Raw genomic sequence first — 268,159 nt, 5'->3', positions numbered from 1 at the left:
TCCCAACTGTCTGACCACAAACCGTACTTGTATTCCCCTCCTCTGCTGCCTGAACCCTCTCACTCAGTTCCCTATCACTTGGTTTTGGGACCAGCTCTCCCTCTTTGAAACCCCACCGTTGCTTGTTTGGGGAAATACTAGCATCCTGTTTCCCTCTCCTTTCTTTCTGAGGCGACATTTTCCCACCTCCTGCCCTCATCCATGGTCCAAATTCATTGTGTTGTTGGCCTTTACCCCCTACTATACTAGCTGAACAATTTTTCTCGCTGTGTACAATTTTACCACAGGTGTAACAGAAATCAGGTCCTCTTTCATATTTGAAGCTTAACCATTTTAGTTTCCCTTCCATCTTCACGGTAGTCCCTCTCATTAAGGGTTGTGAAATATCTGCCATGACTAACATTTTTATGTGCCTCCCCTCCTTCCCTCCCCCTTGGGGTATAATCACTTCCCTTGTTCCATGAAAAACTGATGCTATCTTCCTCCCCACCTCCTTGGATAACCAATGAACAGGAAGATTCCAAACTTGAATCCACAATAGTGCCATGTTAAAATCCGCTCCCTCCTCTTCAAAACCTTCAAACCATGGTTTAACCACTATAATCTGGTTATCAACAATCCATGGCCCTCACTTGCAAATCCTTTCTCTATCTTTCTCGCTGGGTATGAAGAATTGAAACGTATTAACACCAACCTCCACCACCCTTAATCCTTTAGGATAACCCCATGCTACTGTAACAAAGTTTCGCACTCCCACATAATTGATGATTTTCTCACCCATTACCTCTCCCACTAGACTTTCTTTACACTCCTTCACACTTGGGCCTACATCTCCCAAGTCAATCTCTGTTTCACCCTTCTCTTTGCAGAATTTCAGTTATTTCCTCAGCCATATGTCCTCGACTATGATTCAATAAGGGAATATCACAGAAACAATACCAGTTGAGAGAATGGGATAGCAACGAAGATGGACTAACCACAACGTAACACACAAATATCAAAGTTTTCCACTGTGATGTTCCACTGAGGTTAAAGGCTTAGGATTATAAGGTCTCAGAAACTAAACCAAAAGATCAAACATACTGCATTAGTCTACCAACTAGAATAACACATCGTCCTATATCCCTGAAACTCCAGGAGAACTGGAAACAGCCCCCCCTTTTTTTTTGTTAAAAAAAATTTTCCTTTTTTTTAAAGCATTTTCTATTTTCAGAAAATACAATTTTTTTCCAATAAACACCAGGAAAAAGAACTCTGAACTTAAAAAGCAATGAAACGGACTACACCACTATCCCTCAATAGTACATGCATACCAGAAAGGATCCTTGAGAAAGGCTTAAAGTTACCTGTCTCAGCTTGGAGTAAAGAAAACCGACAGAGGTAGCAGTGGGAAATCCGCAATGTACTACCGCTTTGGCTTCACCAATCAGAACCTGGGACTATGATCTTGTCAGTATCTCATTTAAGGTAACCCTCACAATGTCGGAAGGCTTTTAAAAGTTCAAGTGGATGGTCGTTAATCGGCAAAGGGATTGTTTTTGGCTTTCAGGTTGTTTCTCTGTTTTCAGACACAAACACCCAATAAGGGAGAATAGCACATTTCCCAAGAGAGAGAAAAGGGAAAAACTCTCAACCAAGAGAGAGAGAGTCACCGTTTTTTTTTATGCTGTAATTTATCTTTAACCAACTTTTTTGACTTTGCATTTTTGTCCCCATTATATATTTAGACCGAGAAGGCAGACGATGTGCTCAATTTTTCCATTTTATGGAGATATTATTATATGAACAAAAAACTCACACAATTTACTCACATTTGTGTCATTTGCATTATGATTATCTACCACACTCTTAATTTGCAATGTATGGGTCCCATTTCTACAAGTTTTACACAACCAATCCAAGAATTAGATTCCAAAAAATGATAAAGAAAATATCTTAGAATTAGAATTCAATAATTTTCTTACAAGTGCAATTCAATCATTCAAAAGGAAGAAAATCCCTCGTCTCCCTTAACAAAATTTTACAATGGAATAATAACCAAGAAAACTATTTTTCAAAAAAAAAAAAGCATACAAAACTAGCCGTTACGAGAAAACATCAACCAAACCCCACCGCCGCAGCTCTTTTAACGTTCAAAATGTTTTTTGGATTCTTATGTAAAACTCAGACAAACTCTCACATTTATAAACATCTCTTCACACATTTTTTTCTGCATCAGTCCAATCTCTCTGTCACTTTTTCTCTCTAAGCAAGAATCAATAATTCATCATCATCAGAAGAAGGGGGCAGCCCCTTTAATTCTCACTAGCCTCTTCTTCTTCTTTGACGAGATTTCTCGAAATTCCGGTTTGATTTGTTCAGAATTTTTGGAACCCTTTATATTGATTATTGTTTAAGCGTTGAGAGGTCGTATTTTTTGAGGTGTGAAAAACAAGGAATCAAGGAAGAAGGGATGACTACCACAATGAACAGCGAAAGCAGCAATAACAGCAACATCCCGGCGGCTGGTCTGGTGATGACGTCATTCAAGCAGCCAGTGCAATCTGCAAAGAACGTTGATACTCAATCTGTTCTCAAGAGGTACATTTTTTTGAAAATATTTTTTAGGGTTTTTATTTTTTGAATATGTGTGTAAAGAAATTTTGAATTTCTTGATTTGGGATATTAGGGTTTTGATCCCCTTTGTTTCTCTTAGAGTTAATTTAGGGGATTTGGTGTCTGAATTTGTGGTTTCTGTTTCGATTGATTTCTGGACACGGGTATTAGGTGAAAGAAATAAAACGTATGACATATTGCTAAATGTGTTTTCTTGGTCCTATGTGAGTCTATTAATTTAGCTTGCGTTATTTGGAGGATTTTTACTTTCTAATGTCTGATTTTGATTTAGCTAAGATCCTCAATTTTTGATATCAAACTCATATCCTGTTTGTTGTTTTCTCACTGTTACCTTTTCAATTCTGAAATCTAAAGCTTAATTAGTCTAGTTGGTTATGAAAAATTGTCAATTTGATGTCTTAAAATGGGCAGAATACGTCCAAGGAAGGGTTTTTATGTATAAAGGAGTTGTTTATGTAACTGATGTTTGAACTTTTTTTCCTCGTTAATACAGGTTGCAATCTGAACTGATGGCCTTGATGGTAGGATCTCTGATCCCTTTTAATCTTCCATTCATGCTTCCATTTAGCAATGTTTTTGTTCCCTAATTTCACTTGATCTTTGCGACAATCAATTTCGAGGTTCTATCCCAAGCTCTGTTGCCAACATTTCCAACCTTCAATATCTTCATCTATCTAATAACAACCTTAGCTCCTCTTTACCAAGTGAAGTATTCACATTGAAGGACTTGATTACACTTGGTGCAAGCGCTAATCACTTGAATGGTCCAATTCCAAGCACTGTTGGCAACTGTACGAAGCTCAAAGAACTTTCGCTAAGTCATAATACTGTCATCCTTGGAGGTTTGGGATGTATCTCACAACAAACTCACTGGAACTCTTCCTGAAAGTCTTTGGCAGCTTCCCAAACTTGAAGAGCTTCGTATTGCTGATAATTTAATAGAAAGCGTTGTGAGTGAGAGCCACCTAGACAATCTGACAGTTTTAACATTTTTTGATGCATCTGGAAACTCCTTAACCTTAAGAGTAAGTGCAAGTTGGACTCCTCGTGTCCAATTTCAAGCACTTGGATTGGGCTCGTGGAAGTTGGGTCCCCAATTTCCTACATGGATCCAGTCTCAAAAAATCCTTTGGGATTTGAACTTGTCCTTCACAGGAATTTCAGACACCATTCCATCTTGGCTATTCAACTCATCATCATCTGCAGACCTTTCTCACAATCAACTACATGATAAGAGTTCAAATATCTCTGAAGTTGTTAAATGTTTATATGGTCAAACATATTCAATGGCTATTCCCTTTTGGTTATTCAACCCATCATTGGTTCACGTGGAACGTTCTCGCAATTAATTTTATGGTAAAAGTTCACATATCTCTAAAACAATTAAAAGGTTTATATGCACACAACAATCAAACATATTCAATTGCCCAACAAAAGGGTTTATCATTGATTGACATATTTAGAACTTAATTTCCAACTGTTTGTTTTCAGGAGGCATCTCTCACGTTTTGTGTGAAGTCAAGAATATAAATCCAGTCCTTCGGTATCTGGATCTTGGGGAGAATTCTCTATCAGGAGATACTCCTGACTGTTGGATGAATTACCCAAACTTGACTCACATCAACCTCAACAGCAATAACTTCACCGGAAGCATTCCAAGATCATTGTTTTATTTGGAAGATCTGGACTATTTAGGCTTGGGTAACAACAGCCTCACTGGGCCGATAACCTTTGACTTTGTAAATCATGAATAAATAAGTTTGGAATTCGGAACCCTATAACAGAGTTGTGGTGATGTAATGCTGCAATCCCAAATCCTTCATATATATAGAAATTGTTGTAATTTTTAACACTTGATACCACCTAATGGTTATTATTATCTATTTGATGACAATAGGAAATGAGCATATCAAATATTACCTCAAATGCATATCAAACTGTAAACTTGAAATGAAAATCTTTATTGGGAGAAGTTCAGTTTTCTGATCCAGTATTAGGCCCAACTGTTTTGATCAAAATAAATTGGGTCTCCAAAATTTCTCCTTTTTTTTTTTCAAATTTAGGACAATAGACAATAATTCAATAATTCTCATGGTCAAAATCAATTTACCGTCAGCCAACAGTTTTTACTTTGCATTGTTTTTGTCCCCACTATTTAGAGTTTGAATTGTTACAGTTTCTTAAGTTTTAAGTAATATTATTAAGAGTTTTAGATAAAAAGGATAAATGAATTAGATCAAAATTGTTTAAGGCGTGTATTACAAAGCATTTTCAATATTGTTTTGACCCTTATGTTGTTAAAAATTATTAATATACCTCAAATATTTCAGACTTTATAAATGTTATCCTAAATTTTGGTGCTATTTTTCAATTAAATCCATAATTTTAATTCTAAACTTGTTAATGTTCATTGAATAATATAAATTACTAGTTGATCGTTCTAATTTCTTTATAATTGTTAAGTATATATAGTCATGAATCATCAACTAAAAAGGTTTCTTACACACATGATTGCTTTTGCACCTTGAATAAAGTAAGGCTTATTGTTCCAGTAAAAGTTGTTTTTCATGCCAAATCAAATGGATTAAAGGGACAGTAAAATTAAAACTCATGGATATACCTTTTCTGGGCTCAAATGCCCAAGTATAACAATCATAGCAAAAAACAAGATGATATTCTACCATCCTGCCTGATCTCTCGCTATGTATAGTTTTCCATAAATTCCTTCTCTAATTCCAGTTCCATTTATCAAAGTAAGCGACAAATCAAAAGAGACATTTTTGAATAAAGACATGTCAAAAGCTTCAAATAACATGATGGATCTCTTTTTTGGGTCTGTGTGACAGAGGCCAATAGAAAGGTTGGCAATTAATATTAAAACGAAGATGATGGAGGAGGAGGACGAGCCATTGTGAAAGTTGAGAGGAAGAGAAATTGTTAAAAAAAAATCCGCATGGATTAGGTATTTTTGGAACTATTTTTCATAAATGGTGTCTAAGAAAAAAATTACTGTAGTTGTTTGTTGTAGTGTTATTAAAATTTTAAATATTATTGGAGTATTTTTAAATTTTAAAAAAAATTACGCACCCATCACCCCCTCCCTCCTCTTTTCTTCTCCTTCCTTCTTCCTCCTCCCTCCTTCCCTCCCCTCTCTTTACCCTAGACTCCTTCCCCCTTTGGCAATGAGACGCTCCAATCACAACCAGCCCCCTAGTTGTGACCAGATCTGACAAGATATGGTCACTATCGAAGGTGGCGACCCTTCTATAAGGGAAGGAGAAGATTTTGCAAGTGAGGAAAAAGGGAGGGAAGGAGAGAAGGGGAGGGAGGAGGAGAAAGGAGGAAAGGGGTGGTAAGGGGGGTTGATAGTAATGGTGGTGTTGGATGATAGTGGATACTAGTAGATATTATTTTATTTTTATTTTTTTAGTTGTATTTGAGAATATATATATATATATATATATATATATATATATATATATATATGAGTTAGGCGTTTTTAGAATTATTTTTGGAATGTATTACTATAATATCTACCTTGTATATGAAAAGAAAGCCAAGTTACTGTAGCTAACCATCTTTTTGACACATGTATTGTATATATTTTTGACAAGTGGACCTTTGATTATTTTACCTAAATTTTTCCTTCCCTTTTTTGATTCAATTGGGCTAAAGGATTAAAATATTTTTTCTTCTTGAGAAAATCAACTCCATCTCTTCTTTTTCTTCTTGCAGTAACTACTGTCATCCCTCACCTTTTTTATTTTTTATTTTTTATTTTTTAAAACTAATCTAACTAAGATTGTTGCCATGTTCTTTTTTTTTGTCAAGATGATAACTACTTAGCAAAAAGAATTCTTTATTACTTTTTATTCCATTTTACATTTTCTTTTCTTCCTTTTTTCTTCATCTCTAATCTTGCATGTTTGCTCTATTTTTTTTATCATAATGTTATAGCCAACTAGCATTTGTTTGTTAAATTTATAGGATGATGTTTTATTTGGTAGTTCTTCATGGATAAAAGGTGAAATTTTAAAATATGTAAAAAAAATTTAGAATTCATTTTATACCAATGATCATTTTCTATGAATAATAGAACAAAAATTCATTCTTTTATTTTCTTCTCCTATGATTTGATTTCTTACTTCACATTTTGTTTCCTTTTCTTTGTTTTTTGGTTACATTTTGTAATTATCTACAATTTTGTGTATTTGTTTAAGAGAAAGATATATCATGTGATGTTTTCACCAAGATAAATCTAGCTAGGCATTCTTGTACCTCCGTTTTTCTCCATTTCTTTCTTTTTGCAATTACTTTATGGCCTATTAAATTTAATTGAAGGATCCAATAAGATTTTGTATATATTTAAACTAAAGTTAATTTTTGTTTGTTTTTTAATTACTCAAGTGTTGTAGTATGAATTGGATTGGTATAGAAGGATTGCCGTCGGTGGTGGAAGTCACAATTGAGGCTTTCGGCCTAGAGTGTGACTTGACAAAAAATTGTTAGAAATTTCAATTTTGATTAGGAAGATGTTTTTGCAATAAAAAAATAGTTCAATTCTAATTTGTATATGTAGACCAGGAAACATGGCAATTCATATTTTTATCTAACTTTGCTATTTATATTCAGGAGCTGCATGTTAATGTTGTCACCTTTAAGCAGAATTTAAATAGATGAACTGGATTCTTCTATCAAAAGAAAGAAAAATATGAAAGTTTATAGTAAGCTATATTGATGTTGAAGATTGTGCCATGTTTTAGTAGCTTCCTAAACTTTTTCTCATTATTAAAGTACTAAAAGTATTACGACTGCTTTTGATTTAGTTTTAACTAAAACTATACTACTATTAATACACCAATGCACTTGTAGTGTATTAAGTTTCTCTTCTTTTTGGGTATCATCATAATAGTGGTTCAAAAATCTTTATTCAAATCACAATAAATAGAGAGGTTGACTTCATAGATGGAATTTCTCTTCACAACAAATTTTGAGAAAAAATTTATTTATACTCCATATTGTGTTAATTGTGTTCCTACAATAAACAAAAACTATACGATAAAAATAATAACGAAAGTATGATTAACAAAAATGAGAGTTCAAATAATATTTGTCAAATTTAATTGCTTTAATGCTCAATTTTTCTCCTATATTTCTATTCATTCATCATGTGTCAAAATAATTTGATGCTATGCATTCGACGGACAGTGGGCATTTTGGTCATTTTACACAGCGCGTAACTTTGATTGCACACGGCGTAACTTTGTTTGCACAACGTGTAACTTTAGTACAAAAATTTACGGGCCCCACACACATTGTGAAAATTGATATACAATTTGTAATCTGGACCGTACATTTTTTTTGGCCAAAATCTGGCCGTTGACTGTTTAGGTCCCTGCCCCCTTGTCCGCATTCGACTAAATTTGTAGGGGGCCCAAACTGTGCTTTGCACAGTTCAAGTACCTCTAGTTATAGTTGAAAAACAATCCAATCCAAGTGGAGATATCCTGAGGGAAGGTAGTGGTTGGCAACCTACTAGAGGGAAAGTTGTTGGAACTTGGAATCTGTTCACAGACCATTCGCTTTAGTTTACTCACTAAATTTTTTGTTCAAATACTATTATAGTTAACTAATTAAATGATTGAAAGATTATGCAACACTTTTTTTTAAAGAAAATTAATTAGCATAAGAGATTCACAAATTGCTTCAAAGATATTTAAACTAAAAATCATCTATCTTAATTGCTGACAACAATAAAGAAGACTAATTACCAAAAAAATGAAAGAAAAAATGAAGCACATTGATCACCAATAAAACTTGTAATTGCCAGGAAAACAATAAACGAACAAAATGAAAAATGGTATTGATAAATCGTGCTTGTGTAATAGTTATTTTGCCCCTAAAACTATAAGCATGTGTGATCACGCCATATTTTTAGTGCAAAAAGTTTTCTGAAATGGGTTTTGAGACTAAAATGGTGTAATTTGCATATGTGAGGGACGAACTTGTATCATTTTATAAGTGAGTGAGTAAATAACTATAAATGCAATACGCAAAGGGCTATTTGTATAGTTTTTTCTTAATTTAATTATGTTTTGAAAAGTTTACCACTTTCAATTTTTTTTTTAGTTTGAAACGAAACAAAAAAAAAGAAAGAAAGATATTTGGCGTTGATTTGGTAACAAATTATTCTAACTTTTATGGAAAACAACTTTAAAAGTTCCTGTTTAACAAATTTCTTAAAAACAATTAAATTTTTTTAAGGTGCCCCTTTTATTATTTTTTTTAAAAAAGTCATAATCCATTGTCATAATTTGCATTAATAGCAGAAGATATATCAAACTAACATGCAGAAAGAATAATAGATCTGATGCAATAGATATAAAAAATTAGGAATAGATTTTAAAATTAAAAGATACCACGACGAAATAACCCAAAATGTTTTATATCAGATGAATCACAACTGCAGCTCCATTCTATGCATGGCAGTATTCTGCGTCTGTCTTGAACTGTCAGCTTTGATGTTAAACAAACTTGGCTCATAGAGAAAGTTAGATTTGACACAACAGATTTGAGAATTTTAGATCTGACAAAACAAATTTTAGAAATTTCAGATCTAATAAGAAAAGTATCAAAAAAATTCAAAACTTTCAAAAAAGAAATCTAAGGAGAGAACAAAACTCCTATCACTAAGAAATTTAGGAGAGAGAGAACAGTTCTATTAAACAAAACTTAAGAAAAGCTGCTATTTAAACAAAATAAGAAAAAAAGAAAGAAATTAGAGGGATGGCCCTCCTCCCCTGTGGGAGGAAGAAAGTTGGCTGCAAGAGGAAAGGGTTGGAGAAACGGCAGGGGAGATGCCTTGATCCAGTTCAGTTTTTTGATCCAGTATTGGGCCCATGTGCCAAAGTGGTCATAAATATTTTGATCAAAATAAATTTGCTCTCCACATGATTACAGTGCTGCCATTTGTCACCTGGTGGATAATACAAGGTCTTTTTTTTATTTTATTTTGTCCTAAACTAAAAGAAATTGCACTATGTATAATTTTTTTAAATTTCATTAATTTCATTTTAAATTTTATACATGTGACATGCATTCAAACCTATTATTAGTTTATAAAATATTAAAATAAAATAGTTTACCGTATAAAAAAAGTTATGTTAATCACATTAGTCATGAATCATATCATCTTATAAAATAAGCCCCCGCAAAAATAATACAAACGTTGACCGTGTAACAAACAAGTCATACTATTGTTAAATGTGATAACTGCAGAGATCATGGCAGCATTGATCAAAGTCCTGAAGCGGTTCAAAAGAGCTTCGACATGCAAAGGAGAAGTTGACAGAGCTTCACTTCTATGTTCATGACAGGGTAACTGCAGAGAGCCCCACATCTGTACTAGTTGCTCAAGCCAACACTACTAGCAAATCACCCACGATGTTCGGGGCAACCTACGTCTTCGATGACCCGATGACACTGGGACCTGAGCCTAGTTCCAAGATCATTGGTCACGCCCAGGGCATATCCAGTTCGGCTTCGAAAGAGGAAGATGCTTCACAAATTGGCATCATGAACTTGGTATTCAACGATGGCAAGTTCAATGGCAGCGCCCTTAGCGTTCTAGGTGATTATCCCTTCTTCCAGAAATACAAGGAGATGCCAATAGTAGGTGGTTCTGGGGCTTTTCGATTGGCCGGTGGAATAGTTACAGCAATAATCTATACTTACAATGATACCACCCAGAATGAAATTATCGATTTCCACGTCCTCATTATTGACCTTGATTTGATGCCATTTGTTGCTCGTAATTTTCTTGTAGTTTTCTTTGTTGTATAACAAAGATTTCATGTTAAGGATACAATCCTTGGATGATACAGTTTCCACACTTAAATCCATAGAAATACAAGTTTTCTCACTTAACTACAAAATGCAAAATTCTACTAGAATCCTAACTATTTAGTTCCTATAATGACTAAAACACACTAAAAACTAAGTAATAAAACACTAAGAGATATAAAATATACACTTATCAACCATTATAATATTAAAAATTTTGTTTTAGTTCAACTCTTGAAAGTGATTAAATAGAGTGGCATCACTATTTAATGAAATCTTAGATAAATTACTTTTTGCCTCTCTGTAGTTTGGTGTTTTACCATATAACCTCTTGTTACTGGCCACCTCACTTGAAGCCAATAAGAGTGCGAACCGTAATGCTAACAACTCAGTAAGAGTCGCTCCGCGAAGTAAACGAGTAGTATGTTTGTAACGACCCCAACTCCTCTTAGGACGTATTCAAGGGTTTAGCGGACCGCTTGTCCAACTTTCGTCAGAACTCATTCACTAACATTTCCAAATCAATAACACTAAAATCCATTAATATAACATTTACATGTCACAATCAATATTCAAGCCAAAGTATAATCCAAAGAAGAAGAGTTTAAACAATTGGTATCATACTACAGTGTCGGCCAAATACAAGTTCAACATATCCTATTACAAACCATTACTATTCTTGTCTCTCTCATCCTTGCACCCTATTAAGGAAGACAAATAATGAGATGAGTTAAAAGTCTATTGAGATTCCAAGAACACATGTAGTCAAATTGGCAAGATATTAATCATATATCTCAAAATCTTAAAGTGGAGAAAGTAAGAAATAATAAGTGAAATCATTAACAGTTCATATGTTCAAATAAACAATTTAACCAGTAAGAAAAAGATACGGTACTGATATAGTAGCTCCGGCCAGGATCTGGATAGAGTACCAAGGATTCAAATGTTGATACAACTGATACGGTAGCTCCTGCCAGATTCCAGGCGTAGCACTTAGTCCCGTGTAGTATTTCACGTGCAGCCAGTCTAGCAATAGCATTTTTCGAGTCTGTTGACACTCTATCAACCTTTGAAATATAATAATATCCGTAAATCACTGTTTTACTCAATCTCTGTCCACCGTTCAATCCGCTACCGGGCCCGAATACCAAACAGTAATAGTGGTGGTAATACTCGAGTGTACCGATTTCAGTGGACCATATCCAGTGGATCAACAGTAATCAGTGGAGAATCAGTATTCAGTGGAATAAACAGTATACAGTATCCATAGCTCACTAATCTCCTCGATCAAGCCCTTGTTGGATCGATTCGACCAACTAGCCAGTAGAGTTTCAGATCCCAAGCAGTGAGTATAGTCGATGAGATAATATCTTCAACCGACTTTCAAGTCATGCACACTTATATCAGTTCACTTGCAAACAGTGCACTTATAAATAGGCTATCAAGAGTTTAGTTAAGTTAGGTCGAGTGGGATAAAGTACACACTTGTCTATGCAATAATAAGCCAATTCAAGCAACAAGTCATATTTAAGCAACAAGTAGTATGGAACATGCAGTTGGAATACTCACCAATTGATCACAACCTTTTTACTTCAAACCATGGTTCTTTCACTTGGTCACTCTTGAGTCTTGTGGTCATATAACCTATCAAGAGTCTAGCCATTTCATGACAATATCAATGCAAACTATGAATTTCGAAGTTTCACTTAGCCAATAAATCAATTTACAAGTTTAACTCCCATATAACTTTCAAAAGTGTGCAGTTTTCTTGTTCAAATCCAGAGGAGAAACTTCATGCATGATTGATCAATGTGGCAAGTATGATATGGTGCAAGAACATGTCGCTTATAGCCAAGACTTGTGAAGAAAACGGAACAAGAATATCAAGGTTCAAAGTTAGTTCAAGTAATTAGATTAATGACTACCTTCTTACCTAGCCATACTCAAGTACAATTTTAAAAATGCCACATTATTCCAAGCCACAACATTTTAAGGAAATTACTTCCAAGTCAACTAAGTAATCTCACCCCAAATTATATAGTTTCCAATTCAATTCAAAGGCAAAATTCATGTATATTTTAGGTCAATGATTCAAGTAAAAGATAGTGCGAAAATATCTCCTTTCCATCCATGAATTTGAGTTTAAAATTGTTCAAAATAGTTTGGTTGTTAGGCGAGAAATTCAACACTTGGAACAAGAAAAAATGAGGTTGTTACCTCCTAAAACCTATCATTTTTTCCACTCTCATGCTAGGATTATAGTATAATCAAGTATTTAGGGCATTAACAAGATAATTTCACCATACAAAATCAAGAGAAAAGCTCAACACAATTGCTCTCTCTGTCTCTCTCAACCAACTTTGAACAAATTTCCAACTTTGGTGACATTCTTTGAAAAGGTATAACTTGAGTTCCATAAGTCGAAAAATCACAAAATTTACACCTTTAGAAAATAGACTCGAAACATTAATAGGTTTAGAAGACACTTCATGAAATTCAACTCATAGATTAGTCAAATTTCAGGTTATATATCACTACTATCACAAGTGCAAAAACAGAATAGTCATGATTTTCAAGAAAATTTGCAATTTTTTTGGTCTTTATAGAAATTGAACCAACCTTGAATTTTATACCATTGGAATTTCTATGAGTCTAGTTTCAAACGCAACAAATGGAACTCAATTCTGACTTTTCTATATAAAGTTATAACCAATTTTCCAAAGCTGACAAAGCTTCCTGTGAAAATTTTCAGATTGCTAATAATGTAAGAAAATGCAACTTTCACTAACAAAACTTCATTCCGTTGACTCAAGTTCAACATAAACTTATAGTATAAAGTCTTATAGAGTGTTTTGAGTAAAATTGAACTTAAAATCATCATAAAAGTTTGGAATTCAAGTCTGAAAATTAAACCCCTGTTCTCGGCCAGCTTGCTCACGATTTCTCAATTATTTTTCCAAACATTCCTTCAACTAATTTCCCAAAATTTCAAGCAAACCTAGCTAACGCATCCATAAAAGTTTATTACCAACATAACCCTAGGTATCTATAGTCAAAATCTTAACAAGAAAGCTATCATAAGTGCATCCAAACCCTAAGAATTCAAGTATAAAGTTCAAGGTTCATTGACTTGAAATAACTTCAAGATTCACCATAAGTTTCACCACAAAATTCACAAGATTCACCTATCTTACACTGAAGACAAAGAAAGAAGGATGATCTAATATTTTTACCTCTTTTTCTTTCTAAACCTAGATGAAACTCAACCCACAATCCACCAACTCTTCTTCCCTTCCAAGCTCAAGCCACGTTTGATGGACAAACCAAGTTCTCTCCTTCTTTTTCCCACAAAACCTAAGCAAAATGGAAGCTAGATTGGATGAACTTTTCCTTTCTTTTTTTCTCCCTCAAGGTTCGCCCCCCTCTCTCTCTCTTTTCTCTTGTGCTTTTCCTCCAAATTCATAACTTAACTTCATGGCAAAACAACTCTAATCAAGGCCACAAGTTAGAAGATATAAGGGGTACTTGTTCGAGGCTACAAAAGCTAACCAAATTGGACATATACCTAGCTCATATTTAACCATACCAAAGTTGGAAATTTGAACATTAAGTTAAAATTTACAAAACAAAAACTGAAAATTCCTATAGTGAAGCCAAAAATGCATAGACAAGCTGGAAAATCCTCATGGCAAGACTAAAAGGACATAGCAAAGCTGGAAATAACATTTCAAGGCAGGAAATTCTCAATCAAAGCTGGAAATTGTAAACTACTTCACAAAACTATGAAATTCTCCATGAAACCTACCATAATCAAGTTATAAATCCATTCAAATGCAAGATAAAAGAGAAAAGATAGTTTCTTGACATGAATACCTTCAAACCCTAAGGAGAAATGCAAACAAGAGCTTTCTTTTCCCCTAAATCACTCCACACAAGCTTCCCTCCTTCCTTGATGCAACTTCCTACAGATTGGATTAGGGTTTTAGGTTGGATTTCCCACAAAATCAAGCAAGATTTCAAGGTAAATTTTGAAGGTTTCTTTCTCTCTTTTCTCTCTATAATTTCGGCCAAAGGGGATAAGAAAAGAAAGGTTTTTTGTGGTGAAAGGGAAGCTTAATCCAAGATAAATATATGACTAGTCTTAGTCTAAAGTTGAATGGATGATTACCACTTGTCAAGAAAGTAACTCAAGTCTATCTCTTTGTCTTTCTTGTGTATCTAATAACCAATCTATCTTGTGTTCCTTTAATTCACTCTTAACACTTCCAATCACATAATTCCTTTAGTATCACACCTATTCTCGTCCACCAAATTTGTTACACATATCTCACTAGTCGGTTACACTAGTTTAATGTACTACGAAACTTAATATGTACCAAATTATAAAAGGGAAAAGATAGAAATCTTGACTCAACCATTAAAGTCACCATGAAATTAAGGCAAGTAAACTACGATAAAAGAAAATATAAATTAATTTTTTTTTCAAAAATAAGAAAAAATATAAAATAATTTTCGAATTCTCACAACATTGCATTCACACTTAAAGCATATAGCAAAGTAAATGCAATAAATGCTTTAGAGGCATAGTGGAATAAAAGAAAGTAGTACTTGTATTGAGAACAAAAAAAAATTACAATAGTTCTCAACCGAATGTGTATAAGTACTATTGTCCAAAAGTAATACCTAATAGAAAAATTAGGACTAGTAGTAGAATTGCATTAGACTACCTATCTACATATGTACAACAAGACTAAAGGGAAATGGAAATTGACATGGACTAGTAAGTAAGAATTATATGTCTGGACTCTGTAATTTAGTGCTCGTCATCGTGGCAAAGGTTGACATCCATCTCCCATGTACTGGCTGCATGCATTGAGCGGGCGTGTGGCTTGCAGTGTGTTGGTCCCTGAACTGTGCTGTTTGTCCTGAGGTAGTGCGGATGCAAAGCGTGTAACACCCCCTCCCCCATGGTTTAAAAACTAATATATAATCCTCTTATAGATTGGATTGCAGTATCACCCTTAATTTTTTTTCATTAAAACTAATGGTCCATAGTAAAAAGTCAAATTCAAACTAATAAATTGATAAATTTATCTTTTTATTATTCTTTTCTTTCCTCCAAACATAAAAAAGAAGAAATTAAAATATAAATATAAATAAGAATTAGAAAATACCATTAAAAATTTGGTTTAAAACCTATAACAATATTAGTATAAAAAATTAGGTATTTTCGTTTCTTATTTATTTTTTTAATATTTTCCTTCCATCTTTTTGGTTTCTTATTTATTTATTTTTTATTTCCCTTTTATCTCTTTTGTATTTGGAGAAAATTAAGATGTTATAGGCCAAAGTATTGGTTTTAAGATTGTCTCTTCTCTTCCAATAAAAAAAGAGAGAAGGAAAAGAAAAAAGATAAAAAGGGTAGTGAAAGGGTGAATTTATCAATTTATTAATATGACTTTGACATTTTACTATTAACTGTTAGTTTTACCTAAAAAACTAATAATGACATTTTCACCCATATCTTGAGGGGGTTATATCTAGGTTTTTAAACCATAGAGGGGTTATAAAATAAAGTACCAAACTATATGGCATAAAAGGTAATTTAACTGAAAATCTTCTACAAACATAACTTGTGATTTAATACCATACTTTATAGCTAAAACTAATTCTATACGATCTTATAATAGAAGAAAACTGCACAAAAAAAAAGGTAAATCAAATTGAGATATAAAATATATAGCATAATAAGCAAGACCGAGTCAAAGCAATACATATTTTCTCCAATTTCACTTGTACCGCGCCCGGGCTGCTGAAGCATTAACGGAAGTTATTTACAAGGGGCTATCTGTTACTTGGTCAAACTTCAAGTGCAATTGGTAGTTTGGCCATACTTCAGGGGCAGTAATTTCTTAGTCCTATAAGTGGGAAATCTTAAATCTAAAACTTTCTACTTACATTCCCTTCTTCCTTATCATCCAATCCAACCCTCCCCCTTCCCTTTCCCCCACCCTATTAACTTATGCGTTTATTGATCTATAGATAATGAAAGATAAATTTTGCTGTCTAATTTTCTTAGATTTTGTTATATCCTAAACGTAGTTTGCCCGAATCCAAAAGCACGCCATAATCATGATGAGGACAAATAAAACCTTAATGTGTTTTATGATTCAAAATCTAGCAAAATCCTCGGCCTCTGAGCATATCGACGATAGAATGGAGGTTTAATCGGCAATTTTTAGATTATCATGCTTTGGTTGTGGTATATTCTCAACCTAGCTTGATGATGATTCTGTCTTTAGGAGGCAGAAGTTTTTACCTCTCATAGCTCAGAGTTAGGAGAGAGCATCCCATTGCCGTTTGGGAACTTAAATACTGCCTTTTTGAGTGAAAATTGGTACAGCATTTTATTTCACAATATATCATAGTTGCCAGCCACAATATTAGAAGTGCTCCCATGGGTGGCACTGCTGTTGTTATCGTAGGATATAAACATAGAAATCTTACAAGCACAATCTTACCTATACAAGTATTCAAGTGATGCCACTTCAACAAGAGTTTGTACTTTGAGTTTGTTCAACAAGAGTAAAATAGCTGTAAAGCTAAAATTAACCTCGAGAAAAGAAGATATCATTAATTGTGTTGTGTTTCGTCTTTGACATTTAAGAGTTATAGTTTAATTTAAGGGAAAATGCCACAGTCCCTTTTGGGTACGGTCCTATAATTTTAATCCGCTCATATCTTATCATATCATTTAGTAATTTAAACTCTTAAAATAATTTAAAGGTCGATAATTTATATTCTATATCCAACGATAAATTTAATCATTGGAACAGTGCTGTAAAAGGACTGTAGAATTCCCTAATTTAAGAACGCTAACAACTACATTAAAAATTTAAATCACCTACACCCGTTAGAAGTTTAAATCAAGAGATACTTCCTCTTTTTTTTTTGAAATTATTGTGAGATAGTTTTGATTATGCTTAAGATTCATCCATTAAAGTTGAATTATTGAAGAGTTCATGGTTTAAGATACACATGTTTTGCAAATTAGCGGGGGATTGTAGAGTAGTTTGGAAAAACTGTGCAAGTGGACGTTGGCGGCCCAAACTATGAGTTTTAAAGTCAAAACTATTTCCAGATTTAACGATAGCTCTCTAGATGCTATGGCCCATTTGAACTCAAATGTTGGGCCATCCCAACTTTGACACTTGTAATTATGGTTATCCACTTTCTAAAATACAAAAATAACTCTTCAAATCATAGCTATTAAATCCTGCCCAGAAAGGAAATCGACAAAGGAGATGGGTCAACGGGTCACTGGTTCAACAAGTGGATGAGTAATTGAACTAGCGGGTCATTAAATATATTTAAATATTATATCTCATATTTTTGTATATATGATATGTGTTATAAACTATAATAAAAAATGTCATAGCAAATGCTCATTTAATTTAATTCACTGTAGAATAATTAATTCATATAAAAATCAGCAAAATATAAATTTAATTAGTAATCCACCAAACTTCAAGTGTAAAATTTTATCTGTGTTTAGTGTAATTATCTAGTTTATTTAAGAATTTTAAGTACAAAAAATTATTAAAAATAATATTTGCCTTTAAAATGGATTATGTAATATAATATTTTTGAAATCCATTTTATAACTTATAAAGTTTGGAGGGTCATAAGTTTTTATTTAAAAAGTTCAAATAAATTTGTTTTGAAGAAATAAAAAAATAAAAATAGAATTGACAAAACGTTCATATAATATAAGAATGCTATTCAACTGCAAGTGCTACAGTGGTGAGTATACTATAGATATATGCTTAAAGTCCTAAGTTCAAATTTTTGTACGAGCTTACTAACATCTTTTCCATAAAACCCCGATTCGTCAGCAAAATCGGTTGGATTTCAGTCTAATCTGGTTAAACTATTGAGTCATTGACTAAAAATCGGTTGGATTTCAATCTAATTCGGTTAAACTGTCGAGTCATTGATTAGTCAATGGGTTCTGTGCCTAAACGATCCAATTAGAGACTCAACTCAACCCAATAACTTGTTCGCGGGATGATCAGTTCGACCATCGACTGGCTCAGATTTAATAACTATGCTTCAAATACCTATTTTAACATCTATAAAGTACGAGTTTACACTTTGTTTTAAGAAATCAAGAGAAAAGCTTCATTTCTCAAGTATTGATGGCAAGTGGCGAATCTACCGCTTATATGGCAACTCAAAAAATTTCCTTTCTCAAAGAGTACCCCATTTCTCAGTTTACCCCCTAATCTTTAATTTTGCTCACTTAACCCCCTTTAGGACAAAATTGCCCTTGCATTATTTTGACTTTTCATTTACCTTATTTCCCTTTCTTTTATTTATTTTTCTCTTTTTTCTTTATTTAATTCTTCCTCTTTCCCACAAAAATCTTCACCTTAATGATTGAAATTAAAAAAAAGGAATTGCAGAGATCTATCTTATCTTTAAATGATTAAAAAAAATAATCAAATCACTTTCCTAAAATACAATTTTTTTAGCCTTTCAATTCTTTTAGTCTTAGATTTTCCTCTTTTCTTTCTAGTTTCTCATTTTATTCTCAAGAAAATATCATAAGATGAAATTGTTTTCCTTTCTTTTATTTCTTTTTCTCTTTCTTTTCTCTTTCATCCTTCCCAATAGAAATTCCATTTCAATGAAAATTTTTGTTTTGAGTTTGTAATTGCATATTTCTGGGTGAAAGTTTAAAAGGCATCAAAAACTAATTTTGATTTTTTGTATGACTCCGCGTGTCACAAATTTCAATTGATGATTATTAATCAGGTCACAATTTTTTCTTAAGATATTTTCTTGAGAATAAAATGAGAAACTAGAAAGGAAAGAGGAAAACCCAAAATTAAAAGAATTGAAAGGCTAAAAAAATTGTATTTTAGGAAAGTGATTTGAATATTTTTTTAATCATTTAAGGAGAAGAGAAATCTCTGCAATTCCTCTTTTTAGGATGATTAATGATTTGTATAGCATATTTAAGGTTTAAAATAATTTGAATTCAAGCTTTTCGAGCAGGTTCGCGAACGGCTCATTTACATAAACGAGCCGAACACGAACTCGAATTCGAATATAAATTTTGCATAACGAGTCGAACACGAACACTGGTTTGTAGTTCGCAAGTTAACGAACGAACGCGAACGTTGTTCGAATTGCTTAACGAATAGAGTTCAAACATGAGATACTCGGTTCAATTCGGTTCGTTTACAGCTCTAAGTGAAAGCCATTCAAAATCGTAGTTGAAACTTCTGTAATTTGTATGATAGCTAGAATATATATATATATATATATATATATATATATATATATATATATATATATATATATATATATATATATCCTTATACTACATAAGATTGAGTTTTTGGTCAAAGAGTAGGTTGAATTTCAACCGCATGGGTGGGGGCTTTTTGGGAATGTTAAATATTGTGTATTAGCCTAACAGATTTAGGTGCAACTTCACGAAGCATGTATTTGGATATATTTACCGAAATGACCCCATTTTAATACATTTAAAGTTCTCATTGATGAGCCATCTAAGTATTGATGGAATATGTAAAATGAGTGTTCAACCATTCTTGCCTGTTGTACACCCCATATATGCTTGTGTGTTGATGTAATTACCAAAATACCCCCTAGGCCCAATTATTCCTCTAAACGGACAAGTAAACGTTGCTTCTATGTGGGAGGGGGTGTCGTTGAAATCGTCCGGTACCTGAAACGTTCCAATGGTTGCCTAACCGGTATGGCTGTTAATGGTTTGGTCGGAACCCACTTCCTCATCTTTTAATCTGCATTTATGCCCCACAAACGTAGGTCCGTTACCCCCTTTCAGCTTCAGTTTCCCGTCGCCTTCCCTTACAGTGACCTGCCATGACGTTTCCTCTTCTAGGATTCAATTGCTTAGGTCCGACTTCTGTTAGCTAGATGAGCCACTGGTGTATGAACTCTACTCTGAAATTACCAATCATTTGTCTGTTCTTTTTAGACTTTGGATTGATCGCAAATTCTAGCATGATTGGTATTCGGCTTTTTTCTTTTCTGTGTAAGAGTTTTAATTAATTTGTCGAATGTGATTTGCATTTTTTTGGTTTTCAATTGGTGAAGAAAGAGTAAAGATGCCCATTTTTGTTTCGAATTTAAGCTGCATTTCTGCTGCTTGGTACTTGGGAATAATTGTTTTAGGAATTTAGGAAAATGGAAACTTTTGCAGAACTTTGAATAAGCATAATCCCATTTCAATTTTCGAAGCCTCGTATGGTGTCTCAAAGGTATGATCACAGACTCATAGCAATGTTGGAGGGTATAGTGATTGTGAGTTTTGAACTCTAATTTATTCATGATTCTGGGAACTTTTTTCATAATTTTGATTGCCATTAGGAGTTTATGAAAGGTGTGGTTGGTGCAAGGTCATCTTCTGCATTCTTTAGATTATTTTGCTTTTTGGTAGTATCGAATTTATGGGGTTCAACAGCTGAAGTTTAACAATTGATAAACTTCAGGTTTTCCTTTTTCCTTTGGAGTTCAAGAGTTAATCAGTTATTAGACAGTGAAGTTCTTAGTTCACCACTTTTGCAGTTCAGGGTTTTTTCTATGTTTGCTATGAAGAAATTATTTTATCTCAAGTCATGTTGCAGCGGAAATGGAACTATTTGCTTTGACATTTTTCACTGATCAAACATTTTCTGCATCAAAGTGGTTTGGTAGCTCCTTTTCAGCCTGTTTTCTGCTCAAGAAAGAAAATTTATTAAGGGAAGGGTGGTATTCATTGCATATTAACTGGATTTCTGTTCGGTGACAGTTGCTCTTCATTTCATCTGGTCTTTGGTAGTAATTTTTAGCACCTTTTCTTGCTTTTTTTGCTTTCTAATGCAAATTTTAATTTTTACGACCATGGTTTCCATTCATTTTATTTAAATATTGTTGTAAATGTCTTAATGGTGGTGAATGGATTCTTTGTAGGTAATTTTTACTGAAGTAATAGATGTTGACATGGATGACGACTATGAGTATATTATGCTTTTGGATAGAGAAGTGGACACAAAGAGGAAGGGCAAGGTAACTATAAACTTTTGTTCGCAAAATGTTGCTTGGTACAATGCAAAATGTTCGCAAAAAATCTCCATAATGTTATTGCAACATAAAATTGTGTCGCACAAAAGTCACTAATAAAGGCCAGAAATCAATCTTTTGATGATACAATACTTATCCTGCTCAAATATAATAAAATTGAATATCAGAATAAAATTATGGTTCCACAGTACACTAGAACAAAGTATCAATCTTTTACCAAAATTGTTCCCATTGAACATCTTGATAATCTGTGAAGTATTAAAAGGGCAAAAAAAAAAATTTCAAATAATGTAAAGGAGTAAAAAACTAGGTGGCAACATAAACCATGATTCAGTCCACCAAAACTCGAAGTGTTAGCAGCTGAATTTGGCCCAGCTGTATGTTTGCCTGAAGCTGTTAAAATCAAACTTTGAAGCTTGAGATTTCGTACTCAATTAAACTGAAAAGGAATAAATTTGAGGCCATATTCCATAAGCAATAACTAATAGAAGAAATACTGACATGCATCTCAAATTTCACATTGTACCAGAAGACCACAACCAAATACAATATCAGAACCGAACAAATACAATATCCTTATTATGAACTCTATCTTTAATCATTCTTTATTTACTCAAGAAAATTTCAACAGCAAATTAGGAAAATTATTGTAAAACTGAATAAAGAAAGCAAAACCGAAGGATGAAAAAATCAAATGCATTTATAAAACAGAGTATCTGGTATTGCATTTTTCTTTAACTCCAGGAAACAGACATGAATCCCTCTCTCTTATTTGCAAGAGTTCTATCTACCAGAAAACTATATTTCTTACTAACTTTCCAGCTTCTTATCTTTGTGCATTCACAGAGCAACTCCAGGAAACAGACATAAACCCCTCTCTCTTATTTGCAAGAGCTCTATCTACCAGAAAACTATACCTCTGACCAACTTTCCAACTGCTTATGTTTATGCATTCACAGAGTATGAAATCCAGAGACACAAAAAATATCTGTAAACTATTTCAATATGAGACACGATACAGCAGATGAAACCACAACTTTCATGCATCAGAAACAGGTTATTTTCTTTCTTAATCATCATCGTGAGACTTAAGTAAGTTGTAACCAATCTGAAGAGATGCCCCCAGAAAAATTAAGAATATAGATGACCATTTCTGGCAGAAAGAGACTTCATAAGCTCAAAGGCACATCTCTGCATCTGTGAACTGATTTTCAATACCAATGACTCACTCAAGAAATGCTCACTCTACTTGAATGAGAGAAATTTTGCAAAGGTCAAACTACCACTTAATAGTCTACTATTTTATCTCCATTTAACAAATTCATTCAGATAGTATTTTTGTGAAAACAAAACAACTACTGCAGGAAAAATTAATCTAAAATAAACCAATTTGCAATTTCACATAGTACTTAGTCAAGAAACTTAATTACCTGAAATTTGAAATCCAAGCGTTCAGAGAAAGCCTCCTCTGCTGAAGTTCGAAATACAAATGTTCAAAGAAAGCCTCCTATGATTTCTCTACCACACCTGAAACACCAAAAGAAGTTTTATGGTGAACTTCTCAGAATTCAAGTCATGAATGAATGAAACTTCTCAAAATTCATAAAGCTATTGAACTCTAAGGCTTACTTAGAAATTATGTAGCTCATTTTAACATTGGCAGCATTCTTGTCGATTCTATAGTCATCAATTTGTCTAGTGACAGCATAAATATCCAAAACTTCAATAGGAGGAAAGATGGAAAGAGTTGATGACTCAGAGACAACAGAATTCAAGCTATGACCATAACAGAAAAGCCATCAACAATTGGAATAAGAGGATGGCAAGTATTATATGCATCATGGTTCACCGAAAAACAAAGAACTCACAACAGAATCATGTGCATCATCTTACTTGCACATGATTACAATTTCATTAACTAGTGCAACCATACTCTCTTCCAGCAATTCCACAAGTTGGGAAGTTTTCTTCAATTTGAGATCAGCTAACAAAGGTTAGAAATTCAATCATCAAACATTTAAGCTTAGTCAAATAAATTAATTAAACAAGTGATGTATCAAACCTCTTCAACTAATGATACACGATCAACAAAAGGCCGTCTAGAAGGTGAACTCCAGCTTGCTTCACATGCATAATGATGAAAAAGAAAAGGCAACATCAACAAAATAGAACACATAAACCTAGAAATACATAACTCCAACATTAATTGACAATAACTTCTCCTTAATGCCCTAGAACAATTTTTCACGTGGTAATAAACTTCATTTCCTAATGACAGAGATAAGGAAAATTCATTTTCTAAATGCAATTTAAGCTAAAATGTAGTATCAATCAATTCATATAAAAATTTAACGACATTTCTATGGAGTTCTTCACTACTGACTATTGGAAACACTTGAGCTACTAATGCTTATTGGAACTTTATACAGATAAATAAATTCACTAAAGTTAAAATTTTAAACACAAAAGCACATAAATTAACAAAAGCAGCTAGAGAGTTAAAATTCTAAAGCTTTGCATTCAACTATTGAAATGAGTTCTTCAGCGATCTATACAAAATTCACAGAACAGAGCTAGAATACTGAAATAAAACACAAAAATTAGAAGAAAAAAGTGATTATGGCAATTAACCAGCTTCCTTCATCAACTCCCTCAAAATCTCACTCGAATTTAAGATCAAATACCAGTCAAAATCCAAAAGTTTACACAGAGTCAGCTCAAAAGATTAATTTCATCGCGTAAAAAAAATAGAGATTGATTTCATCGGCTGAGATTTGGCTGAAGAACTTCAGAAGTTGAAGGCATACCGATTCTTGTTGACTGGGACCTTGCGGTGCCAACGGCGCTAGATCTTGGTCAGAGCAAACATGCGGCCGCCGCGACACATGTTGTCATAAGCACCCTGGCCTGCACGGTGAGTGCCGCCGCCAGGGACACAAGAGATACGGGAAACAGTGCGACCAGTACCCCAGGACTCGACGAAGGTCTGGTGGCCAGCGGGCCTAAAGACGGCGTAGCTTGGCGAGAGTTCTTGGAGATGTCGCGCGATGAACGTCTTGGACGATGTCTGGCCGGATTGGGGCTTTCATGACGTCAGGCAGAGGGAGGGAGTTGGCGTCGGCCTCCATTTCATTCTCAAGAGGGACAACGGTAACTACAGGGAGAGCGGCGGCGGAATTAGGGATTTTTGCTATCTACAACTCCACTAAAGCTACACAAATCTTTTGGGTAGCTCAAATTACGGATGAAAATGGTGGGTTAAAATGATTTTTTGGATAATTTCAGCAAAATGATAGTAGAGAGAAGGAGAAGATGTAGTGTCCGAAGTTGGCAAGAAGGGGGAAAGCAAGTTTTGTCCGAAATTTTTCTGTGTTATGAGTGTTATTGTTTAGCTCTTGCTAACATGACGTCATTTCTGCTTCTTTTGTTTACTCATCTCTACTCGTTCAATTTTGTTCAATTTTTAGCTTCCCCCACCTCTACTCCAAATTTCAGCTTCCCCCGCCTCTACTCCAATTTTGAGCTTCCCACTTCCATTTTAGCTTCAGCCAAAAAATAACGCTTTCAAGTGACTTTTGTACTAATTATTTGGACCTCTCTTTACAAAAATAACGCCTGCTCTAGTATCTCTCTTTTTCTTTTCTCCATCTTTGTGTAATTAAAGTTGTTTATTATTTTGAGTTTTTAGCTCACAAGTTGTATTAAAACTTTATTTGTTGCATTAAAACTTTAGAATATGAAAATTTAGTGTTTTTTGATAATTTTGTTTACTAACACATGTTTTTTTTATCTCTACAAAAAATTAATGTCCAAAAACTATAAAGCTTATTAAAAATATGTTTATGATTCAAAAAAATCTTTTAATGTAAATATTTTTGGTATTAATTTAATAATTTTATGAATTATGTACGAATTATGGTTTGACAAGACCTAACAATCTGTTTAGTTGATCAAATAACCAAAATAGTTTGCTAATACATGCATGACACACTAAATGTTTTTGGTACAAGTACCGATTCATAAACCATAAACAATGTGACTATTGTAATTAATAATAAACTCCAGTCATCCAATTGGTTTACTAGTTAATAATAAACTAGTTGATCAAATAACCAAAATGGTTTACTAATACATGCATGAAACACTAAATCTATTTGATACATTTACTGATTCATAAACCATAAACAATTTTATTATTGTAAATTGTAATACATAACAAACTCCAGTCATGGAATTGTCAAGATTTTTACTTAATTTCATATTAAATTTATTATTCTCTTCCATTATTTTCACACTATGTTAATCAGTAATTTCCCATATGTTGTCAAGAGAACTAAATAATGAATTCATGATATTTTTTAACTTTATAACAAGGTATTAGCTATGCTTGGAATAATTAAAAAATAGGTAAACATTGTTTTTTACAATACCTTCCTCATTTTGCTAATGATAAACACAACCTAAAGTGTAAAAGCATAGGGTGCCATAATAGAATTAATAAAACCTTTCTTTATCACATACGAGGCTAAATTGCAAAAGATAAGGTGTCATGGTAGAGTTAATGAGATTAGTTTAACAAATAAGGGGCTAAAATATAAAAGTTTGGGTATCATAACATAATTAATTAAATTTACTTGCAACATATGGCCATATAGAAAAATTTAGGGTGGTATATGGGGTTAAAATGTAAAAGTTAGGGTGTCATAGTAGAATTAATAAAATTTATTTACAACACATGGGCCATATTGAAAAAATTAAGGTGGTATATAGGGTTAAAATGTAAAATTTAGGGTGTCATAGCAAAATTAATAAAATTTATTTACAACACATGGGCCATATTAAAAAAAATTAAGGTGGTATATGGGGTCAAAATGTAAAAGTTAGGGTGTCATGGTAGAATTAATAAAATTTATTTACAACATATGCGCCATATTGAAAAAATTAGAGTGACATAGTAGAATTAGTGAAAGTGAGATGGGAATAAATGCTTTGGACAGTGACGACTAGTTGTTGTCACTAATTTAGAACTGGCAACCATATTGTGACGATAGTTCAAGTTGTCAGTGTAGGACGAGTTTTAGTGATAACATATTTTCCAGTCGTCACATTGGTGATCTCCCGCCACACTGGATAGTTGCGTGCCATCCATATTGTGACGACTTATTTCGTGTTGTCACTGTTGACGGGTGAACCCACGATCAAATATGACGACATTAAAGGTCGTCACTAAAGTTTTCAATTGTGACAACTTTCTCTCTTGTCACAGAGAATATTGTCACAAAAGGCCAAATTTCCTGTAGTGACTACGTCGTTCTTTTTCCAACTTGTCTATTTATTGCTAAAACCTTTAGTCAACTCTAGTTTGTAACAACAATTATATCCAAAAATCAATATTTTTAGGATAATAATGAAAAAAAATATTATATTGGCGTTAAATTTGGGTCTTGTTGGTCTTGGTCCTTTGTCTTCGCTGGAAAATTTTGAGGTCTTAGGGTCTTGATCCTTTGTCTTTGCTGGAAAATTTGAGGTCTTGGTCCGTTGTCTATACGGTATCCCATTAGTCATTGGTATGATTAGGCTGGAGTATACATTAAGCTGTGCACCTTTGCATCCTAAATGCTAATTTGCAACTAAATCACTTCTTAAACTATAAAACAACAACAAAAAATTACTTGGTCCCTAATCATTAAAAGGTTTTTATAATGAAAATGTATCCATTAAACGAACATAAAGAATTTGAAGAAAGAAAAACTTGAGCTGAAAATAAGGTTAAATAACTTCTTGTTAGTGCATGAATGTTTCTATGAATTGCAGGCATAAAAGAATATGAAGTTTCTTATGCTTAATCATCTTTATATGTAGGTTGTGATGACATATTTACACTTGAAAATATGTATCAGCATAATATGTGTGCTCCCAAAGTCAAGTATTTTCATTCATAGACACTTATCCTTTATTTATTTATTTTTGTTCGAGCTTGTTGGCTGACATCTATTTCGGTCGAACTTTACTTTTTTCATTCAATTCTTAAACTTGAAATAGAAATTCCTTCGTGCATTGTAATAAAATTACTATGATGCTTTAAAAGCTGTATTTAAACAAAAATTTTATGAATTACTTAACAAAAGGAATTATTTTTTTCTTTTTACCAAATTATCTAGGGCTACATTCGTCTATCCCCCCGAAAAATTGGATATCCAAATAGTAATTCTCTCGTAAAAATAAATCATGACATTTGCAAACAAAAAAAATTCGGAGTAATTCCTCAGTTGGTGTTTTTTTTACTTTTTTAGGCAAGAGGCTTGAAGTGCGTGTTTACAACACCAGATTTTGATGAATTATTCTGGTACTAGAACTTTTGTTAGAGTATCATACAAAAGTAGAATGATCAAAACAACTTTCATGTTTATTTTTCCTTCGTCTTATTTTCGGTTTTTACTAGTTTTAGTACATTGTTACAACAAGAATCTTACTACATGAGCGCGTCAACAATAGCAATAAGAGTTAAATCCCAACATATGTGCTTAGAAAGGGTGGATTTTACCTCTTGGACCAATATTCGGCTCTAAACAACGTAGTGTATACACAAGCCAAAAAACCATAAACGACCAAAATGAACCTTCTTCTCCCTCAATCCCAAGTATCTCTTTAACTTGTCAATTTTATGTTTATGTGATTTCTTCCCATGTCATTTCAAATCATTTCGAAAAAAAATCTGAAACGCGAAACATGAAATATTAGTTTCAGTCCAACAGAACAAGAAAATTTTTTCTCATTCTTTTTTTGTTACTCTTTCATTTGTACATTAAATATACTTATTGAAATCAGATTGAGAGTGATTATAAGCCATATGAGTTTTTTATTTGTCACTAATCAAGCAAAAAAATGAATAAATTCTCATCCAAATCAAATTCCAATGTACATTCCACTCAAATGCCTAGACCTGTTACATCATGACCTCAAATCATAAATGAGAAGCAAGACCTGGGTTTTCAATAGCTTTCCATTATTTTTTCCCATTGTTTACTTGTCAAATTCTTATCCAAATTACAAATTCTTATCGAAAAAAAATGAATACATTCTCATCCAAATTATAAGCCTAGACCTGAGTTTTTATTTGTCACTAATCAAGCAAAAAAATGAATAAATTCTTATCCAAATCAAATCCCAATGTACATTCCACTCAAATGCCTAGACCTGTTACATTATGACCTCAAATCATAAATGAGAAGCAAGACCTGGGTTTTGCAGTAGCTTTCCATTCTTTTTTCCCATTGTTTACTTGTCAATGTAACATCAAATCATAAATGAGAAGCAGGACTTGGGTTTTCAATAGCTTTCCATTTTTTTTTTCATTGTTTACTTGTCAATGGGCAGCAAAAGATCTCCGTTACAACTTTTTCTGTTATATTTTTATTATACTATCCATCTGAATGATGTGTGTTTCATGTAATAATAAGTAAAATTTTAAGTTCATCGAAAATTCAAGTAACATTCATGGACACTTGTCACTTTAAGAAGTTGTATAAAAAGTGTAACATGAAAAAGTGTAATATAAGATCTCAAGCCAAACAAGTTTAGCATAAGAAAAGTGTCAAAAGAGATGAAATAAGAAATAGAAGAAGTAATAAGATATAATTATGCATGAAAAAGTCAAAGCATTCCCATCAATTTTGTCTAATTTCACATATTTATCATAGTCCAGATCATGACTACGAATAAAATTCCACACGTAAAGACTTTAAACCAAATACTTCTCCAATTTGGTGAAGTCTCTTTCTCTGCGGAAAATTTGAGGTCTTGAGCGTCTTGGTCCCTTTGTCTTTGCTGGAAAATATGAGGTCCTGGTCCGTTGTCTATACGGCATCCCATTAGCCATTGATGTCATTAGGCTGGAGTATTAACTTGCGCACCTTTGCGTCCTAAATGCTAATATGCAACTAAATCGCATTTCTTGAGCTTTAAAATAACAACAAAAATTATTCAGTCCCTTATTAAAAGGTTTTCATAGTGAATGTAACTATTTTCAAACGTTCCATTGAACAAATATGTAAAGAATTTGATGAAATAAGAAAAACTTAAGCAGAAAATATGGTCAAATAACTTACTGTTAGTGCATGAATGTTTCTATGAATTGCCAAGACGTAGAAAAAAAATGTAAAAGAATGTGAAGTTTCTTATGTTTAAAACAATAGACCTTTAAGAGAATTTGTTTTCTAGAGGCATTCATCACTATCCTGTGCATTTGCACATTCCACACTTAAAGTCTTCCATCTTTGCTGTAGAATTTGAAATCTTGGTATCTGGTTGCTGGGAAATAGACCTCTTGGTCTTTAGTCTGTACGAAATCCAATAAGCCCTCGATGTAATATGGAAAGGATTATAATGCCAATGGGTTCTCAGAATCGAAAAGTAACCGTATGATAATTAGTGTAAATAGAATACTTGATTTGGTATTAAATTTGGAAGTACGTAAATTTTTGTTTAGAATTTATTGGACAAAAACTTTTCAAAACTAAAGCAAAATTATGATATTCCTTTACTTCATGAAATGAAAGTTATCTTCTTAGTTAGAACTTGCAATTACTCACAATGCTTATATGTGTTTATGTTGACATCATATGCATAAGTAATTTGGGCAGGAATTAGTTTTGTTCCTCCATCAAAGGAGTAAGAATTGAAGTCTAAAAGGTCATAAAAAAATGTTTAAATTGAAAGTAATGCTTTAGATATTGCCAAGGTAACAAAAATTGTCCCCAAGACCTAATTTAGGATATTTAGTCAGTTGTCTATGAAATTCCTTATTTGACTCTTAAGTCCTTCCTCTTCCCCTTTCATACTTCTTCCTTTTTCCCCTTTCCCCATTATAAGGTTTGGATTTTTCCCTTGAACCAAAAAAGATTAACAAAAAAGAAAATTAGAAACTAATTTACTCACTCCTTTTAATCATTTCCAAACATTGTGTTGAATATCCAAAAATTTAATGACAAATAAGAAAGTAACCAATTAGGATGTGACCACATCAAATGAATTTTCACTTGTAGTCATATTCTTGATCATGACTAGTATTTAGATTTTGGGTGCCTAGCTCCAATCCCACCTAGTTGAATAATTGATTATCATTGCCTGGAGTCCACCTTGATGCCAATTCCACCTAGTTGAATAGTTGATTATCTCAATACTCTTCTTCACCTTCTCACCAGAAACAAATAAGTAATTTTCAGGAAAGAAATACTTTACCAGCTCTGCAGTTAGTGAGATTTGTTTCTCTCTTAAAATTTGAGAGTGAAATTGACGAAAATCCCTGCATAAGAGATGGAGATGGCCTCCACTTGCAGCATCGATCGGATCTTACTTGATCTAGAGTCGCTCCTGAACAGCTTCCAAGACCGGTATGTTCCTGACGGTGTTCTTGCTGCAATCGAACGCATGAAATTTCTCAAAACATTTCTTATGTGTGCAAGAAAGTGGAGCCAAAGCAATGATCTGTACTTGGAATCTGACAATGTTGTGAAGAAGGTCAGTCTTCCATCTTTCTTATCTTGCATCGAAGATACCTTTCACAAATATGAGGAGGATATTCACTCTCTTTCCCATAGATCAGAAACGGACGAATATGGAATGTTCTTGGAAATTGAGGAACAGATCAAATTACCTAAGCAAGAAATCATCCAAATTTACTTTGCTTTGGCCAGCAGCAGGTCATTGCAATCAAATTCTTGTATGACAGATGATGAACTAATGGAATTCATAGACCTCATCCTGCAAAATCTAGCAGATTTGACAAAAGACTATATGCATCCGCAAATTAGTGAATCGTTTGTTTCTGCTATTTTGAGTGCTCAAGTCCAAGCCCTTGAAGCAAAGCTAACATTCTTGAAAAGCTTCATTCCCTTTGCCAAATTGCGAGGAACTGCAGATATTCCTACCTCGCTATTGGCTCACTTTGAAGTGGTGGCTTTGAACGCAGCACGCCTCTCTTACATGTGTTCTTTCTGGGAAGATGAGGATCTGCACAATCTTGAGTTGTGCTGCATGATATATGAGCAACAACAGAAAATCACACCTATAGATTTTCAAGTCTATGAGATTTTTATGGAAGTTCTTAGAGCTACAAGATCCTCAAAATCATTGCATGATAGAATGATGGATAAGCAGATATTAAACAACTTCAATGATTCTCTCATAAGTTGTCTCTGGGAGCTGTTATGCTGCAGCTCTAGCTTCATGGATTCTATGAAAGATGAAATGCGAATACTCTATGCAGGACTGAGGTTTTTGAGAAGCATTTTAAGGGAGCAGCAGGAGAAGATGGATGAGCAAAACAAAAAAATTGGCTCTCTTCTTAGTGAGGCAGGCATTATAATTTACTCGCATTCTCTAAACAGAGTGAAGGAGGGAGAAGTCAGCTTCTCAGAATCCACAGAAGCTCTTGACTGTTATGATGTGCTGGCTAATACCAACATCCATATCAAGCATTTTAAGGATCAGATCAGTGGCTCAAGCATTATTGAAAGTATTCCTTCCTTTCATAGCTTAAGAGCACCAGAAGTTAGCAAGACTTCCCACCGCATGCTATCAAAAGGTCAAATGCCAATAGCCCATGAAATTATGAAAGAGTATTGAGATAATCAACTATTCAACTAGGTGGAATTGGCATCAAGGTGGACTCCAGGCAATGATAATCAATTATTCAACTAGGTGGGATTGGAGAGTGCCAGTGAGATATTTCTCCACTTCGATTAAGTCTTTTGTCTTTGCTCACAATGGTGTTCATAATATTTTAGTTCACAATGATAATTGACAAATAGATAGAAAATAAAGAAGGAAAAGGGGAAATGCAAGGCAGAAATCCCATGATGGGATTGGGACTGCAGTTTTTTTTTTTTTTTTTTTTTAGTTCTCATGGTAGGTTTTAGATTTAAAACTCTAAAATATGACATTTCTAAATGCACATACATATTGGGTACCAATTTTTACTCCATATCCATTAGAAGAATGAACATTTTACTTCAGTTTTAATCGGTAGAGAACCATAAAACTCAGGATTACACTGGAAAAACCTACTCATGACAGAAATGAACTCAAGGTCAACAGTCATAATCCTACTTAAATACCTAGCTAGTATATTGCACGACAACAACCCGAACCTTGGAAACAACAATACAATGCTGGCAACTTACTAGTATAACATTTTTTCAGTGCACAAAACATTTAGCTGTAGGAAAATGGTAATAAGTTTAAGTACCTGGTGGACTTATTCCATAGGACAAATTTTAATAGCACAGTATTCTTTCGTAAAAATACTAAAATTACCCTTCTTAAGTCAAATTATAGTAAAAATTGATTCAAAAATAGCTCTCCAAATTATAGTAGTTCATTAATTTTTATTCCCATAAACCAACCACATGATGAATCGCATTGAGGAAACAAGTGAGGAGAAGGAAGCTCAGAAAGAGATGAATCGATTTGAATTTGAAGAAGTCATAAGATATAATTATAAGATCTCAGGATTTAGAATTTTTGTGCTCAAATTTTCCTTTTCCACTTCTTAAATCTCGTCCTTCCCTTACCATATATATGTATGACAAAGTCAAAGCATTCCCATCAACTTTGTTAATTTGACATATTTGGCATAGTTCTGATTGTGACTACTAATAAAATTTGTACATTCTACACGTAAAGAGTTTAAATCAAATAGTTCTCCAGTTTAGTGGAGTCTCTTTATTTGCTAGAAAATTTGAGATCTTGAGGTCTTGGTCCTTTTGTGTCTGCCGGCCCCTCATTCAAAGACTTTCATAATAAACGTAATTATCTTCAAACTTTTCATTGGACGAACATTTATAAAATATGAAGAAATGAGGAAAAGTCAGTCAAAAAATAAGGTCAAATTACTTTTTATTAGTATATGAAGGATTCTTCGAATTGCAGAAGTATGCTGATATGCCTAAGGTACATATTGAACATTGGGCCTAGTCGTTAACTGATTAATTTCTAGTGCCTAATTATTAGTATTGAACATGATGTTGTTATGTTACGTTTTGTACCAATCGTTTACATTTTGTTTGGGTCCTCGGAGTTCATTTCTTTACATTGTTGATTCCACAGAACATGGCTTTACTAATTTTAGTGCATTGTTACCACAAAAATATTAATCCTAATATATGTGCTTAGAACGAGTGAATTTATCGCTCGTAGCAATAGCTGGCTTTTGAACAACGTAATTTACACCAAAAGTATAAAAAAAAAGGACAAAAGAAGAACTTTCCTCCCCCCCAGTTAATTTTATGTTTATGTAATTTTCTTCGTAAATTGTTTCAAATCATTTCTGAGGTTAAAATTTCTCAATAATGAAGCCAAAAACAGATAATAAATTCTTTTCCAAATCAGATTCCTGAGTCTTCCATTGTTGACATGTCAATGTAAACGCAGCAAAAGTGAAATATGCTTTCGAAGCCTGATATTGATAGCCACACCAACAGTGAAGCTTTATATCAACTGTGCATTTCTTCCATCATAATTTGACGACCACTGCCTGCCAGCTCTATATATGTACCTGCAACATAGCCGAAGTACTGCAGTGTATTTCTTCCGACATTTCACATGACCATGGGTGGATCAACCCATTTCTCTGTTTTCTTACTCGTCGCAATAATTTTACTCTGTTCTTCCAGCAAAACTGTAAATGCAATTTGCCATGCAAGTGAGAAACAAGCTCTTATGGACTTCAAGAAAGACTTGAAAGATCCCTCTGGTAGACTCTCGTCTTGGATTCACGACGTTGATTGCTGCAAATGGGAAGGAGTTGTTTGTAGCGACCGAAGTGGCCGCGTGATTCAACTTCTCCTTCAGAGTCCTGTTCGTGTAATTGATGATATTGGTTATGAGATTGTGGTTCTTGAATCACCATTAAGCGGTAAAATCAGTCATTCGTTACAAAATTTGACTCATTTGCGTTACCTTGATCTAAGTCTAAATAATTTCAGTGGAATTCCAATTCCCAGTTTTGTTGGGTCTCTCAGAAGTCTGAGGTACCTGAATTTATCCAGAGCTGGATTTCAAGGAATGGTTCCCTATCAGCTTGGAAACCTTTCAAGTTTACGCACTTTAAGTGTTGGCGGAGAAGTCTGGCAGCCTCCTACTCTCCGAGCTGACAACCTGCAATGGTTGGTTGGTCTCTCTAATCTGGAGCACCTAGACATGACTCGCGTGAACCTTAGTCTTGCGTCTAATTGGCTAGAGGTGATTAACACGGTCCCTTCTTTGGTAGAGATACATTTGTCCCATTGTCAGCTTGATTTAATTTCTCATCATCTTGACAGAGATACATTTGTCTTCCATGCCAACTTTTCTTCTCTTACTGTCCTAGATCTTTCTAGAAATAGAAATTTTCTTGGACACCTCATCCCTAGATGGATTTTCGGTCTTACTGCCCTTGCGTCTCTTGATTTAAGTGATAACTCGATTGAAGGCCCATTGCCCAGAGGTCCTTGGAACTTGACTTCCCTCCAACACTTGGATCTTTTTTTCAACCATCTGAATGGTTCGCTACCAAACGAGCTTATTCATCTTAACAATCTCATTTCTCTCAACCTTGGGTGGAATCAGTTTCGAGGTTCAATCCCAAGCTCTATTGCCAACATTTCCAACCTTCAACATCTTGATCTGTCTTATAACAACCTTAACTCCTCTTTACCAAGTGAAGTATTCACATTGAAGGACTTGATTACACTTGGTGCAAGCGGTAATCACTTGAATGGTCCAATTCCAAGCACAGTTGGCAACTGTACCAAGCTAGAACACCTTGCGCTAAGTGATAATGCTCTATCTTCAATTCCATCAAATTTAGGAAGATGTACCTTGCGCTAAAATACGTTTCGCTAGGAGGCCAATCTTCAAGTTTACGCGATGGGTCCGATCTTCAAGTTGATAACCTGCAATGGTTGGTTGGTCTCTCGAATCCGGAGCACCTAGACATGAGTGGCGTGAACCTTAATACAGCGTCTAATTGGCTAGAGGTGATTAACACGATCCCTTCTTTAGTAGAGATATATCTGTCCTCTTGTCAACTAGGCAGAGATACATTTGTCTTCCATGCCAACTTTTCTTCTCTTACTGTCCTAGATCTTTCTAGAAATTATTTTGGACGCCTCATCCCTAGATATATTTTCGGTCTTACTGCCCTTGCTTCCCTTGATTTAAGTGATAACTTGTTTGAAGGCCCATTGCTCAGAGGTCTTTGGAACTTGACTTCTCTCAAATATTTGGATCTTTCTTTCAACCATCTGAATGGTTCCCTACCAAACGAGCTTATTTATCTTAACAAACTCATTTCTCTCAAGCTTGAATGGAATCACTTGAATGGTCCAATTCCAAGCACAGTTGGCAACTGTACCCAGCTCAAAGAACTTTGGCTACATAATAATGCTCTGTCTGGTTCAATTCCATCAAATTTAGGAAAACTGTCATCCTTGGAGCACTTGGATGTATCTTAGAACAAACTCACTGGAACTCTTCCTGAAAGTCTTTGGCAGCTTTCCAAACTTGAAGAGCTTTAAATTGCTGATAATTTAATAGAAGGCGTTGTGAGTGAGAGCCACCTAGATAATCTGACAGCTTTAACGTATTTTGATGCATCTGGAAACTCCTTGACCTTAAAAGTAAGTGCAAGTTGGACTCCTCTGCCCAATTTCATGTACTTGGATTGGGCTCATGGAAGCTGGGTCCCCAATTTCCTACATGGATCCGGTCACAAAAATTCCTTTTGAATTTGAACTTGTCCTTCACAGAAATTTCAGATACCATTCCACCTTAGTTATTCAACCCATCATTGGATACCGTAGACCTTTCTCGCAATCAATTCCATGGTAAGAGTTCAAATATCTCTGAAATTGTTAAAGGTTTATATGTGCATTATAGTCAAACACATTCAATGGTTATTCCCTCTTGGTTATTCAACCCATCATTGATCCACATGAAACTTTCTCACAATTAATTTTATGGTAAAAGTTCAAATATCTCTAAAACTGTCAAAAGGTTTATATGCACACAACAATCAAACACATTCAATTGCCTACACACCCAAGTAATTTATCATTGATTGACATATTTAGAACTTAATTTCCAACTATTTATTTTCAGGAGGCATCTCTCACGTTTTGTGTGAAGTCAAGAATGAAAATCAATTTCTTTGGTATCTGGATCTTCGGGAGAATTCTCTATCAGGAGAAATTCCAGACTGTTGGATGAATTACCCAAGCTTGGAACGCATCAACCTCAACAGCAATAACTTCACCGGAAGCATTCCAAGGTCATTGTTTCATTTGGAAGATCTCTATTATTTAGGCTTGGGTAACAACAGTCTCACTGGTCTCACTGGTCGGATAACCTTTGACTTTGTAAATCATGAATAAATAAGTTTGAAATTCGGAACCCAGTTCAGGAGACTTGTGGAGGCATTTGATGTTTGATCCAATGGGTAAGAATAAGATAGACCTCAAAAGTCACTTTGTGCACTAAAGCGGTCATAAATGTTTTGATCAAAATAAATTTGGTCACCAAAATTTCTCCTTTTTCTTCAAATTTAGGACAACAGTTTGACGTTGCATTTTTGTCCCCATTATATATTTAGACTGAGAAGGCAGAGGATGTGCTCAATTTTTCCATTTTATGGAGATATTATTATATGAACAGAAAACTCACACAATTTACTCACATTTGTGTCATTTGCGTTATGATTATCTACCAGACTCCTAATTTGCAATATATGGGTCCCATTTCTACAAGTTTTACTTACACAACCAATCCAAGAATTAGATTCCAAAAAATGATAAAAAAAAATATTTTGGATTCTACGGCAGATTGCAGCTCTTTTAACGTTCAAAATGTTTTTTGGATTCTTATGAAAACTCAGACAAACTCTCACATTTATAAACATCTCTTCACACAATTTTTTTCTGCATCAATCCAATCTCTCTGTCACTTTCTCTCTCTAAACAAGAATCAATACAATAATTCATCATCATCAGAAGAAGCAGGCAGCCCTTTAATCCTCACTAGCCTCTTCTTATTCTTTGACGAGATTTCTCGAAATTCCGGTTTGATTTGTTCAGAATTTTTGGAACCCTTTATTTTGATTCTTGTTTAAACGTTGAGAGGTTGAATTTTTTGAGGGGTGAAAAGTAAGGAATCAAGGAAGAAGGGATGACTACCACCATGAACAGCGAAAGCAGCAATAACAGCAGCACCCCGGCCGCTGGTACGGTGATGACGTCATCCAAGCAGCCAGTGCAATCTGCAAAGAACGTTGATACTCAATCTGTTCTCAAGAGGTACATTTTTTAAAAATAAATTTTAGGGTTTTTATTTTTTGAATACGTGTGTAAAGAAATTTTGAATTTCTTGATTTGGGATATTAGGGTTTTGATCCCCTTTGTTTCTCTTAGAGTTAATTTAGGGGACTTGGTGTCTGAATTTGTGGTTTTTGTTTCGAATTGATTTCTGGACACGGGTATTAGGTGAAAGAAATAAAACGGTTGACATATTTCTAAATGTGTTTTCTTTGATTTAGCTAAGATCCTCAATTTTTTGATATCAAACCTTTTCAATTCTGAAATCTAAAGCCTAATTAGTCTAGTTGGTTATGAAAAATTGTCAATTTGATGTCTTAAAATGGGCAGAATACGTCCAAGAAAGGGTTTTTATGTATAAAGGAGTTGTTTATGTAACTGATGTTTGAACTTTTTTTCCTCGTTAATACAGGTTGCAATCTGAGCTGATGGCCTTGATGGTAGGATCTCTGATCTCTTTTAATCTTCCATTCATGCTTCCATTTAGCAATGTTTTTGTTCTCTGTTGTTGGCTCCTTATTTGGTTGAATCCCTTTCCTTGACTCTGTTGATGAATGTACAGATGAGTGGCGATTCCATAATCAAATTTTGCTGTCCTAGGGCTTTGTATGCTGCTTGTTTAATTCATTGGTTATTTGTATTGGTGATCTCGTGACCAAAAAGATCGTTTGACTTTGAATAAATAAGTTTGGAATTCGGAACCCTCCAGCAGAGTTGTGGTGATGTAATTGCAGGTCATGCTGCAATCCCAAATCTTTCCAGGCCATATAGAAAATGTTGTAATTTTCAACAATCGTTAATGGATTCTCCAGTGTTTTAGATTCCACCTAATGGTTATTATTATCTATTTGATGACAATAGGAAATGACGTTTGCACCCCCTCCTCTTGATATAAATGAAAGAAAAAGTCAAATATTACCTCAAATGCATATCAAACTGTCAACTTGAAATGAACCTCAAATATAAAATGGGTTTTGAGACTAAAATGGTGTAATTTGTATATGTGAGGGACAAATTTGTATCATTTTATAAGTGAGTGAGTAAATAACTATAAATTCAATCCGTAAAGGGCTATTTGTATAGTTTTTTCTTAATTTAATTAAGTTTTGAAAAGTTTACCACTTTCAGTTTTTTTTTTTAGTTTGAAACGAAACAAAAAAAAAAAAAAAGAAAGAAAGATAACAAGAAAGATATTTGGCGTTGATTTGGTAACAAATTATTCTAACTTTTATGGAAAACAGCTTTAAAAGTTCTTGTTTACCAATTTCTTAAAAACAATTAAATTTTTTTAAAGTGCCCATTTTATCATTTTTTTAAAAAAAATTTCACAATCCATTGTCATAATCTGCATTAAGAATAATAGATCTGATATAATAGATATAAAAAATTAGGAATAGATCTGAAAATTAAAAGATACCACCATGAAATAACCCAAAATGTTTTTATATCAGATGAATCACTACTGCAGGTCCATTCTATGCATGGCACTATTCTGCCTACGTCTTGAACTGTCAGATTTGATGTTAAACAAACTTGGCCCATAGAGAAAGTTAGATTTGAGAATTTTAGATCTGACAAAATAAATTTTAGAAATTTCAGATCTAATAAGAAACGTATCAAAAAAAAATTCAAAACTTTCAAAAAAGAAATCTAAGGAGAGAACAAAACTCCTGTCACTAAGAAATTTAGGAGAGAGAGAGAGAACACTTCTATTAAACAAAACTTAAGAAAAGAAGAAAGAAATTAGAGGGATGGCCCTCCTCCCCTGTTGGAGGAAGAAAGTTGGCTGCAAGAGGAAAGGGTTGGAGAAAAGGCAGGGGAGATGCTTTGATCCAGTTCAGTTTTTCGATACAGTATTGGGCGGGCCCAGTTCAGTTCTTTTTTTTTTACCACTGCAGGGAACAAGGACTTAACTAGCACAGGGCCTTTTTTTTTTTTTTTACTTTATTTTGTCCTAAACTAAAAGAAATTGCACCATGTATAATTTTTTTTATTTTCCAATTTGATGGCATCTTAAGAAGCATAATTAGCAGATAATTAAGCGAAAAAGAATTGAATTTATATTTCTTAGCACTAACTATACATTAACGGGTCCGGATGCATGAAAATTAATTTCATTTTAAATTTTATATACGTGACATGCATTCAAACCTATTATTAGTTTATAAAATATTAAACTAAAATAGTTTACCGTATACATTTGTCACTTGGTGGATAATAGTGAGGGCTGGTTTAATAAATTTCCTATACATTGATGCCCTTTTTTACTCAACTAGCACAAGGTCTTTTTTTTATTTTATTTTGTCCTAAACTAAAAGAAATTGCACTATGTATAATTTTTTTAAATTTCATTAATTTCATTTTAATTTTTATACAAGTGACATGCATTCAAACCTATTATTAGTTTATAAAATATTAAACTAAAATAGTTTACCGCATGAAAAAAGTTATGTTAATCACATTAGTCATGAATCATATCAACCTTTGTTCTCTAATAAAGTCTTCATCGTCTTATAAAATAAGTCCCTGCAAAAATAATACAAACGTTGACCGTGTAACAAACAAGTCATACTATTGTTATATGTGATAACTGCAGAGATCATGGCAGCATTGATCAAAGTCCTGAAGCAGTTAAAAATGGTTCAAAGAGCTTCAACATGCAAAAGAGAAGTTGGCAGAGCTTCACTTTTATGTTCATGACAGGGTAACTGCAGAGAGCCCCACATCTGTACTAATTGCTCAAGTGGTCATGCTGGCTTTAGTGGGGGGTCTTTATTCCTTTGTAGCAGCTAAGCTGCATAGGCTAGTCAAGTCCCATATCGGTGTCTGGGAGGTTTGGAGTTAGGATATTAGTCTCCTCAGGAACCACATAAGTTACCAACTTTTGTGATTTCCTGTGGATGAAGGTTAGTAAACTATCCTAAAAGTCTTTAGGCTTTGGTAATAAAAAAGCAAATCACCCACGATGTTCGGGCCAACCTATGTCTTCGATGACCCGATGACACTGGGACCTGAGCCCAGTTCCAAGATCATCAGTCACGCCCATGGCATAACCAGTTCGGCTTCGAAAGAGGAAGATGCTTCCCAAATTGTCATCATGAACTTGGCATTCAACGATGGCAAGTTCAATGGTAGCGCCCTTAGCGTTCTAGGTGATTATCCCTTCTTCCAGAAGTACAAGGAGATGGCAATAGTAGGTGGTTCTGGGGCTTTTCGATTGGCCCGTGGAATAGTTACAGCAATAATCTATACTTACAATGATACCACCCAGAATGAAATTATCGACTTCCACGTCCTCGTTCTGCATTATTGATCCTTGATTTCATGCCATTTGTTGCTCGTACTTTTCTTGCGGTTTTCTTTGTCGTATAACAAAGACTATGCGCGGGTATTTGATGCCTGTGACTAAAGATAATTTTTTAGTGGTTGAAGTGAAATTATTTCCATATTGACCAAGTTATTTTTTATCAAGAACCTATCGGTACATATCATCAATATTTTTGCAAGGTGAGCAAGTGATTGAAGATAAGAGTATAATAACAACGCATATTAAGTAATAGTAACAAAACTGTTGTAGATAATAATGCATATTAGCCGAATCCTACTTAATATAAGTAGAAGGAAATGCATGGATAATACCTATGTTTTTGGCTGTTTAATTGAGATGTAAATAGTGATAGTATATTGCTGGTGTGGAAGCTATTTCAAAGATAAGGGATTCAGACATGAGAACTCATACATTGGTATTATTATGAGTTGTTTCAGACAATTGAATGAATAGCTGCAACATCTCTTTATTTTTATTGCACTATGACACCATTTCAATAATTACACCAACACATATGCTCATATAAGTTGTACCTAATGCACTAACGATTGCAAAATAATCCCTCATTCCAAAAATACCTAGATGTCCTTATATTATATAAGAATGAGTTTTGGTCAATTTTGTCAATGCTACTATATGATAACGTCTAACAATCATTTCATTTGTTGCAATAGCTAATAAATTAAGTAGGCAAAGATTTTACAAATTATTAGAAATTGAAGTTATTAACTTGTATAAATTAAGATCCTTTTTAAACTACTTTGGGAGCTTTGTTTTTGTTAAAATTGTAATAAAGTATTTACAAGGATTTTCAAATGATAAGAATATGTTTGTCCGTATAATTTTTTTGCAGTACTAAATTTGCTATAGTTTTAGTCAATTGGTGATAAAACAACTCCAACTTCAATCGAATTTTGGAACTATTTATGTGGCATAATTTGTAGTGCAATACTGATAAAGTATGTATCTAAATTTTGGTTGAATTCTAATGCTTTGTTAAGAAAGTTAGGAATGAAAGCTTTAACGAATTCTATTGAAACACTATAGACTACTCAATTACTATAAGTTTAGCAGAATGTAAGAGAAAATAAACATATTATCAAACATAAGTTTAAGACAAACTATAAGTTTCATAGCAGAAGATCAAACTACCAAAATCAATTATCACATGATCGCATAAATGAATCAACTTTATCACCATAATAAATCAGCAGTACAAAGGTCAAACTACTACCAAATGAATCAAATATTCCTAGAAATCGGACAATCATATATATAACCAAATACATAAATGAATGAAATTTATCACCAAACCAAATTAGTATCACTAAATACACACTAACACCAAAATCAATTCTAGAACTAACGACATGTATATCAAAAGAATTTAAAAGATTCAGCAGAAAGGATAAAATTTTGGTTACCTTATTCCAAATATTCCCTGCAAAACTTTTCCTCACACATATGAGGCTGACATTGTTTGTGAGAACCTTGAATTTTGCAGTTAAATACCAACGCATACTTCAATTTCACTTTTATATAGCATTCGTATTCCTTAATTTTTTTTCTAGTATTACTTTCACTCGCTTTTATATACTAGTGCATATTTCATTCGTAGTTCTTACTCTAATCTACAACATTATTTCATTTGTTTTAAATAAGTAAATAAAAATAATTTTCGTGCGCAAAATAATACAACGGTGCTAACTATTAAAGCACTTAGCTTTGCTACACTAAGTTAATAATTCTTGAGTTATATTAAGTTTACTCCTTGAAAATAATGCCTTAATTTTTGTTACATAGCTAATTCTAATTTCGAATAAGGATAATCGTAGTTAGAAATCTTAATATTTTTTTATGCAACCGATAAATTCTAGATAAAAACAATACAAGTACTCTAAACATACTTAAGATGTAAAAAAAAAAATTTCGATAATCAAAGCCTTGCAAGATTAGCGAAGAATTAGGCGGTCAAATCACATTTGGGGACAATTTGTGGAGCTAAGTTAGAACCAAGGACTTAAGTGGGTAATAGGAGGAGAAGTGAAAAGACTAAACTACCCCTCACAATGTCACAAAATTACCCACGACCATAACCATTCCACGCACCGCCAAACACTCCCTCGGACATAATAATATTGCACCTCTCCATCCGGCCAATGCTCTTCTTCACCATCTGCACACTTGATCCTCACCAACACTCCACCTCCACATTGTTATCATCGACCGAGAGTGAAGGAAGGTGAGCTGCACCATATAGCCGAGAGTGAGGGAGGAAGCTGTGAGCTGCGAATTACATTTCTGGTTCTGTCCGCAAGTATCGAAGAGGGAGGAGAGAAGGAGAAACTGTGAGCAAACTTTCCTCTGCATTCTCCAAGCTCAGCCGGTTGCTATCCAGCTTCCACCATCACCAGCTGCACCCACTACAATCCAACCAGAACCAACTTACCTGTGCGTGAGGAGAAGAGCCGAGAGAGGGAGGGATAGACTTCAGCATCCTGTCGAGTGAGTGAGCATCTTGAGAGGTAAATTTCTGGACTGTAAAATGGTTAACCAGAGGTAGTATAAGCAAGCTTTGAACTTGCATGTGAGGACTTTAAGCTCGAATGATGTAATTAGCCATGTGATAATTTGATGTTAAGCTACCAGAAACTGGTTTGGAAGAGAAAGTGGTACTGCCGTGAGTTTGAGCTGGGATGTTGTAGTTTTAAATTGTTATTTGTGGGATGATCAATGGTTGCATTTGTGTATTAATCACCTGAAAACAAGATGATAAAATCATGCATGAATTTAACTAGCCGAATTACACTGGAAAATAAGATATGAAACAGAATTCTTCATGCAAGCTCATCCGAGTGTAGTTGCACAAAGTTCTGGAATTCTGAATATATTTTGCTGCTGCCGAGCTGATTTCTGGACTGACATGTTAGCTAATTAACTCAGCAATTGTGCATGTGAGAATTAAGAGCAAAATAAAAGGCTTCAACTGAAGAAAATATTGGATGATGAACTAAGGAGCTTAGAAAATTCTGTTTTGATGAAAATGATTCTGCCGAGAGAATGGTTTGGAAATGCAACTGAAATTCTGTTTTCCTGTGACAACCTGAGCACTCAAGTGTAATTAGCCGAGTAAAACTTCATGACTAAGATGTTTAGGACCCTGCATGTTAAATCTATGAAGTTGATTTATGAATTAAGGAACTTAGGAAATTCTGTTTTGAGGGAGAAAATTTCTGCCGTGACTGGTTAAGAAATGATTTGCTTAATTTGCCTAATTTTGACGAGCTGTGGTTATAATCTTAACTACCCAAGTGAAGATAAAATGCTTAAGGGCCTGCGTGTTGAGTTACACGATTAGGCAATGAAACTAGGGACTTGGAAAATTCTGGTTTTGTGAATTGGAATTCTAGTGAACTGAAAATTTCCGAGATCTTGAATCTGAAATATAATTTTCAATCTGTCTTATGGTGATGATTTGAGTGAATAAATGCGATTAACCAGTTAACAACATGTTGATTGAAGCTTGCATGAGGTCTAGTAGCTCGGCTAACCAAGAGAATAAAATGAAAACAGAAAAACTGTTTCATGAATGATCATCCGAGACTAGTTGTTACAATTTCTGGATTTGTATTAGATGAGTACAATTGTAGTATGAATCTGGATTTGATTTGGAAACCTTTACTAGCTAGCTACGTGTTTTCAAGTTCTAATAGAGTACCAAAAATTCGGTTCTAACCAAAGAAAATCCTGTTTTAAGAACCATTGTTATTGCTGGACAGATTCTTGAATTTTCTTTGGGATGCTTAATCATGTTGCTCGAATTTGATTATGGAACCAGAAATGCTAAGTAGTTGGCCATAGGTTCACGTGATGAACTTGAGAATCTAGAAACCATGATTTAACCAAGGAAAAGTTGCATTTATAAAACTCTAAGTGCTGGAAGAGTAGTGATAGTCGGGGGGGATGAACCAGAATTTTCAGTTTGACTTTGGAAATTTTTTTTTAAGTGGTTCCTGGAATTGTTCCTTGAGGTGTTAGGAACTCGAAATGCATGTCAAAATGTGCACGTAATCTGTGAAGGCTGTTTGGCAATAAATCATTTGATATCTTGGGAGTTTGATTTGGAAATAATGAAGTGTAGCTATGGATATAAACTGGAAAATTTTCCAGCCTTAGTCGCGTTTGATAAAGAATTACGTATTGATTTCTTTATATATTTTGGGGCTTTGGAAAAATTGTATTACTATTGAATTCGCTTTATAATACCTTGAGATGGTCATGCATTTGAATTTTGGGGTGACAATGTGATATTATGGATGGAATTTCTTGGCTTTGGATCAAATACTTGAGTAAGAGGCTGCTGCAAATTTGGTCTTTGGTTTTAAATACCTGTTAGTAAATTTAAACATTTGAAATGTTAGCTTGGTTGCTACAAGAATTACTGGTTGGGTGCTAGGGGCTAATGATTGATAAAGCCCTTGGCCATTGGAATGATTTTATAATTTTTGCAAAAACCGTAACTTTAGAGAAATGTTCAAAGTAACCTTCTAACTTTGATATTGAGAAGCTTGTTGACTTGTTTCTAGCAAATAATACTAGTTACCCTCTTCTAAGGATAAAAATAAGGAACATTTTACTTTTGTCAAGCTTCAATCTAAATAGACTTTTGAAATTTCTTGAGAAAGTAAACTAGTATTATAGTAAATAAATTCCTTCACGAATAAGTTTAAAATTCGAATAGACAACTTATAGATTCAAAATTTGGTATTCTAGGATATTGCGAGGACGCGGAATTCGATTCCCAACTTGACATCTGAACTTCACTCTGGGTGAGTGTCCCTGTCTGTTCTATACTTACCTGTTTAAAGTGCTTTCTTGACTCGGTATGTGGCAATTTGCAAATCCGATTTTGATCCATCGAAATGAGCTGTGTGTACTTTATCGCACTAGCCGTTCGAGTGGTGACTTGTGCAAAAATATTTTCCTCCTGAATCCTTGAATCTAAAAGTAGTTACGTCGTTGGGTGAATCCCTCGACGCATGAATCTAACTACCTTAAATCTAAAAGTAGTTACGTCGTTGGGTGAATCTCTCGACGCATGAATCTAACTACCATAAATCTAAATGTAGTTGCGTCGTTGGGTGAACCCCTCGACTCCTGTATCCAACTACCATGACGAGTATATCTCGAGTATACTACGTCCTTAGTCGGCGAGCGGGCCCGGGACCGGGGTATGAATGGTGACGGATTAGGTATCAAAATGAGATGCTCTACATGGATTGTAGGTAGTGAGAGTTGACGGAGGGTCAACTACGATGAATGGTGACCAAGCGAGGAAAATGGCTCCTGAGAGCCCCTGTATCCTACCTTGTGCTGTTATACGCTTTCCTAGTTGCTAAATTTGTTTAAGTTATTACTCGTTGTTTGATTTACGTGACTGCATGATTTGGGGCACCTCTGAGCTTTAATTCACCCCATGTTTATTTGTTTTCCTTACAGGATGAGGAGTTTGAAAGTATTTGAGCAGCTTATATTTTCCTATGGTTGTACTTGAACAGTTTGAATGTAATTTTCGGTTTGTAATGAATTCTAAGCTAAGCATTGTATTTTTCATTTTGGATTGCCACTTGAAGCTGAAAAAGTGTAATCTCTAATTCTAATACTCAATTTGTATGTTTGTATGGGTGTAGTATGTCCTTAACCCTTGCGAGTGACGCGTGGAGTATTTAAGAGCCGTCGATTGGCTAATTTATATGCTGTTATCTTTGAAGCTAATGTGGTGATAGAAATCGATTTACTTTCGGAAGAATCGTTATTGTAATAGCCTAGGATAATCGTCGGAAGGATTTAGGTTAGAATGCTTGCGTGAGTCCTGGCGAGAGTTGGGCAGACGGCCCGCCAACCCTTTGGTTCGCCTTAGGGGGAAGTGGGGTCGCCACAGGTGGTATCAGAGCCTAGGTTAGAAAAGTTATTTGAGAGATATACTATACGAGTTAGAAACCCCGAACTTTTCAGAAGTAAGAATCGAGATCATTAGATATATCCTAAGTAATACCGATTCGATTAGTTATTTGAGTTCTAACCCCTAAGTTTTAATTCTTTTGCAGTTATGGAGAATGGTAATGGACACGCTAATGGTATTGGGGCGTCTGATGGACATATAGAGCCTCTTAGGTCCATCTCTTATAGGCCACGAGGTGGAGGAGCTCATATACGTTACATCCCAACTGACAGGCATCCTCGGTGTCAGTGTAGGGCTACTTATGCCTACCCCAATGAGCTAGTACTATCCCTGGATGATGAGCGTCGCCAGCTGAGGGATGCTAACTTCACTTTGTCTCGGGACGTAGAGGAGCTGAGTATCATGGTGGACACTCAGTTCGACCGCATAGCGGAGCTAGAGCAGAGGGTAGCAGCGGAGCATGCTAGGCTGGAGGCTGCTCGCGTAGAGATAGCGCGTCAGAGAGCGAGGGTGACCCGACTGGCCGAAAGGATACGTGATAGGAGCGTCGGTATCAGGGCTGATGCCGCGATGATGATAGATGAGGCCACGAGTATCCTTCAGAGTGTCGAGCAGGAGGACCCGGAGGAAGATTCGGAGGAGGATCCAGAGGAGGACCCGGAGGAGAATCCGGAGGAGGACGTAGCTCCTGATAGCCCTGCTGAGGGTTAGGCTTGGATCGACTCGACCATATTGGTTATGTAGGGTTAGAATAGGGGAACATTAGCTAGATCATCAAGTTTTGTCTAGGTAGATGACTTGTTTCCGAGGCACCATATCCCTAATTTTTGTTTAAGAGATTATTTGTATGTATTTTTACTAGTTATGTGCCTTACTTTTGGAACTGTCCCAACTTGCTATCTGTATGAATTTCACGCATGAATATATGATTAATGCTTTATCTCCTCTTCTCTCTATTTTAAAGTTGATTTTAGCTACAAAAGGAATAACAACAGTTATGAATAAGCAAACAATTTTCCTAATTGTCGTATTCTTTCCATATTAGGCATAACTAAACCATGGATCGCCAAGTGATAGGAAGGGGCCGTGGGAGACCCACTAGACAACACCCGGAAGCTGGTAGAGATAGAGAGCCCGAGGTCAATCCAGACCAAGGGCAAGAGGGAGGGGCCGGAGACGGAGTGACCACCGCTATTAACCGTATCACTGACGTCCTAGAGCGCTTGACTGAACACCAAGCTGCTGGACCAGTGCGTCATCCAGGAGGTCCCGCCGATTCCGACGACCGGGCACTGGAGAGGTTTCTAAAGTTTGGACCTCCTAAGTTCTACGGAGGATCTGAACCTGAAATAACTGAGGGATGGTGGGAGAGAATCTCTGACATCTTCGCAGCTTTGAACTACCCGGAAGAGCGGCAGGTAACTTTTGCCGCATTCCAGTTTGAGGGAGCTGCTCGTTCCTGGTGGAATCTGGTTAGGACTAACTGGGACAGGAATCATACTCCAAGAACTTGGGCAAACTTCACAAGGGAGTTCAATGTCAAATTTCTTCCACCGCTCATCCAAGAAAAGAGGGAGGATGATTTCATAAAATGTAAGCAGGGGGCGATGAGTGTCGCCGAGTATGAAATCCACTTCACCAAGCTATCTCGATTTGCTCTCGAATTGGTAGCCACGGAGCAAAGGCGAGTCAGAAGGTTTGTGCAGAGTTTGAATGTAGAAGTGCAGGAAGGTTTAGCTGCCGTGAGGATAGATACTTTCGCGGATGCCGTCGAGAAAACCCAGAGAGTGGAAGTAGCTAGGGCTCAAGTGAAATCTTTTCAGGCCAAGAAAAGATTTGCTCCTAGCAGCAGTCGGGAACCGACGTATGGCAATGCTCCACCGGCCAAAGTAGGCCGAGGAACCATTGGAGTGAATAGTCCTGGAGCACCACGAGGCGTCCACGCAAGAGAAAACGGGGCCAGGAATGCGGGAGGACGAAATAACGGAACCAGAGTGGGACCGATTGGAAGGGGACAACCTAGAAATACCTCGCAGGGGGGTCGAACAATAGTTCCCCAAATGAACTGTGCATTTTGTAAGGAACCTGGCCATACTATAGATGGTTGTTGGAAGAAGTTAGGGAAGTGTTTGAGATGCGGCAGTAGCGAGCACCAAATTGCTGGATGTCCCAAAATGCAAGGTGGGACTACCCCAAACGCTAGACCAAACACCTCTGGAGGAGGCCGGCCGACAGTTCCTGCTCGAGTGTATGCTATAGGTGACCAACCTGTACCTGATTCCTCGGAGATGGTGGAAGGTACACTTCCGATTTTTCACCGATTAGCTAAATTATTGATTGACCCCGGTGCAACCCATTCATTCGTAAATCCATCTTTTATGTCTGGAATAGATGTGCAACCTGTTAGATTACTCTTCGACCTTGAGGTTAGGACACCCATGGGTAATAAGAATGTAATCATTAGCTTGGCTTATAAGAATTGTGAGTTCTGGATTAGAGAGCGTAAAATGCTGGTGGATCTGATCAGTCTGGACATAAAAGGTTACGATGTTATAATAGGAATGAATTTTCTACGCCGTTATCATGCTAAACTTGACTGTCGAGCAAAAGTGGTGGAATTCTGTATACCTGGTGAAGCAACCCTGAGGTTAGATGTCAAGGGTAGGTTAGCATCATCTGCTATGATCTCAGGAATTCGAGCAAGGAAAATGTTGTCTAAAGGAGCGCAAGGTTTTCTAGCCTTTTTGATAAACGCTCCCAGTGATCAAGTGAAACTGGAGGATGTACCAGTGGTACGGAAATTTCCGGATGTCTTTCCCGAAGAGCTAAGTGCTCTACCACCGGAAAGGGAAGTGGAATTTAAGATTGACTTGATGCCTGGAACGGCTCCAATTTCTAAGATCCCGTATCAAATGGCTCCTGCCGAGCTAAAAGAATTGAAGCTTCAATTACAGGACCTGTTGGAGAAGGGTTTTGTTAAGGAGAGTGATTCACCTTGGGGTGCACCCGTCCTATTCGTTAAGAAAAAAGATGGAAGCTTGAGGCTGTGTATCGATTACCGAGGGTTAAATGAGGCTACAATTAAGAATAAATACCCTCTACCGTTGATTGATAGCTTGTTCGACCAACTGCAAGGGTCAGTGGTCTTCTCTAAGCTGGATTTAAGGCAAGGGTACTATCAGTTGAAGATCAGGAAGGAAGATATACCTAAGACTGCTTTTAGTACCAGATACGAACATTTTGAGTTTGCAGTCATGCCTTTTGGATTAACCAACGCACCAACTGCTTTCATGGACCTAATGCAGAGAATTTTTAAGAAATATCTGGACCAGTTTGTAGTGATTTTCATAGATGATATCTTGATTTACTCTAAGACTCGAGAGGAGCATGCTAAGCACTTAGGGGTGATTTTGCAGATACTAAGAGAACATAAGTTGTATGCCAAATTCAGCAAGTGTGAGTTTTGGTTGACTGAAATATCTTTTCTAGGGTACAGAGTTTCTGAAGATGGAATTACCGTGGATCCGGCAAAAGTTGAGGCCGTTATGAATTGAAAACAACCAGAAACTCCAACCGAGGTTAGAAGTTGCTTGGGCTTAGCAGGTTATTATAGGCGATTTATCCAGAATTTCTCGAAAATTGCAGGACCTATGACTGAGCTAACCAAGAAAGAGGCTAAGTTTGTCTGGACTCCGAAGTGCGAGTCAAGTTTTCAGGAACTAAAGAAGCGATTAACATCCGCTCCCGTTTTGGTTTTACCGGATGGAGGTGAAGGGTATGCTGTATATTCTGATGCTTCCAGAGAAGGTCTGGGATGCGTTTTAATGCAAATGGGTAAGGTGGTCGCCTATGCTTCCAGGAGATTGAAATCCCACGAACAGAACTACCCGACTCATGACCTAGAACTAGCTGCAGTAATTTTCGCCTTGAAGAAATGGAGACACTACTTGTATGGCGTGACTTTTGAGGTTTTTACGGATCATAAGAGTCTCAAGTACTTGTTCTCCCAAAAGGAGCTGAATTTGAGACAAAGGCGATGGGTAGAATTTCTGGAAGATTATGACTGCTTGATTAATTACCATCCAGGAAAAGCCAATGTGGTGGCTGACGCTCTAAGTAGGAAGGCCCAAGTAGCAGGGTTAATGGTAAAAGAGTGGGATATGTTAGAAGAGATAAGTGGTTGGAACCCTCGCTTGGAGAAATTGAAGGTTTTATTTGGGAACTTATCATTGAAGTCACCGTTACTAGAGCGTATTAAGGAGGCCCAGAAAACGGACCCTATGATTCGGAAGAATTTGGAGAAATTGCAAAAATGGGAAACTCTAGACTTCAAATTAGGGCCTGAAGGGGTATTGAGGTTTCGAGATCGAATTGTGGTTCCGGCAGATGAAGAGATAAGAAAAGAAATTCTAGAAGAATCACATCGGTCGAAGTATACCATACACCCAGGTGTGACTAAGATGTATCACGATGTAAAGGGATTGTACTGGTGGGAAGGTTTGAAAAAGGACGTGGCAGCATTTGTACAAAGATGCCTGATCTGTCAACAAGTAAAAGCTGAACATCAGAAACCCTCTGGTTTATTGCAACCGTTAGAAATCCCTGAATGGAAATGGAAACACATAACAATGGATTTTGTAACGGGACTACCTAAAAGCCAAAAAGGTTTTGATGCAATTTGGGTAATAGTCGATCGACTCACTAAGTCTGCACACTTCTTACCTATAAGCATGAGTTTTTCATTGGAGAAATTGGTCAAGTTGTACGCAGAAGAGATCCTAAGGTTACATGGTATTCCAGTGAGTATCGTGTCTGATCGAGACCCAAGATTTGTCTCGCGTTTTTGGCAGAAATTTCAGAACTCTTTGGGGACCAAGCTGAAGCTTAGCACTGCGTACCATCCCCAAACCGACGGGCAATCGGAAAGGACAATTCAAACTTTGGAGGATTTACTGAGGTCGTGTATACTGAATTTTGGAGGTAAGTGGAGCCAATATATGACCTTGGTGGAATTCGCATATAATAATAGCTATCAAGTTTCGATCCAAATGGCACCTTATGAAACTTTGTATGGAAGAAGGTGCCGATCTCCGATTCATTGGGATGAGTTGGAGAAAAGAAAGTCGTAGACCCTACAGCTATACCTTGGATCGAGGAAGCACAGGAAAAAGTAAAACTAATTAGAGAAAGGCTTCAAGTTGCTCAGAGTAGACAAAAGAGCTACGCCGACACAAGGAGGAAAGATTTGGAATTCGAATTAGGAGACAAGGTTTTCCTCAGAATTAAACCCTTGAAGGGCGGAGTAGTGTCTAAGAAAGGTAAGAAGTTGAAGCCAAGGTATATCGGACCTTTCGAAATTTTGAAAAGAATTGGGTTAGTAGCGTATCAATTGAAGTTGCCTGCAAGCATGGCTAAGATTCACGATGTATTTCATGTTTCCATGCTTAGGAAATATTATTCTGATCCAAGTCACGTGCTGCCACTAGAAGGAATTGAGGTGGATGAGACGTTAACATATGAAGAAGGACCGGTCAGGATTTTGGAATGAGAAATGAAGGAACTGAGAAATAAGGAGATTCCTCTGGTGAAGATTTTATGGAAGAATCATGGACTCGAGGAAGCAACTTGGGAGTTAGAAGAAGAAATGCAGAAAAAGTATCCCGATTTATTTATTCGGAATATGTGAATTTTGATGACAAAATTCATTGTAAGGAGGGGAGGATGTGAGAACCTTGAATTTTGCAGTTAAATACCAACGCATACTTCAATTTCACTTTTATATAGCATTCGTATTCCTTAATTTTTTTTCTAGTATTACTTTCACTCGCTTTTATATACTAGTGCATATTTCATTCGTAGTTCTTACTCTAATCTACAACATTATTTCATTTGTTTTAAATAAGTAAATAAAAATAATTTTCGTGCGCAAAATAATACAACGGTGCTAACTATTAAAGCACTTAGCTTTGCTACACTAAGTTAATAATTCTTGAGTTATATTAAGTTTACTCCTTGAAAATAATGCCTTAATTTTTGTTACATAGCTAATTCTAATTTCGAATAAGGATAATCGTAGTTAGAAATCTTAATATTTTTTTATGCAACCGATAAATTCTAGATAAAAACAATACAAGTACTCTAAACATACTTAAGATGTAAAAAAAAAAATTTCGATAATCAAAGCCTTGCAAGATTAGCGAAGAATTAGGCGGTCAAATCACATTTGGGGACAATTTGTGGAGCTAAGTTAGAACCAAGGACTTAAGTGGGTAATAGGAGGAGAAGTGAAAAGACTAAACTACCCCTCACAATGTCACAAAATTACCCACGACCATAACCATTCCACGCACCGCCAAACACTCCCTCGGACATAATAATATTGCACCTCTCCATCCGGCCAATGCTCTTCTTCACCATCTGCACACTTGATCCTCACCAACACTCCACCTCCACATTGTTATCATCGACCGAGAGTGAAGGAAGGTGAGCTGCACCATATAGCCGAGAGTGAGGGAGGAAGCTGTGAGCTGCGAATTACATTTCTGGTTCTGTCCGCAAGTATCGAAGAGGGAGGAGAGAAGGAGAAACTGTGAGCAAACTTTCCTCTGCATTCTCCAAGCTCAGCCGGTTGCTATCCAGCTTCCACCATCACCAGCTGCACCCACTACAATCCAACCAGAACCAACTTACCTGTGCGTGAGGAGAAGAGCCGAGAGAGGGAGGGATAGACTTCAGCATCCTGTCGAGTGAGTGAGCATCTTGAGAGGTAAATTTCTGGACTGTAAAATGGTTAACCAGAGGTAGTATAAGCAAGCTTTGAACTTGCATGTGAGGACTTTAAGCTCGAATGATGTAATTAGCCATGTGATAATTTGATGTTAAGCTACCAGAAACTGGTTTGGAAGAGAAAGTGGTACTGCCGTGAGTTTGAGCTGGGATGTTGTAGTTTTAAATTGTTATTTGTGGGATGATCAATGGTTGCATTTGTGTATTAATCACCTGAAAACAAGATGATAAAATCATGCATGAATTTAACTAGCCGAATTACACTGGAAAATAAGATATGAAACAGAATTCTTCATGCAAGCTCATCCGAGTGTAGTTGCACAAAGTTCTGGAATTCTGAATATATTTTGCTGCTGCCGAGCTGATTTCTGGACTGACATGTTAGCTAATTAACTCAGCAATTGTGCATGTGAGAATTAAGAGCAAAATAAAAGGCTTCAACTGAAGAAAATATTGGATGATGAACTAAGGAGCTTAGAAAATTCTGTTTTGATGAAAATGATTCTGCCGAGAGAATGGTTTGGAAATGCAACTGAAATTCTGTTTTCCTGTGACAACCTGAGCACTCAAGTGTAATTAGCCGAGTAAAACTTCATGACTAAGATGTTTAGGACCCTGCATGTTAAATCTATGAAGTTGATTTATGAATTAAGGAACTTAGGAAATTCTGTTTTGAGGGAGAAAATTTCTGCCGTGACTGGTTAAGAAATGATTTGCTTAATTTGCCTAATTTTGACGAGCTGTGGTTATAATCTTAACTACCCAAGTGAAGATAAAATGCTTAAGGGCCTGCGTGTTGAGTTACACGATTAGGCAATGAAACTAGGGACTTGGAAAATTCTGGTTTTGTGAATTGGAATTCTAGTGAACTGAAAATTTCCGAGATCTTGAATCTGAAATATAATTTTCAATCTGTCTTATGGTGATGATTTGAGTGAATAAATGCGATTAACCAGTTAACAACATGTTGATTGAAGCTTGCATGAGGTCTAGTAGCTCGGCTAACCAAGAGAATAAAATGAAAACAGAAAAACTGTTTCATGAATGATCATCCGAGACTAGTTGTTACAATTTCTGGATTTGTATTAGATGAGTACAATTGTAGTATGAATCTGGATTTGATTTGGAAACCTTTACTAGCTAGCTACGTGTTTTCAAGTTCTAATAGAGTACCAAAAATTCGGTTCTAACCAAAGAAAATCCTGTTTTAAGAACCATTGTTATTGCTGGACAGATTCTTGAATTTTCTTTGGGATGCTTAATCATGTTGCTCGAATTTGATTATGGAACCAGAAATGCTAAGTAGTTGGCCATAGGTTCACGTGATGAACTTGAGAATCTAGAAACCATGATTTAACCAAGGAAAAGTTGCATTTATAAAACTCTAAGTGCTGGAAGAGTAGTGATAGTCGGGGGGGATGAACCAGAATTTTCAGTTTGACTTTGGAAATTTTTTTTTAAGTGGTTCCTGGAATTGTTCCTTGAGGTGTTAGGAACTCGAAATGCATGTCAAAATGTGCACGTAATCTGTGAAGGCTGTTTGGCAATAAATCATTTGATATCTTGGGAGTTTGATTTGGAAATAATGAAGTGTAGCTATGGATATAAACTGGAAAATTTTCCAGCCTTAGTCGCGTTTGATAAAGAATTACGTATTGATTTCTTTATATATTTTGGGGCTATGGAAAAATTGTATTACTATTGAATTCGCTTTATAATACCTTGAGATGGTCATGCATTTGAATTTTGGGGTGACAATGTGATATTATGGATGGAATTTCTTGGCTTTGGATCAAATACTTGAGTAGGAGGCTGCTGCAAATTTGGTCTTTGGTTTTAAATACCTGTTAGTAAATTTAAACATTTGAAATGTTAGCTTGGTTGCTACAAGAATTACTGGTTGGGTGCTAGGGGCTAATGATTGATAAAGCCCTTGGCCATTGGAATGATTTTATAAAATATTACTGGATGATGGAAGTTAAATGCTGGAAAGTCTTGGGGCTTTACTTTTATTTTTATTTGCCTATGATGGGTTTGCTGAAACCAAGTACTAATGATTGATGAAGCCTTGGTTGATCATTTTATTTTATTCAGTAATGCAATTGTTGAAAGCTAGGGCTAATGATTGACGAAACCCTAGTAATTTGCTATGTGATTTTTGCCATATTTTGATCCATATTATGATTTCGAAATGGAATCGGAGCGGGGGGAAATTGTATCGACCCTGCGAACTCGAGTAACTGTGATCAAATTAATCAAAAATATTTTTCCAGCTAGTATTATATTATAAAACTCCATATTTAGTGCTTTGCCTAAAACTTTCCAAATCGATAATTTTCGTTAGCTCAATCTAGCTTTGATAGCCATAGTAACTAAGTATTATAGCTTTTGAAAACTCTAAGCCTTATTTTTAATCCCTTTTCTTTCTATAAGCTTTGCACTTGGATAGCTAACTATAGGAAAAGTTCCAAAATACGAGTTTTACCAATTTTAGTGAAAGGCTTGGGAGACTTGCTCGGCAAGAAACCCTATTTTAGGAAAAATAGTTTTTAAGGATAATTTTGCAAAAACCGTAACTTTAGAGAAATGTTCAAAGTAACCTTCTAACTTTGATATTGAGAAGCTTGTTGACTTGTTTCTAGCAAATAATACTAGTTACCCTTTTCTAAGGATAAAAATAAGGAACATTTTTACTACTTTTGTCAAGTTTCAATCTAAATAGACTTTTGAAATTTCTTGAGAAAGTAAACTAGTATTATAGTAAATAAATTCCTTCACGAATAAGTTTAAAATTCGAATAGACAACTTATAGATTCAAAATTTGGTATTCTAGGATATTTCGAGGACGCGGAATTCGATTCCCAACTTGACATCTGAACTTCACTCTGGGTGAGTGTCCCTGCCTGTTCTATACTTACCTGTTTAAAGTGCTTTCTTGACTCGGTATGTGGCAATTTGCAAATCCGGTTTTGATCCATCGAAGTGAGCTGTGTGTACTTTATCGCACTAGCCGTTCGAGTGGTGACTTGTGCAAAAATATTTTCCTCCTGAATCCTTGAATCTAAAAGTAGTTACGTCGTTGGGTGAATCCCTCGACGCATGAATCTAACTACCTTAAATCTAAAAGTAGTTACGTCGTTGGGTGAATCCCTCGACGCATGAATCTAACTACCATAAATCTAAATGTAGTTGCGTCGTTGGGTGAACCCCTCGACTCCTGTATCCAACTACCATGACGAGTATATCTCGAGTATACTACGTCCTTAGTCGGCGAGCGGGCCCGGGACCGGGGTATGAATGGTAACGGGTTAGGTATCAAAATGAGATGCTCTACATGGATTGTAGGTAGTGAGAGTTGACGGAGGGTCAACTACGATGAATGGTGACCAAGCGAGGAAAATGGCTCCTGAGAGCCCCTGTATCCTACCTTGTGCTGTTATACGCTTTCCTAGTTGCTAAATTTGTTTAAGTTATTACTCGTTGTTTGATTTACGTGACTGCATGATTTGGGGCACCTCTGAGCTTTAGCTCACCCCATGTTTATTTGTTTTCCTTACAGGATGAGGAGTTTGAAAGTATTTGAGCAGCTTATATTTTCCTATGGTTGTACTTGAACAGTTTGAATGTAATTTTCGGTTTGTAATGAATTCTAAGCTAAGCATTGTATTTTTCATTTTGGATTGCCATTTGAAACTGGAAAAATGTAATCTCTAATTCTAATACTCAATTTGTATGTTTGTATGGGTGTAGTATGTCCTTAACCCTTGCGAGCGACGCGTGGAGTATTTAAGAGCCGTCGATTGGCTAATTTATATGTTGTTATCTTTGAAACTAATGTGGTGATAGAAATCGATTTACTATCGGAAGAATCGTTATTGTAATAGCCTAGGATAATCGTCGGAAGGATTTAGGTTAGAATGCTTGCGTGAGTCCTGGCGAGAGTTGGGCAGACGGCCCGCCAACCCTTTGGTTCGCCTTAGGGGGAAGTGGGGTCGCCACATTGTTAATGCATTAGTATGACCTAATTAAATATATTAACATGTGCATAAAAAGCAGTTATACGCATATCACAGGTTATTTACAAATTATGACAAATTTCAATGTAAACAAATACAGCTTCAACATACCTCGGCGGAGATTCTAATTAGGAGATGTAACACACTTCCAATGAATCCTGTTCCTACCACAAATGCAAGTAAAGCAAAAACAAAAAAAAAATTTAAAAAGCTAAGTCAATTGATTGTTATGATTTGTCTTCAAATGGATAAAAGATGGTTCCAAACAACAATACCTATGTTGAGCAAACCCAAAAACTAAGAAAAGGGGATGAACTGATGGCTAAAACTTGATGCTATAAATTTTTTAATAATTAGCAGTAATTTTGTTTTAACCATCCTGGTTCTAGAATGGTTGGAAGCAGTAAAGATAGCTAAAAAGACAATTTTTCAACTTAGACCTTAAACCAAAATACATGAAGTTGAAATAGCAGAATTTGAATAGTAACACCTATCTAGCCAACTTTGTCCAATTATCCCTAATGATTGTGTCTAATAAATCATTTGTAGTAAACCTTTGCAGTGAATGGAATTTAGCTAGCCGAGAAGTCTAGAAGTCTAATCACTTACAGCAAACCAATGTTCTCCAACCTTTAATTTGCAACTCACTAAAAAGACCAGTACAACAAACTCACATTCCTAAATTACCCCTCCCTCATTAATTCCTTTCACTAATTACCTACTAAACCACATTCTCCCCAATTTAATTAGAGACTAAGGACGTTTAAGTAATTACAGCCACACAAAAGTTATTATCACTTGTACCCACAGCTAAAAAGACAACCAAAATAATCGTACATTTCCAAAATACCCATAAAAAGACACTACCCTATTTCTGGAAATGTATGACAAAAGAATTCACCACAAGTTGTATTCTGTGTTGTACCTACAATATAAACTTTAAATGTACAAATATGAGGATATCTCTGTAAACATACCCAAACACATGCTTCTATAAGTTGTACCAAAAGCTTTTAAAAAGCAACATATTATTTCATATTTCCAAAATGCCCTTACCGATACGATTGAAAGTCAAAGCCCCTTTGACTAAAACTCATTCTTATATAGTATAAGGATTTCATGTTAAGGAAATAATTCTTGGATGATACAAGAAGTATTGAAGGTTTTTTTTTTCGCTTCTACAGTTCTGCTTGTTTGGTCTCTTTGTTGATAATGTTGATTTTCAGGTAATAAAGAAAGCTTTTCCTTCTCTTTCTCCATTAAATTTTCCTTTTGGCACTTCCTACTTTTTCCTTTTGCTTTAAAAAATCTAGTATTGGTTTTTTCCCCCCTTTTCTACCTTCATTGCTTGTTTCATGCTTCTAAAAGCTTATTTTCCTTAATATTTTCTTAATTCATTTTTCTTTCTTACACGCAATAATAGTAAGGCACTTAATTGAGATTTTTTAATCTAATTTCTCTGTCAAGATTTGCTGTCTAATTTCATACTAAGAGTGTATTTGATAAAACTAAAGTTTGAAATTTGAAATATGAAATATGAATCTATTAAGTTATGAAATTATTAAATATTAAATCTAATGCATTTGAGTGCATATCACATTCAGTGATAAGTGAATAACTTATCACTTAATTTTGGGAGCAAGTTTCATACTAAGAGTGCATTTAATAAAACTAAAGCTTGAAATCTGAAATATGAATCTATTAAGTATTAAATCTAATGCATTTGAGTGCATATCACATTCAGTGATAAGTGAAAATATCACTTAATTTTGGGAGCAAGTTTTGCCTAGAAAATTCAGTATCACTTAATTAATTTAGATGTTCAATTTTTAATTATCAAATAGTCTGAATTTGTTAATATATGAATGTTTAAGTTTAAATACTGAATTTGGTTATCAAACAGAATCTAAGTCTTTGGCTTTTCATTTCTCATTAATCTTTTTGCTTGTTCCTATTCTCGATTAAAAGTTCTACTTTCACATGAAAGGGGCTTAAAGAGTAAAAAACTGCAACCCAATCCTTTCATTAAAAAGGCAAATCTGGTGCTGCAAAGAGTCTTGCAAAAGGTAGAATCCACAACTTGATGGCAAAGTATCAAAACTTAATATGATCCCTTCTTTAACATGATCCCTTCATATTTCTCAACTCGTTTACACCAACTTTTCTTCTCTTACTATTCTAGATCTCTCTGGAAATTTTCTTAGACACCTCATCCCTAGATGGATTTTCAGGCTTACTGCCCTTGCGTCTCTTGATTTAAGTGTGAACTCATTTGAAGGCCTATTGTCCAGAGGTCCTTGGAACTTGACTTCTCTTATGTACTTGAATCTTTCTTTCGACTATCTAAATGGTTCACTACTAGATGAGCACTTTCATCTTAGCAATCTCATTTATCTTAACCATGAGGGGAATCAATTCGAAGGCTCCTTGGATGGAATTTGGAATTGGAGTGCCCTTACATCATTAGATCTATCATGCAATAACTTTGCTACCTTCCTCCCAAGCCAATTATCCACTTTAAGTTCCCTAGCTTCACTTGATCTTTACTCCAATCACTTTCGAGGTTATATCCCAAGCTCTATTGCCAACATATCCAATCTTCAATATCCTGATCGATCTAACAACAATCTTAGCTCCCCTTTACCAAGTGAAGTATTCACATCGAAGGACTTGATTACACTTGATACAAGCGATAATCACTTAAATGGTCAAATTCCAAGCACAGTTGGCAATTGTACCAAGCTAGAATACCTTTGCTATGCGATAATGCTCTATCTGGTTCAATTCCATCAAATGTAGGAAGATGTACCAAGCTAGAATACCTTAACCTAAATGATAATGCTCTATCTGGTTCAATTCCATCAAATTTAGGAAAACCGTCATCCTTGGTGCACTGGGATGTATCTCACAACAAACTCACTAGAACTCTTCCTGAAAGTCTTGGGGAGCTTTCCAAACTTGAAGAGCCTATTATTTTCGACAATTTAATGGAAGGCACAGTGAGTGAGAGTCACTTAGACAATCTGATAGCTTTAACAAAAATAAACCAAATCACCAAGTAAATGCCAACAATAATAATAAAATGTAGGAAAAATAAAAGGCGCGGGACATCAAGATTTTACGTGAAAAACCCAAGTTGGAAAAAAACACGGGATCTAGTCCAATCAAAAAATCTCCACTATCATAATAATGAAAATAAGCAGGTCTATCCGGAACATTTAGATGATAATAATATCACCAATATTAACCAAGTTAAATTACTACAAAATCACCACAAAAAACTACAACTGTCAAAGAAGTGAATTTGAAAGAGTGTCACCAAATGAAGAGAAAATTAAAAATCTGAATAGTAGATGAGTAGAATTTGACAAGAGGATCGCGTGGGTAAAATTTAATTTCAATCCAATTTCGAATCACCCTCCAATCAAGACCTTAAAATTTCTTTCTCTCTAGCTTCTTTACTCTTTTCTCTCTTAGTTTTTCTCCAAAACCAAGAAAAGTGATGGCTGCACCTTTTTCTTTTCCTCGATTGATTAGTCTTGCTGCTGGGCTTTTTCTCTCGTTTACAAGAAAGAAACCTACGCCCTTAGTACTAGTCAAGTTGACTAGTACATGACCTAATCTCAAGTAATTTTTGACTGGGAAATCTAAAGGGCTTTGCTTTGTGGTTTGACCCATAAATGGACTAGAACACACAAATCCAACAGTCCTCTTGTCAGTTTGATATGGGTCAGATAAAACTGTAAACTTGAAATGAACATCTTTATTGGGAGCAGTTCAGTTTTTTGATCCAGTATTGGGCCCATGTGCCAAAGTGGTCATAAATATTTTGATCAAAATAAATTTGCTCTCCAAAATTTCTCCTTTTTTTTATTCAAATTTTGGACAATAGACGATAATTCAATAATTCTCATGGTCAAAATCAATTTGCCTTAAGCCAACAGATTTGACTTGCATTTTTTGTGCCCACTATTTAGAGTTTGAATTGTTATAGTTTCTTAAGTTTTAAGTTATAATTATTAAGAGTTTTAGGATGAAAAGATATATGAATTAGATCAAAATTGTTTTAGATGTGTATTACAAATTCTAATTAAATTTTTAATTATTTTTTCATGTTCTTTATTTTATTTGCTTAGGCTACTAGTTTCTCATGTCTTTCTTCTCTATTGAATTGATAGTTGGTCTCGAAATGGGGAGAGTACATGTGTTTATCATTTTGTACTTTGAATAATTAATAGATCAAGACTTTTCCTCTTTCTTTCACTTATCTTAATTATTAAACACTCGATTAAATATCTCTTTAAATTTTGAGCAAAATATACTATATGTAAATTAGATTGATAATCTGACATATATTTTCTTTTTGTATCTTGATAGATTATCAATTGAGCTTGAAATGAATTATTTATTATATAGGGAAGGGATGGGTTAGGTGGTATGGGGGAAGAGAGTGTAAGTGAGAGGTCTCGGGTTCAAGTTCCCCTGCTTACACTAAATATATACATATATATAAAGAATTATTTATTATATAAAATTATTTAGATTGTGCAAAAAAATTATTCACGTACATGAACGTTATAATAATTAATCACTTACCATTGGAAATTAGGTTCTGAAATGAAGGGAAGACACAAAAGAAAAACTAAAAACATTCTCTCCACCAAATAAGAGGGAAAAAATTGCCATCAAAGTGAATGAAAAAAAATGTCAGAAATTTTAAGACCACTCATAACGATTTAAATTTTAAATCCAATCTAGCACCATCTATTTTCATAAAAAGAAAAAAAGGCTAATTTTTTGTTGAAAAAGTTTCTACAAAGCCCCATAAATGCTATGGGTTTTTTGGCCAATTTAGTTATAAGGGTGTAGATTTAGATTATGGAGGTATGGATTTAACCCGATCCAATTCTTTTCAAAATTCATAAAGACATGTCATATTCATACTTCACTAGTTATTTTAATCATAATTTTTTAACTAAAACCATTTGAAACATATGTTTAGAAGTATTGCAATAATTTATGCAAATATAGTTCGAATAAAGTAATGTAATAAAATTATAACTAGTTGTACGGCTTGCACAAAGTGCGAGGCATGTACAAAATTATAACCATAGTAAAATGATCGATAATTATCCACTTAAAAATTTAAGAGAGTGAGATAATGATTATGTTACATGCTTATAATTAATCAATGCCTCATAATCTGTTGTTTCAAGCATCATTGTTTTGTGGTCCATCAAAAATTACGAGACTTGTATGCCTAAATCACAAAATTCATATCTAGCTTTAATGGGAGCCAAAGAATTTCACACTCAATAACTTTATCATGAAAATTCAAATATCAAAAACCGAATAAAGCGTCTCTGCCTAAGCAAACCACCATTCATCCCATGAGAGGTAATAATACCTTCGATCATTAATACATCAAAGTTTTAAGAATTCAAAAAGAACATGCTTAATGTTGATTTAAATCGAAATCGAAAGTTACATATGTAACCATAACACGTATTCAGGAAGATAATTTACATTGCTAGGTATGCAAATTTTTTTGGACATTAAAGGACAAGGTGATGCAATATGCTTTCAAAGAGACACCAAAAGAGGCAAAAATACGTTTTTGGGTATTCGGTAAACAGTTTAGAAGATATATGAAAGAAAGAAAGAAAAGAATAGTCTGTATGGCAGATTGAGCTTATAAATATAGTACCTTTGATTTTTTAATATAACTATATCCAAGAACTTTTTTTTAATATAACTATATCTAATCAGCTTTTTAAGTCGCTTGTTTCTCCATTATGTTTTAGAGTGAATTGCGCGAAATATCACTAAACTATTGCAAAGTGCCAGTTCTGGTCACTAAACTTTTTTATTAGCCAAAAATGTCACTGAACTAGTAAATCTGTACCGTTTTGGTCACTCCGTGTATTTGTGCCATTAGGAGAGACGGAAATCAACTTTTTGAAGGGCAATTTCATCTACACAGCCTTAGTGGGAAAATTTTCATCTGGTAAATAAAGGGGTTAACTGTGGAGCTTGGAATGTTCGTAAATTTTTGACAAATTAAACAATGACAGTGAAAAGTATCAAAATTGATCCAGCAAAATCACAGTAATCAGTGAGAAAAATCAAAGAATCGGCAAAAGACGAAGATTAGCAGTGAAGATCGGTGATCGATGGCAGCGAACTGGGTAAAAAGGCAAAGGAATGAGTTCATTGATCCATACACATTCTACGGTAAGAAATATTACAATCCGTACATATTTTGTATGATTAATGGTGTTGTTTGTGTTTTGAGTATAATAAAGTATTTAGTCAGAGTGTTTATTGGGTTCAGGGTTTGCTAAAGTGATCCGATTGTTTAGAAAAGGACATAAGAACAATTGACTTCTCTTTTTGTCGTATAAGTGGGTTGCAAAGGGTCCTACAAGAACCCTCTGTCCTGTAATTTAGTCATAAAAAAATAAACTTTTCAAAATGCAGTTGTTTGATTCGGGTTAATTAACAAATGGGGGTTAAGTATTTTTATAAGAAGAACAGCATGTATGACAATAAAAAATGGTGATTAACAAGAATCGTGTTGTTTGCCTTTGTTGTTGTTGCAGTTCCTGATAAGCCTGTATTTTCGATTAAACTCCATCATGGTGGTAAAATTGAGGGAGAGAAATACAAGATTTATGTGGATGGAGAGATTGATTATTGCCATGCTGATTTTATGTCGATTCATGAAATAAATAAAATGGTGGAAAAGTGTGGGCATAAGGATACCATGTTATATTATTACATTGACCCTAGAGGGGATTTGAACCATGAACTGATGGAACTTCAAACGGTTGAAGACATTAGACAATTCTGTGGTTGGGTTAATGAGTACAAGTTGATGGAAGTATACTGTCATCATGTAACAGTTGAGGAAATATATGAGTTGCAGAAGAAAAAGGAATCGGAACAGTTATCACAGACAAAGAGTTTAGTGATAATAGAGGAGATCTTGGATGCTGGTGAAATTCTTACACAACAAGCTGCAGCACCTCATAGACGAAAAAAAGGAATCCAAGCTGGTAGATCAGTTGCAACTTTAGAGTGGACACATGACTATGCTGGTGAAGATGAGGATTCATACCAAAATTCTTCTAGGAAGTGTGAGCAGGCCAATAACAATACACAGGAGTCCGAGCCACAAATACATAGCCAAGTTGATAATGACCCAACTCCATCAAGTCAGAATAGGAGGAACAATGAAAGCTCCAGTAAAAGAAGAAACAGAGATAGGAGAAAATCTCGTACGTCGGAGGCCCTTTTGGGTTCTGCAAAATGAGTTAGAAATGGACGTGCAGCAACTGAAGGTGCATCAAATGGAGGTGCGGCAGGTCAAGGTGCATCAAATGAAGGTGCAGTAGGTCAAGGTGAAACAAATGAAGGTGCAGCAACTGAAGCTGAAACAGAAGCTAGTGCAGTAACTAAAGCTGAAACATGTGAAAATAGAGAGGAACACAACCCACTATTGGATAATATTGTAGAAGGGGAATTAAATAGTGATCCAGATTCAGAAGATGAAGATGTTCCAGTGAGATACACTAGTTTCAATGCTAGCAGAGATGGAACAGATTCCCATTTTCATATTGGGCAAAAATTTGGAACCAAAAAACAGTTCAGAGATGCTCTCAGAAATTGTACAATTATGAGTGAAAGACCTGTATATATGTATACAAGTGACAAAACAAGAATGAGAGCTAAATGCGCAGATCCGTGTAAGTGGTATATTTATGCTAGCCATGTTCCTGCCTTGGGTACCCAAGACTTTGTAGTTAAAAGAATTTACAATATCCACACCAATTGCAGCCATGCATAGAGAAACAAAAACATGACATCCAATTGGGTAGCCGACAAGTTTGAAGAGTCTGTTAGATGCAATATGAACATGCTGTTAGGCAATTGTTACGGAGTATAGATGAGCAATATAGCTGCGAGATCACAAGAAACAAAGATTAGAAAGAACTTGCAATGGCTAAAGCTGCTGTTAAAGGGTCAGCATCTCAGCAGTATACTGATGCACAGCAAAACTACAAAAAACTCACCCTAATACCACTATAGAAATCAAGTATTCCCCAAGACCTGATCCTGAAAGTAATCCCAGATTCATGAGATTCTACTGCTGTCTGGACCATTGAAAAAGGGATTTAAAGAGGGATGTAGGCCTTTTATTGATCTTGATGGGTGTCACACTAAGGGGGCATATCCAGGGCAGTTGTTGACTGCTATTGGGATAGATCCAAATAATGGTTGGTGGCCATTAGTCTGGGCAGTTGTTGAGAAGGAGGCTCGGGAACAATGACTTTGGTTTTTGAGTTTACTGATTTATGATCTAGGAATACCAGCAACTAGCAGTGAATATACTTTTATTTCAGACCAACAGAAGGTTAGGAGTATTGTACTTTATCATTATAGCATGTATTGTAAAGTAATATATTTGCAAGTGACTAAACTTAGAACTTTTTTATAGGGTCTTGATAGTGCACTGTTCGAGTTATTACCAGAAGCTGGCCATAGATATTGTGTACAACATATGTACAGAAATTTCAAGAAAAGCACCCTGGTGAAGTGCTTAAAGAAAAATTCTGAAAGAAAAATTCTGGAGCATTGCAGCAGCATCAACAGTGGAGTTCTACGAGGTAGCGTTGGAAGAGCTTAGATCATATGCCTATCAAGCTCACGTATGGGTCAAGAAAGCTGCACCACCTCATCACTGGTGTAAGGCTTTTTCCACTTCACATGAAATCTGACATGCTAGTTAATAATTTATCAGAGACATTTAATTCTCATATATTAAATGCTAGAGAGTTGCAAGTGATTGGGATGGTTGAGTGGATTAGACAATTCATAATGGAAAGGATATCAATTGGGTGTATTGGATGAGAAAATGTAATGGTCCTGTGGGACCAACAATAAAGGCTTTGATTGAGGAAAGGGAAAAGCTTTCTAAGAAGTGGAAGCCGATATCAAATTGGAAAGGGGGCTATCAGGTTAGGGGACCTAGGGGGAACAATTTGCTATGTACTTAAGAGACAAAACATGTACATGCAGGTTGTGGCAAATTAGTGGGCTCCCCTGCTGCCATGCAATTTTTGCCATTTTAAAAATTGGTAGGAACCCAAATGACTATGCCGATCACTATTATAGTAGAGATCTATTCTTTCAAATATATAAGAATGGTCTATATCCAATTAGTGAAAAGTCTTTATAGCCTCAGAGTGATACTCTCATATTAGATCCTCCACTTGCATTTTCCAACCTGGTAGGCCTAAGAAAGCAAGAAGAAAAGATAGTTCTGAAAATAGAAGTGGTGTTCATATGGGAAGGGATAATGTGCAAAAATTAAGAAAGCATGTGATCATGCACTGTAGAAGATGTGGTCAGGCAGGCCACAATACTGCTACCTGCAAAAGTATTCCAGAAAATAATAGAGGTGAAGGCTGCAGTCAACTTGCTCCATCTCCTAAACATGCTAAAAAGTCAAAAGGCACAAAAAATGTGTCAAGCACAGCACAATACCGCTACCTGCAAAAGTATTCCAGAAAATAATAGAGGTGAAGGCTGCAGTCAACTTGCTCCAGCTCCTAAACATGCTAGAAAGTCAAAAGGCACAAAAAATGTGTCAAGCACAGCACATGGAGCTAATTCTCAGAAGATATGGTCAGGCAGGCCACAATACTGCTACCTGCAAAAGTATTCCAGAAAATAATAGAGGTGAAGGCTGCAGTCAACTTGCTCCAGCTCCTAAACATGCTAGAAAGTCAAAAGGCACAAAAAATGTGTCAAGCACAGCACATGGAGCTAATTCTCAAAAGCCTGATTTTGCTCATGTGAAAGTTCAAGGATACTTTGCAAGTGGTGCCAATTCTCAGCCACATGGAGCTGAAGAGCAAGCTACTTCATATAATGACATTGGTTCACATGCTGAAAGTAATGCACAATCTGCAGAGCTATCAAAATTGCAGAAACAGTCAACTCATAATGTTGATAGTGTTGATGCCACTAATAGTACGAAAAATCAAAAGATTAGAAAGACTAAGACATCTGTAGGTGTAAAATTTATTTCTAATTTTATTTTTAATTTTATTATGGCAAATAGCTACTGTTAATATGTATTGTACTTATGTACAGGTGAGAAGAGTTAAGCCTGTCAATGATGCCGACTAGTCTACTACAGCGGCCAACAAATAGTCTCTCCATTCAAAGAGAAAGCTATCTGAAATTGATAAGATAAGGATCAACACCAACTATGAGTACTTGGGCAAAGAACCTCCTTTCAAGATTGGTAGATGGGCTGGAACATCAAGGAGCAACAGAAGTGGAAGATCAGATTAAAGGACTTGTTTGGATAGCTTTTGTTTAGATGTATTCTATGTCTAGGACAATTCTAGATTATTTACATGTGAAACATTGCTAACTTTGTTGGGAGTTGTTTGGAATGACAGTGACAATTATCTCTTTTGTAAGGTAGTTGTTTGGAAGTGTGCATATTCAATCTCATTTTGCTGGGTCCACTGGTGTTTTGCTGTAGTTGGCTTTATGTAGATGCATTTGTGAGCTACTTTTCTTTTGAATACATATGCTGGAACTAATACTTCAGTCATTTATTCATAAAGTACAATCTCCCAACCAAAATGAGATGTATATAATAACACTACAACCTCAAAAAAAACGAGCTATGTATTAAAACATTTGACAGCACTGGTTTAGGATTTGAAGTACAACAATACTCTAGTAGCCATCAATTTGCAGCCTTCCAAACTTGTGTCCCTTTTTAGGCCCCCAAATCCACACTGATGCATTAACAATTGTCCAGGTTATAACAAAAAGAACAATGACCATTTTTTCCCATTCTTTCTTCGAAGCTTCTCCTTCAGATTTTTTACTTGAACCTCCATTTTCTCAGCTTTTTTTGCAACTTCAGAATTTGCTGCCGCAAAGTTTCATTCTCGGTTTCCAGCCTATTTATTCTTCTTAAAAGACCGGGTATGACTTGTTTCAAACGCTCACACATTTCATCATCATACCAATTCCAATAACCACAGCTATCAACCTACAAAAAAATTATCCAAATTCTTTTTAGCCAATAAATGTCTAAAAAATTAAACATTAACTTAATTTAACGAATTTCCTATATCTTCACACACTTACCTCGCCATTAGCACGTTCAACATATCTCCTTGCCGGGTTCCTATCAATCCATGAAGTCTTCAAATTAGTTTTACTACCACAAGAGCAGGTTGGAGTTGTTTCCTTGCCTTTTCCTCTCATGAAGCTTCAACACATCCCCAGCAAAATGCAGGTCGCAGTTCTTTCCTTGGGTATTCCTCCAATGAAGTTTCAACACATTCCCAGCAAATTGCAACTTCGTATGTTGTCCCTCCTACTTCATATTTGTAGAAGACATCTATTAGAGGATAAGGGTTTGCACTTCCTAATTGAACTTATGAGTTGTCTAACATTTGAGAGAGATTTATGGTAGAGAGTTTCAAGGAAAAGGCTGTACAGACGAAATTGCCCCTCAAAAAGTTGATTTCCGTCTCTCCTAAAGGCACAAATACACGGAGTGACCAAAATGGTATAGATTTACTAGTTCAGTGACATTTTTAGCTAATAAAAAAGTTTAGTGATCAGAACCGGCACTTCGCAATAGTTTAGTGATATTTCGCGTAATTTGCTCTATGTTTTACAAGATATCAAAACAAATAAGCAAATCCACCTGCAAGATAGGAGTCCACTTGATTCGGATTTTTTCCCTGGATTCTCTTTCCTATTGAATCTGCAACAGCTCAATATGGCACTATTCTTCTAAATAGTCTGATTGAATATGCACTCCTACCTTGATGGTTTGCTGCTCGATCATGATGCAAATCCCATACCAATGCTCTCATTTGAAGTAGAAGGCCATCCAAATATATTCCGAAGGAAACATTTTTACTGTTTGGTAAGGAGATACAGACTAGTTTGTCAAGTCTTCTTTCGCTTGCAACTATTGATTTGTTTGTAAGAGATTGGATTAAGCATATATTGAACATGTGGTTTACAGTTAAAAATAATTGGTTAGCCAAAAACTCGAGAGGCATTGTAGTTAGTAGAAGAATAAGATTGGGTTACGGTCTATATATATGTTTGAGTTCAACTTGATTACCTCGAATTCGATATTGATCAAGTTTGAGTCGAGCTTTAATTCGAGTTACTCGTGAGTGGTTCGATTTGTTTACAATCCTAATTCAGGGAACAAAAACAACTCACTAGTGAGATGAGCTTTTTCTCTTAGATGTGCAAAAGGAAGTGCTACAAAAATATTCCTCTACCTTCTTACCTTTTCTCCTTTCCTTGTGTCACACCAGGAATCCAGCCCAATGAAAATTTTGGTATTGACCAAAATATGTATATCCTTATTTTTTTCTTTTTTCTTTTTTTGTCATATAGACCGATATGTCAAACTTTGACACTAACCACATTTCAGAGATTAATTTGGAAGTAAAGTTAAATAGTTTTCCTAAAAATGTTTCATTTTTTGGAAAATGAAAGTGTAAAACTTTGCAATCGAGTATTATTAAGATAGTTTAACAAATGAAAGCTAGAACCCAAGTCTTGCTACGCCATTTACAAAAAAATTCAGTCATTAATCTAAAATGATGCAAAATTCAATTATTCAGAGAATTCCATATGACAGCATAAATCAAAGTTATGAACAGCAAACCATTTACCACATGCAATGTCGAAAAATGTTTGAAGAGGAGCAAAGATTAAAGGCAAGGCAATGGGGCAATCGGAATTTATTGGGGCGGCAAAGCAAATGCTGAAACTTATTGGGGCGGCCGCATCAATGGTTGTCAATCTCTGAAGGAGTATTACTGCCTCTATCGAGCAACAGACAGTGTTAATGTAGTATGTCGTTAAACGCCCACATGATCATGAGTCGATCAAGCTCTTTCTCTGAGTTCTTACTCATTGCAGCTATTTTATTATGTTTTCCATCATAAATATTGATGCAACTTGCCTTGCAAGTGAAAAAACAAGCTCTTATAGACTTCAAGAAAGATGTAAAATATCTCTCGAGTTGACTCACGCCTTGAAATATTGACGATGTTGATTGTTGCCACAGGGAAGGAATCGTTTGTAGCTATAAAAGTGGCCATGTGACCACCAGTGCAGCATCTTATTGGCTACAAATGATTAATATGATCCCTCCTTTGATAGAATTATACTTGTGTTCTTGTTATCTTCTTCAAGTTCCTCCATTTGTTGACACCAATTTTTCATCTTTCTGGAAATGATTTTAGACGTTTCATCCTTAGATGAATTTTTGGTATTACTGCACTTGTTTCTTTGAAAGGTCATTACCATTTAATAATAAATGCAATAATGCATGACTGAGTCAAATCAACACTATCAATTTTGTCAAATTTTAGCATGTTAAAATTGTCAAATCAACACCGTCATAGTGTAGATAATGACTAAGGCTATTATTAAACTTGCACATTCCACACGTACAGAATTCAAATCAGATACTTTCAACACAAAGTATGCCGTCTTTGAGGCCTTGATCCTTTCTATACGGTATTCAATTGGCCATTAATGTGATTAGGGAAGGAATATAGGTATCATTGATTCATATATTCCTTCCCTAATCACATTTGCATCATACATGCTAATTTACAAATAAATCACTACATAAACTTCCAAACAATAGCAATCAATTTCTCATTCTCTCTGACACAATTAGACCTTTTGAACTATTTGTTTTCAGGAGGTATTTCTCACTTTTTGTGTGAAGTGAAGAATGAAAACACAGGTCTTATAGTTCTGGATCTTAAAAAGAATTCTTAATCAGAAGAAATTCCTGATTGTTGGATGAATTACCGAAACATAACATACATCAGTTTGAAGAGCAATAAATTCATTGGAAGCATTCCAAAGCCATTGTTTTCTTTGGAATATCTGTCTCATTTGGACTTGGGCAGAAACAGCCTCACTGGTTCGATACCTTCGACTTTGTAAATCATAAAGAAATTTGCTTGACATACGTTTCTAGTCAATAATATTGGTGTCTGGCTTGGCTATGAGGCCATTCTTTCACAAGGATTTGGAACTATACAGGAGATTTGCGAAGCAATTTGACGTTTGATCCTATGGGTAAGATGGACATCAGGAGTGGTTTTGTGTACTTCTGGTGGATGTGAATTCAGTTATATGCATATTTATTCGTTCATGTTGCAATCCCAAATCTTTGATAGAGAATTTTGTGGTTCGATACAAATTTTAAGTCATTTTTGGAATCTCAAATCTCCTATAGGAATTTTCACACTTGGTACCATTTTTTATTCTTAAGACGATCTTGGGATATTCTCACTTACTATCCAAGAAGTGAACCCCTATATCAGTTCCAGTGCAGTGTACGCCATAGATATTTTGCATTGAGAACAACCATTTTTGACCATTTTTAATCGAGATACCATTAACCAATTTTTAACCATCAAAAATTGTTGACAATTCTGGTTTTCATACTATAAGACAGAGAAATTTTTTGATGTCTCAGCCACGAACTAACTGATATATAATCATGCAAACATTTTTTGAACTTGGAAAATTGTAATTAAATACAAAAAATGCATGACAATTACAATATTAAAAATTTTCTTTTAGTTCAACTCTTGAAAATGATTAAATAGAATGGCATAACTATTTAATAAAAAAATAGGGTAAAAAACAAAAAAGAGTAGGTAGAGATAATTGTAGTGTCACGCAGGTATACCTTATACCTTTCAACCTGAAGAGCCAATAAGTGAGAATAATATTGTACACCTACCGCATTGAGAACGAAGAGAAAATGATACCCAAGAAAGAGATGTTGGCACATAACTACTGTACATTAGAGTCCAAATGGAAAAAATTCAGAACAAGCAATGCAAAAACTGAAATCCTCCGCAAAAAGTACAGGCAAAACATCTGTCGGATGTAGCTAATGGATTACAAATCCACTCCAAAATCCTTGAGCTAGTAAAACCAGTTCAATTCACTATCAAAGCCTTTCTAGTTTTGCTTAAATACAATAGTGAGGGTATTCCTCCCTAAAGCAAGATTCACAATATCAAATTACCAAATACTTTCATATAAAAATGACGTGCTGTAGAACATAAATTTGTGTGTTTGTTGATCTAACTCCTTTTGACCATACCTCAAGAGAAGTAAATAATTATCCCAAGGATTATTAACTTCTGTGTTTGTTGATCTACAGTCAAGAAAACATAAATTTTGTTGCCTTTTTTTTTAAGATTTTGTTATATCCTGAAAGTAATTTGTCCAAAACTCAAAAGCACACCATATTCTTGATGGAGAAATAAACCCTTAACCTGTTTTACGATTCAAAATATATCAAAATCCTCGGCTTCTGAGCATATTGAGAACGGAATTTTTAGATTATCATGCTTTGGTTGTGGTATATTCTCAACCCAGCTTGATGATGATTTTGTCTTATAAAGGCAGAAGTTTTAACCTATCATACCTCAGATTTAGTAGATAGCATCCTGTTGCTGTTTGGGAACCTAAATAGTGACTTTTTGGGCAAAAATTGGTGCAGCATTTTAGTTCACAATCAAAATTGCCAACTGCGATATTACAAGTGCTCCCATGAGTGGGACTGTTATTGTTTTTGTAGAACATAAACATTGAACTCTACAAGAACAATTTCACCTATATAAACATTGAAGTGATGCCATTTCAGCAAGAGTTTGAATAGACTTTTATAGATGGTTGTGAAATTAGGATTAGCATGTAACTAAAATAGCTCTAAAGCTAATATTAACCTCTTGGAAAAAGAAGATAATCATTAATTGTGTTGTGTTTTCGTCTTCTAACATATAAGAGCTATAGTTTAATTTAAGAATGTTAACAACTCCATTAAAAATATAAATCACCTACACCAGTTGGAAGTTTAAATGAAGAACACTTCTAATTATGCTTAAGATTCATCAGTTAAAGTTGTAGCATTGAAGACTTCATGGGTTAAGATAAATAAGTTTTGCAAATTAGTGGGGGATTAATGGGTAGTTTGCAAAAACTATGCAAATCTGTCAAAGTGGATATTCATGGCCCAAACTAAATGTTTTGAACTCCGACCGACCTGTGTCAAGATTTAACGATAGTTCTCCGGACACTGTGGCTCCGGCCGTCCCAACTCCAGTACTTGTAACTATTTAAAATACAGAAATAACTCTTCAAACACGTCTTTTATAACGAAGATTCAATCAGAATTGAAATACGATTTTTATACTTTGTTTTGAGAAATCAAGAGAATTGTTTTGTTAGATCCTGTAGAAGATTGCCTTTATTGTGGAAGCAAATTCTTCGCAGGTATAGTGATTCTTTCACACCTTAAAGCAAAGTAAGTGGAGTGTCTTTGTAACATGCGAAAAATCTAATCATGATAAAAATCGAAGCTGGGTAAAAATTATTTATGAACAGCCAGGATATTCCAGATATAGAGGCCGATGAACATGATTATAGTACAAAACAGCAAGATATTCAAGCTATAGTGGCCAATGAATATGATTATGGTACAAATTTTGATAAAAGCAATAAGACATAATAGAAACTTAGTGGTATAGTAATTTTCTTAGTACATAAATGGATGATCATTCATGTTAAGGAGAAAAATCCAACGAAATACACCAAAAAAGTCCAATATATAAGTCAGAAACCCAACATTAACCTAAAAGATTAAACTGATAGATCCCAACCCCTTACTTATATATTAAATGCTCTTGCACTTTGGTGGGTTTCCAAGATCTTTTCGATGACTTATGTTGTGTTGAAGAGATATCTATCTAATCTCATAATCAGCCTAAGGTAGCAACCAAACCAAGGAAACTTTCCTATGTAGAAAATATAGCAATTTCTGGTGATCCTGGCTAATGTCGAAACAGCAATGGAACCAACGGAATCGAGGAAAGTTTAAAGGAAATACAGCTCTTTTTTCGTGATCCTAACTAATCTCAAAACAACAATGAAACTAACAGAACCGAGAAAAGCATACGAAAAAAAAAGATACATAAAATACAGCTCTTTTTTGTTTATCCTGTCTAGTCACGAAATCAAAAGCTCATACTATTGTTAGGTAAAAAAACCCTGAGAGTCCACCAAAGAAACCCAATATATAAATCAGAAATTCAATATTGATCGAATTTAAGCTATTAGGTTCGATCCTTTACATATTAAGCCTCCTTTTTTCCACCTCTCAAAGTAACATGGGATTCAATTCCCTACTCATGAATCTAATAATTAGACAATTAGAGTGGCAATATGGCAAGAAGACTCTTTCTTTGCATGAAATGCTACTAACTGATTGGTTCTAACTGCTGAATATATGAGATAAGCTGAAAAAAAAAAAAACGTTTCAGTTGGTCTCTTTTGCGCAATGAGGAACAAGATAGGATAATTCTGCCTTCACATCTATATAACTTTTAGGGTTAATTGCAGCTTCCCTCTGCGATTGTGGGGGTCACTTACACTTTCCATTTGAATGTGAACAAAAGGTTTTCACTTACACTTACTTCGCCACCGTTTTTGACCGTAAGTGTTGTTGACAATTCTGCTGTTTATATGGTAACCCGAAAAAAATTTTCCTTTCTCAACCAACTTGCACAATCAATTTCATAAAGTAGAACGTGTTTTGCATTTTACCCCTACATCCGGCTTTTCCCAACTTTTATATTTATTTCTAAAACCTTTAGTCAACTCTAGTTTGTAATAACACCCAGGATAAATAATCTAAAAAATCATCTTTAGCATAATAATGAAAAAATATTACACTTTACCTCCTATGGTTTAGTGTTTTTCTGTAGAATCCCCTATGATTTTAAAAGCTATATATAGCCTTTTCATGGTTTTGATCAAAATGTCAAAATGACGGAAATGGTCATTCGTAACGAAACTTTTAAAAATATCAAAATTACCCTTCCTGTATGGTTTTATGTTTCACCATATAACCCCCTTATGGTTTAATACTTTACCATATAACCCCCTTATAATTTTTAAAATATGCATATAACCCCCTTGATTAAAAAATAATTCTCAACTTTACATAAGAGTATTTTTGACATTTTAGGTGACTCCGTTACGAATGATCATTTCCGTCACTTTGACACTTTAATTCAAATTACAAGGGAGTTATGTATAACTTTTGAAACCATAGGGGGTTATGTAAAAAATACTAAATCACATGGAGATAAAGTGTAATTTGTCCTTAAAACAACCTTCATGTTTGTTTTTCCTTTGTCTTATTTTCTGGCTTTACTAATTTTATTACATTGTTACAACAAAAATTTTACTACATGAGTGCGTCAATGACAGCAATATAAGAGTTAAATCCTAACGTGCTTAGAAAGAGTGAATTTTACTTCGGACCAATATCCGTCTCTAAACAACGTAATGTATAGATAAAGAAAGAAACCAAAAACGGCCAAAAAGAACCTTCATCTCCCTCAATCCAAAGCATCTCTTTAACTTGGCAATTTTATGTTCGCGTGATTTCTTCCTAGGTTGTTTCAAATCATTTCAAAAAAAAATCTGAAACGCGAATCATGAACCTCTTATTCTTTTTTGTGGTGCTTTCCATTGTATGTTAAATGTACTTATTGAAGTGAAACTAAGAGTAGTTAAAAATCATAATGAGTTTTTTTATTTCACTAATCAAGCCAGAAACGACTAAATTCTTATCCAAATCAAATTTCATTGGGTGTGTTTGGATTGAAGATTATTTCATTTTATTTACACCTTATTTACACATACTGATTTGATTGCATCAGCAATACATTTTTCAATCACTTTTTTATCTCATATATAATCATATCAAAACAAATATTATAATAAAAATATTTCAAATAATTTACCATCTAAATTGACTCAATTGCCTAGATCTGTTACATCATGACATCAAATCATAAATGAGAAACACGACTGTGAGTTTTCAGAACCATTGCTTCCTTGTCAATGGTACAGAACAAAAGTGAATTGTGCTTTCAAAGTCAAGTCAAAGTCTCTTTGAGGCTTCAACAGTAATGATTGGTCACGCCAAATGTGAAGCACGAGTTAGGTATATGGGCCCATCCTTGTACAGATTTAGTTTTATTGATAAAATTTTGCGTTGGCATCCCATCCCAGGTTTTGCCCAAAAGGAATCCAAAAAAAAAAAGAAAAAACTTTATTTGGGTTTGTGGACGTTGGATCCTCAATTTCTTGCATGTCTTGAGCCATGGAAAAATCTTCAATCTTTGCAAATATTTTTGGCTCCATTTAAATTAGCTATTTTTAAAAATAATTTTGAAATATTTTACTATAATAATAGGTATGAAAAATTTTTACTATAAATATTTTTAATAGTGTTTTTAGAGGTATTTTTGAAAAATATTTTTGGATATTTTTTAAAGTATTTTAAGGGTATTTATTTTTAAATTAACACTATTATTCATTACTGCCACCACCCTCGTCTCTCCTCCTCCTCCTCCTCCCTCTCTTTTATCCCCACCTCCCCTCCCTATCTCCCTCACACTCCACCCCTTGTCTCCCCCCCTCCCCCCAAAATTTGGCCTCGACCAAATCTTGGGGAGGTGGGGAAGAGGAGGGAAAGGGGAAGGAAGGAGCAGACGAAGAAGATGGAGGGAGAGAAAAGAGAAGGAATGAGAAGGAAGAGGGAGAGGGAGGGAAAGGAGGAAGAAGAGCATGGTGGTGGTGATAGGTGGAAGAAAAAAATCGTGTAAATTTTATTTTTAAAATTTTTTTTATATATTTTCAGCTCTTTTTGATATATTGTATGAATATAATAATATTTTTAAAATTATTTTTGATTGTATATTATTGTATCATTATATATGAAAATTTTATTCTTCAAAGTGGTTTTTGGTCTCGGAATTTCAGTCACTTTTGTCCTCTTGAATCTTTCTTTCAATTGACTTGACGGTGAGATGTTAATTCCTTCACGCGTAAAGATTTCAAAGCGAAGTCTTCGGTCATTGCTGTAGAAAAGACCTCTCAGTTATTAGTCTGTACGAAATCCAAAAGGCGCCGATGTAATATGGGCAAAGATTTTAATCTAATTTTAATTTCTACCCTAGGCGATAATTTGCAGAATCAAAGAGTAGTCTTATAATAATTAGAGCTAATATGTAGAACACTTGATGTGGTATTCAATTTGGAAATACTTATTATTTTTTGGTTTTGAATTCATTTGACAAAAAACTTTTCAAAAGTAAAGCAAAATTATGATATTCCTTTTGTTCATGAAATGAAAGTTATCTTGTTACTTAGAACTTGCAATTACTTACAATGCTTATACAATGATGGTTATGTTGACATCATGTGCACAAGTAGTTTGGGCAAGAATTAGATCCAATGCTTAATTGGAGTAAGAATAGAAGTTTAAAAGGCTATCAAAAATGTTTGAATTGGATGCAATGCTTTACATACGGTTAAGGTAACAAAAACTTCCCCCAAGACGTATTTTAGGATGGTTAGTCAAGTGTCTGATAGATTTCTGATTTGACTCTTGAGTCCTTTCTCTTCCCCCGCTTTCATATTCCTTCCTTTTCTCCTTCCTTTCTTGTAAGATTTGGAGGTTTTGCTTGAGCCGAAAAATATTTTGAAAAAAAGAAACTAATTTACTCACTCCTTTTAATCATTTCCAAATATTGTGTTGAACATCCAAAAAAGTGACGACAAAGAAGAAAGTAACCAATTAGGATGTGATCAGATCATATTAATTTACAATTAATACGATTTTCTTTGCTAGCATGTAGGAGTTTCCCTGAAGTCTTCTTTTTTTTTTTTTTTTAATGACGCATATATATTCCATAATCTTTGATGTCTTTCATATATACTTTAAAGTTCCAGTAAGCTCTGCTCAATGACTTGTATAACAATCTTATATGTAGATTTAAATCAACAGAATTATTAAGTTTATTATGTTTAATCGTCTTTTATGTAGGTTGTGTTGATGTATTTACTCTTGAAAATATGCGTCAGCATCAGTGACGAATTCAAAAGTTTAGTGGGAACGAATCATCAATGATATTATTGCAAATAAAGCATATTAAAAGCAAAATGAAAGCACAATAAATTATAATTAGAAGCAAGAAATTTTTTTTAAAAAAATGTATAAAGAAAAATGTGAAAATTGGACTCTATGCCATTCTATTTACTGTCGGGGTAAGGCATTCAAAATCGTAGTTGAAACTTCTTTAATTTGTACGATAGTTAGAATATATATATATATATATATATATATTTCTTTGTTTTTGATTTCCTATGTAACATATACAGTATTACCTTAGTTTCTATTGTAAAATTATAGTTATCAAAGAAACAAAGAGTTGGTTTGTTATAAGAAACTCAGAGAAAAGAAAACTTTATATTTTTATAATTGTTATTCAAAAATAATACTAACTGTATGATAATGTAGATGTTAATGGCATACTTTTATAAGGAAACTAATTGCTTGTTTGATATATGGCACTTTATTAAAAGAAATTAAACAAAGTAACGAAAAAATAATTTTTTTAGGGGGATAATATAATACAATTTTAGTTGATAACTAAAATTATAGGGAGAATTTTAAAATTTTTAAAACTTTTGGAGGGCCTCTGATAAATTATTTCGATATACTACAATTTGTATTAAAGCATAGGTACAAAAGTAGGACAATCAAAACAGCTTCCATGTTCCTTTTTCTCCTTATTTTCTGGCTTTACTAATTTTAGTGCATTGTTACCACAAAAATATTAATCCTAATATATGTGCTTAGAACGAGTGAATTAATCTCTCATAGCAATATCTGGCTTTGAACAACGTAGTTTACACAAAAACTATTAAAAAAATCCAAAAAAAAAGACAAAAGAAGAACTTTCCTCTCCCCAAATTCCAATTCTCATTTTAACTTGTTAATTTTATGTTTATGTAATTTTCTTCATAAATTGTTTCAAATCATTTCTGAGGTTAAAATTTCTCAATAATGAAGCCAAAAACGAATAAAAATTTCTTTTCGAAATCAGATTCCTGAGTCTTCCATTGTTGACTTGTCAATGTAAACGCTGCAAAACTGAAATATGATTTCAAAGGGATACCTTTATGGTAGGAAGGCCGGCAGAGAGCGACACGTGTTGGGTACATACAGTCCAAACGGAGACATTAAATTGTTACATAGCGTGTGGAGAGGAAATTAGATAGAATCGTCTGCGGATACAACCAAAAAGAACACTGACTTTCGTACGAGTTGGGCCAGGAAGTGTTATTGCAAGTTAAAACCAGAGGCATTTATATATTTGCAAATGTACCCATTACCAATGAAAAAATGCTGCAAATGCCTTGGACAAAAAATGTGCGTAAAGAAGGTACCGAAAATTTAAGAAATAATAAATGATTATCGCACACGCGTGGGGGATAATAATTTGGAAGAAGGAAAGGTGGAGGTAAGCGAAAGGATTCAAGCCTTCATTAAATTTATATACATATATAAATTTAGTACCAAGTGTTGAGCTTAAGCATGTGGGAAAATGGAGTAGTAACTATCGTTATGGTAAAAAAATAGTTTTAGACATGATATAATAGGTTATAATAATTTTAGCAACCATTTGATTACCTGTTGGACTTATCCACTTGAATAGGATTATGCGTAAAAATAAAGAAGTAAGTTTGTCATCTAAAATAGAAAGTTAACGTAATAAACTAGTAACTTTTGCAGCCCAAAAGGTGAATTGAAAGTATTATGAAACATACTTTTTAAAGAGATAAATTACAATTTTTATCCTGAATATAGTTTTGAGGGAGTAAGTTTATTCAAAGTAATAGTATGTTTTTATACATAAATAATCATTTTTACTTATAACATAGTAAATTTGATTAATGACAAAAACATGCTAATTTGTGGCAAAAATATTTTATTATGCATAAAAAACTTATGCCAAGCCCATATTTTATTGTTATTTGAAATAACACTAAAATGTTTTATTAATGATTAAAACTGAGTACCTTACTTGGTAAGTACTGTTTATATACTTGTATAAATACTTGATCATATGTGAATAAATTAATATTTTTTAAATTTATACATAATTAAATTTTTTGTGTTGCAGTTTTAAAAAAAGTAAGCGAAATTTTTTTTGCGCAGAGCACAAAAATCCACAAGTCAAAATAGTTGGTCTGAAAGGGAAAGATACAACTGAATATCATTGTTTAAAGTATTAAACAAATAGATGTAAAATGCTGGTTAAAAGCTGGTACTTTGACATATAATAAAGGAAAGTCATAAAAAGCAGGCCATTTATGGAAAAAAGTTATCATTAATAAAAATACCAGCTCTTCACGGCTTTCTTACCAGACCTCCAAAGAATGAGCAAAGTACCAATAGTTGAAATAGTAAATTTTTCGATTTATACAGAATTAAATTGTTTCTTGCATTTTAAAAAAATAATGAAAATTTTTTATCAGAAAGCACATAAGTCAAATGAATTGGTCTAAAAGGGAAAGGAATAGCAGATATGTACTACAGTGCTATTTTTGAAAAATACCCCGAAAAATATGTAATCCAAGCGGAACTGATTCTTTATTATTTAAAATACCAAATCTGTGATTGTGTTTTAACTGTTATCCATTGGTATTCTAAAGTATCATGTTTCCATCAAATACCACCTCTTTAACACCCATTTTCCTGTAAAAAATTTATGTATTTGATAAAATAAAAAAAAACCGATTTTGCAATAAAACACTATCTCTTTATAGCTTCCCTCCATTATAAGAACAGAGTACCCATTTTTTCATTAAAAAATTTATTTATCGGATAAAATAAAAATAAACCCGTTTTTCAATAAAATATTAACTCTTTATGGCTTTCCTCCATTATAAAACACAGTACCCGTATTTCCATAAACCAATTTATTTATTGGATAAAATAAAAATAAATCCATTTTCTCATAAAACACTAACTCTTTATGACTTTCCTCCATTATAAGAACAGAGTACCCATTTTTTCATAAAAGAATTATTTATCGGATAAAATAAAAATAAACCCGTTTTTCAATAAAACACTAGCTCTTTATGACTTTTCTCTATTATAACAACAAAGTACCCATTTTTCCATTAAAAAATTTATTTGTCGGACAAAATAAAATAAACCCGTTTTTCAATAAAACACTAACTCTTTATGGCTTTTCTCCATTATAAGAACAGAGTACCCATTTTTCATAAACAAATTTATTTATTGGATAAAATAAAAATAAATTCATTTTTCAATAAAGCACCAGCTACTTATGGCTTTCCTACATAAATTATCTATTTTCATAAGTTAATTTATTAGTTGGATAAAATCAAAATAAAATTAGGTTGAACAGCAAATTACCCTTTACGATAAAATTGAAATGCAAGAAAATAACCTATGGCAAGTTTTAAGTCCATTTACATTACAAAAATATGCTAGAAATTCTTTTTGCAAACGCAATACACTTAATTCATAAAGTCTCAAGAAACCTTGACAACCGTTATGCAAAAGCAACTTATTCATTCTAAATTTTTAGCATCAATTTGATTATCTGTTGGACGTATCCACCTAAATAGTATAATTTATATTTTTTGGGACACGAGACATAATAAGAATTAAACTTGTATTAATGTAGATCTAACAAAATGAGAGAAATAGCATAACAATTAATACAATAATAAGAATAATAGAGTTGGTATAACAAAATTAGTATAATCTAGAATTTTATTCTTTTGTGCAGATAGTTCACGAATATGAGATTGAACCACTAAAAAAAAGACATCTATATCTATCTATATGTATTGCAGAGGGAATTTTACATAAGGAGCTTTCCAAATTGTCAAAAGTCTGAATACTATTTTATTACAATTTTACATTTCTAAAATTAAGAAATGTTTATGTCACAACTAATTCTATAACTGCTCGTACAAATCCTATACTCATGCTTATGTTTTTCTCACATTTCCCTCACGTTTTCCCCACTAACCCACAAAATTAAAACTCCTAAATTTTAACTAACAGATAATAACCACTCATGTAAAATGATATCTACAAATTCCAATTAATGTCTCGCATTTACTACTGACTTTACTGATAGTAATAACTAACAGTTATTACTGACATTCATATCTCACACTTACCACATTACTCATAGTAATAACTAACTGTTAATTTAAGAAATTCGCAACTACGAAAGTCACATATCCAAAATTTAGGAGCATATTTAAATTATAATTTTCACAATTCAACGTATTTTATTGTCATAATATAGTTTACTCTCATAATCATTCACAAAACGGATGCTCACTAATCCAATTGACCCATTTAATTTGTCATCATATAAATTGAATACAGTGAAAAAATTATGTATTATACATTCACCATAGATAAATCTCAGTTACAAACATTTCAGTCAATGACAAAGCCAGGATTTTTTTTCTACACTGGGGCTAAAATGGATACTCTGTTTTTATAATAGAGGAAAGCCATAAAATGTTAGTGTTTTATTGAAAAATGGATTTATTTTTATTTTAGCCGATAAATAAATTTGTTTATGAAAAAATGGGTACTCTGTTCTTATAATAGAAGAAAGCCATAAAGAACTAGTGTTTTATTGAAAAACGAATTTTTATGTATTTTATCCTCTAAATAAATTTATTTATGGGAAAACATCTTTAAAGAGGTGGCATTTGATGGGAAAATGATACTTTAGGATACCAATGGATAACAGTTAAAACACAATCACAGATTTGACATTTTAAATAGTGAAGAATCAGTTCCGTTTGGATTACATATTTTTCGGGATATTTTTCAAAAACAGCCCTATAGTCCTTCGAACATGAACTACAAGTACTGTACGTATCTGCTATTCTTTTCCCTTTTAGACCATTCTTTTTGACTTATGTGCTTTCTCATAAAATATTTTCATTCATTTTTTTAAATGCAAAAAAAATTAATGAAATATGTATAAATCGAAAAAAATACTATTTTAATTATTGCCACTTTGCTCATACATTGCAAGACTGATAAGAAAACCGTAAAGCGTTGCTATTTTTATGAATAATAATTTTTCCCGTAAATGGCCTGCTTTTTATGGCTTTCCTTTATTATATGTCAACGCACCTGCTTTTAACGAGCATTTTACATCTAATTTACTTAGTACTGTAAACAATGATATTCAGAATGTTTCTTTCCCTTTTAAACCAACTACTTTGACTTGTGATTTTTTGTACTCCGAGAAAAAAGATTTTCACTTACTTTTTTTTAAAACTGCAAAAGAAAAAATTAATTTCCCTATAAATTTCACAAAAAACTTGTTTATTCACATACGATCAAGTATGTATACAAGTATATTAACAATACTTACTAAGTAACGTACTCAGTTTTAATCATTAACAATACATTTTAGTGTTATTTCAAATAACACTAAAATATGGGCTTCGTATAAGTTTTTTAAGCATTATACAATAATTTGGCCATAAATTAGCATGTTTTTGTCATTAATCAAATTTACTATGTTATAAGTAAAAATCACTATTTATGTATAAAAACATACTTTTACTTCAAATAACCTTATTCCCTCAAAAGTATATTTGGGATATACTATTGTAATTTATCTCTTTAAAAAGTATGTTTTATATTACTTACAATTTACCTTTTGGACTGTAAAAGTTACTAATTTATTACGTTAATTTACTATTTTAGATGAGAAATTTACTTCCTTATTTTTACCCATAATTCTATTTAAGTGGATAGGTCTAACGGGTAATCAAATGGTCGCTAAAATTTTTAGAACCTATTATATCATGTCTAAAACTGTTTTGTTTACCGTAACGATAGTTATGGGACCATTTTCCCGGATGCTTAAGCTGAACACTTGAGTACTAAATTTATATATGTATATAAATATAATGAAGGCTTCAATCTCTTTGTGTTTCGCGTTGCCGTGGAATTACTATGTTTACCTTTGCTCCACTTTTCCTTCTTTCAAGTTATTAGCCCCGACACGTGTAACATTTACATTTATTAATTGTTAAAACTTCAATACCTGCATATTTTTTTGTCGAAGGCATTTGCAGTATTTTTCCGTTGCTAACGGGTACATTTGTAAATGCATAAATGCTGGTGGTTCTGACCTGCAATTACCCTTCCCTGGCCCAACCTACTACATTGGAAAACGGAAGTCCAAACGTGTGCTTTTTTACTTGTAGCCACAGACTAAAATTTAATGTTTGCTCTTCACGTGCTCTTCCATAATTTAACGTTTCCGTTTACACTCCATCCAACTCCAACACGTGTCATGCTCTGAGTGGCTGCCTACGGTAGGAATGGTCAAAGACTTCCTACCATAAAGGTTTCGCTTTTTCCAAGCCTGATATTGCTAGCCACATCTACTGTCAAGCTTTATATCAGCTGTGCATTTCTTCCATCCAGCTTTATATATGAATCTGCAACATAGCCGAATGCAACGTTTTCTTCCGACATTTCACATGATCATGGGTGGATCAACCCATTTCTCTGTTTTCTTACTCGTCGCAATAATTTTACTCTGTTCTTCCAGCAAAACTGTAAATGCAACTTGCTATGGGAAGGAGAAACAAGCTCTTATGGACTTCAAGAAAGACTTGAAAGATCCCTCTGGTAGACTCTCGTCTTGGATTCACGACGTTGATTGCTGCAAATGGGAAGGAGTTGTTTGTAGCAACCGAAGTGGCCACGTGATTCAACTTCACCTTCAGAGTGCTGTTCGTGAAATTGATGATTTTGGTGATGAGGAAGAATCACCATTAAGCGGTAAAATCAGTCATTCGTTACAAAATTTGACTCACTTGCGTTACCTTGATCTAAGTCTAAATGATTTCAGTGGAATTCCAATTCCCAGTTTTTTTGGGTCTCTCAGAAGTCTAAGGTACCTGGATTTATTTGGAGCTGGATTTCAAGGAATGGTTCCCTATCAGCTTGGAAACCTATCAAGTTTACGCACTTTAAGCATAACCTGCAGTGTCTATTCGTCCGATCTTCAAGTTGATAACCGGCAATGGTTGGCTGGTCTCTCGAATCTGGAACACCTAGACATGAGTGGCGTGGACCTTAGTCTAGCGTCTAATTGGCTAGAGGTGATTAACATGATCCCTTCTTTGGTAGAGATACATCTGTCCTATTGTCAACTTGGTTTAATTTCTCATCAACTTGGCAGGGAGACGTTTGTCTTCCATGCCAACTTTTCTTCTCTTGCTATCCTAGATCTTTCTAGAAATAGAAATTTGTTTGGACACCTCATCCCTAGATGGATTTTCGGTCTTACTACCCTTGCTTCTCTTGATTTAAGTATGACCTCGTTTGAAGGCCCATTGCCCAGAGGTTTTAGGAACTTGACTTCCCTCAAGCTCTTGGATCTTTCTGACAACCTTCTGAATGGTTCAGTACCAGATGAGCTTATTCATCTTAATAATCTCATTTCTCTCAACCTTGGGAGGAATCAATTCGAAGGCTTCTTGGATGGAATTTGGAATTGGAGTTCCCTTGCATCTTTGGATCTATCATACAATAACTTCGCTACCTTCCTCCCAAGCCAATTATCCACTTTAACTGCCCTAATTTCACTTGATCTTAGCCACAATCAGTTTCGAGGTTCTATCCCAAGCTCTATTGCCAACATTTCCAACCTTCAACGTCTTGATCTATATGATAACAACCTTAGCTCCTCTTTACCACGTGAAGTATTCACATCGAAGGACTTGATTACACTTGATGCGGGTAGTAATCACTTGAATGGTCCAATTCCAAGCACAGCTGGCAACTGTACCAAGCTAGAAATCCTTCGGCTATATGATAATGCTCTATCTGGTTCAATTCCATCAAATTTAGGAAAACTGTCATCCTTGGAGTACTTGGATGTATCTGGCAACAAACTCACTGGAACTCTTCCTGAAAGTCTAAATGGAAGACTCAAGTATTGCTGATAATTTAATGGAAGGCATTGTGAGTGAGAGTCACTTAGACAATCTGACAGCTTTAAGGTCTTTTGATGCATCTGGAAACTCCTTGACCTTAAAAGTAAGTGCAAGTTGGACTCCTCGTGCCCAATTTGAAATACTTGGATTGGGCTCGTGGAAGCTGGGCCCCCAATTTCCTACATGGATCCGGTCACAAAAAATCCTTTTGGATTTGAACTTGTCCTTCGCAGGAATTTCAGATACCATTCTACCTTGGTTTTTCAACTCATCATTCAACTCCATGGTAAGAGTTCAAATATCTCTAAAATTGTTAAAGGTCTATATGTGCATCATAGTCATACACATTCAATGTGCTTCAAATGCCAATGCATACAAAAAGACTGCCAAAATCAAAGGCCAATGCATACAAAAAGCAAAGGCTGCCATGACCAGCCGGCACGTCCGCGCCCGATCAAAAAGACTGCCATGACCAGCAGTGTCAGGCGCGAACGTGCTGACTAGGCACGTCCGCCTCTGCAGCCTTGCGACAGGACTTTGTTACTTTTTGACCTTGCTGACTTTTTCAAAAAAAAAATTTTAATTTATTATGCGGCCGTGCTGAGTAGTTTGAGAAACTCACCCTGTCAGAGGTGCATTTGGCGGATTGTTTTTTTTTTTATGTATAATCTAAGAAATTAGCCGCTGCTAGGCTTCAGCCTGCCAAGAAGCAACGGGCGCCCCGTGGCAAATAGGTCCTCGCAAGTTCCATTGGCTGCAAGTTTGCCTCTCCTCCCCACCTTTATTTTTTAGAGTTATTATCACTTTACTTCTTTAAATTATATTACTGCTATCTATTTACTACCCTAATACTATCTTTTATCACATTAACCTCATAAGTAATTCAACTCAGTATGTTAACAAATTTTGAACAAAAATATCTTTTTATTTTATAGCATTGTTACATTATTATTATTATTATTACTTTATCCCTTTAAATTATAGTGATACAATCAATTTACACCATAACATTATTTTCTAGGTATTTTAAACTTTTTACCCCACCGTTAACCTAACTAATATATTCAAAAAAATTTAATCTATTTACCTTTTTTATATATAATTAAAAATAAAAAATTGGAATGATTATTCTTCCTTTTTTTCACTTTAAGAGTTCCAAAAGCATAAAAATAAAAGAATTTTCCAAATTAGAAAAAGAAAAAGAGATAGGAGAGAAGGAAATAGAAAATTACATTTTGCAAAGAAAGAAAATAAGTATGAATATAATATTATCATATTACTTTAACATCGTTGGGATTATGATTGGAATTTGAAGGTACATAAAAACGTAAAGTAATTTTAAAATAATAAAAATATTGAATTCTTTTTATTTGTAATATTTTTTTAAAAAAAAAGAATTGAGCTCTCTCTCTCTCTCCCCCTTCTATATTTCTATTTTTTTCATCATTAATAGAAAGAGATTAATGTTTTGAATTTGCTTTCTTGATACTAAAAAGAAGAAAAGTCACTCTAAATTTTTTACTATTTTTATTGTACAAGGAGGAGGGTACTTTCTTCTAAAATTCTTTAATTTGCTAAATTGGTTTAACGGTGGGATAAATTGCATAAAAAATAACTCTAGAATGTAAGTTGATAATAATGCTATAGTATATGCGGGAAATGTGAAAACAATTTCAAGGGTTAAATATGTATTCTCAATTGAATTAACAAATTTCATTAAATTTAACCATTAGTCTTGAAAGTAAAGTAAGTGAGATGTAACGTTAAGGGAGTAATTAATAATGAAATCAAAGATAAATTGATAATGACCATTTTTCTTTTACCCCTTCCCGCCCCTTCTCATTCCCTCCCAGTCCGACTAGGAAAATAGTACTCACATCAACGATGCAGGATAGCTTCTGCGGAATTGGGCACCGGTGTAAGTCGGCCCACAGGACCAACCAGCAGCGGCAACATCGTAGAACACCGCGGCCATCACTTTGAAGTGACCTTAAATGAGTGGCTTTTGCTAGACTTGTCAATGGGTCGAATCCGGGCCAGAATTCATTATTCCGGACCCGAACCCGTTATACTATACCGGTTCTGTATCCGGCCCATTTACCTGACGGGTCTTCTACTCTATGTTCCGGACCCGGATCCGACGGGTCTACCCGAATCCGGATCTGGGTCCGGGTCTATCCGAAAAAATAGCTGAAACCTGTTTTACAACAAAATTAGAAAAAATACTACTTTTTTTTTATAAAGAAAGGTCAATTTAATTTTGTCCAACAAGTATTATTTCAATGTTGTCACTTGGTTAAAGTCTTAGCTGGGCTATATTGCATGTGTTAATTAACATCTTCTAGATAAAATGTTTAGCATTGATAAATACTTTTTTGTAAGATTCAAATTCATACTTTTGCAACAGGTGTTGTATATGCCAAAGGCTCTGCATGTTCGTGAATAATATTTAGTTGTTTGGGCCTTTAGGGTATAGAAGAAAATTTGGGGTATAAATTTGGGATATATTATTGGTGTATATATATCTATTTTATATCCGGATACGAGTTAAATACGGGCTGGAATGATGTATTCCGTATCCGACCTATTTTTTGTTTCACAAAACGGATCCGGATTCGAGTCCGGATAACGGAATTATATCCCTACCCAGACCCGTAAAAAATTGACGGATCCGGGTCAGATCCGGGTCTAGACCGTTGACAGGCCTAGCTTTTGCCATTAAGATAGGCGTTGCTTTGCCAATTTTCGGCCCAGTCTCTTGACGTATGTTCTGGACTCTTTGATTGCCACCGAATGGCCTAGTCTAGAATTTAAAAAGAAATTGTCTGGCCTTGTGGGTTGTAAGTCTATGATTGCATAATACAGCTGTTAAAATTAGTCTTAATTTGTGGAAGGTTGACAATAATTTGCAAAAATTGGCTCTTTAATTTCTCATTGATAATTTTTGGATACCAAAATGTTTTTTAAATAATAATATTTTGCTTGCATCATAAATACTTTTTTAATTACTCTTTTTTATTTTTAACTATATTTTTATTTTAAGTACATCACATGATAATAAAAAGTATCAATGTAGTATACTATTGCAAATAGCTTCTTCACATAATCTTTTGAAAAGCTTTGTGCTATTGTAGTTATTTTTATAACACAGTGACAGGTTGTCGGCCTGTGTAATTATAAAACCTGTTCAGCTACAATTAATTTTTGTAGATAGTGGTAAATAGGGTCGAATCCACAGGGACAGGGTGTAACTGTTTCTTTTCAAATTCACAGTAACAAAGGGGGTGTTTTTGTGCAGAAGGTGACAATCAAATAAATTCAAATAAAATCTAAGAAGCTACCAAAAATTAAATAACAAATTACTAAAATAAAATGGGTGATAATTAAGGATCTAGCCAAGAAATAACTTCAACAATGGTTCATCTAATTGATCATCGATGCACAAGCCAATTCCAATTATTTACCAATAAATAGGTTATAACTGCCAAACAAGCGATGACAGTCAACCCCTCCTTACTGTGTCGGTGATTAAGGTACGCCTGTTAATCACTACTCTAATTGAGAAATAATTCTATGTACGCCCATAAGATTTAATTCCCCAATTGCCTTACGTATTAGAAGAGCCCTATTCTAACCAAATAACGCACTACCAGGGTTATTTCATATTAGCCCGCATATCCCTCTGACACAAATCCAATCATGTCAGTTGTCACTATTTCAAGGCAATTAAATAATTACGAATTTAAATGCCCTAATTGACAATAGATTACCAAATTAACTAATTATTCGGATTCAAGACAATCAATTAATTAAATAATCATAAGTACTACAACTAAGGAATATGCGAATACCAATAAATAAAGAAAAAAGATAAAATTAAATCAATCTCATAATTTTTAGGCGAACCAGAGCCTCCGTTGTTCCTTGACTAGAGTGGAAAAATTAGCTCATATTTAATGAACAAAATCCACAGGAAATTGAAACAAGAGCTGCGGCCATCAAGTGGGTAAATTCAATTCGTTCAAATTACCAAGGAAGAACAAGCTACAGGGAGCAAATTCCGGTCTCCGCCTTGTCTACACATACGGAGGAAGAAAAGCAACCAAAAGTTACAAAGGAAAAGTCAAAGGCTGATGCTTCATTCCTCCTGGTCACGTGTAAGAAAAAGCAAAAGAAGAAATCCTAAGGGAAAAGTCAACAAGAGTTCCTTGCTAGTGCTCCTCCCCTGCAATTCCAATTCTAGTTCCTATCTATTGCTGCTGCCTTGTGCGGCAGCTTCTCAAGGGAAAGGAACAACCCCTCTTCGGTTCAGCCGTTGCCAAAAGAAAGGGCAAAAGATTTTTTTCTTTGCCAACAATGTCCTTGGGCTAAGCTCTGTGACTTGGGCTCCTTTCCTGACAAATTGGCACTTGTTATCGTATTTTCGTTTTACTCCCTGAAATAAATGTAAACTACGAAAAGTGAGTAGAATCTAATAATTAATCCATATTGGGTCAAGTAATAGGGGAAATTAATAATAAAATAAATGATAAAATCGCACACTATCAATTTCTCCCACACCTAAACCATGCTTGTCCTCAAGCATAAGCAGTAAACAAACACCAATATTTGACAATGGCTATTGCTCTATCTACCAAATTGCCAAGATACAAGAAAATCATAAATCAAGCATCAGTGATAAAAATCCGAATAACATCACCCCGATTTTATGCGTGCAATATGCTAAAGCAGACAAAATATTTTTTATTTCCGAGTACATTTGTTTTATTTACGCAATGCTGCCACGTTAAATGTTGAGACTCAAACTTTTCCCCAGTTATTCAGTGCTACTAGGGAAAAGCTCCATTAACTATTTCTCAAAAATAAATATTTTCAGGCGTCAAACTTTGGCTAATTGCTTAGTTTATAGGTAAAAAAAACAAAAGCATCCGCCAAATGCACCTCTGAAATGTTTTAAAGTTGGGTTTTTAGATTTTTAGGTTTTAGAGTTAGGGTGCGTTTGGTTCTATAGAATTGGAATTGAATTAGAATTGAAATTCTATAGAATTTGAATTCTATGAATTGGAAATCCAAATCCTTGCAATTCTTTCGTTTGGAAAATGCATAGAATTGATACGGAATTTATTTGGAATTCCAAATTCTTTGTTTGGATGAGAGAAGAATTCATTAGGAATTAGAGTTGTTTTCATGAAACATTTGCTTACATAAAATTTTTGTTTTTTTATATAATAATTTCTTTTTTTTCTTACATTTAGCTAATTTTTACTAAAAATTTAAAGGAAGAAACCAATTTGTACCTTTAATAATTTATTTTTTCTTGCATTTAGCTAATTGTTACTCAAGCTTTAATGAAAAATGCAAATTACTTCCTTTTTGGCAATATATCAACCAAAACCCCGAAACTAGCTAGGACATTCTGGCAAAATTACAACCAACAATGACAATATAAATAGAAAATATTGCAACAATGATAATATAAATCGACACCTGCATATCAAGAACAGAATACTTGTGCTAAATTGCTTGCTTAAACAACCATCATAGAGATAGAGGTTATATACACTGTAGTGGAAAAGTAGCCCTCATTTCTGGCTACTTTAACATTGAAATGGTTTGTTAGCAATCGAAACTTTTGGCCTCTGGAAGCAACACCAGTCCTAGCCATTAGTAGTCTCTTGGCGTCTGAAAAAAGCAAACATTGATACAGCCAAATATTGATATAATCCATGAATACTATAATGAAAAAAGCAAATTACTTCCTTTTTTGCAAAATACCAGCCAAAACCTCGATAAGCCCCAAGAGCAACAACCAGCTGAGACATTCAGGCAAAACCACAACCAACAATGACAATATAAATAGAAAATATTGCAAAACAAATTCACGATTCTTTAGAAGAATGCATTCTCACTAAAAGTTTAATAAATGTATTCTCGCTAAAAGAAATAGAAAAATGTATTCTCGCTAAAAGCCTAAAACAAGCCAAAGAGAAAGGTAGCCCTTTTCAATTGTAATAGTCCTTTCTAGTTTCAAAGGTAAGACAAGACTTCAACCAATTGTGGATTTCAAAAACACAAAACAAAGGAACCAAGCCATCAGCTTCAACATTGAAACACCAAGGCACCACCACTTTCCTCCTCCTTGCAGACCTACACAGGCCATCAGTTCACAATGTTTCCATGTCAGGTAAGGGTGACTGTAAAACTGCATAAGCTCAATGCTAAATTAAGACCATTTTCCTTTGACAAATAATACTTGAATAAGGACACAACGACCATTTTGCTTTAGCTGTAGGGCAAATGTACCATTTTCACAAGAAATGAAGCACCTGCCTCTAGCTTTTCCTCTTGCTTCTTAATATCATTCTCATCTATTATTCAGCGCCTTCCAAGAAATTTGACAGGGTCACTAATTTGCTACAACAAGTATACAATAATCTCACCTCCTTTAAAGAACAAGACACTGCACCTGGTGTGAAAAGTTAACAAAATAAGGAAGTAGAATTAATAGGCTTAATCAAGGGAAATTGCAGTTATATCCAAGGCTTACTTACAGATGTTACTCTACAAGCAGTTAGTTTAAGTTCTTGTTCAAGTAGACCAGGCTCTGCTTCATTTAATTGGTGAAAACCTCTCTCCACTACCCTGTAATAAATTCAATCGTGGGATTATTTGTAAAAGTCATTACCGTTTATAACATACCTCGTCGCTAATTTTATCATACACCAAGTGCTACACAGCTATTGTTACAGGACTTTTATCAGATTTTGCATGGACATCCGACTGCAATAATGCTCTCTGCACTTTCTGCACAGAGTTCCAAGTGCTACACAGGTCTCAGACAAAACTTAGTGGAGAAGTGTAAAAATACATAAAACTTTGACTGATGAAGATGCATATAACTGAAAATTTGATAATGCAAAACTCGGGGGTTTCTGCTCATGTAAGTTTCTGATGTTGCCGTATTGAAAACAGAGGAGGAAATCAAACACATAGCCTACTTTCATACGTCATACAATGTAACGAGTTACTTTTAAATAGTGAAAAGAATTATTTTCCTGGTACAAGTCAGTCTAAGAAATTAGAAAGGAGAAGTGAGTTCTCTAACATACCAGAAATTAATTTGCAAAAAATGCAATACAGAATATATTAAATGAGCTATCTGTGCTATTTCATCCCTAAAAAATGATAGGATATGAGACATTAATCTTATCTAGATGATGGAGAAATAATTTACTAGAATATTGATAATTTACTAGAACACTGCTTGCACAAAATACAGGATATGAAGCAGACATGAACCACAACAAAGCTAAATATCTCATCTTTCAGTGTAGAATCCAAATGCAGTATCAATTTGTGGTTCCACAATGCAAAAGCTTCTAATAGATCTCAAAAAACCATTTTAAGGAAGACATACGAGATTACCCCTTTCATCTTCATCACCAATATGATTTTAAACTAACATTATATATTCCAACAAGCTAAAACTTGGACTCGATTTAACTAATTGAACTCAAACCCAAAATAAGAAAAAGGAAACAAACGATCAACTTGTGTTTTTGTTTTTAATCCTTATTAACAGCATAAATCTAGAAGCCAAAAATACTAGAGCAAAATATCAGCAAATACAAAAAAAAAAAAAAAATTGCTGTTTGATTGGCAAAAATTTAGACAAATTCACCTTCACAAAACAAAACAAACCATTGCAATGTATCCAATGAAAAAAAGCTATGTAATAAAGCCCATAACCAATGATTAATTGAAAAAATTTCAAAGATCGAGTTACCTTTCACAAGCCCTAAATGTGTCTGAAATTTGGGGAAAGCGGGAGAGCTGAAGGAGAGAGCCCAGAAAATAAGGATGAGAGGAATAAAAATGATTACAGCAGCAATGGAGGCACGGCAGAGGCTACCAAACTGATTGAGCCGTATCCTTGTGAACTTGGTACTGGCTATGGTCAGCCTTGTTTATCTACGAAATTCGCATGGCGCAGCCCATATCACTTATAGCCACTGGATTTGAGCCAATTTACAGAAAGAAACCCTATAATTTCACTCTTAACATGCGTAAATGAAAGTAGATGTTCAATGCTGGGAAAAGGCAGAGGAGGAAGATGAGTAAGAGGAGAGACAAGGCGTCAGCAATGGAAGTATAGGTGGAGGCAGAGGAGGAAGTATGGGAGGAGGCGGAGAAGGAAGATGTGGAGGAGAAAGAGCTGCAAAAGAAACGGTGGTTGGTCTGTGACAAGAGACAGAGAGAGGACTTTCATTTTCAGTTATGTTTTTGTTGATTATATAGAGACCCGTTTCACTGATTTAATCCATCTAGGATCCGCGTACTAACCCGGATAGGAGGTGAAATTATGGAATTGGAATTGTAATTCTTAGGTCCTACCAAAGAATTGAATTTGTGGAATTGATGGCTCGTAGAATTCGAATTGAATTCTAATTCTCTGGCATTGATAGTGTCCAAACCAAAGATTTGGAATTGGGGTTTCAATTCTAATTCTAAGCCTCCAATTCTACGGGAACCAAACGTACCCTTAGGGTTTTTGCGTTAATGGTTTAGAGTTTAGGTTTTTAGGTTTTTGCTGTACAATATAATTGAATATAAGTTATGAATTGCGTGATTGTATGTGTTTCTTTCAAGGCATGCGAAATAGTATTGCCTAGAGCTTGTACCACATGCATTAAATGTTGTCCCCTAGTGGTTGTTTATCTAAAACTCCATCAAATAAATACATTTTATTTAAGTTAGAAATTTTAAATTCAGAATATCCTATTTATAATTTATTCTACCCAATCCTCTCTCTCGACTAAATACTTGATTAATTAACCTTTAGAAAAGTTGATGCACATTGGTTGAATCCAAATGACATAAAACAAAGATAAATACCAATACGATCTATCTAACAGGGCACCTATAAAATATTAAATTTTGTCAACGTTTAATTTTGACAAAATTGAAATAAAAAAAAAAAATCCTGGTCAACGTTTAATTATGTACCATTAAGAAGTCCAGGTAGCAATGGGCAATTAGTCTCTATATCAAGTCTACCGTAGACCCATTGAAGAAACTCGTACAATATGCCATAAATGTTGTACATCCTATAATATAAGATCACCTTAGATCATTCAACGCATAAACCAAACGTACCTAAACACAGCCAAGAAGCATTAGTTTCCGCATCAACAACCAAAACAGTGACACGTCATCATTTTGTCCAGCGTACAAGGAAAACTTCCTAATAAAAAGTGATTCATTTATTCCATTCATAAAGGGGTGTTGTTCTTTTGGACATGCGAAAAGTGTCTTGAAACTACTCTCTCCTTTCTCTTTTTTTTTTTTTCATTTTTTCGGACTGATGTCAGTCCGAGCCGTGCTGACTGTGCACGGCCAGGACTGACAGGCACAGACGCATCAGTCCCGGCACGGATCGGACCGGCACAAAAGCAGTGCTGTCAGTCTTTTGTCAGTCAGGGCCGTGCACAGTCAGCACGGCCAGGACTGACACAAGGCTGACACTGGTCGACATTTTTTTGATTTCTGCTAAATTTAATTTTGGAGTCATGCTGAGTCAGCACGGCACATATAGAACAAGAACAATAAGTGTCAGAGGTGCATTTGGCGGATATTTTGTTTTTTTAACTATAATCTAAGCAACTAGCCAAGCGAGTGGGGCCTTGGGTGGATTTTCCTCTTTTTGAATTTTGAGAATTCAAAAAACATATTCCATTCTCAGCACATGCAAGCTGTGTTTTCAAACTCGGACCGGACCGGCCGGTTCGACCGGTTGAACCGGGAACCGGCCAAGTGTCCGGTCCGAGTTGATCATTAGAACCGGGAGACTCAAAACCCGGTCAACTCCGGTCAAAAACCGGGTTTGACAGGGTTTGACCGGTACAAAACCGGAAAAACCGGTCCAACAGGAGAATTTGTAAAAAAAAATTTAAATTTTTTTAATATTATGTTTTGACCCCCTAAATTGTGAAAACTTATTAATATACCTCAAATATTTCATATTTTATAAATATTATCCTAAAATTTGATGTTATTTTTCAATTAAATCCATAATTTTAATTCTAAACTTGTTAATGTTTATTAAATAATATAAATTGTTACTTGATTGTTCTAATTTCTTTGTATTTTCTTGTTAAATATATTTGAAACATCAAATATATATGAATATATCTTTATTAATATCAATATGTTATTGGATATTTTATATACAATAATTTAATTTTTAAATAATTTTCATTTATGACGTCATCCGGTTCGACCTCTATCGACCCCCGGTCGAACCCATTGACCCCTGACCCCTGACCTCGGCCGAGTCGATATCCGGTCCGGTTCTGAAAACATAGCATGCAAGCTGACTACACTCAGAGCAACGACCATTTGCCGCGGAGACCCAGACCCCCACTCCCCGGGCCGGTTTTTCTCTCATTTGTTCTTTTATGATATGATTTCTTCCTTGCTTTTTTCTTTTTTCTTTTTTGGCCCCGGCTGTATTTGTTTATCTTACCCATAATTAAAAATTGGAGTAATTAATTTTTTAACTGAACTACAATTAAGGAGATTCTAGTTTGTCCTTTTCTTTCTCGTGGATAATAATGAAAATGTAACATGGCAGGCGACAAGAACTAACAAATGATTATAGGCCCTTCGAAATTAATTTTGTTTTACTATTGACCGAGGCCTAGTTTAACAATTTATTTATCTAACTTGCTTATTCTTCATCGCATTTTAATAACAGGGTAATAATCTCGACCGTACTCGATTACGCCTACGTGTTATTATGCTAGGCAATTCGGTAGTTTAGAAGAATCTTTTGTGATGTGAAATTGAGAGAACAAGGATTGAGAACAACCCGAAAAAAAAAAAAGAATAAAGCAAAAGAAAAAAACAAAGAGAATTGAATGCTACAGCTGCTTGACACATATAAAGCAATTCTGGATATTGGAGATACCATCACTCTATCAACGGAGAAAAAAAAAAAAGTATCCCAAAAAGTGGCTATTTTCCAATAAAAGAGAGACACAAAAAGATTTTCTAGTAAATGCAGCATAAATAAGCTCGGGCAACACCATCCGCTCCATTAATTTCAATTTGCTTTATCGTTCAGGCGATTTATTACGGCCGGTAGAATACAGATCAACGAATCGGATACGATATCTGCTGTGATAAAGAGAAATTAATGAAAGTACCTGCATGATTTAAAACATATTGAGAAAAATAATTCCTCTCATTTAATACCCAAATGCACAAAAGTCTGCAGAGCACCAGACTTTCACTCTTCTCAACTGTGACCTCTCAAATTCCCATGCCGCCTATGTTGGTTACTCTTAGTGTTAGTTAAAAGCCGGGCTAAGAGCAAGTGGGGAGGGATTAGTTTAGTTTCATTCTTTCGTGGCTACTTCATTATTGGAGTGCAGGGATTCAAAATCATAATTCATGCTAGTATCTATAATTTTCAACTGATTACTGAAAACATATAGATTAAGAGTTATTGCACATGGTATTTTGTTAATTTGTGATTGATATTAGGGTTAAAAGATAAACTAAATTACTTGATAGTCTAAGTGAAGTTTGGATTGACAAGAACCCGTTCGAGTTTTGTTTGTGAACTGGTCAAATCAAGAAGTATCCTGTAAATGAAGTTGGGTTAGTTCAAACTCAGATTCGCTCGACTTGAGAAAAAACTTGATAAACCAAATCTTTCATTGAGTGTGTGTTGAATTTGGACCTAAATATTAAGTCTTAATTAAATATGAGCCAAGTTTGCGCCTTATTAGATCCAACACTTTAATTCAAATGTGTGTATATATATATATATATATATATATATATATATAATACTAATGCTAATACTTTATGCTTATGAGTTATGTATCAAAATATATAAATACATATAAGAAATATTAAATACGCAAAATCATGTCAAAATATTCAAAAAGACAAATCTTAGTACAAGCAAATTAATGACTTTTGAAGATGTTTTAATTGTTGATTATGGTTTATTACTATTTTCCATGTACTTTGAACTAATTTGATACATTATTTTTGAAAAATTCTTGGTTTATATACTTTTTAACAAACTATTATTAAATTATGTATAGTTTTAATGCTGCAACCTGTGGATGTTAAATTAGCTCTAGAACTTACTAGTTATAGTAATTATATTAAAGAAATTAAGGAACAATAAGTGAATTTATGTTAAACCCGAAATAGACTTACAACTCGAATATTTTGTGAACTGAGTATGAGTTTCACATTTATTAATTCGAAACTCATAATTTGAGTTTGGAAAGTGGTACTAATTATATTAGCCGAGTTTGAACTTGTTAAATTCCACCTCAGATGACCCAATTAATAGGTTTAGTCAAATCAAAATTAAGCAACATTTTATGTTAGATCGTAATATTTAAACTCGATAAAAAAGGTCGTTCGAGTTCAATTTGATAAATAAATAAATCGTACCTGAAGAAAATTTTAAATTCGTTAAAATAATCAAACAAACTTGAATAGCACGGCATTAGATTTAATTAGACTCATTTACACATTTAATTGGCATATAACCGGTTCACTACATTCTATAAATTATATATATATATATATATTTTTTTTGGTTCCACAACATTTCCTACTGGTTTTGCAGGCTTATAGAGAAAATGGTGCTGGATTTGGATTTTGTTCTCTAAATTTAAGTACTCTGTCCACCGAACATTTCTTATCGCAAGTCCAGGTAATTTTAGTGAAAATTAACTTCGTGTACTACTTTATTTTGGGGTTTAATCATTTGAGAAGATAGGTGGAAAAAAATTGATATGTAGGAGATCTTGATGAAAATGAAATGCAAATACTGAAGATATATATCAGCGGTCCCTATAAAAGGAATAGGAATATGGTACACACCATATGTGATTCTTTGCTGTTTAATAAATTTGTACGCAAATTTTGCATGGCATGGATATTTTTTCTTGGTTTAAGTTGTAACATCAAGACGTGACATTGGAATCTTACCCAGCAAATAAATGTGAAATTGCATTGAAATACTGAAAATGGAGTAAGTTTTTTTTTTTTTTGGGATTAACTACGGGGAGTAATTTCAGCCTCTACGTCTTGTTTGTACGAAAAGATCTTAAGATAAAAAAGAAATGGTATTTAATCTCCGGCGAATGCAATTTGTACTTTGAAAACGATTGCAAGGTTATTTACGGCTCCAATGAAAGCAGATGCACATGCACTATTCTGGTTCCCCATGTTGTATCTTTTGGCTCTTTCTTCCATGTTCAAATCCCAATTTGGCTTTTTCCTCTGCTCTTTTTTTTTTTTTTTTTTGACGGAAGTTAAATTGTAAATCAAATCCCCGAAGAAACCTCAAAAGCCGGCAACTCTTGAGGTTCTCCCACGGACTTATAACCCAACCCCAAACCCCCCCAAGAACCGATGTGGGATGGCTTTTTCCTCTGCTCGCATTTTATTTTGTTATTCCCAGATTCGTTCAAATTAACGAATTATCCCTCTGGGGATTTTTTTTTTTTTTTTTGTCGACACAGGGTGTTCGGGTCAATTCTTATAGGGTCCGACTAATCCCCTGCGACCCGGGCCCGGCGCCCCAACCCGGCTCAAGCACGTTAAGTGCGCGGAGGAATCCAGTGGAGCGGAGACTCGAACTTGGGATCTCAAGGGTCACCGGTGAGAGGCGCTACCGCTGGACCATTCACGCGGGGGCCCCTCTGGAGATTTTGAGAGATAAGATATGGATCCAGAAAAACTTTTTTTTTTCTTTCTAAAAAAAAAGGCAAATTGAGTTGAATACTGGAGATGTCAATATCAATCCAAATGGAAGCCAAAAATGAAATGCATCCAATTAATTTCAGGATGATTAGAGGCATCTTCAAAGGATGGTCTGTGCATTTCCATGGTTGGTTTGAGATTCATCACAATAGTAATTCCCCGTGACAAGCTTTCTCGGGCGCTGTTGTCTGAACATGGGAGGTTCCGTTGAGATCATACTTGGACCGTCAATTTCCACTATTCTAGCCCGTACGCAATCCAAATGCTGATATCCTTGTCCCTGTTCTGCGTCTTCATGTTTCAAGTTAAGGCTGTTGGACTAAACTTTTTCTCTGTTGTTGTCCTTTTAAATTGGCATTTTCTAACCATGAAAATTGGCTGCATCATTAGCACGCTTAAATCACGTCTAACTTATCATGCGAATGTAACAGTAATAATCACTGTCATCCCTTATTTTTATACACTTTTTTTAAATTATGTATGCTTTTTAAAAATTTAACACCTGAATTAAATCTTTAATGAATACCCAGTTTGAGCGCTCACTAGACAGCTCTTTTTAAATTAAGAAAGGATTATTGGGTAAAACCAATATGTCTATTAATATCTCATGCATTAAGTACTCGATAGAATGTCTCTTTCTAGCAAAGGAAGAATATAGAACGTAATTTTAGAGAACAATTCTGGTGTACCTAGCTACTTATTCCCTATCGATTGAATACATTCTTTTTTTCAGTGAATGATCGTTTTTGTTACGAAATCATGGAGCACATATACTCTCTCCGTCCTACTTTAATAGTCCTATTTTCCTTTTTTGTCTGTCCCAAATTGTAGTTCATTTTCCAATTGAAGAATGTAGTTGTATTTTAATTTTCCTATAATACCCTTATTCAATATAAGTTGTTGTTACTATAAACCTACTCCATTTAATGAGAGTTGATTCTCTTTTTACCATCAATTCAAGTTCCCATAAAGTTGTACTCTAATTAATATGAGGGTATTTTAGAAAAATAGTTACCTAAATTGATTGTTCCAACAAAGTTAATTATTTTTTCTTAAACTGTATGAAAAAAAATCAAGACTATCAAAGTGGGACGGGGGGAGTATTATTTTCACCGTTGGCAATATCAAATTTTAGGAATGATTCTGCCATCACTGGGGCCAAGAACCAAGAGGATATGGTCCTCAAAGTTGTTAACAATCTTGAAAAATCTTTTGAAATTTTTGGTAATTTTGGATGGAGATGCCTCCAATAGCACTATATTTTGGTACTTCAATGGGCATAGAATGGTATTCTCTTACTTTTTTTCTACCTTTTTGTCAAAAATACACAAACGGTTACCTAAGGTAACCCCACAAGGATATCCAAAAGGCAATTGCTGATTTTTGAGTTACTTGAGGACCTTAAGTACCACTCAGGCACGCCTAACACAAACGATGTGGGAACCGGGGAAAGGGCAAACACAGGATCCTCTACTAGGTCTTAACTAAGAACCCACTCACTGATCTCTCCTCTCCAGTGGTTTTTTTCTACCTTTTTTGTCAAAAATACACAAACGGTTACCTAAGATAACTCCACAAGGATGCCCAAAAGGCAATTGCTGACTTCTGAGTATAGAATGGTATTCTCGTTCTTAAAGTTTTGATCAAGTCAACTTTGACCTATAATTTCTCTCTCTCTCTCTCTCTCTCTCTCTTATATATAATTTTGGGAATCCTATTTCTGTGGTTGCATTTGCATACTTGTATATCGACCAATATCCAATAAATGGCTGCACACATGGGCAGTTGGTGATATACAACTGAGGTCAATGAACCACTTAATTGTTCACCAATTAAGTATACGATCACAAATGATGAAGTCATTGTACCCACCCATTGCACTCAAACTCATAATCATATTCTTAATCATATCTTATTTTGACTTTAACCCAAACAGCAAATCTTCTTAGTTGGATCACAATAAGTTGGCTACTGATTAATACTGTTTGTTTAGGAAAAGAATGAAAAGAAATCAACGGATGAATGAAGAATCCAATCCAATCAGAAAAGCATTATTGATTTCGAATGGTACCAGTTCAGAGCATAATTGTGAAAGATATTCCCACAACCTTCAAGAGCGATTGTGTAACTGGAAGCCCCAACAAGCATTATGGAACAAATATTTTAGTTTACTTGCTTTGTAAGTACTTAATGTAAATGTAGCATTCGTAGAGTTTTAATTCCAAATGTTATTTTCTAGGTTAAATTTGCTTGCCCTTTACTTTAATTTTATCCTCATCAGTGATAAAGTGTGTGCTCTCGAGCAGCGACTGCGAATTTTTTTGTCAAAAAAAAAAAAAAAAAAAACTTATCCTTCATTATGCTCTTTGTACTGTACATATCAAAAAAAAAAAACAAAGGAAAAAGAAATGCTGTGCTTGGAATTAAGCTGCAGCACTCCCTCCTGAGGCGTGTGGTACTCAGAAGAATTCCTCCGTGATCAATGGAAGTTTTGCCTCATAAAGTTAGAGGCTGTATCCCCTGAATAGATTCGACTGTCTTTAACTACCTTACTTAGCTGACCTACCACATGAACGGTTGAATGCTTTTGCAATATTATCGAATTAATTGACGACAATTCAATTATAATACTTTATTACGCCAAAAAGAAAAGAAAAGAAAAAAGAAAAAGCACTTCCAACAAAAGGCAACAACCCTACAAGCTACCAGATTTAGTGGAGAGAGCTTTTAAAAGGTCAAGATTTTAGTAACGCTATCGCTATGGACCGTATGGTAAAAAAGGCTTCCAAGGAAAACAAGAAACGAAGAAGAAAAGGAATGGTCACAATTGGTTCATCATGAATAGGAGGCAAAGGTGACTCACGATCCAAATGATATTCCAATAAGGGCCATTTTGATAGGTGATGTGATTCATTAGAACCCTTTTCAATGTGGCGTCGACTGATTAGTGATCCCAATTTTGCATTGCAGGATGGCGGAGGAGTTTTCTCATAAAAGTAGCAGTTGATTCTTGCTTTTGTAGTTAGTTTTAACTTTACCACAAAAAGCAGTTGAAGGAATCCATCCGATTACTGTGAACATTAATCGCACTTAATAAGAGGTTAGAGCATCATTACCTTACACAATAGGATTGGTTCTTCTGTGAAAAAAAAGAAGCATTACGTGCATCATACCCTCAAGCACCATGGCCCTTTGCATGCAAACTTTTATTCTCTGTCTCTCCTCTTTTAGAAGCTTCTCAGGAATCAAGTAATTTGTACTAAGGTAAAATACAGCGTTGACGATCTTTTTCTTACTCTTTTTGTAATAAGCATTGCACCTACTAGATTTTTCTCAACCCCTTATGACAAGAATTTAAAGATATATATATATATATATTGCGTTTATTTCAACTAATAAAGCGTGCGAATCTATTGGAATTAGGAGCATAATCGAGAACAACTGCATGCAATGCAATGCGGGTTGACTACGCTATGAAATTACTCATTAACGTACTCAAGGCTTAAAAAATTTGTAGTCACACTCTACTCTAATCGTTAAATACATTTGAACATGATTAACCAGCTTGTACTCACTCTCTTCTCAAATCTTTGTTTAAAGTATATATATATGAATGCTACATTGAATGCAAAAAAGAAGTAACGCCTAGTCAATTTTTCCTGTAACATATTTAATTTCTTGGGTACACCGTATTGAATTTCCAAAAAAAAAAAGGTTGCAGTGCATCTTCTTCCAGATACAAAAAAAGATTTATAGTAGGTGTTCATGTTGATGTTGTAACTACTAAAAGCACAATTTCCAGTTTCAAAGCATATTTATGGAGTAAACAAGTCACTGTCAGCAGCACCATTAAAGTACAAACTCATTCTGGTTTTGTAGTTTGTCTAGTTTATTGTATTCTTTTTTTCATCTAGCAAGAAAGAATAAAATCCATTGTGATTTTTCGCTTTTGGAGGGATATATAATTTAGGTCATTGTCGTCTATTAAAAGGGGGAATTGCAAGAATATAGTGTCTCCACCACAAGAGTGGGGAGAAAACTAGGGATGGCAATGGGGGCGGGTGCCCGCGGGGGGCTCTCGGGGTGGGGGGAAATTTTTTCCCCCCGTTTAGAAATGGGGCAGGGGGCGGGGGAGTGTACCCCCGCCCCGCAACTCGCAAAAAATATATATATAATTATATATAATATGTAATTTAATTAGTTATAAACTTATGATAATGATATTATTAGTTAGATGTATTATATAATGTATATTAGTGTATGTAATATAATTGATATTATCAATTATATGAATAATTATACATGTCTACTAATAGAATTTATTAATTAGTTATACTAAATTTACTAATATATTTATACTAAATTTCTAATTACAGTTACTAGAATAACACTTTTTTCTCAAAAAAAAAGAAGCAAAAACACAATAATGAATTAGTGATTGTATTTGTACCAAAAGTGAAAACTTGACTATTTTAGTTGTATTTATTTCATCATGTTGGATTGTATTCAAATAACTTTTGTTTGATTGTTTTTATGAGTTTCAATTATAAAATTACAATGAATAATAACCTTGGTGATGTGTTGATATTTTAGTATTTGATTATTTATTAAAATTTAACTATAATAAAAGTGCCCCGCTGGGGAAGCGGGGCGGGGCGGGGGGAGCGGGAGGCGGGGGATGGGGCGGGGGGCGGGGGGGATTAATAGGCAACGGCAACCCCACCCCGTTGCCATCGCTAGAGAAAACATCCTTATTAAGTGAATTTATCGCTCTGTGTTGGAACGCATCTCTTGCATTTCCAACCAAGAGGAAAAATGATATCAAGACTGGGGTTTACCAGACTAATTAATAAACCCCTTCTTGCAAGCAAGATCTTCTGTAAATATATTTGTTGGGAGAACATTTTCTAGGCTCTTTTTTCTTGTATCAATAATAAGGAAGAAGGAAGAAATAGTACTGAATATTTCTAATACGCTATCTACCCATAAAAATTGAACAAATTTCGACGAGGGCCGTCAAATAGTTTAGAGGTCATGAGATTTCGATATAGAAAATCCATCTATATATATATATATATATATATATTTCTATAGAAAGAAAAAGTTAGGAATCTTCAACTTATTCTGTAGAGGGGAGAGCACCGTAAAGAGATGTCATGGGTTTAATACATAGTTATTAAACTCGGCCCGGAGAGGAGACCGGCGAAGGAGGTGGGTCAACGGGTCACTGGTTCAACCGGTGGGTGAGTGGTTGAACCAGTGGGTCACTACATATATTTAAATATTATATTTTATAAATTTTGATGTAGGATATATGAGATAAATTGTAATAAATAATGTCATAACAAATATTCATTTAATTTAATTTGCTATAGAATATTTAATTCATATAAGAATCAACAAAACATAAATTTAATTAGTAATCCACCAAACTTCAAGTATAGATGTTTACTGTAATTATCTAGGTTATTTACAAATTTTAAATGCAAAAAAAATTTTAAAAACAATATTTGTCTTTAAAATAAATTATGTAATATGTTATTTTTGAAATCTATTTTATAATTTATAGAATATAGGGGTCATAAGTTTTATTAAAAGATTCCAAATACATTTGTTTTGGAGAGTACTTTAAAAAAATAAAGATGAAATTAACAAAAAATTCATATAGCATAAGAATGGCCATTAATGAACAAGTGACAAAGTGGTCTGGTGGTGAGCTACGCACAAACAATACAATACCGAAGGTCAAAGTTCGAATCCAAGCACCGGTCGAATCGCCGGGCCGAGCCGGGTTTAATAGCTATGGCTTAATAGTTGCCTAAACCAGTTAAATTTAAAAAATGATCACTTCTACTTTTGACAAAGATATCATGATCATCTTCCAAAAAGCGCACAATTTCCTTGTCTGCCATAGCTGCACGGATGAAGAACTAATCATTTGGCTAAAGAATGTTAATCGCCTGTGCAGTGAAACTGAAACTTTCCTCTACATAATCAAATTTCTCTCTCGAATTGCCCAGCCATTATGCCCCATCATGCCAGAATCAGAGGCTTGTCCTGTTGGTTGATTTTTGTTCAGTTGTTCTTCATGTAATTTTTACCACTTTTAACGTAAACTCGGACAACTTTAGTATAATCACAATTGTGATTTTTTTTCTTCAATTTAATCGTATGAGTTGACAAACTGACATTTATTTATATCAAAGTTATACTACTAATTTACCCCATACTACACAGCAACATTCAAGTATTGGAAAGGCCGGTGTTCTAAAATGTGGATCGATCCTCAATTGTGATCGTAAGTAAGTTGGTAGTTGGATCAATCAAGTGGACGTGGTTCTAAAATGAGAAAACAGAGACGAGGACCATTTGCTTATTAACTTGTTCTGGTCCCTGGAATGAGACAGACATAAGATTCTATGCCTTTCAACTTGGATATTAAGAACATGGCTTCGCGTCAAGATCTTGAAACTCGTTGTCTGATGTAAGCGCCAGTAACTGTTCTTTCACATGTACAATTTGTATTCTTTTCTACCAGCAAATTAAAAGAAAGTTAACGAGTAGTAGTTAGAAAATCCATCTCTCTCTCTCTCTCTCTCTCTCTCTCTCTCTCTCTTTTAAAAAAAAAAGTTAGAAAATCCATAATCTAACAAGCTGTAGTATGCACTTTCGAAAACAGTAGTAGTAATTTATGGTTGTCGAACAAATTAATTGTCTTTTGGTCTTTTTCCCGGATGGATGGAATTGGTGACTAACAACTGGCTATTTATCTATCTATCAATCTAAAGCATGAGCATTAGTATTTTGTTTCTCGGTTCATTGGAGGGGGCGGGTTGGGTTTGAATTTATAAGTCCTTGAGAGCTACTCAAGAGTTGCCGGCTTTTGAGGTGTCTTCTGGGAATAAGGTTTACAGGCAAAAGTCTTACCGTTTCGGTAAAGAGAACAAGTGACTAGCACTTAATAGCCTAATTGAGAAGATATGCGAAATGAAGCACATGGGCTGACTGGGTTCAAATTGTACAAGCGTGAGGCCCACTGCAGATGGATGTGGAAGAAGATGGGAGGAATGCGGATTTCTTCATGGCTCAAAAATCTTTTTTCTTTGCTTTAGTACGCGTCAAAAGTTGGAAGCATGATGTTACAACTGCTTATAGTTATATCTATCTAACAAAGAGGAAGTAGCAAAATAACTTTGAAATACCTCCCAGGCCAGGATAAAGACAGAAACTTACTACTAGTACTGCAAAGCAAGGGCCTGTTTGGCACCCTAGTTTTTTTGCCAAGTTTTTTAGCTACTAGTTTTTTAACAACTTTTGCTACAGGAACCCCAAAAAACTTTTCAAAGTTTTTTACCTACACACTTCAAAAATCTATACACAAAAAATTTCTCAAAAACTTTTCTTCCTCCCTCACCCAACCCACCACACCAGACACCGCCTCCACCACCTCTCCCGGCGCCGATCACCTATTCCGGCGCCACTGGTAACCTCAAAAATTTTTTTTGAATTTTTGAGTCCCTCACCCTCAAAAATTTATTATATATATTATATATTTATAATATAATATATTTATATATTTATTTAAAAATATTATAAATATTTTATTTTATTTAAAATATATTTTTATATATTTATATAAATATTATATACCATATAAATTAATATTAATATAAATATGTAATTATACATTTATATAAATATTATATATTATATATTTAATAAATATATTACATATTATATATATTACACATTTATGTATATATATTTATGTATATTTATACACAATTATATTATGTATTATGTATAACATAACACATTTATACATAATATTAACACACAATATTAATTATACATTTATACATAATACTAATACATTTATACATTTATATTAATTATATTAATACATTTATACATAATATTATATATTTATAATATATTAATTTATATATTTATATAATATTCATTTATAATAATATACAATTATTACATTTGTAAATATATTTATATTATGTATTATATATAATATAATACATTTATATATTTTTATATAACTATATAAATATATTTATTTATAAATGTATTATAAATGCATAAATATATATAAATATTTAAACAATAAAAATTATAAATTATAAACAATATTAATTATACATAATATTAATACATTTATACATTTATATTAATTATATTAATACAGTTATACATAATCATCATATATATTTATAAATTTTAATTTATACATTTATATAATATTCATTTATAATATATACATTTATATTAATTATACATTTATACATTTATAAATATATGTATATTATGTATTATATATAATATAATACATTTATATATTTTTATATAAATATATAAATATATTTATTTATAAATATTTATAAATGTATTATATATGCATAAATGCATAGAAATATTTAAACAATAAAAATTATAAATTATAAACAATATTAATTATACATTTATACATAATATTAATACATTAATACATTTATACATTTATACATATACAATGCACTTACATCCTGTAAAATTAAAGCATCCAATAAAAACTCCAATTTCATACGTTCTTTAGCAGTTTTTTTTTACAAGTCTTTAGCTCTCTCATATTGCTAGCATAAGACGAAAGAGAAATAAGAAAAGTAGAGATTTGGGCAGCCAACCCTAGATTAGATCCAAACAACCGGAAACTCTGAAAAAGATACCTTGTTTTTAGGATCCTAAAAGACCAAAAGACGGTGTAGTACCCATTAAAGCCTTTCAGTTACAAAGCAGGCGCTAGGGGAAGATCCGGTGAGGCAAAACTCCTAATCACAAGATTCCCATTTTCATAGCATCGGAAGGGAAATTTGGATTTAAAGCAAGGAAGGTAAAATCTCAGTTATCTTTCTTAAAGTATCTAGTAGTTATTTATTTCTTAAATTCCAGTTAATCATCCTGATATTTTATATGAATTTTGAACCGCCTTTTCAATTTACATCCACTCCAGAAAACGCATACAGATTAGCATTACAAACCCTCAGACAACCAGATACCTATTATTATTTTGATAGAATTTTAGAGGAAATTGAAACAACAGACCAGTGTTTAGCACATATACAAATAGAAGACGCTAGATTATCTAAAGTAGCACACCACCATCCCGCATCATTTCTAAAAAATTTAAGACAAGCAAAAATAGATTTACTTTGGCATAAATACTCTGAATTAAAATCAATAGAAAGACAAAAGTTAGAAGAACAAGAAAAATATAAAAATAAAAGGAATTTTTGTAATAAAGTTTGTAGTAGAAGTCCAACTTTATAGCTTTATAGCTATTTATAGCTTTATAGCTAGTGTTTGGTGAAGTCCAACTTTGTAGCTTTTAATCACGTAGGTCTTTATTTGGAGCCGTAGAAGTCCAACTTTATAGCTTTATAGCTATTTATAGCTTTGGAGCCGTAGAAGTCCAACTTTATAGCTTTATAGCTAGTGTTTACTAGTGTTTGGTATCAGAGCTTGCCTTCTTGGTGAGCCTGATTCCTTAAAATCAAAGATAGATAAAAAATTAGAATATTTAGACTTAGAAATTAAAAATAGATCTAGAAACATAATAACTTTGGATAATCATAAGCATATTTGTTATTTTCAAAACACCTATAAACATATTTTACACAGCAAAGAAGATAAAAATTATAATAGCCTTATTGATCTAGTAATATCTTTAGGGGAGTCTTTAGAGAAACATAAAGAAAATAATTCTCGGATAATAGAAAATTTTTTAGAATCAATAAAGAATAAAAATAAAGTAATAAAGACGCTAGTAGAAAATCAGGATTACTTAAAGGAACAAAATAATAAAAAGAATAAAATATTTAGAAGAACTAAAACAATTAAAAATAGAACATAAAATTAATACAGAAAAAATAACTAAAGAAGTATTAGAAGAGATAAGACAAAAATCTATAGAATTAAAACAATCTTACAATCAAGTAGAAGTACTATTACATAAAATAGAAAAAATCATTTTAAGTTAATATATGAGTAGTAATAGTAATAAGCCACTTCCTTCACATTATGTCTTTTATCCAGATTATCTGAAAACATTAGAAGAATTAAAATATTATCATCAAGACTCGTTGGGATTAACAGATTATTCAGGAGCTAGTGCATCAGATAAAATATATCCTAAACAAAATAACTCTATAATAGCATTATTAATATCCTTACATAAAAAAGTAGATACAATAACAGAAAAGGTCAGAGTCCTACAAATAGATAAGTTTGAAAAAGATTTGGAAGAAATAACGGACCAATTTAAAAGATTACCTGTGACAAAGAAAGAAAGCAAACCACATCTTAGTAATATATTTTCAGTCAATCCTAAACCACAAAAATTTTAAAAGATGGCTAGTAGAACATCATTTTCAGGACCTAGTAGAACAGTTAACGAAAACACACAAGTAGGAACTAGTGTATTAAATATAGGCAGACAATTAAGAAGGAGTAGGAGCATGCATTTAGAAGAAGCAATAGACGTAGATAGAGACTTGGAAATATACAGGAATAATGAAATAAGCTTATTAAACCCAAGAACCTTGTACTCAGTAGGATTTCTTAGAAGTAATACAGGATTATTTAGACAAAGCAGAGAAGAACCAGTGAGCGCATTAAGTAACCCCGTAAATGTTAGAATGATAACACAACAAAACATAAACCAAATTAGAAGACAGTATACATATATGCATATAGGATTAATAGTTATAGGAATTAAAGGACTAACAAGGAAAGGATTGGGAAAAAAAGTATTATTAGCAGTATTAGACAAGAGACATAAAAAAGTAGAAGATGCATTAATAGCCAGTATAGAAGTAGATATGAATCAGAACGGAGGAATATTTTATTGCAGCCCAGATTTTATGATAACCTTAGAAGATATAAAAAATTTAGAAATAGGAATACAAACTAAAGGATATGAAAATTTTCAAGAAGATAATTTAACAATAAATATCGGATTTATAGGAAGATTAACAAATAGTAGTAAGACCAGATATAAGGTAGAAATAAAGCCAATAGTAGAGGCTTTATGGCAAGTAAAGGAATAAAATTAATAAAACCAATAGAAGTAAGTTCAGAAAACTTGGCAGGAGAAGAATGGGAGATTAGTAAATTTATAGAAGAAAATAATCCAATGGTACCAAAAGATAGTATAATATATAAAAATAGTCAAGGAAGAACAAGCCTTAGATTTTTCAATTATGAACCAACAGCTTTAGGAACAGATAATGAAGAAATAGACAAATCTGACATAGAATCAGATCTTATCGAAATAAATTTATTAGAAGAAGAATTAATAGAAATAAATCATAGGATTCTTTATCCAAAAGAATTAAAAATGGACTTAACAGAGAAAGAACTATTTGATTTAGAAAGAAAATTAGAAGCAAATGGACAAATAGCATTAAACGAAGTATTATACTGTGATAACGTAGGAAATATTAGAATTAAAGAAGAAGAAGAAAATTCTGAAGAAGAGAATTTAGAAGTAGCCAGCATAATGTCATATAGAGAATTAATGGACCAACAACAACAAAGTGGTGAAAGTAGTAACAGGTCAACAGATATGCAGACTGATACTAGTCAAACAGGAAATGTTAGAACATATGAACCAGGACAACCACCCAGAATAGTCTATAATGAATATAGAGAACCAGAGGAAAAATATAGTTCTAGGGGAAAAAGAAGACCATTAGAATTAGAAATAAAAGAGCATTCAGTAGATGAAGGAAAAACTTTAATGTTAACATCTTACGATCCACAAATGATAGAAGATGTAATAGGAAGCTGGAAAGCTAGAGTAGTAAGAAATTATATACAAAAAGGATTCGATCATAACGTAATAGAGATGTATACATATTTAGAAACATTTTTAGGAGAAGTAGCAAGAGCAGCATGGGAAGCATTTAAGCAAAAATTTCCAGATAGGTTACAACAAGATCAGGCACATGGGGTCAATCCAATGAATTTTGTTAATCGAGTAGAAGAAATTCTATTAGCAACAAGTCCAAATAGAGGAGGAGTAATGACACAGATAGAATCGGTAAGAAAACTAGAACAATTATCAATTAGAAACTGGAAATATATTAAACCTTTTTTACAAGACTTTTTATATTATAGTTGTTTAGCAGGATGTTTTTATGATGAAGGAATTATAGAAAAATTATTTGCAAAATTACCAGACGACTTAGGAAAGAAAATATATACTTTATACAAAGCAACGCCCATGGAACCAACATTAAAAAATGTGAGTACGGCAGTAAGATTTATAATCAATAGACTAGTGGAAGAATGTACTTTTATAAAAATACAAAGACAATTAAAAGGAGAATACAGTTTTTGCTCAGAAATATACACACCACAAAAATATGGAGAAAAAGATAAAGAAAAAAGAAAATATAGAAAGCCTTATAAAAATTATAAAAGATACCCTAAAAACAATATTATCTTAGGAAAAGCAAAGCTAGAAAACCATTTCTCAAAAAAGAACACCATGTTAGAAGATATAGACCAGAAAGAACTTATGGAAATAGATTATCTTGTTTTATTTGTAAACAACCAAATCATTTAACAACAAATTGTCCACAAAAACATAACTCTTTTAATAGAGAAGCTCACTTAATAGAATTATTTTCGGAAGATTTAATAGAAATAGATGATAATATACTAGAGACAGAAAGTATTTATAGTATAGTATCTGAAGACTTAAATTTAACAGATTTTATAGAACAAGAAGACACAAGTTTTATAGATGAAATTTTAGAAAAATCAGAAGATAGAACTATCATGGATAATATATATTTAGAAGAAATGAAAGAAGATTTTAAAATGTTAGAAGACTTAGAACTAGTTGAAGTAGAGTGTATCCATAAATGGGAACATAGGAAAGGAAATTATAGTAAACCATGTTATAACTGTAATAAATATCCGTCAATAGAATTAAGGTTTCAATGTCAGTTATGTTATATAGAAGGATGCAAATTCTGTTTAGACAAATTTACACAGGAATATGTTTTATTAGAAAATATTAAAAAAGAAAAACCTGAAGAAAATCTGCCTTTAGAACATTATTTAGAAAGAAGGATAAGAATTTTAGAAAATAAGGTTGAACATTTAGAGCAAAAAATAGAAAAATTAAATAAGGGAAAAACAATAGAAAGCGAAGTATCTATTGAAAACATAGATTTAGAAATCTTTCTAGAAATAGAAGAAATAAAACATAATTATGATCTAGAATTATTACAAGCATGAACATCAAATATAACATCAATAGAAGTAAAAACTCGAATAAAAATACGAGATTTTGAAACACAATTTTTAGCAGTAATAGACACAGGAGCTAGTAATATAGTAATCCAACAAGAATTAATTCCAGAAAAATATTATGAAAAAGCATATCATATTAGAACAGCTAGACAAATGGATGGAAGTACATATACATATGACACAGCATTACATAATTCTTTATTATTTTTTGAAATAGATAGCATACACTGTACACAACCATATCCTATAACAGAAATATATATTAGAAGTTTTCCTTATCAAATGATATTAGGACTATCATTTATTTTACAGGCATATCATGGCATGATTCTTACTAGAACAGGATTAACATTCCTTAGAGAACATTTTTTACCATATAATACTTTTTTAACAAGCAATAAATTTAAAATAAATAAAGATAATAAATTTACAAGACTCTTAGGACTAGAAGAAACAGATAATTGTAAATGTGACATAAAAGGTAGCTGTAAGAATGATTCAACCCAGGAATATAGGGGGAAGAATCAGAAAACAAATTCTTTTGACAATATGGAGATGACTGGAGAAAGGCCTTTATATTCGTCACAAAGAATTCAAAACTGTTTAGAAGACAAAGAATTTGAAGACTATTTAGAGATAGAAAATTATGACACAATCGAAACTATTTTAAATAATGAAAAATTATATGATCTGTTAGAAACAGGACATAGAGATATAGACCAACTAATAAGTGAATTAGAAAAATTAGAAATTTTTGGAGAAAATCCAACTATTCATTGGGATAAGGACAAAACAGAATGTAAGTTAGATATTTTAAATCCAAATTTAAAAATTAGCACAGCAAAAATAGAAGCTAGTAATGATGATATAAAAGAATTCGAAATGCATATAGCTGATCTAAATAAGTTAAAAATAATTAGAAGAAGTACTAGTCCACACAGAAGTGCAGCATTTATAGTTAAAAAACATAGTAAAATAGTTAGGGGAAAAAGTAGAATGGTAATAAATTATAAAAGGTTAAATGACAATACTAAAGAAGATAGCTATGATATACCAGATAAAAATGAGTTAATAAATAGAATCCAATATAGATATATTTTTAGTAAATTTGATTGTAAGTCAGGATTTTGGCAGGTAAAAATGCATAAAGAAAGTATAGAATGGACAGCCTTTACATGTCCTTTAGGACACTATGAGTGGTTAGTAATGCCTTTTGAATTAAAAAATGCACCAGCCATATTTCAAAGAAAAATGGATAATATTTTTAATAAATATAAAGATTTTGTCATAGTATACATAGATGATATATTAGTATTTTCAAAAAACAAAGAAGAACATGTAAGCCATCTAAAATTAGTTTTCTCAGAATTTATTAAACACGGAATAATAATCAGTAATAAAAAAGCACAATTTTTTAGAAAAAATATAGAATTTTTAGGAACAGAAATAGGACAAGGAAAAATAAAATTACAACCACATATTTGTAAAAAGGTTTTAGAATTTCCAGATAAGATAGAAGAAACAAAGAAACTTCAACAATTCTTAGGATTATTAAATTATGCAAGACCTTTTATTAAAAATTTAAATAACCTAGTAGCACCATTGTATAATAAAACCTCTTTAAAAGGGCAAAAATTCTTTAATAAAGAAGACGTCAAACTAATACAAGAAATTAAACAAACAATAGGCAATTTACATGATCTAAAATTACCATTAGACACAGATTACTTGATAATAGAATGTGATGGCAGTAGTACCGGATGGGGAGCAGTTCTTTTTGCAAAACCAAACAAATATAGCGATAAGAACAATGAACAAATCTGTAGATACGCTAGTTGTAAATATAAGGAAAAAGGCAATAGAAGTAGTATAGATAATGAATTATTAGCAGTAAAATATAGTTTGGATAATTTTAAACTTTTTATAATCAACAAATCTGAAATAACTATTAGAACAGACTGTGAAGCAATAAAAAAGTTTTTTGATAAACATAATGAAAAAAGAAGTTCTACTAGAAGATGGTTAAATTTTGTAGATAGTATTATTGGTAATGGATATAAAGTAGTTTTCGAACACATTAAAGGTAAAGATAATAATTTAGCAGATTTTTTATCACGACTTTTTAACAATTCTTCTGATTTCTTAGCAGATGGCATATAACTTCCAGAAAGTCAAAATTGGCCAGTGGGAACTTACAAAGTACCCTAAAGGTACAAGTCTACATTTCCATAGCCAAGAGGAAGGTAATTTAGAAGACATCCAGCAGGATATCTTAAATAACCTCTGAAATAGCAGAAATAGCACTGATAAAGCTCGAAATCTTAATATCTTAGCATTTTATTTTAGTAATCTTCCAAAACAAAGTTTTTCATATTATGTAGTGGTAAAAGGAAAAATACCTGGAATCTATTCTAAATGGATTTCCGTTATAGAACAAATAAATCATTTTCATAATCCTTTATGGAAAGCATTTCATAGCATACATGAAACATTAGAATTTGCTAGGCATAATATAGGAACAACATTTTATGTAGATCCTAAGGCTAGCATGGACAACATGAGGCTCCAGTATATCAAAATACAGATGCCCCTAGTAGCAGTAGAAATTATCAATATGCATTAGAAAAAGATAACACAAATAGAATAGAATTTTGTAGACATTGTAAGAGCATGGAGCAAGCTATTAGAAGTTTAAATTTAAAGTGTAGAAATTTTGAAGAAGAAGATCTTTCTCAAAAAGAAAAGATAAAATCTTTAACTGAACAACTCAAAGAAATGTATAAGATCTCAGGCTCACAAGTAGATACTATTCTCTCACAAATTTCTGAGATTGGGGAGCTCAAAGGAAGGTTGTCTCATACAACATCTCAAATGGCCAGTTCTTCATCCGGCCCAATAAAACAGACAATTTTTATAAAAGAAAAGCCCATTTCAGAAAGACCATTTGAATTTCTTAAGCCCAGAATATCCTTTAAACCATATCACCTACTTAGTTTCCTCCCTTTACATATCCAAGAAATTATTAGCCAAACAGCCCAAGCCCAATATTATTCAAAATTAATGGCAGTCCAACAATACTTTTATGAAATAGCAAAAGACCCAATTAGAAATACAGCAGCCATTAGACTACATCCATCTTTTTTCATCGACCCAGAAAAACATTGCCCAAACAATCCAGAAGCCTGTGACCACCAGAAAATAAATAGCCATTGTATACATACACTCAGTTATTTTTTCCTCAGAGCAACTATTATCTTATCAAAATATTCATCCCCAAAGATACTAAGAGTAAATGGGGAAAGAGTTATTTTAACACCACAATTTCTTATGGATGCCGGATTCCTGGAAAAAATTATTGTTACAAATCCAGAAGATACTCATTGTCTTGGAACTCATCTCGGATACTTCATCAGAAAAATGTTAGACTATGGACAGTGGGCAACTGTACATATCAAATCCGCGCCAGCAGAATGGATAGGACTTTTTGATATAGAACCAGCGATACATAGAATGATGATTACAGTCAGCAATATACCACCAGCAAGGAGAACGACAGAAGAACTAGAGAAAATCAGCAGCAGTCTAGTGGAATGTCCATTAGAATTAAAAGAACAATTGATAAATGCTAAAATGATCCAATTAGCTTACAGACATTTCATAGATCAATGGAAAAATGGAATTAGATTAGTATATGAAAATAAGATACAAAAGATATATGTCCCATACAGGTTTAAGTTAGAAAAAGATTTCACTATAAGCACCAATTATCCAGAAGTTTTTAAAAAATATTTAGAAGGATATTATATGAGCACAGAAGCAAGGCATTTGGATATCGAAGCAGATGAAGAATATAATGATGATCATTATTGGGAAACAATGGGACCAGAAGAAATGAGCAACATCGAGAATATGATGGAAGGATAATTCTTCGGCAATCTTGTCAAAAGCTATAATGCATAGAACGGTCATAAATCCTTTATTGTATAGTGTGGCCAAATTAATTTTCTATGTATAGGATGGCCATAAAGCTTTTAGCTTTTTAGCTTTTATTAGCTGTCAGCCAGATTAAATAGTTAGGCAATATTGATTTGATGTCTTACGGATTTCAGTAGGTTTTAAGTCCGTAAAAGTTAACCTGTCATGTCCACGGACTTTGAGTCAAAAATTTTAAGTCCGCACAGTTTTTACAAGAAGTCTATAAAGGCATATGTCCCAAACCAATGTTGGGTACAATGCACTTACATCCTGTAAATTAAAGTATCCAATAAAAACTCCAATTTCATACGTTCTTTAGCAGTTTTTTTTTACAAGTCTTTAGCTCTCTCATATTGCTAGCATAAGACGAAAGAGAAATAAGAAAAGTAGAGATTTGGGCAGCCAACCCTAGATTAGATCCAAACAACCGGAAACTCTGAAAAAGATACCTTGTTTTTAGGATCCTAAAAGACCAAAAGACGGTGTAGTACCCATTAAAGCCTTTCAGTTACAAAGCAGGCGCTAGGGGAAGATCCGGTGAGGCAAAACTCCTAATCACAAGATTCCCATTTTCATAGCATCGGAAGGGAAATTTGGATTTAAAGCAAGGAAGGTAAAATCTCAGTTATCTTTCTTAAAGTATCTAGTAGTCATTTATTTCTTAAATTCCAGTTAATCATCCTGATATTTTATATGAATTTTGAACCGCCTTTTCAATTTACATCCACTCCAGAAAACGCATACAGATTAGTATTACAAACCCTCAGACAACCAGATACCTATTATTATTTTGATAGAATTTTAGAGAAAATTGAAACAACAGACCAGTGTTTAGCACATATACAAATAGAAGACGCTAGATTATCTAAAGTAGCACACCACCATCCCGCATCATTTCTAAAAAATTTAAGACAAGCAAAAATAGATTTACTTTGGCATAAATACTCTGAATTAAAATCAATAGAAAGACAAAAGTTAGAAGAACAAGAAAAATATAAAAATAAAAGGAATTTTTGTAATAAAGTTTGTAGTAGAAGTCCAACTTTATAGCTATTTATAGCTTTATAGCTAGTGTTTGGTGAAGTCCAACTTTGTAGCTTTTAATCACGTAGATCTTTATTTGGAGCCGTAGAAGTCCAACTTTATAGCTTTATAGCTATTTATAGCTTTGGAGCCGTAGAAGTCCAACTTTATAGCTTTATAGCTATTTATAGCTTTATAGCTAGTGTTTACTAGTGTTTATGTTTCTAGATCTATTTTTAATTTCTAAGTCGAAATATTCTAATTTTAATTTCTAATTTTTTAAAATTTTTGTGGTTTAGAATTGACTGAAAATATATTACTAAGATGTGGTTTGCTTTCTTTCTTTGTTACAGGTAATCTTTTAAATTGGTCCGTTATTTCTTCCAAATCTTTTTCAAACTTATCTATTTGTAGGACTCTGACCTTTTCTGTTATTGTATCTACTTTTTTATGTAAGGATATTAATAATGCTATTATAGAGTTATTTTGTTTAGGATATATTTTATCTGATGCACTAGCTCCTGAATAATCTGTTAATCCCAACGAGTCTTGATGATAATATTTTAATTCTTCTAATGTTTTCAGATAATCTAGATAAAAGACATAATGTGAAGGAAGTGGCTTATTACTATTACTACTCATATATTAACTTAAAATGATTTTTTCTATTTTATGTAATAGTACTTCTACTTGATTGTAAGATTGTTTTAATTCTATAGATTTTTGTCTTATCTCTTCTAATACTTCTTTAGTTATTTTTTCTGTATTAATTTTATGTTCTATTTTTAATTGTTTTAGTTCTTCTAAATATTTTATTCTTTTTATTATTTTATTATTTTGTTCCTTTAAGTAATCCTGATTTTCTACTAGCGTCTTTATTACTTTATTTTTATTCTTTATTGATTCTAAAAAATTTTCTATTATCCGAGAATTATTTTCTTTATGTTTCTCTAAAGACTCCCCTAAAGATATTACTAGGTCAATAAGGCTATTATAATTTTTATCTTCTTTGCTGTGTAAAATATGTTTATAGGTGTTTTGAAAATAACAAATATGCTTATGATTATCCAAAGTTATTATGTTTCTAGATCTATTTTTAATTTCTAAGTCTAAATATTCTAATTTTTTATCTATCTTTGATTTTAAGGAATCAGGCTCACCAAGAAGGCAAGCTCTGATACCAAACACTAGTAAACACTAGCTATAAAGCTATAAATAGCTATAAAGCTATAAAGTTGGACTTCTACGGCTCCAAAGCTATAAATAGCTATAAAGCTATAAAGTTGGACTTCTACGGCTCCAAATAAAGACCTACGTGATTAAAAGCTACAAAGTTGGACTTCACCAAACACTAGCTATAAAGCTATAAATAGCTATAAAGCTATAAAGTTGGACTTCTACTACAAACTTTATTACAAAAATTCCTTTTATTTTTATATTTTTCTTGTTCTTCTAACTTTTGTCTTTCTATTGATTTTAATTCAGAGTATTTATGCCAAAGTAAATCTATTTTTGCTTGTCTTAAATTTTTTAGAAATGATGCGGGATGGTGGTGTGCTACTTTAGATAATCTAGCGTCTTCTATTTGTATACCACTAGCGTATCTACAGATTTGTTCATTGTTCTTATCGCTATATTTGTTTGGTTTTGCAAAAAGAACTGCTCCCCATCCGGTACTACTGCCATCACATTCTATTATCAAGTAATCTGTGTCTAATGGTAATTTTAGATCATGTAAATTGTCTATTGTTTGTTTAATTTCTTGTATTAGTTTGACGTCTTCTTTATTAAAGAATTTTTGCCCTTTTAAAGAGGTTTTATTATACAATGGTGCTACTAGGTTATTTAAATTTTTAATAAAAGGTCTTGCATAATTTAATAATTCTAAGAATTGTTGAAGTTTCTTTGTTTCTTCTATCTTATCTGGAAATTCTAAAACCTTTTTACAAATATGTGGTTGTAATTTTATTTTTCCTTGTCCTATTTCTGTTCCTAAAAATTCTATATTTTTTCTAAAAAATTGTGCTTTTTTATTACTGATTATTATTCCGTGTTTAATAAATTCTGAGAAAACTAATTTTAGATGGCTTACATGTTCTTCTTTGTTTTTTGAAAATACTAATATATCATCTATGTATACTATGACAAAATCTTTATATTTATTAAAAATATTATCCATTTTTCTTTGAAATATGGCTGGTGCATTTTTTAACCCAAAAGGCATTACTAACCACTCATAGTGTCCTAAAGGACATGTAAAGGCTGTCCATTCTATACTTTTTTTATGCATTTTTACCTGCCAAAATCCTGACTTACAATCAAATTTACTAAAAATATATCTATATTGGATTCTATTTATTAACTCATTTTTATCTGGTATATCATAGCTATCTTCTTTAGTATTGTCATTTAACCTTTTATAATTTATTACCATTCTACTTTTTCCCCTAACTATTTCACTATGTTTTTTAACTATAAATGCTGCACTTCTGTGTGGACTAGTATTTCTTCTAATTATTTTTAACTTATTTAGATCAGCTATATGCATTTCGAATTCTTTTATATCATCATTACTAGCTTCTATTTTTGCTGTGCTAATTTTTAAATTTGGATTTAAAATATCTAACTTACATTCTGTTTTGTTCTTATCCCAATGAATAGTTGGATTTTCTCCAAAAATTTCTAATTTTTCTAATTCACTTATTAGTTGGTCTATATCTCTATGTCCTGTTTCTAACAGATCATATAATTTTTCATTATTTAAAATAGTTTCGATTGTGTCATAATTTTCTATCTCTAAATAGTCTTCAAATTCTTTGTCTTCTAAACAGTTTTGAATTCTTTGTGACGAATATAAAGGCCTTTCTCCAGTCATCTCCATATTGTCAAAAGAATTTGTTTTCTGATTCTTCCCCCTATATTCCTGGGTTGAATCATTCTTACAGCTACCTTTTATGTCACATTTACAATTATCTGTTTCTTCTAGTCCTAAGAGTCTTGTAAATTTATTATCTTTATTTATTTTAAATTTATTGCTTGTTAAAAAAGTATTATATGGTAAAAAATGTTCTCTAAGGAATGTTAATCCTGTTCTAGTAAGAATCATGCCATGATATGCCTGTAAAATAAATGATAGTCCTAATATCATTTGATAAGGAAAACTTCTAATATATATTTCTGTTACAGGATATGGTTGTGTACAGTGTATGCTATCTATTTCAAAAAATAATAAAGAATTATGTAATGCTGTGTCATATGTATATGTACTTCCATCCATTTGTCTAGCTGTTCTAATATGATATGCTTTTTCATAATATTTTTCTGGAATTAATTCTTGTTGGATTACTATATTACTAGCTCCTGTGTCTATTACTGCTAATAATTGTGTTTCAAAATCTCCTATTTTTATTCGAGTTTTTACTTCTATTGATGTTATATTTGATCTTCCTGCTTGTAATAATTCTAGATCATAATTATGTTTTATTTCTTCTATTTCTGGAAAGACTTCTAAATCTATGTTTTCAATAGATACTTCGCTTTCTATTGTTTTTCCCTTATTTAATTTTTCTATTTTTTGCTCTAAATGTTCAACCTTATTTTCTAAAATTCTTATCCTTCTTTCTAAATAATGTTCTAAAGGCAGATTTTCTTCAGGTTTTTCTTTTTTAATATTTTCTAATAAAACATATTCCTGTGTAAATTTGTCTAAACAGAATTTGCATCCTTCTATATAACATAACTGACATTGAAACCTTAATTCTATTGACGGATATTTATTACAGTTATAACATGGTTTACTATAATTTCCTTTCCTATGTTCCCATTTATGGATACACTCTACTTCAACTAGTTCTAAGTCTTCTAACATTTTAAAATCTTCTTTCATTTCTTCTAAATATATATTATCCATGATAGTTCTATCTTCTGATTTTTCTAAAATTTCATCTATAAAACTTGTGTCTTCTTGTTCTATAAAATCTGTTAAATTTAAGTCTTCAGATACTATACTATAAATACTTTCTGTCTCTAGTATATTATCATCTATTTCTATTAAATCTTCCGAAAATAATTCTATTAAGTGAGCTTCTCTATTAAAAGAGTTATGTTTTTGTGGACAATTTGTTGCTAAATGATTTGGTTGTTTACAAATAAAACAAGATAATCTATTTCCATAAGTTCTTTCTGGTCTATATCTTCTAACATGGTGTTCTTTTTTGAGAAATGGTTTTCTAACTTTGCTTTTCCTAAGATAATATTGTTTTCTAGGGTATCTTTTATAATTTTTATAAAGCTTTCTATATTTTCTTTTTTCTTTATCTTTTTCTCCATATTTTTGTGGTGTGTATATTTCTGAGCAAAAACTATATTCTCCTTTTAATTGTCTTTGTATTTTTATAAAAGTACATTCTTCCACTAGTCTATTGATTATAAATCTTACTGCCGTACTCACATTTTTTAATGTTGGTTCCATGGGCGTTGCTTTGTATAAAGTATATATTTTCTTTCCTAAGTCGTCTGGTAATTTTGCAAATAATTTTTCTATAATTCCTTCATCATAAAAACATCCTGCTAAACAACTATAATATAAAAAGTCTTGTAAAAAAGGTTTAATATATTTCCAGTTTCTAATTGATAATTGTTCTAGTTTTCTTACCGATTCTATCTGTGTCATTACTCCTCCTCTATTTGGACTTGTTGCTAATAGAATTTCTTCTACTCGATTAACAAAATTCATTGGATTGACCCCATGTGCCTGATCTTGTTGTAACCTATCTGGAAATTTTTGCTTAAATGCTTCCCATGCTGCTCTTGCTACTCCTCCTAAAAATGTTTCTAAATATGTATACATCTCTATTACGTTATGATCGAATCCTTTTTGTATATAATTTCTTATTACTCTAGCTTTCCAGCTTCCTATTACATCTTCTATCATTTGTGGATCGTAAGATGTTAACATTAAAGTTTTTCCTTCATCTACTGAATGCTCTTTTATTTCTAATTCTAATGGTCTTCTTTTTCCCCTAGAACTATATTTTTCCTCTGGTTCTCTATATTCATTATAGACTATTCTGGGTGGTTGTCCTGGTTCATATGTTCTAACATTTCCTGTTTGACTAGTATCAGTCTGCATATCTGTTGACCTGTTACTACTTTCACCACTTTGTTGTTGTTGGTCCATTAATTCTCTATATGACATTATGCTGGCTACTTCTAAATTCTCTTCTTCAGAATTTTCTTCTTCTTTAATTCTAATATTTCCTACGTTATCACAGTATAATACTTCGTTTAATGCTATTTGTCCATTTGCTTCTAATTTTCTTTCTAAATCAAATAGTTCTTTCTCTGTTAAGTCCATTTTTAATTCTTTTGGATAAAGAATCCTATGATTTATTTCTATTAATTCTTCTTCTAATAAATTTATTTCGATAAGATCTGATTCTATGTCAGATTTGTCTATTTCTTCATTATCTGTTCCTAAAGCTGTTGGTTCATAATTGAAAAATCTAAGGCTTGTTCTTCCTTGACTATTTTTATATATTATACTATCTTTTGGTACCATTGGATTATTTTCTTCTATAAATTTACTAATCTCCCATTCTTCTCCTGCCAAGTTTTCTGAACTTACTTCTATTGGTTTTATTAATTTTATTCCTTTACTTGCCATAGCCTCTACTATTGGCTTTATTTCTACCTTATATCTGGTCTTACTACTATTTGTTAATCTTCCTATAAATCCGATACTTATTGTTAAATTATCTCCTTGAAAATTTTCATATCCTTTAGTTTGTATTCCTATTTCTAAATTTTTTATATCTTCTAAGGTTATCATAAAATCTGGGCTGCAATAAAATATTCCTCCGTTCTAATTCATATCTACTTCTATACTGGCTATTAATGCATCTTCTACTTTTTTATGTCTCTTGTCTAATACTGCTAATAATACTTTTTTTCCCAATCCTTTCCTTGTTAGTCCTTTAATTCCTATAACTATTAATCCTATATGCATATATGTATACTGTCTTCTAATTTGGTTTATGCTTTGTTGTGTTATCATTCTAACATTTACGGGGTTACTTAATGCGCTCACTGGTTCTTCTCTGCTTTGTCTAAATAATCCTGTATTACTTCTAAGAAATCCTACTGAGTACAAGGTTCTTGGGTTTAATAAGCTTATTTCATTATTCCTGTATATTTCCAAGTCTCTATCTACGTCTATTGCTTCTTCTAAATGCATGCTCCTACTCCTTCTTAATTGTCTGCCTATATTTAATACACTAGTTCCTACTTGTGTGTTTTCGTTGACTGTTCTACTAGGTCCTGAAAATGATGTTCTACTAGCCATCTTTTAAAATTTTTGTGGTTTAGGATTGACTGAAAATATATTACTAAGATGTGGTTTGCTTTCTTTCTTTGTTACAGGTAATCTTTTAAATTGGTCCGTTATTTCTTCCAAATCTTTTTCAAACTTATCTATTTGTAGGACTCTGACCTTTTCTGTTATTGTATCTACTTTTTTATGTAAGGATATTAATAATGCTATTATAGAGTTATTTTGTTTAGGATATATTTTATCTGATGCACTAGCTCCTGAATAATCTGTTAATCCCAACGAGTCTTGATGATAATATTTTAATTCTTCTAATGTTTTCAGATAATCTGGATAAAAGACATAATGTGAAGGAAGTGGCTTATTACTATTACTACTCATATATTAACTTAAAATGATTTTTCTATTTTATGTAATAGTACTTCTACTTGATTGTAAGATTGTTTTAATTCTATAGATTTTTGTCTTATCTCTTCTAATACTTCTTTAGTTATTTTTTCTGTATTAATTTTATGTTCTATTTTTAATTGTTTTAGTTCTTCTAAATATTTTATTCTTTTTATTATTTTATTATTTTGTTCCTTTAAGTAATCCTGATTTTCTACTAGCGTCTTTATTACTTTATTTTTATTCTTTATTGATTCTAAAAAATTTTCTATTATCCGAGAATTATTTTCTTTATGTTTCTCTAAAGACTCCCCTAAAGATATTACTAGGTCAATAAGGCTATTATAATTTTTATCTTCTTTGCTGTGTAAAATATGTTTATAGGTGTTTTGAAAATAACAAATATGCTTATGATTATCCAAAGTTATTATGTTTCTAGATCTATTTTTAATTTCTAAGTCTAAATATTCTAATTTTTTATCTATCTTTGATTTTAAGGAATCAGGCTCACCAAGAAGGCAAGCTCTGATACCAAACACTAGTAAACACTAGCTATAAAGCTATAAATAGCTATAAAGCTATAAAGTTGGACTTCTACGGCTCCAAAGCTATAAATAGCTATAAAGCTATAAAGTTGGACTTCTACGGCTCCAAATAAAGACCTACGTGATTAAAAGCTACAAAGTTGGACTTCACCAAACACTAGCTATAAAGCTATAAATAGCTATAAAGCTATAAAGTTGGACTTCTACTACAAACTTTATTACAAAAATTCCTTTTATTTATAAATATTATTTTCTTTATGTTTCTCTAAAGACTCCCCTAAAGATATTACTAGATCAATAAGGCTATTATAATTTTTATCTTCTTTGCTGTGTAAAATATGTTTATAGGTGTTTTGAAAATAACAAATATGCTTATGATTATCCAAAGTTATTATGTTTCTAGATCTATTTTTAATTTCTAAGTCTAAATATTCTAATTATAAATTAATATTAATATAAATATGTAATTATACATTTATATAAATATTATATATTATATATTTAATAAATATAATACATATTATATATATTACACATTTATGTATATATATTTATGTATATTTATACACAATTATATTATGTATTATGTATAACATAACACATTTATACATAATATTAACACACAATATTAATTATACATTTATACATAATACTAATACATTTATACATTTATATTAATTATATTAATACATTTATACATAATATTATATATTTATATATTTATAATATATTAATTTATATATTTATATAATATTCATTTATAATAATATACAATTATTACATTTGTAAATATATTTATATTATGTATTATATATAATATAATACATTTATATATTTTTATATAACTATATAAATATATTTATTTATAAATGTATTATAAATGCATAAATATATATAAATATTTAAACAATAAAAATTATAAATTATAAACAATATTAATTATACATTTATACATAATATTAATACATTTATACATTTATATTAATTATATTAATACAGTTATACATAATCATCATATATATTTATAAATTTTAATTTATACATTTATATAATATTCATTTATAATATATACATTTATATTAATTATACATTTATACATTTATAAATATATGTATATTATGTATTATATATAATATAATACATTTATATATTTTTATATAAATATATAAATATATTTATTTATAAATATTTATAAATGTATTATATATGCATAAATGCATATAAATATTTAAACAATAAAAATTATAAATTATAAACAATATTAATTATACATTTATACATAATATTAATACATTTATACATTTATACATAATCATCATATACATTTATAAATTATAATATATTCATTTATATAATATTCATTTATAATTTATACATTTATATTAATTATACATTTATACATTTATAAATAGATTTATATTACGTATTATATATAATATAATACATTTATATATTTTTATATAAATATATAAATATATTTATTTCTAAATATTTATAAATGTATTATAAATGCATAAATGTTTAAGAATATAAAAATTATAAATTATAAATTATAAAATACTCAAAAATATGTTTTAAAAATACCTCTAAAAATAATCCAAAAAATGTCTACAGTAACATTTCAAAAACTTCTACAAAAAAGTTTTCACCTTACAAAAACTTCTACAAAATTTTTTCAAAAACTTCTACAGTGCACTACTGTAAAGTTTTAGACAAACTCCCAAAAAACTCAGGTTCCAAACAGGCCCCAAGATAGCAACACATTAATTCAAGACCATAAGTTGCTCCAACTCTAATAACAGTTCACGAGATTATTCATAAATTTCTTACTATCGTATGTAAAGTTGATGGGCTGAGAATGAAAACATGCCAAAGAAATACGGGGGAATTATTCAAAGAAAACCAAACAAAGACGAAAGCCATAGATCGGTACAGGTTGACGAGCACTTAATATGGAAAAGGCGGTGACACTTTCCTACTAACTAACCAACTGAGTGATACTTCTCAGCTACGTTTTCAGAACCGGACCGGATAGTGACTCTGCCGATGTCAGGGGTCAGGGATCAATGGGTTCGACCGGGGGTCGATAGGGGTCGAACCGGATGACGTCATAAATAAAAATTATTTAAAAATTAAAATATTATATATATAATATCTAATAATATATTGATATTAATAAAGGTATATTCATATATATTTGATGTTTCAAATATATTTAACAAGAAAATACAAAGAAATTAGAACAATCAAGTAGCAATTTATATTATTTAATAAATATTAACAAGTTTAGAATTAAAATTATGAATTTAATTGAAAAATAACATTAAATTTTAGGACAATATTTATAAAGTATCAAATATTTGAGGTATATGAATAAGTTTTAACAATCTAGGGGGTCAAAACATAATATTTAAAAGTTTAAATTTTTTTTAAAAAAATTACTGTTGAACCGGAAAAATCGATTTTTTTCCGATCAAACCCGATTTTTGACCGGCTTTGACCGAGTTTTAAATTCCCGATTTTTTAATGACTTGAACCGGCTACCTGGCCGGTTCTCGGTTCGACCGGTTCGACCGGCCGGTCCGGTCCGAGTTTTAAAACAGAGCTTCTCAGGGGCAGGCCGTCCCATTCAGATATCTAACTTAACTTTAAGTGGGCAGTGGATGCAGTAGTAGGCTGAGAAAATTGGGAGGTAAAAAACATAGAGATTATTGAGAGTTTTCCCAGAGATGTGACTCTCACTAGTGAAAGGTCACACATGCAAGGGGGCAACATTTTTGAGAGGCCACGAGCAAGGTTATTAATGGGATGGGATGTTCCTTGCTGGCTTTGCCTGTGTGGATCATGAGACTTGATAGCTTCATAATTTTTAATTTTTCACTCGGTCCCATATACCTCCCTTCCCTACTTGAAAAGCACCATATATAGCCACAACATACCTGGGGTTAAACCCTAAATTCAGGCTTAGTTTTCCATTCTTTGATATAAGCATGCGGCACTATGCCACAAAAAAATTTTGTTTTGGATGGTGTATTATTTGTTAAAAAAATTATTTGTCGCATCATAGTAGCATTTTTTTTAATGATTTTTTAAATCTTTCCGTCTGCCCTTTTATGCTACTACGTACTACACTACGTCATATCCTAAAAAGTGCTGCAGTATTATCCAAAAAGAACCAGTATATGAAAAAAAAGAAAAAAAAAACTGGAATCCCACTAAAACTTCCCTCCGATGAGAAAAAAAAAGCTATAGTGAAGAATGAATAGGCCATCTCTAATCCGATTGGTACATATCTTTGTCGGTTTAAGTCTTAATCATCCATATCTATAGTGAAGAATCTTTCTAATGCAAGGTTAATTCGATTCTACCAACATATTATCTAGTTGGCTGGCTAGCAGGGCTCTTTATACTTTATAGTGGCCAATTTCGTAATGTCCATTGACAAAAAAAAAAAAAAAAAATCTTTTTTTTTTTTTCAAAACCTATCAATATGGCTGGAATCATTAAAGCTTCAAATTTAGGCCGTGGACCCCATCCAGCAAAGTCCAGCAGAAAGGAGAAAGAAGGAAAGAAAATTGAAGAAAGCAACAGAGATCTTGCAAAGTTCACAAATGATCGAAGTGTCGTCACGATCATGCCGCTGAATTTTCCTTCGGAGAGTAAAGGAATAATCTCAATACAACAATTGTAAGAAAGTGACAAGAGGAGTTCAAAATGCTCATCCAAAAATTTTCAAAAAAAAAATTACGGTAATCTTAAATGGGGCCCATTGGGTAAACTACAGATTGGTGTGCAAATTGAATAGGGAGGCCCAACTTATGCGATGTTTGATAAGCAATGCGCCCTTGTCCCGCGGTTTTGAAACAGAGCACATGAACCTGGAAAATTGATTGGTCCCCCGCCCAAATGTGCTTTTTATCTTATACTGTAAAGGCCCGTGGGCTATTCCATGTTTAATGTTTGGGTGGAGGCCTCCCCGTAAACGAAGGGCGCATTGGCCCAGAAATGATTGTTGTTTGATTAGCACATGGCCGCTATTCTAAGAAAGGAGCTTTTTTTTTTTTTTTTTTTTTTTTTTTTGGGGTTGTCAAGAAAACCTTTAGATACAGGGATTGACGTGTCACATCATCCATGATCTGGCATCTTACATCCTCATTGTTGTGAGCATTTTGCAGCCCATCATGCTCTTGATAGCTTGCGCAAGTGGTCCAAAATCCAATGTTTGCCTTGGAGGAATGTTTGGATGAGCATTACGACTGTGACTGTCAATATAATATTCGGATTTCATGAGTCCAATTTTGGTAAATACAACCTTGGCTTTCAAGCCTTTTAAGTTTGAATCCAAATTATAAGTTTCAAATTCAACTCACAATTTAATACGAGTTTTGGGTCCAAATCGGATTCAATCCATGTTTAATATTTATTAATTATTATAAATTTATAGACAAACTATTAATACTTTATGTTATAATATGTGTATATGCATACATACATATATATATATATATAAACCAAAGTGTTTTTTAATTATACATGTAGTTATTATATATGTAGGGTTATTATATATGTAGGATGTATGTATGCAACGTATATGGGTCGAGTCTTAATTGGATCTGTTCGTAGCAAAACTCAGGCTCGACACATTTCATTCGTACTCAATATTGAGATTCAAATTTTGCTTCGCCCTCTTAAACATATGATTCCTCGGTTTTTTTTTTTTTTTTGCTGATCAGACTCGGGCTAATCCAGCCCATGGACAGTCGCTGACTGTGATCCATCCAAATTCTAGCTCAATGTGAAACTACAGCCACATGATTTTTGATATACATTCCTGAAGGGGAAAGAAACTGGTAATATGTCAAGCCATTGAACCTATTGACAAAAGGTTATCACTTCTCGACCTCCAATTCTAGCTCTTCTGTGGCCCATCTCTCGCCATTTTTTTTTTTTTGGTACAAGGGCGGGCCAGTGGCCCCTGATTTCTTATTCTGAATGTGTTGTTACTGACGGGTTTTGTTTCCAATGTTCTTTCCCTTCCCAGTCGCAAGTTTCTTTGCACGTTTAAAAAAGGACAAAAAACCTTGCAAACATCATGCATTAACAGTTGGAGGTATGATGCATAAATAGCCTTGCATCCGGCCGGTCTGATGAAACACCAAAACCGATTTCGTGGGTGACCATTGATTGATCAATGCCAAGAGGACCAAAGAACATGGCAACAACAATTTTCAATAATAATAATTCATTAGGCCGATTTCGTGGCATTTCCATCATTCATTTTTACATCCTTGTGATTTAGATCCAGGCTAAATGATTACAACATACGTCAAATTTTCCTAATTTAGAACCCCAAATCCCACTAAACATTACAGAAACACAACCCAACTACCCAATTCAACACACCGACTGCAATCAACCCAAAGCCATGGATTGATCCCTGAAATGCAAATACATTTTTATATGGTCCTCCTAATCATCAGACACACTCTTCTGGTTTCACTTCACACTTGTGCCAGAAACTGTCTTGGACGAACAAGCGACTCCATGGTCAACTGAACCAACAAATAACTGTGAGGCAAATGAGCCACTTTTCCTCGCCTTCCCGGGAAAGTCTCTGCCTACATTACCCTTCAACGAGAGATTCTTTTTAATCCGACTCCGAGTAAGTGACAACATGGTACTGCGGGAAGGTGCATGCAAAGCACCTTCAACACAATCTCCTGCCTGTGCGCAACCCCATGGCCTTGATGGTCCATCTTCGCAGAAAGGCCTAAGCCTAGGGAAGAACTTAGAAAAGACCCGCTGATCTGGAGAATTCTCCTCTTCAACTTTGGCACAGATTGGGCAAGGGGGGTCATTTTTGTTGGCCTTTGGGGTGGTTTGCTCCAAGCATTCAGCATGGAATACATGGCAGCATGAAAGAACCCCAGCAACAGGCATGTCTCCGCTTCTCACAATACGTCGAGAACTCCAAGGAGATCTCTGTGAAAGAAGCCTCTCACACAATCCACATTTGAAACTATCTGATGGATTACAATATCTACTTGAAAAATCAGCTTCAAATGGCTCAGAAACATCAGTGAGATCGACACTACCACTAGCACTGCTCAAGCGATGTTTTTCTCTTCGAGGAGTAACAGCATCAAATTCCAAATACCCAGCAGCATTGCTGTCAGTAGCTTCTCTTCTAGGTGTGTCAGATGGAAGGGTCAATGGGTGAACAGGTTTTGACATAAAGCAACGGTGACTTGAAAAATTACGATGAGAGTGATGTGTCTTGGCCACAGACTCGTAATCACTACTGTCCGACCTGGATGAAGTTGAGCCACCACTATCCCTTGCAGCTGATGTGCCCTGCAAAAGTAAGTATAATTAAGTTGAACTTCAGGCAGTACTACTCAGCTAAGCATGGGAAAGGAAAATCATAACTTACTTCCATAGCAGGGGAAAAGGATAAGGGCCTTGAGACTGCATCAAACAAGAGAAGGATAGTATCAGCAATTTAAAATTTCCATTCATAGTAGTTCACTTAATATGAACAATTGTTTATGCATACAACCAATGACAGTAAAGCAACCCCAATGATAGACCACATAAGATATTGACAAACGATTTCACAAAACTGAAAATGTTTAAAGCGAACCCAAGACAGATGAAACCATAAAGGTTAGTTCCATATTGATGACTATCTCTATGGTAATGTGTTCTAATGAAAATCAAACTCATGTACTAGTGATGCTTCAACAAAATTTTCAAGAGCCAGATGCAGTCATGCTGAACAAGCAAAAAGTATATATCACCCCATAATGCACAATCTAATCCTGATGGCCCTACAAAAGCAAATCCTTTTGTAACTTACTTGGGTCATAGGAAAATTACAACTTAGATATGCTAATACCATTCTCAACAGATATAAAATATATAATTCTTCCAGAGGGAAAGGGAAGTTACATGAACAATAAAATTACTCAGGATTGACAGGAAACTCAGAACCGTATTGCACTGTAGGGCAAACATAAGCAGCCTCCTATGACGATGACTCACTAATCTCACAGTACCAGTGCACGTGCTTAATGTTTCTTTTAAGCAACAAAACATCTATCAAAAGGCAGCAACAGCTAATATCTGTATTAATGTAAGCTTAGACAGAAGCTACAAATGTGACATTGAGCTTTTCCCATACAATACCAGTAGTTGGCTGAATATCAATAGTATCGGTACGTACTCGTTTCAAATAAAAACAAACGTAAAACAACTTTTTATCATCTACAAGCAAATATAATTTTCTTTTGTAGATTAAAATACAGGAAATTCTGATAAATAAGCCCTTAAAAAAGAAGAAAGTCCTAAGGCACATAATTAGCAATAAAAACAAGATGAAAATGTGAACTAGCCAGGATACCAAACCAAGAGTGCCTATAGAAGCATCCACCATGACGCTCTTTCATCACAGGTCTCACTCAAGCTGTGCACCCATAAGGTTATGGACCAATCTGTACCCAGCCAACCAGGTCAATAATCAATTACAGCTAATGACATCACCAAGCTATCAAATCTATGTTCAACAATTTTCTTGTCCTGGCAATTTAATTGAAAAACTTAATTTAAAGCATCTTGTTACTTAGCTTCCCATCATCAGCCCCACAAGTGACCTCAAGAAAAGAGTATGATATAAGGGCAATGTATACCAGGGAAGAAGGGAAAAGATAAATATGCATTTCCATGCGTTCATGTCTGAGTGTTGTGAGAGAGGGAGGAGGGGTGGGAGTTCATGTTGAGGTCATGAACTGTAGGGATCTCAATCCTGAAATCATGGGTAACCCCTCAACACAAAAATAGGGACAGTTGAGAATAGCATTGTAGCAACATCCTTGTTTGCTTCAATTTTGATGGGTCATGTTTATAGCTGACTTATAAGATGATTGATGCATTATATTAGATGACTGGACATGATTGAAGGTGCAGGAAACTCAGAACCGTATTGCACTGTAGGGCAAACATAAGCAGCCTCCTATGACGATGACTCACTAATCTCACAGTACCAGTGCACGTGCTTAATGTGTCTTTTAAGCAACAAAACATCTATCAAAAGGCAGCAACAGCTAATATCTGTATTAATGTAAGCTTAGACAGAAGCTACAAATGTGACATTGAGCTTTTCCCATACAATACCAGTAGTTGGCTGAATATCAATAGTATCGGTACGTACTCGTTTCAAATAAAAACAAACGTAAAACAACTTTTTATCATCTACAAGCAAATATAATTTTCTTTTGTAGATTAAAATACAGGAAATTCTGATAAATAAGCCCTTAAAAAAGAAGAAAGTCCTAAGGCACATAATTAGCAATAAAAACAAGATGAAAATGTGAACTAGCCAGGATACCAAACCAAGAGTGCCTATAGAAGCATCCACCATGACGCTCTGTCATCACAGGTCTCACTCAAGCTGTGCACCCATAAGGTTATGGACCAATCTGTACCCAGCCAACCAGGTCAATAATCAATTACAGCTAATGACATCACCAAGCTATCAAATCTATGTTCAACAATTTTCTTGTCCTGGCAATTTAATTGAAAAACTTAATTTAAAGCATCTTGTTACTTAGCTTCCCATCAACAGCCCCACAAGTGACCTCAAGAAAAGAGTATGATATAAGGGCAATGTATACCAGGGAAGAAGGGAAAAGATAAATATGCATTTCCATGCGTTCATGTCTGAGTGTTGTGAGAGAGGGAGGAGGGGTGGGAGTTCATGTTGAGGTCATGAACTGTAGGGATCTCAATCCTGAAATCATGGGTAACCCCTCAACACAAAAATAGGGACAGTTGAGAATAGCATTGTAGCAACATCCTTGTTTGCTTCAATTTTAATGGGTCATGTTTATAGCTGACTTATAAGATGATTGATGCATTATATTAGATGACTGGACATGATTGAAGGTGCAGGAAACTCAGAACCGTATTGCACTGTAGGGCAAACATAAGCAGCCTCCTATGACGATGACTCACTAATCTCACAGTACCAGTGCACGTGCTTAATGTGTCTTTTAAGCAACAAAACATCTATCAAAAGGCAGCAACAGCTAATAACTGTATTAATGTAAGCTTAGACAGAAGCTACAAATGTGACATTGAGCTTTTCCCATACAATACCAGTAGTTGGCTGAATATCAATAGTATCGGTACGTACTCGTTTCAAATAAAAACAAACGTAAAACAACTTTTTATCATCTACAAGCAAATATAATTTTCTTTTGTAGATTAAAATACAGGAAATTCTGATAAATAAGCCCTTAAAAAAGAAGAAAGTCCTAAGGCACATAATTAGCAATAAAAACAAGATGAAAATGTGAACTAGCCAGGATACCAAACCAAGAGTGCCTATAGAAGCATCCACCATGACGCTCTGTCATCACAGGTCTCACTCAAGCTGTGCACCCATAAGGTTATGGACCAATCTGTACCCAGCCAACCAGGTCAATAATCAATTACAGCTAATGACATCACCAAGCTATCAAATCTATGTTCAACAATTTTCTTGTCCTGGCAATTTAATTGAAAAACTTAATTTAAAGCATCTTGTTACTTAGCTTCCCATCAACAGCCCCACAAGTGACCTCAAGAAAAGAGTATGATATAAGGGCAATGTATACCAGGGAAGAAGGGAAAAGATAAATATGCATTTCCATGCGTTCATGTCTGAGTGTTGTGAGAGAGGGAGGAGGGGTGGGAGTTCATGTTGAGGTCATGAACTGTAGGGATCTCAATCCTGAAATCATGGGTAACCCCTCAACACAAAAATAGGGACAGTTGAGAATAGCATTGTAGCAACATCCTTGTTTGCTTCAATTTTAATGGGTCATGTTTATAGCTGACTTATAAGATGATTGATGCATTATATTAGATGACTGGACATGATTGAAGGTGCATTTACTTTTGAACCTAACCTGGAAACATGAAGATCAAGTGTAATGGTGTTTGGAGGCAGGCTTAGTTAACAACAAGCAGGCACAAGCCTGTACTATGACACCATACAAGAATCAATTTTGGGCAAAAATCATTTGGATTCCAGCAGAGAACCTGCCAAATTGGAGCTACAAGTTTACAAGCTCCCCCTTTAATGATCAGCCCATCAACAAATCTACACCTGCCACGATGTTATTTTGGACAAAGAAAGCATGGATCCTTATTATAAAAGGGAGCAAAACCATACCCCATTGCAGCTACTTTTCTTATCACGCGAATGTTCATATACAGAAAAACAAACAAAATTATTCTACTATAGATGGTTTTACATAAAATTGTAAAGGTCATATGCATACTTGTATCAAAGTAATTAAAAGCAATTGGATTGGATACTTAATTATCATGCTTCCTTATCAATAAAGAGCAGTAGTTATATCAAAGAAGCAAGCACAACTTTGGGGGAGGGGGGCCACAGGATCAAATCTGAATAGACAAAAGAAAACAACTTGGAACAAATAGCAAGAAACAGAAGTAATACTGCAAGTGACGATATTGTGAACCCTTCAAAGCTAAAAGCATGTTACTATTGAGGGCAAACTCAATCCGTGGAAATGGACACAAAACGTGAAAGTTATTGACAAACCTCTTCTCGAAGTGTTATAATCATCAACACTGATTTCTTGTATTGTTGGAGGAGTCCATTGCCGCACTGGGGAAATGTCAGAGGGACTACTATAATACGGGCCACCACCATCATTTGCCATATATGGATGATTGGCCACATGATTGCCTCTCAACCAGCTCCTACTTTCTCTACTATTTGAGGATGCTGAAGACCCAAACAGTTGAATCCCGTCATGGGAGCCAAATGACAGTGCTTCAGATTGGAAACGGAAGTCCCATCTCGGCGGTGGCGGTGAATAACTTGAGTTTGTACGCCAGTAAGGTTCATGTGGCCCCACAGACCACTCCCTGCTAGCAGCAGTAGATCCATGTGGCCTTGCAGCCACACAACACAGGGACCCCGTTTTAGCTATCTTTCAGAAAACCCACCAGAAATCAGAAATCCCTCCTGCTAGCTGTCAGAACTCTTTCTAAAGCTCAAAGCTAGCCTATCAAACACTAATCCTTTGTCCTTGTGAGATTGGAAATCTCTGAATGCTTCAAATATGTTTACGACACATAAAACTTGCAAAATAGGGATAAAATCTTCATGTCACTGTTTGAAACAATGAACCCATGCCTAAAGAACTTTGGAAACAATAGATATCTTAAACCCTGATTAACTTGTCACCGATGGAAAAAACAAGGGATAATTGTAGAAACCTCCTGAGATTTCTGACATTTGCACTGACCTCCCCTCTAGGTTTAGAAATTGCATTCACCTCCCCTGAACAGTAACAATTTATTGCAGAAACCTCCCTGACAGCTTTTGTAGAAGTGAGATAAGAAATTTCTTCCAATTTTGCCCTCTTCTTGCTTGACAATTATTATTTGCTTGACAATTGCTTAACTAATTATCTAATTAGTTAATAGTTAAACTAATTAACTATTAACTAATTATCTGATTAATTATTAACTAATTAACTAATTAATTAATTTCTATTTATCTAATTAACTAATTAACTAAAGCTATTGTCTATCCGAAACTAACAAACTATTTGCATGTTAAACTAATTAACTAATTAACTGCTTAACTAATTAACTAATTAATTAACTAACTAATTAACAAACTATTTGCTTGTTAAACTATATGCAGTACGCATTACCTATTTAAAGTATCGACTCTTTATCGGTATTTTACTTTCAAATATTTAATTTATGATAAAAACATCAATGTTTATAAGTAAAATTCAACAAGTGTTACAGTAATATTCTTACGAAAATGGAGGAGCATAGGGTCACAAATTAAATGTTTGAAAGTAAGAATATTGATATTTTTTGTAACACTTTTTGAATTTTACTTACAAACATTGATATTTTTATCATAAATTAAATGTTTGAAAGTAAAATACCTATCAAGAGCCGATACTTTAAATAGGTAATGCATACTGTATATAGTTTAACATGCAAATAGTTTGTTAATTAGTTAGTTAATTAATTAGTTAATTAGTTAAGCAGTTAATTAGTTAATTAGTTAATTAGTTTAACATGCAAATAGTTTGTTAGTTTCGGACAGACAATAGCTTTAGTTAATTAGTTAATTAGATAAATAGAAATTAGTTAATTAGTTAATTAATTAATTAGATAATTAGTTAGTTAATTAGTTAAGTAGTTAATTAGTTAATTAGTTTTACATGTAAATAGTTTGTTAGTTTCGGATAGACAACAGCTTTAGTTAATTAGTTAATTAGATAAACAAAAATTAGTTAATTAGTTAATTAATTAATTAGATAATTAGTTAGTTAATTAATTAAGTAGTTAATTAGTTAATTAGTTTAACATGCAAATAGTTTGTTAGTTTCGAACAAACAACAACTTTAGTTAATTAGTTAATTAGTTAAACAGCTAATTAGTTAATTAGTTTAACATGCAAATAGTTTGTTAGTTTCGGATAGACAACAACTTTAGTTAATTAGTTAATTAGATAAACAAAAATTAGTTAATTAGTTAATTAATTAATTAGATAATTAGGTAGTTAATTAGTTAAGCCGCTAATTAGTTAATTAGTTTAACATGCAAATAGTTTATTAGTTTCGGACAGACAACAGCTTTAGTTAATTAGTTAATTAGATAAATAGAGATTAGTTAATTAGATAAATAGAAATTAGTTAATTAGTTAATTAGTTAATTAGTTAATAGTTAATTAGATAATTAGTTAATAGTTAATTAGTTTAATTATGCAGAAATAGTTTGATTAGTTAATAACTATTAACAATTAGATAATTAGATAATTAGTTAATAGTTAATTAGATAATTAGTTATTAATTAATTAGATTATTAGTTATTTAGTTAATTAGTTAAACTATGCAGAAATAGTTAATTTAGTGTAATTTTTATTAACAAATGTTTTGTTGGGTTTGATGAAAGTACTAATCACATTCATTTGGTAAAATTAAATCATGTCAGGGGTACTTTAGTAAGTTGACCCACTTTTGCCTATTAAATTGCCTCCAACTTTTGATAGGGGAGGTCAGTGCTATTTCAAAATTGATAGGGGAGGTCAATGCTATTACTATAAAAGTCAGGAGAGGTTTTTGCAATTATCCCAAAAAACAATGCAATCCTCTGCAGAGTGTTTCTCTCACCAACAAGATAAACAATAACCAAGACAGCTAAAATATTCTTCTTATGCGCCAACCTTTCCCTTGAAGAGTGGATAAGCCTGGTTTAAATTCAACACGACGTGAGTTAAGAAAAATTTATGGCAAAGACCTACAATTCAAACCGAAAGCCTGAAATGACATTTACCAGAAGATCAATGTCACAAAATCACAAAGAAAAGTATAGGGATAATTACAGAAACCTCCCCTAACTTTTATGACCTCCCCTATCAATTTTGAAATAACACTGACCTCCCCTATCAAAAGTTGGAGGCAATTTAATAGGCAAAAGTGGATCAATTTACTAAAGTACCCCTGACATGATTTAATTTTACCAAATGAATGTGATTAGTACTTTCATCAAACCCAACAAAACATTTGTTAATAAAAATTACACTAAATTAACTATTTCTGCATAGTTTAACTAATTAACTAAATAACTAATAATCTAATTAATTAATAACTAATTATCTAATTAACTATTAACTAATTAACTAATTATCTAATTGTTAATAGTTATTAACTAATCAAACTATTTCTGCATAATTAAACTAATTAACTATTAACTAATTATCTAATTAATTAATTAACTAATTAACTAATTAACTAATTTCTTTTTATCTAATTAACTAATCTCTATTTATCTGATTAACTAATTAACTAATTATCTAATTAACTAATTAACTAAAGCCGTTGTCTGTCCGAAACTAATAAACTATTTGCATGTTAACTAATTAACTAATTAGCTGCTTAACTAATTAACTACCTAATTATCTAATTAATTAATTAACTAATTAACTAATTTTTGTTTATCTAATTAACTAATTAACTAAAGTTGTTGTCTATCCAAAACTAACAAACTATTTGCATGTTAAACTAATTAACTAATTAACTGCTTAACTAATTAACTAATTAACTAAAGCTGTTGTTTGTCCGAAACTAACAAACTATTTGCATGTTAAACTAATTAACTACTTAACTAATTAACTAACTAATTATCTAATTAATTAATTAACTAATTAACTAATTAATTAAAGCTGTTGTCTATCCGAAACTAACAAACTATTTACATGTTAAACTAATTAATTAATTAACTAACTAATTATCTAATTAATTAATTAACTAATTAATTAATTTCTATTTATCTAATTAACTAAAGCTATTGTCTGTCCGAAACTAACAAACTATTTGCATGTTAAACTAATTAACTAATTAACTGCTTAACTAATTAACTAATTAATTAACTAACTAATTAACAAACTATTTGCATATTAAACTATATGCAGTATGCATTACCTATTTAAAGTATCGGCTCTTTATAGGTATTTTACTTTCAAACATTTAATTTATGATAAAAACATCAATGTTTGTAAGTAAAATTCAACAAGTGTTACAAAAAATATCAATATTCTTACTTTCAAACATTTAATTTATGGCCCTATGCCCCTCCATTTTTGTAAGAATATTACTGTAACACTTGTTGAATTTTACTTACAAACATTGATATTTTTATCATAAATTAAATGTTTGAAAGTAAAATACCGATAAAGAGCCGATACTTTAAATAGGTAATGCGTACTGCATATAGTTTAACATGCAAATAGTTTGTTAATTAATTAGTTAATTAGTTAAGTAGTTAATCCCCCGAACATTTTTTTTTTAAATTTTTTATTACTACATTAAAGGTGCTTGTTTTGTTTCTAGGGAAATGACGGAGGAAAAGTATGAAAAGTGTAAGTGTGTATTTTTCTATTTTTCTTGAGCTAGATATTTGAACTTAGCTTTATACTACAAGAGAGTTATAAATTCTTATGTCCTTTCGTAGGTGGAGCATAAATATATAATAGGTGATTCATTCTGAGTTATAGGTGCATGTAACTTAAAAAAAATCGATTTATCGATCGAATTCGATTCGAATTTTGGAATTCTCGAAATCGGTAAAGTGAAAAACGGAAAGGAAATCGGATTTTTTTATTTTCAAAATATACGAATTTGGTTTGAATTTGAGAATATGTTTTCTCAAAACGGAATTTTGGATTTCGAATTCACAATGTGAAATCGGAATCGAATACCTAATTTGATATTCAATTTCAAATTCGTATGTGTTATATATATTAATATATATGTAATATAAAAATTTATATTATATAATAATACATCTAATTAATAATTATATTATAAAACAATACAATAATAAGTCTTATTAAGTTAGTTGTATATTACGTTATAACTATAAACTTATGTTATACAAAAGTGGGCATTTAGTTTAGCAAAACTTACATATAATTACAAAATTAGGTGAAATCGGTTATTACCGACTTTCAAATTGAATTCGGAATTTGTGAAATCGAATTTGAAATCGATCGAATTTTCTAATGTCCAAATTTCAAAAAAATTCAAATTTAAAATTCCAAATTGCCGAATTTGATTTCGATGCACACTCCTGTTGAGTAATTTGAACAAAAAAAGGGCTTATGCATAGAGGTAAGCTATACTAGTTTGATTTTATGGCTTTTATTTTCACATTTCTTTTGTTATTTACTTCTTATTTTTCTTGCGTCGCATTATAGTTTGATAGGCACCTATATCTTGGGAGAATACAAGCCAAATAATACTTATGAGGGCACGCAGGAGGTATTTGTCAATTTTTTGCTTATTTTGTGTGGCAAGGTAAGAGGAAAAGTAGTAGCAGCCAAGTTTTATGCTAAAAGCCGTGTTAATTAAGGATTTTGTGATGAAAGAGGAGTTAAAACAAAGTCATTGCGCATGTTTAATTTTCTTCACCATCAGTTCTTTCACGTCAAAAAAAAAAGTTGAAAAATCTTTGCTTTTCACAAGAGGGATAAGAGTTGGAACATGGGGACGCAATTGACACATTATGAATCCACGTTTGCAAATCCTTTTTGGAAAGCCTCAACTCATTCGTCATCAACCACTACCTTAACCAAGTTGGAAGATCAACTAATGCAATAACTTGGGAAATGGAAAATCAATCAATGAACACAGTCATCCACTCTCTAGACCTTTGTCTTTCTCGGTCATGCTCCACATGGAAATGTTATCTACTGTCATCACCCAAAAGCAAAAAAAGTAACATGCATGTTCAAGGTTCGACACTTGAAGAGCTTGCCTTCACCTTTAAGGATTTACCTTTCTTTTCTAGAAGAATCAAGACCAAACATGTTTATTAAATGAACAATTTCCCAATAGTTCCATCCATCCAAAGAATTGAAGAATCAAGACCATAATCGTATATTAACTATCATATGGCCAAAGAACTGAAGACTTGGGCCACAATCATGTTTATTTACTCTACTGCTGCTTTCAAGTTAAGATGAACTAATTGACTAGTAACAATTGGTCAATTAGGAATGTTATTCGACCACAACAATGAAGGTTACACATCTCATATTTGCGCAAGAAATATTTTCAAATATTGCATGAAGTGGCTAAAAATGTTATCTACTAGAGTGTGGGTCTATTAATTGCTGGGGATCAGTTAAGTGAAAATCACATGTTGAGAGTTCATAATTCAATTCCAAAATTTCCATACTTGGCAAAAGCCTGAAATGTAACTGTTTGGCCATCTCAAAAATGGACAGAGGCCATTTGCGGCCACTGAAAAGTCTGCCACCATGTTAAAATGCTGAACCAAACAGACTACTTGTAAGTTGCAACCACAGCTAAATCAGCAATAATTCCAATATCATACACCAGCAATTTTACACAAACCAGACATCTGTTAAGCCAATTCCCCTGGTGGCCCATCCGTATCCCAAAATCCCATTAAGGGTCAGCACAAAATATCAAGTATGAAAACCAATTTTGAAGGAAAATATAATAATGTTCCTCCTCTACCTAGCAAGGAAAGTTTCATTCTTTTGAATATTCAAGAACAACATCTTCAGAATGGCAGTTGTTTCTCTATCAAAGCGAAAAACTGGCAATAGAACTTTGATAACAGTTCAATGAAAGCATACAAAACTCGGTGAAAATCTACTCCATAACAGCAACTCCTCCTACAGCCTTGATTTTCTCTATAATATCATTTGCCTCTTCTTTAGTGATACCTTGCTTAATTAAAACTGGTACTTACTCAACTAAATCTTTGGTTTCCTTCAACCCCAAATTTGTGAAAGCACGAACCTCTTTGATCACCTTAATTTTTGCAGCAGCATCAAACTTTTCTAACTTGACATCAAATGCAGTTTTTTCAACCTTTTTCTCCTCAGCCTTTGAAGACCAGCACCAGACCCTCCCTGAGGACCCAAGTCCATGCCCTCCACTAAAACTGGTTGAATCTTCGGATGTCTTAGTCTGTCTCTAAGCGTGGGACCAATCAAATTACGCTCTTCAGGAGACAGGGCTGCAATATGTTCTGCAAGCCGAATGATCTTATATGAAGGTGGGGGTCTAGGGCCATAAGGATGATAGAAAGCAGGATACTTGTGTCTTACGGGCTTTGATTCGGGATCCCTGGGAATGAAATCAGGCTGAAATGCACGAGACTGTAGAGGGCCAGTAACCACACGAAGAGCGGGATAGCTACGCAAGGATTTGAAAACTACAGAAAGCTTCATGGTTTGAAGATAGTTACAAAAAAATAAACACTGAAGGATGATTTCTGGTGAAGCAGTGCCCTTTGGCACTTGTAGTACTAAATGCAGCAAATGAATGTAATCCTTCCTTCCTGTGTAGAAGCTTCACATCCTATTTCCAGTGAGCTTCTCACCTTAAGAAGAGAAATGGGGAAGATGTCAGTCTCATTCATATTTTCAGGGACTATCATCTCATTCTGGAATATGGAAATCCTACTGGTATAAGAAGACTAATCAACAATATGACATCCAGTATTGCAAGCCGTTTACAACTCATAAATTTTCAGTCCACCAATCTGATGCCATTGGCTACCATGCTTGATAAATATCTTTTGCATGAATGTGCTTTGGGAGAGAAGACCACACGCAAGAATGTTTTGGTAAATGGTAGCATTCTAGGAATTGACTTCCATGCATATACCCAGAGCATGGCAGACTAGGCATACAACAAATCAATACTAAGCAACGTTTTTTTGGATTAAGTTTGGTATTAGGCTGCATTCTTACTTGCAATCAAATATTACAAAGGAACAATCTTTAAAGAGAGTGGTCGACTTATGGAATGAACCTAACCCTTATGAAAAGCTAATGTGCAAAATATACCAATCGATTCAATATTGAGTACCCTTGCAAGATTTTCTTGTTCAAAATCCAAAATATCCAATGTCTCAATAGATCAAAGGAGAAAGAAAAACTAGGAAAGGCATTCGAGGGCTTAAGTAAGGAACAAGTGCAAGTACTTTCGGATTATTTTCATTCATAGTTCACTCATATGCAAAAGAAACCTTAACAGCCAACTTAGGGAACAAATTTTACATCCATATTCATTCGGGTTTCAGATCAGTTCCAGCCAAAAAATAAAATAAAATAACTCAAGCGCCAGAACTGACAATTTCATTGAACTTCAATAGGTCTAAACACAAAATAAAATCCAATCACCAGAAACAAATTGTTATGACAAAATATAAACTTTATGGAGAAAAGCTAACCACCAAGAAATAAAGAACTCCTGAGAGACCTAATAAGGCATTAGCAACGAAAGGTTCACAAGCTACAATCAAGATCAAGAAATTAAAACATAAATAAATCATCCATTTAACAGGGGGAAAAAAAGCCTTCATAGCTAAATAAACAAACAAATGAACTTACCAATTTTTTGTTGATGTTGTGGGTTGCATAAACGAATACATAGAAGGACAGTGAGAAGTATCTGCGTTTGCAAACGCGAATAAGAACCCTGACGGATATTTAAGTGCCCGTTTTGCAATAATGCCCTTTTTTTTATTGATTTTACTCTTTGGCCCCGTAAATTACTTTACCAGTGTCTGGCTCCTTTATGGCTTTCTCAATCGCCTTCTTTTATTGTTTACCCTTTTTTTTGGGATAATTTCAAAAAATCTATGAGGTTTCTCGTAATATCATTCAGCTCCTTGAGGTTTGTAAAATTTTGCTTACCTCCTCTGTGAGTTTGACGAGACTAAATATTCTTATCAAATGTCATAAATTGACAATAACACCTTTGCTCTTAATAACTATTTAACCAAAAAGTCAAAAAGTAAAATTGTTAAACCAAAAAATGTAGATTAAAACAAAAAATGAATTGTTATCTAATAATGGTCTATATTTCTCTATATAGAGATCCTGGTGGGACAGCAAAAGATGTGGATAAATTAAATCTATTTAGAATCAACCATTCAGGAGGATTTTGGTGAGTAATTAATACCTTGAAAACTTTCATAGATAGTTATACGAAAGTCAAGAAATTTTTTGGGGAAATACATTTTAATACATGATGTAGTTTAAGTTATGTTAAAAATTAAAATAATCTCTTCATATGTGTGAATTCTTCAAGGTGTAAATTTTGCTTTGTTCCAAAACAACTAGTTTAAGTTAAAAAATTTACAACTTATAAAAAGTTAACCTTATTTTATTTTTTATTGTTGTTGTAAACTTTATAAATTAAATTGTTGTTGTAAACTAAAATAAAAGTATTATCTTTCTTGCATTTCCTCAAAGGGGCTAAAATGCTACAATGAATGTCAATTCAAAGGAGTTAAGTGAGATTTTAAAGACATCAGGAGAGCTGAGTGATATTATGAGAAACCTCAAGATAGGTTTCTGAAATTATCCCTAGTAATAGTTATTTAGGGAAATGAAAAAGGGAAAGAGAACCCGAGAATGAATTAGTATGTTTTATTATTATTTTTTGAATTACTTTACATGTTTTATTACTTTTTTTCGAATTTCTTTATTTATTGTCTTTTTTTAACTTAATAATAAGAGATGACCCCCAGATGAGAAGTTCAAGAATTTGGCCTATATTTCTAATTAACAATTTAAGGTAGTATCTAGTACCTCAATTTTATTACTCACAATGCCTCATCTCTTTCATGTCCAATTTCGTGTTCTTTTTTGCTTAATCCATTTTTCCTATCTTTTTTTGTTTGTAAATATGTCGATAGCTAAATGAGAGTGTGCTACTTGTCGGTTTCTTTCTTATTTTGTGCACCAAGGTAGGAGGTAAAGTAGTACCCAACTGTTAATTTTGTGCTTAGACTTCTTGCTATTTAATAATTGATGATGATCATAGAGCAATGGAATAAGAATTAGTACATGTAAACAATCTTAACCACTCAGAAGATCAACTAAGGCACTAACGTCGAAAATGGCAAATCAATAAATGAATCAAAGCCATCCACTACCTTGAGAGCTTTGTCTTTCTTTTTTCAACTTTTACATGGAAATGGCACCCTTCGGGCATCTGCCATCTTTGGTAAGGACCACCACGCTTGGACCACAAAGAGTAGTACAATAAGAGAATTGCAATAGTTGGAATTTATTACTGATTCTGATGAAGGTTGGAATGTATTACAATAGAGTAGTACAACAAGTATAAGTAATGGTTGGAATGTGTAACTGGTGTTTGGATTGCAAATTTATCTCAAATAATATTTCGCTTGCATCATAAACACATTTTCCAATCCACCTTTTTATATTTTCAACTAATTTTTATCTCACATACATCACATCACAAAAAGTGCTACATTAATTATTTTAAATAATATTTCAAATGATACTCTATCCAAATACACTAGACACACTCAGTATTCAAATAATTATTCCAAGGTTTGCAGCAGGAATATTTTATGTGGCATAACATTAATCTAGGCTACTTGCGAGCTATCCCATAAACCTGAGGATTTGCTATTGAGGCAGAAGACACAAATGCCCGCTGAAGTTCAACAGATGAGAAGACCGCTTTAGCAATAACTTCTCCAGTTTTTCTAGTGAAGTGACAGCCATCAGCAACAAACTGCTGCAAAGGATCAAGAATCCCTTGGAAAAATCTCCGAATTGTTCCATCTGCCAGCAAAACAGACAAATCAAGGCTTTGACGTTATAATTCAGTTAGATGGAGGTGGCAGAGAAGTTAACATGAAATAAAAGCTTTCATTATCGCAAATAGGAAGTACATCTTTATTACCTTCTGCTGCTACGTGTTCCACAAACACACAGAGCCCACCTGGCTTTAGCACCCTCATAATCTCTGAAAACAATTACTAGAATGTGTATTAGCCCCTGCTATCTTCTTTTCCACTCGATATACACTGAGCAGTACAAACCTAGCCACTGAGGCGTATATGACATGTTCTTCCAACAAGAAGTAGACCATTCATATTTTCTTAAGACTAGGAGGCACAAACGCGCTTCGCGCGATGGAAATCGAAAATGCCCTGGCCAGTTTTATATTGACCAAAAAGCATAATATATGAGGTATTAAAAATAGTAATTTATCTAGAAATCATTATTTGGCTGTAGTTTAACACATAAACCACTAATTGCAAGTCAAGATTTTGGCTGTTACAAATGATCACCCACAAAACAGATTAACATAGAATGCAAAAAAAAAAAAAAAAAAAAAAAAAAATTGTACATAAATACTTATAAAAAATTAAGCCACGTACAAACTAAATGGCATTTGAGCCATATTAATCAACAACCTAACTACTACAAAATATTTGTGGTTGAATTCTTTATAAGAATGATATCTACACATTAACTAAAAACATCTACTAAACTGTTCTCTAGAAAAAGACTAAACAGATTAAAAAATTACAATAATCAATTTAACATTGAGTCGCACTCCTAATCAGACTACATGAATGCCTAACACAGCACAACAGATTCCCCCTTCTTAGCTACTCTACCACATGATCCTGCACTTCAACATTCTGAAGCAAAAAATCACAAGGATAATCATAAACAGCATAAGATTAAATAGCCAATATACCCCACAATGTAAATTTGTCTCTCGACTCCATTGCAAAGGATCAGCCCCACAATGTAAGGTATGCATAAGACCATGACAACCATTAAGAACGTCATTTTTAACAATCCAAATTCTATTCCTTCAATAGAAAAATAGACACACAAAGAATTTCAGTTTCATACAAAATCAATAGACAACAAGCACAAAATTTCCTCCATATGTCACAATGTCAAATACCAAAAGCAATTCAACTCAAATATCTGAGGTACAAACTCAAACAAAATTCAAAACTGCATTGAAAATTGGATTCTTATCAACAAGAACTTATTTTATTGAAAATCTGGTTTTTTTCTCAAGGATGAAGTTCAAACATACTCAAAACATTGACCGTGATTTTAGAAAAAATTTCATTATTTATAGCCATATGAAAACACAACCATTAACCTTTGACAGTTAACCTTCTTTGAATCTAGGGAAAAATTGCATTTTTGTTGGCAATATATATATTCTATCAGTTTCCACAAGATCAACCAAATTAAACTAAAATTCATGAGAAAACAGAAGATTTGAGGCTGTCAGCAAGTGCAACTTCACTAGTAATAATCGCAACACACCAAACATCTAAAACAAAGCAAAAAAATAGACATTAGGAATGACTCAGCATGCAGCCAACACAAAACTAACTGTAATTTCTCTCTTGCGATCAGTCCATTATATATAAAAAGAACAAAAGTAAGTCAAACTTTTTGGCATTCCATTTGGAATGACTCAACAAGCAACCAAAACAAAGAAAACTGACTGTAATTTTAATCTTGCGATTGGTCCATAATATATAAAAAAGAACAAAAGTCATTAACTTTTTGGCATTCCATTCACATTTCATGGTGGAAACTAACCTCAGCAATCATGAGTAACTATTCTCTGGCAGTTTGGCAGAGTGATTGCCTGCAAATATACATCATAAGAGTAATGAATATGATGGGGAAAAAATCTGTACACAAATCATAGCATGTACTACAATATTTTCCACTCCCTAATGAGACCAATAGTTGTATATTGATATAATACCCTCCTATAACAGTTCTATCATGACGTTCAAGCTACATTATAGAAGAAAAAATAGTAAAAAACAAATAGAACAGGTGATAGAGGGGCTCTAATTACTCAATTGCAAATCTATGTTAATACAGGTGCTGCTTTGATATTGACCTAACAGATGATACTAACATGTTCATTGCATCAGTCTTTGGTGACTTATCAGGGATTGCCCAAATTCACTACACTTCAGGCAAGCAAATCCCGTAACATAAAAGGGCTACACTTCGCTGCAGCACAACCTCTGTTGAGCACAGAAGAATAACCTACATAATCAACAGAAAGATGAGTATAACAATTACTGAACTTTGTGGCACAAAACAATCGCAGAATAAGCCAAAAAATAAACAAAACAAAAGAAATGGCACAAAAATTAGGAAAAGAAAACAAACACAATTAAAGGATGACTAAAACAGGTAGTTCTACATCATTTATACCAATTGTAATCATCATTCATCCCTTGATGTACATACCATAAAGAATTCATTAGCTATGAGCAAAGGATTCATTAGCTCAAATGAATGCTGCATTTTGAGAATGCACAAGAACATACCTTGGATTTGCATATTCTGGTAAGTATTGCAACAGGAAACGAAGAGCAGTATCTCTCTACAGCAACAAAATCATAACATATTTATTAGGCATATTATTTGAAAAGCCAAAAACTCAAGGATTGGAAAAAAAGAAAATGTCTGTTCCTTTTGGTTCCTTTGTTTCGAAAAATTATGGACACGGGGAGAGAAATATCATTATCAGAACAGTGCTTGGCCAAACAAGAGGAGGGTTTCTTTTTTCTAGGAGGAGAAAAACCTATTATGTTTACTTATGATCTCTTCGTTTCTAACTGCTAAAAATACACCGAAACAGAAAATGAGAATACAAAAAATCTGAAATTATCTATATAAAACATCAAGACAGGGGAATAGGATTCAGCTAGACCCAAAAAAGTAGCTACCATTTTGACAGTTAGGATCTTGAAGTTTTAGTTCTTCCAGTGCTAATAAAGATGATGGCAAAATTATGGATGAGCTTTAAGGGAAGATTATTAATTTCTTGTGCCAGGCAAAGAGAGAGGCTAACCAAGCAATTGAGTTGCATAGCTATTCCACATTAAATGGGAAAGCCTAGGAAGAAGAGTTACAGCAACATTTCCTCTTCCGCCACCCGGCAAACTCCCTCAGTCCTGCCCTCTCTAATCTTGCTGTCATGGTGTAGTACTTTTGAAAGTTTATACTTGTAATCATCCTTCTAGGACCACTTATCAATTAAGTATTTTATGTTTATTGAGTGCGATTTTTACTATATGTTTGAAGCAAGATGAAACCCTTGGCAACTCAATTTCAGTTAACATACTGAAGCACATTACATATACTTTTGCACAGTACTATACTGAAGCAATGGGTAAGTTATCATCTAGGCTATCTGATCAATGAGATTATCATAGCCAACAGGTATTATGAAGGAACTTTAGTCAAAGAAAAGAAAATGGATGGTCAGCTTGTTCATTCAAACCCAAACTTTTTCGGATGAAAGAAACAAGAAATGAATAAATGTATAACTATGAGCTGGACCTTACACAAAGGTATAATTAGGCTTTCTAACTCTGGGCATCAAAATCAAAGCTTCCTTGCCACCTGAACTCTAGGCAAATCGAGCATTTTAAATCTGCAATATCAAAATTTCAAAAAATCAACTTTCAGTTTATTCACCATTAACAGGAAGAAATACAAAGAGGAAAAAAAAACTAATCAAAAAAATGCATAAAAATAGTAACAAAAATCAAAGAACATAAAATTTTAAAAAAATATATATAACAAGAAGAAATACAAAGAGGAAAAAACGAAGCACAAAAATACATAAAAATAGTAAGAAGACTCAAAGAACATAAAACTTTTTAAAATTACAAAAAATAAACGATACCTCTAATCCATGGCTGCAGTAACAGTCGTTGATTCTCTGAAACTAAAATTCCTAAAAAACTTAGAGATATATACAGAACACTGTGAAATTATATTGATCTATTGAATGTAAGGCTTTTCGGCAACTGCAAGCAAATCCGTGGGCAGATAAAAGAGCCATAGATTTTGCAGTCCCGGAGAGCCCAAAAATTTTCTAAAATTTAAGGGAGAATCGGGGAAACATTAGCTTTGCAGTTGATCGGAGAATGAGAGAGAAGGGACTGACAACCTCTTTTTAGAGGAGAGGGTATAAGTGGACTTACGAACACACCAAAACCAACTATAGTCAAAGCGACGCCTCTGTGAAGCATTCCATCCAACACCTTACGGGCATCCTTTAGGTAGCTAATAGAGGATAGGGAGATGATATGGTGGCAGAGGAGGGAACGAAGAGAGTCTGAGGAGATGAAGGGCGAGGGAGTGGAGATCTAGGAAGGAAGGCAGTGAAAGATGTTGATGATGGCGAGGATTTAGCGGAGGGATTGGAAGTCCTAGAATCCCAGGGCTGGTGGGAGATGGGGTGCTTGTGATGTTGGGTGTCGGAGAGGGAGATGATGTGGCGGCGAAGGAGGAGGGAACGGAGAGAGTCTGAGGAAAAAATACAGACAGGAGAGAGGAAGAGGAAGCAACGGGGAAAAAAAAGAGAAGAGAAAAGAAAGAAGAGAAGAGAGGCGGCGGCAGCGGAGGAAATTTACGAAAACCCTAGAGAGGAAGTATATGCAGACGTCTGGCGCATTGCGCGGAAAAAAAAAGGCTGGTGACTCACATGATTGGCACGTGAGAGGACGACGAAAAACCTCCAGGTCACCACAGCCCTTCGCTCTTTATCTACTTATGTTGAAAAACCTTTAGATGCTGCATGCTAAAATTGTAAATTTTATCTACCAAAGTTTGAGTGTCTCATACAGGAATTAACCTACCTTGCAGCGCCAAGTCAACATCTTTGACAGAACATAGGACAAGTGTGGCCACTACAGCATCCACAGATGCATCACCAAGGGGCAGAGCCTCTGCAACCTGCACAATTCAATGGTCAGACACTCCCATTGCAAAATTAACTCCGAGGGATAAATGAGCTTCAAATGAGCTGTGACTAATAAGTCTGCAACAACAGACGGAAGAGGCATCTAAAGTGGATCGTTGACCAATATCAACACCAAGAAAATCCTAAGCTCAAGCCAAAAGCATTTGACAGGAACTATATGCAACTGCCTAATCTCAAACAGACAGAGCAGATATCTTGGCATCTGATGTCCAAGATATAACTTAAATGAAGGAAAGAAGCTTTCATAAATGAAGCAACTGGGTAAATAAGGTAAGACAGGAAAAGCTCATAAACGAGGCATAAAAATCATCATTTCTTGCACCATAAGATTAGGTATGTGCACCAGTCATATCAACTTTAGATGAAAACCAAGCATGCTATCGACATACACAAATTAGCTTTTGGCTGTGGCCTTCTGAAAACCAAAATTCAGCTTTCAAACAGTTAATCAGCCATGCAAAGATACTGTTATCTTGCAGACATGAAAAAGACATCGCTAATAGAAGCCATCTGATTCACCATAGACAGGCTCATACTGCTTGTGTAAATTTAAAGTGAACTACGCCTTTCTGGTGGCTGCCGTGCATTTGCTACTGGTGGTAATAGAGGTTTTTGCGAAGAAGGGAGTACTTCAGGAGTGTATCTTCTTGTTAATGAAGAAGAGATAAATGAGCTGCCTAAACGTGATAACGTAGGCGTCCCCAGGAAGTTAAGACTTGGAGATGGTACACTGCTGTATAAATCGATGGACTGCCTGATACAAGGATATGAGATACCAAGCATTATCAACCAGAGTTTGAACACAGTCCAAGTGAGATGACTAATGTAACCATTTCTCAAATATATAATCCAGTTGTGCAAGTTTAAAACAAATTAACAAAGAACCATTGGAATTGATTCTAAATCTTAAAAGCTAAGAGCCAAATTATTTGCAGCTGGTAGAATTGCACATGAGGGAGTGATGGTTGTACTCTTGATCAAACCAGTATGTTTTATCCTCTCCAAAAACAACTGAAAACTGATGCAAATAAGAAACGCTGGTACATGATTGGAGGAGGAGAGTGGATCTCTGGCACTTATTTCAATCAAAATATCTAGCAGACGGTCTAAAAGTTGGTATAGTTCTGGCCAGATGTTATGACACACCAAAGTTATGGAAATTGGTTCAGTCTAAAGCCCATGAAATGAATACTCTGGATGTGGTTTGGAAACTTCTCTTCCAGAATCAGCGGTTCGATGAAAGGTAATATCCAAAATATGGTTTCTACCATTGATAAATGTAGTAACGACAATTCACTTCCAAAGATGGTTCACAGGGATTAACCACCAGTCCCTCATGACGAAGGAAAATCTTTTCAATAGAGGCAGTAGTCAGCAATATAAGTGCATCATACCAAGTTCCGCTAAGCTGAAGAAGGATCCAGGGAAGACATAAAATGCTCTGGCCTTTTGATAACATTACATAGCCTACCTTAAGCCCATAGCTATCCTTTACTGATGTTACTGGATCCATTCAAACTCATAAACTATTGATATTCATGGCCGAAACAGAATGAAAATACTTGAAGAAGCTCCAAAATATGAATGATGAAAGCATTTCAATCCCATTTCTAAATATCTCTCCTAGCCAAAAATGAATAGGTAAAGCTAAACATCCGGTACCATATAAATATAACAGCTTTCAAGAAACCAAGTGCTTCACTGCTAAATACAGAATCTGCAGAACAAGAACAGAACAAACGTAGAGAACACCATAGCTAGATGTAGAAAGAAACAAATATAGATATGTGCGATAAGATGATACCACCTGTAACTTTGAGGCCAAGAGGTGGTGATAGATTTGCTCTCCGGCCTTTCGTCCTCATTATCATTAGAATAACTGCTAGAATCAGAATTATTTCCATCTTCACTATCTTCTTTCTCCAGTGCCTAAAATCAGTGCTAGCTGCAAAAAAGCTAAGCTCTTCAGAAGCCTAAAATCAGAACAAAATTCGCTTAGCATCAGAGGCAGCAACTAAAGTACAGAACAAAAGAGAGGGTTGCCCCTCTAGAATTCAACACTTCTCTCTGTAACATTATTCAGCAATATAGCAGGTTGTTTACAGAATTTGGACTATTAAACAACTTTTATTGCTAGTAACAACAAAGAAATTTTAAAATATAACAGAAAATCGGCCCTCAAAAATCTCAAATACACCACGGGTGCAAATTTTGAACTGTACCTGGCAAATTCAGAGTTTCAAAGATATTCCCTTGCAATCAGTAACAAAATTTAACCTTAATGCACGTATGACAATATGAGCATATAAGCAGAGGTGAATAAGCTACACCCAGAACACTACATTCCATTTCCTATACATATCTATGCACACGCTCACTTTGTTTTGCATCTTTGCCTGTACATGATATGTATGCATATGTGTATAAATACACATATACATATATAATATGCATACACACACGTGTAGATTGATGCATATATGCAAATGTCACCATGGTATCAGCAAAAAAGTGTCTCATGCGCTGATTATCAGAATTCAACTCTCACTAAGAAACAGATTATATACTTAGAAAATCACACCAAAATTTTGGAAGCATTCAATTTAAAGCTATCAACTGCTTTTTTTCATCAGTAACAACTACTTCTCCAAAGAATTAACTGATGTAGAAGCATCAAACAACTCAAATCTTTACCTACAAAATGAGCTGGCTGATAGAAATGAACATCACATCTCATTAATGCTTCTTGTTAATGCTGCAAAACAGCCAATGTTCCACTAACATTCGGCTAAGGCTTGCAATAATCAACAACCAGTTCTAGTAAATAAATTGACTTCAATTTACAACCAAACTCTGTTAGAAACCATCTATTCAGTTCTCTAATACAGTCTTTCGACTAATTTTGCCGGAATAAAACCGATAGAAACGAATGGATATTCAAACTTGGAAGAGTGATATATGTTAAAAGCCTCTATCACTCCAGTTAGGGTCTGTGTACACCTCTGAATTCAGTAAACTTGAAAAAAAAATAGACAAATAGAGTCACTTTCCTATAATAGAACTCCAAGAATTACATGTAACTCCCTATAAAAAAACTGTAATCACTGACCAGCTAGTTCAAGCTTCTGTCTACATCTTGGGTTTATAAGTCCAAACCATCTGCAGCAGAAAATTAGAATCCTAAACATTAGAAACAAAGGAAATCTGATAGTAGCAAAACTAACAAAACGAATACCCATTCAGCAGATACAAGTTTTCACAGTACGGCAATTAAGAAAAAATTTCTTTAGAAACAAGAAACACACGTGACCTTGAAAATTTTCTTGTAGCAGTATATGCTCAATAAAACAATGAATATCAAGCTGATGTGTGTACCTTCTCAAAAGTAGATGTACAGGCTTGGAGCAAGCTACTTCGTTCTCCCAAACTCACTGGGTTCTGTTTATTTACTCTTCCACATCCTATTCCTCTGCTTCCTCCACATCCAAAATACCAATAAGGAAAATTCTAAACCTTTTTTTTTTTTTTGCAAAATCAACAGCATGATTACAAAATCAAGCCCTTTTTACAAAAAAGAAAAACAAAGAGACCAAAAAAGAAGTCTTTTTGAGTACAATGCATTGTTAATGAGTATAATGCATAACCATTATGAGAAAAGATATCCTCCCCAAGAATAATTCAAACTGAACCTCCCAGCTTCATATATGATTCAGAAATTGGTAAAATTAACAATTTCAACATTAACCAAAACTTCGTCAAAACCACAAATAGCACATAAATCAGAAATTTGAAATTCAAAGTTAAGGTAATCTAGAAACATGACCGCAAAATAAAAAGAAAAGACGATAACCTGAAAAGCTAAATCTTTTTCTCCTCCTTTTAGTATTTCCTTGTGATTTTCCTCAATCTATCAAATAGGCGGCAATCTAAGATTATGAGGAGCAGAAAAACTAAAGAAGTAAGCAAAAATTTAAGAAATGAAAAGGAAGCAGAAACTTGAAGGTCCAATCTAGTGTAAAATTGGAAAAATGACAGGGAAATAAATCAAAAAAATTCACAACCTGAAAAGTTAAATTTTTTTTCTCCTTTCAGTAGATATTCCTTCCATTTTTTCAAACTGTTTTCACATTTAAATACTATAACGTTGAGATACCAAGAACCATACACCACATACACTAAACAAAATGACTTCACCAATAATGACTAACCATAGAAAAAAGGGTTTTAAAAATCTCATTTGGCAAATTCACATACAAAGGAAATAAAAGCACAAGTAAGATATTGTCAATAATATTAAAAAAAAAAACCAAAAAAGTATAAATAAACAATTATTATCAGACTAAACTTGGCTGTTTTATCTTACAATTACTACGGGCAGAATCGACTACTATTGTAGGCAATGAACCACATAGTTCAGTTGTCAACTCTGCTTTACCCAACTTGCTCACAAACGCTTCTAGAACAAAGGCCACGTAATTAAATGATAATGCTCAAAATGTAAAAGCATTTGCTAAAAATTTGATCTTCTAGTTTTTAAAACATTAATGAGATGTTATGAAGATTAAGATGCAAAGAAGAAAAGTAAGTTTGTAAAATCTACCCATTAAATTGAAGAAACAAAATGTCCAACCTAACCATGCTATAATAATAACCAAAGTAATAGGCTCTTTGAAGAGCTAAGAGAACTGGAAAAAAGAAAAAAGAAATAACAGGCCAGAAAAGAAATTACCCCAGTCCAAATCATAATTCGAGAGTAGAAAAGGCAAAGAAAATTATAAGGCACAACTATTCAATATGTTATTTTTAACTTTCACAAGCAAATGTATCAACCCCGTGGAAGTTTCTATTCTAACTTCCTAACCTTCAACCAGCACCTTCTTGTTGAGGAAAACAATCTCTTCATAGAATCAAATAAACAAAAGAACGCAATTAGTAGATAATCTAAATATGTTAATTTTCCTATCAGCATATAAATTTAAGAATTTAGGGAAGGGAAAAAAATTCTCTTATTCAGGGAAAAAATAAAAAAAAAGGGATAAATCAATTTAAGTCCATTGAAATAAATGAAGTTTTTTTGTCCAAAAAAGAAACCAATAACAAAATCAAAATTTTTGAAAAAAAGGGGGACCCAGTACATTAGGCATTAGAATCCGCCAAGAAATGAGGGAAAAATTACACTACAATCAGAGCGGCAGACAAAATTTGCAAGCCCAAAAATAACGGCGAGAAAAGTGGAGTTGTATAAAGCATTAAGGAAACCACCGGGATAAAGTAGAAGCTTGTAGTGTAAAATTGATGTTGAACCCATAGCCAAATATTTTAAAGCAAAACAGGAAATCTTTTATGACTTCCGGCAAGGGTGATTTACCATACATATAGATTGAAAGCGAAACAAGGTAAAAGATACTTAAAACCATGAAACTTTCCTCAAATTTCTGTAAAATTATTGAGTTTTTATGAATTTTGATGCATTACATGGTTAAAAGAAATTACCTAAGCAACGCAAGAAAACAACCCAAAAATAATGAAATTGAAGTTCACCTCAGGAAATTTCCTTTCCTCTCCAAAAATGGTACAAGAAAGACAGTAGCAGCTGCATAGACCTAGAGAATGAAGAAACCCAAAATTATTTAAGGAAAATGATAAAGCTGAACGAAGAAACAAAGAAAAGCCAAAATTTTGTTTAAGTAGAAAATAAATCAAAATATCATACCAAGAAAATGCGCGAGGCCTTCAAGACCTTCTGGATCACTAAAAGAACCTACTCCAACATTCATTAAATACTAAATCAACAAAAGAAATTAAGCAGGGTGAAAAAGAAGAAACCGGATGGATTGAAATTTAGTACCTTATCAGTTTCTGGATAGCTGATGAGGAGGACCTCGAGAGCGTTGTGAAGAACGATTCTTCGGTAGTCTCTTTTGTCGGTGCGAGGATTCACGATCCCTCTGACTTCCTGCTCGTTCCTGGCTCCAAACGCCATTTTTCTTCTCGGCAGGAACCAGAGACAGAGAGAGCGAGAAGAAGCTGAGAAGAACAATAAGCTGGAAAGCGAGCAAAACCAACAGAACAGGAGAAGAGAAGGCTCAATTTTCTAAAGTCTGACAGCAAAAGTAAAAAGCTATTGTAAAATGACTATGTTAGACATAAGTTGAAAATATATAGTCCATTCAATGAGTATTTTGAAGGAGCAAAATGTAATTAAACAACGCAAAATGAGCTGGCTCCAAAAAATGAACATTACGTCTCATTAATGCTTCTTGTTAATGCTGCAAACACCCAATGTTCCACTAAGAGGCTAAGACTTGCAATAAGCAGATGAAGTGAGCAGATGAAAAGCTAAAAGGACAAAAATGCCCCTGAAGTGAGCAGATGAAATTGCAATGAATAGGAACCCAAAGCGCCTTCTTATATATTATAAAGATATATGTAATATAAAAATTTATATTATATAATAATACATCTAACTAATAATTATATTATAAAACAATACAATAAGTCTTGTTAAGTTAGTTGTATATTATGTTATAACTATAAACTTATATTATACAAAAATTGGCATTTAGTTTAGCAAAACTTACATATAATTACCGAATTAGGTGAAATCGGTTGTTACCAACTTTCAAATTGAATTCGGAACGAATTTGAATTTAGAATTTGTGAAATCAAATTTGAAATCGATCGAATTTTCCAATGTCCAAATTTTCAAAAATTCCAAATTCAAAGTTCCAAATTACTGAATTTAATTTCGATGCACACTCCTGTCGAGCAATTTGAACAGAAAAAAGAGCTTATGTACAGAGGTAAGCTATACTAGTTTGATTTTATGGCTTTTATTTTCACATTTCTTTTGTTATTCACTTCTTATTTTTCTTGTGTCGCATTATAGTTTGATAGGTACCTATATCTTGGGAGAATACAAGCCAAATAATACTTATGAGGGCACGTAGAAGGTATTTGTCAATTTCTTGCTTATTTTGTGTGGCAAGGTAAAAGGAAAAGTAGTAGCAGCCAAGTTTTATGCTAAAAACCGTGTTAATTAAGGATTTGTGATGAAAGAGGAGTTAAAACAAAGTCATTGCTCATGTTTACTTTTCTTCACCATTAGTTCTTCTCAAAAAAAAGTTGAAAAATCTTTGCTTTTCACAAGAGGGATAACAGTTAGAACATGGTTAGGCAATTGACATATTATGAATCCACTTTTGCAAATCCTTTTTGGAAAGCCTCAACCCATTCGTCATCAACCACTACCTTAACCAAGTTGGAAGATCAACTAATGCAATAATTTGGAAAATGGAAAATCAATCAATGAACACAGTCATCCAATCCACTCTCTAGACTCGGTCATGCTCCACATGGAAATGTTATCTACTGTCATCACCCAAAAGCAAAAAAGGTAACATGCATGTTCAAGGTTCGACACTTGAAGAGCTTGCCTTCGCCTTTTAAGGATTTTCCTTTCTTTTCTAAAAGAATCAAGACCAAACATGTTTATTAAGAGAACAATTTCCCAATAGTTCCATCCATCCAAAGAATTGAAGAATCAAGACCATAGTCGTATATTAACTGTCATCTAGCCAAAGAACTGAAAACTTGGGCCACAATCATGTTTATTTACTCTACTACTGCTTTCAAGTTAAGATGAATCATGAATTAATTGACCAGTAACAATTGGTCAATTAGGAATGCTATTCGACTACAACAATGAAGGTTATACATCTCATATTTGCTCAGGAAATATTTACAAATACTGCACGAAGATGCTAAAAATGTTATCTACTAAAGTGTGGGTCTATTAATTGCTGAGGCATTACACCTAATCAGTTAAATTGAAAATCGCATTCTGAGAGTTCATAATTCAATTCCAGAATTTCCATACCTGGCAAAAGCCTGAAATGTAACTGTTTGGACATCTCAAAAATGGACAGAGGCCATTTCCGGCCACTAAAAAGTCAACCACCATGTTCAAATGCTGAAGCAAACATACTACTTGTAAGTTGCAACCACAGTTAAATTAGCAATAATTCCAATATTATACACAAGCAATTTTACACAAACCAGACATCTGTTAAGCCCATTTCCCTCGTGGCCCATCCGTATCACAAAATCCCATTAAGGGTCAGCACAAAATATCAAGTATGAAAACCAAATTTGAAGGAAAACATAATGGTCCTCCTCTACCTAGCAAGGAAAGTTTCATTCTTTTGAATATGCAAGAACAACATCTTCAGAATGGCAATTGTTTGTCTATCAGAGCAAAAAACTGGCAACAGAACTTTGATAACAGTTCAAAGAAAGCATACAAAACTCGTTGAAAATCTACTCCATAACAGCAACTCCCCCTACAGCCTTGATTTTCTCTATAATATCATTTGCCTCTTCTTTAGTGATACCTTGCTTAATTAAAACTGGTACTTTCTCAACTAAATCTTTGGCTTCCTTCAACCCCAAATTTGTGAAAGCACGAACCTCTTTGATCACCTTAATTTTTGCAGCAGCATCAAACTTTTCTAACTTGACATCAAATGCAGTTTTTTCTACCTTCTTCTCCTCAGCCTTTGAAGACCCAACGCCAGACCCTCCCTGAGGACCCAAGTCCATGCCCTCCACTAAAACTGGTTGAATCTTAGGATGCCTTAGTCTGTCTCTAAGTGTGGGACCAATCACATTACGCTCTTCAGGAGACAGGGCCGCAATCTGTTCTGCAAGCCGAATGATCTTATCTAAAGGTGGGGGTCTAGGGCCATAAGGATCATAGAAAGCAGGATACTTGTGTCTTACGGGCTTCGATTTGGGATCCCTGGGAATGAAATCAGGCTGAAATGCACGAGACTGTAGAGGGCCGGTAACCACACGAAGAGCGGGATAGCTACGCAAGGATTTGAAAACTACAGAAAGCTTCATGGTTTGAAGATAGTTACAAAAAAATAAATATTTAAGGATGATTTCTGGCGGAGCAGTGCCCTTTGGCACTTGTAGCACTAAATGCAGCAAATGAATGTAATCCTTCCTTCCCGTATAGAAGCTTCACATCCTATTTCCAGTGAGCTTCTCACCTTAAGAAAAGAAATGGGGAAGATGTCAGTCTCATTCATATTTTCAGGGACTATCATCTCATTCTGGAATATGGAAATCCTACTGGTATAAGAAGACTAATCAACAATATGACATCCAGTATTGCAAGCCATTTACCACTCATAAATTTTCAGTCCATCAATCTGATGCCATTGGCTAGCATGCTTGATAAATATTTTTGCATGAATGTGCTTTGGGAAAAAAGACCACATGCAAGAATGCTTTGGTAAATGGTAGCATTCTAGGAATTGACTTCCATGCATATACCCAGAGCATGGCAGACAAGGCATACAACAAATAAATACTAAACAATGTTTTTTGGATTATGTTTGGTATTAGGCCGCATTCTTGCTTGAAATCAAATATTACAAAGGAACAATCTTTAAAGAGAGTGGTCAACTTATGGAATGAACCTAACCCTTCCGAAAAGCTAATGAGCAAAATATACCAATCGATTCAATATTAAGTACCCTTGCAAGATTTTCTTGTTCAAAATCCAAACTATCCAATGTCTCAATAAATCAAAGGAGAAAGAGAAACTAGGAAAGGCATTCGAGGGCTTAAGTAAGGAACAAGTGCAAGTACTTTTGGATTATTTTCATTCATAGTTCACTCACACGCAAAAGAAACCTTAACAGCCAACTTAGGGAATAAATCTTACATCCATCTTCATTCAGGTTTCAGACCAGTTCCAGCCAAAAAATAAAATAAAATAACTCAGGCTCCAAAACTAACAATTTCATTGAACTTCAATAGGTCTAAGCACAAAATAAAATCCAATCACCAGAAACAAATTGTTATGACAAACGCTAACCGCTAAGAAATAAAGGACTCTTGAGAGGCACAATAAGGCATTAGCAGCGAAAGGTTCACAAGCTACAATCAATATCAAGAAACTAAAACATAAATAAATCATCCATTTAACAGGGAGAAAAAAATCCTTCATAGCTAAATAAACAAACAAATGAACTTACCAATTTGTTGTTGATTTTGTGGGTTGCATAAACTAATACAGAGAAGGACAGTGAGGAGCGTCTGCGTGTGCAATCGCGCGTAAGAACCCTGGCGGATATTTAAGTGCCCGTTTTGCAATAATGCCCTTGATTTTTTTTTTTATTGATTTTACTCTTTGGCCCCGTTAATTACTTTACCATTGTCTGGCTCCTTTATGGCTATATCCAATCGCCTTGTTTTATTGTTTACCTTTTTTTTTACCTCATAGGTGTTAGTAATAAGGGATAATTCAAAAACATCCAGAGATTTCTCATAATATCACTTAGCTTTCCTGAGATTTGTGAAATTTCGCTTACCTCCCCTGTCAGCCGGACATGACTAAATATTCTTATCAAATGTCACAAATTAACAATAATACCTTTGCCATTATTAATAACTATTTAACCAAAAAGTCAAAACAAAATAAAATGGTTAAACCAAAATATGTAGATTAAAGTTTTCTGATAATGGTCTATATTTCTCTATATTGAGATCATGGTGAGACAGCAAAAGGCATGGATATATTAAATCTAGTTAAAATCAACCACTCAGAAGGAATTGGTGAGTAATTAACACCTTGAAATGTTCTCTTAATTCTTTGGATGGATGGAACTATTGGGAAATTGTTCTCTTAATAAACATGTTTGGTCTTGATTCTTCTAGAAAAGAAAGGAAAATCCTTAAAGGCGAAGGCAAGCTCTTCAAGTGTCGAACCTTGAACACGCATGTTAACTTTTTTGCTTTTGGGTGATGACAGTAGATAACATTACCATGTGGAGCATGACCCGAGAAAGACAAAGGTCTAGAGAGTGCATGACTCTGTTCATTGATTGATTTTCCACTTCCCAAGTGATTGCATTAGTTGATCTTCCAACTTGGTTAAGGTAGTGGTTGATGACGAATGAGTTGAGGCTTTCCAAAAAGGATTTGCCAACGTGGATTCATAAATTATTAGGGATGTAATCGAGCCAAATCGAGATCGGGTATTGCTATACTTGAGCTCGACTCGACTCATATGTACCTAGGCTCAAGCTCGGCTCGAGCTCGACCGAGTCCAAAAAATCGATACTCGAGACTTGATTCGAGAAACTCCCTTTAAGCTCGAGACTCGACTCGATAAGGCTCGACCTTTAGTCAAACCTTATCAAGTCGAGTCTAATCAAACTTTTTGACTCGATTCGACCAATGCCGGCTGCTTCTTGCTTAATATCAAGCTTATATGAACTATTACTGGGGAAAATTCTGGCTGACTGGTAGACTGGAAAAAGGGTGGAACATAAGTCTGACCAAAAAAGGTGACGTTTTGGGAAGATCCACAGGCAAGCAAGTAGCTATCAGTTGGAGTAAATGAGGCATATAATCCATGATTCATCGATACAAATACAACCAAAAGTATCCACATTCTACCTCCCACAGTTAGCATCTTTAACACCCCTAAGTCCTGCAAAAGTACCCAAACTAACCAAAATTCCCCACAAAATTCCAAAACTCAGCAAAACATGAGCTGAGCCACCAAATTGAGAGACAAACAATTATCTTAAACAGCCACAATATCCCAACTACCACAAGCTCAATTCAAGAAACTAATGCCAAGATCTATCCAGAAATTCCTTTTCCCCACAAATATCACTAATTACTAACTAAAGAAAGCTGCTTTAAACAAGAACATGTCAGAAAAATATATTCTTGGTTCAGAAATGGACCATAGTCCAGCAGAATTACAAGTGTTTGAACAAGAATACAAGATATAGAAGAATGAAGTTGAAAACTCTTGTCATTCAGGATTCAGCTGCTTCTCCGCACAGTAAGTTAGATAGCAGTCAGCTCATAGGGTCTCCCCGGTCACTTGGTTTAAGCAAACATCACAAGTGATTTTCTGTGATTCTTACCAAAAAAAAAAACAAGTGATTTTCTGTGACATGTATCAGTCTTTCCAGAGCTAATAAGGTTCGTTCTGTCATCTCTTACACATTTTGACAAACATGTAGCATGCATCCCAGTCATCTTAAATTTACCCATAAACAAGATTGGTGCTTGTTTCCTATGTTAAGGCTATTAAAATCACCAATATCCAACAGAAGCCAAAAAGGAGTATTCCTATCAAGATTCCTCTTCTGGACTCAAACACGGTACATGAATATTTGTCAGGGGGCATCACAATATGATTGGAGTAACCAGATGCGGTAATCAATCATACTACATTAGAGCAGAGGCAGACATACCAGTAACCAGATGTGGCGAGCTCACTCTGTAGCGATGGCGATGGAGTCTGACAGATGCGGCGAGCAACGGCGTCGGCGACGAGCGAGAGACTGAGAGTAACGGAGATAGGGTTTAGATCTAAATCACTCAGAGTCTGTGGTTGGAAGGGATGTACTTCGAATAGAAAGTGAATTTTTTATCAACTTTCTTCGAACAGAGAAGAAAGTAGAAACAAGTCTGGAATTTTTCACAATTTTTTGACACACTTTCCGTCTTTCCTTTCCTTTTTCTAGACATTTTTTCTTTTTAGGTCTTTTTACAATTATGTTATTATTTTTTTGTCATTATGAAATTTTATTACAAAGAAGAGCATATTATAAATTCAGTATAACTTATGCCCATAATGGTCATTTTTTATATATATATTATTTAAATTATAAATATATTATTTATAATTCACCCGACTCGACGAGTAGCTCGACAAACCTCGAGCATCAAAATATTGGCTCGAAACTCGACTCGAATGACAATTGAGTAGTTCGAAACTCGGCTCGAACTAGATCAACCCGAATTCAAGCCAAGCCGTTGACCGAGGTACTCGCGAGTAGTTCGACTCGCGTACATCTCTATTCATAATATGTCAATTGCCTTCCCATGTTCTAACTCTTATCCCTCTTATGAAAGGCAAAGATTTTTCAACTTTTTTTTTGATGTGAAAGAACTAATGATGAAGAAAAGTAAACATGAGCAATGACTTTGTTTTAACTCCTCTTCCATCACAAAATCCTTAATTAACACGGCTTTTAGTATAAAACTTGGCTGCGACTACTTTTCCTCTTACCTTGCCACACAAAATAAGCAAGAAATTGACAAATACCTTCTACGTGCCCTCATAAGTATTATTTGGCTTGTATTCTCCCAAGATATAGGTGCCTATCAAACTATAATGCGACACAAGAAAAAGAAGAAGTGAATAACAAAATAAATGTGAAAATAAATGCCATAAAATCAAACTAGTATAGCTTACCTCTATACATAAGCTCTTTTTTCTGTTCAAATTACTCAATAGGAGTGCGCATTATAGCTGGCAATTGGGCGGGTTGAACGGGTTTTGGGCGGATTAATATTGAATTTTCACTTAAATGGGTTATACCTAACCCGTCAAACTTTAGATTGAATTGATTTTGGGTTGGGTCATATTGGATTATCTCAAAATCTATAACCCAAATATGACCAAACATATTAATTAATACATTTTCATACATAAACTTTTTCACATACATTTTAACACACAAAAAAGATTTTTTTCACACATATAAACACATTTTCACATACATAAATGTATTTCACACACACAAACACACACTCACTTCTTAAGTTCCTTGGAAACATATCATAAATAGAATAATATTTTATATTGCTTGTATTGTAAATTTTAGATAATAAATTGTACATTTAACGAAGAGCATAGCGCCCCCCTCCCCCAACAAAACACCACCTTAATCTTTTCAATAATCTCTTCCATTGATCCACTGTCAATTTTTGTGTCCCTTAAAAAACTTTGATTTGTGTCGTGCATCTACTCTTAATATATAAGACATGTTATATAGGGAATTTATATTTGGGATTGTGTAAGACTCTGCTAGCTTGTTTTGTATCTTAATGAGCAACTCTTCGCCGGATGCCCGATTAATTATGAATATGATATTTCTAACGATGCTGTTAATAGGCTCATATTATATCATAATTTAACATGTGAATACACACAATTACAATTATTACACTCCTCATTTGAAAAAACTTTCTTAAAGTAATTGTAATTCTCCGAAAAATGTAACACCTAAAGATTCTCTTAATTATAGGAATATCTATTAATTCCATTAGCCAAACTGTTTGTTTGTTGTTAGAATTAGGGGGTAAAATGATGTGCGTCGTAAGTTTAGTTGAAATCCCGTTTATGAGAGGAGAATTCGTGAACTATTCTAACATTTTTACCGCTTTGGGATCGCATTATTTTGAATTAGTGAAAAATTAGGCTGCTCCAAAGTAAGCTTTTATTTGTAAATTTGAAGAATCTGAAATTATATAATGCTGAAATGTTAGAAAAGAAATTTGTACAATATTATACGTGCACGAAATATTAACAAACAAAAGCAATCACGAAATATTAAAAAGGAATGCAATTAGAACACATTTAAAACTCTATATTGCGTACACAAAATATTAACAAACAAAAGCAAGTAGCAACTTGAGAACAACCACACAAAAAAAAAGAAAAAAAATGGGAGGAAAACAACATATTCTTAAAAGGCATAATAAATTATTATAGAAGTTGAACAAGTTTAACTACTGTTATAAAAGTAAAATAAGCATGAGTTTTTATTTTAATTTTTATTTAAAATTGAAAAGAAATATATATATATATATGTATATATATATATGAGAATTTTGAATACAAATTAATCAATGAATTATTAACACATGTTCAAATACAAATAGTTGGGCATATGTGTATTGAATATTGTAGTTATTATTTTGAATTACTTTTAAACAAATTGAGTATTGGGTACCCAAATAAAAAACCCAACCTACCCAATAAATAAGTTGGGTTACCCAACCCAACAAAACCCATAACCTAATTGACCCAACCCATCATTTAAAATTAATGGGCGGGTTGGGCGGGTTATTAGGTTTTGAACTTTTTTGCTAGCTCTAGTGTGCATCGAAATCAAATTCGGTAATTTGAAACTTTGAATTTGAAATTTTTGGAATTTTGAATATTAGAAAATTCGATTGGTTTCAAATTCTGAATTCGAATTCGTTCTGAATTCAATTTGAAAGTTGGTAATAATCGATTTCACCTAATTCGGTAATTATATGTAAGTTTTGCTAAACTAAATGCCAACTTTTGTATAATATAAGTTTATAGTTATAACATAATATACAACTAACTTCATTAGACTTATTATTGTATTGTTTTATAATATAATTATTAGTTAGATGTATTCTTATATAATATATATTTTTATATTACATATATATTAATATATATATATAACACATATGAATTTGAAATCGAATTAAGTATTCGATTCCGATCTCGCATTGTGAATTCGAAATCAAAAATTCCGTTTTGAGAAAACATATTCCCAAATTCAAACCAAACTCATATATTTTGAAAAAAAAATCCGATTTCCTTTCCGTTTTTCTCTTTACCGATTTTGTAAATTCCCAAATTTGAATCGAATTCGATCGATAAATCGATTTTTTTTAAGTTACACGCTCCTATAACTCAGAATGAATCACGTTTGAACTGGTGGTAAATTAAGAATTTTATTAACTCAATTTTCACCAAAAAAAGAAATTTTATTAACCCTATTTTCACCAAGACAAGAAAAAAGAGTTTATTATTAACCCCTCAAATGCAAGTTATGAGCATGATGTCGTTAAGGTATAAACTTTGGATCAACTGGTTGTACATTAAGAATACAGATAAGTAACAACCTATAAACTACTAATAAGTTACATTAATTGATTTGCAATTGCACTGTTCAGATTCAATGGAATAATTCTGGTCTGCCAATGCTCAAACATCCCTTCGAGGCTACAGTTTCTTCCTTTTTTTTTTTGTCGGTCAAAGTAAGCAAAGGGCAGCTTTTTGTCTTTGGTCGCTTTAGCAAGCATTTTACCTGAGGAATGGAGACAAAAAAATAAAAGCACGCAGCAGTTTTTTTTTAAAATTATGACAGCATGTCCATGTTTTCTATCTATACTATATATAAGAAGCACTTTGTGCTTCTACTGTTGGGGATTTCGAGTGCATCCGTTTGCTTTAAGCTCTTGTACCTTGGGCTGCTGTTTTGTACGTTGAGTGGTGGGACCGCTCTTGCTAAATTGGAGCCAAGCATTTGATGTGAGTTGACTGCTCCCACTGCTGCTTCAGCTTTTGCGGTGATTTGAACATCCGACTGCTGGCTGTGCAGCTGGCTTTCATAGCTTCTGTTGTACTTCAGAGCTGTGTGGATGGAGAAGGAAAAAAGGCTTTTTCTCTTCAAATTTTAGAATCTAAAATTTATTATAAATGAATGTTTACAAGCGATTTAACGTTGAAATAGGAAAACACAGAATCCCGCTTGCGGGTTTCAGCGTTATTATGCAGTCGGGATTTTTAAAATTTTTGTTCTACTCCACAATTGTGTGGTCTTTTGCTCTTCAAATTTTAGAATCTAAAATTTATTATAAATGAATGTTTACAAGCGATTTATATAAGAAGCACTTTGTGCTTCTACTGTTGGGGATTTCGAGTGCATCCGTTTGCTTTAAGCTCTTGTACCTTGGGCTGCTGTTTTGTACGTTGAGTGGTGGGACCGCTCTTGCTAAATTGGAGCCAAGCATTTGATGTGAGTTGACTGCTCCCACTGCTGCTTCAGCTTTTGCGGTGATTTGAACATCCGACTGCTGGCTGTGCAGCTGGCTTTCATAGCTTCTGTTGTACTTCAGAGCTGTGTGGATGGAGAAGGAAAAAAGGCTTTTTCTCTTCAAATTTTAGAATCTAAAATTTATTATAAATGAATGTTTACAAGCGATTTAACGTTGAAATAGGAAAACACAGAATCCCGCTTGCGGGTTTCAGCGTTATTATGCAGTCGGGATTTTTAAATTTTTTGTTCTACTCCACAATTGTGTGGTCTTTTGCTCTTCAAATTTTAGAATCTAAAATTTATTATAAATGAATGTTTACAAGCGATTTATATAAGAAGCACTTTGTGCTTCTACTGTTGGGGATTTCGAGTGCATCCGTTTGCTTTAAGCTCTTGTACCTTGGGCTGCTGTTTTGTACGTTGAGTGGTGGGACCGCTCTTGCTAAATTGGAGCCAAGCATTTGATGTGAGTTGACTGCTCCCACTGCTGCTTCATGACAGGTCGTCGAAGCCTGTGCAATAATAAATACCTGCTCAAACTAAAAGTAATTTCTGTAGACAGTGGTGAGCAGGGTCGAATCCACAGGGACTGGGAGTAATTGTTTCTTTTCAAATTCACAGTGACAATGGGGTGTTTTTATGCAGAAGGTGACAATAAAAGAAGTTCAAATAAAATCTAAGAAACTACTAAAAATTAATTAACAAATTACTAAAATCGAATGAATGATAATTAAGGATCTAGCCAAGGAATAACTTCAGCAATGGTTCACCTAATTGATCATCGATAAGCAAAGGCAATCCCAATTATTTACTAATAAATAGGTTATAACTGCCAAACAAGCGATGACAGTCAACCCCTCCTTACTGTGTCGATGATTAAGGTACGCCCGTTAATCACTGCTCTAATTGAGAAATAATTCTAGGTACGCCCGTAGAATTTAATTCCCCAATTGCCTTACGTATTAGAGGAGCCCTATTCTAATCAAATAACGCACTATCAGGGTTATTTTAGATTAGCCCGCGTATTCCCCTGACACAAACCTAATCATGCCAGTTGTCACTATTTTAGAGCAATTAAACAATTACGGATTTAATGCCCTAATTGACAATAGATTACCAAATCAATTAATTATCCGGATCCAAGACAACCAATTAATTAAATAACCATAAGCTTAGCAATCAGGAAATATGCGAATACCAACAAATAAAAGGGAAAGATTAAATTAAATCGATCTCACAATTTTTAGGTAACCCAAAGCATCCGTCGTTTCCTGACTAGAATGAGGAGATTAGTTCATATTTGATGAACTGAGCCCACGGGAAATTTCAGCAAAAGTCACGGCCACTGCCTGCATTTCAGGAAGCCGCAATTCGTCGAACAAATGGAAGGCGAATGAAAGCTACCGGTAACACTTGAGTTTCTTAATTGTTCCTAGCATCCGTAGCACAAGGCTACTCAAAGGGTACAAGAAGGAAAAGTCAAAGAGAGCAATTCTCCATTGCTCCTGCCATGCGCAGGATTCAAAATCACAAAGAAAAGTCAAAGCCCAAAGTAACAAATGCTTTCTCCTGACATCCGTAAGTTTCTAAAGCTAAGAGTAAGTCCAAGAAAAAGTCGAGAATTTTTGCTAAGCTAAAGACGAAAAACTAAGAATAAAGCCAGCCCTCATCTGATCCTCCTCTCTTCCTTTTAATTGCGGCGGCTCACAGCAGGAAGAGAAGCCCCCGTCCGTCATTCCTTTGCGAAATTGACCAAAATGGGCATGACATCTCCTCTTCCAAAAGTGCCCCTGGGACAAGCTTTATCATCTGAAATCTTTTTTTCCAATTTGGCACCTGTTATCATATTCATATTCTACTCCCTGAAATAAACGTCAAATACTAAAAGTGAGTAGAATCCAGCAAATAAATCCACATCAAGTCAGGTAATAGGAGGAATTAATAATAAAATAAATGAATAAATTGCAACCTATCAATTCCCCCCACACCTAAACCATGCTTGTCCTCAAGCATAAGAAAAGTAAACGAATCACCAAAATTCGATGATGGCCATTGCCCAATCTCCTATATTGCCAAGATATTCAAGAGAAAGACATATATCGAGCATTGGTGATTAAAATCCAAGAAGCCTCCCCCCGGTTAGCCCCTAAACTGCAAATTCCTTCAATTTCCAGGTTAACTATTCTAAGAAAAAGTAATGGCACGCAACATTTATCAGCTAATGGTCCAAATATTCACACAAGTCCCCATATTAAGTCCATAAACCAGCAAGATCTCCTATTATTTATTCTTTTTTTTTTCTTTTTGTGTTTTTTTTTCTTTTTTTTTTACGTTTTTTTCGAGCAATAATAATATTTGACACAAGAAGACTTAGTCTCTAGCCGCCGGAGCCTTTTGACGCGAACTCCATCATTTTTAGATGAAGGAGCCCGGTTACTCAGCTTCTGCCGCTATACGACCACGTACTCATAGAAAGTACCACCTTTTGACGCGAGAATCGACACTTTTAGGTGCAGATCCCCGGTTACTCAGTAGTGACTAATAGCGGAGTACAGTCCAGTTTTGTTCACAGCCAAACAAAGCCAAAAACACGAAATACCAACACTAGCAACTAAGCATAGGGGCAGCTCGCCTCATTATTGCCAAACATGGAGAACTGGAGTCAATATTGGACCAGTTCACCTTAAAATGCCAACAGTCATTCCCAACGCCTAGAAAAGTTAACAAAGAAATCAAAAGAGCCAAGCAATCCGATATTCACCAAGGAGATATCTTGGATCCAACCACATCAACCCGATACATACTTATTTTAAAAACTTGGCAAAAGTAGAATTAGAGTCAATGAGCCAACATCCAATCAATTTTTTCTCTTTTCTTTTTCTGTTTTTTTTTTCAGGAGAGGTAAGCACCAAGCAGAAAGAAAGAAAATGAGCAACTAGAAATAAAGCTAAAAACTAAAGAAAACTAAAAACACTAGCACCCCATTAGACCCCCCCCACCTATAGGACACATTGTCCTCAATGTGACAAATAACCAACAAAAGTGGGTGAGAGGACAGAAACACTTCCCTGAAATCCGGTCAAAGAGGTGGGCGAGGTGGAGCTGGAGGAGGAAAGCCCGTATGATGCAGAAATTGCGCCAAATTCTGTGCTATGCCCGCTACATTGAGGTCGACGTTGAGCATTCGAGCCTCCAAATTCTGAACCCGCTCCTGGAGTTGTTGCCATTCAGTTGACCCATATGGTGGAGGTCGCGCAGAAGATGACGGCCCAGCGGTGTCCTCGGCCGACCCAGGGAATGAAGAGTGCCCCGCCTGCGTTGAAGGCCGTGCACCCGGAGCTCGAACTGGGCCGGGAGGTGTAAACTGGTGGAAACCATTGGGTAGGCGCTCGACGACTCCCATTTTCTCTAAGCAGTTCACGTCCAGGAGCTCCATCTCGAAAGCCAAATGTAAGTCGTGGTCCTCCAGACTAAGAACTCCCAACTGCGTCGCCAAGTGGGTAATGTAGGACCCAAGAATCAGAGGTTTGTTCTTCTTGGTCAAAACAGTCTTGAACTGTGTAGCCAACCAACACCCCAAGTTGACCTTGATATTGTTCTTCATACTCCAGAGGAAGAAAAACTCAGGGCGAGAGAGTATACCGGAGCTGTCCTTGCGCCCTGAGTAGCTGTAGGCTAAGAATCGCTGAACATAGCGGGCACTAGGATCCTTAAGAAAGGAGCTCCTAGACCTAGAAGGGTCGTAGCGGTGTCGATCGACTGACATTTCCTCCCACACATCATGGTATTGGGAGAGAAATGGCTCTATGTAATCACAGGCACTCTCCGCATACTCCCTAGTTTCAGCATACTCTCTCGTGATAAATCCAAATGCCAGATTGAACTGGGTAATGGAAAAGTTGAACTCCCTACCCATTAGACGGAAATGAATGACATTTGGTGTTTCAACGGTGTATCTCGTAGGCAACTCGAACTCAAAGGTGGAGTAAAACTCCCGAATCAGCTCAACAAAAGCAGGGCAGGAGATATCAAGATACGGGCACCACCCAATGGCGGTAAACATCTGATTGACCTCCTCACGTATACGCAGGGCAGTCATAGTGATTTTGTGACAAGATTTGCAGGGTATAATACGCCTCTCACAGACCTTAGCGTATCTCTGCCGATCGGCGGGTCTGGTAAATGTTAAGTGCCCCCCAAAGTGAGCAGGTGTATCTACCTGAGCACCCCTACCCCTACCCAAACGGGTTCGAACACTAGAAGAGGAGGGTAGGTTGGTAGGGGAGTTGACAGGAATAGAGGCTTGTGGAGGGGGTTGAGACTGAGAGGCCCTAGACCTAGAGGAGGATTTTGGTCTCACCATGATTTGGAGCAATCAACTTAATCAACAAAAGTCCCAGCAAATATAACAACTTGCCAGTGCCAACAATAAATAAAGAAATGCCAACAAACCAAGGGCCCAGCAATTGCTACCCGGCAATATCAGAAGTAACTGAAGCAAAAACCCCCCCAAAGAAACCTCAACAATTCCTCCAGCAATGCAAGCAAAATAGACCTCCCACGTTAACAATCGACTACAGTATGTCAGCTCAACCCAAAATTTTAACAAGTGGCTCCAGATGGCCAATTAAACGCACAATTGCACCCAACCCAAAAGAATTAGCAATTCCAAGCAAATATAATCCAACCAGTACCACTGGTGGAAAATCACCCAAATATGCGGGGAACCAAATAGCACCGGCAAATACTGAGAAATTGGGCAAATGTCAAATACCTCCACTAGGACTACTCCAGGCGGCAAACAGAGAGGCGGAGGTGAAGCTGGTGGTGACTGGCGGTGTCCGTGTGCAGCGCACGGCTGCCTGACTGCGGTGGGCAGCGGCGGTGTGAGCAGAGAGGCTACGGGCTCGTTCGTGGGTTGCGGGTCGCAGCCAAGGAGGAACGGCGGCGCGCGGAGGCGCGCGTGAGGAGCTCGCTGCGGCGGGCAGCGGCGCGCGGCTGTGGTGGAAGTGGAGGTGGACGGTGGAGATCTAGTGGTGGATGGCGGAGGTCGCGGGCGAGATGGGCGGCGATGGAGAGAGGGATCTGCTGACTGGCGGCGGCGCGCGGACAGAGGCGCGGCGGGCGGCGATGGCGCGCGGCTTCGGCTGGTCGAGCGTGCGCAGAGAGCAGGGGAGCAGCAGAACAGCGGAGAAGAAAGAAAAGAGAAAGAAAGAAGAAGAAAGAAAGAAAAAGAAAGGAAAGAAAAGAAAAGAAGGAAAAGAAAGTTTTTTTTATTTTTTTATATTAATAAATGAAATTGCTACGGTTAAGAGGAAAAATTTTCTTGCTCTTGGTTTTTTTTTCTTTTTTCTCGTTGTTGTTTTGTTATTATTTGAATAAATGAAATCATGATAATAATTTTTCTATATATATTTTTTTTTTTGAATCCTTACCTTTCCCGCGAACGTGACGCGGGCACGTCAAGAGGGCAGGAGAGCTCCCAAAAGTTTCAGAAATTCCTGATCGTGAGCGTCCTGCACATCACCACGCGGGCACGTCATGAGGGCAGGAGAGCTCCCAGAAGTTTGAAGTTTCTGATTCCTGCCCGTCATCACGCGGGCGCGTCATAACTGAAGGTCACCTACAAATCAGCAAAAACGAAAACTAACACCCAAAATCAATCAAATTCAGGGAAAGCAGATTTAAACCATGCTACGAAACCAACAAACAATTAAAAGAAATAATTGGGTTGCCTCCCAATGAGCGCCTATCTTTAATGTCTTTGGCTAGACATGGTAAAGTGTCACTGATTAGGACACGGTGGCTCGTCTAGCCTAGTTGTCTCCACCTCTCTACCTGAAAATCCTTCGTAATAATATTTGAGACGGTGTCCATTCACCACAAATTTGTTGTCTGTCTTAGCACTTTGGATTTCAACTGCACCATATGGAAAAACATGAGTCACAATAAAAGGTCCAATCCAACGGGAACGTAGCTTACCTGGGAATAACTTGAGCCTGGATTGGTACAGGAGAACCTTCTGACCAACTTCAAATGTTTTTCTTGAAATTTGTTGGTCATGAAATGCCCGGCTTTTCTCTTTATAAATCAAGGCGTTTTCGTATGCTTCGTTCCGGATCTCCTCCAATTCTTGCAAATCCAACTTCCGTTGAGCACCGGCCTCCTCTAAATTCATATTGCATTGCTTTATCGCCCAAAAAGCCTTATGCTCGAATTCCACTGGAAGATGACACGGCTTCCCAAATACCAACCGGTACGGTGACATCCCTATAGGAGTCTTGTACGCCGTCTTATAGGCCCAAAGTGCATCTTCCAACCTTTGGCTCCAGTCTTTCCTATCAGGGCGCACCATTTTCTCTAAAATGGACTTAATCTCCCGATTTGTCACCTCCGCCTGACCATTGGTCTGAGGGTGGTATGACGTTGAGACCCTGTGGAGTACACCATACTTGCGAAACAACGCAGCTATGGTTCTGTTGCAAAAGTGCGTTCCCCTATCACTGACAATAGCTCTAGGCATTCCAAACCGCACAAAGATATTAGACCTGATAAAATCTGCAACTACTCTCGAATCATTAGTTCGAGTGGCCTTAGCCTCCACCCATTTAGACACATAATCAACTGCCAGCAAAATATATAAAAAGCCAAATGAAGTAGGAAAAGGCCCCATGAAATCTATATCCCAGACATCAAAAATTTCAACAAAAATCAACGGGACCTGGGGCATTTGATCTCTACGGGCTATATTACCTACCCTTTGACAGCGATCACATGACTTACAAAACACATAGGCATCCTTAAATAATGAAGGCCAATAAAATCCACTTTCCAAAACCTTATGAGCAGTTCTCTTAGGTCCAAAATGACCTCCACAGGCAAAAGCATGACAAAAAGCTAAAATTGATTGAAATTCCACTTCACTTACACATCTCCTCATTATTTGGTCTGCACACCTTTTCCATAGGTACGGGTCGTCCCAGATGAAGTACTTGGCGTCACTCTTCAATTTATCCTTCTTCGATTTTGGCCAACCTGCAGGAAAATCACCCGTTACTAGATAATTGACTAAATCAGCATACCAAGGCAATTGAGAATTTAAGGAAAATAAATGCTCTTCAGGGAATGCATCTTTCAATGGTTCCTTATCCTCCCCAATTGGTATGCGACTTAAATGGTCTGCTACTAGATTTTCTGAGCCTTTCTTGTCCCTTATCTCCAGGTCAAATTCCTGTAGTAGCAATATCCACCTGATGAGTCTCGGCTTTGCATCTTTCTTGGTCATTAGGTACCTTAATGCTGCATGGTCAGAAAATACAATTACTTTAGCACCTAGCAAATATGACCTAAATTTTTCCAAAGCAAAAATAACTGCAAGAAGCTCATTCTCAGTGGTGGAATAATTCAACTGGGCTCCATTCAAGGCCCGGGATGCGTAATAGATGACATGAGCTGCCTTCCCTACTCTTTGCCCCAATACAGCCCCAATAGCATGATCACTGGCATCGCACATGATCTCAAATGGCAAATTCCAATCGGGGGGTTGGATGATTGGGGGTGAAGTCAGCAATTCCTTCAGCTTGTTAAAGGCCTTCTCACATTTGTCATTGAATTCGAAGGTCACATCCTTTTGTAGAAGTTGGAACAACGGGGCTCCAATTTTTGAAAAATCCTTGATGAACCTTCGATAAAAACCTGCATGTCCAAGAAAAGAACGCACCTCCCGCACACTCGCGGGGTAAGGTAATGTAGAAATAATGTCTATTTTAGCCTTGTCAACTTCTATGCCCTTAGACGATACAATATGACCTAGGACTATTCCGTGCTCAACCATAAAATGACATTTTTCCCAATTTAGCACAAGATTAATCTCTATACACCTTATCAGGATCAATTTCAGGTTATCTAAACACGTATCAAAACTATCACCATACACACTGAAATCATCCATGAAAACTTCAATAATTTTCTCCACGTATTCAGAAAAAATACTCACCATACACCTTTGGAAAGTCGCAGGTGCATTGCACAACCCAAATGGCATTCGTCTGTAGGCAAAGGTCCCGAACGGGCACGTGAAAGTTGTCTTCTCTTGATCCTCCGGGGCAATTGCTATCTGAAAGTATCCTGAAAATCCATCCAAAAAGCAATAATAAGCTCTACCAGCTAAACGTTCAACCATTTGGTCAATGAAAGGGAGAGGGAAGTGGTCCTTTTTAGTGACGGCGTTCAGCCTACGGTAGTCTATACACTGCCTCCATCCAGTGGGTTTGCGCACTGGCACGAGCTCACCCGTTTGGTTGGCTTCTACCGTTACTCCTGCCTTCTTCGGGATTACCTGAACCGGACTCACCCAAGGGCTATCAGATATTGCAAAGATGATCCCCACATCTAGCAGTTTTAGAATCTCTTTCTTTACAACTTCCATCATGAGGGGGTTGAGCCTTCTTTGAGCCTGCCTAACAGGTTTGGCATCGTCTTCTAGCCTAATCCGGTGCATACAGATGGCCGGGCTTATCCCCTTAATGTCTGCGATTGTCCAGCCTATCGCCTCTTTATGCTCCCGAAGGACCCGGATCAATTTCTCTTCCTGGGTTTTTGACAGAGCCGACGAGATAATCACCGGGAGTGTCTCATTATCACCCAAATATGCATATTTCAGGTGCTCTGGTAGAGGTTTCAACTCCAGTACAGGTGCCTGCACCACAGATGGCAATACCCTCTGGTGAGGCTCGGGAGTAAAAATAGGTAAGACTTCATACCTTTTCGTGGTGGTTTGCAATGAGTGTAGTGCACCTATTGTGCATTTTAGATCCTCACTCCACTCCACCTGAGGAGTTGTCTCCAACTCGAGGTGCTTGGTTAAAGCCACCTCCAACTCATCCCTGCCATCAGTTTCAAATACTTCCTGCACTACAGGATCAATAGCACTCACAGAGAAAACTGAGCTAAAGTTGGAGTTCGAGGGGTATTTCATAGTATCAAAAATATTAAAATGCACAATTTCCCCATCAAACTCCATGGACAAGGTACCCTTATTAACATCAATTTTCGTCTGTGCAGTGCTCATAAAAGGTCTACCCAATAACAAAGGTGAGGGATCAGGGGAGTGATCATCATCCATATCCAGTACATAAAAATCAGCTGGAAACACCAAATCATTAACTTTTACCAATACATCTTCAACCAACCCATCAGGATATGCATTAGTTCGGTCAGCTAATTGAATGATAATTCCAGTTTCTTTTAATGGACCTAATTTTAGAGAAGCATAGATAGACTTAGGCATGACATTAATTGATGCTCCCAGATCCAACATGGCCCTTCTGATCACAGTATTACCTATCCTACAGGGAATAGTAAACATACCTGGGTCCCCGCACTTCGGTGGGAGCTTTCTCTGCAGGACCGCTGACACATTCTCCCCAACAATAACCCGTTCATCCCCTCTCAATCGCCTTCGGTTGACATACAAGTCCCTTAGGAACTTGGCATATTTTGGTACTTGTTTGATGGCGTCTAAGAGGGGGATATTTATCTCAACCTTGCGAAAAACCTCCAAGATTTCCCTCTCCTTATCCTGCTTCTTTGATTTTTCCAACCTGCTAGGAAAAGGAGGCGGGTTAGTCCTAACTGTAATTGTTGGGTCAGGAAGTACCTGTGGATCTGCACCATTGCTGTCCTCCCTTTCGAGCTCACTTTCGATCTTCTCTTCATCCTTGTCCTTGGGGATCACAGGCTCAGGCCCTTGAACTTCCTTGCCACTCCTCAAGGTCATGGCGCTCACATTCTTCGGGTTCAACTCAGGTTGAGATGGCAATTTACCTTGATTTTGGGCATCCAAGCGGTTGATTGTTGTGGCCAGTTGACTTATCTGATTCCTTATGTCCTGCATTTCGGAGTCCGTCCTTTGCTGATGTTGCATAATGGTTGCCTCCGTCCTTTGCTGATTTTGCATAATAGTTGCCTCTGTCCTTTGCTGATTTTGCGCCATGGTTGTCATCATTTGTTTCATCATCTCCTCCATAGATGAACCGGATTGAGGGGGCGGAGGTGGTCGGGGTTGGTATTGCTGCTGGTACCCTGGTGGCTTATTTGGCACAAAGCTAGACTGCCTGTTCGGTGTAAAGTTGGGTTGCCTATTCCCTCCATAACTGAGGTTGGGATGATCTCTCCACCCGGGGTTGTAGGTGCTTGAGTAAGGGTCGTACTGCTTCCTTGGCGCGGGCGCGTGGTCAGCCATGTTCACCTGTTCTGCAGTTTCTTCCTGAATCATTGGGCACATGTCTGCAGAGTGGCCTATACCAGTGCAAATCCCGCATACCCTGGCTTGTGATGCATTTCGCACAGCCTGTTGCCTAACAAAAGCAGTCAACTCATTTAGCTGCTGCTGCACAGAGGGTGTCTCTATCTCATTCACCCTACGTATTGGAACATCCTCTCTTGTACTGAATTGCTGTGAGTTCTCTGCCATCCCCTCTATTAACTCCCGTGCTTCCTGAGGGGTTTTGTTCACCAGTGCCCCTCCACTTGCAGCATCAATGATGCTCCTGTCTCTAAAAATGAGTCCCTCATAAAAATATTGTATGATCAACTGCTCACTTATTTGGTGTTGGGGGCACCTGCGCAACAAGTTCTTATACCGTTCCCAATACTCGTAAAGTGACTCCCCTGGATGCTGTTTGATCCCACAAATTTCTTTCCTTAGACTTGCAGCCCTGGATGCAGGAAAATATTTATCCAAAAATTTTTTCATCAATTGGCCCCACGTGGTGATGCTACCTGGTGACAGGTAGTACAGCCAGTCCTTCGCAGAATCTTTCAAGGAGAAGGGGAATGCCCTCATTTTTATCTGCTCTTCTGTGATTCCCGGGGGTTTCATACTGTTGCAAACAACATCAAACTCCTGCAGATGCTTATACGGCTCTTCACCTGGTAAACCATGAAAAGAGGGTAAAAGCTGAATCAGACCAGATTTTAGTTCAAATGGAATGTTGTCATTTAAAGCGGGGAAAGTAATGCACAAAGGCTGCTGAGTTAAATCAGGAGCAGCCAACTCCCTTAATGTTTGTGCATTAGCCATGGTTCCTTCCTCCTGGTCAGAGTCACTTGAAGTGTCACCAAACGAATCTGTTGGTTCAACTTCTGACTCGGGTCTTTGAGATGTAGCCCTGGAGTGCTCTTCTCTGAGTTGTCTGGTTTCCTTTCTCGTTCTACGCGCGGTCTTCTCTATCTCGTGGTCAAAAATCAAATCACCTGTACGAGAAGATCGAGGCATACACTAGAAGAAGACCAGAAAATTAGGACAAAATTGAATTTAAAAAGAAATAAATAATAACGCCAGTCCCCGGCAACGGCGCCAAAAATTGACAGGTCGTCGAAGCCTGTGCAATAATAAATACCTGCTCAAACTAAAAGTAATTTCTGTAGACAGTGGTGAGCAGGGTCGAATCCACAGGGACTGGGAGTAATTGTTTCTTTTCAAATTCACAGTGACAATGGGGTGTTTTTATGCAGAAGGTGACAATAAAAGAAGTTCAAATAAAATCTAAAAAACTACTAAAAATTAATTAACAAATTACTAAAATCGAATGAATGATAATTAAGGATCTAGCCAAGGAATAACTTCAGCAATGGTTCACCTAATTGATCATCGATAAGCAAAGACAATCCCAATTATTTACTAATAAATAGGTTATAACTGCCAAACAAGCGATGACAGTCAACCCCTCCTTACTGTGTCGATGATTAAGGTACGCCCGTTAATCACTGCTCTAATTGAGAAATAATTCTAGGTACGCCCGTAGAATTTAATTCCCCAATTGCCTTACGTATTAGAGGAGCCCTATTCTAATCAAATAACGCACTATCAGGGTTATTTTAGATTAGCCCGCGTATTCCCCTGACACAAACCTAATCATGCCAGTTGTCACTATTTTAGAGCAATTAAACAATTACGGATTTAATGCCCTAATTGACAATAGATTACCAAATCAATTAATTATCCGGATCCAAGACAACCAATTAATTAAATAACCATAAGCTTAGCAATCAGGAAATATGCGAATACCAACAAATAAAAGGGAAAGATTAAATTAAATCGATCTCACAATTTTTAGGTAACCCAAAGCATCCGTCGTTTCCTGACTAGAATGAGGAGATTATATATAAGAAGCACTTTGTGCTTCTACTGTTGGGGATTTCGAGTGCATCCGTTTGCTTTAAGCTCTTGTACCTTGGGCTGCTGTTTTGTACGTTGAGTGGTGGGACCGCTCTTGCTAAATTGGAGCCAAGCATTTGATGTGAGTTGACTGCTCCCACTGCTGCTTCAGCTTTTGCGGTGATTTGCACATCCGACTGCTGGCTGTGCAGCTGGCTTTCATAGCTTCTGTTGTACTTCAGAGCTGTGTGGATGGAGAAGGAAAAAAGGCTTTTTCTCTTCAAATTTTAGAATCTAAAATTTATTATAAATGAATGTTTACAAGCGATTTAACGTTGAAATAGGAAAACACAGAATCCCGCTTGCGGGTTTCAGCGTTATTATGCAGTCGGGATTTTTAAATTTTTTGTTCTACTCCACAATTGTGTGGTCTTTTGCTCTTCAAATTTTAGAATCTAAAATTTATTATAAATGAATGTTTACAAGCGATTTAACGTTGAAATAGGAAAACACAGAATCCCGCTTGCGGGTTTCAGCGTTATTATGCAGTCGGGATTTTTAAATTTTTTGTTCTACTCCACAATTGTGTGGATGTCGAAAAAATTTAACCAATCCCAAAAAATTTCAAATCCCTTTGATCATGTGTTATAACGTTTAAAGTAATTTCACTTAAATCATAATCAATGTTTAGAATTGAACTTAAACCATGAATTGAACTTTGTCCGACAAGTTTAATATTAAAACGTGTTTAATATTATCAAATGTCTTTATATTATCAAATTAAACACATTTTGTATTATCAAACATTTTGTTTATATTATCAATTGTTTAAGTAAAATGTATTCTGGTTTTTAATATAAAAAACCATCACTTGTGTTTAAGGGGTTTCTAATATAAGGATAACCATCTATATATTTATTTTAAAAAATTGATAAATTGATAAAGCTAATAGGCATTAAAAAATATCTAGAATTATGGTGGATATAAGAGAACAACTAGATAAATTTATATATTTATTAAGTGATAAGTGATAAGTGGATATATTTTTTTTATATGCATATGTGATAAACATGAGATATACTTTATTCCTCAATTTTGACCAAAGAGTTCAATCATGTGTCATAGGGGTTAAATCACTTGTCTCCCACTACCATCTATTTTTTACTGTTTTAGTCATTCTGATGCTTATTTTGTGGACCACTTTCTTCCTAAGGTTGGCTATATTTGTCATTTCCAGATTCTTTGTCTCGATTTTGCATATTTCTTGTTTTTTACTGATCATCGATGAATACATTGGCACCAGAGATTTCATGCAAACAATTTGCTACGTTCAAAAAACCAGTTTACATGCAAATTACAGCGCATCTTGCATCTTACAACTTGCTTCATACAGCTTGCTTCGAATCAGGTATTTTCTTATGCTAATCCAAACTTAGTTCACATGAGTTTTTCAGCTATTCCATGCAACTAGAAATTTCTTTTATTTTAATCTGTACTGAGGTGCTCCAATTTCTTATAATACGCAGTAGCAGAGATACTTTGATAAGCTTCGTCTGCTGTCTCCATGGAGGTTTTCTACTCTCTTTCCTTCGTTCAACTGGTTTTTTATTGTTTTTTAATATATTTAGTTCATAGCTCATTCCATCTGTACTGATAGTCTTCATCCTTTTTAGCTGAATAGTTTGTTCCTTGCACATCACCACTTATATACCTATCTATCGATATATATATAAACAATATATATCTGTCCATACGCATAGATTTTCCTCTGTCTATCTTTGTTTGTTGCTTGGTATATATGTATAAAAAACATGAGCTGCTCCAAGCTATCCATAACGGATGATCCTGATAAACTTCGTGAGAAAAAGGATAAGCGAAATCGTAAAAAAAGAGAAAAATTTGCTGCTCTATCTGTCGAAGAGAAACAGGCTCAGCGCAAAAAAAACAGAGAAGCTTATCACAGAAAAAAATTGGAGAAAATACTTTCCAAGTCCTTGCCACAACAATTTCAAGAAGCTTCTCAATCACCAGTTTCTGCATCTGTTATCCGTAGCCTTTCTCCTCAACAATGTTCTCATGGTACATAGTGATTAAAAAACTCTTACTATATTCTCATAATCTGTATGTGCATAGGATATTTATCATAACCTGTCTATTTCCCTTATTTTGTTGATGACTAGCTTTGAATGATAAAGTTATCCAAGCTATTGGTTCTCAAACTTCCAAACTCAATGAGAATGTTCATGGAATTATTGGTTGTAATCAAGGTTAGTCATAGAATTTTTTTCCCTTTACCAACTTTTCTTAGAATTCCAACCCCTACTTTTGTATATATTGAATTGCAAATTTTTCTACCTGACTTTCAGGCGATTCACGCAGTGAATTCTCACACTCTCATTTTACAGAACACTTTACAGGTACCATTTCTATCTACTTTAAATCAATGAATTCATGTCAACTTAGTTGTATATGTATTAGTGTTTCTTGCTATATTGTAGTAAATTAGACTGTGCATTGTTTGTTATCCAATGTGAATTTCATTTTTTTTATAATATTCATGCAACCAATCTGAACTCTGTCTATTGTAATAGGTGCTCCAAAACCTGGTATTCGGATTTCTCCCTCTGCAAATAACAGTGATGAACTAGCTTCTGCTCAGTTGGGTAGAAAATTAAAGGAACAGATTTCTTGCTTCTCAAGCTATGAGAAAGGTACATGGTGTACTTTGTTTTTGATATATCTTTCTTACTCAAATCATAAACAGTATTCTATTGATACAATACTCCATCTCTAATTTTTATACGTAGGATCTGCTTCTAACTGTGGTACACAACATACATGCGTAGCTACTGACATGCTGCACAATGCAGGTGATTTAAGCTTCGAAATTAATCATTGATTATTGCTTCTTATATATAACCATCAACATTATCATGATCAGTTATATTAGTATTCTTGTTTACTTTTCAGATAAATCATTCATATGCATGAACTGCTACAAATTCTTGACAGAAATAGCTGAACAAACTTCAGGTCAAATGTTCTTTGAGCTTTTTAAAAAAATTCCTACTGCGATTGTGTCTAACAATTCCATGAACTTTACCTTGAACAGATTTGTCAGCTATCCTCCCAATGTACCAGCTGTATCAAGTCCCTGATAATTGTTCTGCTAAAACAAGAAGAATTGCAGGTTATTAGCTTTGATCTGAATTTACTATCTTGTATATAGAAAAACTCAAATTACCATATGAGCTGCTTGACGATTCTCATTTCTCACTATTGTTTCTTATTTCTCACTCAAGTTTCTTATTTCTCACTATTGTTGTAAACTAATTTGCCATAAAAAATCCATCAAATAACCATCTCATTAAAATATATTAAATTGTTTAATTGCTTCTGATGTTGATCAGAAAACTTCAGTATGCATTATGTAACCTCAAACCACTTCTATTCATACAAATACCTTGATCATATTACTACCACTACATGTATAAAGCTTATGGCCTCTGCTTCTAATTATATATACTTGAATCATTCAGGCAAAAAGCATTCATCAGCGAAACAAGTGAAAGCTATTAATAACAAAAAGAAAAAAAACAGAGGTACAGATTACAAATCACTGATTGTTCCTCTTTTACCTCCTTATGTTCAGTTCCAACCTTTAGTTTAGCTGAACTAATTGCTAAATCTATAGGTAATCAGCCTGTTGATGGAGTTCATGCACTCAAATTTATTAATCATCAGGCAGATAGATTACCTGCAAAAGCTGATTGTCAGTACTGTGGAGGGAAAAAAATGCACTCTGAGACACCCAATTTCTGTTGCTCAGACGGACAAGTAGTTCTCCATGAGAATAAATTGCCAGATATTCTTGTAGAATTGTTCACTGGTCATTCTGATGAAGCTTTATCCTTTCGTACATATGTCAGAACATATAATAATATGTTTGCCTTTACTTCCTTTGGTGTACACTATGATAAATCACTTTGCAAGAGAACAAATGGCATTTATACCTTCAAAGTTCAAGGACAAAGCTATCACTTTATCAAAGACCTTATTCCACATGGAGGATCTGGATTATATCTGCAACTGTATTTTCATGATACAGATCATGAGCTTCAAAACAGAATGGCAGTTTCAGAAAGATTAACAGAGAGTATAGTAATGAAGATCATGGAAGTCATGAAGTCTAATCCATACGCATGTTTTCTGCGCAGTCTAAGAAACGTTCCAAATTTGGATTCATATCAGATAGTCCTGAAATCACATTCACAGAATGATCAACGAGTATTCAACCATCCAACAGCTTCTCAGGTTGCAGCTCTTTGGACAGAAACAGAGAGTTCAGGAACAAGTTATGCTAGACACATTAAAATTTATACAAAAGAAGGAAGGGATCACCTCGTCCAGTACTATTATGGCTGTTACGATCCTCTCCAATATCCACTATTATTTGCACTTGGTGAAACAGGCTGGCATCCTGGAATCAGAAGATTTGTCAGAGAAAATGCCAAAAAGAGAAAAAGATCTGTTCAGAGAAACAAACCTACTGCTGTCCTCACCAATTTCAAATCTGCTGAAGACATGATATCTGCTGAAGAAGAAGGTATTCCTAAGATGAATAACTAATACATTATCTATATGCAAATGTCTTATACATTACTTATGTACATTGCTCACATCTTGCTTACATAATTACTGATCCTGAATTACTTGTTTTGAGAACATACTACTCGCATTATCTTCGATTAGTCTCACATGATCCTATATCTTATCAATGTATGCAACTTCATATAGTGAAACCAGTTACTTATACCTTATTTTTGTAACTTTCAGTTTCCAATGATCCTGAAAACAATGGTGAATTTGTGTCAATGCGAGAATATTATGCTTATAAATTGCAGATCAGAGACAAATATTCTCCAAACATACTTAACACTGGTAGATTACTTCAGCAATATGTTGTGGATATGTACATCAAAATTGAAAGTCAGAGATTGGATTACTATAAAAGCAAACAAGAATTCATAAGGAGAGAGCAGCTGCAAGGCGTAATGGATAGTGTTATAACAGGTCAATGCCAAGCTTCAAAAGTAGGCCAACGAGTAGTCCTTCCAGCTTCATTCATAGGAGGCCCTCGAGACATGAGAAGGAGATATGTTGATGCTATGGCTTTGGTCCAGAAATTTGGCAAACCAGATTTATTCATTACAATGACTTGCAATCCTTCATGGCCAGAGATAAAGAATCTCATGCTTTCAACAGATGAAGCACATAACAGGCCGGACCTGCTCACTCGAATCTTTCACGCAAAGCTTGATGTTTTAAAACAGGAGTTATTCAAGAAAGAAATATTCGGATCTGTTGCTGCTTACACATATGTCATAGAGTTCCAGAAACGCGGTTTACCTCATGCTCATTTCCTTATAATTTTGAAGCCATGTTCAAAACTTTACTCGACAGATTCTTATGACAGAATAGTTAGTGCAGAGATTCCAGATGAAAGCAAAAATCCACATCTTTTCAACATGGTTCGCAGACACATGATTCATGGCCCTTGTGGAAAAAGAAATCCAACCAATGTTTGTATGCGAGGAGAACATCAGAAAAAATGCAGGAATAATTATCCAAAACCATTTGCCGATAAGACTTTTCATGGAGATAACACATACCCTACTTATCGAAGAAGAAACAATGGATACAAAATGATGGTCCGTGGACATGAGCTTGATAACAGATGGGTTGTTCCATACAATCCTTACCTTCTTGCAAAATTCAACTGCCATCTGAACGTGGAAATCTGCTCTACAGTCAAGGCAGTAAAGTACATGTATAAGTATATCTACAAAGGTCATGACAAGATTCATTTTGTACTCAATTCACAGGATTCTAATCAGCTGAATTCTGATGGTCATGTCTGTGCAATCGATGAGATCAAAGACTATCAATCGGCTAGATGGGTCTGTGCTGTGGAAGGTATATGGAGAATATACAGGTTCCTGCTGTTTCAAATACATCCTGCTGTTATTCACTTACAGCTTCACTTACAAAACTGTCAAGCATTGAATTTCAGAGAAGACCAAGACCTACGTGATATAGTAGCAAATAGATTTGCTAAGAGAACCATGTTGACAGAATTTTTCTACATGAATTCTACTGATTCTCTAGCTCAGAATCTCAAATGTACTTACAAACAGTTTCCTGAGCACTTTGTTTGGTATCCAGGAAGGAGGAAATGGGAACCAAGAAAGCAGAAAGACTCTATAGGTAGGATAGTAACAGCCAACCCAATGGAAGGAGAACGATACTTTCTCAGATTGCTACTCACAAATGTCAAAAGTCCAACTTCATTCGATGACTTAAGAACAATAAATGGAGCATATGTACGTACTTTTCGGGAGGCAGCAATTCTCAGGGGTTACTTTGAGTCTGATAAGTCACAACAACAATGCCTTCAGGAAGCAGCTATGTATCACATGCCATATACTTTGAGAAGATTATTTGCCACACTACTTGTTCATTTTCCTCCTTCAAATGCCAGGTATCTTTGGGAACAATTTGAAGAGCCATTATCTCAAGATATCAGCAGAACTCCACAAGTATCAGTTGATCAAATTCGTTTCCAGGTACTGTACCAGATAAATCAGTTCCTACAATCAATGGGAAAAGATATCAATGAGTATGCTTTAGTTCCAAATATCATGAATTTTGATAGCTTGAACAACAACACTCGTGATATAATAGCTGAAACAACAATCTCTGTACCAGAGCATGACTTATTAGCAATTGAACAATTAAATGCTGATCAGAAAAAAGTTTTTGATATTATTATAAATGCAGTTTTTGTTGAAAAAAAAGGAGCCTTTTTCATTGATGGACCAGGCGGAACAGGAAAAACATTCCTTTATCGAGCACTACTAGCAGAAATCAGGTCAAAAGGACACATAGCTCTGGCTACAGCATCCTGTGGAGTTGCGGCTTCGATTCTTCCAGGTGGAAGGACAGCTCATTCAAGATTCAAGATACCAATTAGTGGAACACGAGATAAGCAATGCAGAATTAGTAAACAAAGCTCATTAGCAAAACTGCTGCAATCTGCAATTCTGATCATCTGGGATGAAGCTCCAATGACACACAAGACTTCAATTGAGAGTGTTGACAAAATTCTCAGAGACATAATGGACTGCAACAATTTGTTTGGATCAAAGGTCATTGTTTTTGGAGGTGACTTTCGTCAAGTCTTGCCAGTAGTAACAAAAGGATCAAAATCTGAATTTATCGATGCAAGTATAGTGAACTCATACATATGGCCACAGCTACATAAGTTGCATCTGACTCAAAATATGAGAGCAAGATATGATGCAGAATTTACTGAATATCTACTCCGCATCGGAAATGGAACAGAGCCATTTATCTCCAAGAATTCTATCCAGATACCTGCATCAATGCTGATAAGATATACCAATGAGGAAGAATCAATGAACACATTGATCCGCACAGTGTTCCCAGATTTGAACGCTTTTTGCCAGGACAATTTCTCTGCAATTAATCGTGCTATTCTGACAACAAAAAATGACTTTGTGGATCAAATTAATCACAGGCTCATTGTACAGTTCAAAGGACAATTGCAAGAATATACCAGTCGAGACAAGTGTATAGATAGCTCTGAGCAGACAATCATGGAAGATTTGCTAAACAGTTTGACTCCAAATGGTTTCCCTCCTCATAAGCTGCTTCTCAAACCATACTGCCCTATCATGTTACTGAGAAACATCGATCCGCCTCAGGGATTATGTAATGGCACCAGGCTGATATGCAAATCCTTGAGCTCCAACATTATACATGCAGTCATAACATGTGGAGAATTTGCTGGAAAAGAAGTCTTCATTCACAGAATCTGTTTTAGAGCAGAGAATAATTCAGACTCACCAGTATCATTCGAACGAATTCAGTTTCCTGTTCGACCCTGTTTTGCTATGACAATAAACAAAGCTCAAGGACAAACACTTGATTTTGTCGGCATATATTTGCGTGAGCCGGTTTTCTCCCATGGACAGCTATATGTAGCAATGTCAAGAGCTAAGAATAGTAGTTCTATTAAAATTCTGATTAAACCATCAATATTTGACGACCAAGAAGACTCAATTACAGAAAATATAGTATATACAGAAGTACTAGATTTAGCTTATCAATCACTGTTCTAACCATTTGTATATCAGTTATTTGTATATATTCATGATTTTACACCTTTCTTTCGCTTCATCCAGCACTTAGCTACTTATATTATGAGTTGCAGGAGGAAAAAAATATCATCTCATTTGCTGAAATAATTCCTGGACTACAAAACTGGACAACTATGGTTCAGGTTCTAGACAAGCAAAAGCCATTACTCTCAAAGGCAGGAAACCGATATCAGAAACTCATATTAATTGATGAGCAGGTAATACAAATTCTCAATTTTATGTCATGTTCTTTATTACTCAATTTTGACATTGACATCAAAACAACCATGACTATTCTCAGGGGTCAACAGTTGAAGCAATGATTTATAAATCAGACATTGAGTTCTTCCGAAATCATTTCCAACTTTACAAGCGATACATTCTCTGCAATGCTAGAGTTGAGTACACACCATCAGAGTATTCCACTCATCCAAATCAATGCACATGGTACATAGACAACTCTACTGTTGTTCAAGCAGTGAATGAAGTCGAGCCACCTCAGATTCCAGCTGTGTTCAGATTCTCACCCTATAGAAGATTTTACCAACATATGGATGACAACACAGATATAGGTAACCAACAAATCTTACTACTAACTTGCTACTGCACACATTATAGTTATAACTCAGCACAATTGAAAATCAGATGTCCTAGGCATTGTCGCTGAAGTTCATCCTCGGATACAAAGGGCCACTACAGCTACTAGAGAAGTGGTACTTATAGATAAAAGGTAACTAAAACTATCCATTTATTCTATATCAGTTCTAAACCAGCACACATTGATACAAATAATCTCTTCTAACAAATGTTCATCTATCAATCAAATACACTACAGCATGATGCCAGTTATCCTAACACTATGGGGTGAGCATGAAACAGATGAAGGCCAAGCACTTGCAAATATAATTGACACAATGCCACTGATTGTTGCACTTCGGATTAAAGTATCATCATATCACAGTGAGTATATAAGAAATTTCTTATGCTCCACATATTTTCTGACTTTGAACATACTGAACCTGGTAAATATTGCAGCACGTAAATTGAACATACTGAACCTCGTAAATTGAACATACTGAGCCACGTAAATATTGCAGCACTGAACCTGTCAACAAAATTTGGATCAAGCATTCTTCTCAATCCTCCAATACAACAAGCTGCTGATCTCAAGCACTGGTGACAATTCTTCTCAACAAACATCATTTGAAAATATTTTCTATTAACTGCATATTATAAACATTGTAAATAAAACTTCTCTATTCATCACAAGGGCTATTGAGAATGAAACAGAAATCAAAAAATTGATAGCAGAAAAAGCATACCACAACCGAGTTAAGCTTCTACCACAGCCAAGGGATGACGAGCTGACCACTATTCAAGACTTCCTGGCATTTCCTACGGTAAATTCTACAACCCATCATTTATACACAATAATATTTTCAGATTTCTAACTACTCACTATAATTCAATACAGAAAAAAGCTTACTGGTTGCGTGGTACTCCAAAATTGCTAGACAAAAGCCAGCGATTATGGTATAATGCTTGTCCACAATGCCATAAATCATTCAGAGGAAAGCCTATCTGGAAAATTGTTTGCACCTCATGCAACAAACATGTGAATATAGTGACAAGATCTCGATTAACTGTAGAACTTGCTGATTATTCTGGAGTTTTAACGCTTGATCTTTATGATAATGATGCCCTTCAGTTACTACCTTTCACACTTTCGCAGATGCAAGAGTTAGAAAACAAGGTAAGAAATACTGTTTCCATAAGCATATAGAATATTGTCATCAACAAATAAGTATACTGTATCTAATGTCAACCTGTTCATTTTAATTGTACAGCATGAACTGAACTATCAAGCTATTGAAGAGGCCATTAACAACACTATCATAACATGCTTTGTGAAGAAAATGCCAAACACCCATGCATCTGGCAGTACTGAAAAATACTCTGCCATTATTCTGCACAAATCCCTTCTAGCAGAGATTATATCACAGATTCCTTCAACCACTGGCTATTCAGAACCAAATCCAGAACTGCCTTCCACCAGTATTGATGAAAATGTGGTCAGTACTGCTCCAAAAGACACAAATGTGACTTCCAGTTGTCTCTCTACTCTTAAGATCAGTGAGAGCCCAACTAAAAAGCAACGCAGTGACAAGTATCAAAAGCAAGATTGAAAATGCCATATATTGGTTTTTGCTATTACATACTTTTGAAGCTCTGCTGGGTTAACTTTTGATAGCTGAAGCTTTCCTGTATTTTGTGATGGTCAAATATTTTACCAGCTTTTGTACACTTGCTTAGCTTTCTGTTCACTTTTGCTTAAAGATAGTTAGCTAAGCTTTTTGAAAGTGCAAACGTACCACAGTATCATGTATAACTTTTGATTTGTACAACTTGGCTACTCAACTTTCTATCCTTTAACGTTTCGTTCATCAAGTGTTAGTAATACCAAGCATTTGATGTGAGTTGACTGCTCCCACTGCTGCTTCAGCTTTTGCGGTGATTTGAACATCCGACTGCTGGCTGTGCAGCTGGCTTTCATAGCTTCTGTTGTACTTCAGAGCTGTGTGGATGGAGAAGGAAAAAAGGCTTTTTCTCTTCAAATTTTAGAATCTAAAATTTATTATAAATGAATGTTTACAAGCGATTTAACGTTGAAATAGGAAAACACAGAATCCCGCTTGCGGGTTTCAGCGTTATTATGCAGTCGGGATTTTTAAATTTTTTGTTCTACTCCACAATTGTGTGGTCTTTTGCTCTTAAAATTTTAGAATCTAAAATTTATTATAAATGAATGTTTACAAGCGATTTAACGTTGAAATAGGAAAACACAGAATCCCGCTTGCGGGTTTCAGCGTTATTATGCAGTCGGGATTTTTAAATTTTTTGTTCTACTCCACAATTGTGTGGATGTCGAAAAAATTTAACCAATCCCAAAAAATTTCAAATCGCTTTGATCATGTGTTATAACGTTTAAAGTAATTTCACTTAAATCATAATCAATGTTTAGAATTGAACTTAAACCATGAATTGAACTTTGTCCGACAAGTTTAATATTAAAACGTGTTTAATATTATCAAATGTCTTTATATTATCAAATTAAACACATTTTGTATTATCAAACATTTTGTTTATATTATCAATTGTTTAAGTAAAATGTATTCTGGTTTTTAATATAAAAACCATCACTTGTGTTTAAGGGGTTTCTAATATAAGGATAACCATCTATATATTTAGTGCAGCTGGCTTTCATAGCTTCTGTTGTACTTCAGAGCTGTGTGGATGGAGAAGGAAAAAAGGCTTTTTCTCTTCAAATTTTAGAATCTAAAATTTATTATAAATGAATGTTTACAAGCGATTTAACGTTGAAATAGAAAAACACAGAATCCCGCTTGCGGGTTTCAGCGTTATTATGCAGTCTGGGTTAATTTTTAGCTGAATGTTTTTGTTCTAAATATTTTCCAGCACACTTGCTTGCTTTCTGGTCTTTTGCTCTTCAAGATTTTAGAATCTAAAATTTTTGAAATAAATGAATGTTTACAAGCGATTTAACGTTGAAATAGGAAAACACAGAATCCCGCTTGCGGGTTTCAGCGTTATTATGCAGTCGGGATTTTTAAATTTTTTGTTCTACTCCACAATTGTGTGGATGTCGAAAAAATTTAACCAATCCCAAAAAATTTCAAATCCCTTTGATCATGTGTTATAACGTTTAAAGTAATTTCACTTAAATCATAATCAATGTTTAGAATTGAACTTAAACCATGAATTGAACTTTGTCCGACAAGTTTAATATTAAAACGTGTTTAATATTATCAAATGTCTTTATATTATCAAATTAAACACATTTTGTATTATCAAACATTTTGTTTATATTATCAATTGTTTAAGTAAAATGTATATTATCCTTTAACGTTTCAGCAGATTTTGTACAGTTCAGCAACTTCCCCTACATTCTTATTTAAACATTGTTACCTCCGCTTTTTCAAAATCCAAACGTACCAGAATTTCATTTATAGTTATTAACATTTGCATCACAGAAACTAATCTCCCTTCACTCCCTTTCTTTTGCTTTGTGCTATCAGTCAAAGCTGATTCGATATTTACAATCATTTATTCATTGCACCTTCATTTCCAAAACAGCCAAACACCATACTACAATGGAACTGATTACCACCTCACCAAATACAAAAACAAATACACCAGGTACAAATATTATCCAACTAAAGTTGCTAAACACAGTATCTAACCACCAACTTAGACATGGAATACACTAGAGTACAACAGCAAACATTTCCATAATACAAATCATAAAAACTCATAAAAACATACATAGCTATCCGCTAGAAATTTCTCCCAGCTGCATCAGAAAATCCACCCATAGCACTTTCAATTGCTTTCCTCTGCTCTTCAACTTCTACTTCCATACGACCAGCAATTATCTGCAGAAACGGCAATTCTCCAATATTTCCTAATGTACTTTCCAGCACACGAGCTTTCTCTGGATGCCGATAAAAACATTTGAACAAATCATATATCTCATTCCTAAGTAGAATATTATTTGCTAAAACTCGATCTGCACCCCTCAACATCCCATTATCTTCAGTATGGCCAGGCAAATTTCCCCGCACATCACTTAGTGATAACCGATTGAACATAACCTCAATACCTGGATGCAAATCACGCAATACTCCAATACGATTATCAGTGTAACTCATCTTAAACCAAGAAAAAATCACAAACACAAATCACAATATACCAACCAAACTAACAAATTTATATAGAACAAGTACATCAGAAACCAAAAACAGACAAATACAAAAAACAAAAATATACTGTAGACATGTGAACCAAACAATAATAACAAACACATATATACCAGACAAAAAAGCACTATACACACGTGAATCCCCTACTCTTTCTACGAACCAAAACAAAAGCAATCAATAGTCAACCTGTCTCATTACATTGTCCAAACATCTATATATGTGTTGCATGGAACAGCTGAAAATTAACCAATCCAAACATCTTCAAACACAGACCTCTATCAATTTTATCATATCCAATCCAATATCCTACAATTATTCACCATTCATTAGTTCCAAATCTTATAGATAAACATCAGATAATATACTTCATTTTATTACGCATTTAATCCAGATGCAAATTTTCATACACATTCATCAGTTTACAGATACAAATCTGTAAACACGTTCAATTCACAAGCTTTGCTTATTACTTTGCCGCATTTGTATATTCTTGGCAAACACAAGACACTCATACAAATCAAAACATTAGTACTTTATACAACAGACAGAAATACATATGACGCTACTTTATGCAGCAAATACACGATTATCATATCCTTCAGAAACTGACAAACACATCTTAATGCTTAAAAACCATACGCCAAACACCAAACTAACAAACACATTTTCCCAAACTCCAACTCCTTAATCACTTTCGCCGCCCATGTCACTAGAAGATGGCGGACTGGGAAAGTAATACTTTTCTTCTAACACTTCCACCCTCATCCTGTTGGCAATCAACCCCAAGATAGGATAGCCTCTTCCAGTCCTAAGCGCAGCTTCCAAAACTGAAGCCCAATCATGATGCCTGTAAAGCTCTTTAAACAAATCACACAATTCATTTTTCAGCAAAACATTTGCCACCTGAGCTCGTGCAACCGGTTCTGCCGGACGATTCCGACAGCCATTTCCCATAGGATAAGCTGCTCCACGAACAACAGCTACCTGATTAACCTCTTCGTCCACCTCTGGATAATATAGTTGAACAGTGGGAAATCTTGCGCTCCCGCTCGCCATTTGCACACACTAACTATCTACAGACAAGTACCAAATATATACTACTTCTCCCTATATCAGCTTCAACTATGTAGGGAACAAACAATACTACACCCGTGAATTCCTGTACTTTTTACCCTCCTCCTACCCTGCAAATTACACGTCTGATACCACCTGCACACCAAAACATCTAGCTGCTATCCAAATGTCAAGACCAGATATATTCTAACACCGTCAACTAACTGCCTTTCTACGCTAATACAACACGTAATAAGCATATAATAACTCAAACATATTATAAACATATAAAATATAAATACTAATATATAATTTAATTTAATAAATATAAAATATAATACTAATCTATATATACTAATACTAATTCACATATAATTTAATAAATTTACATATGCACAGCACTAATAATAAACTCAATTTCTAAAATGTCCAAAAAAATCAAGAATTTAATTAAAATATTTAATTTAAAAAAACCGGATTGCTCGATTAGTACCATAACTTTTCCGACAAATTAAATAAAATTTTTGATGTGTTTAAATTAAATCAAACGTTTAAATCAAATGTTTAGATAAAATATTAAAACATGTTTAATATTATCAAATGTGTTCATATTATCAAATTAAACACATTTTATATTATCAAATGTTTAAGTAAAATGTATTCTGGTTTCTAATATAAAAAACCATCAATTGTGTTTAACTAATTTGCTATATATTTATTCAAACAATCACTAATTGCATTCTTAAATAACTTTTTAAAACCATTTTATTCAACATACAGATACAAAACTTTAGTACAATTACACCCTCTAATATATAATTTAATTTAATAAATATAAAATGTAATACTAATCTATATATAATTCAATAAACCTATATACAAATATAATATATACTAATTCTAATTCACATATAATTTAATAAATTTACATATGCACAGCACTAATAATAAACTCAACTTCTAAAATGTCCAAAAAAAATCAAGAATTTAATCAAAATATTTAATTTAAAAAAACCGGATTGCTCGATTATAATTGAAATTGTCAAGTCATCCATACCATAACTTTTCCGACAAATTAAATAAAATTAATGTGTTTAAATTAAACCAAACGTTTAAATCAAATGTTTAGATAAAATATTAAAACATGTTTAATATTATCAAATGTGTTCATATTATCAAATTAAACACATTTTATATTATCAAATGTTTAAGTAAAATGTATTCTGGTTTCTAATATAAAAACCCATCAATTGTGTTTAAGTAATTTGCTATATATTTATTCAAACAATCACTAATTGCATTCTTAAATAACTTTTTAAAACCATTTTATTCAACATACAGATACAAAACTTTAGCACAATTACACTCTCTAATATATAATTTAATTTAATAAATATAAAATATAATACTAATCTATATATAATTCAATAAACCTATATACAAATATAATATATACTAATACTAATTCACATATAATTTAATAAATTTACATATGCACAGCACTAATAATAAACTCAATTTCTAACATGTCCAAAAAAAATCAAGAATTTAATTTAAAAAATAGAATTGGAATTGTCAAGTCATCCATAGCATAACTTTTCCGACAAATTAAATAAAATTTTTAATGTGTTTAAATTAAATCAAACGTTTAAATCAAATGTTTAGATAAAATATTAAAACATGTTTAATATTATCAAACGTGTTCATATTATCAAATTAAACACATTTTATATTATCAAATGTTTAAGTAAAATATATTCTGGTTTCTAATATAAAAAACCATCAATTGAACAATCACTAATTGCATTCTTAAATAAGTTTTTAAAACCATTTTATTCAACATACAGATACAAAACTTTAGCACAATTACACTCTTTTACCTAGCGCCCGCGCATTGCGCGGGACACCTCCCTAGTATAGAGAATAGGAAGAATTTTTTTTTAAAGTACATTTTATTTTTTTTTCTTTCACTGTAATCATTCACTAATGAAATTAATTTAAAAAAAAAGGAAAGTAATTTCTTGCGTTGAACACGTATTAAAGAGAGATTAGAAAAAGAGGGTTAGTTCAAACAGTTACTTTCGATGAAGATGACAGACTTTGGCGATTACGTAATTTACACACAAGGAAAAAACAAAGGGAAAATAATCTGGGAGAAATCATGAGGAATACAGTAACAGAAGGAAAAAGGAGGACAGAGTCCAGTCAACGACAAAGGATATCTTCCACTATGATATTCTCCACTGGCTGTCCTCCTGTAGTCTTTGCAGCATCCCCAAAATTTTGCTCCGTTAGTCCAAACTTGATCCTTCAGTCCCCAAAATTTTGCTCCGTTAAATCTTCAGCCAACCAGCAAGGTAAGTTCAGTCGCTAAAACTTGTACAACCCTAACAAATATGAGCAGATGTTGCCATGCAGGAGATGACAAGTTCAAAGAACCGAAGGAAAACTGCCTCAAAGACATTAATACTGTCCACTGCAGTACAAGTGATCCTTCATCTGCCTCAGATTCAGCTCCCAGCGATCCCATGGTCTGATTCTTGTCCCCAAATGTCTATGATTTTTCATGCTTGATTCTGATTGGATGGGCATAATTCAAATGTTAGATGGGTTTTTGGATTGTTCAAAGTTTAAGATTATTAGGACTTGTTTGGAATCAAAGTTTATTGTCAAGTTTGTTTGTTACAAATTTTTTAAAAACTTTATACTACGGTAAATTAAAAATATTTTTTAAAAATTTTAAATTATACATTTTAAAATATTAAAAAAATATAAACGCCGTTTGGATGGGAGTATTTTTCAAAAACTAATTTTTTAAATATAATAAAAATTTTTAAAATGTATTCTAAAAGATAATTTAAAATTTAATTTAAAATTTAAAATTATATTTTAAAAATTCTTTTACTCTTAAATATTTTAAAATATTTTCTAAAAATATTTTAAAATATATTCTAAAAATTATGCTATAGTAAATTTTTTTAAAAATATTCCAAAAAATAGTTAATCCAAATGGAGCCCTATACATTGAAATTTTTTTTTTAAAACTTCTACAAGTAAACTATAGTAAAATTTTAGACAAACTCCAAAGAACTCACTTTCCAAAATTGCTTATGGGTTTCGTAGTGATTAGCCATAAACTAGTGGTGGAGTCATGACCTATGGTCTGACAATAAAATATTATACACCTATATGATCATGTAATTATTATGTGAAGAGAAATTTAATTAAAAATTATGTTTTTACTACGATTTTTTTGTGTTGTGAAATTATTGAAGTTATTTATTATTCAAGTAGTAATCAATTTTGTAGTTTAATAGCTTTAAAACATTTCTATTATAGGAGAGATATTTCAAAAATTGGTTGTCAGATATATAATGTGTATGGAATGAGGTTTCTCATAATATAAGGTGCAATGAAAAGGGAAATATATTTTATTCCCGAGAATTGAGGGGTGCAATTATGATAAAAACATAAAAATTTATAGCAATTTTAAGGTTATTCTTTAAATTTTGCAACGTTGAGTGGCAATTGCCCGCCCTCAACATACCGCGGCTCTGCCACTGGATGGTACCACAATCTTCAGGATGATGCATAAATGCGACTGGTTGGACGTCTAGGCTAATACGACTTAATGCTAGAGAAGTAACTGGAATATTGGAATTATGTTTGAAGGGGCAAAAATGAGCTGAAAGCATGTGATTGGATACAAAACTACATTCGGTAGTCATTGCACAATTACAGTAATGCGAGTTAACAAAAACTGTTATTACAAGATATGCTTAAAGATATTTAACTTCTACTGTTTCTGGAATGCAGGCTATGTTGAAAAAAGCTCGCCCTCCAAAGCTAGATTGGTACGAGGAGTTATATGCGTGGGTTATGGGGAAATTCAATAAACGTTACGAGGCTGAGGTTGGTGGTGGTTATGAGCAGTAAATTCTTGGTATGTTGACCATTTGGTTCAGTAGAAGAATACTGATAAATGCCTATTTTCTTATAAGATTGCAGGCTATAAGTCTGAACTTTTTGCTAATCTGAGAGGAAAGGCTAATAAGAAAACCATTTTGGTTGCTTCTATGGTGGAAAGTAGGTTGACCTGCCCACCGTAGACAGAGAGAGTGCTAGAAGGACAGCTCAGCACAAGCATATCTATCCATGTTTTTGGGGCCCAGTTTAGAATAGGTGACCCGCAAAGCCTTTTTATCATCTGAAGGAGCTAAGAGCAAATACTAATATAAATTGGGTTGGGTGATTAAATAAATTAGTGAAACAATAGATGCTATACTGGAATAACAATAAGAGCCAAGTTTGTCCTTTTTGAATTTGTTATCATCTGAGGCGGAGGAAACAGAAGGTGGGATAAAAAATTTTCACATTAAATTAAATTATTTTTTTAAACTAAGCAACTAATTTTTATTTACCTTGTAATTGTTTTTTAACATAATTGGGTTTCACCTTTTTACTTTATCATCAATTGCATTTTTTGCTTGCTTGTTTCAATGGATTTGCTATCATTAGATAATCCTATCACAACAAAATCTTTTAATTCAGCACTTACTTTTAAGTGTAAAGTTTGATTTTTACTATGATTTGATTATCCTTATCATTAGATCATTTTAATATTTAAAAATTCTCAAATTTTGACACTAATTTACTGGTCAAATTTGTGATTTATAGTTTGTCATGTCCAATACAACTAGTTGCAGAGTTAGAATTTAAATTCATAACCATCTAGTTATTTTAATAGTTCAAACGTTCAATCTTTGAAACTTTTGTATTATATGATTTATGTTTATGATTATTTTATCTACAATCTCAATTCTAGTTTCTTGGTGTATTATGTTAATTATATTTATGATTACTTATCTACAAATTTGATATCAATTTGAAAGTCACTATGTTACGTATAAGATTACTTATCTAATTTCTAAATTAAAATTAAAATCTACCAGGTCAATTATGTCACGATTCTGGTTTTTTGTAACACTGTGTTAATTATATTTCTAATTATTCATCTACAATTTTGATTCCAATTAAAAAATTCACTATCTATGAGGACTTAGTTAGAGGGATCGCTGTTAGTATAAACTTTTTAATACCATTTTCTAAACTTTCAATTTTATCCTTAGGGAAAAACTTTTAATTTTTGCTCTAATTGTTTAATCACATTTTGCCAATATAACTACCCTAAGTATTGTAATTACCAACTTACTATAACCTTATGAACCAAAATTCTTCAATAAATTATTGTGAAAAATAAAATTTTTATAAAATTAATTCCTTTTAATTATTTATGTATATAATTACTCATCTACGCGAACTAACAATTAAATTTAATCCTTAAGATTGGAGTACACATAAATACATTTATGGGCTTTTAACTTACCAAAATTGCCCTTCAAATTTTGTCCTTCGCCAATTTGGCCTGAGAGCTGCTCCCTTATGTATATAATTACTCATCTACGCGAACTAACAATTAAATTTAATCCTTGAGATTGGAGTACACATAAATACATTTATGGGCTTTTAACTTACCAAAATTGCACTTCAAATTTTGTCCTTCGCCAATTTGGCCTGGGAGCTGCTCCCCAGCTAATGCCAATTATTGGATAATCCGACAAACCCAATTAACCCATTTAGAATTATCTTCTCCCAAGTCTCTTCTCTTCCCCCATCCTTTTTTTTCAAAATTTTCATTTTGTCATGATCTTAACTAATTTTGTTTCATTATTATTATTATTATTGTTGGTTTTATTTTATTATTTTATTTTCTCTTAGTTTGTTAACTTGCTCATTTTTTAGCATTACCAATTTATGATAAGTTTTAGCCTCTTTTTATATTCTTATTATTCAATTATTAAATAATATGTAATTTTGTGACATAGAGTATAAATGAAAAAAAATTGGTAATTAGGCTTATTGAGCATTATAAGTAAATATATAAAACTAATGATGGGTACAAAGAGTGGTATAAATTGATAATTTAGTTTGCAAAAATGAATTTAAATGAGTTTATAAAAAGTTAAAATAAATGGGTTATAAATGGGTAATTGGGTTATCCATTTCATTTTTCCCTTACCCATTTATACTCATTTAATTAAATGGGTATAAATGAGTTGACTCACTTATACCCATTACCCATTTTACCCAATCCAAACCCACTCAAGTCATCCATTTTGACACCTCTAGATGAAACCAGGAAATCTTGAGTGAATAAATGACTTTCTTGCATCAAAACCTGAGTTTTGTTATTAGTTATTACTGACAAGGTGTTTAACATACCAGTCCAGTTTTCAGAGTTACTATCCCGAGTTCAACATGCCATGTTGGTGCCAGCTGGGTTATGGTTATGAAATTGGTTTCTTGTTAATTATTATTACAAAAAATATTTATAATTGGAAAAGATTCAATTCTTGCATACTGAATAATAAATATTTATAGGAAAAATCGTTTAAAATGTCTTTCACATTTCGTTAAATGAAATAGTATTTTTCTTAAAGAAAAAAGAAAAAGTTGGTTAAATTATATTAAAAAAGAATTAAAAAGGATAAATGCAATAAAGGAAAAATGCTTTTGAACCAATAAATAGAATTAAAAAATTAAATGACAAAAATTGGATAAATTACTTTAAACAAAATAGAAAAAAAGAACACTTTAAAATGTCTTTAAAGACGTCATTTTAAAATAATTGGGGATGTTGCATTGGGTCAGGGGAGGTTTTTGCAATTATCCCAAAAAACAATGCAATCCTCTGCAGAGTGTTTCTCTCACCAACAAGATAAATAATAACCAAGACAGCTAAAATATTCTTCTCATGCGCCAACCTTTCCCTTGAAGAGTGGATAAGCCTGGTTTAAATTCAACACGACGTGAGTTAAGAAAAATTTATGGCAAAGACCTACAATTCAAACCGAAAGCCTGAAATGACATTTACCAGAAGATCAATGTCACAAAATCACAAAGAAAAGTATAGGGATAATTGCAGAAACCCCCCTGACTTTTATAGTAATAGCATTGACCTCCCCTATCAATTTTGAAATAGCACTGACCTCCCCTATCAAAAGTTGGAGGCAATTTAATAGGCAAAAGTGGGTCAATTTACTAAAGTACCCTTGACATGATTTAATTTTACCAAATGAATGTGATTAGTACTTTCATCAAATCCAACAAAACATTTGTTAATAAAAATTACACTAAATTAACTATTTCTGCATAGTTTAACTAATTAACTAGATAACTAATAATCTAATTAATTAATAACTAATTATCTAATTAACTATTAACTAATTAACTAATTATCTAATTGTTAATAGTTATTAACTAATCAAACTATTTCTGCATAATTAAACTAATTAACTATTAACTAATTATCTAATTAATTAATTAACTAATTAACTAATTTCTTTTTATCTAATTAACTAATCTCTATTTATTTGATTAACTAATTAACAAAATCTGTTGTCTGTCCGAAGCTAATAAACTATTTGCATGTTAAACTAATTAACTAATTAGCTGCTTAACTAATTAACTACCTAATTATCTAATTAATTAATTAACTAATTAACTAATTTTTGTTTATCTAATTAACTAATTAACTAAAGTTGTTGTCTATCCGAAACTAACAAACTATTTGCATGTTAAACTAATTAACTAATTAACTGCTTAACTAATTAACTAAAACTGTTGTTTGTCCGAAACTAACAAACTATTTGCATGTTAAACTAATTAACTACTTAACTAATTAACTAACTAATTATCTAATTAACTAATTAACTAATTTCTGTTTATCTAATTAACTAATTAACTAATTAACTAAAACTGTTGTCTATCCGAAACTAACAAACTATTTACATGTTAAACTAATTAACTAACTAATTATCTAATTAATTAATTAACTAATTAACTATTTTCTATTTATCTAATTAACTAATTAACTAAAGCTATTGTCTGTTCGAAACTAACAAACTATTTACATGTTAAACTAATTAACTAATTAACTGCTTAACTAATTAACTAATTAATTAACTAACTATTTGCATGTTAAACTATATGCAGTACGCATTACCTATTTAAAGTATCGGCTCTTTATAGCTATTTTACTTTCAAACATTTAATTTATAATAAAAACATCAATGTTTGTAAGTAAAATTCAACAAGTGTTACAAAAAATATCAATATTCTTACTTTCAAACATTTAATTTATGGCCCTATGCCCCTCCATTTTTGTAAGAATATTACTGTAACACTTGTTGAATTTTACTTACAAACATTGATGTTTTTATCATAAATTAAATGTTTGAAAGTAAAATACCGATAAAGAGCCGATACTTTAAATAGGTAATGCGTACTGCATATAGTTTAACATGCAAATAGTTTGTTAATTAATTAGTTAATTAGTTAAGCAGTTAATTAGTTAATTAGTTTAACATGCAAATAGTTTGTTAATTTCGGATAGACAATGGCTTTAGTTAATTAGATAAATAGAAATTAGTTAATTAGTTAATTAGTTAATAATTAATCAGATAATTAGTTAATTGTTAATTAGTTTAACTATTAACTAATTAGATAATTAGTTAAGCAATTGTCAAGCAAATAATAATTGTCAAGCAAGAAGAGGGCAAAATTGGAAGAAATTTCTTATCTCACTTCTACAAAAGCTGTCAAGGAGGTTTCTGCAACAAATTGTTACTGTTCAGGGGAGGTGAATGCAATTTCTAAACCTAGAGGGGAGGTCAGTGCAAATCTCAGAAATCTCAGGGAAGGTTTCTGCAATTATCCCAAAAGTATAATCTTTTTCTTTCTCAAATCGAATGATAGGAGCAAAGCTAGTCAACATTCAAAAGATGCCTTAAAAAAATTTAAAAAACAGCAAATGTCTACACACAAAGGAAAACTTTTCTTTCCCACATCATTTGCCCCCTCTGGAATTTTCCCCCTTTTTGGCTTTAGTTTTCTTATGATTATGAGCACAGCTAAAAATACTCAGCTACAGTGACAACATAATTTTTAATGTAATAACCCGTAATAATTCACTATTATTACAAAATCATTGAAACTAGACTACAACCGCCAACTGCTGTATCTCAAGCTATAATTTTTTAAAATAAATGAAAAAAACAACTAAGCACAGAATAATTCCCAATCATTCGTACCATATTATGTAAAAAGAAAGAAGCAATTAAAAAATTTGAACTTTACGAGAATTACTACCAACCCAGAAATAAAAACTCCTCAAATGAAGAATACCGCATCTGCCACCAAAGATTCACAAGGACTTGTGAAGCTTAAAAAAATAAACAAGAAATGCAATCCAGCATTGAAGGACTAAAAAACAATTTTTTTAGATAACTAAGCACATATTTACATGAATGATGGTGCTGATGTAAACAAACACAATGGGCTTACGAATTTATTATTGATTCTGTTGGGCTTCTGCTGGGGAAAGGAGTGAAGGTTGAGAGTGGGAATTGTCAGCGTGTAAAAAATAGAAATGTGAGTATAAGAACCCTAATTTGACGGAGAGAGCGCGATTATTTAAGCGTCCTTGTTGCTGACACACCCTCAAATTTGGCTTGATTTCTGGTTGTGTCCCCGTATATTTACTGTGCTCTTTGTAATGGCCCCCGAACATTTTTTTTTAAATTTTTATTACTACATTAAATGTGCTTGTTTTGTTTCTAGGGAAATGACGGAGGAAAAGTATGAAAAGTGTAAGTGTGTATTTTTCTTTTTTTCTTGAGCTAGATATTTTAACTTAGCTTTATACTACAAGAGAGTAATAAATTCTTATGTCCTTTCGTAGGTGGAGTATAAATATATAATCAAATTCGATTTATATAAAAAAAATCATCGATTTATCGATCAAATTCGATTCAAATTTTGGAATTCTCGAAATCAGTAAAGCGAAAAACGAAAAGGAAATCGGATTTTTTTATTTTCAAAATATACGAATTTGGTTTGAATTTGAGAATACGTTTTCTCAAAATGGAATTTTGGATTTCGAATTCACAATGCGAAATCGGAATCGAATACCTAATTTGATATTCAATTTCAAATTTGTATGTGTTATATATATTAATATATATGTAATATAAAAATTTATATTATATAATAATACATCTAATTATAATTATATTATAAAACAATACAATAATAAGTCTTATTAAGTTAGTTGGATATTAGGTTATAACTATAAACTTATATTATACAAAAGTTGGCATTTCGTTTAGCAAAACTTACATATAATTACAGAATTAGGTGAAATCGGTTATTACCGACTTTCAAATTGAATTCGGAATTTGTGAAATCGAATTTGAAATCGATCGAATTTTCTAATGTCCAAATTTCCAAAAATTTATTACCGAATTTGATTTCGATGCACACTCCTGTTGAGTAATTTGAACAAAAAAAGAGCTTATGTATAGAGGTAAGCTATACTAGTTTGATTTTATGGCTTTTATTTTCACATTTCTTTTGTTATTTACTTCTTATTTTTCTTGCGTCGCATTATAGTTTGATAGGCACCTATATCTTGGGAGAATACAAGCCAAATAATACTTATGAGGGCACGCAGGAGGTATTCGTCAATTTCTTGCTTATTTTGTGTGGCAAGGTAAGAGGAAAAGTAGTAGCAGCCAAGTTTTATGCTAAACGTTGTGTTAATTAAGGATTTTGTGATGAAAGAGGAGTTAAAACTAAGTCATTGCTCATGTTTAATTTTCTTTACCATCAGCTCTTTCACGTCAAAAAAAAAAAGTTGAAAAATCTTTGCTTTTCACAAGAGGGATAAGAGTTGGAACATGGGGACGCAATTGACACATTATGAATCCACGTTTGCAAATCCTTTTTGGAAAGCCTCAACTCATTCGTCATCAACCACTATCTTAACCAATTGGAAGATCAACAAATGCAATAACTTGGGAAATGAAAAATCAATCAATGAACACAGTCATCCGTTCTCTAGACCTTTGTCTTTCTCGGTCATGCTCCACATGGAAATGTTATCTACTGTCATCACCCAAAAGCAAAAAAGGTAACATGCATGTTCAAGGTTCGACACTCGAAGAGCTTGCCTTCGCCTTTAAGGAATTACCTTTCTTTTCTAGAAGAATCAAGACCAAACATGTTTATTAAATGAACAATTTCCCAATAGTTCCATCCATCCAAAAAATTGAAGAATCAAGACCATAATCGTATATTAACAATCATCTAGCCAAAGAACTGAAGACTTGGGCCACAATCATGTTTATTTACTCTACTACTGCTTTCAGGTTAAGATGAACTAATTGACCAGTAACAATTGGTCAATTAGGAATGCTATTCGACTACAACAATGAAGGTTACACATCTCATATTTGCGCAAGAAATATTTTCAAATATTGCATGAAGTGGCTAAAAATGTTATCTACTAGAGTGTGGGTCTGTTAATTGCTGGGGATCAGTTAAGTGAAAATCGCATGCTGAGAGTTCATAATTCAATTCCAAAATTTTCATACCTAGCAAAAGCCTGAAATGTAACTGTTTGGACATCTCAAAAATGGACAGAGGCCATTTGCGGCCACTAAAAAGTCAGCCGCCATGTTAAAATGCAGTTTTTTCAAATGCAGTTTTTTCAACCTTCTTCTCCTCAGCCTTTGAATACCCAGCACCAGACCCTCCTTGAGGACCCAAGTCCATGCCCTCCACTAAAACTGGTTGAATCTTCGGATGTCTTAGTCTGTCTCTAAGCGTGGGACCAATCAAATTACGCTCTTCAGGAGACAGGGCTGCAATATGTTCTGCAAGCCGAATGATCTTATATGAAGGTGGGGGTCTAGGGCCATAAGGATGATAGAAAGCAGGATACTTGTGTCTTACGGGCTTTGATTCGGGATCCCTGGGAATGAAATCAGGCTGAAATGCACGAGACTGTAGAGGGCCAGTAACCACACGAAGAGCGGGATAGCTACGCAAGGATTTGAAAACTACAGAAAGCTTCATGGTTTAAAGATAGTTACAAAAAAATAAACACTGAAGGATGATTTCTGGTGAAGCAGTGCCTTTTGGCACTTGTAGCACTAAATGCAGCAAATGAATGTAATCCTTCCTTCCTGTGTAGAAGCTTCACATCCTATTTCCAGTGAGCTTCTCACCTTAAGAAGAGAAATGGGGAAGATGTCAGTCTCATTCATATTTTCAAGGACTATCATCTCATTCTGGAATATGGAAATACTACTGGTATAAGAAGACTAATCAACAATATGACATCCAGTATTGCAAGCCGTTTACAACTCATAAATTTTCAGTCCACCAATTTGAAGCCATTGGCTACCATGCTTGATAAATATTTTTTGCATAAATGTGCTTTGGGAAAGAAGACCACACGCAAGAATGTTTTGGTAAATGGTAGCATTCTAGGAATTGACTTCCATGCATATACCCAGAGCATGGCAGACTAGGCATACAACAAATTAAATACTAAGCAACGTTTTTTTGGATTAAGTTTGGTATTAGGCTGCATTCTTACTTGCAATCAAATATTACAAAGGAACAATCTTTAAAGAGAGTGGTCGACCTATGGAATGAACCTAAACCTTATGAAAATCTAATGTGCAAAATATACCAATCGATTCAATATTGAGTACCCTTGCAAGATTTTCTTGTTCAAAATCCAAACTATCCAATGTTTCAATAGATCAATGGAGAAAGAAACACTAGGAAAGGCATTCGAGGGCTTAAGTAAGGAGCAAGTGCAAGTACTTTCGGATTATTTTCATTCATAGTTCACTCATATGCAAAAGAAACCTTAACAGCCAACTAAATAAACAAACAAATGAACTTACCAATTTTTTGTTGATTTTGTGGGTTGCATAAACAAATACAGAGAATGACAGTGAGAAGCGTCTGCGTGTGCAAACGTGAATAAGAACCTTGACGGATATTTAAGTGCCCGTTTTGCAATAATGCCCTTTTTTTTATTGATTTTACTCTTTGGCTCCGTAAATTGTTTTACCAGTGTTTGGCTCCTTTATGGCTTTCCCAATTGCTTTCTTTTATTGTTTTTTTTTGGGATAATTTCAAAAATACAGTGTCAACATAATTTTTAATGTATTAACCCATAATAATTCACTATTATTACAAAATCATTAAAACTAGACTACAACCGCCAACTGCTGTATCTCAAGCTATAATTTTTTAAAATAAATGAAAAAACAGCTAAGCACAGAATAATTTCCAATCATTCGTACCATATTATGTAAAAAGAAAGAAGCAATTAAAAAATTTAAACTTTACGAGCATTACTGCCAACTCAGAAATAAAAACTCCTCAAATGAAGAATACAACATCTGCCACCAAAGATTCACGAGGACTTGTAAAGCTTAAGAAAATAAACAAGAATTGCAATCCAGCATTTAAGGGCTACAAAACAATTTTTTTACATAACTAAGCACATATTTACATGAATGATGGTGCTGATGTAAACAAACACAATGGGCTTACGAAATTATTATTGATTTTGTTGGGCTTCTGCTGGAATATAAGAACCCTAATTTGACGGAGAGAGCGCGATTATTTAAACTTCCTTGTTGCCCTCAAATTTGGCTTGATTTCTGGTTGTGTCCCCGTATATTTGCTGTGCCCTTTGTAATGGCCCCCGAACATTTTTTTTAAAATTTTTATTATTACATTAAAGGTGCTTGTTTTGTTTCTAGGGAAATGACGGAGGAAAAGTATGAAATGTGTAAGTGTGTATTTTTCTTTTTTCTTGAGTTTGATATTTTAACTTAGCTTTATACTACAAGAGAGTTATAAATTCTTATGTCCTTTCTTAGGTGGAGTATAAATATATAATAAGTGATTCATTCTGAGTTATAGGAGCATGTAACTTAAAAAAATTCATATGTCCTTTCTTAGGTGGAGTATAAATATATAATAAGTGATTCATTCTGAGTTATAGGAGCATGTAACTTAAAAAAAATCGATTTATCGATCGAGTTTGATTCGAATTTTGGAATTCTCGAAATCGGTAAAGCGAAAAACGAAAAGGAAATCGAATTTTTTTATTTTCAAAATAAACGAATTTGGTTTGAATTTGAGAATATGTTTTCTCAAAACGAAATTTTGGATTTCGAATTCACAATACGAAATCGGAATCGAATACCTAATTTGATATTCAATTTCAAATTCGTATGTGTTATATATATTAATATATATGTAATATAAAAATTTATATTATATAATATTAAATCTATTTATAATAATATTATAAAACAATACAATAATAAGTCTTATTAAGTTAGTTGTATATTATGTTATAACTATAAACTTATATTATACAAAAGTTGGCATTTAGTTTAGCAAAACTTACATATAATTACAGAATTAGGTGAAATCAGTTATTACCGACTTTCAAATTGAATTCGGAATTTGTGAAATCGAATTTGAAATTGATCGAATTTTCTAATGTCCAAATTTCCAAAAATTTCAAATTTAAAATTCCAAATTACCGAATTTGATTTCGATGCACACTCCTGTTGAGTAATTTGAACAAAAAAAGAGCTTATGTATAGAGGTAAGCTATACTAGTTTGATTTTATGGCTTTTATTTTCACATTTCTTTTGTTATTTACTTCTTATTTTTCTTGCGTCGCATTATAGTTTGATAGGCACCTATATCTTGGGAGAATACAAGCCAAATAATACTTATGAGGGCACGCAGGAGGTATTTGTCAATTTCTTGCTTATTTTGTATGGCAAGGTAAGAGGAAAAGTAGTAGCAGCCAAGTTTTATGCTAAAAGTCGTGTTAATTAAGGATTTTGTGATGAAAGAGGAGTTAAAACAAAGTCATTGCTCATGTTTAATTTTCTTCACCATCAGCTCTTTCACGTCAAAAAAAAAAAGTTGAAAAATCTTTGCTTTTCACAAGAGGGATAAGAGTTGGAACATGGGGACGCAATTGACACATTATGAATCCACGTTTGCAAATCCTTTTTGGAAAGCCTCAACTGATTCGTCATCAACCACTATCTTAACCAAGTTGGAAGATCAACAAATGCAATAACTTGGGAAATGAAAAATCAATCAATGAACACAGTCATCCGTTCTCTAGACCTTTGTCTTTCTCGGTCATGCTCCACATGAAAATGTTATCTACTGTCATCACCCAAAAGCAAAAAAGGTAACATGCATGTTCAAGGTTCGACACTCGAAGAGCTTGCCTTCGCCTTTAAGGATTTACCTTTCTTTTCTAGAAGAATCAAGACCAAACATGTTTATTAAATGAACAATTTGCCAATAGTTCCATCCATCCAAAGAATTGAAGAATCAAGACCATAATCGTATATTAACTATCATCTAGCCAAAGAACTGAAGACTTGGGCCACAATCATGTTTATTTACTCTACTCCTGCTTTCAGGTTAAGATGAACTAATTGACCAGTAACAATTGGTCAATTAGGAATGCTATTCGACTACAACAATGAAGGTTAGACATCTCATATTTGCGCAAGAAATATTTTCAAATATTGCATGAAGTGGCTAAAAATGTTATCTACTAGAGTGTGGGTCTGTTAATTGCTGGGGATCAGTTAAGTGAAAATCGCATGCTGAGAGCTCATAATTCGATTCCAAAATTTCCATACCTGGCAAAAGCCTGAAATGTAACTGTTTGGACATCTCAAAAATGGACAGAGGCCATTTGCGGCCACTGAAAAGTCAGTCGCCATGTTAAAATGCTGAAGCAAATAGACTACTTGTAAGTTGCAACCACAGCTAAATCAACAATAATTCCAATATCATCCACCAGCAATTTTACACAAACCAGACATCTGTTAAGCCAATTTCCCTGGTGGCCCATACGTATCCCAAAATCCCATTAAGGGTCAGCACAAAATATCAAGTATGACAACCAAATTTGAAGGAATATATAATAATGTTCCTCCTCTACCTAGCAAGGAAAGTTTCATTCTTTTGAATATGCAAGTGTAAGGATCGAAGATAGCCTAAGAGGGGGGTGAATTAGGTTAACTAAAAATTAGGCCAAGATATGAGACACCTTTCCTCCTTTTCTTTGACCTGGATTTCTTTTTCAAAGGAACCTTACTGAAAACCAGTTGATGGATTAGTACAAATAGTTTGTAAGTAGAACAAGTAAGCAATTTATATCAAGACAATAAATGAGAGGATGGAATTTACAAATCAAATTTCAAACTTGACTAAGTTTGAACAACACTTTGTATATGTATCAAGCTACTTCACAGTAGATCAACTTTCAACCAATCTCTTGTGTACAAACGAAGGATCACTTCCTTCTTGCCTCAAGTCTCACTCGAACAAGCAAAGAAATTTTACAATCACACGGATAACCCTCACAAAGCTACATTATTGATGAAATTAGATCACACTTGAAAAGCTAAAAGAAGATTACACAACTAAGAGTACAAATCTTCTTTTTGGAGTATTCACACACTTGAATCACTCAAGATCTGATGTAGACTTAATGTGTAAAGTTCTTCTGAGGTGGTTGACTTTGCTCTTTTTATAGGAGATCATAAAATTCTTCAATTAATGTTGTCAACGGGTAGAAGGCATCTGAAAAGTCAACTAGCCGTTGGTGCTGTCGGACGTCCGATAGTCAGTTTTTATGCGTCCGAGCGAGGTCAGTGAGTTCGAGAAATTTTCTTGACCCACTTAGGACGTCCGATCCCTTCTCGCCATGCGTCCGAGGGTAAGATGAAAACTTGGAGGTTCCTCTTTAATTCTTTCGGACGGCCGATACATCCAAGATGTTGCGTCCGAAGAGCAGCAATGCTTGTCGGACGTCCGATGCTCAGGTGTTGAGCGTCCGATCATGATCAGTAGTTGTAGAAGCCCTGGCTTGCCTTCTTCGGACGTCCGAGTCTGAGTTCTTCATTCGTCCGAAGATACTCAATGGATGTCGGACGTCCGATACTCTCCTTTTGTGCGTCCGACATCTTCCTCAGTGTTTTTCACCTTTTTGATCTTCTTTTTGCTCTGAGACCTCAGACCTGTTTGGTGCCATTTCTGAAAGGATTCTCTTCAAAGATTATTAGTAACATTCGTTTGTTTTGTTAATCATCAAAAGATATGAATTGAGATAAACAATCTCCCCCTTTTTGATGATGACAAAACACATGGATAGAGCAAAAAGAAATACAAACTGGGATAACAGCTCCCCCTAACAAAGTGCAATGAGTATACGAAAAGAAATGCACCTCCCCCTAAAACTGACACCCCCTAACTAATTTCTTTATACCATTAGTGCTAGTACATTTCTCCCCCTTTTTGTCATCACAAAAGCAGGTTTGCCATGATCAATTTCTTTATAACTAATCAATTTTGTCATCAGTGATCCATTAGCAATAAAAATTTTGACAACAAAGATCAGATAAATCAGAAAAGTCCATTCATGCCCAGAAACACAGAAACACATTCATTCATAACAAACACAGAAACATAGCTATTCATAGCAGATAACATCAAAAATAGTAGAAAATATCCAGTTGTACGAAAAGTAGACCAGAAATATAATTCTTAGTACATAACAAACGAAAAGTTCTGTAGTGCAAAAGATGAACCACAAGTCCTAAAATAAAGTGCAGTGACCTAGCAGTGCCTAGATAGTGATTTTAAATGATCCAGGCCACCTTCTGGCCAGACGAAACTGTTCAGGATCCTCTTCTTCTTCAGTTTCTTCATCGTCTTTTTCATATGCCTCCACAGTAGCTGGAGCCTTGCCTTTATCCTTGGGCTGAGAGCTGGAAGCTGGTGTGGCCTCAGTACCAGTAGTTGGCCCTGTGGGTTCAGGTCTTGGCTCTTTCTGATGAGCATTTTCATTATTTTCAGGTATTGGAGGCACAAGAAGGTTCCTTTTTTCCATAAAGGAAGATTGTTGGGCAGGGGTCATAGTCATCATGAGACCATCTTCAATAAGCATAACATGCTGTTTTAGGTCTTCAAGCAAGGAGATGATTTCAGAATTGGATGCGAAGGACTTGCTGGCAGACTTTCTAGGATGAATGGTGAAAGGAGAGACATAGCTTGACTGATCACGAGGAGTCTTAGGAGTGACAGGGGTTTCATGGAAGTTTTTCCTTCTAGACTCAGCCACAGTCTCCTTACAGCACCAATGGCCTTCAAAAAATTTTAAGTTCTTTCTTTCAAAATAAACTTTTGAGAAAACTGATGAAGCACTGTCTTTGGGAGATTTTCCAGAAAAAGCTATTTCAAAATGGGTAAAGATAGGGGTCAGAAATCTGCCATAAGAGAGCTTCCTACGACTGTCAGTGCTAATTTTGAGCAGAAACTTGCACATTACAAATCCAAAATCAATGCGAATTTTTTCAACAAAGCAATAGAAAAGATAAAGTTCCTTTTTGTTTGCATCTGTTCTGTGGCCATCAGTTGGCACCAACAGATTCAAAATGATGGTGAAAATGATTAGATTCTGAGGACTGAGATCATCTAATCTTGCCTCAGCAGGAGTATTGAAGTGGGTTTGAAAATAGGTCATGAGTTTAGCATTGTAAAAATGATGGTAGGCAGAAGGAAACTCCTCATACGAAAAAAAATTTGCAATTTTTCCTTTGAAACCAGATTCAATACTAGTTTTCAGAATGGAATTCACAATGTCAGGAGTTAACGTAATGTCTATAGAGTTGACCCTAGAGATGAGTTCAGTGTGTGATTTACCCTTTCTATGATTAACAAAGAATTGATAAAGCATGTCAGGGTAAAAGACATTAGGAATGGTCAGAAGGTGAGTCCATTTTTGGATTTCAAACAGTTTAATAACAGGTTCAAGATCAAGTTTACGAAATTCATAGGGAAGGATGAGCCTTTGGGTGATGAATCCTTTTTGAGAGACTAACTCAAATCTGTCTCTGGCTTCATCATCAATGAATTTGGGGAGAGGAGTGGGTTCTTCTATGGGCTGAGAAACAGGAACCTTCCCAGAACGTTTCGTATTTGAGGTTTATGTGCCAGATGACCCAACATTTTAAGCCTCAGTCCTTGTCCTTGGAGATTTCCTGGTGGAGGGTTCAGGTGTTTGCTGAGTCTCAGCAATGTTTCCCTCATTCTGCTGATCATCAGAGGGATCAGCAGATTGCTTTTTCTTGGATTGGAGAGTGCTCTTCTTCTTTGCTGTTCTTTTTCTTTTACCAGATGGCCTTGAGATAGATTCAACATTCTGGGTAGCTTGTTCTGGTTCCTCATTTCCACCAACTGTGATTTCATCAGAGTTCTGCTCTTCTATCTGCTCATCAGATGATTCAGCAGTTGGAGTAACCCTCTTTCTTTGGGCAGTTTGCCTCACTTTACCACCTTGGGTCACAATCTTCCTTTTAGGTAGTTTGGTAGACGGTTTCACAATTTCAATGTCCTCATCTTTAAGTCTAAAGGACCGTCCGGCACTAGTAGATCCTCCTCTGATTCTAACCATGATGCAATGTGGATGTATTTTTGATGCAGAATGTGTGGTTCAGAGGAAGAATGCAGTATGAACAAAAAGTGAGAATGCACTGAAATATCACAAGGAGAGAGTTATAAGAAGTTAGGGTTTCGGATGTGAATTGGGAACAATGGGGTAGTTGGGGGTTAGGAGTGATTTTTATGGGTGGTTAACGGGCAACAGAGTTGTAAGGCCGTTGGTTGAGTCAATTTCTTGGAACTTGATTTGAGGAGAGAGGAATTTGAATTTTAAATTTGAGAGGAGAGTGAAGGGTTGCGTCCGAGACCGTGGAGGAAAATGAACTGAGTGAGGTGGGTAACTGCCTTATAAGGCTCAATTTTTGAGTGTCGGACGTCCGAATGAAGTGAAGCGTCCGACACAACCGTCCGAACCAGTGTCTTTCCAGAAGAGAGTGAAGAACATTGTCGGACGTCCGTTTTGAATGTATCTAGGCCTGTCAATGGGTCGGGTCTAGACCCGGATCCAGACCGGATTCGTAAAATTATTGCTGGTATGGGTAGGGATTTAATTCCGTTACCCGGATCCTGATCCGGATCCGTTTTGTCAAACAAAAAAAACGAGTCGGATACGGAATATAGTATTTCGACCCGTATTAGACCCGGATCCGGATATAAATGAATTAATAATTTAAAAAATATATATTCATTAATATAATTTGATTAGGATGATGTATTTAAGTAAAGTCAATTTGATTTCTTTTCTTATTTGGTTTTTTCTTTGCATTAGTTAGAAATTAGTTTGCAAATATATTTTTTTCTCATTTTTATTAGAAATTATAAATTTTGCTAAATTTGTTCGGGTAGACCCGACCCGGATCCGAGACCCGCCGGATCTGGATCCGGAACATAGAATAAAAGACCCGTCGGATAAACGGGTCGGATCCGGATCCGGATCCGGTATAGTAATTCGGGTCCGGGTCTGAAATAATGAATTTCGGCCCGGACCCGACCCGTTGACAGCCCTAAATGTATCGGACGTCCGATAAGAAGTGACCAAATAGAAACTTAGAGGATTTTTTCTGAGATGCCCAGTTTTGTTCTCAGATATACAAAATGATCCAGTGGAAGGGTTTTTGTGAGAATATCAGCAATTTGATCTTTGGAACAGATGTATTGAATACAAATTTCACCCTTGTGGACAAGATCACGAATGAAGTGATGCTTAATATCTATATGATTTGTCCTAGAATGTTGAATGGGATTTTTTGTCAAATTGATGGCACTAGTGTTGTCACAAAACATAGGTACAGAATTATATATTAAACCGAAATCATTCAATGTGTTTTTCATCCACAATAATTGAGCACAATAGGCACTAGCAGCAACATATTCTGCTTCGGTGGTAGATAATGAAATGGCATTCTGTTTCTTACTGAACCAGGACACTAAGCAATTTCCAAGAAAATTACATATACCAGTTGTACTTTTTCTATCTACTCTACAGCCACCAAAATCAGCATCAGAGAATCCATACAAGGGAAGTTCATAACATTTAGCATACCAAAGGCCAAAATTCACAGTTCCTTTTAAGTATCTAAAGATTCATTTTACAGCAGTTAAATGTGATTCCTTTGGACAAGATTGAAAGTGAGCACACAAGCACACAGCAAACATGATATCAGGTCTACTCGCAGTTAAATAAAGCAGGCTACCAATCATACCTCTATACTTCTTTTCATCAACTTTTGTACCTTCTTCATCTTTGTCAAGCTTGACAGATGTGCACATGGGTGTTCCAACTTGCTTTGAGTCCTTCATACCAAATCTTTTCAGCAGTTTCTTGGTGTATTTGGTTTGATTGATGAATGTTCCTTCTTGGGTTTGTGTCACTTGGAGTTCAAAGAAGAAACTCAGTTCTCCCATCATGCTCATTTCAAACTCTTTTTGCATGATCTTGGAGAAATCCTTGCACAATCTCTCATTAGTAGCACCAAATATGATATCATCAACATAAATTTGAATAATTAGAAAATCATGCAAACTTTGTTTAGTGAAAAGGGTAGTATCCACTATACCTTTTTTGAAACCATTTTCAATCAAAAAACCACTCAAACGTTCATACCATGCTCTTGGAGCTTGTTTTATGCCATATAGGGCTTTTGAGAGTTTGAAAACATAATTTGGATAATTTTCATTTTCAAAACCAGGAGGTTGATCAACATAAATTTCTTGATCAATAAAATCATTTAAGAAGGCACTTTTAACATCCATTTGAAATAACTTAAAGTTCTTGAAACATGCAAAAGCTAAAAACATTCTAATAGATTCTAGCCTAGTTACGGGTGTAAAAGATTCATCAAAATCTATTTCTTCTTCTTGAGTGTATCCATTGGCTACCAATCTGGCCTTATTTCTAACTACCTCAGCTTTGTCATTCATTTTGTTTCTAAAAACCCACTTAGTGCCAATAATGGAGTGATTTTGTGGTCTAGCAACTATTGTCCAGATCTTGTTTCTTTCAAATTGATTTAACTCCTCTTCCATGGCTAAAATTCAGTTCTCATCTTTTAATGCATCAACAACATTTTTGGGCTCAAAATGTGAGACCAATGCAAAGTTATCTATTAATTGTCTTGAAAAGAAACGTGTTCTGACCTTTTCAGATGGATCCCCAATGATAAGTTCCTTGGGGTGATTTTGGACGAATTTCCAGGCTCTTGGAAGATCACTAGGAATTCCAGTGTCACTGTCATTGTCTTCTCTAGCAGGTGTCTTGATTTTCATCATCCTTTGAATCATTTTCTGATGGGGCTGTGCCTTGATTGCTGATCGTCAACTTCTTTAGTTCATCTCGAACACCTGTATCATCATCTTCACCGCAACTCATGGAAGTATCACCATTAGATTCATCAAAAGTGATATGTATGGCTTCTTCTATAACCAGAGTTCTACGATTATAAACTCTAAAGTCTCTCTTGTTTTCACAATATCCCAAGAAAATTCCCTCATCAGATTTCTTGTCAAACTTTCCAAGATATTCCTTGATGTTCAAGATAAAACATTTACAACCAAAGACTTTAAAGTAACCAACAACAGGCTATTTGTCAAACATGAGCTCATAGGAAGTTTTGTTCAAAATTGGTCTTAAGAGAACTCTGTTCATGGTATAACATGCTGTGTTTATGGTTTCAGCCCAAAAGTACTTTGGCAAATTGCATTCACTGAACATGGTTCTAGCAGCTTCTTGAAGAGTTCTATTTTTCCTCTCAACCACTCCATTTTGCTGAGGTACTCTTGCAATAGAAAATTCATGTGTAATACCGTTGTTGTCACAAAATTCAGGAAAATCACAAAAACAAAATTCTGTGCCATTGTCACTTCTTATTTTTATGATTTTTAAACCAATCAGATTTTGAACCTTGGCAAACAGGGAAACAAAGTTTTTGAAAGTATCATCTTTATGTGCAAGAAACATCACCCAAGTGTATCTAGAATAGTCATCAACAACAACAAAACAGAATCTCTTCCCACCAAGGCTTGAGGTTTGAGTTGGGCCAAAAAGATCAAGATGAAGAAGTTCTAAGGGCTTAGAGGTAGAAATACATTTTTTTGGTTTAAAAGATACCTTAACTTGTTTTTCAAATTGGCAAGCATCACAGATGCGATCTTTACAAAAATTGAGTTTTGATAGCCTCTAATCAGGTCCTTTTTGGAAATCTCTTTCAGCAAATCCATATTGAAGTGACAAAGCCTTCTGTGCCACAACCAGGGATCCTCATTTGCAACTTTGAGACAATTAAGGCTGGAAGCATCAACTTTTTCAAGAAATACCACATAAATATCATTAACTCTTTTTCCCTTGAAAACAATGTTAAACTTTGAGTCAAGAACAAGGCATTCATGTTAAATAATACAAGCAGATTCCTATCACATAGTTGGCTAACACTTAGCAAATTGTAGCCCAGGTTATCAACTAAAAGAACATTATGAACAAAAGTCTGGCCATTCTTACCAACATCACCAACTCCAATAGTTTTGGCTTTATTATCGTCTCCAAAGGTAACCTATCCACTTATTTTTGGCTTGAGCTTGATGAACTGGGATGCATCACCAGTCATATGTCTTGAGCAACCACTATCTATGAATCATTTTGATTCTTTAACAATGTTCACCAGTTTTACCTACACAGAAGTCCACAATATAATGTTTGGAACCCATTACTTTTTGGGTCCTTCATGGTTAGTATTATGTCTAACAATCCACATGCATCTCATTCCATTTCTCATATTTTTCTTAACATAGCAGTTGCTACTCATGTGACCAAATTGACAACAAAAATTGCATACAGTTATTAGATCAATCAAATGAACAGGTTTAATAAATTTGACTTGCCTTCTCCTGTAGATATTAAACTCATTTTTACTATAATTCAATCTTGTCTGATGAGTGTTAAGATGAGGTTCAGTGTTGTTTTTTGAAGGCAGGTCTGTTTTATTTGTTGCAACAATTGACATAAATCATCCATCCTCCTATTTAGACTGCATTGTTCACTTCTGAGTATGTTACAGAATCTTGTCCTTTTGTCAAGTTCAGCAAGCACATCAGTTTCAATCCTTTTCAGGTTCTCATTTTCATGCTTAAGACCCTTGTTTTGTTGAAAAAAATTTGCATTATCTTGTAATAGAAAGCTAACTTTCTGTTTTAGTTTCTTGTTTCTAACATATGATTTTTTTAAACTGTTGTGCATTTTTTCTAGAAAAGAATTAGCATCTTCATCAGAATCACTATCACTATCAGTTTGAGAGTTGCATTGAGTTACCTCTTCATCTCCAATGGCCATGAAAGCCACTTGAGCAGATTCTTCTTTTTCCTCAACTTCACCTTCTGAGTTGCAATCATTCCAGGTGATTTGGAAATTGTTGAACTTTGGTTTTTCGTTCAACCTTGTTCTTCTTCTTTTTCTTCATTGGACACTCATTTGCATAGTGTCCAGGTTGGCCACATTCAAAACACTTGTCAGTTTACTTTTTGTTGAATTCCAGCTTTCCTTTATTTCTGAAACTGTTGGTCTGATTTGGAAAGGATTTGCTATGTCCTCCTTTTCTGAATCTTCTCTTGTTGAATATTCTTTTGAAGTCTCGTGTGATGAGTGCAATGTCACTGTCATCACCTTCCATGTCATCTTCATCAAGTGAGATTGTATCATCTTCTTCTTGTGAGGTCTTCAGAGCTATGCTTTTTCTAACTTTTGTGTCTTCTTCTTCCTACACCTTAGACTTGAGTTTTAACTCATAAGAGGTTAATGAATTTATAAGGGATTCAATAGATAGAGTGTTCAGATCTTTGGCTTCCTCAATGGCAGTCACTTTACTCTCCCAATCCTTTGACAGAGTATTCAGAATTTTTCTGTTTTTCTCACCTAGAGAGTAATCTTTCTCAAGAACTTCTAAATCTTTAATAAGATCATTGAATCTGCAATACATCTTGTTGATGTTTTCGTGAGGTTCCATTTTGAAGGATTCATACTTCGTGACCAGAATGGACTTCTTCTGTTCTCTCACATTTTCACTTCTGTCGTGTATTTCTCAAAATTTATCCCAGATTTCTTTTACAGATTTGCAGCCCTTGACTCTAACAGATTCGTTTGAGTCTAAAGCACTGTACAGAACGTTCATCGCCTTGGCATTTAGAGTAAGATGAGTTCTGTCTTCAGCAGTTAGTTTCCTTCTTGTTTTTGATCTCGGCATGTTCGTCTCTGCATCAATAGTAGAAGCATCAAACGGTCCTTCATTGACAATAAACCATAGCTCAATATCAATAGATTGTAAGAAGATGATCATCCTCTCCTTCCAGCTCACATAGTTTGACCCTCAAAGAATATGGCATTGTTGGTTGTCATTTTTTACTCCCAAGCCGATTGAGCTTAGCCTCAAGGAGACCAAATTCTGATACCAATTGTAAGGATCGAAGACAACCTAAGAGGGGGATGAATTAGGTTAACTAAAAATCAGGCCAAGATATGAGACACCTTTCCTCCTTTTCTTTGACCTGGATTTCTTTTTCAAAGGAACCTTACTGAAAACCAGTTGATGGATTAGTACAAATAGTTTGTAAGTAGAACAAGTAAGCAATTTATATCAAGACAATAAATGAGAGGATGGAATTTGCAAACCAAATTTCAAACTTGACTAAGTTTGAACAACACTTTGTATGTGTATCAAGCTATTTCACAGTAGATCAACTTTCAACCAATCTCTTGTGTACAAACGAAAGATCATTTCCTTCTTGCCTCAAGTCTCACTCGAACAAGCAAAGAAGTTTTACAATCACACGGATAACCCTCACAAAGTTACACTATTGATGAAATTAGATCACACTTGAAAAGTTAAAAGAAGATTACACAACTAAGAGCAACTTAGGGAACTTAGCCTAAGGACATTGTTGGCAAAGAAAAAAATCTTTTGCCCTTTCTTTTGGCAACGGCTGAACCGAAGAGGGGTTGTTCCTTTCCCTTGGGAAGCCGCCGCACAAGGCAGCAGCCATAGATAGGAACTAGAATTGGAATTGCAGGGAAGGAGCACTAGCAAGGAACTCTTGTTGACTTTTCCCTTAGGATTTCTTCTTTTGCTTTTTCTTACACATGACCAGGAGGAATGAAGCATCAGCCTTTGACTTTTCCTTTGTAACTTTTGGTTGCTTTTCTTCCTCTGTATGTGTAGACAAGGCGGAGACCAGAATTTGCTCCCTGTAGCTTGTTCTTCCTTGGTAATTTGAACGAATTGAATTTACCCACTTGATGGCCGCAGCTCTTGTTTCAATTTCCTGTGGGTTTTGTTCATCAAATATGAGCTAATTTTTCCACTCCAGTCAAGGAACAACGGAGGCTCTGGTTCGCCTAAAAATTGTGAGATTGATTTAATTTTATCTTTTTCTTTATTTATTGGTATTCGCATATTCCTTAGTTGTAGTACTTATGATTATTTAATTAATTGATTGTGTTGAATCCGGATAATTAGTTAATTTGGTAATCTATTGTCAATTAGGGCATTTAAATCCGTAATTATTTAATTGCCTTGAAATAGTGACAACTGACATGATTGGATTTGTGTCAGGGGGATATGCGGGCTAATATGAAATAACCTTGGTAGTGCGTTATTTGGTTAGAATAGGGCTCCTCTAATATGTAAGGCAATTGGAGAATTAAATCTCATGGGCGTACATAGAATTATTTCTCAATTAGAGTAATGATTAACGGGCGTACCTTAATCACCGACACAGTAAGGAGGGGTTGACTGTCATCGTTTGTTTGACAGTTATAACCTATTTATTGGTAAATAATTGAAATTGGCTTGTGCATCGATGATCAATTAGATGAACCATTGTTGAAGTTATTTCTTAGTTAGATCCTTAATTATCACCCATTTTATTTTAGTAATTTGTTATTTAATTTTTGGTAGCTTCTTAGATTTTATTTGAATTTCTTTGATTGTCATCTTCTGCACAAAAACACCCCCTTTGTTACTGTGAATTTGAAAAGAAACAGTTACACCTTGTCCCTGTAGATTCGACCCTGCTTACCACTATCCACAAAAATTAATTGTAACTGAACAGGTTTTATTATTGCACAGACCGACAACCCTGTCACTGTGTTATAAAAATCACTACAATAGCACAAAGCTTTTCAAAAGATTATGTGAAGAAGCTATTTGCAATAGTATACTACATTGATACTTTTTATTATCATGTGATGTACTTAAAATAAAAATATAGTTAAAATATAAAAAAGTAATTAAAAAAGTATTTATGATGCAAGCAAAATATTACTATTTAAAAAACATTTTGGTATCCAAAAATTATCAATGAGAAATTAAAGAGCCAATTTTTGCAAATTATTGTCAACCTTCCACAAATTAAGACTAATTTTAACAGCTGTATTATGCAATCATAGACTTACAACCCACAAGGCCAGACAATTTCTTTTTAAATTCTATACTAGGCCATTCGGTGGCAATCAAAGAGTCCAGAACATATGTCAAGAGACTGGGCCGAAAATTGGCAAAGCAACGCCTATCTTAATGGCAAAAGCTAGGCCTGTCAACGGTCTAGACCCGGATCTGACCCGGATCCGTCAATTTTTTACGGGTCTGGGTAGGGATATAATTCCGTTACCCGGACCCGAATCCGGATCCGTTTTGTCAAATAAAAAAAGGATCGGATACAGAATACATCATTCCGATCCGTATTTAACCCGTATCCGGATATAAAATAGATATATATATACCAATAATATATCCCAAATTTATATCCCAAATTTGCTTCTATACCCCAAAGGCCCAAACAACTAAATATTATTCACGGACATGCAGAGCCTTTGGCATATACAACACCTGTTGCAAAAGTATGAATTCGAATCTTACAAAAAGTATTTATCAATGCTAAACATTTTATCTAGAAGATGTTAATTAACACATGCAATATAGCCCAGCTAAGACTTTAACCAAGTGACAACATTGAAATAATACTTGTTGGACAAAATTAAATTGACCTTTCTTTATAAAAAAAAAAGTAGTATTTTTTCTAATTTTGTTGTAAAACAGGTTTCAGCTATTTTTTCGGGTAGACCCGGACCCGGATCCGGATTCGGGTAGATCCGTCGGATCCGAGTCCGGAACATAGAGTAGAAGACCCGTCGGGTAAACGGACCGGATACGGAACCGGTATAGTATAACGGGTCCGGATCCGGAATAATAAATTCTGGCCCGGATTCGACCCGTTGACAAGTCTAGCAAAAGCCCCTCATTTAAGGTCACTTCAAAGTGATGGCCGCGGTGTTCTACGATGTTGCCGCTGCTGGTTGGTCCTGTGGGCCGACTTACACCGGTGCCCAATTCCGCGGAAGCTATCCTGCATCGTTGATGTGAGTACTATTTTCCTAGTCGGACTGGGAGGGAATGAGAAGGGGCAGGAAGGGGTAAAAGAAAAATGGTCATTATCACTTTATCTTTGATTTCATTATTAACTAGTTTTGTACCCGTTCGTTGAACGGAAATCGTCGAAAAATAATAAACTTTAGTCAATTTATAAAAATATCGATATAAAATACATATTTAATATATAATCTATTATAACTTGTCTTAAGTATATTACTATGCGCGCATTATAATGTAAAGTATTCTTATAATATAAATTTGAACATCTAATTCAGTGAATAATAATTCAAAAATAGAAAAAATAACATTCAATAATACCATAACATTCAAAAACTTGAAAATAAATAAAACATGCAGTAAATAGTATCAAATAATAGTCTACTATTCAGAAACTTATTTTTATTTTTTTTTGTTTGAACATTCTCCTCGATTTGTCCGTGCAAATCAGCATTTATTGATTTTCTATTATCACTGCATGATAGCAAAGTAGGATAACTAAGTATAAAAAAAATAAATGATTTATCGCATTCAAGTTTGTGTATAACAATACGTAAAGATTATAATTAAGTAAACGGCCAGAGTCTTTTAATTAACTAATGAATTTACAGATATATCTAATAGAGATATTTATGTCTTTTGTATTTATATCGCATTACTTTCCAGTGCCTTTTGTTTTTTGTTGTCTTTCCTGAAGGCAAATTAACAAACATCGTAGTATATGTGTACGCGATAAAAAATTCAAGTCTGCAAAACGACAAGAAAAATGCACGACAAATATATGATATATAAATTTAGAAAAGTATGTAGGTACAATCTCTGGGGTTTTCTCGAACTTGTGGAGAGTTTCCCTCGATTCTTCTCCTCGAACGCCAATCCAAGGGCTTCGCAGCTTGTTCTTGGATCCACCACCGATTCCTTCAAATCTTGATATAGAAGATTTGAAGAACTTTAGAAGATATTTGAAGACTCAAGTCTTGATATCTGGGAGACTTGGAGAGCTTGAAGAGCCGAACCTCTTTGTAGCTTGGAGCTTCAATGCTTTGAGCGTATATGATGCTCTTTGAAGTCCCTCTGTGTATTTTTTCGTGTGTCCTTGATTTGGTTGAAAGACCTCTATTTATAGCTGTGGCAAGGGGTAGAGGTTGAAGACCTGTGTACCACTTACTTGTCTTGCAAGACGTGCAGTCATATTAGGACTGTGCTAGCCAAATATTATCTCTTCATTTTACATTTATTAATAAAGAGATAAGTAATTCCTCGATTGGCCAAACTCGTGGGGACACGCAACGTGGCGCTGTTTGACTGGCCAGGCTATTGCAGTATATAAGAAATATACTCGGATTAAACAACCCTAAATATTATCCCTCCAATAAGAAATAAATATTTAGATATTTATCCAATAAACATGTGATATGATATGATTTGGTTGGTGGAGATATCCCTGCAATTTGGAACACCCCGACTTGACACGTGGCAAAATATAATTGGCCATTTAATAACCAATTTTTCCAAATGTACATGCCATATGGCAATATCCGATTGGACAAAAATATTTAATAGACCAATGGTAATTTTTAGAATTTAATTAAAATTCCATTGTCTACAATATGATCACAAAAATCAATTAACAAACATGTTAGAAAAAATCCTACAAAAATAACGATGAAAGTACTTGTTTAAATCCTATGTCTTCATACAAAACAAATAGAAAATAAAACAAAAAAAAAAACAAAATTCAAGATATGTTACTAAGCTCTTACAATTGAAGATCAACATGTCTTTTTAAAATATATATATATATATATATATATATATATTGAAAGAAGATATATCTGATAATCAAGAGGAGTGGAAACCCAAAATCGATACTTTAATATGCCAACCGCTTGCACTGAAAATACCTAACCATGAATTTGATGCTTGAAATCAATATATTAGAGACTATATGTAGTGTAGACATAGGAAATAAGAATTGATAAGAATACAAAAAGATATTGATAAGAACATTAAAAGTATGTTTATCTTAATTTAAATTGTTTAAAGTACGTAATTTTGGGTAGGAAATAAGAATCCTATAATATTAAGAATTCTTATAGGAAATAAAACCATAATCGTCCAAATAACTTTGGGTAGGAAATACGACCTTATGTGACCCGTACTATACACATATATAAACTTGTACGTAATAAATTTACAAATGCATTATCAAGATAGATTTTACCGACCTTAAAAGACCACCTCCACTATATTGAGTCCTTTAAGTGCATGGACTCTTATGATGTGGGTCCACACACGAAATACTCCTCACCATCTGGGCAGAAATGTATTGTGATTAAGAAATTATTAGCAGAAATATATTAAAAAAAAAAGATGGGCGGAAGATACTACGGACGGAGGCCTTTCTCTTGGATTGGAGGACACTACGGACGGAGGGAGGCCTTCGGAGTGCAAAACTTCAACAAATGTCTAATGTTTTATCTCATCTTTCTTTAGCTATGATAATGGAATTTTATTTCTTTGGTTGATGACACTCCATTTTCTTTATGGACTTTTCTAGAATTTTTCAATCAGATGAAATGTCATTTCTCTTTGTACATCAATTATGCATGGGGACTGTGAGTCTTGTAAAAACTTTCTCGGGCTAACTTTCTTTAATTTTCATGTCTAGATTGTTTGTATGTTGTTCTATATATGGGTAGATTATCTTAAAATAAAAAGGATCTATGATGAAGTTGTTAAAAAAAAAAGAATAGTACACTATAAAAAAAAATATTATCATTTATTCCTATATATCTAATAGAGAAGATTTATATCTCTTTTATTTATATCGCATTACTTTTCAGTTCCTTTTTTGGGTAGAAAATAAGAATAATATAATATTAAGAATTTGTATAGAAAATAAGAATTGATATATATCTAAACAAAAAAGGAGCAAGCCACGTAGGAAACTACTTGCCGTCTTGTTAAGCCACGTAGGAAAGAGAAAATATGAAGGGATAAGTATGAGAATACGACTTTATTATATATATATATATATATGATTACTCCCTTAACGTTACATCTCACTTACTTTACTTTCAAGACTAATGGTTAAATTTAATGAAATGTGTTAATTCAATTGAGAATACATATTTAACCCTTGAAATTGTTTTCACATTTCCCGCATATACTATAGCATTATTATCAACTTACATTCTAGAGTTATTTTTTATGCAATTTATCCCACCGTTAAACCAATTTAGCAAGTTAAAGAATTTTAGAAGAAAGTACCCTCCTCCTTGTACAATAAAAATAGTAAAAAATTTAGAGTGACTTTTCTTCTTTTTAGTTTTTCTTTTTAGTATCAAGAAAGCAAATTCAAAACATTAATCTCTTTCTATTAATGATGAAAAAATTAGAAATATAGAAGGGGGAGAGAGAGAGAGAGCTCAATTCTTTTTTTTAAAAAAATATTACAAATAAAAAGAATTCAATATTTTTATTATTTTAAAATTACTTTACGTTTTTATGTACCTTCAAATTCCAATCATAATCCCAACGATGTTAAAGTAATATGATAATATTATATTCATACTTATTTTCTTTCTTTGCAAAATGTAATTTTCTATTTCCTTCTCTCCTATCTCTTTTTCTTTTTCTAATTTGGAAAATTCTTTTATTTTTATGCTTTTGGAACTCTTAAAGTGAAAAAAAGGAAGAATAATCATTCCAATTTTTATTTTTAATTATATATAAAAAAGGTAAATAGATTAAATTTTTTTTGAATATATTAGTTAGGTTAACGGTGGGGTAAAATACCTAGAAAATAATGTTATGGTGTAAATTGATTGTATCACTATAATTTAAAGGGATAAAGTAATAATAATAATAATAATATAAAAATGCTATAAAATAAAAAGATATTTTTGTTCAAAATTTGTTAACATACTGAGTTGAATTACTTATGAGGTTAATGTGATAAAAGATAGTATTAGGGTAGTAAATAGATAGCAGTAATATAATTTAAAGAAGTAAAGTGGTAATAACTCTAAAAAATAAAGGTGGGGAGGAGAGGCAAACTTGCAGCCAATGGAACTTGCGAGGACCTATTTGCCACGGGGCGCCCGTTGCATCTTGGTAGGTTGAAGCCTAGCAGCGGCTAATTTCTTAGATTATACATAAAAAAAAAAAAAACAATCTACCAAATGCACCTCTGATAGGGTGAGTTTCTCAAACTACTCAGCACAGCCGCATAATAAATTAAATTTTTTTTTTTGAAAAAGTCAGCAAGATCAAAAAGTAACAAAGTCCTGTCGCAAGGCTGCAGAGGTGGACGTGCCCAGTCAGCACGTCCGTGCTGGTCATGGCAGCCTTTGCTTTTTGTATGAATTGGCCTTTGATTTTGGTAGTCTTTTTGTATGCATTGGCATTTGATTTTAACAATTTTTTGAACTTAAGCCAATAAATTGAGGATACGATTTTCATCAGAACATGGAGAATTAAGGGCAAAAAATTTTTATTTTTATTTTTATTTTTTTATCTCTAAGGCCGCATTCATGGCGAATTGTGTTGTGACCCTCTTTTCCATGGTATCTGAGCATTGGTACGTAGCTATTGGTAAACTTTTTTTTATTACTGCTGTCCACTTCACTCGTCCTCTAACACGTCACTATTATGGAGTCATTTTGTCATTTGTTTCAGGTATATTATTATTAGCAAGCAAAATAAATATTACTATCCACGGAAAGTAAGTAGAGCGAATAAATACGAAGGAACTAGTTCAAATCAGCTTGATTCTTGGTTAATCTCGTCAAATTTTAATTGAATCTTGACTTCTCGATTAATCTCGTAAGCCCCTACCGCCGTTAGGGCCGTTTTGAGTCAAATTGGTGAAACCCTTCTTAAACACTCCATATATGTGCCTATGGCGTGTATCCAAAGAGCGCATCACTTTTAATTTATCATATCAATCCACGCACTAATAATTATTACGTAACTTTACATTTATAAGTTTTCCCGATTTAACTTTATACTTTTAAAATATTAATACCGAACTATAAATACATGTTAAGACCAGGAAAGACATATTAGACCAAGAGTTGCCAAATTTCCTCAAAGCAAAACGAGGAGCATTAAAAGATGCTTGTATTTATTCCCTTGATTAATATGCCTCTAGAAGAAAAGCCCTGATTGTGTGAATCTTGACTATAAATTGTGGGGAGAATGTTAATCACCGCAAACTGTAGTTGGATTCTAACTGATAGTAGTATCTTGGCACAATTCTTTCATGCTGCGCCAACATGGAGATACGATTTGTTGGAGGACTTTCAGTGAAAAGTGAGCAGGGAAGAATAATAAGAGAAGAGAAGGAACTTGTTCCTTGCCCAGATGCCAAGGGAAGCTAGAATTATAACCAATCATAACAGTGTGCAATATTTTATGTCCAATTAGATAATGCCTTCGAACGACAACCATTTGGCATTGGCATGTGCAGCACTCTACTACTTATGCGCAATTTACTGCACAGCATTTATTAAACTCTCTTGCCCCCACGGCACTTTTTGGCTTTTGGCAGTTGAATTATTATGGGTCATTTCTTGCGCTACCGATTGTAACATCCAACCTCTTCAACCCGAAAGTCTGTCTTGCATATAGAGCCATCATTTAATGGAAATATTATAGTAGCTTGAATTGGGCTAACCTCTTCAACCTCTGCTGGTCATGGCAGTCTTTTTGGTCGGGCGCGGATGTGCCCAATCAGCATATCCGCTCTGATCATGGCAGCCTTTCTGGTCAGCAGCAGACGTGCTGATTGGGCACGTCCACGCTGGTCATGGCAGCCTTTTTGGTCAGTCGCGATCGTGTTCAGTCAGCACGTCCTCCCTGACACTCACTGAATTTTTTGCAAGGGTGGGATTTTTAATTATGCGGCCGTGCTGAGTCAGCACGATACGTATAGTTTGAGAAAAGTAACCTGTCAGAGGTGCATTTAGCGGTTGTTTTTTTTAAATATAAATATTCTAAGAAATTAGCCCATTTATTTTGATCAAAACATTTATGACCACTTTAGTACATGGGCCCAATACTAAGATGTTCATTTCGCATTGACTTTAGTAATTCTAAGATGTTCATTTCAAGTTTACAGTTTGATATGCATTTTAGGCAATATTGACTTTTCTTCCATTTTCATAATTACATCAAGAGGAGGGGTACAAACGTCATTTCCTATTGTTATCAAGTAGATAACAATGACCATTAGGTGGACTCTTAACAGTCATAGCTTCAAAATACTGGTGCATCATCCATTACGGTTAAAAATTACAACATTTTCTACATAGCCAACAGCACACAAAGTCACTTTTGATGTCTATCTTAGTTTTACCCATAGGATCAAACATCGAATGGCTCCACTTATTTATTCATGATTTACAAAGTCAAAGGTAATCGGACCAGTGAGACTGTTGTTACCCAAGCCTAAATACTCCAGACCTTCCAAATGAAACAATGACCTTGGAATGCTTCCGGTGAAGTTATTGCTGTTGAGGTCGATGTGAAACAATTCTGGGTAATTCATCCAGCACTCAAGAATTTCTCCTGATAGAGAATTCTCCCGAAGCTTTAAATACCAAAGTCCTTGATTTTCATTCTTCACTTCACACAAAGCCTGAGAGAGACCTCCTGAAATTGAAGAACTCGATCTTCTTTCTTCACTTCACACAAAATGTGAGAGATGCCTCCTGAAAACAAATAGTTGGAAATTAAGTTCTAAATATGTCAATCAATGATAAATTAATTGGGTGTGTAGGCAATTGAATGTGCTTGATTGTTGTGTGCATATAAACCTTTTGACAGTTTTAGAGATATTTGAACTGTTACCATAAAATTAATTGTGAGAAAGTTTCACATGGACCTATGATGGGTTGAATAACCAAGAGGGAATAGCCATTGAATATGTTTGACTATAATGCACATATAAACCTTTAGTAATTTCAGAGATATTTGAACTCTTACCATATGGAGTTGATTGTGAGAAAGGTATATAGATCTCAATGATAAGTTGAATAGCCAAGGTGGAATAGTATCTGAAATTCCCGTGAATATGACAAATTCAAACCCTTAAGGATTTTTTGTGATCGAATCCATGTAGGAAATTGGGGACCCAGCTTCCACGAGCCCAATCCAAGTGCTTCAAATTGGGCACGAGGAGTCCAACTTGCACTTACTTTTAAGGTCAAGGAGTTTCCAGATGCATCAAAAATCCTTAAAGCTGTCAGATTATCTAGGTGGCCCTCACTCACAACGCCTTCTATTAAATTATCAGCAATAATAAGCTCTTCAAGTTTGGGAAGCTGCCAAAGACTCTCAGGTGAGTTTTGTTGTGAGATACATACCAGGACTCCAAGGATGACACAGTTTTCCTAAATTTGATGGAATTGAACCAGATAGAAAATTATAAAATAGCGAAAGTTCTTTGAGCTGGGTACAGTTGCCAACTGTGCTTGGAATTGGACCATTCAAGTGATTCCCTTGAAGGTTGAGAGAAATGAGATTGTTAAGATAGATTGCTAAAGTAGAATTCAATAATTTTCTTACAAGTGCAATTCAATCATTCAAAAGGAAGAAAATCCCTCGTCTCCCTTAACAAAATTTTATCTCATCTTTCTTTAGCTATGATAATGGGATTTTATTTCTTTGGTTGATAACACTCCATTTTCTTTATGGACTTTTCCAGAATTTTTCAATCAGATGAAGTGCCATTTCTCTTTGTACATCAATTATGCATGGAGACTGTAAAGTCTTGTAAAAACTTTCTCGGGCTAACTTTCTTTAATTTTCATGTCTAGATTGTTTGTATGCTGTTCTATATATGGATAGATTATCTTAAAATAAAAAGGATTTATGATGAAACTGTTAAAAAAAAAAAGAATAGGACATTATAAAAAAATATATTATCATTTATTCCTATATATCTAATAGAGGAGATTTATGTCTCTTTTATTTATATCGCATTACTTTCCGGTTCTTTTTTTGCATAGGAAATAAGAATCATATAATATTAAGAATTTTTATAGGAAATAAGAATTGATATATATCCAAACAAAAAAGAAACAAGCTACGTAGGAAACTACTTACCGTCTCGTTAAGCCACGTAGGAAAGAGAAAATATGAAGGGATAAGTATGAGAATACGACTTTATTATATATATATATATATATATATATATGATTTTACAACGGAATAATAACCAAGAAAACTATTTTTCAAAAAAAAAAGAATAAAAAAAAGCATAAAAAACTAGCCGTTACGAGAAAACATCAACCAAACCCCACCGCCGCAGCTCTTTTAACGTTCAAAATGTTTTTTGGATTCTTATGTAAAACTCAGACAAACTCTCACATTTATAAACATCTCTTCACACATTTTTTTTCTGCATCAGTCCAATCTCTCTGTCACTTTCTCTCTAAGCAAGAATCAATAATTCATCATCATCAGAAGAAGGGGGCAGCCCCTTTAATTCTCACTAGCCTCTTCTTCTTCTTTGACGAGATTTCTCGAAATTCCGGTTTGATTTGTTCAGAATTTTTGGAACCCTTTATATTGATTATTGTTTAAGCGTTGAGAGGTCGAATTTTTTGAGGTGTGAATAGTAAGGAATCAAGGAAGAAGGGATGACTACCACAATGAACAGCGAAAGCAGCAATAACAGCAACACCCCCGCGGCTGGTCCGGTGATGACGTCATCCAAGCAGCCAGTGCAATCTGCAAAGAACGTTGATACTCAATCTGTTCTCAAGAGGTACATTTTTTTAAAAATATTTTTTAGGGTTTTTATTTTTTGAATACGTGTGTAAAGAAATTTTGAATTTCTTGATTTGGGATATTAGGGTTTTGATCCCCTTAAGAGTTAATTTAGGGGATTTGGTGTCTGAATTTGTGGTTTCTGTTTCGATTTGATTTCTGGACACGGGTATTAGGTGAAAGAAATAAAACGGTATTAGGTGAAAGAAATAAAACGTATGACATATTTCTAAATGTGTTTTCTTGGTCCTATGCGAGTCTATTAATTTAGCTTGCGTTATTTGGAGGATTTTTACTTTCTAATGTCTGATTTTGATTTAGCTAAGATCCTCAATTTTTGATATCAAACTCATATCCTGTTTGTTGTTTTCTCACTGTTACCTTTTCAATTCTGAAATCTAAAGCTTAATTAGTCTAGTTGGTTATGAAAAATTGTCAATTTGATGTCTTAAAATGGACAGAATACGTCCAAGGAAGGGTTTTTATGTATAAAGGAGTTGTTTATGTAACTGATGCTTGAACTTTTTTTTCCTCGTTAATACAGGTTGCAATCTGAACTGATGGCCTTGATGGTAGGATCTCTGATCCCTTTTAATCTTCCATTCGTGCTTCCATTTAGCAATGTTGTTGTTCTCTGTTGTTGGCTCCTTATTTGGTTGAATCTCTTTCCTTGACTCTGTTGATGAATGTACAGATGAGTGGTGATTCTGGAATATCTGCTTTTCCCGAGGAAGACAACATATTCTGCTGGAAAGGAACAATTACTGGTAGCAAAGATACCGTGTTTGAGGGCACTGAGTACAACACTATCACTTTCCTTTCCAACTGATTATCCATTCAAGGCTCCAAAGGTCAAGTTCGAGACTGGCTGCTTTCATCCAAATGTTGATGTTTATGGAAATATATGCTTGGACATACTTCAGGTATTAATAGACAACGTTTCTCCATAACTCTGCTATTGTCTCAAATTTTGCCTCAAAATTGGAAACCTGATTAATCGATTACATTATCTGTTCCAGGATAAGTGGTCGTCAGCTTATGATGTGAGGACAATTCTGCTCTCCATTCAAAGCCTGCTGGGAGGTAATCTTACTTGCCGTTGATGGTAGTTTTGCAATCGTTTTAAGAATCACGACAATTCTCTGATTTTTTTTTCTTTATCATTAATATAACCTGTGGATATTGCTAAATGCAGAACCAAACACAAGCTCACCTTTGAATAATCAAGCAGCAGCACTTTGGGGCAATCAAGCAGGTACATTTTCTGAGTTCTGACCATATTTGTATATATATATATGAATTGTCCTTTTTTCCTCAAATTGGCAATGGAAATTCTTTAACTGAATTCTGTTTCTGGTTTGCAGAGTACAGGAAAATGGTTGAGAAGCTTTACAAGCCTAGCTCCTAGATTTCTCATTCATATCGCCAAGCCCTGCAGGGTCCAGCAAGTGAAGATGCTGTCAGCTGATCAATAATGATAAACTCTGCTTTCTTCGGAGAGGAGAAAACGTGAATTGATATTGTTTCTTCATGTTTCTGTGATTCCTTCTCATTGTTTTTTTCCTTTTTTTTTTCTTAACAGCTGTTGTACTTTCAATACATACAAGACCAACAAAGATAGTTTGATTTTGATAATTAGTAGATGGCATAACTGATTTGTCCTCAAGTTGAATGCAGTAAAATGCAGAGATTTTTTTATATCCATCAATTGTTGTGTGTAGTCCATAATCAAATTTGATGGGACATATCTAATTTTGCTGTCCTAGGGCTTTGTATGCTGTTGTTTAATTCATTGGTTATTTTTATTGGTGCTCTCCTGACTAAAAAGATGAACTAATGACCTAGAACAACACATTAAAGATTACATGGTTTTGTTCATTTCTACTACCATGCATCTGGGTTTATACATACATATATATATATATATATATATATATGGCATTTATTAATCAGCAAAAGGTAGGCTAGAGGGGTCTCTGCATCAAAATTAACAGGTCAAGGTAGGCTAGAGGGGTCTCTGCATCAAAATTAACAGGTCAAGGTAGGCTAGAGAGGTGTCTGAACATTTACAGAAAGAAAGTTTCACACCCGCAATCCAGCAAAATTGTTGTCAAATGTCATTTTGGAAATTTGATGTTTGGTAAATTATTGCTAAGGATCAAAAAATGTTATCAAAATCGAAATGTTGCAAGAATGCAGTAAAGAGCATATCCGAAATCTCGTTGCCACTGGACAAAGAAGACAGAATTGGATTGACGATTTTCTGTCTGAAAATTTCCGACACCTGATTTTTAGGGGGAATGAACTACTTGTGTATCCGAAGTGGAATATTTGTTGTACAGAAACACCTCTGAAATCCTCTTCGTTTTCTATTCTTTTCTTTTCTTTTCTTTTTTTCAGGCTGAGCCACAAGTTTAAGATTGAAATGAACTAAGCATAACAAAGTACAAAATTTGGTAAAATATCGTAGGAAATGCATTAAAGAAAATGACTGAGAACAGAAACTGGTAGGCCGCTTAAAACCAAACTGAATTGCCAAGTTAGGATTTAGAAGATGTAAGCTGCCTCACATTGAACTTGGCCAATTCCTTGTACTTCTCAACCGATCCAATCAAGCAAACAGTCTGCAAAAGGCACAAAAGCGAATTATATCATGAGCATAAATCACAATCACTTTTGGACATGAGAATGTTGAAAATAACTCAAATTCAATGCAACTTTTAGTACAAAGTAATCACTTAGTCTTGTAGATGCAGATCAGCAACTCATGATCTGAATAACTAGTTTCCTTTATGAAGGAACTCTGTCCACATTTCAGAAAGAAATTTTCACAAAGTACTTAAAAATTTCTGATCATGCAGCTTTTCATATTATGTACAGTAGCATTTCTACGACCAAAAAAACCTACAAGAAGCCGTGCATGTGCACGTCTTACCTTGACAATTTGGACAACAATATGTATATCAGGATGGACATTCTGCAACCACATTTCATAGATTTATGTAGAGTTTGACATAAAATTTATCCTAAGAGATAGTCTCCAAAAAAATCAAAGGTTAAAATGACATCGACCTAAGGGTTGAAGGAGGAAAATGGGGCAAGTCGTATTAACTCTACTACATTCTAAATGACTTGGGTTAGTTCATGATGTTTAATTAGTTTGGAACTCTTTGAGACTGTCCACAGATAAATAAAGGAGGCCCAGGACAACGGAGCATGAAGTCATGGAATTATGCCCCCAGTTGACACAAGTGCTTTTACAGACAGATAAATCTAAAGAGCTCATGAAGACATCGAGAATCCAGTGGGGTGAGTAGAGAATTAAGTGATGTCCATCATTCTTTGGTATAAGAAAGAAAAACAATTTAAAAACAGAATGCATCAACAAAGGCATTCTTCCCAAGGAAAGAGTAAAAGATCATAATCTGCAGCTTCACAAATGATTTCTACTTACCTTACTTTTGTCTCCCAACTCAGCTAGCTCAGCTTCGATCAATTTATCAACTGATTTCTCCTCCATCTTAGAAGATGCCAAATTTGGGGACTTTGATGAACTTATTTCAACACACTGCTTTTTAATTGGCTGCTCTCCAGCTTCACCTTCTTGAAATTTATGCTTCTTTGTCACCTCCTCCTTACCATCTTTATCTTCTTGTATTTCCTCTTGAACAGACGAGTCGTCCTCATTCTGAGACCCTAGCTTTTCATCAACTAGAGTTTCACAATTAGCATCGGTTATGTTATCCGTACGTAAATCTTTCTCCTCTGTGCTCCTATGAATGTTATTGCCAATCCCGTCATCATCTCCATCTTCATCCTCACTACTATCAGAGTATACAAATTTAGTTTTCTTATTCATGAATTGCTTTGGTATTGCTTCTTGTTGTTTATTTGAACCTGCCCCATGCACATACTCTTCAAAGAACTGCAGCAAGCATGATTATGATAATACAATTAGCTCAGAGTGACATGATAAATAAGTAATCTTATGGCGAAAAATAATAACAAAAATAGACTTACTAAACAAAAAAAAATTAATAAGGAATAAAAAAGCAAACAATGATTTTAGATTTCAAATGTTAAAACTAGATAAATTGCACTAACCATGAAATGCATTTGAACAGACAGTTGAAGCGTTAAGTTTGAGATGATTTTTGTGTTGAATGTCTCAAAACCATGCATAGCAAACATTAAAAGGGAAAATGGGTATGCCTGGCCAAACTAGACAAGCAATACCATGACAAGATTGAAATGTTTTAATAGTGGAAAATATCTCAAAGCCAAAAGTAGCATAGCAGGACTGGGAAACAGCAGGCAGTACAGTGCAATGCATAAAAGAAGGCAGAGAGTCTCCAATAAACCTTCCCGACGAACCACCCACCCCCCCCCCCCCCCCCCCCCGAACACCAAAAACAAAAAAAAACTCCAAACCTCTTAGAGAAAAAAAGAAAAAGAAAAGTTTGGTTAATAATTGATCAACCAATTAAATGAAAATAAAAATTCTAATTAAGAAGGATGGGTAAATCAGAATCCTATCTCTTTGACCCATTCTAATTCTTTTCAAATTTTTAAGGAAACAAGCAGAAAGATTTATTGGAACATTTCCAGCTCAATTTACAAAGTCTAAATTATCAAAATGACCAGAAAAGATTGAACTTTAAAAAGGGCATCACATGAAGCTCTTCACCCTCTCCCTTGACACGTTAGGTGCAGTCATTACCTCATAGACACACCTGAAGCTATTACCACCATATACTAAATAATACAGCATTCCATTACCTCATAGACACATTCAAAGCTATTACCACCATATATTAGATGAACAATGAATCATAAATACAAGTCAGTCCAGGATTTTCATATTTTTATAATTTGAGAGGATGAAAAGAGAATTAAGCTCAATTTTTCACACCCTTTTCTTAATATTACAATCCATTTTGCTGCTTTCGTTACATGCATAAAGCAGTTCTGAGTTCTACAGAGAATAGCATGTCAGAAATTTTTTATAGCATGGTGACTCTTCTTTCCTGTCTGTTGTCCCTTCCCTCCAAACAAAGTATCGAAGATTACATTCCAAAATAAGGCAGCAGTTGGTAAAAAACCTACTAACTTTTCAGATTTTTTAGAGTTAACCCTACCCACTGTAGCCCATTAGTCAAAAGGTACTTTTTGTAAAGGTTTAGAGAAGAAAATGTACTAAATTTTATTCATACATGACTAGAGCTTTCTGTAATCCCTATATAATCGATATTAGTTGCATAACTGTTTCTTTTTTCTGGAAGCAAATGTGCTTGTATATAGGGTTATGTTTATAGCTTATATTCTGTTCTCTGCTTATTTTTCATATATTTCTAGTAGCATTTATAAGTATCAAAAGAATAAAAGTATTAAACACCATGTTCTGCCTGTCCTCCCTCGTGAAACAACTGAAAGGACTCGTAAAAAAAATCAAGGTTTCTTAAAATCAACAAACATAAAAAAATCTTACAAATACAACAATCATAATTAAGGCCCATTGTTTAGTATTGGCTAGAGGCATAAGCACTCAAAGATCCCAACAGTATTTATTAAATACATCTATTTTCTCATTGGATTTTGTTGAGAAGTGCATCTGCAGTCATGCATGCCTTGCTGTATTAGATGTAAATATCATTTAAGGACAGCCAAATGGGAGTATACTAAATGTAACCATCAAACATTGCATCCAATTAAGCTGAAGCTACTGAAATAGCATATATTAGATAATTGTTCCTCATAGTAGAAACCCTGAATATATAATTATTCACTTCTTGCAAAGAAATCCAGTCCAAAAAGCAGCATTTTTAAAGTGCCGATTGAGGTCATTTGTCAAAACTACTCAAAACCAAACATTACCCATAAAATGCCACCAAACATTTTCAGAAGCACTTTTGTAAAGTATAAGTACTTCCTGGTAAAGGGACCACAATCTGTTGAATAGGATCTAAGAAGAGATATAATAAGACTACAACAATCACAGAAATACAGATGAACTAGTCATGACATATATCAGATTGGACCTTAAAAAAATAAACAGAATTTCCATTGCAGGTCTATTACTTAAAAGAAAATTGCCAAAACTGTTTAAGTTGGTTAGATCGAGCAAAAAAGGTTAAACCATAAAGAATCATAACCAAAGTAGATAAGTTGTCAAAACTCAGTCCAAAATAAGTAATGCTTCCCAGGGTGCACAAAAAAGAAGACAAAAATTGCACCCTTAAAGAGAAATTGTTGCAGCAACTACTTTTGGGACAAAGAGGGACTGGAGCAGAAATCCTCATAAACCTCTTAAGAAGATTTTCAGTTAAACTTACAATACCACAAAGATAATAGAGGAGGAAGATAGCAAAGATTATGGGCAATAAGCCCCGATGTAATATGGGCAAAGATTATAATCTAATTTTAGTTTCTACCCTAGGCGATAATTTGCAGAATCAAAGAGTAATCTTATAATAATTAGAGCTAATATGTAGAACACTTGATGTGGTATTCAATTTGGAAATACTTATTTTTTGGTTTTGAATTCATTTGACAAAAAACTTTTCAAAACTAAAGCAACATTATGATATTCCTTTTGGTCATGAAATGAAAGTAATCTTGTTACTTAGAACTTGCAATTACTTACAATGCTCATATGTTGACATTATTATGTGCACAAGTAGTTTGGGTAAGAATAGAAGTTTAAAAGGCTATCAAAAATGTTTAAATTGGATGCAATGCTTTACATACGGTTAAGGTAACGAAAACTTCCGCCAAGACGCATTTTAGGATAGTTAGTCAAGTGTCTGTTAGATTTCTGATTCGACTCTTAAGTCCTTTCTCTTCCCCTTTCACCTTCCTTTCTTTTTTCCTTCCCTTCTTGTAAGATTTGGACCTTTCGCTTGAGCCAAAAATATTTATAAAAAAAGAAACTAATTTACTCACTCCTTTTAATCATTTCCAAATATTGTGTTGAATATCCAAAAAAGTGACGACAAAGAAGAAAGTAACCAATTAGGATGTGATCAGATCATATTAATTTACAATTAATACAATTTTCTTTACTAGCAGATAGGAGTTTCCCTGAAGTCTTCTTCTTGTTTTTTTTTTTTAATGACGCATATATATTCCATAACCTTTGATGTCTTTCATATATACTTTAAAGTTCCAGTAAGCTCTGCTCAATGACTTGTATAACAATCTTATATGTAGATTTAAATCAACAGAATTATTAAGTTTATTATGTTTAATCGTCTTTTATGTAGGTTGTGTTGATGTATTTACCCTTGAAAATATGCGTCAGCATCAGTGACGAATTCAAAAGTTTAGTGGGAACGAATCATCAATGATATTATAGCAAATAAGGCATATTAAAAGCAAAATGAAAGCACAATAAATTATAATTAGAAGGAAGAACTTTTTTAAAAAAAAACAATGTATAAAGAAAAATGTGAAAATTGGGCTCTATGCCATTCTATTTACTGTCGGTGCAAGGCATTCAAAATCGTAATTGAAACTTCTTTAATTTGTACGATAGCTAGAATATACATATATATTTTTTGTTTTCTTTGTCTTTGATTTCCTATGTAACATATACAGTATTACCTTAGTTTCTATTGTAAAATTATAGTTATAAAAGAAACTAAGAGTTGGTTTGTTATAAGAAACTCGAAGAAAATAAAATTTTATATTTTTTATAATTGTTATTCAAAAATAATACTAACTGTATAGTAATGTAGACATGAATGGCATACTTTTATAAGGAAACTAATTGTTAGTTTGATATATGACACTTTATCAAAAGAAATTAAACAAAGTAAAGAAAAAAATAATTTTGTTTAGGGGGATAACATAATAAAATTTTAGTTGACAACTAAAATTATAGGGAGAATTTTAAAATTTTTAAAACTTTTGGAAGGCGGCTGCCCTTGCCTGTCCACCCTATGTCCGTCTGATAAATTATTTTGATACTACAATTTGTATTAAAGCATAGGTACAAAAGCAGGACAATCAAAACAGCTTTCATGTTCCTTTTTCTCCTTATTTTCTAGCTCTACTAATTTTAGTGCATTGTTACCACAAAAATATTAATCCGAATATATGTGCTTAGAACGAGTGAATTTATCTCTCGTAGCAATAGCTGGCTTTGAAGAACGTAGTTTACACAAAAACTATAAAAAAATCCAAAAAAAAAGACAAAAGAAGAACTTTCCTCTCCCCAAATTCCAATTCTCATTTTAACTTGTTAATTTTATGTTTATGTAATTTTCTTCATAAATTGTTTCAAATCATTTCTGAGGTTAAAATTTCTCAATAATGAAGCCAAAAACGAATAAAAAATTCTTTTCGAAATCAGATTCCCGAGTCTTCCATTGTTGACTTGTCAATGTAAACGCTGCAAAAGTGAAATATGCTTTCCAAGCCTGATATTGATAGCCACATCTCCTGTCAAGCTTTCTATCAACTGTGCATTTCTTCCATCCAGCTCTATATATGAATCTGCAACATAGCCGAATGCAACGTATTTCTTCCGACATTTCACATGATCATCGGTGGATCAACCCATTTCTTTGTTTTCTTACTCGTCGCAATAATTTTACTCTGTTCTTCCATCAAAACTGTAAATGCAACTTGCTATGCAAGTGAGAAACAAGCTCTTATGGACTTCAAGAAAGACTTGGAAGATCCCTTTGGTAGACTCTCGTCTTGGATACACGACGTTGATTGCTGCAAATGGGAAGGAGTTGTTTGTAGCAACCGAAGTGGCCGCGTGATTCAACTTCACCTTCAGAGGCCTGTTCCTGAAATTCATGTCGTTGGTGATGAGGAAGAATCACCATTAAGCGGTAAAATCAGTCATTCGTTACAAAATTTGACTCACTTGCGTTACCTTGATCTAAGTCTAAATGATTTCAGTGGAATTCCAATTCCCAGTTTTTTTGGGTCTCTCAGAAGTCTAAGGTACCTGAATTTATCCAGAGCTGGATTTCAAGGAATGGTTCCCTATCAGCTTGGAAACCTATCAAGTTTACGCACTTTAAGCATAGGAGGCAATCCGTCCGATCTTCAAGTTGATAACCTGCAATGGTTGGTTGGTCTCTCTAATCTGGAGCACCTAGACATGAGTCGCGTGAACCTTAGTACGGCGTCTAATTGGCTAGAGGTGATTAACATAATCCCTTCCTTGGTAGAGATACATCTGCGCTATTATCAACTTGATTTAATTTCTCATCATCTTGACAGAGATACATTTGTCTTCCATGCCAACTTTTCTTCTCTTACTGTCCTAGATCTTTCTGAAAATTTTTTTGGACACCTCATCCCTAGATGGATTTTCGGTCTTACTGCCCTTACTTCCCTTGATTTAAGTTGGAACTCATTTGAAGGTCCATTGCCCAGAGATCTTTGGAACTTGACTTCCCTCGAGCACTTGGATCTTTCTTGGAACCAGTTGAATGGTTCACTGCCAGATGAGCTTGTTAATCTTAATAATCTCATTTCTCTCAACCTTGGGCGGAGTCGATTCGAAGGCTTCTTGGATGGAATTTGGAATTGGAGTTCCCTTACATCTTTGGATCTATCATTCAATAACTTCTCAACCTTCCTTCCAAGTCAATTATCCACTTTAACTGCCCTAATTTCACTTGATCTTAGCCTCAATCAGTTTCGAGGTTCTATCCCAAGCTCCATTGCCAACATTTCCAACCTTCAACGTCTTGATCTATATGATAACAACCTTAGCTCCTCTTTACCAAGTGAAGTATTCACATCGAAGGACTTGATTACACTTGATGCGGGTAGTAATCACTTTAATGGTCCAATTCCAAGTGCAGTTGGCAACTGTACCAAGCTAGAGTTCCTTTGGCTAAATGATAATGCTCTGTCTGGTTCAATTCCATCAAATTTAGGAAGATGTACCCAGCTCAAAGAACTTTGGCTAAATGATAATGCTCTATCTGGCTCAATCAGATTTAGGAAGATGTACCCAGCTCGAACACCTTTCGCTAAATGATAATGCTCTATCTGGTTCAATTCCATCAAATTTAGGAAAACTGTCATCCTTGGAGTTCTGGGATGTATCTCACAACAAACTCACTGGAACTCTTCCTGAAAGTCTTGGGCAGCTTTCCAAACTTGAAGAGCTTCGTATTTACGACAATTTAATGGAAGGCATTGTGAGTGAGAGTCACTTAGACAATCTGACAGTTTTAAGGTATTTTGATGCATCTGAAAACTCTTTAACCTTAAAAGTAAGTGCAAGTTGGACTCCTCGTGCCCAATTTGAAACACTTGCATTGAGTTCGTGGAAGCTGGGTCCCCAATTTTCTACATGGATCCGATCACAAAAATTCCTTCAGTATTTGAACTTGTCATTCACGGGTATTTTAGATACCATTCCACCTTGGTTATTCAACTCATCATTGGATATCGTAGACCTTTCTCACAATCAAATCCATGGTAAGAGCTCAAATATCTCTGAAGTTGTTAAGGGTTTATATGTGCATTATAGTCGAGCACATTCAATAGCAATTCCATCTTGATTATTCAACCCATCATTGGTCCACGTGGAACTTTCTCACAATTAATTTTATGGTAAAAGTTCCAATATCTCTAAAACTGTTAAAAGGTTTATATGCACACAACAATCAAACACATTCAATTGCCTACACACCCAATTAGAACTTAATTTCCAACTATTTATTTTCAGGAGGCATCTCTCACATTTTGTGTGAAGTGAAGAATGAAAATCAAGTTCTTCAATATGTGGATCTTCGGGAGAATTCTCTATCAGGAGAAATTCCTGACTGTTGGATGAATTACCCATTCATGTATCACATCGACCTCAACAGCAATAACTTCACTGGAAGCATTCCAAGGTCATTGTTTCATTTGGAAGGTCTGGACTATTTAGGCTTGGGTAATAACAGCCTCAGTGGTCCGATAACCTTTGACTTTGAATAAATAAGTTTGGAATTCAGAACCCTCCAGCGGAGTTGTGGTGATTTAGAGTTTGAATTGTTATAGTTTCTTAAGTTTTAAGTAATATTATTAAGAGTTTTAAATAAAAAGATATATAAATTAGATCAAAATTGTTTTTAGACGTGTATTACAAATACTATTTAAATTTCTTTTACTTCTTTTTTTTATTTTTTTTGTTTTATAATGCCACTAGTTTCTCATATCTTTCTTCTCTTTTGGATTTATAGTTGGTCTCAAATTGGGCATACTACATGTGCTTATCATTTTGCACTATGAACGATTAATTGATCACGAGTTCTCTCCTTTTATTTCACATATATTAATTATTAAACACTCAATTATATTATATGTAAATTAGATTGACAAGCTAACATATATTTTCTTTCTTTTTTTTCTTTGTACATTTCAACAGATTATCAATCCAGTTCGAAATGAAATATCTATTATATAAAATTATTTAGATTTTGAGATAAAATTTTTTACATACATGAACATTATAACAATTAATCACTTATCCTTGGAAATTAGGTTCTAATATGAAGGGGAGGCACAAAAAAATTCAGAATCCATAGAAGTACGTCGTATTGATACTTACATTCATTAGTTATTTTCACCACAATTTTTAACTAAAAGCATTTCAAACACATGTCCACAAGTATTGCAATAATTTATGCACAAAGTGCGAGGCATGTCCAAAATTATAATCACAATAAAATAATCAATAATTATACACTTACAAAGTTAAGACAATAAGATAATCATTACGTTACATGCTTATAATTAATTATTGTCTAAGAATCTGCTATTTCAAGCGTCGTTGGTTTGTGGTCCATCAAAAATAATGGGACTCCTATACCTAAATCATAAAATTCAGATCTAGTTCTAATAGGAACCAAAGAATTACACACTCAACAACTTTATAATAAAAAGTCAAAAATTAAAAACAAAATAAAGCATCTCTACCTAGCAAACCACCATTGCCATGACAGGTTGTAATACCTTCGCACATCGAAAGTCACATATGTAACCACATCTACTTAAAGCCAATTTCTAATATCGTTTGTAATGTTTGGAGGAAAATTTTGAGGCTAGTATCCATATACTCGAAAGCCAAGTAAAAAGTAGTCTTATCGTACTTGTGAACTTGTTCCTAAAAATTTCCTAAACTGTATAAAAAATTCTTCGATTAATAAATCATTCAAAAAACTTAAAAAGTTTTAAAAACCTGTCAAGAAATTATAAAGCTAATCACTCAATGGAATATAATATCTCTACAAAAATGCACCAAATAGTTCCGAGACTTTCTTTCTAGGAAAAATCAAATCACCACTGGGACTTTTTGTCCACTACGTTTTCATATGTATAATTAAAAAAAAAAAAAGTACATACAGTCAAGAATCATCAACTTAAAAAGTTTCTTGCACACATGATCGCTTTTGCACCTCCCTCTCTTGTTCCAGCTAAAAGTTTGTCACACATGCCAAATCAAATGGATTAAAGGGATAGTAAATTTAGAACTCATGGACATACATTTTCTGGGCTCAAATGCCCAGGTATAACAAACATCGCAAAAAACAAGAAGATATTCTACCATCCTACCTGACCTGTCGTTATTTATAGTTTTCCATAGATCCCTTCTCTAATTCCAATTCCATTGATCAAAGTGACAAATCAAAGAGACATATTTGAATAAAGACATATCAAAAACTTCAAATAACACGATGGATCTCTTTTTGGGTTTGTGTGAAAGAGGTCAAGAGAAAGTTTGGTAATTGGCAATTAATATTAAAAACGAGATGATGGAGGAGGAGGACGGGCCACTGTGAACGTTGAGAGGAAGAGAAATTAAAAAAAATTCTATATGAATTAGGTATTTTTGGAACTGTTTTCATCATCTTTATTGTAGTGGTATATAAGAAAAATATTGTAGTTGTTTGTTGAGGTGTTTTTAAAATTTTAAAATTCTTGGGGGTTTTTTTTATTATTAAATAAAAATCACCCACCACCATCGCTACCACTCTTTCCCTTCTTCTCTCTTCTCCTGCTCTCTCCTCCTCCTTTCTCCTCCCTCCCCTCCCCTCCTTTCACCCTTGGGTCAAAACTTGAGTAGACCCGTTTTTTAAAAACCCAATGATCTATATTGTACCACATCATTTGGTGAGATGGTATAGCATAATTTGGGTGATTGAATTATTGGAAATTTGGTTTATCCAAGTGTGACCCTAACCCAGACCAGTCCCCTTTCTACGATGAGATGCTTAAGTTGCTACCGACCCTATCTGATGAGATATGGTCGCTATCGAAGGTCTCAACCCTTTTATAAGAGAGGGAGAAGGTTCTGCAAGTGGGAAAGAAGGGAGAGGAGAGGAGGGTAGGGAAAGGGAGGAGAAGGAAGGAGGGAAGGGGAAGGGAGGAGAAGGAAGGAGGCAGGATGAAGAGAAAGAGAAAGAGGGAGGAGAGAGGAGGGAGAGGGTGGTGATAGTGTTAGACAGCAGTGGATAGTGGTAGAAATTATTTTATTTTTATTTTTTAATTGTATTTGAGAATCTATATCTATATAAATTTGAGAAGGAGTTTTTAGTATGGTTAAATCAAAATGCTTCCAACTCTTCGTTTTTTTTTTATAGAATTTTATTTTTTTTTAAAATTGTTATATGTCCTTTCATGCCTTTTGAATTTAAAAAGTAAGAAGTGGCTCCACTTATATAGGAATTTGGTTTGAAATCTATTAATGTAAGTCTAAATAAAAAGGAAACATCACCAAAACAACTAAAAGTAAAAAAGTAAATAATAACATTTTGTCTTCAACTTCGTAATTCTAACTAAGAGGGCAAATTATATAGAAAATGAAAAGGAAATAATATTAATTGGTCATGGATTTAAAAATTCAAGAATGATACCATTCATGAAACCTAAATTATGAAATCACTAACTAATTAACAAAGTACTACTACCATTTGGATATGGAAAATTTTGTTTGAAATCTTTATTTTTGACAAAAAAAAATAAAAACAACACCAATTCTACCAAAAATTTAAAAAAATAACAATGGAATATGGATTCAACTTCTCCTTTAAAATTTGAAATTATTCAATTCAAAATGTATATGAAAAATAATTAAATTTGGTGTTTTATACTTGATATTGAATTTTTATTTTTATATTTTACTCACCAAATTCACTTTGCAATAGTGTAACATTGACAATATGTTAAGTTATATTTTGAATAAAAATAAAAAAAAATTTGGACTCTCAGACCAATAGATGTGAAAAATGCTAATCACAATTACTACAAAAGGAAAATTTCAACACACATAGAGCAGTTATATACATTTATATATATGTAATTCTTATAAATGTATAAGAAAACTTTAGATTTTTTATAACGTAATATATCTAGAATGAAAAACTTTGATATCACTTTATTCTGATTGGATGGGTAAAAGAAAAAGGGAGAAGTAGAGGAAGTGGGAATGGAGAAGGTTGGCCATGCAGGATAGAGGTTGGGGGCTATCCAAGTGTTTGGGAGAATGATAAGGGGAACGGGATAAAAAATTAAGTTATGAGAATAGGAAGTTAGAGGCAGACATAAAGAAAATGGTGAGGAATTAAAGAATGATGAGAAAAGTCAAAAAAAGAAAGTGAATAACAAGATTGGGCGAAGAAAGGAGGGAAGAAATAAGGGAATTATGCGAATATGACAAAGATGGCAAAAAACGATAGGAATGATGACATTGCGGTAGGACCTGCGAAAGTCATAAGAGGCAGCGGATAGTCAGTTGGCAAATAAAAATGGGCAGAAAGGGTAATAGTTTTTAATAATTTAAAATTTTGCTTTTGTATTTTACAAAGATTTTTTTTGTAATCTATATTAAACTACATGAAAAACACTATTCTATAAAGCACTCAACAATTTTAAGGGTACAAGATGGGCGAAATTTTTTTTCTAAAATCGAGAAAAATGAATTAGTTATAATTTATGTTTTTATATTATAATTTTTTATATGTCAATATAACATGATATCTTTCGTCGGCTATTGATAAATAGGTTTTCAATTGCTCTATCATGTAAATTATTATAAATTAAATTATTTTATTCAAATTTTTAACTTATATTGATAGACAATAGGTAAAAAAATTTTGATTTCTATTTATTTAAGATGTTAAAATCAAGAAAGTCCATATTGTACTCATGAAGTAATTTTTTTGAACATGTTAAGCACAACTTCTTCGAAATTTGTAATCCTTTTCATATCCTCTATCAAGTACTTCAATGTATATGTATACATTTTTTTTGAATTAAAATATAAATCTGTGCATAACACTGATCAAAATTCTAGTATATGTATGAATTGGAGATTATTTTCCACTCTAGATTACTAGTTTTAACGAATAGTCCACACCTGTCACATTGAAACTTCAAATCTTAAATCAGAAAAAAGACTGACATTGCATCGTTGTCCATTGCTGACTTGTCAGTGTAATAGACCAAAAGTGTGTAATTCTTTCCGAGCCTGATTTTTGGCAGCCAAGTCAAATTCTCTGAGGCTTAACAATATGAGAAGCGCTGCTTGCTGTAAATTTTCATTGAAACATTATTGCTTAATATGCAGTTACTTCTTCCAACGAATTTTTATTACCCCCTTCAATTTAATTGTCTAGTGAGCGTAACTTTCAACTCCCTTTGAATCTCTTCTTATTAGAAATTCTAAAATCCGATCGACTCTAAATCATGGGAGAATGCCTTTAAAAAAAAATAAATATCGAAAAACTTGAAGAAAAATAAAGCAGTGCCCCAGGAAGTGTTTGAGGAATAACTTTGTTGCTATTACCCAATCACATGCTATGAAACAAATAGAAGGCTCTTATGCATGTCTGTATTGTGATTCAAGCAGTTGTTGAAATTTCAGCAATTTGGGTGATATTAAAAATTTGTGAGAGTTGAATACTTTCAGTGATTTAAGAATCGACCATGATGTTCGTGAGAGATCAATTTATGTAAAACTTTGTGAGAGTTTTAATCACTCTCTATCTTTTTCATTTTTTTTAATCACTCTCTATCTTGTTAATCACTAAAGGAAATTTTAGTTAATGTAAACTTTTTTGTTTTTTACTAATTATATATATATTTTTTGGACAATGGATAAAGGCTATAGAAGGTTTCCAGATTTTAACCATAACACAGTTTACAGTGACAGGAAAAATTTAAAATACATATGAAACTATAAATATCGAGTTTCTTTTATTGAATTGTGGATGAATATTACCTTTGCTTTGCCTTGTGCAGATAAGATTGTGACGTTTATCAATCTTTTTAAATGGTGCTAACTTTCAAAAATAAAAGTTCTAAATTAATTTTATTAGTGTAATAGAGAAGTTCTCTCCAACACAATAAAGAGGAATCTAGTCCCTAATTCAATCAATAGCCTTGGTGTAAGCACCTTTTTAAGAATTCACAAGTGCCATTTGAGAGCTAGTTATCAAGTTAGCTAAACACTAGTTACAACCATGTTGGGTTGGTTTGTGTTACATTAATTGAATTGTAAATTATTATTTACCCCCTATTTGTTTCGCCTTCGACTACATAATCAGTCCACTAGTTATGTTTTAACATATACTTATCCCCTTTAGTTTTAGATGTAAAATTGATTCGAAGCACATCTAGTAATATAACAAAAAAAAAAGCACATCTAGTAACGGCATTCGTTAAATTTTCAATTAAGTTCTTATTTAAATATGAAATATAATAAGATCCTAATCACTTTACCTAAAATCATAGGAAGGTCACGTGGTCGAATGTGAAATCACTGTGGAGTTGGGTGGATATTCTATATTTCATGCCCTACACACGTTTTTGAAACATGTTTGCATCAATTAATATGGGGGATAAATTCAAAAACCTCAGCTTCTCTTGAGATTTGTAAAATTACACAAACCTCCCCTGAGATTAATGTTTTAGTAACAAATTAATGCAAATCACAAAAAGTAACATTTAAAAATACTTTAAGGAGAAAAATGAAAATTTTATCCCCTAAATACCCCTTATACATATATATAAGTTGTATTAGTAAAAGAATAAAAATAATTAAAAGTTAACAATAATTAATACACACATTTCACTATTTAAAAAGTTCACATTCAACACATTAGACAACGCAAATAAACAATAAAACTATACTAATGATCATAATATTCAGTAAACAGACCAGTCATCACTCTTAACATTAGGTTTTACTATAATTCTTGTGATTATGAACAGAAAAAAATTTTAAAATTTTCCTTTCTTTTCCTTTCTTTCTTCTTTATTTCCATGAAATTACTTTATAACTATTATAGTTTTAAGAGTTTCAAAGAAACTTTTTTCATGAACAATCTTCTTTTGCCATATGTTTTTCCTTTTACCAAAGCTCTTCTTCTCACATTATGTATAACTAGATTTTAATTATTGTCAAGTTCTATCAATCACAAAATAGCACCATCTGGTATATCAATTGGCCTTATCTTATAATTGGAAGTCACTATTCATCATTAAAGAAATTTTCAACAGTTATTTTAATTAATTAGTTACTTATAGTTAATTAGCGATCTAATTACTCAATCATTAGATATTAGTTTCTATAAGACATAATGTCTTAGGTTATATGAGTAATTTTTTCCCATGTGATATAATTAGGCCCACAATTCTACTAAGGGAAGTAAGTATAATTTTACAAATCTCAGGGGAGACCAGTAAAATCATTAGAAACCTCAGGGAAGGTTTCTAAAATTATCCCTTAATATAATTGGAATTGCTTTTACGTCTTTTTTTGTTCACTTTGCATAAAATATAGAGAAATTGAATAATACTATTGTACAAAAGGGAATAAGTGGTATAATGCGAAACCACACATAGTGCTTCTCTATGGCCGGCCCTAGGCCGCCCGATGCGCCCTTAGGGGTGGCAGGAAAACCTCCTGTGGTGAAGTCTTTTGCTGTTACTTTAGCAGGCAACGCAGCTGCTTCGTCATGCAATGACATTATTCCGGATTTTGGCCAACTTTCAACCTTTCGTGGGGAGCCGGCACTTTTGATATCTCGCGAAGAAATTTTAACTCTTTCTGAACCATTTAAGAATTTTCTTGTGGGCAAGTTTGCATATAGCAGGCCTCCTATGGAGCTTATCAGAAAATTTGTTGTTTTGCTTGGATTGAAAGGGAATTGCCCAGTTGGTTTATTAGATAACAATCATGTGCTTTTTCAGCCATGTCTGGAAGAGGATTACATGCGTCTTTTTGTCTGAAGATCGTGGTTCGTGCAGAATTCTCCTATGGCCATCTCCAAATGGACAATCGATTTCAAGGCAGATCATGAAGCATCAATTGCTCCTATCTGGATATCTTTTTCTGATCTTCCTCTTCCATTCTTTAATATGAAGTATTTGAATAAGATTGCATCGCTCCTTGGGAGGCCATTGAAGGTTGATGCTACAACTCATCAATGGAATACATGGTCCTTTCTAGATGATCACAAGTACGAGAAATTTTATATGCGCTACAAATGTGTAATAAATGGAAGTAAAACCAACAATAAAAAGCTCCTATAGTCATAGAATTCATAACTACTCTTGCAAATGAATCTACCAGTTAATTGAATATTACTACCTTAACTAGTTATGATGTATGCAATATCTACTCTCACCGGTATACCGAACATACCTATAACTAATCCACAGTTACTCTCATAATTATAAAATTGACTACAAGTTCATTAAATTCTATGAAATTAAATGGAATAAGTCACGAAAGTCACAAAAGTGCACCTCTATTTTTGTGAGTTACTCCATATATTTAGCACTTTCTTGAACTAGTGTTAAATTTCAATTCTCATCGCAAATTTAACACCATGAAATTATTACAATTAATGATCAGTTAATCATGATTAGATAAGCAAAAGTGTTAAATAAGTTGCTTAAAATAACAGTATAAAATAAGCAAGCAAACCTCACAAACAAGATATAGAAAATTCATCTATAACTCTGGATATAAACTTAACAAAACATGAAGAAAATAAAAGTAAATAATAAACTTATATTATGGCTAAACATTGGAATCTAATACAAGAATTAAAGGGTTGGAAAAGAAAAAACCCCTTGTCACATGTGGGCCTCCCTCTCTTCTTCTTCAATCATGATGTTCATCCAAGTTAAGATACAAGTTTGCAATAAAACTACCTAACCTATACTAGCCTAAGCTAAAGAACTAAGAAACTAACTAAGTTTTACATCTTGTGTGGTATTTGTTCCACTCTCCTTTTCCTAGCTCTTGATTTTTGCTCAAATGATATATATGTAGAGAAAAAGGAGTCCAAAAGATGATTCTAGAGCCTCCTTTTTAGCAACAAAATGTCCCTTCAAGTTCCTTCAATTTGAACTCTTACAAGCACAATCTCACCTATATAAGTATTGAAGTGATGCCACTTCAACAAGAGTTTGAGCATACTTTTGTAGATGACTGTGAAATTAGGATTAACACGTGGGCAAAATACCTATAAAGCTAATATTAACCTCGAGAAAAGTATATATCATTAATTGTGCTGTGTTTTAGTCTTTGACATTTAAGAGATATAGTTTAATTTAAGGAAAAATGCTACAGTCCTTTTTGGGTACGGTACCTATAATTTTAATCTACTCATATCTTATCATATCATTTAGTAATTTAAACTCTTAAAATAATCTAAAGATTGATAATTCCTATTTTATATCCAACAATAAATTTAATTTCATCGGCACAGTGCTCTAAAGAGACCGTAGAACTTCCCTAATTTAAGAACACTAACAACTACATTAAAAATTTAAATCATCTATACCAGTTAGAAGTTTAAATCAAGAGAAACTTCTTTTTTTTTTTTGAAATTATCAAGAGATAGTTCTGATTATGCTTAAGATTCATCCATTAAAGTTGAACTATTGAAGAGTTCATGGTTTAGGATACACATGTTTTGCAAATTAGTGGGGGATTGTTGAGTCATTTAGAAAACCTACACAAATCTGTGCAAGTGGACGTTGGCGGCCCAAACTACGTGTTTTGAAGTCCGAAATGTTTCCAGATTTAACAATAGCTCTCTGGATGCTATGGCGCGTTTGAACTCAAATGTTGGGCCATCCCAACTCTGATACTTGTAATTATTATTATCCATTTTCTAAAACACAAAAATAACTTTTCAAATCATAGTTATTAAACCCGACCCACAAAGGAATCTGATGAAGGAGCTGGGTCAACGAGTTATTGGTTCAACCAGTTGGTGAATGGTTGAACCAGTAGGTCACTAAATATAACTAAATATTATGTCTCATAATTTTTGATATGAGATATGGTGGTGAGTATACTATACATTTATGCTTAAAGTCCTAAGTTCAAATATTGATAAGAGCTTACTAACTTCTTTTCCACAAAATTCAGTACGTTGACAAAATCGGTCGGATTTCAGTCTAATTCGATTAAATTGCTGGCATTAACCAGTCAACGAAATCTGTGCTCAAGTGATCCAATTAGAGACCCAACCTGACCCAATGACTTGTTAGGAGGATGACCAATTCGACCATCGGGCTGATCTGAGTTTAATAACTTTGCTTCAAATCTGTAAGGGGAAATCAAGTGTTTTGAGAAATCAAGAAAAAAGCTTCGTTTCTCAAGTATTGATAGCAAGTCTGCCGTTTATATGGCAACTCAAAAAATTTCCTTTCTCAACCAACTTGTACAATTAATTTATTCATGTATAAATTCTGGAAGTTTGCAATTTGAATTACAGTTACAAAATAAAAGAAAATTCCATAATATTGATTGTTAGTTTATGTTACAATATTTAAATTTTAATCATCAAATCGAGTTGCATCAGAATTTGATGAAACATTCTTCTACAAAATTAACTTGTGATCGATTTTAGCCATATCTTATAAGTGCATTACCTAAGTCCCGGATTCTTACGTGGGTTCTGTGATGGATATTTGGAATTTTTCTTCACTAAAAATTTACGTGCCATATTTCCTTCCTTTTAGAATTTACCAATCCAACGCCTGCTGTTAAATTTTTTTCCCACAATCAACTTCATGGACAGTTTTCAAATATCTCTAGGAATGTTAATTAAAATTAGAATTAATTACAAAATCTCCCCTTGAGATATAGCCAGTTAATTTTACAGTTTGTCCCCTAATATTGTTTTTCTTTACTTATTTTGCCTTCAAAATTTTTAGCCAACTCTAGGGGTATAATAGAAATATCAAACGAACAACAAAAGGTTTTATACATTAAGCTGTGCACCTTGGCTTCCTAAATGCTAATTTGCAACTAAATCACTTCTTAAACTATAAAACAACAACAAAAAATTACTCGGTCCCGAATCATTAAAAGGTTTTTATAATGAAAACGTATCCATTAAACGAACATAAAGAATTTGAAGAAAGAAAAACTTAAGCTGAAAATAAGGTTAAATAACTTCTTGTTAGTGCATGAATGTTTCTATGAATTGCAGGCATAAAAGAATATGAAGTTTCTTATGCTTAATCATCTTTATATGTAGGTTGTGATGACATATTTACACTTGAAAATATGTATCTGCATAATATGTGTGCTCCCAAAGTCAAGTATTTTCATTCATAGACACTTATCCTTTAGTTTTTTTGTTTGAGCTTGTTGGCTAACATCTATTTCAGTCGAACTTCATTTTTTTCATTCAGTTCTTTTCCATCTTAAACTTGAAATATAAATTTTTTCGTGCATTGTAATAAAATTACTATGATGCTTTAAAAGCTGTATTTAAACAAAAATTTTATGTTTTACTTAACAAAAGGAATTATTTTTTTCTTTTTACCAAATTATCTAGGGCTACATTTTTTCTTTGTACTTGGATATCCAAATAGTAATTCTCTCGTAAAAGTAAATCATGACATTTGCAAACAAAAAAATTCGGACTAATTCCTCAGTTGGTGTTTTTTCACCTTTTTAGGCAAGAGGCTTGAAGTGCGTGTTTACAACACCAGATTTTGATGAATTATTCTGGTACTAGAACTTTTATTAGAGAATAATACAAAAGTAGAATGATCAAAACAACTTTCATGTTTATTTTTCCTTCGACTTATTTTCTGTTTTTACTAGTTTTAGTACATTGTTCCAACATATGTGCTTAGAAAGGGTGAATTTTACCTCTTGGATCAATATTCGGCTCTAAACAACGTAGTGTATACACAAGCCAAAAAACCATAAACGACCAAAATGAACCTTCCTCTCCCTCAATCCCAAGTATCTCTTTAACTTGTCAATTTTATGTTTATGTGATTTCTTCCCATTTCATTTCAAATCATTTCGAAAAAAAATCTGAAACGCGAATCATGAAATATTAGTTTCAGTCCAACAGAACTAGAAGATTTTTTCTTATTCTTTTTTGTTACTCTTTCATTTGTACATTAAATATACTTATTGAAATCAGATTGAGAGTGATTATAAGCCATATGAGTTTTTTTTTTGTCACTAATCAAGCAAAAAAATGAATAAATTCTCATCCAAATCAAATTCCAATGTACATTCCACTCAAATGCCTAGACCTGTTACAGCATGACCTCAAATCATAAATGAGAAGCAAGACCTGGGTTTTCAATAGCTTTCCATTCTTTTTTCCCATTGTTTACTTGTCAATGTAACATCAAATCATAAATGAGGGGCAAGACTTGGGTTTTCAATAGCTTTTCATTTTTTTTTTCATTGTTTACTTGTCAATGTAACAGAGCAAAAGTGAATTATTCTAAGTCAAGTCGCAGTCTCTCTGGCCCAAAAGGTCTCTCTGAGGCTTCAATATAATGAATCGTCATGTCCAATGTGAAGCACTTTATCTGTAGGTCGGGCACATATTTCCATCCTTGTAATGATTTATTTTCCTTAATAAATTATTTTTGTTGGCATCCCACCCCACGGTTTGCCAGAAAAAAAGGGGAAAAAAAAGTTTTATTTGTGTTTGTGGAAGCCGGGTCCTCAATTTCCTGTTCGAAACTGCGGTCGGTGGCGAACTGTTACAAAATGAAAAAAATGCACATAGATGTTCAAAGTTGGTTTATTACATAGATTTATGTATATTTAGTATCAATTTAAATTGGACTAAATCCCCTACCCTCTCCCTCACCTTATATATCCTCATTCATGGGACATATGTCACTTTAAGAAGTTGTATAATAAAGTGTAGGGTAAAATATCAAAAAACTTCCTGTAGTTTGTTAAATGTACAATTTAACTATATCTAATTTGGAAACCTACACCGTACATTTGACAAACCACAGGGTATTTTTTGATATTTTACCCTAAAGTGTAACATGAAAAAGTGCAATATAAGACCTAAAGCCAAACAAGTTTAGCATAAGAAAAGTTTCAAAAGAGATGAAATAAGAAATAGAAGATTTAATAAGATATAATTATGTATAAAAAAGTCAAAGCATTCCCATCAGCTTTGTCTAATTTCACATATTTGTCATAGTCTAGATCATGACTACGAATAAAATTTGCACATATTCCACACGTAAAGACTTTAAACCAAATACTTCTCCAATTTGGTGAAGTCTCTTTCTTTGCTGGAAAATTTGAGGTCTTGAGAGTCGTGGTCCTTTGCCTTTGCTGGAAAATTTGAGGTCTCGGTCCGTTGTCTACACGGCATCCCATTAGTCATTGTAAAAGAATATGAAGTTTCTTATGTTTAAAACAATAGAGCTCTCTGAGAATTTGTTTTCTAGAGGCATTCATCACTATCCTGTGCATTTGCACATTCCACACGTAAAGTCTTCCGTCTTTGCTGTAGAATTTGAAATCTTGGTGTCTGGTTGCTGGGAAATAGACCTCTTGGTCTTTAGTCTGTACGAAATCCAATAAGCCCTCGATGTAATATGGAAAGGATTATAATGTCAATGGGTTCGCAGAATCGAAAAGTAACCGTATGATAATTAGTGCAAATAGAATACTTGATGTGGTATTAAATTTGAAAGTACGTAAATTTTTGTTTTGAATTTATTGGACAAAAACTTTTCAAAACTAAAGCAAAATTATGATATTCCTTTACTTCATGAAATGAAAGTTATCTTCTTAGTTAGAACTTGCAATTACTCACAATGCTTATAGGTGTTTATGTTGACATCATATGCATAAGTAATTTGGGCAGGAATTAGTTTTGTTCCTCCATCAAAGGAGTAAGAATTGAAGTTTAAAAGGTCATAAAAAAAATGTTTAAATTGAAAGTAATGCTTTAGATATTGTTAAGGTAACAAAAATTGTCCCCAAGACCTAATTTAGGATATTTAGTCAGCTGTCTATGAAATTCCTTAATTGACTCTTAAGTGCTTCCTCTTCCCCTTTCATACTTCTTCCTTTTTCCCCTTTCCCCATTATAAGGTTTGGAGTTTTCCCTTGAACAAAAAAAGATTAACAAAAAAAATAAAATTAGAAACTAATTTACTCACTCCTTATAATCATTTCCAAACATTGTGTTGAATATCCAAAAATTTAATGACAAATAAGAAAGTAGTTCAAAAATAGCTCTCCAAATTATAGTAGTTCATTAATTTTTATTCCCATAAACCAACCACATGATGAATCGCATTGAGGAAACAAGTGAGGAGAAGGAAGCTCAAAAAGAGATGAATCAATTTGAATTTGAAGAAGTCATAAGATATAATTATAAGATCTCAGGATTTAGAATTTTTATCTTCAAAATTTTCCTTTTCCACTCCATAAATCTCGTCCTTCCCTTACTATATATGTGTATGACAAAGTCAAAGCATTCCCATCAACATTGTTAATTTGACATATTTGCCATAGTTCTGATTGTGACTACTAATAAATTTTGCACATTCTACACGTAAAGAGTTTAAATCAAATACTTCTCCAGTTTAGTGAAGTCTCTTTATTTGCTAGAAAATTTGACATCTTCAGGTCTTGGTCCTTGTGTGTGTGCTGGAAAATTTGAGGCCTTGGTCCTTTGTCAATACAGTACCCTACTAGCCTCAATATATTAAGTTGTGCACCTTTGCAACCTAAATCCTAATTTGCAAATAAATGAACAAATGAATAGTTCAACTTTAGAATAATAACAAGACTACTCGGCCCCTCATTCAAAGATTTTCATAATAAACGTAATTATCTTCAAACTTTCATTGGACGAACATTTATAAAATATGAAGAAAGGAGGAAAAATTAGTCAAAAAATAAGGTCAAATTACTTTTTATTAGTATATGAAGGATTCTACGAATTGCAGAAGTAAGGTAGATCAGAAAGAAAATTATTTTGTTTCTTATGTTTAATCTACTTTGCACATCGGATGTGATGATATATTTATGCCTAAGGTACATATCAGCATTATATGTGCTTCCAAAATCAAGTGTTTTCAGCACTTTCCACTGCTCTTGTGCTTGTGTGCACTGAAATCTATTTCTTTCAATTTTATTCTCCATTTCAGTATTTTTTCCATCTTAAACTTGAAATGGAAGTTTCTGCATTGCAAAATGAAAAATTACTACGATTCTTAGAAAACATTGTGCAGACTGAAATTTCCTTTTTTTTTTAATTTTACTTAAGAAAAAGAATTATTACTTAAATCAAATTTTTTTTCACCTTCCAAACTTTGATTGCTAAATTTGTTTTGTCTAACGTCTATGCAAAAGAGACCATTTTGGTCTCCATCCCTCGAACATTGGGTATCCAAATTGGAATTTTCTCGTAAAAGTAAATCGCAATGCTTGCAATAATAAAAAAATAATATTCCGAGGGAAAAAAACAGTATATATATATATATATATATATATATATATATATATATGAGTAAATATCTCAACGGGTGGTTCTTGAATTTTTTTGGCAAGAGGCTTAAAGTCTATGCTTGAGTGATGAGATTCCGTTAAATTGTTTTAGTATTACAACTTGTATTAAAGAATAATTACAAAAGTAGAATAATCAAAGCAACTTTAATGTTTCTTTTTTTTTTCAAAATTTCTGGCTTTACTAATTTTACTACATTGTGCAACAAAAAAAAATCTTACTAAATGAGTGCTTTAGTGATAGCAATAAGAGTTAAATCCTAGCATATGACCTTAAAAAGAGTGATTTTAACCTCTGGGGCCAATTTCTAGCTCTAAACCACATAATAAAAAAGGAACAATTATTGGAGAAAATTTGAAGTGCAAACCATGAAACATTAGTTTCAATTACAGTTGTTAAACTTCACGAGCAGCTCGAAATCTCGTTAGAGCTCGGCTCGATAAGGCTCGAGCTCAATTCGTTAGTTGCGGTAAACGAGCCGAGCTCGAGCTAGAAATGTGCTTGTTTAGTTAACGAACCGAGTAAGCTCAGTTCGTTTGATATTCGAGTAGCTTGTTAGAACTCGTTAATAAAGGGCATATTTGTTATTTTAGAAATCAAAAGTATAAAAATTAAAAATTATATATTTTTATTGAGGTTATTTGCACGAGTTCGAGCTCGAACTCGTACATGCTCGACTCGTTTGTGATAAACGAGTCGAGTTCGAGTTCGAGCTCGAGCCACATGTAAATTTGACGAGCTGAATTCGAATACATTTTAAAGCTCGTTTGCCTAACGAGCTCGAGTCGAGCTCGGCAGCCAAATACTCGGCTCGATTAACAGCTCTAATTCAATCTGATACTATTCTTACTATGGTGCATGAGAACATGATGATTAATTAAACAAAACTTTGAATTTGAGAAATTGAATGAGAACAAGAAGATTTCTTTTTACCGTCCTTTGTGGATCTTTCCCTTGTACATTAAATATGTATATTAAAATCAGACTGAGACTAGTTAAAAGTCATACGAGTTTTTATTTGTCACTAATCAAGTCAAAAATGAATACATTCTTATCCTAATCAGATTCCAATCAAAATTCCACTCAAATTAATGCCTAGACCTATTACATCATGGCCTAAAATCATAAATGAGAAATCAAACTTGAGTTTTCAATGGTTTTCCATTGTTGACTTGTCAATGTAACCGAGCAAAAGTGAATTATTCTTTCCAAAGATTCTTTTCAAAGTCTCTCTGAGGCTTCAATCAGATATTTCTTTACTTTGAAGAAGTATTATGTCTTTGCTTGAAAATTTGAGGAGACGGCATCCCGTCAGCCGCCAATGTGAAAGATTACCAATTATTTCTAGTGTATTTTTGGCTTCTTTACAACAATTTTAATATGATTTTCTTCACTAGCATGTAGGTGTTTCCCTGACGTCTTCTAACTTATATCTTCACTAATGTAAAATTTTATCTGTGTTTAGTATAATTATCTAACTTATTTACATATTTTAAGTGCAAAAATTATTAAAAACAATATTTGTCTTCACAAAGGATTATGTAATATAATATCTTTGAAATCCATTTTATAACTTATAAAGTTTGGGAGGAAGGCCATAAGTTTTTATTAAAAGATTCTAAATAAAATTTTTTTGGAGAAAAAAAAATAAAGATAAAATTGATAAAATGTTCATATAGTATAAGAAGGCTATTCAATTGACATATGGCAAGTGGTATGGTGGTGAGTATACTATAGATGCATGCTTAAAGTCACAAGTTTGAATCTTGGTAAGAGCTTGCTAAAATTTTTGAGGGGTCATAAGTTTTTATTAAAAATTCTAAATAAATTTGTTTTCAAGAAATAAAAAATGAATAAAGATAGAATTGACAAAACGTTCGTATAGTATAAGAAAGCTATTCAACTTACATAAGGATGGTAATGGGGGCGGATCCCGGGGATTGGGATGAGGGGGAATTCCCCCCTCCCCTCTCCTGGTTTAGAAACGGGGCGGGGAATGGGGGAGTATACCCCTGCCCCGCCACCCGCTTAAAAATATATGCATATTTATATATAAATATATATATATGTAATTATATAGGTAATATTTAATTTACTTAGTTGCAAACTTATGATAATGATATTATTAGTTATATGTATTATATAATGTATATTGATATATATAATATAATTGATATTATCAATTATAATAATAATTATATATGTCTACTAATAGAAATTATTAATTAGTTATACTAAATTTACTAATACATTTATACTAAATCCCTAATTACACTTAATACAATAACATATTTTTCTCAACAAAAAAGCACAAACACAATAATGAATTAGTGATTATATTTGTGCCAAAAGTAAAAACTTGACTGACAGGTGTCGAGTCTGTGCAATAAAAATTACTAAAAAGTCCTATTTACCACCACAATTAATTATAGAACAAATCCAAGTACTGGAGCAGGGATTCTAGGTGTGCAATGGGTTACTTGATTCACCCTATTCCCGAAGAGTTTGCTTAATCCGATATATCAGAATTGTCTATAAAAGTATTAAATTTGCATACAATGACAAGCAGGGTTTATTCCACAGGGAACGGATAATAAATTATTTCCTCCCAAGTCAATAGAACAAAATTGGGGGATATTTAATGGAATGAAAATGAAAATAAACTAAACAAAATACAAAAGTTAACTCACCAAGGACAATTCACTGAAAATAGCAGTTAGTAAAATTCTTCAGGTACGGTCCAATTAAATGATCATCGATGCAAAGATATTTCATTCATTCGTCACTAGGTTGGTTATAACCATCAACAAGCTCTGACAGCCAATTTTTTCTTACTTTTTCGACAGTCAAGGTACGACCGTTAACTGCTTCTCTAACCAGAAAATAACCCTAGGTACGACCGTAGGAATTTAATTATCCAGTTGCATTAAAGCTAGAAAAATCCAACCCTAACCAATAAACACGCTAAGAGGGTTTATTTAAACTAGATCTTATTTTTCCCCAACATAAATCCAATTATGATGGTTGTCACTAGTTATCAACTAAACAAACAATTGCGGATTCAATTTAGTTAACGTGACAGTAGGTTATTGGATTAAATTAAATATCCAGCCATTGATACTCAATTAATAAAATAAACATAAACAGTTAATCCAGGAAACGCACGAATAGTAACAGATTGGAAGAAATAGTGAAAGTTCGATTAGATCTCACAGATATTATGGACCGCGCATTCGTGTCGACTTTTGGGTAAAGAAGAAACCTAGCCGCTCCTCATCGTATCAATCTCGCGTGATTTGATTGATATTATCCAATTAATTACCAAAAAGTTGGGAAAGATGAAATAACGAAGAGACAAACGAAAAGTCTTGCTTCCCTTTTCTTTGTTTCGTGTTCGTACTGGAGAAAAGTCAAGAAAAGGTCTAAAAGAAAGTCATCAAAAGCAAAGCAGAGAGCAAAATCGTCTACCCAGGGATGCAAGAACTAAAGCTAATCTCCTAATCCCATGTGAATCTGGCTTTTTTTTTTTCCAAAACCTCCCAAGGTAGCCGCCAAAAAAAAAAATAATGTCAGAGACTAACTACTTTCTCTAGGACTAAAACTCTTCTCCTCTGCACCTCTGCGGCCCACGAGAAAATAGCCGCCTTTTGACTTCCTAATTTCCCACTTTTTCTACCAATCCCGCGGGGTTCGACTTTTAGGCATCTTTCTACAGTTTCTGGCGTGGCATGCCTTGGAATAAAAAGTCTTCTAAAAATTTGCTCCGAGAGACCACTTTTAACACCAACTGCCTGCAATTTACACAAGTATCAAATATGAGTAATAACTCAATACTTAGCACAGTGAATAGCCAAAATTATGACCAAATAATAGTGCAAAATGTGCCCAATAATTACTCTATAAAATCCCCCCACACCTAGACAATACTTGTCCTCAAGTATTTCGAAACTCAGAAGTACAATCAAGATAGCAACGGTTATGTAGTGATATATACTAACACAAGCATCCCGTATTCCTGACAATGTCGCCAAAGTTAGACCACACCAGACAGGTGGTTATCCAAATAATATAAATAGTAACACTCGTCACCTTCAAAAAAATGTATAGATACCAGGAATTCTCAAATCAACACCACGGAATGACATTACCATAGACTTGCACATTTATCACATCTCCACCACTTAAAAGTGAACTCAATACAAAAATCAAAGGGACTTTAATAGGGTTGTAATGGGGTTTGGGTAAAAGGCAGGATAAGAAGGTAAAAATATGGCGTAATGTGTCAAGAGAATGTCCGATATCCACTTGCATAACCTCGATGCTTTACTGGAGAAATTTCACAAGGCATTTCCATTTGCTATACCCACTGTGCAAGTGTCGAAACTCTTTTCTTTTTTTGGAAAAGGGTATCTTGCAAGACGTGGGCATGCCCTGTAAGCCAGAATCCGATGTTCACAAATTTGTCGACATTTTCTCTCTTTTTTTTTCTCGTTTTTTCTCTTTTTTTTCTCTTTTTTTTCGATCTCAGATGCACAGAACCAGCACCATACAACTTCTATTTTAACAACACTTGCGATCCTAGATTTATTTGCCTTGCACGAACAAAAAAATTCAGACATCTCTTAACGACACAAGATTGAACAAGAAAGTCTAAAAAGGTCCTAGGTTATCAAACACAGCTAACAGACAAAGGAGAAGGATAAAAGCTCAAATTAGTTCATTATTGGGAGACAAGATGAATGCATGGTTTGTAGAAAGTTAAAAAATGTTAAATCCTAAATGCCCTTATCATTTCAAATGCATCCAGTTCAACAAAATGTAGTTTCGACATGTACAAAATAGCAAGTTCTAGAATGACAAAACGAGGTGTGATATCTACTCAATCAAACAAGAATGGAGCAAAACATGCTTCATATAAGGCTCAAAAGCTCCCAAAAGTATCGAGATTAGATCAAGTCTAGCATATTCACCATTCAGCTACATTGGTCAGGAAAAACAGAGTACATAACTAGCATAAATGACACATACACATGCACTTTGATTGTGCAATCCATCATAGCAACATGCTCTACTAGTTAACCAATGTAGAACTAAAGAAGTCAACTAACTACATTTTTTTTGTTTTTTATTTTTCATTTTATTTTATTTATTTTATTTTGTTTTTTTTAAGCAAAAAGAAATAATAGAACATCCCTCACACACCTAAAACCTACATTGTTCTCAATTAGAAAAGACAAAAAGATTGTAAGTATAAAGGAGCGAAACTTTCCTGACGGCCGAGACAACGCAGCAAATCACTAAGGGAGATGAGGCGGCTGGAATCCAATATGAGCAAAGAAAATCGCCTGATTCTCTGTCTGAATACGGGCAAAAACCTGCAGCGCTGCAAGACGGCCATCCAGTCCCTCAACTCGCTCCCCTAGTTCACGGACAAAATCTTGGAGGGAACGATATTGGGAATCCCAAGCAGGAGGAGTAAGGTAGGAGGACGGACCCGCCTGATCATTGTGGGCCAGTGAATCAGTAGGGGGGACAATTGGAGGAACCTGAGGTCGTGGCCTGCCATCGCCAGGAGGCATCATCTGGTATAAATCTCCCATTTTGAAAATAACCCTCATCCTCTCTAAGTTACGCAGATCCAATGGCTCAATCTTGCGAGCTAGAGCAAACTTGTGTTCCTTGTCGAGGTCAAACAATCCCAATCGAACGGCCAAGTAAGTAATGAGCGAGCCCATAATCACCGGCTTATGCCGCTTTTGAATGACGGATTGCATGTATGTGGCTGCCCAACACCCAAAGTTGACCTGTACCTTGTTGCGCATGCACCCAAGAAAATAGAATTCAACCTTTGCAAGGGTGCCGGAGGAATCCTTTTGACCCGAGAAATTATAGGGCAAGAACCTGTGGATAACCTTCAAGACCGGATCCTTAAGATGAAAGGTCTTGGACTGACTCGGATCATAGAATTGAGAGTCCGTGAACCACTCCCTCCATATGTCAATATAATCACTAGCAAAGGGTATGGTGTAATCACGCACACTGTTGATACACGTCCCAGAGGAAAGAGTATCTTCACTGACAAACTCCAAATTCAAATTAAAGTCATTATTGGACATATCCTGTGGGGTACCCCGTAATCTGAATTTATTCACCTCCGGCTCATCCAAAGTGATAAATTCATTTTTAGTGAACTCAAAAGTAGAGTAGAATACATAACATAACTCCTCAAATGTAGGATAGTCAATGACCAGATACCGCTGCCAACCAATTGTAAAGAACAACTGTTCAACTTCTCGTGCAATTTGCAAATGATCCAGGGTTGGGGTATGGAAACACTTACACGGAGCAAAAGGACGTGGCATCAAGCTAGTCAATTGGTTTGTTCCTGTGTAAGGTCAGCGATAGGTTTTCCCCAAGTCTCAGGAGATATGGTACTCTTGGAGAGACTTAAACAAGACCAAGTGGGGGGTTGAATTGGGGCTCGCTTCTTATGAGGTTAAGATCCAGATGGACCAGACATTGTTACCTTTTTCGGAGGTATTTGGAGACCACAGAAATGAATATAAATATGCACAGAAACAGCGAGACAACCACCAAATGGGGAAAGGCGACCACAGTCAATAGGTAAGTCAGCAGTCTAATAGCCAAGAGAAACACGATTACTTCATCAGAACAATGACAAGGCAAACAGACACAAAAATGCTCCACTAGCATCACTTGGCAACTAACAGTAAATACAAGCAGATCCGAGACTCCAAAAATGAAATTAACAGTCAATTATAATCAACAAAAGGGTGGCTCACCAGGCACGTGTACCAATCTCCGACCCACCAGACCCACAGATATTGCAAGTCCAAATTCGCGTCAAATATAGCAACAAGACTCCAAATTTGAATTATCAATGGCAAAAAATATGGGTACCACTTTGCCACGCTGGAGGAGACCGTGGTGGAGATGCACGACGAGAGAGGAACACGAGGGAGGGCGCGTGAGAGAGCTGTGCGCGGCTGACGGGCGCGATGCGCGTGCGCACACGAACTGGCAGGTGCTGGTTGCGCGTGCAGCTGCTGCTGATAGGGCTTGCTGGGCACGCTGCGCACAGGGGAAGGCATGCGCTTAACCGCACGTCTGTTGGTGAAGCGCGCTGCTGAGACGTGGCGCACACGGTGGGCCGCGCGCTGCTGAATGGCAACGACGGTGAACAGCGAGGTCTGGAGCGGCATGGGCTGATTGGCGGAGCAAGCAAGTGAGCAGGCGTAGGATGGTGGAGGAGCAGACGAGCAGGCAGCGGCGGTGCGCGAGATGCGCCACTCATGAGCAGCGTCGGCTGACGACAGAGAGAGGCCGCGCTGTGGTGCGGAGCATGAGGACGATGGCGCGGGCTGGAGTGGCGGTGGAGAGTGCAACGGCGTGCGATGGAAGGAGAGAGATGGAAGGCGACGCGGCGGTGGTGCGAGATACAGAGCGGCGGCAGGCGAACAAGAAAAGGGAAAAGAAGAAATTGAAACTAAGACAAAACAAAGGAAATTGAAAAGTAAAAACTAAGACAAAGGAAATTGAAATTACCAGACAAGACAAGAAAAGAGAAAAGTAGAAAAGTAGGTTTAGAGAGAGTCTTGGTCAATTTTTTACTTTCGTTGTCATAAAGGTTAGAAGGCGTGGGCATGCCTTAGAGGTCAAGGTCTTTTGTCTATCGTGGTGTAACATGTCCGACACGATCTGCTCTGCGGCGTGGGCATGCCTTGGAGGTCGAGATCTTCTATTCACTAAATTATACAAATGTCCATGTGCAGTGAGTACAAGGCGCGGGCACGCCTTGTAACATGAAGTTTTCTGCCCACAAATTTATACCCTCAACCTAGAATAAAACTGCACAGAAACACACATGACCTACAATACAGATTGTTTGTCAATAGAAACCTAAATCCACTGATCTTGAGCACACAAACATCAAATAAAACACAATTGAAATCCTTGAATTGCCTTCCAAATAGCGTTTTTTTTTAATATCTTTGGCCAGACACGGTGATAACTAGTTAAGCCGCACAATTTGGATCATCAAGATATATGACCTCCACTTGCTCACTATTAAACCCCTCATAATAGGGTTTGAGACGTTGATCATTTATCACGAATTTCTTCTCGGTCTTCAAACTTTGAATTTTCACTGCACCATAATGAAAAATATTAGAAATGACAAATGAACCAATCTAACGCGAACGCAACTTACCGGAAAAAATCTTAAGACTCGAGTGATAAAGGAGGACTTTTTGCCCTACTACAAATGACTTTCTTGAGACTTATTGGTCGTGAAAGACTTTGCTCTTCTCTTTATAAATAAATTGTTGTGTTCTCATAGGTTTCATTCCTTAGCTCTTTCAATTCTTGTAATTGGAGCTTTCTATGTCCCCCGGCATCCATAAGGTCCATATTACATCGCTTAATTGTCTAGAATATCTTGTATTCAAATTCTATTGGGAGGTGGCACAACTTCCCAAAGACTAGTCTGTATGGGGATATTCCAATCGGCATTTTATATGCGGTGTGGTAAGCGCATAGAGTATCTTTCAACATCAAACTCCAATCCTTTCTGTCAGGCCGCACCATCTTCTCTAGAATTGACTTAACCTCCTTATTCAACACTTTGGCTTGACAATTCGTTTGCAGATAATAGGATGTGGATACTTTGTGAAGTACGTCATATTCACGGAACAAGGCAGCGATCGTTTTATTGCAAAAATGAGTGCTCCTGTCACTAACTACAGCTCTGGCATTCCAAAGTAAACAAAAATGTTAGACTATATAAATTTTGCAACCACTCTCAAATCATTAGTTTGGGTGGCCTTTGCTTCCACTCATTTGAAAACATAATCGACAGCAAGTAAAATGGACAAGAAACCAAAAGACGAGGGAAAGGGATCCATGAAATCTATACCCTAGACATCGAAAATTTCAACAAACAACATGGGGATTTGAATCATTTGATCTCTACAAGAAATATTCCCCACCCCTTGGCACTTATCACAAGATTTACAAAATAAATATGCATCCTTGAACAGAGTAGGTCAATAAAAATCACTCTTCAACACCTTACGAGCTATTCGCTTTAACCCAAAGTGCCCTCCACATACAAATGAATAACAAAAAATTAAAATAGAATGAAACTCACTTGCACTTACACACCTCCTTATCACTTGATCCGAGTATTGCCTCCACAGGTAAGGATCATCCCAAATATAGTATTTGGCATCATTTCTCAATTTATCTTTCTTAGCCTTTGGTCAACCTGCAGGTAATTGATTCATTATAAAAAAATTGACAACATCCGCATACCAAGGTACTGACTAATCAATGGCTAGTAACTGCTCCTCGGGAAATGATTTTCTCAATGGCAGATCCTCCTTTTTCGTAAGCAGACAGCTCAAATGATCAGCCACTAAGTTCTCGGCCCCACTCTTATTCTTAATCTCTAAGTCGAACTTTTGCAGAAGCAAAATCCACCTTATGAGCCTAGGTTTTGCATCCTTCTTCACTAACAAGTACCTCAAGGCTGCATGATCAGAGAAAACAATTACTTTTGCATCTAATAAATATGATCTAAATATTTTTAGTGCAAAAATGACTAGTAATTCTTTCTCCGTCATGGAGTAGTTAAGTTGAACTCCACTCCACGCTCTCGATGCATAATAGATCGCATCTGCCGTCTTTGCTAATTCTTTGCCCCAACACTGCTCCTACGG

General features: G+C 34.1%; 7 protein-coding genes, 3 long non-coding RNA genes and 2 pseudogenes across 36 annotated transcripts; 4 read left to right on the top strand and 8 right to left on the bottom strand.

Annotated features, from left to right (window-relative positions):
* The first annotated feature begins 9,402 nt into the window (after positions 1-9,402).
* LOC140016849 (dirigent protein 1-like) lies at positions 9,403-10,458 on the top strand. The gene is made up of 2 exons (XM_072070882.1): positions 9,403-9,504; positions 9,955-10,458. The coding sequence occupies exons 1-2, from the start codon at positions 9,403-9,405 to the stop codon at positions 10,456-10,458; spliced, it is 606 nt and encodes a 201-aa protein (XP_071926983.1).
* An 11,148-nt stretch (positions 10,459-21,606) lies between these two features.
* On the bottom strand, positions 21,607-25,105 carry LOC113702940 (uncharacterized). 3 transcript variants are annotated; one of them, XR_011816911.1, is made up of 4 exons: positions 24,381-25,105; positions 23,203-23,694; positions 23,004-23,100; positions 21,607-21,966 (listed from the first exon to the last, which is right to left on the bottom strand). It is a non-coding gene; the product is annotated as an uncharacterized lncRNA (long non-coding RNA). The 3 variants fall into 3 exon arrangements; XR_011816910.1 differs by having other exon boundaries at positions 21,607-23,100; positions 23,203-23,557; positions 23,636-23,694; positions 24,381-25,102; XR_011816909.1 differs by having other exon boundaries at positions 21,607-23,100; positions 24,381-25,103.
* A 10,330-nt stretch (positions 25,106-35,435) lies between these two features.
* On the top strand, positions 35,436-234,328 carry LOC113702884 (ubiquitin-conjugating enzyme E2 20-like; annotated as a pseudogene).
* LOC113712921 (uncharacterized) lies at positions 92,522-95,315 on the bottom strand. 3 transcript variants are annotated; one of them, XR_003453385.2, is made up of 4 exons: positions 94,814-95,315; positions 93,579-93,831; positions 93,331-93,493; positions 92,522-93,174 (listed from the first exon to the last, which is right to left on the bottom strand). It is a non-coding gene; the product is annotated as an uncharacterized lncRNA (long non-coding RNA). The 3 variants fall into 3 exon arrangements; XR_011816906.1 differs by having other exon boundaries at positions 93,358-93,493; XR_011816907.1 differs by having other exon boundaries at positions 93,331-93,487.
* On the bottom strand, positions 131,622-137,608 carry LOC113702916 (uncharacterized). Of its 2 annotated transcripts, none has more exons than XM_072055185.1 (3): positions 137,009-137,608; positions 132,830-135,857; positions 131,622-132,750 (listed from the first exon to the last, which is right to left on the bottom strand). In XM_072055185.1, exons 2-3 carry the CDS (start codon positions 132,833-132,835, stop codon positions 131,893-131,895), a joined length of 864 nt encoding a protein of 287 aa, XP_071911286.1. In that variant the 5' UTR covers positions 132,836-135,857; positions 137,009-137,608; the 3' UTR covers positions 131,622-131,892. The 2 variants fall into 2 exon arrangements, with proteins under 2 accessions (XP_071911286.1, XP_027079901.1); XM_027224100.2 differs by having other exon boundaries at positions 132,830-132,864; positions 137,009-137,605.
* On the bottom strand, positions 143,465-145,513 carry LOC113689208 (uncharacterized; annotated as a pseudogene).
* On the bottom strand, positions 148,142-165,096 carry LOC113702899 (uncharacterized). 21 transcript variants are annotated; one of them, XM_072055123.1, is made up of 14 exons: positions 164,885-165,096; positions 158,839-161,650; positions 158,443-158,638; positions 158,308-158,355; positions 158,136-158,197; positions 156,445-157,491; positions 155,970-156,063; positions 155,704-155,753; positions 155,289-155,349; positions 151,512-154,539; positions 151,168-151,256; positions 150,145-150,200; positions 149,724-149,857; positions 148,193-149,441 (listed from the first exon to the last, which is right to left on the bottom strand). In XM_072055123.1, exon 2 carries the CDS (start codon positions 161,496-161,498, stop codon positions 160,914-160,916), a length of 585 nt encoding a protein of 194 aa, XP_071911224.1. In that variant the 5' UTR covers positions 161,499-161,650; positions 164,885-165,096; the 3' UTR covers positions 148,193-149,441; positions 149,724-149,857; positions 150,145-150,200; positions 151,168-151,256; positions 151,512-154,539; positions 155,289-155,349; positions 155,704-155,753; positions 155,970-156,063; positions 156,445-157,491; positions 158,136-158,197; positions 158,308-158,355; positions 158,443-158,638; positions 158,839-160,913. The 21 variants fall into 21 exon arrangements, with proteins under 21 accessions (XP_071911247.1, XP_071911242.1, XP_071911253.1 ...); XM_072055053.1 differs by lacking the exon at positions 155,289-155,349 and having other exon boundaries at positions 148,193-148,458; positions 149,393-149,441; XM_072055085.1 differs by lacking the exon at positions 155,289-155,349 and having other exon boundaries at positions 151,512-153,348; positions 154,257-154,539.
* Positions 175,071-180,563, bottom strand: LOC140006935 (uncharacterized). Its single transcript, XM_072049612.1, has 3 exons — positions 178,111-180,563; positions 177,705-178,005; positions 175,071-177,611 (listed from the first exon to the last, which is right to left on the bottom strand). The coding sequence occupies exons 1-3, from the start codon at positions 180,561-180,563 to the stop codon at positions 175,071-175,073; spliced, it is 5,295 nt and encodes a 1,764-aa protein (XP_071905713.1).
* LOC140021460 (uncharacterized) lies at positions 197,694-199,815 on the top strand. The gene is made up of 3 exons (XM_072072292.1): positions 197,694-198,032; positions 199,318-199,413; positions 199,503-199,815. Exons 1-3 carry the CDS (start codon positions 197,898-197,900, stop codon positions 199,608-199,610), a joined length of 339 nt encoding a protein of 112 aa, XP_071928393.1. The 5' UTR covers positions 197,694-197,897; the 3' UTR covers positions 199,611-199,815.
* Positions 234,329-234,842: 514 nt separating the features above from the next.
* On the bottom strand, positions 234,843-235,592 carry LOC113689205 (uncharacterized). Its single transcript, XR_003448175.1, has 2 exons — positions 235,556-235,592; positions 234,843-235,244 (listed from the first exon to the last, which is right to left on the bottom strand). It is a non-coding gene; the product is annotated as an uncharacterized lncRNA (long non-coding RNA).
* Positions 235,593-235,771: 179 nt separating this feature from the next.
* On the bottom strand, positions 235,772-237,337 carry LOC113693707 (uncharacterized). Its single transcript, XM_027212320.2, has 3 exons — positions 237,308-237,337; positions 236,075-236,545; positions 235,772-235,960 (listed from the first exon to the last, which is right to left on the bottom strand). Exons 1-3 carry the CDS (start codon positions 237,335-237,337, stop codon positions 235,772-235,774), a joined length of 690 nt encoding a protein of 229 aa, XP_027068121.1.
* Positions 237,338-241,096: 3,759 nt separating this feature from the next.
* On the top strand, positions 241,097-243,605 carry LOC113702854 (uncharacterized). 2 transcript variants are annotated; one of them, XR_011816888.1, is made up of 2 exons: positions 241,097-241,780; positions 243,326-243,605. XR_011816888.1 is itself a non-coding variant. In XM_027224015.2 (2 exons), exon 1 carries the CDS (start codon positions 241,160-241,162, stop codon positions 242,627-242,629), a length of 1,470 nt encoding a protein of 489 aa, XP_027079816.2. In that variant the 5' UTR covers positions 241,097-241,159; the 3' UTR covers positions 242,630-243,075; positions 243,326-243,605. The 2 variants fall into 2 exon arrangements, 1 of the variants encoding a protein (XP_027079816.2); XM_027224015.2 differs by having other exon boundaries at positions 241,097-243,075.
* The last annotated feature ends 24,554 nt before the right edge of the window (positions 243,606-268,159 follow it).

The sequence above is a fragment of the Coffea arabica genome, chromosome 1e (genome assembly GCF_036785885.1).
Source record: "Coffea arabica cultivar ET-39 chromosome 1e, Coffea Arabica ET-39 HiFi, whole genome shotgun sequence".
Lineage (NCBI taxonomy): Eukaryota > Viridiplantae > Streptophyta > Magnoliopsida > Gentianales > Rubiaceae > Coffea > Coffea arabica.
The sequence above is the reverse complement of the archived record's forward strand: the minus strand, read 5'-3'. Positions and strand labels throughout refer to the sequence as shown.

What these genes read in the sequence shown, in the direction of transcription:
- LOC113702899 (XM_072055123.1), bottom strand. Translation starts at nt 161,498, where the DNA reads ATGAAGCTTTCTGTAGTTTTCAAATCCTTGCGTAGCTATCCCGCTCTT.
- LOC113702916 (XM_027224100.2), bottom strand. Translation starts at nt 137,129, where the DNA reads ATGGCAAATGATGGTGGTGGCCCGTATTATAGTAGTCCCTCTGACATT. An exon ending in TTATAACACTTCGAGAAGAG is followed by an intron (nt 132,865 to 137,008) that starts GTTTGTCAATAA and finishes TGTTTGATGCAG; the next exon opens with TCTCAAGGCCCTTATCCTTT. An exon ending in CCTTTTCCCCTGCTATGGAA is followed by an intron (nt 132,751 to 132,829) that starts GTAAGTTATGAT and finishes TTACTTTTGCAG; the next exon opens with GGCACATCAGCTGCAAGGGA.
- LOC113693707 (XM_027212320.2), bottom strand. Translation starts at nt 237,337, where the DNA reads ATGACTGCACCTAACGTGTCAAGGGAGAGG. An exon ending in CTAACGTGTCAAGGGAGAGG is followed by an intron (nt 236,546 to 237,307) that starts GTGAAGAGCTTC and finishes TGCTTGCTGCAG; the next exon opens with TTCTTTGAAGAGTATGTGCA. An exon ending in AGTTGGGAGACAAAAGTAAG is followed by an intron (nt 235,961 to 236,074) that starts GTAAGTAGAAAT and finishes CTTATACCAAAG; the next exon opens with AATGATGGACATCACTTAAT.
- LOC140006935 (XM_072049612.1), bottom strand. Translation starts at nt 180,563, where the DNA reads ATGCCTCGATCTTCTCGTACAGGTGATTTGATTTTTGACCACGAGATA. An exon ending in GAGACAACTCCTCAGGTGGA is followed by an intron (nt 178,006 to 178,110) that starts GTGGAGTGAGGA and finishes GCCTCACCAGAG; the next exon opens with GGTATTGCCATCTGTGGTGC. An exon ending in ACCCCCTCATGATGGAAGTT is followed by an intron (nt 177,612 to 177,704) that starts GTAAAGAAAGAG and finishes GTAATCCCGAAG; the next exon opens with AAGGCAGGAGTAACGGTAGA.
- LOC140016849 (XM_072070882.1), top strand. Translation starts at nt 9,403, where the DNA reads ATGGCCCTCCTCCCCTGTGGGAGGAAGAAAGTTGGCTGCAAGAGGAAA. An exon ending in CAGTTCAGTTTTTTGATCCA is followed by an intron (nt 9,505 to 9,954) that starts GTATTGGGCCCA and finishes CGACATGCAAAG; the next exon opens with GAGAAGTTGACAGAGCTTCA.
- LOC140021460 (XM_072072292.1), top strand. Translation starts at nt 197,898, where the DNA reads ATGAGCAGATGTTGCCATGCAGGAGATGACAAGTTCAAAGAACCGAAG. An exon ending in CAGCTCCCAGCGATCCCATG is followed by an intron (nt 198,033 to 199,317) that starts GTCTGATTCTTG and finishes TCTGGAATGCAG; the next exon opens with GCTATGTTGAAAAAAGCTCG. An exon ending in ATAAACGTTACGAGGCTGAG is followed by an intron (nt 199,414 to 199,502) that starts GTTGGTGGTGGT and finishes TTTTCTTATAAG; the next exon opens with ATTGCAGGCTATAAGTCTGA.
- LOC113702854 (XM_027224015.2), top strand. Translation starts at nt 241,160, where the DNA reads ATGATCATCGGTGGATCAACCCATTTCTTTGTTTTCTTACTCGTCGCA.